Source organism: Eublepharis macularius, chromosome 5 (assembly GCF_028583425.1).
Source record: "Eublepharis macularius isolate TG4126 chromosome 5, MPM_Emac_v1.0, whole genome shotgun sequence".
NCBI classification, from domain to species: domain Eukaryota; kingdom Metazoa; phylum Chordata; class Lepidosauria; order Squamata; family Eublepharidae; genus Eublepharis; species Eublepharis macularius.
In genome coordinates, this window is record NC_072794.1 from 29,560,163 (window position 1) to 29,832,466 (window position 272,304).

Consider the following 272,304-nt stretch of genomic DNA (forward strand, 5'->3'; position numbering starts at 1 on the left):
GGAAGCCAGGATGTGTAAGCCTGATGTATTCTGCACAAGCATTCGTCTGAAGCCTAGTTCTTGAGTAAGGGCATTGACAAAATCCCACAGCAAAAAGGAATGTTTGCATGGTGCCTAATCACAACCCAAACCCCATTTTACACTCATTTAAGAAATGGATGCAGGAAGGCAATGATGACCTATAAGGGGAGAGGGGAAATACATGCAATGAAAAATGCAGTTCCAAAATTAATTTTAGAAAATTTATATCTTGACTTTCTTGCATCACAAAGCTCAAGGCAACATACTTTGAGTTTCCAGGTAGTTTGCCATCCAAGCACTAGTCAGATCAGGACCTGCAAGACCACTATTGCTGAGTGTTGGCCCTCCCATACCAGGAAATGCTGGAATTCTGCCTTTCAGCAAAAGCAATTTCACTTCTTGCTACCAGTTGTTTGGCTAGCAGCTAGTTCAAGTCACAGTTTCCTCTTGTTGTACCTTTGCGGTCCCTTTGTGGTTACAATAAAGTTTTCTGTTGGAAATATATCTTCTTATCCTGTGGCATCCAGTGCATGATATTTAACACAGGCAATGCAGATGAGTTACTCCAGAGACACACAGAGCAGTTGTGGCCCAGGTTATAGGAGCTTAGCCAAAACCATGTCCTGGGCTGCTGAAAATAACTTAGGGTTGCCAGGTGGCCGCCAGTGGCGGGCAAACTCCCTGGGATTTGCTCCCTGGGATTTGCCCCCTTACCTGCCGAGAGCTGAGCGATCAGCGGGAGGGGGCAAACTCCCGAAGCATGCCCGCCACTGGCACACACTTCACGAGCGCACACTGTGCGCACGCTCCCACCCCTCTTATTGGCCACGGGAGCATCCCTGTGCTCCAATTTGGCCCCAAACTGACCAAATGGGAGTGCGGGAGTGCTCCTGTGGCCGGCATGATGACGTCACTCTCAGAAGTGACGTTGCCATGCACTTGGCATGGTGATGTCATTTCTGGAAGTGAAGTCATCACGCCACTGCTGGAGGGTAAGTTCCAGACCCCTATCCTCCTGCTGAGATGATAGAGGGACCTGGCAACCCTAAAATAACTTCAGTTCAGGGGCAAAGCACTTCCAATATAGACAAGAGGATACAGGGTTGCCAGCTCCAGCTTGGGAAATTCCTGGAGATTTGGGGTGGGGGGGAGCCTGGAGAGGGTGGCATTTGGAGTGGATCTCAGCATTGGAATATAGGTTGCAAGGTCTGACATTCAGTCATTATGGTGTTAATGTTTTTACCCAGTGTTCTCCCTGTTTGTTTTGAACAGGAAGGAAACCTGGCACAGAGCCACTAGCCATAGCTAATTCAAAGCTGGGAAACTGAAAAACTACTATTGGTTAATAAGTCAGGTAACTTCCTCTCCTAGGGTCAAGAAGAAGCAGAATCTCCATTTTGCTTGTGTGGTCTTTGTATAGTAAAGATGTAGGAAATAGAGTTCTTTGTTTTGTAGAAATCCTGTGTACCTTTTTCCTTTAGAGTAAATGTTTTCTTAAAAGCAAACAAGTGTCTGACTCTCTATTGTTCAAGATCCATTGCAATTCTGAATTTAAAACTATTTTAACCCACTTTTCCCCAACACTCAGCAAGTATGCCATAGAGGCCACCCGCCAAAGCAGCCATTTTCTCCAGGGGAACTGATCTCTATGGACTGGAGATCAGTTGTAATTAGCAACCCTGTAAGTTATATCCCTCTAAGTCCATTGACTTCAGGGGAGTTAGAAGGGAATAACTCTACTTAGGTGTTTGTGGTTCTTTCCTAGATAATATGCTGCACATATGGGTAGTACTTATGGCTAGACATGGGCACAAACAGCATTATGAACAGAAAAAACCCACGAACAGCCTAATCTGCTGTTCTCAAACAAGCTGTTCATGAGGCCCCATCCTAAACAAACAGGTGGTCCTTGCAAGCCTCGTCTGTTGCCTTCGGCAGCTGTTCGGCAAGCCAGACAGTCTGGCACCTCTTGCAATCAATCCCCTTGGCAATCAGAGGCAAGGAGGGACTGAACTCTGTCTGAATTCCTTCTGGCTTTCCTTCTGGCTTTAAGCCTTCAAAGTACTTCCAGCAGAGAGTCCCATTTTTGCCACTGTGAAGAGAAAATGACAGCCAATGGGGAGACCTGTGGATCGTGCCTTTCCCGGGGTGCAATCTTTTTGAAACTTGCGAGATCTTCAGAGGACAGTGAGGACTATGTCCCCTGCAAATTTGGTGGGTATTGGACATTGGGAAAGTCCGTTTGTAGGGTGTTTAAAGGGCCCTGCCCCTTGCATGTGGCAGGAAAGGGCCCTTTAAACTATCAGCTGGCAGGCGGCAGGGGGGAATCCCTCTGCCGCCTGCCAGCTGATAGTTTAAAGGGATCTTTAAAGGGCCAGGTAAGTGGGTTTGAGGGAAGGGGGGTTAAGTTGGGGGTTTGGGGTGGGGGTGGGGGTTCTGGCCCCCACGAACAATGAACATGTCCGGGAACAGTTCATGTTCATCCATGTTCATTGTTCATGGATGGCACCAAGCGACAAACAGGGTGTTTGGGTCCCCCCCCCCTTTGTGCCCATGTCTACTTTTGGCTTGCTGTATAGGTTGGACTCAGCTGCTTGAATTATGCACTTGTAGTTCTTGCTTTGTGCTTGTGATGCAGCAGAAACATGCGAGAAAGATGGATGTTGACGAACCATATCTTGATGTATTGCATGGCATTTTCACCTGGCTCTTTCTCTTTACTGTTTAGCTCCACTTTGGGTTCATTGGATCCACTTCTTTATCATTGGCCCTCATAGCTTCTTTTATAGTGTATATTTTTAGATCTTGTTTGATTACTTCATAAATTCTGAGCCGCCTTCAGCATATGTAAGAGTGGGATAGAAATATAAGAAATGTACATGTGTTCATTCATTCTGCTTTACATGGGGAGCTGTGACTGGTTGCAGCTTTCCAGTGTGAGTGTACTGCATACACTTGCAACGACATTCACACTTGCTACCATCAGAGATGAGAATATATATAAAAGTTATGCATCATTTCTTATAACAGCTAGGGATGTGGACCTGAAAAATGGTATTTGTTGGATTCAGATTTGGGGAAGATAATAAATACTGGCTCTGATAGCATTTGTGTCCCCCAATACTGTTTTAGGATTCAAGTTTGGTTTTTTCCCAAGATTCTGGAATTATTCAGCTTCTGTTATTCCCCGTGACACCAAAATTACACGAGACCTAGTGCAGCCTGTCCACTAAGGACCCCTCTTCCAAAAGAATTGGACCAAGGAGTCCAACTCTACAGGCCTCTGATCAAGGTACCCCAAGCCAACCTGCATTCAGAGGTGCAGACTGGGAGGAAAAAATGGCCCCATACAAGGGCCTCACCCCCACAAAGTAAGGAAGGAGGGACAAGGAGCCAGCCAGACGAAGCTCTGCTGGGCCCTGTGCCTGGCTTTCTTGTACACCTCTAATAAAAGAATAGCCAAAGGTGAAATGTTTCAGTGTACTACTGAGAAATTGCCATTCAACATGATCAAAGGCCTTTTCAGCATTAAGTAACATCAAGGCCATTTCAGCATCATTCATATTCAGGGTTGCCAGGTCTCCCTACATGAAAAATGGGAGGGCCCTGTGGAGTGGGAGGGTTACTGCTCTTTTTCGCAGGCAATGGGCTCCAATGACCACTTCCCATGTGATGAAAGCAACAGTCTCTCATGTTTTTGCTATGTTTGGGGCTGATTCCTAAAGAACCAGCTTCAGTGGGACTAATTTTTCTGGGTCTCTCTGGAATTGACATCATTGGGGCCCACCCCAGAGCACATGCCTTCTGCCTACTTACATTCTGCCTCCATACTTCCCACCCCTCACTAGCCAGATAAGCAGTGGCGGGGATAGCAGCTGGGGAGAACTGCTGCCCCAGCAGTTCGCTGGAAACCCTATTTCAAAATTAACCAGACTTAGCATCTTTCTTTTATTATACGCTGTACGGCATTCTCAGATAAAACCTATTTGATCTTTATCAATGTAATTACTAATCAACGTGTTTAGACTGTGACGTAAATTAAGTGTGAAGGGTTTTACTGCTGATTTAAAAATGATGTACGAATGTACCAAGAGACTAACATGGGATAATTATCTTTTTCTGTAGAGAAGGCTAATTTTGGCATCATTCTGTGAGTTCAACAAGGCTTTAAACAATTAATCAGAAATTGTTTAATGGTATAGATCAGGAATGAAAGATTCATGGAATTTGGCAGGGAGACAATCCAATCCAGGACGTTTGTTAATTTTTAATGAATTAATAACCTGCTGGATTTTCTGTACAGTGTTTAGTTCAGATCTGTATTTTTATGGTAACGGGAGCTTCTTTAAAAAACATTCTATTTCACTTTTATCTGGGGGACTAGAAAAATATAAATCCAGATAAAATTCAGTTACACTTTCATCTCCATTGTAATTAAAAATGTAATAAATGGATGATTTTGTTGTTGTTGTTTTGCTAACTGGTAAACTAATAATTGATCTATCATTGCATTTTTGAAGCATTTCTACCTAGGATAAAGAAATTCATTAGTAGCCTCGTACACATAATGTACATCCAATAATCCTTCAGTAAGCTAATAATTCTTCCATTGCAAACTCATTTGAAATTTCTTTATGCAGAACTTCTAACCTCTTGATATTCTGAAGGAGGTTTGGCCTTTGCTCTTCATTTTTTGTATTTATTTAGGAAATTTGTATGCCACATCTTCAGATACTTACTGAGGGTGGCTTATGTGTAATATAATTGTAATAGAGGTTTTAATTAAAGTTCCTCTTCCATAGTATGCTGAAGAGTAGGCCATTTGGTTTCATCAATATGATTAAACTAAAAGCACTCAGAAAGAGATTGTCTCTTGTTTCATTAAGAAAGGGACATCTACAATGCAGTCTTAAACCCTTTAAGTCAATTGAAGTCAATGGGAATAGAAGGGTGTAATGCTGCTTCTGTAAGGTTTTATAAACACTTGTTTGACAATGGTTGACAAGAGTATTTAAGGTCTACTGTAACATAACTATGTTGATCAGAAGGAATTTGCCAAATGACCCCATTTACCTGAAAAAAAGACTAGGCTGTATGGGATTGCCACCAATACAAACTGATGGACTGAAGGCCTACTACTCTCATGCAATGAAAAGCCTGATTAACATTGGATCCAGTGCTGCTCTTAGAAAAGTGAGTCAGAACAGTGGCTAGGAGTGTTTTCTATTACCTATAACAAGTGTCAACCAGCCCCCTGTCCTGATCATGCTACCTTCCCATGCTGATACATGTTATTAATTATGTATGTGTATACTTTTATGATGCCTTGGACATTTTAAGGAAGTGGGATATAAATATTTTAAATAAATATTCTCCCTGTGGGTAATCTTAAATTTGCATATAAATTGCAGGTAATTTTTATATATAACTATTTTTAGGGAGATTGTCATACATTAAGTCATCTTCCTTTTAGGTAAATACGATTGGTTTTCTTGATATCTTGAGATAATTTCAGAGAACATAAGGGGGGAAAGCATCTTCTGGGTATGATTTGTGTGCCCAAAAATAATGTGTAAAAGTTTTCCCATGTTTTTTTTTAAAAAATGCCATGGATTTGTTAATTGCAGGAGTCAACTCCAGTCTGGAAGGAAGGAGGTTATACATTCGAATTTCTATCTGAAACATTAAGATTTATTTAATTAAAGACTAACAACTCTACTGAAATCTCCTATAATCAATTCACTTCCAAATCCATTAGCACTAAAGTACAATCCTAAACTGAATTACACCCTTGTAAGTCTGTGATTGGTCATTGAAAGAAGCAGAAAATTCACTAATTAACTGAGAAAGAAAGAAGGGAGAGTAGATCTTTTGGGCAGGGTGTTCACTAGAGGGGCATGATCAGAGGGATGTGCCACTGCAGTACTGCTGCCCACGTAGCACATCACCAGATGCCATTGCAAGAATTAAATGGCAGCTGCTGAGTGCCTGGTGCTTACTTGAAAGCAACCTGAACAGGATCTGCCTCTTGCTCCTCTCATTCCTGTGCTATAGTGGAAGAAGGTGCGGGAGAAATGATAATCAGTGCAATCCTAACTAGCATTACTCCAGTCTGAGCCCAGTGGTTTAGGATTGTGCTGATAGTGGTGAAATCAGCACATGCCCTGGACTTCACCTCCTACCAAGGAGCTTCTGCCCATATCACATGATTTATCTGTACGTCTAGTTCATCTCTCAGACAAGCTCGGAAAGTTGGCACCTATCTTCAGTAGTTTCAAAGAAACAGTGCCCAGAGATCCATTCCTCTAGGAGTAGCACTTTCCTACTTGTAAAGAGCCTTCTTCCCAACTCATGAAGCTGCAGCATGACATGGATCCTTTAAAAACTCCTCTGAGAATCTTGAAATATCTCAGGAACTTTACGTTGTATTGCTGACGGCAAAAGGAAATGTTGTATTTGAACCCTGAGTGGCACCTATTGGCTTTGGCTTTGGGTTTTTCTGTTGTAAAAACCAACTGGGACTAAGTTTTAGCCTTCTTCTTCCACTCCATTTTCTTATGAGTCAGAAAGAACAGCTGAAAGTTATTTGTTAAACCAGAAGCTGCATGAAACATCCTGTTTGTTTACTGCTTATCAAGCGCTATTGAAGCAACAACCCATTAAGGACCTGCCTTTGTTTTTGTATCTTAGGAAACTGCGCACATCTTCCAGTCCTCCAATAAATCAATTTCAGGGCCTTTCCTCTTTCTAGCACTATTTATATAATATTAACATCTTATATTTTATACACGTTAGCATTTTTAATGCCCCAAATCCCCACATGCTCCATAAAAGTCAGTCAACTGTTACTAAAAATGCAATGCCGCCACTTTAGGGTCCATCAGTGGGATGAGAGTCTTTTCAGCATCACTAGGCATTAGATTATGAAGCAGGATATGGCATGGCGTCCCCTTGGAAATGCTGAGAGGGAGCTGCAATTGATGTTCCCAAGGCTAAAACCACCCTTCAGAGGGCTGCCATTTGTTCCTTGGGCAACACAGCAGTACATGTCTTAATTTCAGACAAAGAGGCCACGGAGTATTACAATTAGGGTTGCTGGATCTTCAAGGTTGACCTGAAATTCCAGGGTTTTATTCTTCCTTTCTTTGGATCTTTGGCATGGCTTTTGCTAGATAAAGGTGTCTCTGCTAGCAGACAGATCTGTGGAATCCAACTTGATATTTTCAGATGGTTCATTTGTTAATCTGCATTTTCTCTTGTTCTTGTTGCAAATGTTGCATACGCATTCAACCTCTACTGTGTTTCCCTTTTCAGATATCATCCGGAGACTTTGAAAGGTCCACAAGAACTTTATTCTTGGCATATTTTTCCATAGGTAGTTTGTTTGCCTGGTTTTAATCTAAACAGATTTTTCTCCAAGATTTGATCAGTTTACACTTCAGGAGATAAATTAATAATTAGATTTGTGTTTAAAAATCTGACTCTGGATCTGTTTATCTAAGGTGCCTATGAGTAGTTCAGTATCTCTCCCATACTTCTGTGGAACAGCTGTGAGTCTTTCACAAAAATGAATGGTGGGAAGTTGCTTAGTTATATATGGATTTACAGCACAATCCAAAGAAGAGTTACTCCAATCTACGACCATTGATTTAAATGGACTTAGACTGAAGTAGCTCTTCTTAGGACTGCACTCTTAGTGTGCTTATCTACCCTTTCTCTCAAGTGGTTTTCTGAGAAGGAACACAAGATTCTAGTTCTCATTTTGATATTCAGTTTCATCTGAACAACATATTTTATTTATAGCAGGCCTACGAGCACATGGGTAAAATATTTGCATGGCTAGACTGTGATAAGGAAATCAGTTCACTGCACTCTAATGTATGGTGGCTAAGGTTCCATTCAGACACACGTTCTACAGCATGTGAATTGCATGCAGAAACAATCCGTCACAGCTTAACCACTACACTACTTAAATGCATGCTCAGTTATTATAGATTATGGGGTTGCTCCTACCCCTGTGATATAACTTTTTTATTCATTTGGTATATATTCCAAATGAATCTAAAGTTACTTGAAGTTGTCATGCAGGATACCAGTAGTTAGGGAAGAACTTGTATAGGAAGGTTTTAAGGGGGTGCCTTGCAACCTGATAAGGAGATTATTGGGGGAAGGAGGAGCAAGAAGAGACAGTTAAGAAGCTGAATGTTAAGATATGATAGTTGGGCTGAAGAGTATAATGTTATGATGTCTAAGGAATAAGGGTTTTATTGCTGGAAGGTAACAAACACAGTTAAAGTTTAGGATATGTTAAAGCTAATCTAAACCGTTGGGGAGCATGATTGAAAAAGTTGGTATGTTAACTTCTGAATCTATTTTATTTATTCCTTTTGCTTCATGTATACTCTGCCTTTCTCCCCAGTTGGGACCCAAAGTGGCTTATATCCTTCTCCTCTCCTCCCAGTTATCCTTGCAAACACCAGTTTGGTGTAATGGTTAAGAGCAGCAAGACTTTAATCTGGAGAACTGGGCTTGAGTCCCCACTCCTCCGCTTGAAGCCAGTTGGGTGACCTTAGGTCAGTCACAGTGTCAGAACTGTGGCTAAATAATAGTTATATCCAGACTACCTTCTGCAATCAGACAAGAGTCCGTTGTTTTCAAAAGATTTACTGAAAGTATTAACCATTATAGTCCACTGGCCCAGATGTAACATCTGGGTTGGTACACATGTATTGTTGCGAATGAGAGGTAAAGAATACAGTACAAAGTATCAAGACTCAGTAGGCCCAGCCTCCCCCCACAGTTCTCAAAACAATCCCTTTGAAGCTGAGAGAGTGAGAGTTTCCCAGGACTGGAGAAGATGTAGCCAAAACATTCCTCTTCTGCGAGATAGCTGCTAGGGAACCTCTTGGCACCTGTGAAGAAAGCACTTAGCACACTAAAAGAATTAAAATGGAGTTTCTTTGGTTAACACATACAGAGAAGCATTCTGAACCTGACACACAGCTCTCTTGGAGCTCTCTCAGCTCCACCCACCTCACAGGGTGACTGTTGTGGGGATGGTAATAACATACTTTGTAAACCGCTGTTAGTGGGTGTTAAGTTGTCCTGAAGGGTGGTATATAAATCAAATGTTATTATTGTAGTTGTTATTAACTCTGTGAGGTAGGTTGGGTTGAGATTCCATGGCAGAGTGGGGCGTTGAATCTGTGTTCTCCCAGATCTTAGCCTGCCACTCTAACCATTACACCACTCTGGCTCGAGCCATCTGCTCAGATTGCTAAAAGATTTAATAGTCACATCATTTTGCATAATTTGTGTTTTTCTTCATAATAAATTGTTCCTATTGAAAGTAACTCGTCCATCTTAAACCCCCCCTCCCCAATGCCTATTTACCCATGCGTGAGGGAAATTTTTCGACATGGTATTTCCTGGAACTGGTACTTCATCATAAACTTAAGGAAACTGATACTTACATAGAGTGGTGTTAGCAGACAGTAGCTGAATGTGGTGTAACAGGCCCATTGCATCACATTTTGTGGTGGCCAAGGTGAGATTAGGCCCATTTAACCACTATCATCATTATCATTATTGGTCTTCAGCTATGAATTATAACTAGGGGTGTGCATAACAGGAAAAGGGAGCTGAAAATACACACAGAAATCACTAGTTTGGCTTATTAAATTGACTTCCAGAATGGCAGAACACATTCAAGAAACAAGGCTGTAACAAGACCCACCGCCGAAAAGTTTGTGTGTTTTGTTTTAGTTCTTAGTCGAGCATCAGCCATGCAGGCAGGCCAGGCAGTGGTGGACCTTCTGGTAGCATCTTGTTTTCCTTAACGGCAAGTCTGTCTGCACTCTTCATACAACCAATTGGATCCCAAGGGATACACTGAGCCCTTAGTGTTAACTCCATTGGCAGGAAGGAGATGTGCGCAGCACACATGAGTGAATTTTTCTTTCAGCATTCCTGGAAAACAGTATTGGCATTGAGTTAGAAAGCGACACTGGCAGCCAGCAACCTGTTCTGTCTCCTATTTTTACTAGTAAAAAAGGGGGGAAAGAGGACCATCCTCCTGCCACTTCCCTTCCCATGAAAGAATAATAACATTCAATAACGTTTGATTTATATACTACCCTTCAGGTTTACAAAGTATGTTATTATTATCCCCACACCAAACACCCTGTGCGGTGGGTGGGGCTGAGAGAGCTCCGAGAAGCCGTGACTGACCCAAGGTCACCCAGATGGCTTCAAGCAGAGGAGTGGGGAATCAAACCCGGTTCTCCAGATTAGAATCCTGCACTCTTAACGACTACACCAAACTGGCTGCCAACATCTAGCCTTCCCTTTTTGTGCTATTTTATGCACAGTGCAAGGACAGGCCAGCAGGTTTAAACAGGGAGTCTCGGGCTGCTGCAAAGCAGATTAGGGTGCGAAGGATTCGCCCACCCCTCATCGCAGAAAATGATACAAGACACAGGGAAACATGGCCTAACAGCAGAAGTCAAAGTAATAATTTATTGGCTTTGTCAGTAAAGCAGAATTTTAAAAAAAAATTCGCTGTGCTATGCTAGTTGGCAATGGAGCGCTCTCCTGTTTGTGCACCATGCAAGCACCACTTTGCCAGTAAAGTTCCTGCCAATGCTCACTTTCTTTGGGGTCCGTTGTTATGTGAATTTTCATGTCCTTGAGGGAAAAGTCATTGGATCCATGGGGTTTTGGATGAAACAGTTTTTGGTTCAGTGAATACAGCCTCGTTTCTCCAACCCTGCCCCCTGAAAGAACAGTGTGTGCATGTGTGCACAGCTGTCCTACTCTACATTTGCCTTGACACGTGCCTTCCCCAAGCATTCCTCAGGGTCTATAAACATGGAAACCCATTATTGCATACTCTCAAACTCAATGAGTTGATGGTTTAGAGAGAATACTGTGTTCTGTGCAATCTTGGTGCTGTTACATGCAAAAACAGTGTTCCCAAACCTCTTGAAAAGAACAGCATGTGTTTGGATGTATGCAACTAACACACGCAGAATAGGCAAAAACTCATGAAAATGAAAAAAAAAACAAAGGGATCCGTTCCGAGCCAGCACCTCTCCAGCTGGAACAAAGCAGTCATGGAATGGAATTATTCCAGAACCCCCAGCACTGAAACTGAAATGGAAATTTTCTCAGTGCATACCCCTAATCATAACTAACATCAAGCCAAATATTATTCATGTATAATTATCACTTTGAAAACAGTGGTTTTTCTGGAGCACACACATACCCTGCTTTTAATCCGGCATCTCCCAAGTGCTATATCTACTAATTGAATGTCATAATAACATCTCAACATATAATCAGTCAAGTTTAGCAAATGTCGCTAAGAATAAACAAAGCCCCTTGAAGAGATGGCAGTGTTACCGGTTCTAGTCATATGGATAATGTAGCCAGTCAGGGATCACTCTAAGAACTGAACAACTTCTAAGCCCTTTTGTAACAATCTCTGAAAAACGTGGGTGGGGGTAGCTTTTGATTCTGACAAAGCCTTTTGCAAAAGTCCCCACAACTGTCATGATCTTGCCTAAAGTGAATTACACAGGTGGCACTGCAAGTATCTCTTGAAGAGAGAAAAGGGAATAGAAATAGTGAAAGAGTGAAGGGGATAGATAGATACAGTAAAAGCAAAAATAGTATATCTGATAAAAAGTTAAAGATGTGCTGCATGCTACAAGTTGGGGTTAAGGGTCTTGAAAAGTTGAAGGCCACCAGTTTATATCTCTTACCGTACATCACTCGAGATTCCTCTGATTGGCCTTGAACCCAGCTAACAATTCAAATCCTCTTAGAGAAACAGAGCTGTATAAAACCAAAAAGCCCTGATGTCCAGCCTCATACAGTGATAAAGAATCATCAATCACCCTTGACAGATCAATCGGCGCTGTCCTAACGGCCTACCAGTTCAAAACAAGCATTTCAAATGCAAATTTCTTGTCTAATGATTAGATGTGCCCATCACTGTTTCAGTATCTCTGTGGTAGTAAGCGGCATGAGAGTTTCTAGAAAACCAAATCTCTCGCTGTGGAGTATAATAATACATTAGGATGATAATAGTACTTTATACCGATGGAGAGGTTTCCAACAGTGGGATTCCGCCTGTATCTCCTCCCCCCGCTATGCCCCGAACCCCATGGTACTCTATTGAAAAGTAATGCATTAATCCTTAAAAATTCTCTCTTTTGAGACTAACGGTGAAAATAGAATTTCGTAGGCTAGGAACTACCTGCGGAAGTTAATGCTTTGTGAGGTCACTAACAGTGCAGTTCTATACAAAGTTATACTCTTCTAAGCCCATTGACTTCGATGAACTTAGAAGTAAGTATCTCTACTTAGGATTGAATGCAACCTCCAACTTTTTTTGGATTCAGCTAGCCAACCTAGCCATGCTGGTCTGTTCCATTGTAACCTTGAGGTTGGAGTAGTGCAATGTGCTGTGTGCACAGGGCTGCCCCTAAAGACAACTCTGGAACCTCAGTTGGTACCAAATGCTGCAGCCAGGTTACTGTCATGTCTCTCGTCCTTACAAATGGATGTACACATGTAGATGCAGGATGTATGTGCATTCACTGTAACATGTGCATAGGGCTACAGTGGTGGTCAATCTTAATGTAGCTTGCTTCAGTTGGAGTTAGCTTTTTGTAGTCATACAAATACTCAAAAAAACACTGAGTCTTTTTTTGAATGCTTGCAAACCACGATGAAGGAAAAAATAGTGTAAAGTTGCATACCTCCCCTCTCCCCTTTAATCCTCTAATATTATGACCCCCCCTAGGACACCATCCCTTTTCCCCAAGGTTGTGCATTTTCAAGGGAAAAGAAGCACAAGTCTCCTCTCCCTAACACACACAGTCTTCTTAAGACTGTTGAAAAGGAAGCTCGGGAATGGTGGATGTCGCTTGAGCTGTTTTTCAGAGCTTATTTCTTCTCATGAACAAATAAGTAAAACAATCACATCGTAATATGACAACTATTATATTATCATGCAATTATACATAATTGTATTAATTATGTAAAAAATAATTGTGCATTATATAAAGCTTTATCATCTGCTTTAATAGCAAACTTCTTGGTTGCATGCCTCTTACAAAGGCAGGGATGGGGCTCTACGAGATCTAGTTTTTGGCATACTTGGGGGAAGGCCTTTTTAGGTGTGCCCAAATAATTGCTTATCAATTTAAAACAGAAGACCACACCCGCATAGCCTGATGAGAACTGAGGCTTTTCATTGTCCTGAGAATATTGAGGTGAGAATCGAATAAAAGGTGAAAAGGTGACAGAGAGAGGTGGAGAAATGGGCCTGCTGAAGCTATTAAGAGCTTGATACTTCACAGGGGACATTTCCAGTTGTTTATCTCCACCACACATACATGCTCGTGTGTGCCCGTTCCTCATGATCTCCTTGCGGCTTCTCTCTGATAGCAAATTTGGTGGACAAGTGTCTATTATTAGATCAGTGAAATGGGGACAACCATGGACTAACCAGAGGTTTCTGCATGTGGTGCTGGAATGCCCATGAATGCTGGACAATATTACTTTGTAAATCAATATATATACACACCGCTCCTCGAGTCTGATGAGAGCCAATGGGGCTCATAAAGGCCTATTGAGGGAAGTTAAGCATCAGTTAATGAAAAGGGGGGGGGCTTTAAGGCTGCCAGGTCTCCCTGTGTGGTGGGAGACCTTTTGCTGACAGCCCTCTTTGCCCACTTCTGCTACAAGTGGCAGCAGGAGGAAAACAGTGACATCGGCAGCATTTAGGGTTGCCATGTCCCCTTACCCTCCCTTTCCTTCCCAGCGGGAGGGGGGACCTGGTGTTCTCTTCATCACACATGTGTGCAACGCACCTGCTGCATGATGGCCTGTGAGGTTTTTTGCCTCCCGAGCCCATTCCCTGGGCCTTTTCTCCCAGCCAGCCAGGTGAGTGGTGGCAAGGGGCAGAAACTAGGAGCAGGGAACCTGGCAGCATTGCAGCCCCCCCCCCCACGTCCTTGCCCCCAACCCTTGTGCCATTTCCCATGTTGAGCCTAGCAGTCCTAGGGGACATGATAATATCCTAGATGAGGAAATTTACAAATCATTGAATCTACCTGCAGTTTCTCACAGGCCTTCTTGCCTCTCATGACAGCAGCACAAGCAATCCTCCTGCAAAGAAGGCAGGGGGTTCTGCACATTTCAGGAACTACTTAGGTATGCAGAAAAATCTCGTGGTTTTGAATGATAAGAACTCCCCTGCACCCCAAAATGTCTTGATGCTTTCAGCATGTTGAGAGCAGTTGAAAGTCCTTGAAGGAAGGGGCAGAGGGAGCTGGGAAATTGACCTTTATGCTCCCCAGTCCCAAGCCTTTATGCCCCCTCAATTACTTATGGACAGTTACTAACTTAATGTTTCAAAAAATACTAAAGGCATGTATCCAGTTCTGAATCTTCCTCTGGGTATAGCCCATCATGCAACATGCAATGCTGGTCTGGAGGGTCCCCTGATGTTTAGGCGTGGTGTTTGATAGGGCATAGCAGCCTGGATGGCCCAGCTTATCAGAGCTTGGGAGATAAACAGAGTCACCCGGGTTAGTACTTGGATGGGAGATCACGAAAGACAACTTGGGCTGCTACATGGAGGAAGGCAATAGAGGAAGGCAATGGCAAACCTCTGCTCCTCTGGCCTGGAATGCCCCAGGATTGGGGTCGCCATGAGTTGGTTGTGATTTGATGGCCCCTTCTTCTTGGTAGGGCAGAAGTAGTTACAGTTAGAATGGAGGTCTGCCCCCCAAAAGCCCAAATGCATGCTCTGAGTACCAAATGCTACCATTGTAGTTCTTCCATTAGCATTTTAAACAAAGACAGGACCCCCATTTCAGAAGGCACTTGGTTAGCTTCTAGGGAAGATCAAAGGTCAAGTGGTAATAGCCCTGTTCTTAATTATGCTACTGGATTAAAGCTGAAAGGACTTTCAGTTGCTGATGTGAATACATGCAAAAGGGAAATCTCAAGCTGTACAACACATATCTGAGAAGCATGAATCAAAGCAAGCTTGAAATCGTAACACAAGAAATTGACTGTTTAAACATTGAAATCATGGATGTGAGTGAACTAAAGTGGACTGGAACACCAGAAATGACAAACTTAGAAGAAACGGTGTTGCTCTTATAATGAGGCATGACACAGCACAAGCAATAAGGGGCTATAATGCAAAGTCCAACCAAATGATATCAATCAGGCTTCATGGATTCCTATGAATATAACCAGGGCTTTTTTTCTGGGATAAGAGGTGGTGGAACTCAAGGCCGCACTTTGGGTCAGCTGGAACAAGGGGGGAGTTTTTTAAAGTTTAAATTGCCCTTGGTGAAAGTGGCATGGAGGGCAATCTAAACTCCCCTCTGTCTGGAGATCAGGGGGCGGGGCCACCGGCCATGTGACCATTTTTAAGCAGTGCGGGAACTCCATTCCACTGCATTCCCGCTGGGAAAAAGCCCTGAATATAACCATCATTCAAATTTACTCCCCAGCTACAGATGTTGAAGAGAAAGAAATTGGAAGCTTTTATGCAAGGATCCAGGAAGGAATTGATCATACACCATAAACCACCATACATCATAAACAAGATGCACTGGTAATCATAGGTGACTGAAAAGTCAAAGTAGGAAACAAAGCGGAATCAAATATTGTTGAGAAATTTGGACTAGGATTACAAAGTGAAAGGAAAGTGTTTCATATAATTTTGTGATGGCAAAAGTTTGTTCATTACAAACATATGCTTCAGGCAACTGAATAGACAATCGTACTATACGTGGACATCACCTAATACAAAAATCAAGTAGATTACATAATCAGAAGCAGAAGATGGAGAAGCTCTATTCTCTCTACTAAGACAAGACCAGGAGCTAATTGTGGTACAAACCATGACTTGTTGATATCAAAAATTAGAATAAAGCTGACGAAAAACACAAAAACAATCATTGTGCCAAAATATAATCTAAATAACATTTCTGAAGATTTTAAAGAACAGATTTGTGTTCTTTAGTTCAACTGAACATGAACCAGAAGAACTGTGGGTTGAAACCAGAGATATTATCAAGGAAGAATGCACAAAAACTATTCCTGTAACCAAAAGAAATGAAAAGCTTCAATGGATGATTGATGAAACACTTAAAATTGCTAAATATAGATAAGAAGCAAAAGATGACAGATACAGAAGCAGAATTCTAAATGCAGCTTTTCAGTGCCTTGTATGTAGAGACAAATGCAGAACCACAAGTGACAAAAGGCACAGATTGGACACTTGTCAGCTTCCCTCAAGTTTTGATGGGAAATGTAGGCAGCTTGGCGGAATGTTGGACAAGTGACAGTTGAAAAGTCCATTGGACAGCAGTCAGAGAGCGAAGCTGCGAGACCAGGATGCCTACATTTCCCATCAAAACTTGAGGGAAGCTGACAAGTGTCCAATCTGTGCCTTTTGTCACTTGTGGTTCTAGAGACCTATTCCAATAACCAGTGCAAAGAAGAAGAAGAAGAGGAGGAGGAGGAGGAGCTGTTTTCTGCAAGAACCAAGAAATCAAAGGGAAATTCAAACCATGGCTTGGGATGCTGAAAGATCAACACAGAAATATATTACCTGATAAGGATGAAACAAAGAAAAGATGGAAACAATATATGGCTCTGGCCATGGCCTGAGCCCAGCCCACACATTCTTGGAAGCTATCTCAGATCATTTGGACCATGGAGCTGCTTCAAGTTCAAAGACAGTGACTAAGTTCAGACATGGCACAAAAACATAGTTGAATTAAACTCTGATTAGTGTGATTGTCTGAATGCAAGCCATCCCATTAACTATGGTTAGTTGGGGGTCTGTCATGCCAGGATCTGAAGATGAGTTTAGTTAGTCTTATGGTTTTGCCTGGTGTCTGAATCACTTGTTTTCTAATGACACTCTCCCAAATAACAAGGAGAAAGAAGTGACACCACAATATACAAAATTCCAGTGTACCATGGTTATATGTGTGGTGTCAAGGCCTTCAATCTGCTCATGAAGAGTGATGATCTTGAGGCCTCCCAAGGAAACATGGTCCACTGGGATTTGGCATATTGGCTCATTGGATGTGGGTACATACTCTTATTACTGTTTGATTCTTGTGCCTCAGTGCCTAACAGATAAACTAACCAAAAGAGTAAATTTCTGCCCTAAGGACCTTCCAGTTCAAAATGTGCAGGATTCATCTATTTCTGCTTTTCTTCAGTGTCCTTTTGGAAGTAAAAGAATCTCAGAAAACAGGCGTATCATTGTACATCTGTATTCACCAATGGTCAAATTATATATATGACTTCCTACAAGTGAGTGTAATCCCAAGACCCTATTTCCTACTTTTTTATATAAAGCAATTATTTTAGGTAGAAGGCATTCAGCAGAAGAGTTTTCTATTTCTAGTTCTACAGCTCCCCCTCCCCCCTTTTGCCTGGACTTGATATCCTTGTCTTTCATCACATTTTCCCCCCTGTGGCAAAGAAATGGAAAAAAATAGAACCCAATTAGAGTATTTGAGATCAAGTCAGAGTCGAAATGTGTCTTGCTTTTATTAAATAATTCTTCACATCGACTCCTTCCATGCAGTGGCAAGAAAATGTGGCTGTTGTCAAATGAACATCGGTCTTCCCTTTTGCAGATGAAAACAGCCGCCAGTTGCCTGGATAGCACAGCTAAATGGCAGCTTTGTGACAGAGGGTGGGTGAGCATTTGTATAAATGAGGTGTGGTACTCAAAGCCCAGGGCAATTCCAGGGAAAAGATTTCAGGTAGCAGGTCCTCTATGGATGAGCACAAGGGGTGAGAACTATGGGCTCTACTGAGAAAGATGGATCCCTTGGCAGTAGCTGGTTGTGGTACCATAAAATAAACTTATGCTTTCAAAAATAAAAATGAAACTTTTTTCCCCAAAAGACAGTTGCAAATATTTTTTTAAAAAATGCTTGTGCAAAAAGAAACAAAAAGTGAGCCTCACAAACAAACCAAACACAGTAGTGTGGTTGCCTTCGTGGCCGCTCTTACATGCCTTACGCCTGTGGAGTGTTATTTCTTTAGTCTGTATACATCAAGAGTTAAGTCATCTCTGACTTCCTATAGGTGTGTATAATTCCAAATTCCTACTTTCTATTGTAGTCATAAAAGTGGGAGACCTAAGGCTCAGATTCCCCTCTGATATAGGCTACCAACCTCCAGGTGTGGCCTGGAAATCTCTCGGAATTACAACTCTCGAAATTACAAAGATCAGCTCCTCGGGAGAAAATGGCTGCTTTGGAGGGTGGACTTCATGGTATTAGACCCTACTGAGGTCCTTCCCCTCCCCACATGCCACCATCCCTAGGCTCCATCCCCAAATCTCCAGGAATTTCCCAACTTGGAGTTGGCAGCCTACTCTGATGTGAAGCTCACTGGATGATCCTCTTTCAGTGTGACTTACGTCCCAAGAGTATTCTGAAGCTAAAAAGAGCCATGTACACTGCTCTGAGCTCCTAGGAGGAAGAACAACAGAAAAGGTGCTCAGTAGATAAATATTAAGTAACTGAGGGTTAAACTAACCTCACATCAGGAGAGAGGTGAGCACATCTCTCACAGTTTTCTTTTAAATATATGTAGCCGCTTTGTGTATGTGAAATTTTTATTGGCTTCATATGCAAGGTAGAGGAGGTAGTGTGGTGGTTAGAGTGTCAGACTAGGATCAGAAAGACCCAAGTTCAAATCACCACACAGCCATGGAAGCTTGCCGAGATGACCTTGGGCTCTCTACCTCACCAGACTGTTGTTGTGAGGGTGAAATAGGGGAAGGAGAACTGTGCTGTAAATCAGTTTGGGTCTCCATTAAGGAGAAAAGCAGGGTATAAATATCTAAATAAATAAATAACACCTGGCAACTCTACTCAACCTTGTCAGTATGTCATTGTTTAACCTCCTTTACACAGTGATGGTGAGGGAAGGGAGGGCGGATGTCTGGGCATCCTGCCCTGAGCTCCTCAGAGAAAAGATGGGAAGAAAATATAATCAAGGCACAGTCTAGCCGAAGCCGAGCGTGTTGAAACGCCATTGATATCAATGAGAGAGATTTAAACGTGTGCTTAATCGTCCCATTTAAATCAATAGGACTTAAGTTGAAGGTGCTGATTTTTTATCTGGATGGTGGTCTAAATAAATAAATACAGATAATGTAAACAAAATACCAAGATAGAGAGTTCACTGCATCTCAATAAAGCAAAAAAACCCATTTGCTTTCCTTTTCCCCACCATGGACTCCAATCTAAACCCCGGGGTTTTTTTTCAGGGGGAACGCGGGGGAATGGAGTTCCGGAACCTCTTGAAAATGGTCGCATGGCTTGTGGCCCCGCCCCCTGATCTCCAGACAGAGGGGAGTTGAGATTGCCCTCTGCGCCGCCAAGCGGCACGGAGGGGAATCTCAACTCCCCTCTGTCTGGAGATCAGGGGGTGGGGCCACAAGCCATGTGACCATTTTCTCTGAGGGCAACCCACTGAGTTCCACCACCTCTTTCCCCAGAAAAAAGCCCTGTCTAAACTCATTCTCTTTGATCAAAGCCTTGTTTGGATTAACTGTGTAAAAGAATGTTTGGGGGTGTCCGGGGTCTGAGTCCCAGCCCCCAGACTTGCCAGGAGGGAACAGTGGGAGGCAACCGGGAGGCAGCGGCCCTGCCACCCCAGCTGGGGATGGCTTGCATTCAACCCCACCTGCCAGCAAGGCAAGGAAGCCTAGAAGGGATTAGTTATAGGAGGGAAACACCTGAGGGAAGGCACAGCTGGGCCAAGTCAGGAGAGGGAACAAGCCTGGAAGGAGGGCGGGGTGGAGAAAGGAAACCCTATAAAGGGTGGCTAGGAAGAGCTCTGAGGTGGTGGGTGTGAGTAAGGAGTGATGGCGTGGAGTGAGAGCAGAGCAGTGCGAGAGTGTAGGCTTGGAGGAGAGTTGTGGGAGGAGGAGAGGATGGAGGACGCAGGGGGTGAGCAGGCCAGGTTGAGCAGGCCAGCGAGTGGACTGAGAGGGAGTCTGGGTGATGTATACCGCCCTTCCTTCCACAGATCAGGGTCCTGCAGCATCCCTGGTGCCCCTCTGACATCAGGGCCGGCCCAGCCGGCGCCCCGCCCAGCAGCGGCAGCGACAAGCTCTGACAGGGGGGACGTGTCAACTGCTTTCCTAAAAGCCAAAAGCAAAGCAAGCATATATGTTTTCATTCTTCAGACGATCGAGGGGGAACTGCTCCATATATTATACTTTCTGGGAGAATTGGTTGCAAAGGTTCAACCTCTTTCCTGTTGCCTTTTCACAAAAGCCGGAATCCTCATTTTTTAGTGAGATAGAATTACTGGTCATTATGGTGGCTTTCTCTGGGGCGGGATTTGTAGGCCTCATGGTGAAGCTATCTGTTCTTTTGCAAATGCTGCCAGCTCAGAAATTACAGCTTTTCAAATTTACCTTATTCTCTTTGGCGAAATGGACCTTCTGAAATCAGTAGGAGCTTCTCTGATCGATTTCTTAGAAGCAGAATTGAGTCATTAGTCCTTAAAGCTTTCAAATTATTGAACTTCAAGATTGAACATATTTTTTCCCCATTTCCCAATATGCTTTATATAATTTCTCAATTCAGCACGCTGCACATTTCAAAGTGAGTGTATATTATTTGTCAGTCCGTTGGGCCATAACACACATATGTTTACTTCATTTATATACATACCTTGGATAAAAAGTAATATTTGATATGTTGGCAAAGTAATTGTTTGGCTATCTGTGTATGGTGTAGTGAGCTAACAGATACAGTAGTGGTGGTGGTGAATTTTAACTGCGGCATCCTAATGTCACTGAGGTTGCTAGCTCACTTGAGGTTCAGACTAGAGATGGGCACGAACCAAAATATGAACCAAAATTAAGCACGAACCAGGCCGGTTCGTGGTTCGCGAACCGTGGTTCGCCAGATCCCATTTCTGACGAACCGTCATGAACTTTTAGGCTGGTTCATTTGGTTCGTTTTTTGGTTTGTGACTGAAGACAGCCTGGTGCCAATCAATCAGTTTCCTAGGCAACAGGGGATGGACTTCCTGCAGACCTTCTGCTGACCCGGAAGTGACCTTCTGCTGACCAGGAAGTGGCCTTCTGCTGGCCTGGAAGTGACGTTTTTCTGACCCGGATGTGATGTTTTCACGAACCGAATGAGCTGGTTCGCAAACCAGGGGCAAGTTTGTGAAAGTTCGTGGTTCATGAAATTTGAGGAACCACGAACCGCATGGTTCGGTTTTTTTCTAGTTCATGCCCATCTCTAGTTCAGACCCTGAGAGCTGTCACTGTTGGGGGGAGGGGAAGAACTTTGAAACTAAGGAATGGTTAGGAATAAAACCTTGTGGCACATGCCCTGGGACTTCAGATGGGGTGGAACCTGGCAGAAGCAGACAATGGAAAATGGTGGGGCACAGAGCAGAGCTTGGCTATGCCTGACGGCCTGACTAACATGGGGTGGGTGGAATTACCAGCAAAAGCTCTCGAGCCAAGCAGAAAATACCCTGGGGCCTTAGGGCCAAGCTAGATGTGCAGGTTTTTAAAGAGTTGAGTCTAGTTGAGTCCCCAGATCCAATTTGAGTTCTCTGCAGCTACACAGCAGCTTTGAGGAATAGCTGTTAAAAATGTAGGAGAACCCAAACAGCTTTAGAATGCCTCTGCAGGGGAAAGAGGGGCTCCTTCCTCCCTGCTCAAGCCCCATGTCAATATAGCACGGGGAGGGAGGATTTTTCCCTGTTTTTTCTGGTCCACAGTATACTATACTGTGCACGTGGAGCAGTAAAAATAGGGGGGAGGATCTCCCCTGAGTGGGATGAGGAAAGTGGCTAGGGGGGAGGGATGAGCCCTTCCTCCCCCCATGGAAGCATTCTGTGGCTGTTTGGGATCACCTTTATTTTTTTAACAGCCATTTACTTTTAAACTGCTGGATGGCTGTGGAGAACCTAGACCCAGCTCTTTAAAAGCCTGCCCATCTAAAGAGTCCCTTAGTTCTACCTCACCCTATGATTTTAGCCTTCCCCTGGAAGACTAAGAACAGAATGTTTCTTAACTGGTCTTCAACAAATGTAATTTCCTTTTTTTGAGGGACTGAAACTTGTTAGGATCTATTCTGACATAGATCAGCTGAGCCAGCCCACCAGCCCAAGGATTTGCGGTGCCCTAGGCAAATGACTTCACTGCCCCTCCTTCCATTCTGCCTCCATCACCAGCCCTGGTGCTGCAGGGAAGTTGCCCCCATGCAGATGAGGGCTGTGGATTGCTGTGGCACATCACACATCCCAACAGGGACAAATTGGGAGATGTAAATGGCTCTGGAAAAGGGTGCCCAACAGAGGGAAGAGGGCAGGAGGAAGTCAGCCTGCCCCGCCCCCCCCCAAACATAAGGAGGGAAGTCTCACTGAAGGCTGCCCACTGGGACTGCACTGGGACTCCACCACCCGGGTGGCTTGCTGTGGGTGGGTGGGGTGGCAGCGGGGTGGTTTTCGTGCCCTTCCCTCTCTGGTGCCCTAGATGATTGCCTAGGTGTGCCTAATGTATGAGCTGGCCCTATAGGAGGAATGTGGTGGAGATGCTTGCTTCTGCCAATAGAACCCCTTTTTTCTTTTTTCTTACATGAGAATGCAGAGTTCTACACTTGCTTGATCAACTCCTTGCACTCCCATGTCTGCAATACAACATTTCTTCTGAAGATAAAAGTTGGGACACTTCTTTTTGCATGCCTAGAATTTCTTTTATGATTATACCTTTTGGAACCAACTAAGCAACACTGATTGGGAAAGTTGGGCAGCAGAGTATTAAATTCCTGAGCAACTTTGCTGGGCTCCATCCATACTCTGGGGGATTGAATATTGTTATCAGGATAGCTGAGTGCACGTCTTCACTTTGGAAGGAGCAGATAATACAGCATCTAAACTACTCTTTCAGCTCCCCTGTTGCTTTTCATGGAGCAATATGAAGAAAATAAGGCACAGATGCTCCCAGAGTCCTTGTTTGTAGGGAGGCTGTTATGAATGTGCTATCTGCAATGAAAGACCCATAGACAGCAACTTCTTGTTCTTGATGCAATTTCTCTAGAGATAACGGGATCAGTAATGGTGCCTGTGAAAGAATATTGTGTGTCCATAATTCTTTCCAAGCATGTGTTGTTTCATTTTTCCTTATGTTTTGCCCTTGTGGTTCTGCATACAAAAACACCATCTCCCAGACAGAGAACACGTTACAAACCATCTTGTATCTATGAAATCAGAAGCTGAAAGACCTCTGGAGCGCAGGAGGTCCCAAAAGGCAATCCGTTCAAGTGATAGGTTGCAAAAGTGATAAAGAAGGTTATTCCTTTAGACCATTCTTTTGCTAAGGGAATTTGCCAGAACTTTGCAAAATAGAAGGTATATGTTTCTTGACAACTATACTTGATTAGTTTTTTTTTTAATTGCATAACAAATAAACCAACAACCAACATAACAATCTTTGCAGATTTACACATAGGCTTCTGTGAAAGGTCTCCAATACATCTAATAATAAATGCGTACACAGTTGTTACCTGTATGCCATACAGGGCTCATTTTGAGGGGGAACGCACAGGAACACAGTTCCGGTAGTTCTCCAAAGAGGCCACATGTCAGGTGGCCCCACCCACCTGATTTTTGGCTGTTTTGGGCCCGTTTTGGCCTGGATTGGGCCCAAAATGGCCAGGATTGGGCCTAAAACAGCCAGGATTGGTCCCAAAACGGCCAGGATCGGGCCTCTTACGGGTGGTGGATCACTCTCCCGCTCAGCAGTGGCCCAATTCTGACCATTTTGGGCCACTTTTCAGCCATTTTCAGCCCCTTTTTGCCATTTTGGGCCCAATTTCGGCCCTGAATGGCCAGAATTGGGTCCAAAACAGCCAGGATAGGTGAGGTCAGGGGGTGTGGCATACGCAAATCACTTATGCCAATGACACACTTCCGGTGATGGCAAGGGGCATGGCATATGCTAATGAGTTATGCTAATGAATTATGCTAATAAGTTCCTGAAGCTCTTTTTCTACAAAATGACCCCTGATGTCATACATTCAAATGTTGACAAAGTTGTAAGGTCCTCAATCTGTTGAATTATGGGAGGCGGGCATTTGTCTTTCCAATGCTGTAATGTAAGTCTTTTAGCTACAGTATGAAAACAGAGGATCCATTTTTGTTGACTATTGGTTAGACTCCAGGAAGCAGACAAATAGTTTAGAAGTACATAAGTACTATCTTGTTAACTGGCTGATGTTGATATGCAAGTTCACGGATTCCCTTTTTATGCATCTTTGGAAGGACAGATGGTATAGACATGTGCTGGATTTTCTCACATCTCCTGCATTTACCTATTATATCTATTTTGCTGTAATGAATGCTGGAAAGAACACTCACTGCACTCGCTCTATGAGTGATATATATACCTTTTGATTTTGTTGCCTTCTGTCTGCAATATGTGGAGTATCTGTGTAATCTTCTTATTAGGCTTGAGAACGGTTTTAATTTATCTTTGCTCCTCAGATTGATGAGTTTCTGTAATGGTTTTTTGAAGCATTTATCAGGATCCTGTTGTAATTGTGAAAACTTATTATCTTAAAGCCCTACTGTAAGACAGTCCTTGATGAAATCTCCTCCGAGGATTCCATAGTCACAAAACTCTGTTAGGATTTACAAAGACACAATTGCTGTCTACAGATTTTTAGGACTCATGTTGTGCAAGTTAAATCTAACTAGGTTACTAATTCCATTTTTTTTCTTCCTCGTCAAATGATGTGGAAAGACTTCTACCAATTTACTGTATTGATCATCATGGTCTTCTGTGAGTGGTACCAATATCAAGGACCCATCCACTTGACCCTCAACAGAGCAGATCAAAATACTGACCTGGTGAACTTCAAAGTTTTCTTTAGTGAATTTGTACACGGTCATTCAGCCCCATCTGGGAACCCCAAGGCAGTTTACAAAAATTTAAAAGCAAGCCAAGAAGGCACAATAAAACCACTGTAGAAAGAGGTTAAGCTGAGGGTCTTCCAGAGCAAAAGCATTTTTAATTTTTTTCGGAAGGTTTGAAGAGATGGCCTTACATTCTCCAGGAAGGAATTCCTCTGGCTAGCGACTTTTAAAAGTTCTTCTCTGAGGCCCCATCTTTCTTCAGATAAGGTACATTCCTGCAGAATTCCATGATATCAGGGGCTGGGCAAAGTGATAATGGAAGGAGACAGTACTTTAGGTACTGTGGATCTAAACTGTTTAGGCCCAGTAGCTGAATGTTTTTGTACAAAGTGGTCAGACATCTTTGCTTACTTCACTTTACTGTCCTGTCATTCTTTGGTAGCAGCAAAATTAGGAAGGGAGGGAAGAAAGAACAAGATTCCTCAATCCTTTTGCCTAGCTTCTGCTGGTTTGTTGTCGCTGTTTGTAACCTAGAGATATTTCTGAACTGGTTCAAGCATCTCCTGCACAATCTACATTTCGGGGGTTTAGAAATGAAACTGCTCTGGAGACACAACCTTAAACGACTCCATTGTGTCTAGGGCTGGAATATGCTGGGTTTCTGGAGTCCCTCTTGAACCTTGTTCCATAATTCTGATAGTCTTCTCTTTACACTGTCTCTATTACTCCACCCCAGTCCAAACCCTGCTGCAGTGCCCTTGCTGGCACTTCCTGAGTTTCTGAGGGTTGTACGCAAGCAGTTGGACTACATGACCCTTGGGGTTCCTTCCAGCTCTGTGTTTCTATGTTTCTTATTGAAAAGTCCTTAGCTTGGGGGCTTTATTGTGTAGTTAGTGGCAAGATTTGTCCTTGTTTGACTGTATGCACTAGCACACTTGAAATAGGTCTGGGTTGTCCCAAGTACTTTAATACAACTCTACTCCTTCCCAGTGACATGGTGCAGTTCTAATTCTGGAAGGAGATCAGATGCTCCTTTTGCTGCCATGAGCTGATCTGCAGAGTAGACAGAAGGACCTAGAGAAGATGAGGATATCTACACCTAGGGAAAAAGCAAGAAGGCCTTCTGTTGAGGCCAGGGCAGTAGGTACAGCTAGGGAAAGAATACAGTTGCTCAATCACCAGATGATGGCTGGAGATCTCCTGGAATTACAACTAGACATGGGCACGAACAGAAAAAACAAACATGGTGTTCGTTGTTCGTTGCCATCCATGAACAGTGAACACTGATGAACATGATCCTGTCATGAACATGATCGTCGTTCGTGTGGGCCAGCAGAAAATTCAAGCTCCAATGCACTCTCCCTGTCTCTCTCTCAAAATGCCAACAGCAACTGTCTTTCCCTCACTGTCTGCAAAACCAGAGCTGGGAGCCCCCCTCCCCCCTGTTCTTTGCTTCCTTGTAACAAATTTGGAGCTCCGCACTTGAAAGGAAGACCTGCCTATCAAGCTACACTGGGCTTAGATTGGGGTTTCCAGAGCAACAGCAGGAGTTCAGAAAGAGTTCAGGCAGTCCCTGCCTCAGTTTGCCAAGGGAATTGATTGCAGGTGCCAGATTGTCTGGCTTGACGAACAGCAACAAACAGCAATGAACGAGGCTTGCAATGACCACTTATTCATTTAGAATGGGGCCTCACAAACAGCTTGTTCACGAACAGCTGATTAGGCTGTCCGTGGCTTTTTTTAGTTCGTATTGCTGTTCGTGACCATCTCTAATTACAACTGATCTCCAGGCCATAGAAATCTAGGGTTGCCAGAGACCTGGAGTCCCCCTTCAGGAGATGCCCAGGACCCCAGACTGTCCTGGTGGGGGATTGCAAGCTGGCACTTACCCCAGATTCTTTCTCCGCACGCACACCCAACTTGCGTGATGACGCCATTTCTGGGAGTAACGTCATCACACAGGGGTCAAAGGGTGGCCCAGGTAAAAGGGGAGCCCTTTCATCGCTGGTGCAGGCTGTTCTTGCTCCGACTGTGGCCCACTCTCATCGGCACTACTGCGGCCCACTCTCATTTGGTGCAAAGGGGTGGCGGCGGTGGCGACAGCGAGCAGCGGCTGCGAGAGCGGCCTGCTCTTGCTGCTACCACTGCAGTACAGGAGCACGCCCCCCATCCAGGGGCATGCCACATCTCCTGGGGGAGGGGGCACCCCAGGGAGTGCACCTCCCCTGCTGGCTAAGTAAGTAGGGGGGAAGGGTGGGGTTGGGGGATCCCTCGCCCCGGGCAGGGTAATGGGAACCCTATAGAGATTAGTTCCCCAGAGAGAATGGTTGCTTTTGAAGGGGGGATTCAATAGTATTATACCCTATAGAGGACTCTCCCCTCCCCAAACCCAACCCTTTCCAGGTTTCACCTCCAAAATCTCCAGGAATTTCCTAACCTGGAGCTGGCAGAAAGGAACCGGGAGAGTAGTCCATGAGGGCACTGGAAGAAGGACAGAAACAGCAGTGTGAGAAGAATGGCATAATGGGAGGAAAAAATAAGTGGAGGGAAAATGTGCATGTAGGATTATGAAGCAAACCAGCAGAATCTTTGCTACAGACATTATCAGTATGATTAGTAAAACAACAGAATACTTCTGCAAGAGTGGTTAAAAAAGTACCCTGCATTTTTACTCTAATTTCCATTACTAGCAACAAAGCCTATTGTGGAAAAAAATACAATGGGCTCTAGAAAGGGGAGGGTGGGCAGGCAGGCATTGTCATCAACTCCACACCTAATCTGCCTGATCTTGGCCATGTGAAGGGGTGGTGGGCTATGCTACCTGCTACATGCCTGATACATGCCAGGTAAAGGGGGGCATTGCCTCCTGTTCTGTGCCTGACTACGGCTGGGTGAAGAGAGGCAGGCATTGCCACCTGCTCTAAGCCTAATCCCAGCTGGGTGAAGGGGGGTGGGCATTGCCACCTGCTCCCCGCTGGGTGAAGGGAAGAATAGGCATTGCTTCCTGCTGTGTGCCTGATCCTGACAAGTGAAGATGAGTGGTGGGCTTTACTACCTGCTCCACTCCTGATCCCAAATGGGTGATGGCAGGATTGGGTGGGTATTGCCACCTGCTCCACCACTAATACCAGCTGGGTTAAGGTGGGGAGTGGGCATTGCCACCTGCTCTGATTTTAATACCAGCTGGGTTAAGGCGGGGGGAGGGCATTGCCACCTCCTTCTCTCCTAATACCTACTGGGTTAAGGCGGTGGGGTGGGCATTGCCACCTGCTCCACTCCTAATATCAGCTGGGTTAAGTTGGGTGGTGGGCATTGCCACCTGCCTCACTCCTAATACCAGCTGGGTGAAAGCAGGAGGCAGGCATTGCCACCTGCTCCCATCCTGCTCCCAGCGTGAGCTTCCCACCATGGCATGTTTTCTGGAGGGACATGGTACCTTGTCTAGGCTTCCCTCCATGGCAGCGCCCTCTGGTGGTGCACCAGGGTATAAACGGAGTTGTCTGAAATACTCAATTATATAGTAAGAGATATGGAAAATACAATGCTATGCCATTTTCTCACCCTGAAATGGCCATAGAGGCAATATTTGGTCCATTGTACTGCTGGGTTACATCTGCGCTTCCACCAGCAGGGTAAATATAACCCCTGGGGTCATTGGGGGAGGGGGTGCAGGAGGCAGGAAGCTCTTTTCTCCATACACCATAATCTTGATCTGAATTGGGGAGCCACACACTTGAATTCCCACAGAAAACCTGTAGATAACACCTTACTGTCAGTCCCCATGGTGTCTGTGTGTCAAACACGTGTAGTTCAAGACTAAGGTATTTGTCTTCAGGGCATTGAGAATGCGAGTTCAGGCAACTTCCATCACAATTCAAAAGTACCTTCAGCCTAAGTCTGTCTAAGGACATTTGTCCACATTTACACTTTGTTATCTTTGTGTCTCTCCTTCCTTCCTTTCCTGTTGTTGACTCCCCCAAGGTTGACATTTAGATACAGCTCTGAAGGGGGTGGGTTCTTAGGGGTGTTTTTGCTTGTTTGTTATTTTATTAGGCACCATGTAGTGATGATTATGATAGCGCACAGCTGCTATTCATTTCAATGAGGCTTGCACAGGAAAAACATCCCGGTGGAATGAGCTCTGCAAGTCACATCTGTCTGTCTTCCACTCTAGTGCCCTTACCCGCTCTAGTAAATTCACCACTTTAAACAGCCACGTTGGCTTGCTTCCAGATGGGCCATGTTCTACTTCCAGCATCAGTGGTCTGCAGCTTTACAGTTAAAAAGCCAAACTACGTCAACTTTCAGAGCAAAAGATCGACAGAAAGCCAGTATAGGAAAGTCCCACTTGCATCAATAAAACTATACAACTTAACATTACTGATAATGGACATGTTGATTGATAAACCATAAAGTGTCTGCAGACCAAACACTGGTTCCTGTAAGACCTTTATCAGGAAGTGGCACACACGAGATCTCGCAGTATGTACTAAATATACACAAGGGCACCCTATATGATTGTTTTGGCACCCTGGAGCTTGAATTACTAACCACTGATCTCCTCTATCATTTTCCATTCCATAAAGCATCTCAAAAAAGCCCTTTAGTGCCATAAAACCTTTGCCTTCAATTCCCTTCACATACTGACTATTCTAGTATCCCATCACCCCCTCCGATATACCTTGACGTAAAAGATTTCATTTTTAAAGAGCCATATTCACTTCCAAACTGAACTGCATTTAGCTCTAAAGCCACAGTTTGCAGACCTCTGGTCGAAATACTTTTGTGACTTTTGTCCTTGACTCCATGCTACTTCATACTCATTGGCTTTCGCCTGCCAATCACGTGCATCCGCACAGTAATAAATCCTGACTCAGATCCCTGGAGTGTGTGTGTCAGGACCACACTGCTGACTTGAGCAGCTGAGGATAGGGAGGGTATAATAAAGAGCCGAGTTTGGTCCTAATTGTTACAAAGCACTCTGAAATGTTGATGGATGAGTGCAGTTTACCCATTGCTCTGGGAGGTGGTTTGACCAAAGTCTTTTTCTCAGGGCTAGCTGAAACCAAGATATTTTTCCACCCAATTGCTTCCATTCTAAAAGCAATGAAGTTGTGATAAAAAATTATTTAAGGCCATCCCCCGAAGCATTGCTTGATTAAGGTCGTTTGAGTTCAAATCCCACAAGAGAATTATTCCTGGATTTGCAATTTGCAATTTTGCTGGACACTGTCTAGTTACAGAAGGTTGGGGAAGGGGAAGTCTTGGCCATTTAAAAGAATAGCAGGAGTTCTTCCAAATCCTAATCCAGGGATTGCCAGTGTGGTGCCCATGGGGAACACAGCATCTCCCAGAAGCTTTCCTGGTGACCAGCAAGTGTTTTTAGAAAGCGGGCAGGGATAGATGAGGCTTTTGCCCAGCAGGGGTTCTGACTTGCCTTTGGAGATCTTATTGACTGTGCAGATCTCTTTGGCAGCAGCTGCCACCAGAACACAAGGCCCTGTCCTGACTGAGTGACTGAAGGCATGTGCAAAATTTTTTTTAAAAATATATATTCATTTTAAAAGGCATCCTGATAAACAGTGCTTCTCCCTAAAATGTTGAAGAGTTATTATTAGAGTTATGCGTGACCTCACTCCATGATAGTTTGTGATTGGCTCTGACTCCTCTGCAGCCATTTGGTGGTTGGCTCCACCTCCTGCTGCAGCCATTTGGTGGCTGATCAAAATTTCAAAGGTGCCCACAGGCTCAAAAAGATTGGGGACCCATGTCCTAACCTATAAGCATTGTAGCTGGGACCACGGTATCTGAAGGTCCAGCTTCTCCCTATTGGAGAGCTACCAAGAGAGCCAAGAAAATGACTAGGACAGTAATAAGTAGCAGTTAACATCTGCAACAGCTAACGTATAGACTCAAGAACTCTTGGTGTTTGTGAGAAATTGGTTGTGAGTAGCACCGCTGTAGACATTCTTTGCGCCCATACCTTATCTCCCACACCCAGTGTTGGTCCTGAAGCCCCATATTTCAAGAGTCATCTGTGGTGCCAGTAGTGTGGCCACTGAGAAGATAACTGCTCATCTTTTGCAAGGAGGTGCAAAAGAACTCTGACGGTAACTTCTGTTACTCCGTGTGACCTGCTTCTGATTCTGCAAGGCAGGGATCCTGAGTGTTTGTCCAGCAGAATCAGAGACTGAGCTTGATGATTTGGTGTACATCAGTAAAAATGTCTGTGCTTTCTGTTTCCTCTTCCACTGCATGGTGGGCACTTTACTTGCATGTGGTGCTCCATGGACAATGCCCCACCCATCTACATAATGCATACTTATCCTTATATGGGAGACAACTGGGCTGATTCCAGATGGCTAACGTTCACGCGGAACATCGCGCCTCGTTGCGGGGAAAATGCGAAATATTGCGTTTTCTCGTGCGAGTTTTGCGCGTCATCGCGTGACGTCGCACAAAACTCGCGCGAGAAAACGTGATATTTTGCATTTCCCCCGCAACGAGGCGCGATGTTCCGCGTGAACGTTAGCCATCTGGAATCGGCCCTGGTTGGCTACTTTGTGAAACTGGATGCTGGGCTTGACAGACCGCTGGTCTGATCGAGCTAGGCTCTTCTTCTGTTCTTACATTGCTAGTAGCTCTTAAAAGAGAAAGAATCATATATTGAGTGTTGGGTACATTGCAATCCATTGAGGCATGCACTTAGTTAGCTATGTGGGACGCATTGTACTTGCATTACCCTGGTAGAGGTTCCTGTTGGGTGTTTGTGTAAGGATTAGAGATGGGCACGAACCACCAAAAAACCGAACCATGAGGTTTGTGGTTTGTGAGTTTTCAAGAGTTTTCAAGAGTTTTCAAGGTGGGGGCTGGGGATCCCCTGCCACCTGCCTGCTGATAGTTTAAAAGAATTTATATGGCCATTTCCCTGAGGAAATGGCCATTTAAACTACCCCTTTAATATGACCCAAACGAACCAATAGACCAGTTCGTGGAAGTTCATGGAAATGAGTTTCCATGAACCACTGGTTTGCGAACCACGAACCGGCCTGGTTTGTGCATTTTTTTTGGTCGTAATTCGATTTGGGCCCATCTCTAGTAAGGATACTTGAAAGTGTTCAGAAAAGTTATATGTTAGCAATATGCTGTTCTTCTAGTTATCATCAGGCTCGGGTTGTCAATGCATGTTGCTCCCTTTCTGTGCATAGTTCCTTTTCACCTTAGTTCTCGCAGTCCAAATCTCCACTTGTGTGCTTTGAGTTCATGCAATCTGAGACTGGAATGATACAGCCGTACAAAATACACCTTGTCGATTTAAGATTGATGGTGTTAGAAGCAGCTTGAAAGAGGGAACATTGCTACTTGTGGTACATGCATTCATCCCTCTGTCAATCCTTGTCAACAACTGTGCAAGTTTCTATACTTTGTTTCTAGATAATGCCGTCTGCGTTGCGGAGAGACCGTTTCTAACTCCACATAATGACACCTTTCTTCCTTAACTGTGATGCTGGTGGGTTTTGTCCTCACCTTTTATTCTTGTCCTCTTTTCCCAGCTGGTAAAAATAATGCCGTTATGTTTTTAAACTTGATAAATATAACAAGAACTACAGTTTGAGCTAGGTTTTACATAATACATTGATGCTCGCAAAGTAGTACATTTAAATATGATCAGAAAATATAAGAATTGCATGCATTTAAATTTTTTTCCAAAAATGTATTATCCTTCCTCCCCCGCCCCCTGCCCCCCAATGCTATCTGGGGGGGAAATCCAGAAAAGTTACATCTCTGTAGTCTCAGGTGGGTAACCATCTGCCGTAGATGAGCAAGGTTCAAGTACCGTAGTATCTTAAAGACTAGCAAAGAGTTTCCAGGGTATCTAAGGTGCTACTGGACTTGCACCATTGCATCTCTAGTTTATGTACTGCTGTTCTTATGCTATGATTGGCTGCAAAATTAGTCAACATCTTATGCTCCATTGTAGCGAGAAGGGGATAATCATCTTGGGATCTCCACAGGGAAACCTAGGCTATTGCCTAAGGCGCCAGAGCTGGGGGGCACCAATAGCACTAGAGGGCCACAAGCAGCCGCAGAGGTCCAGGCTGCAGGGAAGAGAGGGAGCTGAACCAGTGCTCCGCTTCTCAGAAGTCCCACTAGGTTCAATGGGACTCTCTTCTGGGTAATCATGCTTAGGATTAACACCTGTGGAATGAACCAATTGATGTTTCATTATGTCTGTGTATGTGGGATGAATTACGGGTGCAACAAAGTCATACAGTGCAATCCTAAACAGAGTTACTCCAGTCTAAGCCCATTAACATCAATAGACTTAGACTGGAGTAACTCTGCTTAGGATCACACTAATAGATAGCTTAGGGCACCAAAAATCCTTAGGCTGGCCCTGCATCTCCATTGATTTCAGTGGCATAGTTGTTTACTTATAATAGCTATTTTGCTGTCTTAATTTTATGCCAGGAAGAGAAGAAGGACTTTGCCATAGGATTAGAGGCACACATGTTCAACAGCCACAGTCACTTGTGAATTGAGCCTCAGATCTCCTCGTCTCACAGCTTTTCAACTCAAGCAGCCAGCTGCCTGACAGCCTTGCTGCTGTGTGACAGCTGTGATGGTGCAGTTTTATTTCCTTCTGCCTCCTGGCTGCTTTTACATATGCACAGAAAGCAAAAGTGACTCTCCTCCAGAATTGTGGATGGTTGGGACCTTTAATTAAACCACGCCGGAGAGAAATACAACTCCCATCAGGGCTGTGTGGAAACATTATATGTGCATAATAACGACAGTGATGCAGTTCTGGTTGTTTTGTACTGTACGGTTTAAATTCATGGAAAATAACCCACTGAACAGAATCGAACTGCTCATAACAAAACTGATTGACAAAAATTGACTCTTGAGACTGGCAAACAGAGCATGAGTTGAACTGACAGGTATTAAAGTAACTCTGCATAGGATTAGATGGAACAGGTCAGTCCTCAGGTCCTCCTCTCTCCCCCCTCAACTGCATCACTTTCTTCCCTCTTGCACCATCTTAGCAACACCATTGTAGCCAAGTTTCTGTCTTAAATTTACACCAATATAAGGTACCTACCCCCATCATAACCTGACATTGCTCAAGCACAGGAATTTCAAAATGCTGCGGTTCTTTCTGTTCAGTTTAAATCAAGGATAGGATTACACACTGAGACATTTGTAATTTTAAATTTCATAACCAACATCAACTGTACAATGTTATATGCTGAATGCAATCATATTAGTCTTTAAAGTGTCAGTAGAACCCTGTTTATAAGATGCATTTCACAACATGCATTTTATGCTCTTACCGTAGTAGATCAAGTTTATATCTGCCTATATTTATACACACACCCAATTTCAGTTCTTTTCCAAAAAAATGGGAGGGAAGGGACTGGGATTTTCCTATTTCTGGAAATGTTACATCACTGTTGAATGGCTCGCCATACAAAACAATTCCTTTCATATAGACAATTAATATCTGGAAGAAAACATACTGCTTTTCTATGTATGATTTTTTTTTTAATGTGGACATTCACTCTTGCAAGCCCAATATCCATATAGGATCACTGTCATAGTAGGAACGAAGCCAGAGTTGTTAATTCTTACCATTTCATTTGTGTTTCCCTTGGTCAGTTCATGTATAGGTCAAGCCATATATCAGCTTCCACCTACTCCCTACCCCCAGTCCTTATTCACATGCCACTGCATACTCAAAGTATCTTTCCACCTGAAAATTAAATTTCCATGCCTGATATACAGTCTATGTTGGCACATGCTTAGTCTGTAATCTTAAGTATGTTAGAGGATAATTTTAACTTATTGCAACTGATATTTTCTTAGTAATTGGGTGGGCTAAAAGAAGAAAGTTAATATGAATTCCTTTCACTGAGACGATTATAATGCCAGCAAAGGAGCAAGGAAAAGCTGCTCATCATGAATAACAGAAGATAGTGACCATTTTGATTGAAGTGTTTAAACAACCAATTTTCTGTCTGAAATTGTATTACCAAATCCCTGCAGCATGAAGTTAGATTTCAGAATCTACAGACAACCTGGTGTGAGTGAATTTAGGTCTTCCATTTGACAAAACTGAGGAAGAACATTTCCTCAATGTTTTAATCTTCAGAACATCTTCCATGAGGTGTTATTCTTGTTTTAGAGATTGGCGAACCAAGGCCTATTATTCTGTGGAGCAGGACTTTCTTGCCTCCCTGCCCCCTCTGTGGTCCAAAATACCTCTTAAATGCTATTACTGGGAGGTCCCCTGTCCCTGGGATGTTCAGGAAATCGTGAGAGATTTGAGGGTGGGGATTCAGGAGGGTGGAGTTTGGGATGGAGGAACCTCAGAGAGGTATAATGCCATAGAGTCCACCTTCCAAAGCAGCCATTTTTCTCCAGGGGAACTGATCTCTGTAGCCTGGGGGGGGGGGGGGTGGCGGCACTTGTAATTCTTGGAGATTCCCAGGGCCACCTAGAGGTTGGCAGGCGTACCTGTCCCTCTGGAGCAGCATTTCAGGGGCCATTTTGGGTTACAGTAGGAAGGGGGAGGTAAGAAAGTTGTACTCCATAGGCAAAAATCCCTCTGCTTGCTGGCACGTTCTACTGGATCCAAGCCATAAGCTTCTATGGTGCCCTTGTATTTTTCCCTCAGAGAGTGAAAAGGCAATGCATGGAGGGTGGTATTGAGCTGGAAAATGGAGGGAGAGGATAGATTTTAACAGTACGTGCTCACCCCCACCCCCACCCCACCCCCATGCACTCAAACAAGCTACTTTGTGTTTCCCAAAGAGTAGAAGAAACAATTATGAAATACTATTTAATATGCAGTTTGAGTCTCTGGGCATTCAGCATTCAGAAATCAAGTGATTTGGGACATCACCAGTAAAAACCTTGCTTTATTAAACAAAAGGTCATCTATCCAACCCTGTCTCTGGCATACGCAGGGTATAGTGATGGCCCTCCCCTTTTCTTTATTCCCAACAACTGCTAATCAGAACCGTACTGCCTTGGAACAAGGAGGTTCCATTTAGCTATCATATTGGTACTTAACTGTTCCCTGAATTTGCCTTTGCTGTACAGGGGCAGGGGGGGTGCATTTAATAAGCTAATGATGATCTGCGTGAAGAAATACTTCTTTTGATCAACCCTGAATCTGCCGCCAATCAGCTTCTCTGGGTTACACACACACACACACACACACACACACACACACACACACACACACACACACACACACAAGTTCCAGTCTTACAGGAGAGGGAGGAAAATGTCTTTGCTCTCCCTCCCTCAACACAAATTCCTGCTGCCATCCCAGGTAAAAAACCAGATTAACCTATCTGACATGACCCAGAATGTTAACAGCCTGCTTTCCCCTTTCATAGCTCTGGATACAGCCCCGATCATTCACTGCTTGTAAAGAATACATACACTTTGTGTCAAAGCACACACCCTAACTGGCAGAATCAGAAAAGAGCAGTTATTACCATCAACTCTATATACATTATTTATCAAACGAAGTCTCTGCAGCAGGAATACAATTTATTTTCACTCTATGCTCCCCCCATCTCTCCTGCCCTCCCTTTTCATTGTGCTGCTGTTTCAATAAAAGATGAGGGGGGGACATTTTCAGCATCTGGTGGGAGGCATTAGCCTTGTGGTATCCACAGTTGTTCAAAGCCAAGTGACATTCCTGCACAGGGCCCTACGGGGGTCCCAGGGTGGTTGGCTGCTCTTGCACAGTTCCCAAACCCTGGGAGATCCAGTTGCCAAAGAGTAAGTGGCAGTTATGAGGTTGCCATTGTGTAGTAAACAAAGGTTTGGTAGGGAAGGGGGGAGCGGAATGCCATCTGCTTTGAAACTTCGCATTTGACATGCTTTTTAAATGCGTCAAATGACGCTCCTTCGCTTACATTATGTGATCTTATCATGGATTAGGGAGCAAACAGTCTCAACAAAGTGGCTTTTGTCAAAAGCAACAAACCTGACCACCAAATGGGCATTTCCTTGCCATCTTCAGCACTCAAAAACTATAATTTTTCCGAACATAAAACTTCATAGCCTGCCAGGACCAAGCCAGAACTATGCATTGTTTTCATGAATGGTTTGCCAGTGCTGAGAAACACTGTGTTTTTTTGGCAATTGGTTGACAATCCTTAGGAAAATGTTAACTTGTTGAAATAGCTCTCACCTGCCCTCACTTGCTATCGCTGACACTAAAATTTAGTCAAATCCAATCCGTTAAAATAGTGTGATCCATGATTAGGTAGCGTTATCTATGTGACTAATCCAGGAAGGATGATAATGATGCGGATGCCATGAGAAAGAATGGTACTGAAGCAGCAGCAAGTCATAGAATGAATGGGGCCTCAGAGATAGATGAACAGTCCTATGATTAAGGTAGTTTTTTTAGTTGAACATCCACCCAAGCTTTAAAAACAATCTTTAAAGAATAATTGAAATCATTATATATTCATCATAATCTTAGTATCTTCTGTCTGGCAAAAACTCATTTCTTATGGTCTCCTAAGCAAATGGGTACATTTGGATGCTACGCTGCAATAAAGGAAATAAATTACCTAATCAAAAATAATACTAGTTTGGAATTAGTTCCTGTGTCTGTTAAATAGGTGCAGCTAGAAGGTCTAAAGAACCTGTCTTTCTTCTCGGAAGCAGGCTCCAGACATGCTGAGGCCTCTTCTCCCCGTTTTCACAGATCTAAGGTCCTGACTTTTTGATGAGTGAATTTATAATGCAGAAATGAAGGATGCAAAATCTTCAGAAATCCGCTGCAAAGCATCTTGTAAATTCTTCATATTCTAATTGCAACTCCTTTCATTGCTCTCCAAAAGTTCCCCCCCACCCACCCATTGAATGGCACTCAGAAAGAGATGCAGGCTAAAGCTTGGCTTTATCCAAGTGCTTTTTTCCCAAAAGTGGTGTGAGGAGTCTGGGGTATTACTTCGATTTTCCGGCAGATGAGTGTTGAGACCTGAATTTGACTCCCCACTCTGCTATGGAAGCTTGCTGGGTAACCTTCGGCCAGTCACTTTCTCGTCCTATCTCATGAGTGCCTGTTATGAAGATAAAATGGAGAAGATAGAATGATGCTGTCAGCTGCTTTGGGTCTCTGCTGGGAAGAAAAGCGGCATATAAAATATAAACAAACTCAGTTTTGCAGGAGCTGGCACAGTTCTTTGGAGGAGGAGAACAAGGGATTGAGCAGAAGAGGAGGGAACTTCTTCTATGTTTCATACTGTTCTTATTTCATTGTTTTAATTGCAAAATTCGCCTTGAGTCTCAGTGAGAAATGCAGGCTATAAATGAAGTTTTTAAAAAAATTAATAAATCTGGAAAAGAAAGGGGAGAGATCTTGAACGCTCAGGGAGGTAGATATGCTGAAGGAAGAAGTGTTACTGCCAGACCAATGAGACCACTCTCCCTTCTGCTTCCCTGAATGCTTAGATTTTTTGATTGATTGTTTGATTCATTGATTGATTCATTGATTCATTCAATCGATCGATTGATCGATCGATCGATTGATTTCTAGCTTGCCCGCCCTGCAAGCAGGCTCAGGGCGGGTCACAATATTTCAATCACATAACTACAAGAATATAAATACATAAGTAGATAAAACAACACAATAAGTATATCATAAAATCGAGTATAAATACAAAAAAATTGCATAATATAAAATTTCTCCAAGATATGGCAATCAGTATACAATCTAGTAATAACCCTCAATCACTGCGGGTAGACACAGGGAGATCTGCTAAGATCCAACCTGCAGAAGCAAAGGAGTCAAGAACCACAATAGGAAAGTTCACCTGTGCCTCAACCATCACCATAGGCCTGGTGGAACATCTCCATTTTACAAGCCCAGTAGAACTGTAACAAGTCCCACAGGGCCCAAATCTCTATGAAGAGAACGTTCCACCAGGCCAGTGCCTGAGCCAAAAAGGCTCTGGGCCTGGTCGAGGTCAGGCAAACATCCTGGGGGCCAGGAATCACCAGCAGATGTTGATCTACTGAGCACAGTGCCCTCCGGGGAACATATGGTGAGAGACTTCAAAGAAGTAAGCCTTTAGTTTAAAAGAAAAAAGCTCCTGTTTTCCAAATTAATATTGAATAGTGCTCTCCAGGGGTTTTTTTCTGGGAAAAGAGGTGGCGGAACTCTCAAGAGGGAAATGAGGAAGAAACACTCGGGTTTCTTTGAAATAATGTTATTTTCAAGCACTATTGCCGAGTATTTTCAAGAGGTGCCGAAACTCTGTTCCACCACGTTTCCCCTGAAAAAAAGCCCTGGTGCTCTCCCTTCCCTTAGTTTTAGGTGAGTAGCCATGTTGGTCTGCAGTAGAACAGCAGGATTTGAGTCCAGTATCACCTTAGAGACCAACAAGATTTTCAGGGTGTAAGCTTTCAAGTATCAGAACTAATCCCGTCTTCAGACTCCTAAAAAATGCCCCCTCCCCTAGAAACCATGCTTTAGGGCACAATGGTGGACATACAGATTCTTCTGTTGCGTTTGCAACACATCCAAATTGTACCTTGGAGCTTATCAGACCCTAGCCATTTTCACATGTCTTACCAGCCGTGCAAAATCATGGAAAACTCCAGGAATGACGGCGTCTTCCTGGCATGATTTCCTGGCAATCACACCACAAACCAGAGTCATGACAGGAAATCGCGCCAAGAAGATGCTATCGTTCCAGGAGTTTTGCGTGATTTTGTGCAGCTGGTAAGATATGGGAAAACGGCCCTTTTTTTTCTTCTATAGCAGGGGTGGCCACACTTGCTTAATGCAAGAGCCACACAGAATAAACCTGAGATGTTTGAGAGCCACAAGACATGATGCATTGAAGTGACTTCAGAGGAAGAGGCGGGTTTGGTGGAGTGCCCTGAAATGACATCACAGGAAGGGGTGGGGTTTTGGCACAGTATGCTGGGAGTGACATCATCAGAAGGGGTGGAGCTTGGGAAGGACTGCCACCTAACCTTTGGCCTGGAAGTGACATCACAAAAAGTGATGTCATCCTTGCAAGGCACCACCTCTAGAGTATTCTGGCTAAAGACTCCAGGTTTTTTTACGTTGGAATTGGCAACCCTAATGTTTTATTGAAAATAGGAAATACATGGAAAGAAAGAATGAAGGGAAAAAGGAAAGGGAGGGAGGGAAAGACATGGAAAGATGGAAAGGAAGAAAAAGACAGACATGGAAAGAAGGAAGGAAAAGACAAAAAAGAAAGAAGATATGGAAAGAAGGAAGGATAAAAAAGGAAAGAAAGATAAGGAAAGAAGGCATGGAAAGAAGGAAGGAAAGGAAGGCATAGAAAGATATGGAAAGAAGTAAAGAGGAAGGAAGAAGGGAAGGGAAAGAAGGAAAGAAATACACGAAAGGAAGGAAGACATGGAAAGATATGGAAAGATATTAAAAGAAGTAAAGAGAAAGGAAGGGAAAGATTTTGAAAGGTATGAAAAGATATGGAAAGAAGAGGAAGGAAGGAAAGAAAGAAGGGAAGGGAAGGGAAGGAAGATAGGGAAAGGGAAGGAAGGAAGATATGGAAAGGTATGGAAATATATGGAAGGAAGGAAGGAAAGAAGGAAAGAAGAGAAAGGAAGAAAGAGGAAGGAAAGAAAAAGAAAGAAAGATGGAAAGAAGAAAGAAATGGAAAGAAGGAAAGAGAAAGGAAGGAAGGAAGGAAGGAAGGAGGGAAGAAAGAAAAATCAAGGAAGGAAGGATCACAAAAGCAGAGCCACACAATCTTAAAGCAAGCACATGTCCTCTGAAGCAAACACATTCCCTGCTCCTCCATCTCAGCTGTCCTGCACACACTTATGGGTGCGCCAGTCCTCCATGCAACTAACGAGGCTTCCACCCATGCAAAAGCCCCCCGGCGCAGGCTGTGCTTCATACCATGAGCGGCTCTCAGCAGCTGCGCACTTCCCTTCTCGGGAGTAAGCCGGAAAGCAGGAAGTCCTGGGCCACCTCTGCCTTGGCGCTTCCTCGTCGCGTCTTCACTCCTCTCTTTCCCCTTCCCCCCAACTGCCATTCCCGGGCGCTCGCTGAGAGCGCGGGGCCGGCAAAACTCAGTGCTTGCAGAGGAGTGCCCAGCAAAGCGAGGAGGGGTGGGCTGTCCTCAGCCCTGGCCCGCCCCTTCGTTGCTCCAGCGTTGGGAAAGAGGAAGCACGCTGGGTGCATAGATCGGGTGAGCGGCTGGTCGGCTCTTAAAGGAGCCTGGGGGAGGAGTGAACTTGCAAGCCTCCGGGAGCTGCCAAATAAGACTTGAAGAGCCGCATGCCGCTCGCGAGCCACCATTTGGCCACCCCTGTTCTATAGCTTCCCACCCCCCATCATCATGACACTGCTACTCATTTGATTTTTAGAGGAAGAACTTCTAAAGCAAAAAGGGCTTGAGAACATGAACATTTGAAGCTGCCATACTAAATCAGATCATAGCTCTATGTAGCTAGGACTGTCCATCATCTACTTTGTGGCAAAGGCCTTTCCAGAACTTGCTGTCTTGCAATTGGCAATGGTGGGGATTGAACCCAAGACAGTGTGGTGCCCACACAGCAGGCACATTAGCTATGGTCACACCTCATAATTAGAGCTGGAGGGATTGCAACTGGGTTGCACCTGGGATGTTAGGCATGTAAAGCATAGGTCTGTCAGTGTGCTATAGCCCGTCCGCAAATGTTTAAAGATACAGACTTCTTGCTGTATCCAATAACAAGGCTAGAATCAGCAACCTTCAGACCTGTAAGCAAATTTTTAGATGAGGCTACCAAGCACCCAGCTAGATGGCAGCCATCTTAAATATGATCACCGGGCCACCTTGGGTGTTACCCTGTAATATTCCAGGGGCTCTGTAGCCAAGGATAAAATCAGGAATATCCATCACATAAATAAAGTATTGATATGCCCTTCCTTTCTCCAGGGATTCAAAGTGACTATCAAGATGGCAAAAAATTACAATGAAACCAAAACACAAGTCACCAATACTGATACAGAATAGAAGCCTGCCAGAGATAAATTTATTGCAACACCAGTCACAACCCCCACCACGACAACAGACATACCTCTGAAAGAGCCTTATGCACCTTTCTAAAAAGAAGCAGCATAGGTACCCTCTGATCCTCCTCATGAGGAGAGCAGGAAATAAATAAATAAATAAATAAATAAATAAATAAATAAATAAATAAATAAATAAATAAATAAATAAATAAATAAATAGAAGGCAGTTCCAAAGAGTGGTCTCCATGGCTTTGAATATCCTAGACAGAGTACAGGAGGAACGAACAACTCCACACACCATGAGCAGAAGTGAACCAGAGCAGTACAACTTTTCATGCATGAGATGCAGTCCTTCAGATGTCTGGGTCCCAGGTTAAGAGAGCTTAAAATATATGAAAAAGTGCCTTAGACTGAAGTAAGAACCCAAAAAGGCAGCCAATGTAACCATTCCAGAATAGGTATTATGTGATAAAAGTAGAGATGCTTGATCACTCAGTGGTTTGGTTCACATTGTGATCAGCAGGCATGAACAGGGAGACGGTTTTTCTGTGGGCTGTTCATCTGTTTCTCAGCCCAACCCATTTGTGGCTATTCAGCTTCAGCTGTTCCTTCTGAAGACTACACATTACAGCACAATCAACAACTGGTGCATGCATGTTCTCACAGAGCCTGATCTACTCCTCACCCTTGCTGTCCACCTGACAGCCAATGGCTTATATACTGTTGAATCAGTCACAAATCATATAAATAATTTTTTTTAAAGTCCTGCTGTTCAGTGCTCGTCTAAGGAATCAACAGGGGAGCGTTGCCCCTCTCCATCTGTAAAAAAAGATTGTCCACCAAAGCTATTTAAGCTGTTTCAGTGCCATCTCCAGGTCTGAAGCCCAGCTAAGCCTTGATACCACATGTGCTTTCACTTGCATGTACCCATCTTGCTGGATAGCAATCAGATGTGCAGAGCCTTTCAAAAGCCAACTGGGAATCCAGCCTATCTGTAATATTAAATGCCAATCACATATAATATGATGTTTTGCACTTTCTGCTCTTTTTCCCAACAGACTCCTGGAAATGCTCTCACTGTACAAAATAAAAAAAGACGATTATGTGGTGGAAAGACAGGAGAGTCTCTTAGATTCCTTGGGGAGGAGGGAAGGGAGAACGGCATTCTCATCAGATTTCTGCTCATTATCTTTATGCGAGGAGGCAGCAGGTGTCTCATCCAATGGGAAGCAAAATTGCTTGTTCAGAAGCAGTTCTCTGTCATTCCATTCTTTAATGGGAGTTCAGTTGCCAATCTAACAGGGAGAAGGGGTTTTCTCCCCTCCTCCAAAGGCTCCAAACACCTGCAAAGATCCTCATTCTTCCCTGCCGATTCTTATCAAGCTATAAAGATGCACATCTCAGGCTCACTTGTGGTAATAAAGCCACACTGAAGAATACATCTATTTTTTACCAGCCCAGATCCTGTTTTTTTTTAAATAGCAGGCTGACACACAGAAATTAAGCTGCTGAAGTTTTCTTGGCATACAAGCCTGAAAAATGAAGGGGAAAGGATTTCGTGCTAAATTTCTGCATGTCAGACTGCTGTGAAAGGTGCAGGAGCAGGGCCAAGACAAAATGTTGGCAACCTGCAAAACTTCCAAAGGGATGAAAGTTAGAAGGTGATGTAATGAAAGTGGAGGGTTTGGTGGGTTTTGAATCAGATAGCAGAGTCTGCACTGGATCTCTAGATTCATGAGTAGAGGTGGGCATGGACTGGAAAAAACCCATGGGCCATGGGTCTGTGGTCCATGGTGTTTCACGGACCCATGGACCACAAACTTTTCATGGTCCAGCCGGGTTCGTGAACCAACCAGTTCGTCGATCTGGGCTGGGGTTAGAGTGCTTTAATCCCCCCTTGCTTCAGCTGACTGGTGGCCACTCCAGTCAGCTAGTCAGCAGCATGCACAGCAGGGAAATGGCCCTTTCCAGGTGCCAGCTGGAGGGGATCCCCCCTCTGCAGCTGACTGGTGGCCACTCCAGTCAGCTAGTCAGCGGCTTGCATGGCAGGGAAACGGCCCTTTCCAGGTGCCAGCTGGAGGGGATCCCCCTTCTGCAGGCCAGCTGAAGCCTAAAGGGCCAGCTAAAGCTCAGAAAGGGCCCTTTCCCTGCTGCCAGTCAGCTGGAGCAAGGGGGGATTTAAATGTTAAAGTGCTCCCAGTGCTGCTTGCCAGCAGCGCCAGAAGCACTCTAACCCACCCTGCTCCAGCTGACTGGCGGGCCCACACGTCAACTGGAGCAAGGGGGGGTTAAATGTTAAAGAGCTCCTGATGCTGCTTGCCAGTGTCACTGGGACGCTTTAATGGACCACAGACCTACGGAGCGGTGAAAAGTCCGTGGGTCCGTCAAAAACCAGCCTCCCACTGGCTCAGAAAACTGTGGGACATTTTTATCATGGAAAAAATAGCCGACCACCTTAGAGGCATAGATAATCCACAATATCAATCGTGCTTTCTTGTACAATGGCTACCCTTTTTAACCTATTGTCATAATACCAATCAGTTACCTAATGTAGATTTTCATAGCTTCTTTGCTATAACGTGACTTCTTATACTCAATGTACTGTTTTCAATGTTAATACTAGCTGTTGTTAAAACACTACGGTCTATATCTCTTCCAAGTATTGCCCATATTGCCGTATTATGCTGTTGTTGAATGTGGTTATTCGTAGTTTTGGAAAAGTTATATAAAAATGCAAAATAAAAAGTTTTTTTTAAAAAAACGGCCTCCCACGACCCGCCAGTTCATGAATGCTGAACTGGCCGGACTGGGTCTCTGCAAAATTTTGGTCCATTTTCCAGTCCATGCCCACCTCTACTCATGAAGATATGAAGCAGGCTTAGTGAGTCAGACCCTTCCTCTATCAAGGTCAGTATTGTCTACTCTGATTGGCAGTGGTTCTCTAGGGATTAAATCTGAGTCCTTCTGCATGAAAAGTAGATGCTCAGCCGCTGGGCCACAGCCCCTAGTTGCAAAATATTATCAGTGAGGCACTGCAAAAAATGAACAGCCCCTTTCCCATGGTTCCTCTATGGCAATGCTGAGGCTGCACCCCTATGGTTTGTTGGTTGGTTGACCCAGAAATTCATCTGATTGGTCAGTGTAGAACAAAAAAATCCTTCCCAGAGTGAGAAGTGAAAGTGTTTTGCTTCTAAATGGGGTCGGTGGATGATTTCTTTCTTGAACCAACTTTCCCATGCTTTATGTTACAGTACTGTGTGTTACAGTAGTTAGGTAGCTTTTCAGCTGTTCAATTGGGGTTGAATTGAGCAATTCATTGTAATAGTTTTACAGCTGTCATAAATGAGTAAAAATAAAGTGTCACAAAATGTAAAAGAGGGAAGTCTCTGCAAATATAACATCACTGATAGACAAATAACATGGGGGAAGAAAAGAAATGCTGAATATTTTCAATTAATTCTATTCTTGAAGGGCTGCAGTATGTGTACAGCTCCACAGAGTTTAGTGCATTGAAGTATGTGCTGGCGGATCTTCTTAACTGGACCACTTTCTTAGCCTTAGAGCCAAGCTACAAGTGACACCTGACACAGGTGGGACACTTGTCAGCTTCCCTCAAGTTTTGATGGGAAATGTAGGCATCCTGGTCTTGCAGCTGTAATGGAGAACCAAGCTGTAAAACCAGGATGCCTACATTTCCCATCAAAACTTGAGGGAAGCTGACAAGTGTCCAACCTGTGTAAGGCATCACTTGTAGCTTGGCTCTTAGACATTTGCAGTCTTGTGATCTCATGTACAGAACTGATCTCTTAGGCACTTTATTTAGTTGGGAGGTAGGTTAGGCTGGGAGTGTGTGACTGGCCCAAGGTAACCCAGCAAGCTTCTGTGGCAGCATAGGGATCTGAACCTGGGTCTCCCGCATCCTAGTCTGACACTCTGTCCACAATTTAGGGAGGAGATAGCATCAGTTTCCATGCTTGAGTCCCAACTACGTGATGCCTCAGGACGGAGTGCCCATAATTGTTCTCCCTTCACTGAACCAGTATATGGTAACTATTGTTATGAACAATTAAATGGGCCCAGGACAGTACTAGACACACATGCCAAAAGTGCCTTTGCTAAAAATATAGTATGTTGCCATCATTGCTTAACTTCCATAGAGAAAATAATAATAATAATAATAAATACTCTTAAATACACCTCTTTTCTTACTTTTTGCATTAGATGTATGGACATAAGAATTTGCCTTATCCCAAGTCAGACCATTGCTCTATCATTCCTTTCCTGAAGTAGTTAAGAGCATGGGACTCTAATCTGGAGAGCCCAGTTTGATTCCCCACTCCTCCACTTGAAGTCAGCTGGGTGACCATGGGTCAGTCACGGCTTCTAGGAGCTCTCTCAGCCCCACCCACCTCACAGGGTGTTTTGTTGTGGGGATAATAACAACATACTTTGTAAACTGCTCTGAGTGGGTGTTAAGTTGTCCTGAAAGGCAGTATATAAATTAAATGTTGTTGCTGTTGTTGTTATCATCATCTTCCCACCCCTGGCAGTGCCTAATGCAACTGGCAGATTGGGATAATTGTCCCTGCATTGGCTCCATCTCACCTTCCACTCTACCTGTTTTCCATGTTGAAGGATTTCAAAACTAGTACAGGCATCTCATGCCACCATTTTCGATTTGGCTTTGCTCTCTTTTTGTTGCCCCAATCAAGTCCCATTCATTTCCCCTCTGTCCTCCTGAGTCACTGCCACCTAATGGTGACAAGGCCCAGAAGGTGATGCCTGCCGTGGACGGCTGATGGCTGGGAGCCGGCTGAGGGGCCCAGTGGGCATCAGTGCCTTCCTCTTTGAGCAGTCCCAAGCAATCCTGTGGGTAGCCTGATCAGACAGATAACCTTTCAGGTTATCAAGGCTCACGAGCACATAAATGCGCTGATTAAAAACAATGCGCAAAATGGAATGTGGGCGTCATTGTGGGGTTCTTTTTTGTGATTTTCAGAGCAATTCTTTGTAGACTCTGCGTAGGATTGCTTTATCGGTCAATATAAATGTGTGCTTGTGCGTATTTTCTAAGGGGGGAAGCAAAAAGCTGCAGCAAACTATACGAGTGCAGCTGTCTCAAAAGGTCTAGCACTCAGAACTGGAACAACAGCCGATTGCTAGCGCATTGATGCTTCTGTACAAGCCAGATCAGGCAACTGAGAACCTGCAGCTCTGGAAAAGGTTCTTGGATGGGAGAATTTTGTAGGCTTCTGTGATGGCTTCTGCTTCCCACAGCCTCAGGCCGGGATGGTGTTCAGAGCAAGGAACCAAGGGGGCAAATCTCAACAGGGCTCCACAAATCCAAGAGCCCCCAACATGGTTAAGTAGATGAACAAGACAGCACCTGCCCAACCTTTCTTCTTTAACCAATAGAGAAGTGGCTTTGAGAGTCTATCAGTGAATTGGCATTTTGTGTTATTAAAGAACTGGTCATCATTAACTGCTGCACGCTAAACGGTATGGTGCATTTATTATGTTGCTGTTCCATTTACTTAAATATGCTATCTATTGAAAGCACTGAAGGGAGGGTGCAGGAAGAGGGACCCACAGCTATGTTTTGCTCTGAACCCTGAGTGACTTCTCTGAGGCCTTGAGTAGACAAATTCATAGAAGACAGGTCTGTAACTACTATAGCTTATGACATCTAAATGGAGCCTCCTTGGGTAAAAGCAGTATACCCCTTGTGAGCTTTCCTTGCCCCGTGGCTTGCTGGGAACTGAGCCTGAAACGAATTTGGAGCAGAGCATATGATTTACTTTCAAGCCACTGCCCCCTCTGTCCAGCGCACACACTGAAATCTCTTTGCCCTGCTAGCTCTGCTCTGCTTAATTCTGAACTGGCACCCGGTATCTTTCTCCTGCAAGCCCACAGAGACATTTAATAGGGTTGTGGCATATATGGACTTGGCCAAACCTTGGAGCCTCGTGAGGCAGGTTCTGCGCATAAAACTTAATGTGCAGCTAATGTGACAAAGGAGCTTGTAGACAGCTCTTTTCCAACCATCTGGTCTTTATAGTCTGAATCTCTGCGGGAGTTTGACCATGCCACCAACACGATTGCTAATTTGGCCGTTCCTATTTGCTTTGGCTCCGAGGGTGACCCATCACTTAAGTTGCGTCTTCTGTTTGTCTGGCTATTTCCCCCTCTGGCTCCATTTACACTCGTCACAATAACTAGTTGTGGTGTTTTTGATATTTCCATTACATTCTGTACACTACTGTAAAAAAATTTTTTAAAGGAAAACACAAAGCTAAGAGATGTGATGTTAGATTTGAGCTGACGCAGCATGTGTTCTGCATATGGATAATAGATGATAGTGTTTTGATGGAGCTTGGAAGGAGGCACCGTAAGCTGTGTAATTTGCCTCTGACAGGAAGCACGCTGTCTGGGTTAAGTGGGAAGGCCCTGCGGAGGTCTAAGATGCCTCAAAATGTCTAATGAAACATGACAACCATGTATTAGATACGTGGGCATGAGGCCACGTTGCTTCTTACCTGCATTGAATAATAAGAGAGAGAGAGAGAGAGAGAGAGAGAGAGAGAGAGAGAGAGAGAGAGAGAGAATGAAAAGGATCGTTCTGTTTAGTATAGCCAGTGACCCACGATCATGACTCTGTCTTGGCCATTTGCAAGCCAGGTGACCTTGAATCACCTTTCTTGGCAGAAATCCAGATTCTTACGTAGGACAGTTCATTAACAGCTCAGTCTGAACACAGTTACGAAAAGAAGGATTTAACTCTGCTTCGGGCTGCACTACAAACAGAGTTTTCACTCCTCTTTCAAGACAACAATTGAGTGGCCATGTTTTATGAATGGCAAATCAGGGTAATGGTTATTGGCTTAGATGGGGAGAAATAACTATAAAAAACATTGAAACAAATACATAGAAGATAGGTTTATAACTACTACGAACTGTGGCATCTAAATGGAACCTGCATGTACCCCTGACTGCTGGCTGTAACCAGGAGGTGGACTTCGCTTGTGCACCCTTCTTGTGAGCTTCCAAAGACAGCTGTCAGAAATAGGCCTGATCAAGGATGCCAGTCTGTATTTCCACATAATTAAGGGGAGGCTTGTGGAATTCTTTTTGTCGTATATTTGCCCAAGGCTGAGTTCGATGGGCTGTAATGCCTGGTGAGAGATTCAAGCCCCGCAAACACACTTGCACTGTAGCACGATGCCGGAAGGAACTGTCCTGGGCCACTCTGCTGTGCAGCCCTTGCACTCAGCCTGGGTTCCTTAACACTCCACTTGTCCTATGTCAAGCAAGAGGCTTACTTGTACGCCTCTCCTTCAGGCTTCCATTCTGAAGCACGCAGGGAAGCCTCTTGAGAGAGGAAAAACCCCATGCAATTATTCCTCAGAAGCACCTGTCGGCACAATAAAAATATCAAAATCTATAAAATGTTGTAAATTCAAGAAGATAAAATTACATTTCAGGCTGCTCCATAAAACTTCCCTCAATGCAAGCATTTTCTATTACATGTTGCTTTTTTTCTAAGTTGCTCAGGACACAACATAGACTTTTCTCCTCCTTTATTTTATCGTTATAACAACAACCCTGTGAGGTATGCTAGGATAAAAAGTGGGGAAGGGGGGGGGAGATGGTGCAGTGGGAAAAGAAATTTCGGCCGAATCCACACTCACTCACCATCTGCTTATCTTGCACAGTTGTGGCAATCGGGTTCATTCCACTACCATGCTGTGCATCTTCACATTCACCCTTCCAGTGCGTCTTCATGGTGCAATCATTTCTTCACACGCCACTAAGTAAAGAGTTACAGTGGGCGGTTCCATCCTCCGCCGTCAGAATTGACAGTGCACGTCACTTCCCTTTTTTAAAAAAAAAAAAGGTAAATTTTCCGGTATACTGAAATTCCAACTTTTAAGAAATGGCAGTGTACCCTCCCCCTCTGTGGGAAATACATCTGTGGGAAATACAGGATTGCTCGGCTTGGCTCCTCGCGCTCTTAAAATTGGTGGGACACAGTAGGGAAATGGTCCTCGTGTGACATGCGCATGCTCCGGTGACCGTTTCTTTTCCTGTGCAAACCGCTGCTCACTACAGTTGGTTTACCGGTATACCGACCTTTCTGCACTGTGTAAAAAAAAAAATGGCGGGGAGAAAACAGATTTCCGCCACTATCACGTGGTTTAGAAGGAAGGCACAATTGTGGCGCAGTGATGGCGGGGAACACGCGGAATGGGAAAGCGTGTGAGTATCTGCATGAACAGCGCACCGCTTGCGAAAAACGTGCGGAAACAAAAAGGAAGTGTGGATTCGGCCTTCATTTCACTTGAGGATCGCTACGTGTTTCGCACACAGATTTTTCAGGGGATTCTACGTTAGGCTAAAAGGTGGCAAGCCAATAAGTTTCAGGGCTGAGTGGGGATATGAACTTTGGTTTCCCACATCCTAGCCCACCACACAAACCACTGCACGACACTGGCTTTTGCTGCCCTCTGGAAAACATCCAAGTGACTGGGTTGGGTGGTATTCACAGGAAAAAGTATTGCATAAAAACGCCCCAACCACAGAGAAGTTCCTCAGGGTCATAGAAGCCCTAAAGGGGCACGGAGATGCAGTAGGTAGGTGTAGCAAGTAGGGTCCAACTCATTTTAAAGGTCACAAGCAGCAACTTCAATTGGGCCCAGAAGTCACCTGGTGACTCTTCCAGAGCTGGCATGATGAGGCCCCTGCAGGAAGCCTCACCTCCATCTTTGATCCCTGAACCTGATGCTACAGCCGTTCAAGGGTAGCACGCCTAGTGTAGGTGAATGGGACCTAGGCAGGTTTACGACAGCATCTTTTATTACAGGCACAAACAGGTTTGATTTGTTCCATTTCTCTGTTATCTGTTTGGAATATGTGCTTATAAAAACTGCCTTTGTCATGTGTTCCAATTCTCCCTGTTCTACAGGAAGCCCCATTTTCCTGTGGCTTCTGATAGCCTTGGTAAACCACTGTTCCAGTTGAGTCCTCATTTTATATTTGTGAGGGATTTGGGGTGTAGGTCGTTTATTTGGGGTTTCTTTTTATTATGAGCTGCTGGAGGTGCTGTTGTATGTGCATGAACACTAACACACCATGTTATGCATGAAGGCTTCCCAGTTGCCTGGAACCCCATCTCCCACCTTCAAGCAATTAAGGAGTGGGAGGGGGAAAATGGCCTCCAAAATGACACTATAGGAATTTCCCTTAGTCTCTATGGCCTTTATCATAGAGATTAGGGGACCCTCCTACAGCTTCATATGGAAGTGACATCACATCCTCCCCAAATTCCACCATCCCCTGGCACCACCCACCAAATCCCTAAGCCGTTTCCAAGACAGTAGTTGGAACTCTACATATATGCTGTTTTACTCACTGTATCCAATGCTGTCAATTTTCAATTGTTTAGTAGGGCAATTTTGTTTTTGTAGTGTAGAGAACTTTCAGCAGTTTGCAATAAGGGAATGCTTAGGCCTTTGGTGTGAAAATAGTGATGTTGTAAGTGTGCCTCCATTTTAATTTCTGAAATTTTGAAGTAATTTCAGGGTTGCCATTCCAGATTGGGAAATTCCTGGAGATTTTGGATGTAGAGCCTATGAAGAGTGGGGGTTGGGGAGAGGAAAGACCTCAGCAGGGCATAATGCCATTTTCATCATCCAAGCAGCAAACAACAAGGCAAATCCTGGTGCAGACAAGCAAAAGAAGTGGAAACCCACCCGGGTGGGTTTCCACTTATTTTGCTTATTTTCATCATCCAAAGCAGCCATTTTCTCCAGGGAACTGATCTCTGTAGTCTGGAGAAAAGTAATTTTGGGAGATCTCCAGATCCCACCGGGAGGTTAGTAACCCTATGCATACTCCGTTTGCTGTTACAACTTAATTAATTATATCAAGTCATAAATGGGTGTAAATTTTTCACTCAACCATTGCCTTAGAAAGACGGAAGTGCTTAGAAGCAAAATGAGCTAAAAGTAAGCATGTTTAAAATGGAAAAGGTGTATCTCCCCTTGGGAAGTCTTCCAGGAATCGGTTTGGCGTGTATGTTTGGAATGTATGTGATTGTTTTCAGCAGTACATTTCTGGATATTCTGTTTAACCAGAATCAGCTCCTATAGCTAAACAAAATTCAGAGCGCAAGGGGCCCTTTTCAACATAGCCGCCTTGATTTCTGTTTTATTAACTTTGTCAGAAAGAACTTGTGAAATGCAGAGATTCAGGAAGAAGGAGAAATACTGTATGCTATATTGTCATTTCAAAGCAATTTCAAGGAGGCCGATGTCTCTGGCATTCATGCATGGCAGTGCACACATATGAACACAAAGGCATCATATATTTATCTTACTTATCTTGGCTGTATTTGTATTAGCAAAGCAGCAGAGCCTATCTGCAAAGCGAACTATTTCGAAAGGCCCTGCAGAGTTCACACACATTTGTACAGTAGCTACCTGGTAATTGCATGTTTCTGAGGCTTACTAGGCCAATATTACACTCAGCCGTTAATTGCTGTGTGTGTACAGTCTCCGAGCGAAGATAAAGGTGTAAAATGGTATTTGCTTTTCTATTTACATTTTATTTTGCCATGTAATTAAGTAATCAAATCCAACCACCTAATTAGAGGGGATTTACAAGGTGTTTATGCCTGGTGACTTTATGCAATAAACATTAATTGTTCTTTTATGATTCCAGCTATTATCCAATAATGCAGACTTTGTCTGTCTAGAAAATTCAGGTGTCAACAGATAATATCGGCCCATGGGGCAGCATGCTGACACTCTATTCTGTTAGTGAGATGGTGCAAAGAACCTTCCCCTGATGCAAGAGGCTGTTCCTTGTGCTACAGGAAAGCACCACCCCTAACAGAATAGATCCAGGATCCAACCTTTTCTGTTTCAATCTACATCGGTATTTCCCACCTCATTCCTGCCTAGATGCTTGGGTCAGAATCCAGAGGGATGAACTTGAAATGATCTACAGGTTTCAGAGCTTTCCGCACAGTTATGAGGGCTAGAAACTTACAGTGAAATCCAAAGCAGAGTTACACCAGTCTAAGCCCATTGATTTCAATGGGCTTTAATTGGAGTAACTCCATGTAGGATTTCACTGTTAGTCTTTAAGAAAAATATAAGCGCAGGTTCTAAGAACTGTGTAAGAGTTGCTGGATGCCACACTAGTGGCCCTGTGTCATGGTTTGCAGGCTGAATACAGCTGCTCAAATTCTCAGATTCCGATTTCAGCAGGAGCAAAAGTCTGACAATCTGTTTCCATTAGTTAAAATCCTCAGGGAGCACTAACCAATGGCTTGCATGTTCCTTCCTGCTTGCCTTTGTGTTTACATGGCTTGGACACAGATTCTCAATCTGGGGTCTATAGAGATGGCTCCGAGGGTCTGTGCGGTACAGCATTGATAATACAGCACTCTCTTCTGTTTTGCTGCCTTAGTCTGGTCATGTCCGTTAGCGAATCTATCTTTTTTAAAGAGCTATTTACTATACTGATCTCCCACTCTTACTTGGGGGCTCCCAGAGGTTCTTTTCCCGTGGGGCTGGTCTGTTCCACACCTCTCTCTTAACTTTGGCAGTCTTGCAGCTCCAGCTGCTTCCACACTTCTCACAGGCATTGGGAATGTTTCTCTTAATGTATGTTTGACACAGAGCCAAAACAAGTCCTTCCCATGAGATCACTTGATAAATCATCCCTCCTCTTGTTTGTTTCTGGGGCTGAAATGTGGTCTTAAAGAAGGCTAGAGGCTTGAAAATCATGGTTGAAGGCATATTAATAGCTGGCTTCCTCCAGTGACTTTCTTAGAGCAAGGGCCAGCAACCTTGTCTTCTATGCTGTGAGCATGCCAAGAGACTGCAGAGGCACAATTGCATGTACAGGAACTGGAAATAACCCAGGATGGTGGCACTTTAGGGTTGCCAACTCCACATTGGGCAAGTCCTGGAGATCTGGGAATGGAGCATGGAGAGGGCAAAGTTTGGAGAGGGGAAGTACATGAGCAGGGTATAATGCAATTGAGTCCACCCTCTAATGCCTCAATTTTCTTCAGGGGAACTGAACTTTGTAGTCTGGAGATCAGTTGTAATTCTGGGAGATCTCCAGGCCCCACATGGAGGTTGGAAACCTCCTGGTACTGCAACAAGAGCAGAGGGGGAGCAGCCAATCAGATCCCAGACCAAGTTTCCCAGGGTCTTACTTTCCCTTCATTTCCCGGAGAACCACCAACATGTTCCTGCCAGTCCTGCTTTTGGAGTCTCTCCTCCTGCTTTCCCCATTGGCCACAAACAGGAGACTGGGTGAAAGCAGAGAGAGGGGAGTGAGAGACTGAACTGAGCACAGAAGTGGTGAAGTACCTTTTCATAAGATCCGCAAGGAAAGAAATACCTGCCTTCTCCCCATCCCAGCTGCCAACTCCAAGTTGGGAAATTCATGGGGATTTTAGGGGTAGATCCCAGGGAAGACAGAGTTTGGAGAGGGTGGAGCTTGGCAAGGATGTGATGCCACAGGGCCTGCCCTCCAAAGCAGCCATTTCCTCCAGGGGAACTGAGCTCTTTAGTCAAGACCACTTGTAATTCTGGGAGAACTCCAGCCCCCACCTGGAGGTAGGCAACCCTATCTCCCATGCATCCCAGGACCCGAGGCAGCCAACTACAACATAAAAACAATACAAATCAATTTAATAAAGCAACACATTAAAAACAAAACAAATATATTATGCCCCAACAATTAGGGTGTTGGACGCTTGCCAGAAAGCCATCCAAAAAATGTCAGTGTCTGTACATCTCCCCACCCAGTGGGGACAGAGACAAAATGTCATGGGAAGAAAGGATTAAAGAGCCTTTCTTTCTTTCTTTCTTTCTTTCTTTCTTTCTTTCTTTCTTTCTTTCTTTCTTTCTTTCTTTCTTTCTTTCTTTCTTTCTTTCTTTCTTTCTTTCTTTCTTTCTTTCTTTCTTTCTTTCTTTCTTTCTTTCTTTCTTTCTTTCTTTCTGGATTACTTTTCTTCTTGGGAAAAAAAACCCAGTAGCGGCATTTGTAAAAGAAAAAATCTTCTTTTATACTGAACATGGACGAAAACCTAAAAACTGAGAAAAATTAAAGAGAGAGGGAGGGAGAGAGGGAGGATATGGAATGCTTAAATATGTGCTGTAGGGAAGAAGAAAGAAGAAATTTCCCCCCACTTCCCTGCCAAGGAGCTATGGGGACAGTGGGCAGATGGCAGGAGGTCTCTTGCCACAAAAGGAGATTTGCTAAGTCTAACCTCTCTACTCCTTCTTAATAAAGTAAAGGGGAAGGCTAGCTGTAACTTCCTCTTCTTGCCCCACCTCATTTTCTTCTTTTTTTTAAAGCTGTTTTTGGAGAGTTATCCACAAATGTTACCGTATTGACAAATTGGATTTTATGGCAAGCATTTCTACATTTGTAGAAAACTATATGGTAACCCTGCGTGGTGCCTTAGTGCAGATTTTTGCATGTGTATGAGGTGGGGCACACTTCACTATTTGATATAAAGCTGTTTAAAAGCTCCAGTAATGAAGACCAATGGCTACAAAGAAGGATAACACCAAACTTCTGCCCGGATGAACACAAAAAGCTCGCACTTCTCAATGCACCATTTCCCAAACTGTTTAAGAACTGTCAGCAAAAAATGAATTAAATCATTAAAGGCTCCAGTGAACCCATGGAAACCATCCATGGAGGAGGCTACTTGCAGTGTCTCTGGATGATTTACTGCTCTGGCCTGGACTCCTTTCAACTCAGCCTGTGGTTGAGGCAGATGGTCTATAGCGTATCTGCATCAGTGTGATGAGATGAGATGAGATCAGTGTCAATCATTCCTGCTACAGAGACGCAGCAGAGGTACCAGAGAGCTGCTGCCCATTGCATCTCTGTTATGAATCCCAGCTTTGAATATGCTCAAAACAGTGTCTTGTGCAGAAAAACTGGGGTGGGTTCTGTAAAAGCAGGGGACTCTTTCAGACTCTAAAGCAAACTTTTTGAAGTGCATGGACAAATTTAAATGCGGAGCGGAGGGAAGACTCTGTCAGCTATCAGAAGTTCAGTGAAGGAAAATCTACTCATTACAAGGCTACCGTATTATGAGATCATTAATCCGGAAATTTAATTCTGTGAATGAAACATAGCATTATATCGGTAGTAATTGTATCAATCTAGTTATAGTGTTGTATTGGAAATTTTATCACTACCACTACTGTTTAGTTATATAATCTTTGTTATGATAACATTGTACTGAAAAGTGGTCATTTCTTTATTTGTAATATTTTTTTCTTTAATAAAAAATATTTAAAAAAAAAAGAAGTTCAGTGAAGTAAGTGGAGTATAAACAGACTGAACCCACACCCATGCAAATATCAATAATGTATCGCTTGATAGTTTGGCAATCTGGACTTGCTTGGGTTACAAGAGTTCCTCCTCTTCTTGCTTTGTGCTGGTCTTTTTTTCTTTTCAGACACCTTCTCTATGGCTGCAGCAACCGTGGAAGGAAACAGATCTACAGTTCTAGCCTATCCCAGCCCTCGGTCTGTCTGGGCTAAGTGTGCATACACACACCCTTATGTGTCCAGCATGACCCAGTAACAGAAGACAAGGACATGTATCCTACCACTCCATGCACAGAAGACTGTTCTATATTCCTCTCTGTTCCTGTAGCTTCTATGGACCCCTGGCAGTAAACCTATGCTGAAGAACAGCTGTGCAGGTTGGGGGTGTCGGGATGAGGATGGGACATAGGTGTGAAATATTTCTTCCCTACTCTTCCACAAGTGCAGCTTTGTTGAGGACAGAGATCAGTAGTATCCCCTTGTCCCTTTTCATTCCAGCCTGCTGATCCGCATGGCTGTTCCTCCATTCCTCCCCACAGATCCCACAATCCCAGAAATTATCTTTCTGGGGGTCAGAAGGTAATGCTGGAATGGAGAGGAACATGGGAAGTCTCCACGTGTCTTCTTTGCATGGATGGTTGGACACTCACCAAATAACTGGCTTTTGTGCATATGACATGGGGTAGGCTGTTTCTCTTTGGGGTAAGAAATTGTAACAGCCAGCCAATTCATTTATATTATACCATCTGCAAATGTGTATAAATGAAAGCAGTACAACCATTTATTTTTAGGGGCCGCTAAACTGCTGGTATAGATTTGGATAATGCTGATCAAAAGTTAATGCCCTGACTGGGAGCCTATTTATGCATGGAAAGGTAGAAGCAATTCACAAAGGAGCCAGCCAACAAAACCATTTTGGATATTGGGTAGAAATCCAGAAGCAGAGCTCTTACCTGTTATAGCACAAATGAAATTATATCACCCAGAACCTTTTGTTATTAAGCCACTGACTTCTCTCCTATGGGATGCCAGGTCTTATTGAAGTGTGCTGTGAAAATTCAATAAAACCAAGAAGGATATACAGTGAAAGTAACATAATGCGGAGCTGCCGTCACAACAGCAAGCATGAATTATTAAGCCAAAGGGATTTACAATCAGTCAAGGGAAGTACGGCTTTCAGCCTCCATATATAGATACTCTAATCAGCAGAGCCTTTTACCCTTGAATTTGCAGCTAGTCAATTGAAATCAAAATCACCAACAGCAGATCTAGGATGCTACACTCTGTATCTACGTCCCAAACCCAAGCATGATAGAAATGCTTCCCATGTGATCAAGGCTTACTGAAAGGAACTGATAGGGCATGCCTGATCTTTGGTAGCCACCATCACCACATGGGATGCCACAAGCTTTGTGGTGAACAGGCTCAGCCAATGAATATAACATGCTCAAGAGTTGTGATCACTTGTGAGCCAAGCCTCAGATGTCCTTGCCTCGCTGCAGTCTACCTTGAACAGCTGCCAAATAGCTTTGTGGCTGTTCAGTAACGGTGCAAGCCATTTCATTTCCTTCTGCCTTGCAAGCTGCCTTTGCATCTGTTCAGTAGGTGAAATAAACTCTCTCCTGGAGGCATAGATAGTAAGGTCAAAGTAATTAAATGATGCACAGGGACAAGAATCCTACAACTTCATGAAAATGTGCCTGCACAAAATAACCTCAATGATAGCATAGGCTTAAATGAATGCAGAACAGACAGATTTTTTAAAAATTTTCACTGCCGGACCGATTAATTGGCTCACTGTTTATACGATTGGCTTATGTGTGGAAGGCAACAATGACAGGTTTGTGGGGTCATTTTAGGTTTAGGACTACTATTTGTCCACATAAGAACACACATGCATGAAATAATGCTGTGCTGTTTTAATACACAAAAAATTAACTCCACAAAACAGGTTCATGCTGTTCATGAACAGCTGAGGAGCTTGTAGAAAAACTGGCTCCTGGCTTATGACTGGGGAGCAGAATGTGAGCCCAACTGGTGGGTCTTCAGGCATCCATAATCAGCATCATTTATGGCCTGTCCAATTCATGGTGAACCCAGGAATGCTGGCCCAGATACATGGACAGCTACTGAATGTTTAGGAGGTTATATGGTCTCCCATAGACCGTAGATAGCCTGATTCATCCTGAGAAAGATGCAATGGATGAAAGGAGACCTGAAGGTCTATAGTACCTGGAGCACAGCAAGGCCTACACAACTCAAAGATAACTCAGCTTGTCTTTTAGCTAGCGTGAACTGGACATCCAAAATAAAATGAAATCAGTCTGCCAAATGAACTAGGAAAAGACCCTGCTTGGCCAGGTTTTGAGGTTTGGGACCAGCTGCCAGAAAAACAGGGGACAAGTCCACTCTTTCCTCTCACCTTTTTTTTAAAAAAACTGTGCACTTTAGGTAAATAAACAGCATCTGTGCTGGCCATTGCCCTTAGATCTGTCAAAAACTACCAGTACTCCCATCTCTGAATTTGCAAAATAGAAACCCACTGGGCTCTGTCCCTCTGAGTACACCACAGAACTATTCTGGACTCTGCCCAGTCGCTCTGAAGGCTCTGCTCCCCAAACATCAGTTTCCAGAATTTTTCAAGAACTGCACCCTAGATGGAAACTATCATTCCCCAAATCTGCCCCCCATAGCATTCAGCAGAAACAATTCTGACCTAGATCTCACTAAAGTAGCCAACTTGTCCCTGCACTATATCACTTCAGAGTGTGGGTAGGAGCTCTTCTGCATTTAAAACTGTATGTCAGTGAAGAAGCTAAGCTAGAACTTGTCTCCCTGATACACTAGTTTTCTATGTGGAGGGAATCATTCTTGTGTTTTTGGTATGGAGAAGCATGCAGTCATGTAATCCCCATCTGGTACACCCAGAGTTTACTATGTCAGCTGGAAACAGGCCCCTCTCTCTGCTCTCAAGCTAATGCCCTCTAACAGGACTCTTGCACGGAGATGAACGATTATCCTGCTGCAGACCTTGCTGTGGAAATCTTTAAATCTGCTATTTAAGAATGGATGGCAAGTAGCAGTCAGCACGGATGTTGCTAATTCAAATTCTCAGTCATTACAAGACCCTCCTCCAAATGAAATAAGATCATCTCCTCCACTGTCCCTATCTGAGTTCTATTTCCAGCCTTCCAGAAAGCCAGGTACAGAAAAGGCTTTGTCTAGAACCAAGGCTTAATTTGAAGCTACACTAGTAGGTATACTAAATTATTTTTCATTAAAAAAAAAAAACCTGGCCATTAGGCAGGTGCAGGAAATGGAAACTAGTCAAGGGGCAGAATCAGAAGCATATGTTGATGAGGTCAACAGCAAATGTATGTATGTATTTATTTATTTCATGTATACCCTTCTTTTCTTCCCAGTGGAGGCCCAAAACAGCTCACATTGTTCTCCTCTCCTCCATTTGATATTTATTGCCCAAACTTTGAACTTACCTAGCTTCGGTTCTAGCAGGTCAGAACCCACAGCGGCGAGGAGGCCTGGCTAAACTCACCCAGTGGGTGAACAGAAGGTAAAGAGGAGATGCAGTACGTAAGCACAGCACACGTACACCAGTGAGTGGAGACACTACTGTGAGAGGCCAGGCACTGAAGTATGACAAGGTTTGCAGCACCAAGGACAGTTCCCACGTAGCCCGCAAAAGGTTCCGTCCTCAGAGCTGCACCTAGTCCCACCACCCTTTCTCACTCTGAGAGCCAAGCTACAAGTGATGCCATACACAGGTTGGACACTTGTCAGCTTCCCTCAAGTTTTGATGGGAAATGTAGGCTTCCTGGTTTTACAGCTTGGCTCTCCATTACAGCTGCAAGACCAGGATGCCTACATTTCCCATCAAAACTTGAGGGAAGCTGACAAGTGTCCAACCTGTGTCAGGCGTCACTTGTAGCTTGGCTCTGAGAAACAGGAATCTTAAAGAGGTCCGTGAACATTTTGGCGATATGCTGGGGATTTTCAGTAGATGGTGTGGCAGTTCTTTGAGGACTTCAGGCTCAGTAGGGTTCTAGTGACCTTCCAAAAAGGTACTAGTTTGGTATCAGCCTAAGGAGACTCTTGAAAGTCAGGGTCTTTCCTGCAGCTGAAATGTCTCTTCCCTTGAAAGAAGAACTACTAATGAGGGAGGAAGTTTCCTTAGACTGGAGGAAGACTTTGTTTAGTGGAATGTTAGCTTATGAGCCAGTAATTCAAGTTCCCCTATAGCAGCCTGTTGCTCAGAAATATTCCTGTCATGAAGCTGATGAGGAAAAATTTACCTCAAGTTGACATTTGCACCCCAGAAAGAAACATGTGATTAAGGCCTGGAGAATCACCGTACATTGGAGATTAAAAATTCTATGGTACAGGCTGCAACTTTCAGGCAGGCCTGAACCCCAGCACCCCTCCATATAGATCAATGGACTCCTCACAGGAGAAATGCGGGCACTAAGTGAAAGGAGGATCCTCCACGTTATTCATAAACTAGTCTGGCCAATACCGTATGTACATCTGCAATTGGCTTCTGCTGGGCTCCGTAGCAAAATTTCTGACAGATAATGGAGTGCCGTTGTTATTTGTATAATGTACAGCATCCTCCAAGTCAGAACCTTAGGCGATTAAATTACTTTTATTAATGCATGCCATTTAATCTTTTAAAGAATATGCCCCTCTTGAAAAATAAGTGCTCAACAGAGCTATGGGCTGTCAGCATGAAATGTCACGTAAATCTATACGGGTGAATATTGCTGCTGTCTTCACAAACCATTGCACACCTATTATGAGCTTTCAAGAAGAAAAGTCATTTTTCAAGCCACAGAAATATAAGCCTACTTTATACCCAATGTCCAGGAAAAGTGATTGTGCTTGTATATATGTTCTTCTATTCCCACATTCTTATAGATGCCACTGCTATCATCTGTGATGTGTGATTAAAAATCTGCCATTGTGGACTCTCGTCCCATGGCTGTATTATAAAACATGTGGTAAGTGATGTCATTTCATTGTCAGAACAAAAGTAGGAATAACGTGATTTGGGAATCACCTCCAAAAAGTGTGGTTGCCACTCCAAGACTTTGAGACTTGGGGGAAGACTGGTAGCTATGGGGAGGTGACCGTGTGTGTGTGGGGGGGGTGCCTGGGGAGGGGCCAGAATTATTAGAGTTTGGTACAACAGGGAACCAATCTGGTTGTGCCTAATTAATATAGATGAAGGTGCAAAGTGAAACCTTCAAAGGAAAGCAGAATCTCACCTGGCACCCTCATTTTGGCCCTTCACCCTGACATTTAATTTTGTCCCCTGGACACTCTAAGAATGACGCTGAAACCCTAATATAGAAATCTCAAACATGATGCCAGTGGGCAGCATGATGCCCACCAATGGGTTTTTTGATGCCTGCTTTTTTTCTTCCCCAAAGCAAAGAGCCAATCTTGCCTTCCCTTCACCTCTCTCTGTCTCTATATTTTTTCCCATTTCCAAACAAACATAAATTATACACTATAATCCTATAAACCTAAAATAAAAACTACATACATACATTTAAGTGGAAGTTACTTAAACCTACTTTTGATATTTCACTTCAGTTTAAATAATTCTATCTTTACCACCTCTGTTCATATCTAATAACATTTTTATCAACTAATAACATTTTTATTTTAAGCGTGTGTTATCTAACCCTTTCCTTTTATCATTCTCTTTATTAATTTAATTTTGTTCTTAGTTTTCAGCTAAAATGGGTAGAATCAAAACAAAATTTAAAAATACAGTTTTTTAACAAAATATAGTTTAAAAATGGGTGGAATCAAAATTAAAATGGGTAAAGATCAAAATGGAAGACATCTGATTTTAAATATTAGGTTATCAGAAGGACAAGTATAGTCATTGGCATCAATATATGCTCCAAACAACACTAAAAATTATTTTTTTGAAAAATTTTATCAAACATTATTAGACTTCCAAGAAGGAGAGATTTTAAATTTTGGAGATATGATTTGGGACTCCAAAAAATACAGATCTAAGAACATTGGAGGGAAACTCTCCAAAAATGTTTTTAAGATATATGGGAATTTTTGAACTGGAAGATGTTTGGCGAACATTCCACCCTCCACCTCATTGGAGCAGGAGATCATAGAATCATAGGATCATCTAGTCCAACCCCATGCACAATGCAGGAAATTCACAACTACCTCTCCCCACCCTCCACTCCCAGTGCTTCAGAAAAAAACAGGAGGCATCACCGTTTGGTCTACAGAGAGTGCTTGTTTGGAAACAGCTGTCCACATCTTAGGAGGACAATTGCCTTGGAACCTCCTAACATACTGTGAGATCATTGCCGCACATTGAGTCTCAGTAAGAAAGGCAGACTCTAAATAAATTGAATCATAAATAGCAGCTGTTTTATGATTGGCCTCACCTCCCACAGTAGCTGTTTTGCTGTGGCTCTCAGTATTTTCTCCAGTTTCCCAAAGTGCCTACTGCTTAACACTATTGGGAATCCCTGCACTAACACTTCAGATGAAACTCTGGAACCCAACAACGTTTCCAGTTAGGAAAATAATATGACCCACGTTACTTAAGCCAAACATTCTCCAGCAGAGGAACTTCAAAGGGATATTCCAGTGTAAAACTGTTGAATTAACGTTCTTGAAGACATTTTGGCAGTATTTCCCAAGACTTTTACAAGGATCAGAGATTTCTGGCTTTTACAAAATACCTTAACATAACTACTGCTTCTTGTGAAGAGTATCTTGATTATGTTTGAATTTTGCATAAACCCCTTTGACCCTGGCCGATTCCAGACGGCCCCCTGCCTTGCGAAACGTCGCGCGTCGTTGCACGTCGTTGCGCAGAAAACGCGAAATATCGTGTTTTCTCGCGCGAGTTTTGCGCGACGTCGCGCAAAACTCGCGCGAGAAAACGCGATATTTCGCGTTTTCTGCGCAACGACGCGCGACGACGCGCGATGTTTTGCAAGGCAGGGGGCCGTCTGGAATCGGCCCCTGTGTTCCCTGAATTTCATGGTCTCTTGCCAACTGCATACACTTTATATGAAGAGCTATCAATTGATTGTAGACACATTATAGAGCTAAGTATGTGTGTGTGTGTCGACTCGGACTCACTACAGGCATATGACAAAATGGACTCTACTTCATGAAATCTTATACTGTGTTCATCTTTGAGGTGCCACGACCTCATGCATATTTTTCCTGATTCCAAGAACTTGATTACAAGAATATGTTAAAAGGGAGAAGTTTGCCTATCCATCCCTCAAAATGTGGGTCAGTGTGCCCTCAAATGTTTTCAGGCTACCTGAAATAAATCCCAAATCACAACTGAAATTTGGCAGCTATGGAATCCAAAGTACATTGGTTGCTAGAAAAGACTGAAAATGCAGTGGATTTTTTTTTCATTTTAAAGGCACAACATAGAACATGAAGTTTACCCCGTAAAGGAGGCCAGTATAAAAGCACAGAACAAGCCAAACAGTACATGGGACAGGATCTGGGGCTAAGGGTCAAGCTACAAGTGACGAATGACACAGGTTGGACACTTGTCAGCTTCCCTCAAGTTTTGATGGGAAAATGTAGGCAGCTGGGTGGAATGTTGGACAAGTGACAGTTGAAAAGTCCTTTGGACAGCAGTCAGAGAGCCAAGCTGCAAGACCAGGATGCCTACCTTTCCCATCAAAACTTGAGGGAAGCTGACAAGTATCCAACCTGTGTCATTTGTTACTTGTACCTTGGCCCTAAGAATGTGAGGCAGGAAGTCTCTAGTTCTAATTAATCATCAGCCATCAGGCCATTAGATTGCCTTGACAAGTTCCTACTATCTCAGTCCTCCTCGCTACAAATGAGGATAAACAATACTAATCAGCCTCTTGTGATATTACTGAGATAGTATATACAAAGTCCTCGGGACATTTGTAGTATGTTACATGACAAACTACTAAGCACTGTTGTTATTAAAAGAAGAGGCAATAAAGTCTAATGGATGCTTCAGAGTTCAAATTACCAGTAATGGGCCAACAGAGCCATTAGATATTTCTAAATGGCCCCCTTGGGATACAGCTTTGCAAGGGGCTCTCTGTTGCACTGCCTTTAAGCTTCAACTAGTACAAAACTGTGCGACACACTTATTAACCAGGAGCCATAGTTTCCAACACATTACATAGTCCTGAAATAGTTTGCATGGGTTGGCAGTTTTTCCTCAAGCTCTGTTTAAAGTGTTAGTTTTGACCTTTAAAGCCTGGAGTTTACATAACTGGAGGATTACCTCTCTATGTGAACCAGGGCACCAACTCCTCTTGTCACACCAGTTGCTTCATTCTGTCCCTAGCCATAGAAAAGTTAGTGGCAGCTCATTATAGGGGTGGTTCCTGTGCCATTGGAAGCACCAAGTGTTTCCTCCCTCTGTCTTTTTTTTTAAAAAATTATTTATTTTCAGAACAAAGAGGGGTCCAAAAAAAGAAGGGGGGATAACAGGGTCGGAGGAACAATAAGATTTTGCACTACAAGAGTTGTTATAATAAAATACAGAGTGCACAAAGCATCCTTAATCAGAGTTCATCAATATTACATCTCCTATTCCAACAACTGTGTATCTTCTCAAACTAAGTACGAACTTTTTCCTACACGGTATTCAATTTTAGATCAACTAAAGGTCAAAACAAGCAGTCTCCATGTACATTCTTACTGCTATATCTTAATATGGTCTAACACTTCTATTATTTCTATTTAACTTAACTATTTTGCCAAAGTCCATATCATGGGTTGTCACCAGTATGCGGATGACACTCAGCTCTATCTGCTGATAGACGGCCAGTCTGATCTCGCGCTGGATTCCTTGACTAGGGTCTGGAGGCTGTGACAGTATGGTTACATCAGAGTCGCCTGAAATGGAATCCGCTGAAGATGGAGGTTCTGTGTCTGGGTCGTGGGGCAATCGAGCTGGGGACCCAGCTCCCAGCCCTCGATGGGGTACAATTGAAACTTTCGCTGACGGTGAGGAGCCTGGCTGTGACCTTGGATGCCATACTTTCAATGGAGGCCCAGGTCATGACCATTGCCAGGTCTGCCTTTTTTCATCTTCGACAGGCCAGGCAACTGGCACCCTATTTTTCGCCCCAGGACCTGGCCACAGTAATCCATGCAACGGTCACCTCCAGGCTAGACTACTGCAACTCACTGTACGCTGGGCTGCCCTTGGGCCGGAAGTTACAGCTGGTCCAGAATGCAGCAGCAAGCATTCTTACTGGAACACCAATCTGAGCGCACATTCATCCTGTGCTGTGCCAGCTGCACTGGCTCCCAGTGGAGTTCCGGATCCAGTTCAAGGTGTTAACCTTGGTGTTTAAAGCCGTTCATGGACTGGGACCTGCATACCTGCGGGACCGTCTCTTCCATTACGTCCCCTGCAGGGTGTTGCGCTCTGCAGACAAGCAACTCCTGGTGGTCCCCGGCCCAAGGGACATCCGTCTGACTTCAACCAGGGCCAGGGCTTTTTCTGCCCTGGCCCCAGCCTGGTGGAACCCTCTCCCACTGGAGATCTGGGCCCTGCGGGACCTGTTACAGTTTCGCAGGGCTTGTAAAACAGATGTTCCGCCGGGCCTTTCGCAAAGTGCCAGCGAGTGTCCTCCTTCTTCCATCTAAGGCCACCACTTGTTCTGGGGCTGCCCTCAGCCATCTGCTATGCCCGTATATGGACTCCCAATATTTGTTTAAATAGCCTGCTCCTGGACTATTTTAATGACTTTTAAAAATTATTATTGATTTTATGTTTTTGTGACTTTTAATGTACTTTTTGAATGTTGTTAGCCACCCTGAGCCCATCTGTGGGGAGGGCAGGGTATAAATCAAATAAATAAATAAATAAATAAAATATCATGCATTCTACCTCAACACTAATATTTAACCAATTTCATCTTATCAGATCCTAACCTTATATCCAATCTATAACAATATATCAGTATACCATCCTGTTCAAGTTTCTAAAACTAAGACATTTTATGCATTTTATCCTTTGTAAGCAAAATAATTCCCCCATTTCTCTTCAAATTCTCTCATTCTGTCTTCTGTTTAAATAGCTTGTTAGTTTTACCATCGCTGCATATTCTGCCGTCTTATCTCTCCAGATCTCCGCAGTTGGGCATTCATCTTCCTTCCATCTGGTTACAAATACCACCCTTGCCGCCATCAATAGATATCTAAATAGTTCGTGTAATTCTCCTTGTCTTTCTTAAGCAGTACCATGCTGCTCTGGTGGAGTAAACCTTTGCTTGGACTTCTACGTTGGTTGAGGTGACCACTTTTGATGTGTGGTTTTTAAGCTGGGAATATAGTTGTGTATTTCCTGAATTGCGCAGGGGGTTGGACTAGAGGTCCCTTCCAACCCTATGATCCTATGATTCTATGAATTGGATTGACTGTGCAAATATATGTGTTGATTTTATGGGTAGGTTTTGATACGCATAAAGCACTTTGCATCTTCAGTTGGTGATGAGAACGGCAATCTCAATTTTTTCCCAAAATAAATAAAACAAGGATCCTGAGCTGAGGTTCTCTAGCTTTGTCATAATGAGCAACTTGTACCCCAGCACGTGATGTATACATATGTATATAGCTCTCAGTAAACCATCAAGGAAGGGCCTCACTTGGTTGTTGTGTTTTGCTGTTAAAGTTGTCATGTGTCTTAGTGTTCTCCATTAGGAAGCGTTCTCTTTCAGTTGGAAGCAACCAAATGACCTATTCTTGAGGCTTCCAGAGACTCCTGTGTGTTGGCTTCAGAGCAGAACTGGGGGGTGAACTGGAAACAGGGCCGGTAAGTTCACCCCTACAAACCACACTGCAAACCAAATTCAAATTACTCTTGTTCAGTAAAACTAAGATGCAAAAAGAAGAGTGATGGATACATGAAGCAACCTTATACTGAATCAGACCCCTGGCCAATCGAAGTCAGTATTGTCCACTCAGACTGGCTCTCTGTGACCTCAGGTGGAGGTCTTTCACATCACCTACTACCTGGTCCTCTTCACTGGAGATGCTGGGGATTGAACCTGGGTCCTTCTGCAAAGGGCCAGACCGAGGGGGGGGCAGGGGAGGTAGTCTGCCCCTGGCGCCACCAAGGAGGGGGCGCCAGGAGCAGGTGCCAGCAGGCGCAGGCAGCAGCATGGACAGCCTCGCAGCCCCCCATGCTGCCTTTCGCCTGCCCTGCAGGACAGGGGTCAGCCGGCTTGCCGCGCACCCGCTGTCCTGCAGGGCAGGCAAAAGGCAGCGTGGGGGGCTGCAGGCCCACCCTCGCTGCCTTTTGCCTGCCCTGCAGGGCAGGGGGTGTGCGGCAAGCCGGCCGCCCCCTGTCCTGCGGGGCAGGCGAATGGCGTGGACAGCCTCACAGCCCCCCGCACTGCTTTTGCCTGCCCTGCAGAGCAGGGGGTGCATGGCAAGCCAGCCACGCCCTGTCCTGCGGGGCAGGCGAAAGGCAGCGCAGGGGGCTGTGAGGCCGCCCACGCCATTCACCTGCGGAGAGGCGAATGGCGCGGGCGGCTTCCCAGCCCCGCATGCTGCCTCTGTTCCGCCCTGCGTGATGACGTCACTGAAGTGATGTCATCATGCAGCGCAGGGAGCATGCATGCGCTGTGCACATGTGCCAGGTGGCCGGCCGAGGGTTGCCCTGGACGCTGGCAACCCTAGATCCAGCGCTGCTTCTGCATGCCAAGAAGATGCTCTCCCATTGAGCCACAACTTCTGATAACCCACTCAGAAATATACATTTCCTGCTGCAAACATGTCTACTGTCTTCTGAAGACTGGGACTGAGGGCATTTTGACTGAGTGGGTTTTCAGATGAGCTTTTGAGAATGGGTATCTGATTTTCTATATTCTTCTTTTGTTTGTTTGTTTTTTAAGCAAGGGCTACATCTCTCTGCCTTCTGTTCAAGGAAAAACGTTTTCATGTACCAGATACTTGCGGGAGAGGGAGATGTGTGGGTGGATGTGTGAAGCTGGGAATACAGTAATCTTAGGCAATTTGTGTGAGATAAAAAGGGTGAATGAAAGTTTGGCTTTTCTCTCGTTCAAAAGAAATGGACAATGTGGTTCAGAAGTGGGGGAAAAGGCCCGCCGGTATTCATCAGAGTTACTTAAAATTGCCAGGTGAAGGGATGGGAGGAGGAGGGAATCATGAACCATTCGTAGATAAGGTGGATTCTTGATGATTAATGAGAAGGGTTGCTCTAATGAGGAGGTGGCGAAGGCTGTGATCATTACACAAGGCAACTTCTCTGCAGAGACTTTAAAGTGAGAATTATATGAAGAGCCGCTGTCAGTTGCTTAGGGAAGTGAACAAATATATGTACACACAGATTGTGGCATCAGGTGTCCAGAATCTGATAATTTGCTACCTTATTTTGCTTTTAGGTCACCCTCAATGTTCCTTTTACTCCATTCTCCAATCCACCCATCTCTCCAGTTAGCACTACTTAGGAAGAGAAGTCCCTCTTAGGTGCTACAGGCCTTAAGCTAGGAGCTCTGTGGCTCAAACATGGGCTTCCTACTGGTCAAAAGAGGAACTACAGCCATCTCCAGCTTGGACATTCAAACATATTAGTTATTAACTTTATTTTTACCCCACCTTTCTCCCCAATGGGGACACAAAGTGCCTTAGGCTGTTCTCCTCACCTCCATTTTATTCTACCCCTGCTAGACTGAGAGGGTGTGATTGGCACCAGGTCACCCGGCAAGCTTCCATGGCAGAGTGGGGATTTGAACCTGGGCCTCCCAGACCCTAGTCTGACATTCTAACCACTACACCACACCAGCTCTGAAGATCCTGTTACAATCCAGGCAAAGCATACCCTGCTGAGTCAGACCAACTCCACTGCTTTTTGAGAGATCTCATGTGGGTGGTAGTGTCCTCCCCTCTTTGCTTTGTATTTTGTTTCCCTTCCTACACCCCCTGAATCCACCACTATTTCCCCTTCTCTATAGTAAACTTTCTTTATATAAAGACATTTTTTGGCTCCCCAAGCACAATACATTTCTCTAGGATACTTCCCTGAATCTCCTGTCCACGTGCTGAATTACCTGGGCACTATGTGGTTTTCTATGAGGTATTTTCCAGGATTCTACTCTTCCACCTTGTTATTGTGCCAGGGTTGAGCCAAAAGGGCACTTTCTCAGTGGGTCAGTCCAGATGCCCTCAGGAGGTAGCCGAGTTGCAGCAGCCAGTTACCAGCATGCTTTCCAGGGACATCTTGGTCCAAGGGAGTTCCCGGGAAGAAAAAGCACCTCCCCCCTCCCTTCCTAACTGTAACAATCCATTACAGCATTAAAATCAAAGATGTCACCATTTGGAGATTTATTGCTGGTGTGAGAGATGTAAAGAGTCACCCACATGTTAATAACTTATGTTGCCAATAAGCTTCTGTTTTAATTCATAGCCCCCATCTTGGTGCTGCGACCAGCTCCAGGCTACATGTTACACTGGGTTAATAAAAAAGGAGTTCTGGCCACTTTTAAGAAAAAAGACAGAGAATGAGTCGAGTTATTAACACTGGTTAATTCAAAACACCTTAAAGACCAACAAATGTTACTAGGGTACAAGCTTTCATAAGACACAGCTCACTTTGTCAGAAACTAGTTAATTTAGTTACACTAAGAGTCAAGCTAAATGAGACACCAGGCACAGGTTGAAATCCATGCCCGGTGATGCAATTTTACCTGGGAACTGTAGTTTTCAGATACAGTTCCTAACATTTACCAGCAACATATCATAAGCTTGCATTCAACTTTGGATGTGTACTGATTCTGTAGAAAATTTCTACTTTCCAATCAGATAATTGCAAGGGAGGAGAAAACAACTCTCTCAGCCAACTCAAGCTGCAGAGAGATACCATTCTCCTTTTCCTCTTCTCTCCTTTTTCCTGTTCAGCCCTTGTGGGCTGGAGAAAGATTTGTTTTCTTATAAAAGTAGAAAAGCTTTGGCTTGCTTGGAGATCCATAAAATTCGAACGCTTTGCTCAATGTGCTTAAAACTTGGCAGTTCTTTGAAGGACAAGCAGAAGATGCTCCACTGCAATTTTGGTGACATGTGTTTGAAAACTGCCTACTCCAGCCACCCCAGAAGTCTCCCATAAGGAATAATGAAAGTGCAAGGAAGGCAGAGGGTCGGGGGATGCAATAGAAGCCTTCCTCGCTTTCTGAAAAGAAACAAAGACCAAACCACAACAAGGAATGAAGGAAAATGCAGAGTTTTCAGTGGGAAGGTAAAAAAAATATATTGTCAATCACTGTAAGAGAAATGAAATGCAGACAGGGCTTTGGGTTGTTGTTGTTGTTTTTGTTCTGATGGCTGGCTGCAGTTCTCCTACTGGCTGCTGCTTGACAGCCACTTTACAAAGCAATAGAGAAAACTTACTGTACTATCCTAAACTGAGTTAATTCAATCTAAGCCCATTGAAATCAATGGACTTAGACTAGAGCAACTCTGTTTAGGTCTACACTGTCAATGTGGCTGCTCAGAGAGAGACCTATTTTGGAAGTCTGTAAAATCACACAGACACACACACACAAACACACAGAGACACACACACATTTATTCAATCTGCTTGAAACTTAAGGGTTTTTTAGATTAGAGGGAGGGCTGTATTCTAAGCAATTTTGATGCTGTTAAGCACAAAAAGAGCTACCCTAGAGCCTCCAATTGGTCCCCCCTCCTTTCCCCATTTTTTAAAAAAATCAGCCTCAAAAATCATGAGACCTGGGGAAATCTGAAGAATTTTGATCTTGACATGGCAATACTCCAATGGAGAACTACCCAATCACATTAAGCATTTCACTCAATGGCCCCCGAATGAAAATTTTCTAGATGCACGTCCCTAGCCTATATGAGAAAATACACAACAAATCTAACTTACTCTCTGAACCTGTTCAGCATTATGCTCTTTCCTAAACCTCAGACGAGTGAGTGCCTTCCTGACACATTCAGAAAGGTCATTCTTTCAGAACCACCGAGAAGGCTTGAGATCAGATTTAACAGGCCTGAGGGGATTGACATTCCCAGTGAGAGGATCAGAGTTGCCATATGGGTTCATTTTGAGAGAGATGGTCCTTCAAGTATGTAGGTACCAGACTGTGAAGAGCTTTAAAAATAAGACCTAGTACCTTGACCTAAACTCAGAAACAAATAGGCCACCAGTGTAATGTTTTTAATAAGTGTAATGGGTGTATAGCAGTTTGCTTAAGACAGTAACTAAGCTTCCATATTTTCCCCAACTGAAGTTTTTGGTTGTCTTCCAGGACAGTCCCTTGTAGAGTGCAACAGTAGCCCAATCTTGAGCCTACTGTAGCATGGATCAGCATGGCTAGGCTGGATGAGTCTCTTGTGTAGAATGACCCTCTGTCCAATGCATTGTTTTTCTGCCTTCCTGCCCTACCATTCCTTTGTCCTGAAATCTTCATCAAATTACAGTGTCTGCTCTGATACAAACAACAGGTAAGGTTGCTAGATTTTAATCCGTCTATTTTAAAATCCATGAACTGTGTGATCCATCACATTCTGCCCTGTACCCATGAGACAAAGAAAAGTAAGTAAAAATAGAGTGGTTGGGTCCCAGTGGCATTTGGGAGTTTACAAAACTTTGCAAGAATGAAAGTAATCACTCCATCACATGATCTTTTAGTATACTTTCCCAACCAGTTTTGATACAATCCAGGAGCCAACATTCTCAGGATACAATTCAAGTCTGTTTTTAATGTAAACAATTCTAACATTTCCTAGAGAAATGTAATAAACAGCTATGGTTTTCTAACCCACAAGAGATTCCTCCAATTCATGCCAAGAATACCGATTCTCACTGAGAGCAATTCAGGCCTAGCTGCAAAGATATCCTGGGAGCAGTATTAAAAATATATGCCACTGCTTCGAGCTTGTGTCTTGCCAGAGGCAAGTGAAAATCGAACTTCAAACCTCCTGCATTTTGCAGTACATCTAGAGGCCATGGTTTTTGTAGGAGGGTTTAAACAGGGCAAAGAAAGCACTGACTTTCCCAGCTGAGAAGATAAAGGAAGGCAGGCCTGCCCAAATATTCTGGAGGACTGCCTGTTGATATAATGTCAGAATGAAAACCCAAGTGGGGATTGCAGTCTTCATGCCAGGCAAGTAGCTACTCAAGGATTTGTTGCTGCATGCAACAAAAAGGAAAGGAAACTCACTCGCTGAGCTGGATTGAAGAATGACTTAAACGGAATATTCTCCAGGTTGGCTTTTTAACTCAAACTAAATGATTCTTTAAGGGGTATAAAATGTGTCACGATCTTCTGTGTTGGCCCTAAGGTAAAAGTTTGCCCTAGATCAGGTGTGGGATAGGAGAAACTGGGACACACACCCCACACACATCCAGGGGATTAGAGAGTTTCTGCTGCCACCAGCTATGGGATTATTTAGGAAAATAACACTGCCACAGCCTGGCTTAGTCAGGACCCTGGACAGCATTCCACTGGACTGCTGCCAAGGGAAGGAAAGAAACAAGCCCAAGCAGGATGGAAGATTAATTCCTCTAGTAGTGATGCTGAAAGTTCTCTTGGCGTGTTCCGAATGCTCAGAAAGAAACTTAGCACCGGTTTATTCAAAGCACAAGCAAAAAAGTGTATTTGGATACAAAAAGAGGAAGGGTGAAGGGTGGGGGTCTTGCGATAAGTATAAATCTAACTGGAAGTCAAAAAGGAATCCTTAGGCGAAATCCTCATCAAAGGCAAAGAAATAAAATCCAGCTAGCTAGATACATTTCCTGAAAATCTAAAAATACATTGTTGGTGGTCGTGATGAACTCCAGGCATCAGCTTTCCTTACTTCTCTAGTGATGATCAGGAACAGGAAAAAGGACACTGACCTTTACAGATTATTTGGAATCTGGTGCCCAGTCACCTCATTGATTTAATTCCATCAAGAAATGGGGTGAGGAATCTCTTGGAGGGAATCAATCTAAAGGCGTGGGGAAAACAATCTACAGGTTGTTCTTCTAGCTGGCCCCATTATCAGAAATGTCAGACTTTGAGGTATCTCTGTCATTCTTTCCAGAATGTGGAAAAGAGCAAGGGTCCAGTAGCACCTATAAGACTAACCTGGTATCTGAAGAAGTGAGCTGTGGCTCGCGAAAGCTCATACCCTACCACTAATGTTGTTAGTCTTCTAGGTGCTCCTGGACCCTTGCTCTTTTCCACTGCTACAGACAGACTAACCCGGATACCCATCTTGATCTATTTTCAGAATGTGATAAGGATCTTTCCTGCCAGCTACAGTTTTGGTGACACCGCCAAATTCTTTCATGTTAGACACAAGAGGAAAGAGGGATTTTAGCTAGGAGTGACTGTCCTGTCTCCCTTCCCCCAACACCCCAATCCTGCCTTTTCATGATTATTCTCAGAACTTTGCAGCCCTTTTTGGAGGAACACTCAGACTTGAGAAAGGCTTCAAACATAATAGAGTAGTAAGATACCAGCCGCTCATGAACGCTGGGATATTTGCCACACCCCATCCCATGAGTCTCTGCCAGTCATCCTGCCAAAAATAATGGACAAATCAGGCAGAAACAATTGTATCTGAATCCCCCTGGATACTAAAGAGCACTTCAGAGTTGAACTTTTTTCCCTTATGGGACTTGCCCAGATGCACCTGTGTTCAATGAGTTGTTGCTTTTGCTCGGAAACTAGCTTGTTGACCTTCCTTGTCCTCAGTTAACTTTAAAAAATGAGGTTTCCTTGATTTCGGTATACACAGCTTAATATAGCCACAGGGGCCAGAGATCAGTGGAATTGAACACCATGCAAGCAAGCAGCAGCATTACCGCGCAAGCCAGCCTCGGTCAATTTGACCTCATCAATCATTAACAGAGAAGCCAAGCTGTTGAATGCACTGGTGCAAAAGAAACATCAAAAGCATTATGGAGCATCTCTGTATCCCTAGGGGGTACATTTGTCCTCAGGTTACTAATTTTATCCACAGAACAAGTCAGAAATATATTGCAGCCAGTCTGGAAAAATCAGGTCTCTGAAGTTCTGGACCTGTAAACTGAACCAGGGGCTCTTTGATGTCCGCAGAATGGAACCAAAAGGCATCTTTATTAGGAGCAACAACAATGGATATGATACAGTGTATAGTCCATCCTGAAAATGTGCATGTGAGGCTGAAGGATAATGGCATTGGCCACAAAAATGGTGAGGGGTGAGAGGGGTCTATATGGATCAAACTAGAGGAGATGCAGGAAGATTCATGAATGGACCCCCAGCACGATTTTTAATTGTGAAATAGCAGCCACGAGGAACTATTCTGATTGGTGCTGCATGCAGGGGAAGGGGTGGGAACTAATTCTTTCCCTTCACTCAATTTTCCTGATCTCAAATGTGCCCGCTTCTGCTTGCTCCACTGGAGCAAACATAAGGCAACATGTAGGTAATGCCTTTCTAGTGGGACAAAGAGCAATATGCCTTGGGGTACCCTGCAGCTGGCGAAGATCCATTCACAAGTTTTCTCAGCACCTTGCCTGGTTTGATTGTTTCTGTTCATCTTGGTGTTCATTAAGTAGAGAAGCAGTTGCGGCCTGTCCAATGAGATTGATGGCACAGCTAGCAAGCAACCAATGCTGCACATGTTTAATAAGCAGGCCCCACAGAGCTATAGAGATTCTTTGCTAAGCTGGAGCGCTCACACATTCTCCAGTTTCCAAGAGCAAAGTTCTCTGATATCAGTTAATAGTGATTGGGTCAAAGGTGATATCTTATTCGTGGCATGATCACAGCCAGAGAGAGTCATAGAAAGATAGAGCTGGAAGGGACATTTTCTACCCCTGCCAGAAACTGGAACTCAACCCTAGACTTACCCTTGCTAAAGGAATATGTACTTTTCTTGGTGGACAATTAGATATACATGGGGAAACTCTTCTAGTTCAGTGCTGTCCAACCAAGATGTCACTACAGTTTGTACCCTAAACCAAAGGCAAATGTAGGAAGTGAAAGAAAGGAAGAGAGAAAGAGAGAGAACGAACGAACGAACGAACGAACGAACGAAAGAAAGAAAGAAAGAAAGAAAGAAAGAAAGAAAGAAAGAAAGAAAGAAAGAAAGAAAGAAAGAAAGAAAGAAAGAAAGAAAGAAAGAAAAATGCAGTGCAAGTTCTATCTTGGAGATTTAAATGACACAAACAGTCTGAGCCTGAAAAGTGTGGTGCTTAATTTAGGCCAAAATGATGCGTGGGTATGTGGTTTGCAGTAATTGCACTCTGCATAATTTCTAGTAAATTTGCAGAGCTTGCTTCTCTGATATCCGTTATGTTTATTATATTATGCTAATTAACCTGTAGAGAAGAAGGGGTTTTTTTGTTTGATCTGCCATGATCTGGCTCAGTTCTTGCAAAGCATATGTGGCTTGTCCTAATTGCCAGCCCTATTGTTGAGGAAGATTCAGTGAATGACCATTTTCGATTACAGGAACCGCACAGCAAGCGGCAGACAAGTGCCCGCCCACCCCCATACATGGCACTACGTCAGCAGTACAGGCAAATTGCTCATTTAAATAGTTGTCTTTCCTATCCTTTTGCCTGAATTGTCCATTGGCTTCCTTACTGCTTTGGTGCTGCTAACAAACCCAAACTCTAAAATTACTGCCATTTTAAATTAGTCAGCTAATTCTTGCTATTGCATCAGAACTGTAACCAAATTAAATTAGAGCCAGGTTTTCCGAATGTTCATAGGTGTCATGATTTTTTTCCTAAATGAAATTTGCAGATTCAGAGTTCAAGGGAAGGGTCAAACCAGATGAGATGCACTGTTCTTTTTTCTTGTACCAAGACCTGAATGTTTGTCAAACAAGCCAAACTGCAGCTGAGGAGGGTGGTTTGGGGTCAAGAAACCAGAATTGAGGGGCAAGGCTTTAAAAAAAACTCTGGGGATGTGGTAACAGTCTGTATTGGGGAGATCAATTAAATGAGAGAGGAATCCTGAGCGCTTCATACACACAAACCCATCTTTCCATTGGTTTGACCCTAAGTGTCCTGAATATAACAGGTTTCCAAACAGTTGTTGCAGATTGGGCGAGGGGGGAGCGGGGGGGGCGGGGGAGAGAAAGCAATAATTCTGGGGTCTGAATGAACATGCAAAATAACTGCAAAAAGATTCCTACCCTTGCAAAAATATGTGCTTATGTAGATCAGTTATTGTTAATTCCTTTTGTGAAGGAACGAACTCTCAAGTCCCATTCTCCTTTGGTTACGGAAGCCTGGAAAACTCCACAGCTATCCCTAACAAACTGGGTAGTAACCACTGGCACCAAAAAGTCGGACTATTTCCTGCTGGAGATATTGCACATCCAGCACTCTACCTGAATTTTTGTCCAAAGTTTCCACCTAGTTGCTGCATTTCCCACTATGCTCCTATAGGCTGGCATGGAGACAATCGATTGCACTTTTGAACTTTTGAGCTATTGCACTCAAGGGATGGTGAGTTTACCCACTGACCCACTGAGGTCCCTTCCCCAAACTCCACCCTACCCAGGCTGTACCCACAATTTTCCCAAGCTAGAGTTGGCAAACCTATAGGTCTGAATCACTGTTTGCTCCCCTCTCTCCCCTTTTATTTCATTTGAACTTTTTTTTCATGCCTACAGAAAAAGAAGAATCTCGCTGAAATTTATTTGGTTTCTTCTACCCAAGTCTAGTATCTTTTTTCCTCCTTTGAATTTCAGATTCATAGATACATATCCTCCGCCTTTCTTCCAGAACTTTAGGGAATTCTGGTAGAAGTTAGAGAACAGCTGATCAGAACTAAAATGTCATTCTCAGCAACAGAGAAAGCTGTGTAAAGATGTAGGTAGGAAACACCCCTGAGAAATTTCATTAATCTCATCAAGATTCTTGTAACTTCTCAAGTTACAAAATCCCTGCCTTTCTTAAAGCTGTTTCACTTGATCAGGACCTGACAAACACGTCCCTCCTTTTGCTATAGTTGAAAATCAGAATCAGCTATTGATGGAGACAAACCAGCAGATGAGGACGGACACATCCTTTCGCCTTTCTTCTTTTATTCCACATCTGCTATTCATTTCCAGATCAGAAAAGAAAACTGTTTACAAAAGGGTGAAACTCGACATGTTAAAAGATTTCAATCTAGAGAGCCAAATTATTTGTCATGAAAAATTATTAACCGAGGAGAAAACACACAAAACCCCATCCCACTTTTCCGTTACTGGCACCCATAATTTTGTTACGTCCCTCCACGTTTTTGCAGAGATTAAAATTCATGAACACTTCACCTACAGAGATGAGCGGTTCCAAGAGGTTGGATTCAGATTAAATTTTCCACTTAACGGAAGAAATGATGGGGTAATTTTGACCAATTTTCCCTTCAAGCTGCAGACCCCTCCCCCATCCCAATGTGCCTCTCATTAAGATTAAGAGCAGCATGACTCTAACCTGGAGAACTGGGTTTGAGTCCCTACTCCTCTGCTTGAAGCCAGCTGGGTGACCTTGGGTCAGTCACAGCTCTTCCAGAGCTCTTTCAGCCCCACCCACCTCACAGGGTGATTGTCGTGGGGATAATAATAACATACTTTGTAAACCACTCTGAGTGGTCATTAAGTTGTCCTGAAGGGCAGTATATAAATTGAATGTTGTTGTTGTTATGGTGTTATGGTGTTCCTTAGGGTTCCCTGACCACCACCCCCAGCCCAGGAGCAGCATTTCAAAGCGATCAGTGAACTGCAGTGGTTGTGGGGAGGCAGGAATGTTGTGTTCCGTGGATAGAAGTGGTTTGTGAGAGTGGAAAATTTAGTCCGGATCTAAACTAAGAGCCTGATATTTGAGATTTACAACTGCTTTCTGTAGGAAAAGCAGAAGAAGAAAATTAGTTCTGTGACTAAGTGGGGAATGGGCTTAGATATGATATTGGATGAGGAGAAATTGATGTACATCTGCCAGAAAAAAATGCCTTGTATCCCTTAGTGCTTGGTTGTTGTTGTTTTTAATGACATATAAAATAGTGAGGCCGTAGCATGTCACCCTGGTAGAAATGCACTATATTTGTAAGAAGGAGGGGGGCAGAATATGTTGGAGAGTAAAGGATATCTTTTTTAACCTGTTTGTGTCAAATGTTATAATTACCTGCTTCCAGTATAAATGTGTATATCTTCTAATATTCACATGTATTAGTAGCTGCACATTATTTCTCTGAGAAGTTCTAAACTGAATGTGTACTATAGTATTCTCAGAATATACTCTAATTTAAATCTGTTTGTTTTCAAGGCTTGGATATTATTTGGAGCTCTGAAAGAGCTAAGTAAATACTTTCAGCTGGGGGTTTTGAAGCTTGGCGGGGGACAGGTAGTGGAGCTATACAATCCCTGTCTGATCAAGCTCAGGGAAGCTGTCCAAACCGATAGCCCATGCAAAGGAATTTTATACATCCTCTCCTAATCAGGCCCCTAGCTTCTGTTTCCTTACCCCTTCTAGCATATAGCAAGTGAAGAGGGGGAGTTCCTCCCAAAAGCGTTAGTATAAATGAAATGTTTAAACAGAATTAAATGAAGAGCACATTCTATTCCCATGCAAAGCCTCATTTTCCATTGTCTGTCTCCAGTTCTCAGAATTATTAATGTTCCCTGAGGAGGTGTAATGAGTTGACTCTGAATTGTAATGGGGGGCGGTATCCATCAGCAGCTTGGCAGTTCTGAGACCACTTGAGCATGTGGAAGTCAGGTAGAAGGTAAGATAAAACTGATTGGTAATGATAAACCTTAGTGATTGGAAAGAGTTGAAATGCCTTTTTGTTGTTACAAAAATCTTAGTTGTCTTAGCTGTCCAATTAAGGGTGTGCAGCCCAAAAAGATTCGGGTTTCCCACTTCGGGTTTACCCAAAGCGGGGGGAAATTTCGGAAATACCATAATTCCGAAGCGGCAAGCCGCTTTGAAATTGTGGTATTTTACTCGCTTCGGTATGCTCTGTAAATATTCAGAGCATACTGAAGTGAGGGGGGAAACCCCTCCACCCCCTCCTCCCACCCCCCTGGGGCAACCCCTCCACCCCCCACCCACTTCCCTGGCCGGAGGGAGAGCAGGAGGATCATCAGCTGGGTGGTGGGTTGCCACCACTGCTGCTATGGTGGCGGCAGCGGCAGTACCATGGCCTCAAATGGCCATGGTACTGTGGTGGCCATTTGAGGGGCAGGAAGGGCTCGGGGAGGCGGAGAAGCCCTTCCTGCCCCTCAAATGGCCACCGCAGCACAGCGGCCATTTGAGGGACAGGAAGGGCTTTCTCCGCCTCCTCCGCTGCTCCACGGCCCCATGGGCAGCAGGGAGGGCTGGAGCCACTGCTGCTACCGACAAGGTAAGTGAGGGTGGGGGGAGGTGGGGGGCTGGGGTGATGTTTAAAGGGCCCCGCCGCTGCTTGCAAGCAGTGACAGGGCCCTTTAAACTCAGCCCTGAAGCTTTCCGAAGCATTACAAATGCTTTGGAAAGCTTTGATTTGGGATTTTTGAATTGGGGTCAGATGCATCTGACAAAGAGAACTGTGATTCTCGAATACAATAAAATTGGTTAGTCTTAAAGGTGCTACTGGACTCTTTTTGATTTCACATTTAACTTGGAGATGTTTTGAAAGCTACTTTTTGGGAAATGTTACATTGAAAGCTTGCCACCGTTTTCAGTTGATTTCTTTTCCTCTTACAGGTGACCACTGTGGCACCAGCATTGTGCAGTGATTAACTCATAGCTGATCCATGTGTGTTGCTCAAACCACTGTGTATACAAAAATCCAGGCGTGACCAATGGTTTGATCAATGCACATTGATAGTATATTAGAGAGAGAAAAAAACATGAACAGAAAACTAAGCCCCATGGCGCATACCACTGATTACTCTAAAATCCCCAAACTGGCATGGTATTGAGAGTTCCATGACTTTATTTCTCTCTAAAAATCAGCTTTGCAGTGACTGAAACATTAAGGATAAACTGTCCTGCACACTATTTTTTAAACCTGAAATATTCCTGGGGAGCCACTATTTGCCCTGTACTGGTAAACATATCCCACACTAATATATAGGTGCTTCGGCCAGGTGATAATGTGCTTGCAGCAAATTTGAAAAGCTCAGAGCACCTGCGTACTTGATATATGGATCATGTTATTATTTATGTTCTCTAAATCAGGGAGATTGGCCCTAGTTATTGAAAAGCCCATTCGGCTCTGCTTACTGTATTTTAAAAAAAAATTAGAGACTGAAGCAACCTGAGGGTTTATTATTACAAGATCACTGATAACTTAAACAAGAGCAAAAAGAGATACACAGAAAGTTGAAGAAAGGCGGGGGCAGGGGGAGAAATAAATGCCCTTTTCCAATGTATTGATTTTCAGCTTGGAAGCTCTGTGAGTTAAGTCCTTTGAGGCGTTTTGCCATCACTCTTGAATCAAACAAGCCTGTTCTTATTTTTCACTCATAAAGGAAAAGGTTCCTGTTTTACAGCCCAAAAGATGTAAAGTCGTGGGCCTGAGTTTCTATTAATGACACTATCCACAAAATGTTGTGATATTTTGAAAGCCAGAAGGTCACTTCATACTGTTCAGGGCATCTCTAGGATGAGAAGAGCATCATCTGTGGTTCCATTCAGTATTTTTTTTCAGTTATTTTTAACTCCCCCCATTTTAAACCTACTCAGCCTTCTGGGACCCTTTGTCAGCATTATACGTAGATAGTCTCACATCAATATGTTACCAAGTACCAGGCCTTTTTTTCAGCAGGAATGCAGTGGAACGGAGTTCCGGAACCTCTTGAAAATGGCCACATGGCTGGTGGCCTCGCCCCCTGATCTCCAGACAGAGGGGAGTTTAGATTGCCCTCCACGCCGCTCAAGCGACGCGGAGGGCAATCTAAACTCCCCTCTGTCTGGAGATCAGGGGGTGGGGCCACCAGCCATGTGACCATTTTCACCAAAGGCAACCCACTGAGTTCCACCACCTCTTTTCCCAAAAAAAGCCCTGCTAAGTACTGAATATGAAAATTGTAGAAAGGTAGGTCAACGTTATTATCATCCCTCTATTTGCAATGGGGAGCTAAATCTGGAGAACAATGGCTTGCCTACAACAGTCTAGCAGGAGAGCATAACTACCCATGCGATTGAACTCTTGTTGGTTCTGGTATTTTGTTTTCAGGGGAGGAGGGGAAACCTCAGGCTAATAGAAGTAGTGAGGGATGGGTCCCTTGATGCTTACATGAAGCCTCCGTAGTGAACAGAGAAACTAGTCAGCATTGGGGGGAGAAGGGAGCCCCGGTCAGGCCGAGAAGCATAGAGTGGAGCCAGTATCGAGCAAGTCTCAAACGGCAGCCAGGACTTGGAAAGGAAGGGTGCTGAAGACAGCTGGCTCATACAATACCGCCAGCTGCATCAAACCCCAGTTCACCTCATTAGCACTGTATCAAAGTGGAGAAGCAGGGAGAGTCCATTATCTGGCGCTTATAAATTACCACAGGACATCATTACCTTGGCTGCTGAAGGTTGCCATGATAATTATATTGATAAGGGGGATTGAACTGGCAAAGCAGGACAGATCCCTAAAGTATCTTTTTATCAAGTTACTTTTATCTCCTCTATCTAATGTATAGGACTGTTAACTAATGTGTTTATTGTGAGCTATTTTCTCTATCCCACAACTCTTGTTTCTCTGTCCTTCTGTCCTATTGAATTCTCTGTACCTTTCTGTTGCTAGTCTATCTCCTCCTTTCTCCTTCTCTGCCTCTACTGTCTTTCTCTTTTATCCGTCCATCTTCCCATACACACATTTGCTTGCTCTCTCACTCTCTTTTCCTCAGCCGGCTGATCACTGTTTGCTCTTCCTGAAAAAGAGATAGAGGCTCTTGTGTTCTTATTGAACCAGAGAAAGCATCCGTTCCCTAAGAGACAGAAACAAAGCAAATTTCATATTCACACGTCTAAGGCAAAGTCTATAATCCTTGCAATGCAAGAGGCTAGTTTTGAAGTGTCATTTTTTTCTGCTCTACTGACTCACAACCACAGTTGCCATCTTATACTTGACATGCTAACATTAAAAGGTAGGCAGAAAAAGGGCCAAAGAGCAAGTCATCACCTCTAAAGCATTTCGTACTCAATGGTGATCTCACCATTGAAAGAGAGGCTCTTTTGATAGCCAGCGTACTGTTGTGCCAGAGGAGCATTTGGAAGATTTGGCTTAAGAACCCGACTGCGCTGGAAGTTTGGTGGGTGACTTTGGGCCAGTCACTGTCTCTTGGTTGTTGGCGTTAGAATATAATGAAGCAAGTGGAAATGATGGTATATGTTGCTTTGGATCCCCGTTGAGGAGAAAAGCAGGGTATAAATATCTAAATAAATAGACAAGCAGCGCATCCCATGGTACATATGTACACATGAAAATGCCTTATAGTGAATCAGACCATTGGTCCATCAAGGTGACTATGGTCTACTCAGACTGGCAGGGGCTCTCCAGGGTCTCAGGTGGAGGTCTTTTACATCACCTGTAACCTGATACTTTTAGCTGGAGGTGCCAGGAATTGAAACTGGGACTTTCTGCAAGCCAAGCAGATGTTCCGCATCTGAGCCACAGCGCCCTCCCCAAATGGTAAAACTGCACAAGTTTGGACTGGACGTAACGGGATGCTCCTCCATGCAAAAATGTCTTCCTTGCATAGAAAATAAGTATCTCGGCAAGAAGGCTAAGCTAGAGTCTTTCACTGTAACCTTTAGTATTCTGTGTGCACAGATTTTTTTTTCCAGGGTAAGGAAGGATCCAACAATGAAAAGTGCGCCCCTTGCTACAGATCCCTATTCGCAGTAAGACCCAGGTGTAAAAGAGCTGACTATTATTGGTCTACACATGTGCAATCCTGTAGCAGCTGAAGAATGCAAGCCACGTGGTTTGAATTAGAGGCACCAACCACTTGCAGTGATTAGACACTGCTAGGTTCTCACCCACCTGAAATCTGTTTTGCACATTTCTCCCACGGAGCAGAGGTGGCGATGACGTCCGGAGATGTCATTTCAAGCAGCAGGTATTGCTCACCAATTAAGGAGGCAGGCAAAGAACAGCCGTAATTTCCAAGAAAATTTAAGATAATGACCCTGTAAGTGTCGGAGACGTTGCTGAACAACCGCTCAGCATGTTTTCGAGGCATGTGGTGGTTTAGCAAAAAAGTCAGAAGCTTGTAAACAGCTGTTTTAATGCAGACGGCTGGGGGAGAGGACGATACTTCATTTCCCACGGGGAGTGAAAAAAGACGGTGCAAGGCACAGAAAATTGTTATGAATTATACAAGGCAATTTCCCACCGTCTCTGCTGTGAAGTGTGTTCAGATACCAGCCTCCGTTAGCATCAGCAATGGGGAGGCTTACAGTGGAATCTCATGCAGGCCAAGCCCATTCATTTCAGTGGGCTTAGACTGCAACAACTTTGCACCCGGTTGCACAAAGATAGGAAGCCTACTTCTTTACCCATGGCAAGGGACAGTTCTTTGCCTCATACTCATGGCAGGGGCCTCACTGTTTCCTTGCTTATCCTGTCTGTGGGTCACTTTATATGTTACTTCTTTTATGAGTCCTCCAGGGAGCCAACCCATGCTCCATGCAGACATACATCAGCTCTGAGAAGGGCATCTATAAAAAAAATGAGAGTGCAAATGCGTTCAGAAAGCTGTCACCATGGGAGGGAAAGCTCCTTCCTTTCCCCAAAACTTTTTTCCCCATGCAAAAACAGAGCAGAGAGGAGACATTTCCCCATTTCTGCCGCTCCACGTCAAAGTTATTGTGTGCACATGCGACAGCAGAAAGAGAAAAATTCTCCCCACACTGCACTGTTTTTGCACTGGGGAAAAAAGCTTGAGAGAAAATGCTGGAGCTCTCCCTCCCCTGACAGCAGCTTTCTGAGCTCATTCCCTGGGCCTGACGCATATCTGTGTGGAGCATGGGTTGGCTCCATGGAGAACTCGTGAAAGAAGTCATGTGTAGAGTGACCCTGTGTGTTCTGTTTTGGGAAGGTGTCACTCTAAGACTCCATTGCCCTCCTCTTGAAACTACGTTTGTTTGTTTGTTTGTTTGTTTGTTTGTTTGTTTGTTTGTTTGTTTGTTTGTTTGTTTGTTTGTTTGTTTGTTTGTTTGTTTGTTTGTTTGTTTGTTTGTTTGTTTGTTTGTTTGTTTGAATTATAGTCCGCTCTCCCCACAGGCGGGCTCATTCAGAAAAAGAAAACCCAGACCACTTAGTAAAGACCAGAATGCACTTAACAGTGGTAGAGGCCACATTGGTTTCGTCATGGGTCTGTGCCAGCTACAACCTGTTTCTCTTTCTATCTCATCAGAAGTGCACTTTCTTTTTACCCTGCCATCACCACCCCTCAGACAGACAAGAAGCTCACTTCCCAAGCCATTATGGGGACTAGAAAAAAACTCATTTCCTAGCACTCAAGGACCATTCAGGGATTAGCTACAATCATTAAGATATATTACCATTCCTTTGGTCAATGTATTTTTTTAAAATCAGATTTTCTACAGATCTGGATTTTTTTCAGGATTGCAGAAAGATCTGTCTTATCTGTTCATGGCTCTAGTCTCTGGATTTAAGTATCCACAGATGTGGCTATGATGAGATGATTAGTAGGGCAAATAAGCATCATGGATCGGGGCTAGTGTTACCCTAACCTAGTGGCCCCTCCCTGGCTCATGAAGAGGCTTTGAGCCCTAGCAAGGAATTGGGAGCCCTCTACTAAGAGAATATAAATGGTCAGATATATGTAGCGAATTTTTTTTTTATTATTTTTTGAGAATGTATGCAACAAACATACTTTTAAAAATTGTATTCATTTATGTGCTTTTTATATCCTGTTTTTTTCCAGTAAAGAGCCAAAGCAACTTGCAAAAATACAATTTAAATAAATAAACAGAAAAACACAAAGAACAGTACATTACAATGAGAAGTACAATAGAGAAAATAAAAACCGCAATGTTACAAATAGTTATATATTACACATTAATTTTTTGCATATATGCATACCCAAAATTTTGTATGCTGTTGCTCTTGAGCTTATGTTGATCTTTTTATATGTTCATCGATAAAATGGAAGCTGCATGAGTTTTGATCATCAACAATGCAAGGGAGTGCTAGTAGTTTTCCAGGAGTTTTTATGCTGTTTTTTGTTTTGTTTACTGGACTTCCATTTTCCTCCTTATAACAGTAGGGCCAGGAGGGTTCAATTAATGGCAGGCAGGAAGAATGCAAGTCCCAGTCCTTTCCCCCTTCTAACTCCCCCACACTGTCTCCTCTTTCCACAACAGTTCCAGACCTTTCTTTCCATCACAGGCAAACATTATACAACAACGGTACTCATTTCACGTTTCTGTGTTAACTTATGTACACAAACACCATTTTTGAAAGGGGGGCTAAATGTCCTTAGAAGAGTTGCTCTCTTTGTGCCGGTTTTCCATCATTACCAGAATCAGATGATAGTATCTTAGGCTGGGCAGAGTAGAAAAGGAGTGAGTGAGGGAAGGGCTAGTGCCCTCCTCTCATCCAACATTTTCCTGCAGGATATCACATTCTCCCAGAATCTGCAGCAAGTCTAATAGAATCATATAGTCATAGGGTGGAAGGGACCTCTAGAGTCATCTAGTCCAACTCGCTCCACAATGCAGCAAATTCACAAATACCTCCCCCCTCACACCCCCAGTGTCCCTGCTCTATGCCCAGAAAATGTCAGAACACCATCAGGATCACTAGCCAAAGTGGCCTGGGGAAAATTGCTGACCCCGAGATGGCGATCAGCCTTACCCTGGGCATGTAAGAAGAGGCGACAAGAACTAAGCACTGATGTAACACTTAATCTCAGGTAGACTCATGACGTAGGTCCTTTCTATGTGACCTGAGGCTTACCTTTATGGCAGAAGGAGGGGCTGTGCCTCAGTAGTAGACCATCTACTTTGCGTTCAGAAGACCCATTTTTACTCTCCAACATGTCCAAAGATCTTGATCTGAGACCGTGGTGGAGCACTACTGCCAGTTTGAGTAGACAAGATTGACTTCAGTAGGTCAAAGATCTGACTCACAATAAGGTAGCTTCTTCACAGGAACAGTAGCTCTATAGGAACCCCCCCCCCCCCACACACACACACACTGATAAGATAATAAGAGGCTTTTAGCTTTTGGCCCTGGCTATTATTCAGAACTGATCATGGAAAAACTAAAAAAAAAAAATGCTACTCAGCAATTCACTTGAACCCTAGCTGGCATTGTGTCTTCTTGATCAGATCAAGGGATTTGATCAAATCCACCTAGCTTGATTAGAGTAGGGCATAGGGCTGTTTCTCTTCCCTCTGTGCAGTTGCAGTTGCTTACCCTTTGTTGCTGACTAGTAATCTCTCGATTACACCCCTGTAGATAAAGGACGCCAGTGAAAGGCGACATGAAAGTCAATGGGCCTGAAGGCATCTCATTTGCACCAGACAGAGCCCAGGGTATGCAAATTGATGTTAGACTACAACACAAGCATAATAAGGAAAATACTCATGTGTAACATCCACTTTCGTTGAAGGAAAATTGGTTCCTTCTGCTTTCATGCCCTGTCCTTTACCCTTTGTTCTCTTCATCTCACAGAGGATATAAGTTTCCTAGACAAGGGTAGTTATCTCCTCTGTAGCCTGTGCACCACCTGCCACAGTGTTGGCCCCCCAAAATTATTAAATAAAAGCCAAGGCATGTTAAATCTTTGCTGGTCATGAGTTGGGAGCTACCAATGAGTTTCAGTAAAATTACCTGGAATGGTTTTCTGCAATGTTGACTTCATCTAATCCATCAATCATTGTCTGTTGTAACTGGAGACTCTCTTCACACATGATGCTACAAGTACATGTCCTCGGCCTGCGTATGCTCCAGTTTTCCCCATTTTTATCAGAGAGAGGGATTGTGGGAACAGCTATAGAAGATCCAGGCTGAGCGTTTGTCTCTGTTCAGGTATTAAAATGCTTGCGCTTTGCCAAAAGTGTGAGCTGAAGGGCAAGAGCCAAAGGGATCTTTCTTGCCCCAGCTCTTACTCAGGGTTGCCAACCTCCAGGTGGTAGCTGGAAGTCTTCCAGTGTTACAATTTATCTCCAAGACATAGAGATCAGTTCCTGTGAGAAAATGGCTGCTTTGGAGGGTGGACTCTATGGCATTATTTCCGGGTGAAGTCCCTCCCCTCCCCAAACCCTGCCCTCTGCAGGCGCCACTCCCAATATCTCCAGGAATTCCCCAACCTGGAGCTGGCAACCCTTCTCTTACCCATGGTTTGCATTCTGCTTTGAGTGGGCCTGCCCAATGGATCATGGACCAGCCCTGGAGTGAACTGAATTCTTTTTCTGTTTATGGTTCTTTGTTTAATTGTATTTGCGTGGGGTTTTTTTACATAAGTTGCTTTGGGTCCCTTGTCAAGAGAAAATGTGGCATATAAATATTTAAATAAATTAAAAATAAATTTACTATAAACAGTCCTGGTTTTTTAAACCTGTTGCTAGTGTTAGGTTCAAAATTTTACCCTTCTACAGTGCCATCCTATAAGCAGAGTAATAGCCTTCTAAATACATTGGGGTTAACGAGTTTCGAAAGATGCAACTCTGCTTAGGATGGCACTGTTAGCTTCCTTTCCGGGTTCTCTAAGTGAAGAGGACAAACTGTTTACCTCAGAATTACGTAGCACACTGTGCATAAAACGTTATAAAATCATGTGGATCTCACCATGAATTGCCACCATTCACCAGTCAAGCTTCTTTTCTGACCCACCAGTAGCTGCCAGATTCTACCTCCTAATTTACCAGATGTTATTTCTTTTCCCGCCAGTCACCAATAGACTCCAGCCCCTTCCTTACTAGGCTCCATCTCATGCTCGCAGATTCTGCCTCTTGTTTTAGGGTTTGAACTGCTAGAGGCTTGCAGCCTTAGTAAACGAGTTAAATTTCTGGAAAATACGGAAGGAGAAGGAACTGAGTGGCAACCAGATGTTTCTTACTGGGAAAGGTGCGCTGCATTCAAAAATACCATTTTGCATGGAAGTCCCTCCAAGAAGGTACTTCGTTTTCATGAACCAGCCTCTGTTTTATGAAAGCCATTCGCTGAGCTTTGCCCAGCTCCTGAGCATTGAGTGGATATCATTTGTGATCACATATTTAATGACAACACTCTATAAAGGAAGTTCATTCCAATTACAGTAGATTTTGAAAAGTGAAGAGCAATCCAGCAGCATCTTTCTTATCACGTTGTTTCTTTGAATTGCTGAATTCATCATGTAGGGCTTCAACATGAGAGTCCAAGCACACAGCGGCTTTAATAACTGCCTCTGCTAGTGCTGCTCCAGATTTTCATAAGTGAATGTTTTTTTTGCTCTGAAAGTTTTGCGTTTGGGGGTACCCTGAATTGTTCCCCCAATCCTTTTTACTTTGCTGCTCATATGCTGCATCTTTGCAGCCACCGTCATCTTCTACTAACACCATTCTTTTTTAAATCTATCTTCTAATTTGGAATTGTGACATCATCACAAAGCCACATCTGATGGTCTGAGTGATGGTGTCACTGAAAGCAAATGGAGCTATTAGAATAATGGAAAACTTTGCTACCTTTCATTGCCCTCCTGAGCCCATCAGGAATGACTGTGATGACATCAATATGAGACAAAGGAAGCCATTCCAGAGCGAGATCTCCGTGGGTCACACTGTTCTTTGAACACACTTTCACATTCTTTCATACTTGGCCTCCCTCTCTAAAGAATTGCCCAGACACTGCTTTTTGCAGGGAGCAGAAGTGTTCGTAGAAAATGCATCCCATTCGGGCTTAGGAGTATGCCTTACTCCAGTGGAGAATGGCAGGACCGTTTTTAGCACGATGAGGAAAGATCCCAGCCAAAGAAGAGAAATTGCAGCTGGAGTAATTACAGCAAGCTATCAAACAGAAGCAAATGGCTGGCTGTTTTTAAAGTACTATAGGAAGAAATTACAATAGAAAAATCCTAGCTACTTTTCTTCAAAAGCGGCATTCATATTGTACAGTGTCTTTCTGCTGTAAACTAGTGTTCCATAGAAGACTAAACACAAGACAAATTCCCTAGCAGCAAGTAAACAACAGGCAGCTCATTTGAACCCTGTGCTGCGCCACAAATAATGAGAATCCTTTCGCTCAGAGTCACAACTCTGCCTGTCTGCTAAGCACAGAATCTCTGCCACATTTTGCTGTAGTTTTTTCAAGGAAAAGTCTTGGAGTGAAATGCTAATCAATGCACAGCATTCCCCACCAAATAGCTTGGGAGGGGGGAGAGCCCAAACCCTGCAGGTCTAAGTTGAGCCCTGATGTAAACTACCTGGAAGACCAAAAGATTTCATAGTAGGATGACTTTGGCCCATGCTGTTTAAATTTACCCCCTAGAAGCTGCAAATCAATAGCCAAATAGAATGTTGCCCGGTTGCAAATAAAGACACTTTACCACATAATTCTGTGTGCAGGTCCAGCGGAGGGGAAATGTCTTTTAACAAGCAATATTTGTGCATCCTAGGCACAAAGGTAAATAAACCTAACATTGTCCAGTGTAGTTTAATGATATTTAATGCAGTGGCTGCTGATGCCAGAGTCCCTCAATCAAACTAGTGCTGGGTTTCAGGGGAATGTTATACGGTCTGAGGTAAAGGTATCTCACCACTTGGAACAGACAATCTCAACCTGCGTTTTTATCACTTTGTTATTTCTTTTCTCCAGTGCTGATGAATACATACAGAGTAGTATCTTACCTCTGGTGGGAAAGGGTTCATTCCACAGATACCTGGGCTGATCTCAATTTCATTAAAACATCAGCCATCTAAGATTTAAAAATATCTATCCCCTTTCATCAGACAACAGTAGGGCTGAGGAACCCACCAATAATAATTACAGTTCAGTTATGGAGATTCGTCTTGCTCAGGTTGCCACCCCCTAGTCCTCCCCACCACCACCCCACTTTGGGTTGGGTGCCTGGCATTAGAGTCCATATCTTTTCTATTGTATCTCCCACTCTGTGAAATAGGCTTCCTTGTGCGGGGGGGGGGGGGCATTATCACTAGAAATTTTTAGGAGGCATTGCAAGGCCATTATCTTCTCCAGCGGCACACTACTTAACCAAGCTTCTTGATCCTCCTACCTAAGATGGGCAGATGTGTTTCTAGAAGCCAAAGTTCAGGGCTCCAAGCCCCAGCTCTGCCCTCCAGAACATTCCAGCTCACAGCAGGAGAGGGAAGGCTTGCCTTAGGGATGCCTGGTTCCCCCAGACATTGTGGTTCACTATATGCCCATCTGAATATCCCTGGTACATCATCCTCAGACCTTTCCAAGCATTTCTGTGGCCTCAGCTGGGCTGGTACAGGACTTCCTGAAGTGGTAGCAATGACAGGTGTGTGAAAATGGCTGCTTAAAGAGCTTTATTTTGACCGGGGTGGGGGCACTAAAGGAACCTTATTTTACTGCACTAAAAAATTCTTTACAGTCCTCTACCATGTGAAGCTATTTCAATCAATCTGGGAAATCTGTTGGTTATTAGACAGCAGCTGTTTACACTAGCTTTACCTTGTAGGTGAAGATATAGGGAACAGAATATTTTAATCCCTTGTAGGTATTAATTGATGTACACAGGGCAAATAATGCCCCCCATTTTGACATGGGGGAAAGAGCTCCTCCAGCCCCTGTACTGTGGTCCCAGTCTGAATCAGACCCCTGCACCATGATGGGTAGAATTTCCCAGAGGGAACTTTCAGCTGCCCTGTGACTGTAAATCCTGGTGGCAGCCACAAGTTAGATGTAGTGTGTAGTTTGGGCCATAGGTTTTATATTTTCATCAAACTATCCACTACAACCCCAAAATCTCTTCCCCTCTCATTCACTGCCAATTCATGCACCATCAGCATATAATCCTGTAAGATTAGTTAAACACACACAGAGAGAGTGATTAGCCCAAGATCACCCAGTGAATTTTGTGACTTGAACCTGGATCTTACCAGTTCTAGTCCAGCATGCTAATCACTGCACTCCTATACGAGCAGTACAATCCTAAACAGACTTACTCCAGTCTAAGCCCATTGATTTTAATTTGGTTAGACTAGGGTAACTTTGTTTAGGATTGCACTGTAAGTGTGATTGTGTCAGCAGAGCAAATACTCTGCTGATCTACTTCACTTTTTTTTAATTGGTTCTTTTTGCTGCCCAGTTTTCTATTCCATACTACCATGTAAGTAAAAATCACAGACTCTCTTCTTTGTAGCTTTATACTGAGATAAATAGATGGGGTTAGTTTGTCTGAATAAAAAAACCAGGTCAGCAACTAGCTCTGATAGAAGACTATGTTGGTAATGTGAGGGAGCATGTGCGTAGGCCAAGACCTTAAACTGGTCCACACGGGCAGCCAAGGCCCATAATCACAGAGACTGCTTCATTCACACCTTTCTTTTGCCTTTGGGACTGGCAATTAAGAGACCAGATGGCACCACTCAAAAGGCTGGATTTGGCTCAGGGCTGATCAGCTGCTGACCTCTCTACAAAATGATCTCTCTCTCAACGTTTTATGAGATGCATCTCTGTTTGACCTTACTGAAGGACTTCTGTGGCACACAGTACAGTCCTAAGCAGAGTTAAACCATTCAACATCCGTTGGAGTCAATGGGTTTAGAAGGGTGTTGTTATGTTTAAGACTGCACTGTTAAGATTATAAACAACTTTGCAAATTGGTGTAGCAATATAACGGATTAGTAGTTGTAGAAGCAGTAGTAATTTTCTGATTTGTGTATCTCCAAGTGAGATACACAAATTCTGTTGCTATTTATCTCTCTGAGCTTTATAATTGAATTGGAAATGGATGGGGGGGGGGGGAAACAGTTCTTCCAGATGTAAAATACAACCTTTGGCTTTAATCTTCCACCACTTTCATCAGTTTCCCTTAGTATCTGCTTCAAATAGTGATATCATAAATACATCTTCTGTTCTCTGTTGCAGGTTATTCCAGCACTCCTCAGTCCAAGGCTGGCATAGAAGCTTTTTGCCAATCTCAAGAAAATGGGGGCTGATGGAGAAAATGTCGTCCTAAGGAATATTCTGGTTGGTCTCAACTTAATGCTGCTGGGATCTATCTTCAGACCCTTTGAATGCCGGCTAGAAGTGACAACAGAGAGAGTCAAAAGACAGGTCTCTGATGAGGAAGGCAGCTTTGCCAACTACACATCACCAGTCAAAGAGCAACCCATGGTCTTCAGTCACATATACAACATAAATGTGCCTCTGGACAGCCTCTGCTCAACATCTCTAGAGGCTTCATCTGACCCGGAGGTGAGTTCAGAAGACGACCGGATGACAGAATACACCGAGCAAACCTCAGACAGTGAGAGCCAGGTCACCTTCACCCACAGGATAAACCTCCCCAAACAGACTTGCAAGTGCGCTGCCTCTTCCCGCGATATTCAAGAGCTGCTGAGCAGGATTGAGATGCTGGAGAGGGAGGTGTCCATGCTTCGGGACCAATGCAACTCCAATTGCTGTCAAGAAAATGCAGCCACAGGTAGTAATTGATGCCATGAGGTCTTGCTGGGAACTGAAAGATTTCAAAGAGAAGAATGAACTTGACACCGTTTGTTTAGGACCTGGATAGGCAGAATCCAACCTTTGACCTTAATCTTCCACCACTTTCATCCTCTGAGCCTCCAGGTTCCCAGGGATGTCTTTATTGGTAGTCAGTAGGATTCTAGGTAGTGCACACTTTTGCTAAGTGTGATTGGTAGGCGCCCAGTATGCAAAATCGTAATGCTTAAAAAGGGCTTATACGGGGAAATTGAAGCTAGACTCCTCCATCCAGAATGCCTCAGACATGATGAAGAGCCTGGGGTATCAGAAAATGTGGATTCTTCGTGGAGTCTCTCTCCATCCATATTTGTTAAGTCCCAAATAGAGCTGTCACATGACTACAAGAAGTAGGATTGTCAGGTACATGCCTAGAACCCCCAGGAGACTTTGTGGGGTAGGGTATAGGGGGAAAGGATGTCATCAATGCATCCATATCCCTCTGACTAAAACCTGGAATTGACATCACCAATCCTCTAGAATTTCTTGTCTATAGATCAGCAAAATCCTAGAGTGTCAGTGATGTCACTTTGGGACTTTAGCCCAATCTCCTTCCTCCCCTCATTTTCTCCACCACTCATGTGAATGTCAGCTGGGAACAGGGTGCTTCAGTGAGGGTTTGCCCATCAAAAGCAGGTAAATGATACCCCTCCCTGGAAGGGATTTGTATAAACTGTCTCCATGCTAGGAGCTTAGTATTTTCCCACTTAAAAAGATGAAGACGTTTGGAGATGTTTATAAGTAGAATGTAGCAGATGACATGCATGTGCTGCTGTGCAAGGATCTCTCTCCCCCTCCTCCCTCCCTGAACTGAATGTTATATGTGATGTGATGTGACGTAATATTCTATTCTATTCTATTCTATTCTATTCTATTCTATTCTATTCTATTCTCACACTGTACTCAGATCTTTCTTATGGACCTCAAGTCAACATATAAAGGGTTGCCTCGTGTTGTCCTCATAACAGTCCTATGAGGTACATTTGGCTAAGAAAGAGTGATTTGCTGAGCAAACCTCATGATTGAGTGGATATTTGAGAATAAGCATTCTTAGGCATATCTAGGAATGCTTAGGCTTAAATATCTGGGAAGTGAAAGTTTAGGGATGAGAGGAATTTTAAAAGGTTGAAAAACATTGTAATACAGTGCCATCCTGAGCAGAGCGACACTTTTCTAAGCCCACAGAATGCAATGGACTTAGAATGGCACTGTAAGATATCCTGTTCAGAAATCCTCCTGAAGATATTGTTCAATATATCTTTCATAGGCCTACAGTTGCCTCCCCCCCCATGGGGGGAGGGGGATTCCCTAGCTCCAGCCTCTCCTCCCACCTCTGCTTACCTGGCAGGTGAAGGAGGAGCACCCCAGGGGGGGCATACAGTCAAAGAACTCGTCTTCCTCTTTGCACTGGAAAATGATGTCAAACACCAAACTCCTTCACCTGGCAGGTGAAGGAGGAGGCGCCCCGGGGGGGTGGGGCATACAGTCAAAGAACTCAAACTCCTCTTTGCACTGGAAAATGATGTCAAACACCAAACTCCCAAATACCAGGTTTGGGAGCAATTTTTAGTGAATTGTCCACCAGTACGACCAGTAGCTTCCACATTGCACTGGAAAATGACATTATTTTCTGGTGTGGTGGATGGGTGTAGGAGTCCACACGCTTTGTGCATGTGCAAGAGTATGTACCCTGCTGCCTGCCCTACCCCTGAGTTTAGCTCCTGGGGGACCTGGCACCCCTATATAGGCCCTAGAGATGGGCATGAACAGCAATATGAACTAAAAAAAACCCACGAACAGCCCAATCTGCTGTTCGCAAACAAGCTGTTCGTGAGGCCGCATTCTAAACGAACAGGTGGTCATTGCAAGCCTCATTTGTTGCTGTTTGTTACTGTTCGTCAAGCCAGACAGTCTGGCACCTCCAATCAATTCCCATGGCAACTCAGGCAGGGATTGTCTGAACTCTGTCTGAACTCCTGCTGTTGCCCTGGAAACCCCAATCTAAGCCCAATTTAGCTTGATAGGCAGGTCTTCCTTCCAAGTGTGGACTGGCGCTCCAAATTTGTTACAAGAAGAAAAGACCAGGGGAGGGGGGCTCTCAGCTCTGGCTTTCAGGGAGAGACAGCTGCTGTTAGAGAGACAGGGTGAGTGCATTGGAGCTTGAATTTTCTTTGTGTGTGGTGGGATAGGGATCTACCCCTTAAGGTTCTAGGCCTGCTGCCAGGCTCTGGGGCCAAGCTATCATTTATTATTGGTACCTTTCCTGCTGCCTGCTCAGGTAGGGTTTCTGAGAGTGGTGCAGTAGGGATCTTGATGGCTAGAGGAGAGCCATGGGCACGAACAACGAACAAGTTCGTGAACAGGATCATGTTCAGCAATGTTCATTGTTCATTGTTCATTGTTAGTGGATGGCAACGAACAACAAACACCATGTTCTAGTTTTTTTTCTGTTCGTGCCCATGTCTAATCACAACTCCTTAGAGATAATTGGGGAAAACATACAGGTGCCACATGGACATTTCAGGCTTGGAAAATGGTGCTGTGGAGGAACATTTAAACCCTCCTTCCCTGCTAGGGTTGTCAACCCTGGTTTAGCAGATTCCTGGAGATTTGGGGGGGGAGTTTACATGGGAAGGCTGGAGTGTTGGGGGGAAGGAGTTCAACAAGAATGTGATTTCATACAATCCACCTCAGAAGCTCCAGGGGAACTATGATGTGTAGTCTGGAGATCAATTCTAATTCTGGGAGAACTCCAGGACTCACTCGGAGGTTGGCAAGGTACTCATGTTATGGTTCCAATTTGACATGGATATACCAGCTATATAAAGGGAGGGGGGAGATCTGGAATCTCCAGTCACAGAACTTCTAGCCTCTCCCCCTAGTAAGGCTTGAGGGCCTAATGAAACCAGGGCCTAATGAAACCAGCAGTTCCACCTGCTGCTAGAAGGAAAGTTTTGAGAAAAGGAAAAGGGACATGGGGTGGTGCTACAACTGAGGAGGCCTCCAAGTTTTGTCAGGAAAAGGAAAGTGGCAGGGTTCTCTTGATTTTTAATAGCTGCCAACTTTCTTTGTGAACCTTTGGAGGACAAGAGTTCTTTTTAAAGAATGTCCGAAACCAGAATGATGAAGCTCACCCACCTCTAGTTAAGAGCAGGGAGCACTTATGATAAGAAAGATAACAAAGATACACTACTTTCTGCCTGTTTAAACTGTGTAGCAGTTTAAAAATAGAATGAAATCATTTTCCTGACAGTTTCCAAAGAGATCTTATGACTGAAAGTAGTATATCAAGGAGTAAAGTACTCTCTTTTCATTTTAAGCTGCCATTCTGTATTCAATTAAATGTGTACCAGGCTCAATGAATTTAACGGGACTTGAGTGTTTATAATAGGATCACACCCTTAGTACCTGTGGTTATCTTCAGCAATCAGGTATAGTATCAACAAAAACCTTATAATGAAAGTAGGAAACAATCCAAACTGGTTTTCCTCAGAATAACAAAGAGGTAAGCTTGTGAAGCTGCCTGTAAACCTTTCATCAAGTTTAGTCTTTCAAAAGACATGGTTCAGTTGGTCATTTCTACAAGTCTGTTTTTCAAAACCAAAGAAACAGCATGCTGTTGTAATAAGATGGGTTTTGAAAACAGTTTGTTGGTATAATGTATCTCAGTCTCATGAAGAAGAGGCAGAGCGTAAAAAATAGTTTTACACCTGAGAGAAAGTCATATCAGAGGGATAGTTTCTTGGAAGAGTTTTTGCTTGCCTTTTTGCCTTGCTGTTACACTGCGTAGACAACCATTGGGGTTAGTTGTGGCAAAATACTATAATCCGATTTTGCTGGAGTTCCTGGACTTGACAGCCCACCATGCCAATGGCACTTTATTGGAACAGCCCCAATAAAGCACAGAAGGATGAGGCCCCGCCCCTTACCCTGTTGTCCATGGGGTAGTCCAGTGATCCCCAGTGTGGCACCGATCATCATCAAGTGGCACCTATCTTCATGATCATGGTGTGTTTCCTGGCACCCATTTACTTCTTTATCAAATCATTCCTTCTCTAAATCTGAGAGCCAGTCCTGGCTTTCTCCACCTCGTTAGAACAGAGGTGCTTCAGAAGAACCCAAGATGCCTACCCGTTGTGTTTGCAGGGAGCACCTGGTCAGAAACAGCAGCCTCCATCATAGGAGAACAGTTCGGTGGAAACCTCCCAACATTTTCTAACTGGCACCAGCACTCCATGGCAGCAATTTTGTGATTGTCCTTTGTGGTGGCCATTTTGTATTGGCACCTGTTCCCCATTCTCAAAAGTGCCCACAGGCTGAAAATGACTGGAAACCCCTGGTGCAGTCTTTGCTGTTGTACATCTTCAAATATGATGCCACTGAAGCATGAAGCAAGCAAACAGTGGCTTTATCTACTGCCTCCAGTAGAAACAGCCCATCTCTGTCTCCGTCCCACCAAATTCTGCTCCCCAATTGGCCAATTACTTGTCTCCAAGTTATCAAGGACCGAGGCTCTAGAGACAAGGTCACTTTAGCTGTTATTTGTTTGGCCAAGAAGGTCATCAACTTTTTTGCTATTTTTGTTTGACTGAAAGATAAAATAAAGAATACAGAGACAGAAAGACAGATTGGGTGGGGCACCAACAATGAAATGATGTGTCGCCTTCAAAATACTGGCTAATGTGACAACTGCCAGTCATTATAAGACAGGCACATTTTACATGAAAATCACTGAATCTGGAGTTTCCTGTGCAAGGTTCTTGGAATGACTGTCTTGGGTAGACATGGGCACGAACAGCATTACAAACTTCAAAAACACATGAAATTGGCGATCGCACCATCGCTATTAGGCAGTTTGTGATTGTCCACGGCAAACGAACCAGCGTTCGGAAGAAGCCTGGTTCGGTGTGTGCGGTTCGGGAAGCCAGACAGTCAGGCGCCATCAATCAATTCCCCTGGAAATGGAGCCAGGGGAATACCTGAACTCTGTCTGTGCTCCTTCTGTCACCCTGGAAACCCTAATCGAAGCCCAGCTTACCTTGATCAGCAGGTCTTCCTTCCAATCATGGAGCTGCAAAGTGGTTACAAGTTGGGAGAAGACACCCGGGGGAGGGAGGGGGAGGGGGTGTTCTGTAGCCACAGACACTCCAATCTCATCCCTGCAAACCCTGATAGGCAGCTCTGACAGCCAAACACAGACCTCCTGCGTTGCTCTATGGGACCTCAGCTTATAAAAAACACTGTGCTACTAGGCTGGCTTTCACTTTCAGTGAGCAGTGGAGGGTGAGAGCTGTTGCTTGCTACTTGCTAGCCTTTGGGGAGAGACAGAGAGAGTATATTTGAGCTTGGATTTTTGTGGGAGTTTCCTGGGGGCCTCGGATTGGAGAGGGTATAACTCCAAGATCCCTATTGAAATCTTGATTAAACTTGGGTGCTGGCTGGAGGAGAACCTGCTACACACTCCCTGTGAATATGAGCTCTCTAAGTGCAACAAGGGCTGTTCTGAGCACCACGAACCGCGAACCACAAACTGGTTCGGCAACAGGAAATGTCCGTTGTGGTTCGCGACTTCGGGATCATCAGCAGCACCGAACCATGAACCGCGGATTCGTTAAATTTTTTTGGTTCATGCCCATGTCTAGTCTTGGGCTCCATTAAGCCTAATTTCAGAGCCTGTTGCTATCTTCTCCCAACGGTCTCAATAACATCACCTGATCAGCCCATGTGGTTGCAGTCTTTATCAGAGAAGAATATTTAATTCATGCTGTGTGGCTCTACTTGTCTTAATAGCAGGGCTTTTTTTCAGCGGGAACACAGTGGAACGGAGTTCTGGCACCTCTTAAAAATGGTCACATGGCTGGTGGCCCCACCCCCTGATCTCCAGACAGAGGGGAGTTTAGATTTCCCTCCGCACCGCCATGTGACCACTTTCGCCGAGGGCAATTCAAACTTTAAAAAACTCCCTCCTTGTTCCAGCTGACCCAAAGTGACATCGTTGTGCGGTCTTGAATTCCACCACCTCTTTTCCCAGAAAAAAAGCCCTGCTTAATAGTGTGTTTGAAAATCAATCTCCTTTATATCTCTCCACTATATGAATGTTTCAAATGTATATGTAAAGATAAGGGAGTTAGGAGGAGGGTTACTGCTGTTTCTGGATGGATCTTCGATGGCCACAGAAAGCCACAGAACAGCAGGGAGCCAATCACCTAACTAGCATATGCAGTTGGGTAGAAGCCCAAGGCTGGAACTGCATTGGAGAGATGCATGTCAAAAATGAACAGAATGTTGGCATTCCATACACATTCCAATGGCTCCTTTTTATCAAGGATGGTCTCAGTTTCCAGGGACCAGTCCCTGTTGAATCACTTTCTCTATTGTGTCCTGATTTTGTGGAGATTTGATGGGGCCGTTTTAGAAAGGATGTTGATAGTAGTACTCACCCTTTATGTGCGAGCCGAGTGACTTCCCTTTCATCTCTCCACACAACCGTTTATCCAGATTGTAAAATGTTGCTGACTATGTTTTGGTTGTTATTTTAAGTACAACCAGATCGATTGTGAAATTAGACATTCTATCAAACATCCTTAAATTTAAAAAAAAAAAAAAAGGAAAGCAGTCAAGGCCAGTTTATTCATGTATTGTGCTTCAGAGGCCGGCCCAGGGCAGACTATGGTAGAATAAATGAATACAACTAATAGAAAAAAAGGAAGAGCCTTCAGTAATGCAACCCTTGCTGTGAGAATGAGGGTGTTATACCAGTACACAAGGGAGTCCCTATTTTCATTTATAAAATGCCGTACAATATGCAAACACTTATTGAAAAATCTAGAGAAGGGCCAATCCCTCCATGCTGTTCCAATCTAACAATATTTGATGTGTGTAATTGGATTTTGACTGCAGAAGCCGTGGTGGCTTTTCCCCCTCTGTTTTTCTATATTTTTAGAACTGAACAAAACCACAGAATTCTTTTTGTGAAACTTTTGTGAAACCTTGTGAAATGAGGGGCCCTTTGGGGGCAGACTTTCATGGAGGCATGTTTACAGGAGGGAAGTATTCCTAGTCTTTAAAGTGGCAGGCAATCTCTATTGCGACCCCACCCACCCACACACGCACATACCCTTCTTCCTTGCAGCTCTGCCAAGAAAGGGAGGGATTGCAATTTTGCAATGATTGGTTTTTCTAAGGGAGAGCTACTCTTTTTTAGAATGTATGTATAAGTATTATAACAACGTTATATTTTTCATTTATGAAAAATGAAAATATTCATACCGAAGCTAAACATTGCAGTAAAGCCTATAAAATACATGAATACAGCAATGCACCTAGGTCTACATAAATATTTATTTATTTATTTATTTATTCAATTTATATACCGCCCATCCCAGGGGCTCTGGGCGGTGAACAGTTAAAATTGATAAAAACAAAACTAAAATCAATATACAAATAATAAAACAAATTAACAAGGTGCAGTGGTGGGGAGAACCTTCCCCACCCCAAAGGTGGGAGGCCGACATGGCACCGCCCCCTTCAATCACCAAACGCCTGGCGGAACAGCTCTGTCTTACAGGCCCGGCGGAACGATAATATGTCCCGCTGGGCCCGGGTTTCCATTGACAGAGCGTTCCACCAGGCTGGGGCCAGGACTGAAAAAGCCCTGGCCCTGGTTGAAGCGAGGCGGGCTTCCTTAGGGCCGGGGACCACAAGTAAATATTTATTCGCTGATCGGAGCGATCTCCGGGGAACGTACAGGGAGAGGCGGTCCCGAAGATATGCCGGTCCCAACCCACTCAGGGCTTTAAAGGTAAGAACCAACACTTTGAACCTGATTCAGAATTCAACTGGAAGCCAGTGCAGCTGGCGCAGGACAGGTGTGATGTGTGACTGGTAAGGTATACCAGTCAGGACCCGTGCCGCCGCATTCTGGACCAGTTGTAGTTTCCGGATCAGGCCCAGGGGTAGCCCAGCGTAGAGTGAGTTACAGTAATCTAGCCTGGAGGTGACCGTTGCATGGATCACTGTAGCCAGGTCCTGGGGCGTCAGGTAGGGGGCAAGTTGCCTGATCTGACGAAGATGGAAAAATGCAGACTTGGCAACCGCCGTGACCTGGGCCTCCATCGATAGGGAGGCATCCAGGAGCACACCCAGACTCTTTACCACTGGCAAAGTTGCCAGTGGTGTCCCATCCAGGGCAGGGAGCTGGATCCCAACATCTGGCAGCCCCCGTCCCAGCTGCAGGACCTCCGTCTTCACTGGGTTCAATTTCAGCCTGCTCTGTTTCAACCATGCCGTCACAGCCTCCAAAGCTCTGGCCAGATTGTCTGGGGCCGTGTCTGGCCGGCCGTCCATCAACAGAAAAAGTTGGGTGTCATCCGCGTATTGATGACAACCCAGCCCAAACCTCCGCACCAACTGGGCGAGGGGGCGCATATAGATGTTAAATAACATTGGGGAGAGTATCGCCCCTTTGGGAACCCCGCACACCAAAGGGTGACGGGCCGATAGATCTCCCCCGAGCGCCACCCTCTGTCCCCGACCCTGGAGAAAGGAGACCAGCCACTGTAAGACTGTCCCCCTAATCCCCACGTCGGCAAGGCGGCTGGCCAACAAATCATAGTCAACCGTGTCAAACGCTGCTGTGAGATCAAGTAACACAAGCAGCGCTGACCCGCCTCGATCCAGATGCCTGCGAAGGTCGTCTGTGAGGGCAACCAAGGCTGTCTCCGTCCCATGGCCAGGACGGAAGCCAGACTGGAATGGGTCCAGGACTAGAGCATCATTCAGGAATTCCTGCAGTTGTACCGCCACCGCCCGCTCAATCACCTTGCCCAGGAACGGGAGGTTCGACACTGGGCGGTAACTGGACGGGTCAGTGGGGTCCAAAGATGGTTTTTTCAGGTGGGGCCGCACTACCCGCCTCCTTTAACACTCCTGGAAAAACCCCAGAGCTCAGGGAGATGTTAACAATGGCCTCCAGATGGTCCCGTAGCCCCTCCGAGCTGGCCTTCACCAGCCAGGATGGGCAGGGGTCCAGAGGACAGGTGGTTGGCCTCATCCCCTGCAGGATCCTGTCCACATCGTCCTGAGAGAGCAGGCTGAAATGGTCTAATACGGACCCAGAAGACGGCCAAGGGGTCTCCAGTTCCCTTACTGTATCAACAGTGGGTGGCAGGCCACGGCGAAGGGACAAGATTTTACCCGCAAAATAGCTCGCAAAAGCCTCGCAGCCAATAGTTGAATTAAGAATTTGGTGGTCTCCCTGAGAGAGGGAGACCAAGGACCGAACTGTTTGAAATAATTGAGCCGGGCGTGAGCTAGCGGATGCAATGGAAGCAGCAAAGAAATCCCTCTTTGCTGCTTTCACTGCCACCTCATAGGCTTTCATAAACGTCCTATAAGATGTTCTTGCCTCTTCGTCGCGCCCCCGCCTCCACACTCGCTCTAGTCGTCTCAGAGACCGCTTCATCTGGCGAAGCTCCTTGGTAAACCAAGGAGCTACCCGTTTGCGGGCTTGGAGAGGACGGCAGGGGGCAATAGCGTCGATGGCTTCGGAAAGACGGCCATGCCAATCATCCACCAGCTCATCTAACGTACTGCCAGGGGGCATCGGATCCCGCAGAGCCACCTGGAAACCAATTGGATCCATAAGCCTCCGCGGGCGAGCGTAAATCCGCTCACCGCCCACCCGGGAAAGGAGCGGCATGCTCAGACGAGCCTTCAGAACAAAGTGATCTGACCATGGCACTGCATCATAGGCATCCAAGACCACCATCATCCCTGCCCCAAAAATCAAATCCAGCGTGTGACCTGCTTGATGTGTGGGAGCCGAAACAAACTGGGAGAGTCCTAGGGCCGCCATGGAGGACACCAGGTCAATGGCCTGCATGGAGGCATCGTCGTCAGCATGGACGTTGAAATCCCCGAGAACCAAAAGTTTCAGGAATTCCAAGGCCCAGCTGGCCACCGCCTCCAAGAGACCAGACAGGGAAGATGCAGGTGCAGTAGGCGGTCGGTACACCACGCATATTGCCAACCTCTCCTCGGCGTCCAACACTAGGCCCACACAATCAATGCCAGTAATTTTGGGGGTGGGGAGTGGTCTGAAGGAGAAAGACTCCCGAATGAGCAAAGCCACGCCTCCCCCCCGACCACTTGTCCGGGACTGGTGGAGGACCGTATAACCTGGGGGGGCTAGTTCTTTCAAAGCGACCGTCTCGCCCTCCCTCACCCATGTCTCGGTCACGCAAGCCAGGTCCACATTCAATGCTGCAAGATAATCTTGCAGCGTTTTGGTCTTATTATTTATGGACCTGGCATTGCACAGCGCCAGTGTCGGAGAGTGGTTTAATATCCTAGCCCCACAACAGGTATATCTTGGGATGGGACGCAGATTGGAAGGGCACCGAGCCCTACCATGTCTCAATGCCCTTCCCTTCCATAATCTGCTCCCACCACCATACCTCCCGCGTCCCCGGATCACTGGGATCCCCGACCCCAAGCCGGCCTCCTCACCAATGAACATAGTGCTAACCCACCACCCTCACAAAATCAACAGCCCACCAACTATCACAGACTAAGCTATCAAACATACACAAAACCCCAATACCCTACCAAATTAACAACATAGACTACAGTAACTAACACACATAGTATAAAAACAATAAACAGTAACAAGGCGAGCAGTCCCCTAGCAGCAGTCTTATAGGCTGGAGCAACAAGGGGCGGGGCCGGGCAGATGGAAAGCCCAGCCCTTGATGGAAGCAGCTCCCTTGGCAGCAGCGGCAGCAGCAGTGCAGGCTACAACAACCTTTGTAGGCTGGAGCAACAAGGGGCGGGGCCAGGCAGATGGAAAGCCCAGCCCTTGATGGAAGCAGCTCCCTTGGCAGCAGCAGCAGCAGCAGTGCAGGCTACAACAACCTTTGTAGGCTGGAGCAGCAAGGGGCGGGGCCAGGCAGATGGAAAGCCCAGCCCTTGATGGAAGCAGCTCCCTTGGCAGCAGCAGCAGCAGCAGTGCAGGCTACAACAGCCTTTGTAGGCTGGAGCAACAAGGGGCGGGGCCAGGCAGATGGAAAGCCCAGCCCTTGATGGAAGCAGCTCCCTTGGCAGCAGCAGCAGCAGCAGTGCAGGCTACAACAACCTTTGTAGGCTGGAGCAGCAAGGGGCGGGGCCAGGCAGATGGAAAGCCCAGCCCTTGATGGAAGCAGCTCCCTTGGCAGCAGCAGCAGCAGCCCCGCTGCTATAGTGCTATAACAAGAGTGCTATAACAAGTGCTATATTTGCTATAGCAAATAGTGCTATAACAAGAGAATGCTGGTTTCAGAGAAAATTCCGTGCCCCCTGAAATGGTCCCTTTCACTGTAAAGGATGAATGCCATTCACCCCAGCCCTGATATTCTTATGACTGTGAATTGCCTGGAGTAGAGACTGTATATGTGTAATTATCATTGTGATAGAAAGGGTACAGCAGGAAGACTCACGAAGTCAGAATAGCCATAGGTATGGGGTATTGTGCTTAGCCTCTAGCAAGGGGAAAGGCACATCTCCACAACGGAAGGGGCTCAAGACTTATTTTTTTAATGAAAGCTGGGCATTCAGAGAACCTGGTACACATAACTGGTATAGTGTTACATTAACATAATGATATTATAATACTGATCTTTTTTTAAAAAATGCCAAAACTCTGGTGACCCAGGGAAAGGGTGGTGGTGGCTCCCTCTGGGGGATTGGAGCAGGGAAACTTAAGGGAAACCTGCCATGTGGAAGCCTGTTGCTGCTGCACATTATCAGCAGCCATACCAGCAACTAGGAAACCATGCAAGCCTGACCCTGCGTGAAGCTGCCTTATACAGAATCAGACCATCAGTCCATCAAGGTTGGTATTGTCTGCTCAGACTGGCAGCTGCTCTCCAGAGTCTCAGGTAGAGGTTTTTCACATCATCTACTGCCAGATCCCTTAAACTGGAGATGCCGGGGATTGAACCTGGGTCCTTCTGCAGGCAACGCATGCTCTTCCATTCAGCCACAGCCCCTCTCCTAAACTGTATGTGAAAACTAAACAGACAGCCTGACAAGCAGGCACAAATTCAGTAGCTGTTTTAGTCAGAGGTAAAATCTTTAAGTACTCTCTCTTTCTTTGGGGGCCCAAAGCAGAAGATAGGAGGCGGCACTTCAGCCACTTCCCTACCAGTGCACTGTACTGGCCTGTACCGACTTACTTTGACCCCTGGCCTTGGGTAAGTTTCTGTCACTGAGAGCCAAGCTACAAGTGACGGCTGACACAGGTTGGACACTTGTCAGCTTCCCTCAAGTTTTGATGGGAAATGTAGGCATCCTGGTCTTGCAGCTGTAATGGAGAGCCAAGCTGTAAAACCAGGACGCCTACATTTCCCATCAAAACTTGAGGGAAGCTGACAAGTGTCCAAACTGTGTAAGGCGTCACTTGTAGCTTAGCTCCTAGCCCCATCTGCAGCATCAGGATAACAGTAGTGGCCTGTTTTACAAGACTGTTGTGCCCATTTTTGAAACAAGATATGAGGAAAACTCTATGCATTATCAACAATGATATTCTCCATTCTTCCAGGGCAGTTGGATTACTTTCCTCACTGCAGCGGTCATGGCAACTTCAGCCTGGAATCATGTGGCTGTATCTGCAACGAAGGCTGGGCTGGGAAGAACTGCTCGGAGCCTCTTTGCCCCATGGGCTGCTCAAGCCGGGGTGTGTGCGTGGATGGACAGTGTATTTGTGACAGCGATTATAGCGGGGAAGACTGCTCGGAGGCCCGCTGCCCAACCGACTGCAGCTCCCGAGGACTGTGTGTGGACGGAGAATGCATTTGCGAAGAAGGTTTTGCTGGAGAAGACTGTAGTGAGCTGAGGTGCCCTGGGGACTGTTCAGGGAAAGGAAGCTGCGCCAATGGGACTTGCATCTGCCAGGAGGGCTATGTGGGAGAAGACTGCGGGCAGCTGAGGTGCCTCAATGCTTGCAGCGGGCGTGGATATTGCCAAGAGGGCCTGTGCTCGTGCGAGGATGGCTACCAAGGGCGAGACTGCTCAGCAGGTAGGACTTCGTATCAAAAATAAGGCTACGTGTGCTCCCGGGAGTCCCTGTTTCCCAAGAATAGACCCTATTTTTTCTGGTTCCTGTTCTTTTGATGTCATTTGGAGAATAAAGGACATATAAGATAACTTAGAATTTAAAGAACAAAAGATAAGACTTGCTATTAGAAAGAAAGATCAGCTTCAGTACTCATAATTTCCTATCTCAGCAACACATCCAAACTGAAAGAGCTTCGCCAAACGAACAAATTTAACTTGCAACTCTATTGATTGTTTTTTTTCAGTCACCAATTAAAACTGACCTTCACTGAATAATCAGCTAAAGCTTCATTTGATTAATCTATCAACTGAACTATTTAAGGTTTGCAGCTTTTAATATAAATGGAACTATATGTTGAACTCAAAAGAGTAACACACAACACAAGATAGATCAAGATGGGTAGCTGTGTTAGCCTGTCTATAGCAGCAGAAAAGAGCAAGAGTCCAGTAGCACCTATAAGACTAACAAAATTTGTGGTAGGGTATGAGCTTTTGTGAGTCACAGCACACGTCTTCAGATACCGCTAGAATGTGAGTCCATCTTGGGGAGTGGAGTGATTACAGAAGCCGAATAACAATAATGACAATAGCAGGCGTGATTGGATAGGGTGGGGCATGCAGAGGAGTAGTGGGTGTGGAGAAATCAGCATTGGTAATGAGATAGGAAGCTTAGGTCTCGATTCAGTCCAGGTGAATGCATTGTCTTGATGACTCAGGATGACTCAGCTCAACCCCACCCCTCCTGAGTAGATACAAATGACCTACATCTTTTCCACACTGTGACACTGAGAGATCTCTGTCTTTTGGTGCTACACCTCTGAAGATGCCAGCCACAGCTGCTGGCGAAACGTCAGGAACTACAATGCCAAGACCATGGCGATACAGCCCGGAAAACCCACAACAACCATCAAGACAATGCGTACTGCAATGCACTCTATGCGGAGCTGCCTTTAGTGTGAAAATTTCAGCTCCTAGGATGTTAACAGGTCAACCAGGACACTGATCAAGGTTGTCCCCTCAGCTGGATAAATTCCTAGAGATTTGGGAGTGGTACCTGGGAAGGCACTCAAAAGTGCCATAGAGACCGCCTCTCCAAAGATGTTATTTGCTCCAGGAGAACTTATCCCAGTAGTCTGGAGATCAGTTGTGATATCAGGAAAAATCCAGGCCTCATCTTGAGGTTGGTAACCCTAACAATTATAAAGCTGCCGAGCATGTGATGACTTTCATTCTGAAACAGAAAGGTGCTGAGACTCATAGCAAGGAGTGGACAGGGAAGCCAAAACAGCCATATAAAAGGGTCCTGCCACCATGTAGTTACTAGGGTTGCTAGCCAGCAACCAGCAGATCAGAAGGGGGGAATGGGGGCGACCATCGGTAACAGGGTAACATCACTTCCAGGAAAACTCAGAAGTGACATTATGCCTCTCTAGGAATCACCAGAAACTCCAGGGCTCATTTGGAGGCGGAACACACCGGAACAGTGTTCCGGTAGATCTGAAAAGAGGTCATGTGGGTTTTGGCCCCGCCCCCGTGACTCCTTTTCCTCCGAGTGCAAGCCAAGTGGGGCTGGGCTCCAAAGGAACGTAAGCTGCTTGGATTCATTCTGCTCTGCTGCTTTACTTTCATTTGTGACTCGTGGGGGGGAGAGAGAGAAAATGAGTGAATGAGTGCAAGCCAAGTGGGGCTGGGCTCCAAAGGAACGTAAGCTGCTTGGATTCATTCTGCTCTGCTGCTTTACTTTCATTTGTGACTCAGGGGGGGGGGAGAGAAAATGAGTGAATGAGTGCAAGCCGAGTGGGGCTGGGCTCCAAAGGAACGTAAGCTGCTTGGAATTCATGCTGCAACTCCCTGACAGAGCTCAACAACTGATGGATAGTTAGTGGGCTGGAAGGAGAGAAGGTGGTGCCATGCTCTTCCATGTCTGTCATGTTGTGCCTGGGCCAGCACAGGGCAGTGGTGGGCACTGTCATGCTTGTGCCCCTTCTCAGTGGCTGCACTGGGCCCAGGCCAGCATAGGGCAAATCCAGGTGCTGCCATGCTCCTCCTCATGGCCACACCACATCTAAGCTGGGACTGGGTAAGTGGGCAGCAGAGCAGCCCCCTGGATTTTCACCTAGTAAAGTCAATAGCCAATCTGCCCTTGATAACCCCTGTCTAGACTGAAATCCTTACTCCAAATCCTTAGAGTTGCCAGATGGCCACACTTGATAAAAATTTGTTGATCATGTAGGGACCACAAGGTTTGGCAAGGAGCACCAAGCTAGAGGCAGAGAAGTAGGCAAGTGGCACCCACCGCATCCCTTGGCAGCCAATTCCACTGATAAATTACTCTTAATGGGAAAAAGTTCTTTCTAACATCCAGCCAGTACCTTTCCTCCTGTAAGCCCATCCTTTCAAGTCCTATCCTCTGTTGCCAACAGAAACAACTCCCTTCCCTCCCTTAAGTGACAACCTTTTAAATACTTAAAGAGGGTAATTATGTCTCCTCTCAACCGCCTCTTTACCAAACTGAACATTCCCAGATCCCTCAGTCTTTCCTTGTAGGGCTTGGTCTCCAGGCCCCTGATCATCTTGGTTGTTTTCTTCTGCACCCATTCCAATTTGTCTACATCCTTTTTGAAGTGAGATCTTTAGAACTCCACACAATACTCTAGGTGGGATCTGACCAACATGGTATATAATGGGACAATGACATCCTGTCAACAGGAATGAAAGTACTTCATAAAGCTGCCAGTTGTCCAGTGGGGGAATAGGATTCCTTGCGCCCAGCCTCTGCCCCTCACCACCACTCACCTGGCTGGTGGGGGGAAATGCCCAGGGAATGAGCCTGGGAGGCAAAAAGCCTCCCAGCCCAGCAAGCAGCAGCCACACTCCAGCAGGCTGCAATGACATCACTTCCTTAAGTGATGTCATCATGCCCAGAAGGAAGTGATGGCATTGTGCCTGCCAGGAGCAGTGCTAGGGATCCCAGACCCCCGGTTGGGACGGGGGATCTCCCATCCCCACTCCCCAGACCCCGCCCTCACTTACCTCAGCAGCGGTGGGGCATGCACCTTCCTTGCGCGCTCCCCGCTGTGCGGCGCGCTCCCGTGAGCTGCAACCGCTCAGGTCGGGTCTGTTTTGGCCTGGATCAGGGTTGCTGCGGAGCACGGGAGCACTCCTGCACTCCACAGTGCTCAAAACAGGCCCAATCCACGGCAAATGGGCCCGTTTTCAGCAGCTGCAGAGTGCAGGAGCGCTCCTGCACTCCACCTGCTCCCCAAAACAGGCCCATTCTGCTGCGGATCAGGCCCATTTTGAGGTGCTACAGAGCACAGGATTGTTCCTGTGCTCTGCAGCGCCTCAAAAACTGCCTGATCTGCAGCAGAATGGCCCGTTTCAGGCGCATTCTGCAGCGCCCAGTGCTCCACGATGATGTCACCCCTGAAGTGACATCATTGCACCCCCCTCTCCCCAGAGATCAGTGCCAGCCCCCTGTCCCCCGCTGGGAGATTGAGGGTGTCTGGCAACCCTAAGCAGTGCACGCTTTGCACACCCATGAAGAAGTTGCATCCAGGTTAGTGCTAGGTCCCCCCCTCCCACTAGGAGGATAAGGGGACCTGCCCACTCCCCCTCTTGCTTGGACTCTTTTTGCCCACTCTTTTTTGCAACTGCCTCACACTGATTGAGAATGAGAGAGGAGGGGAGCTGTCTGCTTTTACTCGGGTTGCCAGGTCCTGGTTGGGAAATTGCTGGAGATTTTGGAGGTGGAGCCTGGAAAGGGTGGGGTTTGGTATGGGGAGAGGCTTCAGTGAGGTATAATGCCATACAGCCCACCCTTTAAAGCAGCCATTTTTCCAGGGGAACTGATCTTTGTCACCTGGAGATCACTAGTAATTCCAGGAGATCTCCAGCCAGCACCTGGAGGCTGGCAACCCTATGGGAGCCAGAAGGGGCCAATCAGCTTGGAAGGGGTGGGTGAGGTAGGTCAGGCAAAGCAGCTCCCCAAGTTAGAAGGAGAAAGAGGAAAGAAACATGCACAAATGAGCAAAAATTATCTGCCCACCTTGCTGTCAGACTGTGGCTAAGTAAGGTACTCTCTGCAAGATTCCCTTTAGAAGCAAGAATAAGTCCAATGTCTGGCAAAGGAAGCTTTATTGCAGAAAAGATCCATTATAGTCCACTGTCCTGAATAGGAGACTCAGGATGGTACATGATCATTGTTACCAATGAAGAGCAAGCATAGGATACAGAGTAACAATACCCATCTGGAACAGCCTCCCCCCACAGTTCTCAAAACAACATCTTTCAGTCCTGGGAAGCTGCTCTCCTTCAAGGCCAATGCCTGGTGGAACGGTGTTAGACAAAACAGTCTCCTCTGGTGGGAATGCTGCTTGGGAACCGGTGCACCTGAGGAGAAAATACTTAAACACTAAAAGCATTAGAAAATGGAGTCAGTATAGTTAAGATATATATTGGACCTGACATTTCTGCCCCCCTTAAAATAGATCCCCCCCTGGTTTATATGGGTAGCGAGTATGAAAAGCTTTGGTTAACCTAGGAGCATGAACATGTGCAGAGTTCACCCATTCATCGTAACCAGAATCAAAGTCCTTCCATCTAATGAGGTAAAAAAGCTGATTTCTCTTGATTTTAGAGTCCAAAATTTGTTGTACCTCATAGTGGATTTGGTCGTCAATTAAAGTTGGAATGGGTGGAGCTTTGATATGCCATTTGTTGTCTGTGGGAGCTTTCTTCAAAAGGCTGACATGGAACGTATCATGCACATGGCGAAGGTTCTTGGGCAATGTTACAGCAACAGTCACTTTATTTATTACCTTGCGCACAGGAAAAGGTCCTAAGAATTTCAGAGCGAGTTTGCGGCTTGTCTGAGCTAGCTTTAGGTTCTTTGTGGAAATATACACATGGTCCCCTGGTTGCAATTCCCATTCGGCCACACGATGGCGATCCGCGTACTTTTTGTAATCCAGTTTGGCTTTTTCGAGGTGTCTCTTAATGATAGTCCATTGCTGCACCGCCTCCCCCCACCATGAGGATACATCTGGCAATTTAGAGGAATGGAGAGGGGGTGCGTCCAACGGGAAGGGATTGAAGTGAGTCCCATATACAATTTTGAAGGGGGCTTCTCCCGTTGAAGCATGTACACTGTTGTTATAGGAGAATTCGGCTAGAGGGAGAAGGTCCACCCAGTTATCTTGTTGGAAATTGATGTAGCAACGAAGGAACTGTTCTAATATTTGGTTTGTTTTTTCGGATTGCCCGTCGGTTTGTGGGTGGTGGCTTGAACTGATACCTTGTTCAATATTCAACATTTTCAAAAGCTCCCGCCAGAAGTTGGCAACGAACTGTCCGCCGCGATCCGAAATCACCTTGGACGGAAAAGAATGTAATTTTACGATGTGTTTTAGAAACAGATCCGCTAGTTTTCGAGCGGAGGGTATAGCAGTACAGGGGATAAAATGGGCTTGTTTGGAGAACAGATCTACCACAACTAAAATACAATTATGTCCTTTTGAAAGAGGTAGATCAGTGATAAAGTCCATGGAGATTACTTCCCAGGGCCTGTTCGGCGTTTCTAATGGTTGCAGGAGACCCGGAGGTTTCCCTTTCCTGGTCTTTGCGCTGAGGCAAACAGGGCAGGAACTAACGTATTGGGAAATGTCTTTGCGCATGCCCGGCCACCAGAATTGTCTTTGAACTAGGTGTAAAGTTTTCAGATACCCATAATGTCCAGCAGTGGGAGCATCATGACAGCGCCGCAAGACTTCCAGCTTAAGGCTGTCCGGGACATAAAACTTGCTCCCAGCTAGCCAATCCCCCTGTGGGGATTGGGTTAGTTTGTTTCGCGGAGCTTTATCCCCCTCCTTCTCCACTTCAGTTTTAAGTTTCGATTTCCATTCTTGGTCGGCCGGGAGGGGCTGCTTAGCACGGCTGCGAGTAGTCACCACGCCCCCAAGTTGCTTAGGCGAGAAGACCGTGTCGACAGTCTCCGCCCGTTTGCTCTTATGTTGGGGCATGCGCGACAGGGCGTCCGCTAAAAAGTTAGTTTTGCCCGGGAGATAATTGAGGGTGAAGTTGAACTTGGAAAAGAATTCCGCCCACCGCAATTGCTTGGCATTCAGTCTGCGTGGGCTTCGGAGGGCCTCCAAATTTTTATGATCTGTCCAGACCTCAAAAGGGTATCTCGCCCCCTCCAGCCAATGCCTCCAGTTTGTGAGAGCTGCTTTCACTGCAAAGGCCTCCTTCTCCCACACATTCCAATTCCTTTCTGCCTCTGAGAACTTTCTAGACAAGAATGCACAAGGCCGCAATTTCCCATCCTCCCCCTTTTGCAGCAAAACCCCCCCTATCGCCGTATCGCTGGCGTCGACCTGTACTATGAAGGGGGACTGTTCGTTGGGGTGGGAGAGGATGGGTTCCGTTACAAATTGCTTTTTAAGGCATTCGAAGGCCGTTTGGCAATCGGGGGTCCATTGTAGTTTAGCAGAGGGTTTTTTGGCTTGGTCCCCTTTATCTTTGGTTTTCAGCAATTCTGTTAAGGGGAGTGTGATTTGGGCGAAATTTGCTATGAAGTCTCTATAGAAGTTGGCAAAACCCAGGAAGGATTGCAGTTCTTTGCGGGTGGTGGGTGTTTGCCAATCCTGGATCGCCTGTATTTTGGCTGGATCCATTTTCAACCCCTCTTGCGAGATACAATACCCAAGGTAAGTGAGTTCGGTTTTATGGAATTCACATTTGGACAATTTGATGGGCAGTTTATTCTTCATCAAGGTGGCCAGGACCTTTTGTACCATTTGAACATGTTCTTCCTCGGTGTCAGAATAAATTAAAACATCATCAAGGTACACCACCACCCCTTTGTACAGAAATTCATGTAAAACTTCGTTTATCATGGACATGAATACAGACGGGGCTCCCGTCAATCCAAAAGGCATAACTAAGTATTCATATTGTCCGAGGGGCGTATTAAACGCGGTTTTCCACTCATCCCCTGCCTTGATACGAACGTGGAAGTAAGCATCTTTTAGATCTAATTTTGTAAAGATCTTACCTTGGGCCACGACGTTGAGAAGGTCTCGGATGAGCGGTATAGGATAGGCGTTGTTGGTGGACACTGCATTTAGTCCTCGGAAATCTGTGCACAGTCTGAGTCCCCCGTCCTTCTTTTTCACGAAGAGAACTGGAGCGGCGTGGGAGCTAGAGGCTGGGCGGATGAACCCTCGTTGGAGGTTGGTGTCGATGAATTTCCGGAGCTCTTCACGTTCATGGAGACTCATGGGATAGAGTCGTCCTTTAGGCAATGAGGCTCCGGGTAAAATTTCCACCGCACAGTCCGTTCGTCGGTGCGGGGGTAGAGTATCAGCTTCCTCCTCCGAGAAAGCATTTAGGAAAGGCCAGTACGGTTCGGGTATTTGGTTGACTTCTTCTTGAGTGAGGAGGGCCTTTTCTTTGTAAGTTGGGTCCTCGCCCCAGTTTTGATTCCAACGGTGAATTTTACAGTTGGCATGATTGAAGGTAATACATCCTTGAGCCCAGTCTATGTAGGGATTGTGATCACATAGCCATTTGCTGCCTAGAATTAACGGGTACTTGGCAGTAGAGCTGATGACAAAGGACCTCTTTTCCCAATGTTGTCCCATGCCTGTGATCACCGGGATGGTTTCAGTTGTGACCGGATTCATGTTGGTACCATCCATTTGTTCAAAAATTACTGGATTTTGTAATTCCCGAGTTGGTAAGACTAGTCCATTGACTAGAGCTGGGGCTATGATATCTCTTGAGCAACCCGAGTCAATAAGAGCTTGCACCCGAATGTGCATTTTTCTCTCTGGGTTGATTAAAGTCACTGGCATGAATAAAATGGACCCAGGTGGCCGGTTCCGTGCAGGGACGGGCTTGGGGCGGATCTGTCGTTTGGGCCCTTTTACGACAGATCCATCTCGTATCCCGACTGGGGACTTTCTGGATTGACTTCTGCAGATGGGGAAGCGGGATCGTATTCCATAACTTCTTCCGCTTCCAGCCCTCTTTCTGAGGCTGGCCTTTGGGAAGCGCCGCGGCCTCTGTTTGCTCGTGGAGCTGGAGTCGGGCGTTGGAGCGTAGGGAACGGAGCAAGGGTTGGGCGCCGTAATTGGAGCGGAGGTCTTTGCACAGGCCGGTAGGGGCATTGTGCTGCAAAGTGACCAGCCTGTCCGCATTGCAAACACAGCCCTTGTTGCCATCTAGCATCTCTCGCTCCACGGGTGGCGTAGCCAGCTCCCCGAGCTCCCTTCTGTAAGGTCAATGGTCTTCTTTGTCCCGTTTGTTGTTGTTGCTCAACCAAACGGACTTCTAAAATGCGATTCTCCACTTCGCAAACAAGTTGAATCCAACCTAACAGCGTAGGGGGATTGTCTTGCATGAGGGCTCTGTCCAAAAGTCTCGGATTAAGTCCTTGTTTGAACAGAATAATTTTTGTGGACTCCTCACACCTGGGGCACTTGGCAGCCAATTGTCGGAATTTCGTGATATAGTCTCTCGCTGCCATGCTGCCCTGCTTAATGGCCTGCAATTCTGTTCGGGCCCTGGTTTCCTCTAAGGGGTCTTCATATTGTGCTCTGATAGCATCTACCAACCCCTGGAGAGTATCGAGTTCTGGGGCCCCGATATTATATAGTCCTACGTACCAGTCCGCTGCTTTCCCTTGTAAGCGGGAGCCGAGATGTTCAATTTGGCTGGCCTCGCTGCCGAAGAGGTGTCCCCACCGGTTGAAGAATTGCACGACTTGCACTAGAAAAAAGCCCAGTTTGGAGGGATCCCCATCAAAAGTGGCGTCCAGTTTCACCCAACCCATTGGGAGGTCTTGCCTCGGAGCCGGTGCTGGGTAGAAGTCCGCCGGAAGCATCAATGGCACTTGAGGAATGGGGGGACCCGGTTGTGCTGGCGGTGGCATCACCGGTTGAGCCGGGGGTGGCGGCCTCGGCTGGGCTGGCGGTGGTGCTCTCGGCTGGGCTGGTGGTGGTGCTCTCGGCTGGGCTGGTGGTGGTGCTCTCGGCTGGGCTGGTGGCAATGCCGGAGGTGCTGGCCGTAGCGGTTGAGGTGCTTGCGGTTGAGGTCGGTGCGGCGGAGTAATAATCGGCCGCTGAGGGGTGGGTTGGTGGGGTCGTAGTGGTGTAGGCCCCATCGGTTGGTTCGGAGGTGGTCTTACGGGCTGTTCCAGTGGCAAACGTATCGGCTGCAGCGGCGGGGTTAGTTGTGGTCGAAGCGGAAGGGGCCGCAGCGGCGAAGGCCGAATGGGTGGAAGGCCGCGCGGGCTTGCCCCTCCAGGCGTTGTTGTTCTGGGAAGCGTCGGCTGGCCTTTTGGCGCTGGTAGACCATCTCCCGGAGGTTGCCCGACGGGAACAGTTTCGCGCGGTTGACCAGGGGCTCCCTCCCCTGATGGAGCCACGGGTGCTCCCGCTTGGTCCGGCCGGACCGTTTTAGGGGAAGTATGGGGGGGTATCACCGGTGTATCACTTGGCTTTTCCTCCCCTTCCGTAGGCCTCTCAACGGGGGTCTCGTCTGGCGGCACATCCCCTCCCGTGATAGGAGGTTCGATGGGAGTCTCACCGGATGGCACAACCGGGTGATCCCTTCTCGGTGGAGTTTCTCGCTGAGTGGGAAGTTCCTTGGGTTGTTCTCCCGATTCGCCAGGATAGGTGCCCCCCTCGCCGGTAGGTGACGACCGCTGCTGAACTTCCTCCATCGGATAGGAGATGACACTCTGAAGGGTAGCTATCTGTATCGCCATCTCTTCAGGAGACAGTCTTTCCCCTGCCCCCATTGAGGAAATTAAATGAATGGCGTGAGCCAAACTTTCTTCCATATCCATCAGCTTAGCTTCTAATTGTTGTATACGACTTGGCCCTGGTTGTTCGCTCAGGGAACCTTCATTCGCTGTACTCACCGGGGAGAAAGGGCCCCACGGAGGAGGGTCCCCTTGGACTATTCGCGACCTCGCGGCTAGAATTCCCTTGGCCATACCCGTCACGGCCGAGATGCTGGTATCTACCGCATAGGTGCGACCTCGTATCTGCTCCCAACTTTGTTCAGGGACTTCCGTTGGCTCCTTCCACGGGGCAAGTTCGGAATAATCCCAACTCAGGGCGCCTCGGCGAGACGTGTCCCCCTCCATCTGCTCAAACGTCCTGTTCCAATATCGCCATGGTTGGCTGCTATCTAGTTCCGGGACGGTTTCTAGGCTTCGGCGCCCGTCCATCGAAACTCGTGGATGGAGTCCACCTGCCCGGCGCTCTCTGGTTTCTCGGGGTCTGGCTCCCCACTCCGACGGGGTGGGTACCGAGATCAAGGGGAGAGCGGTTGCTTTCGGCCTTGCCCCGAGGTTGCTTTCGGTCTCGTTCCGAGTACTGAAGTCGATGAGAGGCAGGGTAGAAGTGGAGGCTCCGGTTCCGTTCCTGGTTACTCCCAGCTCCTGGGAGTCTTGGGTTTGCACCGGTTGATTGTCGGGAGACGCATACGGATCAAACAAAGGATCCCTGTCCGGGACAACCTTGGATTCCGCTGGGCCCGACTCAGACATGATTGGTAACAAAATGTCAGACTGTGGCTAAATAAGGTACTCTCTGCAAGATTCCCTTTAGAAGCAAGAATAAGTCCAATGTCTGGCAAAGGAAGCTTTATTGCAGAAAAGATCCATTATAGTCCACTGTCCTGAATAGGAGACTCAGGATGGTACATGATCATTGTTACCAATGAAGAGCAAGCATAGGATACAGAGTAACAATACCCATCTGGAACAGCCTCCCCCCACAGTTCTCAAAACAACATCTTTCAGTCCTGGGAAGCTGCTCTCCTTCAAGGCCAATGCCTGGTGGAACGGTGTTAGACAAAACAGTCTCCTCTGGTGGGAATGCTGCTTGGGAACCGGTGCACCTGAGGAGAAAATACTTAAACACTAAAAGCATTAGAAAATGGAGTCAGTATAGTTAAGATATATATTGGACCTGACACTTGCAACACAGAAAATCATTCCTCCTGGACACCTGGACAGTAAACCCGTATCTGTCCCTTTCAGGAAGGGGGTGAAACCACTGTTGCTTGAGGAGGGGGAGTATCATCTTCTCCTGGACTTCCCAGTTGCCCACCACTGGTGGGTAATCTCCCAAGGGTTTGTCCCATTGCCCACCAATCACTGGTGATCAGCAGGAGGTAGCAAACCCAACAGCAATCACCCACCACCGGCAGGCAACCAAGAAAAGCGCACACTGGGCACGCTTCTGGTAGGGTGCAATGATGTCACTTCCCAAAGTGACGTCATTGCACTTGCCACGGGCATGCTCCTGTGCTTTGCTGGGGCCTATTATGGTCCCAAACAGGCTGAATTTGCCCTGCACAAAGCACAGGAGCACACCCATGGCTGGTGTGATGATGTTGCTCCTGGAAGTGATGTCATCACGTCTCACCAAGAGCACCCACACGAGAGGGTTCAACTCCAGGTAAATCCCAGGTCCTCCCAACTCCCACTGGGAGGGTATAGGGACCTGGGAACCCTATCTTCTTCTCCTTTTAGATGAAGAAATGTAGCACCAGCTACATTTTGCCTTCCACCAGTCCATTCTCCATAGTGAAGCCCTAGGGTTTGATTTCTTTTTTTTTTCTCCTTTAATTCATCACTTACTTTCTATTTTAACACTTGAGCCCTGGCCCCCAACTCTGTCCCTTTGGAACTGTTTCTTGGAAGAACTCTTAGTTAGAAAATCCCAGTCATTTATATGGCCAGTCTATTTCTTTCTTGGATGGCAAGCACAAATATTGGACTGTCTGGATCAAAGCTGGACATCTGGCAACCCTACAAATCCTAGATATGCAGAGGTACGTTGTAGTTATTAAAAGAGGACAAGCGTTTTACACATGCTGAGAGTATAGACATGTAATCAATGTATTTGTTATATATTATTGTATATGCTGACTCAAATTCTGATCCTAGATCGTAATAACAATAAAAACTAAACATGCTGAGAGTAGGGTTGCCAGCCTCCAAGTAGATCTCCCGGAATTACAACTGGTCTCCAGGCCACAGAGATCAGTTCACCTGGAGAAAATGGCTACTTTGGGGGGTGGACTGTATGGAATTATGCCATGCCAAGGTCCTTTCCCTCCCCAAACCCCACTTCCTCCAGGTTTCTCTAGGTTTCACCCCCCAGATCTCCAGAAATTTCCCTGCTTGGAGCTGGCAATCCTAGTTGAGAGGCACTTTTAGTTTTTGTTATCTGATGTTCTTCTGGGATTACAACTAATCTTCAAACTCTAGGGATTTCCAAACCAATGATAGGACCAGGTAAAAGGCATGAGGAATGCCTACTGCTTCTAGATAGGGTTGCCAGGTCCCCTTACCCTCTGGGCAGGAGGTGGGGTACCTGACACACACATGCGCTCCTGGACTATGCTATGATGTCTCTTCGGGAAGTGACGTTATCACGCAGGCTACATGCACCCTGGGAGCACTCCCGCGCTCTGTAGTGGAACAATTTCGGCCTGTTTTGGGCCAAATCGGGCCCAAATCAGGCCGCTGCAGAGCATGGGAGCTCTGCCGGGGCAGCATAATGGGCCCTGGAGCGCTCCTGCATTCTGCAGCAGCTGCATTTTGGCTGAATCGAGCCAAATTCAAGCCAAAATCGGGCTACTGTAGCATGTAGGAGCATGCCGCACCACCCAGGAGTGTCTGCTGGTGGTGGGCAACCTCCAGGGGGTTTGCTTCCTCCCACCGATTGCCGAGTGATCAGCGGGCAAGGTGGGCAAATCCCCAGGAGTTTGCCGGCCACCTGTGGACACCTGGGAACCATACTTCTAGAAGCCCCAGGAACTGGCAAATGGGCCTTCTCTGAAAAGTCATTTTCCTGCTTTGCCAAATATGCATAAAGTCAGCAGCCTGACACAGGATTGTGAAATAAGATTCAAATTTACACTCGGGCAAACTACTTTTCTGTTGAATGGTTGGAAACAGAAATACCCTTTGGGGAACTTTTGATTATACCAAGTGTGCTATAGGGGAAGATTTATTTGTTACACCCTGTGGCCGTTGCTATGGAGAACGGGGCCTACATTCTGACACCAGGAGCAAACTCTTGTGCTTGCTTAGGGATTCTTGCCATCTGTCAAGTAACAAAGTGCCCTTGTCTCTTTTTCTCTTTTTTAGAGGAGCATCAGGGCCATTATCTAAAGTGCTTTTCCACTTGTGTCACCTGAAGAAGGCTATTTGAGCAATAGGATAAAAGGGCCATTTGGCATTTCTCACTTAAAATAGCAGACTTGAGTCTGATAAGGGGTGAGGGGAAGTAGGCTGTTGTGTCCTAACCCAAAATGATTTCATGCCTTTGCAAAGTAAATGGCCCACCCTCCCCTGAAAAATCATAAGACAAACATTGGCCAGAAGAAACACCTTTGGAAGCTGCACATGGCATGTTTTTCAAGGCTTTCTTCTAACTACTGCCCACTTCCCTTTTTTGCAAACAAAGCCTTTCAAAGGAATGGAAATAAATTTGTGTCAGGGCAATACCATTTGGAATTGCTCATTTGTTCTATATGAACCAACAGAATAACAATATTATATAGAACATGATCCAACACTCGTCCATTCAAAACAATTCCCTGCACATAGAAAACTAGTATGTCACGGAACAGCCTACAAGCCTTCTCCCTGACATGCCAGTTTTCTAAGCCAAGCTACTCCTAAAGGTACAGAAGCAACCTAGTACTGCTTGTTAGCAAGCCTATTTTCGGGTACTGGAGAAGCAATTATTTGAATACTGGTGTAGTGTAGTGGTTAGAAATGTGATCTGGGAACTTTTGGATCAGCCACAAACTTGCTAAGTTGCCTTAAGCAGGGCTGGTTCTCTGGCCAAGCCACCCAAGTGATTGCTTGAGGCAACTCAGTGAAGAAGGCACTGATGTACTGCAGCTGCTCATCTGGCCCATGGGTTGCTACACCTCTGCCCGAATATTAGGAAGCTTTTTGGGCAGGAGGGGACATATCCATTGACCTTATGACATTTCTTCTAGGTTTTACCCAGAAGAAATAGTGAGGATATAGGAGGCTAAAACCATAGAGTAAGGATATAGAAGACTAAAACCATAGAGTTTGGGAGGCTTCCTAGAGCATCGTGACTTCTGGCTTTTACTTGGATGTAATTTTAGTGGTCCATGTTTTTTATCACATCCATTCTGCTTTTGAAAACAGTGCAGAAACTTCCATTCTTCCAAAATGCAGCAGCCATACTACTGTCAGGGTTTGGTTACAGGGATCATATTACCCCTGTGCTGAAATATCTTCACTAGTTACCCATCTGTGTCCAGGTGCAATTCAAAGTGCTGGTGCTTACCTTTAAGGTCCTAAACGGCATGGGGCCAGGGAACCCAAGGTACTGTCTCCTCCCATACTATCCAACCTAACAGTTAAAATCGGCATCTCAAGCCTTGGTATCTGTGTCCACACTTTCAGAGGTGAGGCGGGCGGTGAGTGACCAGAGATAGGGCATTTTCTGTGGTGGCACCTCACCTTCAGAACACCCTTCCCCTTGGGGCTCACTTGTTGCCTGCTTTACTTGCTTTTAGACACCAGGCTAAAACACTTCTTTTTATCTATGCTTTTGAATAGGGGTTAAATCTTTTCAGCTTTTTAATGGTCTGCTTTGTTTTACGGATAGTTTTTATAATACTTGTGTCTAATGGCTTGGTTTTTCAGTGGCTTAGTTTTATCCTGAGGTTTTAATTGCAAGCTGCCTGGAGCATGACTCTGTCTGAAGAAGCTGCATAGAAATGTTCTAAATAAATAAACAAACACCAAACACTCTGTCCTGAAATAAGGACCAGATGGGTAGATAGAGCTGACATGTTATTGTGATAAAGTAGCCAAGTGAGCCACAGAGTCTGGGAAATGTATGGATGTGGTGAATATGCATGTGATATTGGGTATGTATAATTGTGGATGGATATACAGAAGGACCAGCAGCCATGTCATATTCACACTCGCTTTCTTCCACCACAAGTCGGTAAGAGGCAACCCTGACTGGCTTCCAACCAAGGTTGCAGACTGGCCAGGAAAAAGAATGCCCTGTCCCATTAATAGAGGTTTAATATGCAGATAGGGGTCAAATCCACATTACTCATTCTAAGTTGCATGTTCCCCGCATTCCCCACGCAATCCCGAGTGCCGGTCACATTACCTCATTAAACAGACACGTTTCATTCGCATTTCTCCCGAATATGTGGTCACAGGTTTTCAACGGGAGTTTCACGGTGGCCGTGAACGGGCCAATGCACAATTTACGCGTTTTTTTTAAAAACCACCCCCCTTCCTGTCTCTCCAGCCGTTCCGAGAGTTCCTATTGGCTGATTCAACTTGCAAGTGCTCCGTAGTCTGCAAAAGACTGTTTTTGACTTCATAGCATTGGATTTATTGATTATGCTGTTTCTGAATCAAATCTGGTCGTTTGAAAAATCATTTTGGGGTGAATCCATCCTCAGAACGGACTCGCGAAACTTCCTTTTTAACTTTTTATTTTTTTTATTTTATATTACTGTAATATCGAAATTATGAAATATTGAAATAATGATACTCCAAGGAAGTGAAACTACAGTAAAATTCAGGCACTGAACTGTCCTGCATAGGAAATGCCCAGGAAAGCTACCCACATGCTTCCAAATTTCCAAAAAAAAAAAGCTCCGCAGCGCACCAGGACGAATGGCTTGCTGCGTGGGCAGGGGAGACTCAGGAGCGCGCACGCATGCGCGCGCGCGCGCGCGCACAACAGCCTGACTACGGTTGCTCTGGGTGCTGGCCTCCCCAATTTCCGATTTCCGATTTTGGACCAGAAACGAGACTTGATTGGTTAGAATCGGGAACCTGCGTTCAGCAGCAGCCCTGATCCACGATTGGCTTGATCGGGATTTATTTTTGGATCATGCCCATGTCTACTCCAGACTACAAAGTTCAGTGCCCCTGAGATTCCTCCCCTCCTCAAGCCCCGCCCTCCCCAAATCTCAAGAAATTTCCAGGCCCAGAGTTGACAACCCTAGCATTGCTGTAAATATGAAAAGAGAAATCCACATATGCCTTTCTGAGCTTCTTGGAAGAAAGTCGAGATAAAAATATACTAGATTATACCTGTGTATTAGATGTGTGTTGATTTTTGTTGTGCGTTGATGCTTTGTCTGTTGATGTCATCAAGCAAAGAATATGGCCTAGAAGCCTCCGGGCCTCAGCCCTTCGGAGGCCATCCTAAAATCTGTAATTCTGAGTGACCGTTTTTTCTTTAGGATTAATACTGAGCCCATCCCTCCTTCCAAAGATACAGGAGGCAATTACATTAGCAAGTGGTGTGGTGTGGCCAGAGGTTAGCAATTAATATGACAGGATTAATTTTCTCTGGCTAATTAAAAAGGCTGTGATGTTTCCATGTTGACAGTGACATTTGGATATTTGTTCTCCTGCACTTCTGAGATAGAATCAGGACAGCTGCTTCCTCCCTGCTTTATTGTTTAATATTTACAATAGGCTGCACATACAGGGTCTCAAAATCCCAAATGACTTTTGCTTATTAGAGTTAATCTTCCCTGTGCTGGAGGTTTCTTAAAAAGAAAAAAAAATCTCCATATATTCCTGCCTGTCTTTTGTCTAATCCATTTGTAATCTAAGTTTGGGTTGCCAGCCTCTAGGTGGTGGCTGGAGATCTCCCAGAATTAAAACTGATCTCCAGGCCACAGAGATTCGTTCCCCTGGAAAAAATGGCAGCAACTTGGAGAGGGCAACCCTTTCAAATCCACACAACAGACTCGTCTTCTTTGTGATGCTTGTTATCTTTGCCCCACTCCACCCCCTTTGAGAAGTCCTACAGTAGCCTGTCACTTAGTCCTGCCCAATTTAACATTGCAAAACCTCTCTGGGCAGCACCTGTGTCCAGGGTTTGAGTTCTGACCCAGAAAGACAGTAAACTCCCGAAGAGGATACAAGGCCATTGCTATCAGTCTACCATAATTCAGACTAGCACAATATGCCACAAGCACAAAATGAGAGCTAGAAATATGTGTAGAACAATGATTCTGCAGTTTGTTTAGAAGTGTGTATGTGTACATTATGATGAGGAGCCTAACAACCCGACTTCCCCAACCTTGTCAGAGTTTGGAAGTTAAATAGGGTCAGCCACAGTTAGTACCTGGATGGGACACCCCCAAGAAACACTGGGGTTGCTACCTAGACTGTTCCTGCTGATCTCTTGTCTTGAAAACCCATGAGATCATGGATTCACCACGAGTTGGTTGCAACTTGACAGTACACAGTTGTTATTATTATATGTTATAATGTATAGCCCTCCTGTCCAATAGGAGGAGCTAGAGCAAAGATCTTATCTGACTTGTGAAAGGAATTGGAAATTTAATAAATCACAGCTATAAGGGAGAGGCAGAATGGTATCCCTAGATAGGGTAGGCCGGCAACCACTGGGAGGTTCAGGGGAGAGGCATGGGGAAGGGGAATCTCCACCCCTGTTTTTGCTCCTGTTCCTTCATTGAGTGGCAATGGGGGCTGGGACCACAGGGGCAGAAAGTTGCAGCAACCTGGTAAACCTAGCCTTAGATTCTATACCTTTGTCAATAAAAGCTGAATCATGAAAGTATGCCACTGTAGTCTTTAAATATTTCAAGAACTATTGAAGCTTTCACTATGTGTATATAAAATCTATTGATTAAAATTTAAAAGCATGAACTAAAACGTAATTTTTTAACATTGGGTTGGATCTAGAAGATTTTTGCCAACTGCAGGGGATTTTCACCAATTCCACTCTTCCCCTGTAGACGTTGACTCTTCCCCTTAGGTACAGAAGTTTGAGGAGCATTTCAGACTGCATTGGAATGGGGGAAGCAATGAAGTCTCTTCTGTCAGTGGAAGTTACTGCTGGATTAAACCCAGTTCTAATTAGCTCAATGAAAGGGTTAAAAGTTAAATACTGAGAATTGAGCTAGGGTTACCAGGTCCCTATACCTTTCCTGTGGGAGTTGGGGACATGCCACTTATCTTGTGCTTCATTTATGGTGTTTTGTGTGCATGTGTAAAGTGCGCATGCGCTCCCAGTGCTTGCATGATGATGTCACTTCTGGCAAGTGATGTCATCATGCCAGTCATGAGCGTGCTCTTGTGCTTTGCACAGGGCAAATTCAGCCTGTTGGGGGCCAAAATTGGCCCCAGCGAAGCAAGGGAACATGCCCACGACTGGAGGAAGTGACATCATTGTGTCCTACCAGGAGCACGCCCAGTGCACACTTTCACAGGTTGCCGGCTGGTGGCGAGTGATCTCCAGGATGCTTGTCAGGAGATCACCCATCACCGGCAGGCAACTATGAAGCCTAAATTGAGCACAAGTGAAAGATTAAACAACATTCCAAGATAATCACCAGGTAGGCTGAGGTGAGCCCATCCTTTAAAAAACGAGGTCAGCCTTGCCCACCTTTAATTTCACCCTTGCCCTATGTTCTGTACTGTACTACTCAGTATGCTAAATAAGCATTAACATGTTAAGTAGCAGCAGTCTTCATAACCAACCCAGCCTATTCTCATTCCCATAGGATGGCATTTTTTTCTCAAGACCACAGATTCCCCCTTCGCTCAGGTTATAAGCTCTGGGCTGCGAGAAAATCCCTTCCTCATATTCAGATGTTCTGGGGTTTCCATATAACAATGGGAAGAAAGAGTTTAACATTCTTTTCCCCCTGTGATCCTTTCTCTGTCTTCAAAGCAGCCACATGTAGGTCCTGTATTTTTTTAATGTAAAAGATCCCACTTATGAATCTCTCACACCGTGTTTCATTTTACCTGCAATGTGACAAGCAAGTCTTTGAAAACCAGAGCTAAACAAATGTTCCTTATTCATCATCATCATCAGGATGTCTAATTATCAACATGGTCCTATCCATGGATACTTAAATCCAAAGAACAGAGCCATGGCCAGAAAAGTCAAATGTTTCTACAAACCTGAGAAAAGCTCCAGGTTTACAGAAAAATCTGAAATATGGGGGGGGGGGCACATTTGAGTATTAAAACCTGCCAAAATGATAGAAGCGGCATCTCCTCAGTAACCATTGTTGGGCAACCACAAAAGTATTGGCAGCCTTCAAGCCGTGGTTTTTGACAGTAAAAGGCAGGGGGAGAGGAGGTGCCCCTTCGGCCTTTAAGGGAGGACTCATTGGGGCCAGAATTGGCAGCAGGCAGCAACAATCAGGCATAGGATTGGCAGCCTACAGGTGGGACCTAGAAATCTTCTGGAGTTATAACAGATCTTCAAACTACATAGAACAGTTTCCATGGAGAAAATGACTGCTTTGGAAACCTGTATGGCATTGTACCCTCAGAGGTCCCTCCCTCCCCAGGCTGCACCCCCAACTCTCCAAGAATTTCCCAGCCCAGTGTTGGCAACCATAATTGGGTGAGTTGCTAGCATGTAGTTTGCATCACTCATTCAGGCCTGACCAATTATTACTGTTCAGCAGTAGCTATCCCATGAAAGCCTGTGTGGTGCAGTAGTTAGAGTTTCAAACTAGGAGCCGCCCGGGACATCCAGGTTTGAATCCTCACTCTGTCATTGTGCTCACTAAGTGACTGTGGGCCAGTCACAAACTCCGAGTCTCATCTACTTCGCAAGGTTGTTATGTGGACAAAATGGAGGAGAGGAAAATGATATAAGCTGCTTTGGCTCCTGTTGTGGAGAATGGTGGGGTATAACTGAAGTAAACAATAATACATATAGCTGAAGATAAAAGGAATCTTGGTTAGTGGGTGGGAAGGAAAGAAGGAAGCAGGGAAACTTGAGGTTATGGGTGCTCCTGGGTGCAGGGAAAGACGAAATGAGGAGCAGAATAAAAGCAAAGATGAGGTGCCCCTGGAAGTCCTTATAGGTTTCCCACCATGCAACTCAGCCTGGCCAGACCACACAACTGGACTCAGCTCAGTGACTACCACCATGGAATTTGGCCATAGTTTTACCAGGGAAAGGCTGTTGGGGAGGGAAGGTGGGACCCCAGAAGACAGGGGAGCAAATAAAAGCAGGTTGGATGGTAGGTGGGAAGTAGAGAGGAAAAGGGAGAGAGGCTATGGGGATTTTCAGGAAATGGAAAGAGAAAACAGTGATGGGGAGAAGATTAAAATCCCCCCTACAAGTCCTTGTGCATCCCTCACTTGTTACTTCTAATTCTGATCATATCTCTACAATGCAGATTTTAAAAAAAACCCTACAGTATTGGGCCATGGGAGAAGAGAGATCTGGGAAAATCCTAGGTTTGCCACACACAAAAAAGGAAAGAAAAAAGAGTGAGGGAACTTTTTAAAGTATTGAAAACTTCAGGTTACCGATGGAAAAAACCCAAGATCTAACAATGCTGCATCGCAAGATATCAGCTGCCATTTTAAAGGTTGCTTACCAACCCCATAAACTGGACTGTCATTAGGAAATGAAGGAGGAGGCGCTGCCATCCCAGAGCAAGAGGTGCAGGCAGGCAAGGAAGGAAAAAGGTGACACTGGGGAAGGTGAAAGAGGCATTGCCAGCAGGCAAGGGTGCCAAGCAGGTGGCTGTAGAGGCAGCAAGAGAGGAGGCAAGGGCAGAAAGAAGCAGCGGGAGGTAGCGGGAACCATTGTAGGGTGGGATTTCTAATCCCCAGCAAGCTCCTTGTGCCTCCCCCTCCCCCTTAGTTTATATTGCTGCCCACGGTTTTGGTTCTCAACGTTTCAGTCTTGATTTTGTAGCGTCATTTGTACCAGTGTATGCATGCTCTACAGATTTTTCTGCACAATTTATGAAATGTGTGTCACCTACACACATATACAAGGCTGATTTATTGATGCACAGCGTTGAAAAATGCCTGACTTGCGTGTGGAAAATTCTGTGTAATGAAACAGAAAATAAATAGCACATGTTGGATTCACACAAGGGTGGTGCAAAAACTGGAACGAGGCTTTTCAAGTCAAAACCACCTGGATAAGAAATTCAGATTGATCCCTGTTACAAATACGTGCCTCATAAAGGTCATATCAGGATGTGGGGGCGGGCTCGTGGTTCCCTTCAGAATGTCAGTGTGGAGCAAAACCCAGATTGGTTGCTGTGTCACCTCTGAAACAGCCCATGCAGCATAATCTGATGGTTCCTTATTTAGAAAAATAGTGCTGGAAGGAACCCTAAGGGTCATCTAATCCAACCCCCTACACAATGCAGGAAATTCAATTATCTCCCCCAGTGACTCCTGTTGTATGCCCAGAGGAAAGCAAAATACCTCCAGGATTCCCGGCCAATCTGGCCTGGAGTAAAATTCCTTCTTGACCCCAAAGCGGCGATCCTGGGCATGTAAGAAAGGGCCACGAGAGCCTAGCATCGTTTCGTCCCTTCATGTGCTCACTCTCCCGATCGACATACATTCATATCGAGTCATAGGATCATCATTTCGGTCAGGTGGCCATCAAGCCTCTTCTTAAATACCTCCAAGGAAGGAGAGCCCACACGTCTTACTGAAGACAGCCAAACTTGCTTCTTTTGCAATTATATTTAGGATTGCACTTCAAGGACATAGTTCCCCTTGAGCAGCTTGCCAGTCACCTTCGATCATGCAATGAATGTTGCTTCTCCCTCCAGTTGCCCCACCGGAGAGCCTGCGAGTGGCTGCGATCAGCGACAGGTCAATTGACTTGGAATGGGATGGGCCGATGGCTGTGACCGAATATGTCATCTCCTACCAGCCTGCCGTACCTGGAAGCTTGCAGCTCCAGCAGCGAGTGCCTGGGGACTGGAGCTCCATCACCATCAAAGAGCTGGAGCCAGGTCTTATGTACAACATCAGTGTCTATGCTGTCATCAGTGACGTGCTCAGTACCCCTGTTGGTGCCAAAGTTGCCACCCGTAAGTATCGCATGATTCTTCTGGGCCAGGCATGCTGTTTGTGGTGTCAGAAGGGGGGCGGGATTTCAGGGTGATGGGGAGGAAGCAAGATTCACAGTGGCTTGAAGAGCTAGCTGCTCTCGGATATATTGAGGGTGAGAGTGCACAAACAGTGTGTTTTAAGAGCATCTGTTGCAGGTGTATTTATTATCGTAATTACCATAAATAGAAGCATGCCTGAGAAATAATCAGACACGGTCTATAACACAGGGAGTGAGGAGGAAGTGCCTACCTGATCCCTCTACCTTCACCTCCTCTTCTGATTTAGTAAAAAGAGCAATGCACAGCAAACCACAAAGCACTGTAAGCGCTTTAGTTCTCTGGGGGCTCAAAGGCTGCTAAGGGGCTTTGGAGGGTTAGAGTCAGTTGCCAGCAAATTTTAGCAAAATCTAATTTGGAAGGTCCTGACCGGGGGAAACAACTGCAGAGACTTCAGGTTAATGAAATACTACTCTCTCTATTACAGTTTCCCTCCATCATGCGGTTGGTGCGTTCCCCCTTTTTGCTTCCCAGTCCACTGAGTTTGCTGTGGAAGTACAGTATATTTGCTGTGGGGCTGGTTCCCTGAAATCCCAGAAGAACAGACAGTATATGATAGGACCAATGGAGGGCTTAGCTGTTGCATTATTCTGGGGAAATTGATCATACATATGTATCTGGGTTGCAATGAATTTTCTACCGCACTCCTGGTGTCTGTTCCCTTACTCAGAGCTCCCACGGCTCCCAAACAAGATCCCCTGATACCCTCCCAGGCCCAACAGAAATGTTATCTAAAAGCCAATGATACATTTCACTGGCTCCATGCCCCTCTCCCTCATGCTGACCAGACTGCTGCCCCTTCAGCCATCCTGCTCACTTCATTGGGAAAGAAGCACCTTCATCTCTACAAGGAAGAGAGGTGGGACATCAGAAAGCGGGAAGGTTTTCTGTCGCAAAAGTGGCTACTATGTAGGGTTTCCAGCTCTGGGTTGGAAAATTCCCGTATATTGGCTTTTGCAGAGTTCTTTGAAGTCTGGTTTGCCATAGCTCTTAGCTTTCAGCTGCGCTCTTTTTTCAATCATACACCCTTGGAGTATACACCAAAATATTAATCATCCTCCCTGTCCTACATACTCTTACCCGTACCCTAGTTAAAGCTTTTTTCTTCATTACTGGATATCCCAAGATAAAGCACTCTTCTTTAAAATGTTGATCAAAGGCTGGAATGATCTAGAGCAAGTACCAGCAGCCCTTAGGTGGTTAAGGGGCTCTTGGGCCCTTCTGTTTCATTTTAGGTTAAGTATGCTGTGATCTGGTCAGGGGGGAGAGACGTACAATGACACATACACACACACCCAGTCCACTTCTCAATAATGACTCACTATACCCACACTCACTGTCCTTTATAGCTGACCAGGTTACAGCGCAGCCTTCTGCCCCTATGATCTGTTCCATCCCTGCCCCTAGGGCAGCAATGCCCCCAATAGTGCTGTCCTCCTGCTGGACTTCTCTGGGTTTTCCCTTGAAAACCTCAGGCCCAAACCCTCTACGTTTCCCTCCTGTTCCTTCTCCCTCTCCTCCTCCTTGCTGGTCTCTTTTTCGTTACTCATGAGCAGATGTTAGGAGATCACACCAGCCACAGGTATTCAGAGAAATGAGTCCTCGCGAAGCACCTGATATGCATGGTTCCCATATTCTGGGAATTGTACAGTGTGTGGATTTGTCATGTGCGTGGTGTGCATGGAAAATCCATGCATTGCCCAATTCATACGTTGAGGTGATTGCACATATCAAGTGCATTGTAAGGGCCACATATTCGGATACAGAAGGTTGGCAAGCTCCCAGTTCATGTGAATGTAACATCTGTGCTAGGCTTTTCTCTAGCTGTGTACACATGTACATAGAGCACATGTGAATGTACATATAGCACATGTACACGGTGCACTTGGTTTATCTTTGAACGATTATGGGGTAACTCTTTCATTATATTCAACACATGTAGGACTGAACATACGATTTAAACCCCATATTTATCTGGATACAAAAAATGAACCTGCACTGGCTCTTCCTTGCAAATTGATGCACTCAACACTTACCGTAATGTATGGTCAGGGCTTTGATTTCCTGTCTACCCTCTTCTCCTTTACATCTCCTTGCTGCTGTTCTCCACTACCCCTCTCTCATACTTTCCCTTCCTTTCATATTCATATTCTCCCTGTCTCCTACAGGCCACCCCCAGACACCCCACGCCTTTCTTTTTCCTACCCTCTCTGTTCTCTTGCCCTGTTGGAGGCTAGGCCTGTGGCTCTCTGGCATCATGCCCCACCCAAAACCAGAGCTATCAGGGGACATCCACAGCTGAAACCCAACTCCAGCCAACTGGTGGCTTCTGCTGACAGCTTTGACTGTAGCACAGGCAGGTCCGCCAGACAATGAGCTCTTTCACTTCGGGCACTGGGGGCTGCTACCTGTCATCCCTCTCACCTACTTTGCCAGTGGTCAGGTGAGTCCCTCCCTGCCCCCAGCATTTCTCCACATGTGCACAGCTGCATGCTTATGAACTTAGATGTGCAACAGGTGGGTGCAGATCAGAATTCACTGCAAACACAACTAGCCCGGGTTGGGCTGGGGGAGATGTAGCCTGCTCTCATTTCCTTAACAGCAGTCTGTAATGGAGAAATCGGTAGACGAAGCATTGTATTGGGTGCCATGGTTCTGTTCTTGCTAAGTGCGGCTCTTTCCTCTGGCTGAAGGAGCCTTCCCCTGGTGCAAGAGGTGCTGCTGAGTCCTCCTTGGGCTGGAGGAAAGTGCCGCCTCTAGTAGAATGGATGCATGAGATCCATTCCCCTAATGCCTCTTATTGTCCGCATGCTTCAAGCGATTGCTATGGGTACTTGAAATACTGGAGACAGTGACCCGAACAGGCGCGGGCACTTTGTGTGTGCAAAATGTGTGCAAGGAAGCCACGGTGATCTGGGACAGGAACTGAGTTAACGGGCCTCGAAATATCTTGATAATTGAAACTGGCCTTCAACTCTGGGTGAACTATAGAGGAGGTGGCAGGAACAGAGGCACTTGCGCATAGAGGCCCACAGCTCTCCGGGATGCATTTGCGGGCACTTGAGTATTCCCCACAGGCTCTTATCCCTGATAGTATTCCATTAGCACACCCCTGCAAAACAGGATGGAGGGGCTCTTTGCGGATGCCTGTTCAGTCCGCTCAGTTGCAGGAAGCCGTGCTTTAAAGCTACCCTCAACGATGTAAAGTGCAAACAACAAGTAGGGACAAACCTGTGTTTTCAAACGTGTGTATTATACACTCATGAAGGAGGCAACATGACCTGTAGAGGCACCATCTCAAGGGAGCTTTTAGCAGGATATCTGGTTTTGTCATAGAGCAATGACTGAGAAGGCTCTAGGTTGCTTTCATGAAGAACTGTTGGGGTAGGAGAGCTCCTTGCAGCTCCCAGAAAATGTAGCAAGATGATCAGGCCTGCGAGTCCTTCACTCTTGTAGCCACTTAAGAATTGCTGTTAACTTGGCATAGTGGCTGGCAAAGCAGAACACCAGCAACCTATTTCCAGTAGTTTGTGCAGTTGATGGGCTCTGTGGCGGTGGAATTTACATTGTCTCTAAAGGTTAGAGAACCTCCAGTCCTTAGTACAATGTGACTCCAATCTGAGAACACCCTTCTAAGCCTATTGACTTCAATGGACTTAGAATGGTGTGATTCTAATTAGGATGGCAGTGGCCTGAGCACAGTCACACGCAGGGGGCGGGAGCGCACGCCACAAAGCAGCAGCCTCCTATCCTTCCCACCCTGCACCGCCGTCAGCACAAGCCCCCCAGCCGGGCGCAGCCACCACGGGCAGGCATCTGCAGCGGCGCAGGCTACCGAGCTGGAAAGCTCGGAGGCCGCCCGTGACGCCATCACACAGGCTGGTGCGCGCACGCAGGCGTGCGCATGGGGGGGCACCCAGCCAGCCGGCTGCAAGCGCCGCAAAGCCTTGCGCCGTCCCTGTGCCCAGGGTAAGGTCCGTTGCCACCCTGGGGTCAGGTAGCAATTTTCCCTAGGCCAGTTTGGCTTGGACAGTGATTTGCCATCTTCTGGGCATGGAGCAAGAGGGTGTGTGTGTGTGTGTGCGTGTGTGCGGAGGGTAATTGTGAATTTCCTGCATCATGCAGGAGGTTGGACTAGATGGCCCTAGAGATCCCTTCCAACCCTATATGATTCTGTGATTAGGCATGGCATAGTGGTTGGAGTGTGGAACAACTGGGTTTGAATCCCTGCTCAGCCATGGAAGCTCACTGGGTGACCCTGGACCTATTGCGCTTTCTCAACCTAACCTACCTTACAGGGTTGTTGTGAGGATAAGGTGGAGGAGGGGGGAATGATGGGATAAGCCACTTGGGGTCCTCATCAAGGAGAAAGGAAAGGTATAAATAAAAATAAAATAAGGATCTCTGAAATTCTGGTTGACTACCATGCTGAAGTTTCTCTCTGGCTGTAGATATCCCAGGCTGCCTTTCACGGCTGGCCTTCTATAACCAGCACTCTACTGGAGTGCAAAGCTTTTATATGTCTCTTGGTTGCTTCCTCTTGAGTCCTTAACAGCTAACCTTTAAGTAACCACCAGGAAATCCAACGAATGTAGAAAGTAGGGGCACCCAATGTACCCAACAAGTATTACGATCCACTGTTCCCCATTCCTGGTACTTTGAAAATGGAAACAAGCAATACCTTGGTGGATGGGATTGGGTTATCGAAAGGGCACAGCACAGCTAGCAAGGTACCCTCTTTTTTCTTGTTTGTGCTGTTGTGTTCCAGAACTCTCCACCCCGCAAGGTCTGCAGTTCAAAACCATCACAGAGACCACTGTCGAGATGCAATGGGAGCCCTTCTCCTTCCCATTTGACGGCTGGGAGATCAGCTTCATCCCCAAGGTAATGACATCCCTCAAAGCAGGCCCTTACTGCCCTACCAACCAACTGGGGCTGAAGAAGGAAATACACGGTTTTTCAGGTGGGAATGTGTGGGAAGGCTGCCTCAGGCAGTGTTCTGCAAGAGAATTTGGAAGGAAGAGGTCAAAGGAGCGCAATGTGTTGGGATAAGGAATATGTCGCCAAGTTATAATCTCCCTGCTTGTGGCACGCTGAGGTCTGGGTCCCATGGACTGACATATCAGGGTCTTTTGAGTTACTAGTCCTGCTTTGCCTCCTGGGGTGGATTACATGGCCTCAAATATGTGAACGTTTTGCTCAACGCTTTGCAGATAAAATCTCTTGCATCCGTTCTGACTTGGAGTCTACATTAGCAGTGACGGGGTCTTGTCCAGCTGCTTAGGATACTTCTCGCTTTGTTCAGTCTGAGGTTGTGGAAAGGGTCCTTGGAGGTCTGAGGCCCACCACCTATATGTGTGACCCTTGCCCTTCCTGGCTACTTAAATCTGCTGCAGGGGAGGGGGGGTCTGGCCAGGTCCAAGAGGTAGTTAATGCATCCTTGAGAGGGGGAGGCCAAGCCAGCTTTGAAACAGGCTGTGGTGTGTCCACTGCTAAATAAACCTATCCTGGACCCAGAAAAATTCAGTAACTCTCCATCAGTGTCAAATGTTTCCATTCTTGAGCAAGTTGATTGAATGGAGTGGCTGGACAACTCTCCGCATTCTTGTATGAAGCGGATTGTTTGGATCTTTTCCAGTCTGCTTTCAGGGCTGGTTATTATGAGACTGAAACAGCCTTGGCCACCCTGAAGGATGACCGGTGCTAAGAGGTAGACAGAGGGAGTGTGACTCTGTTGGTTCTCCTGTGCCTCTCATAGGCTTCTGATACCATCAGTCATGGTTTCCTTCTGGACTGCCTTTCTAGGCTGGGACTGGGTGGCACCATTTTGCAGTGGCTCTGGGCCTAGCTGGAGCGCAGGTTTCAGGAGGTGGTGCTGGAAGACTGTTGCTTAGTCCTTTGGCCTGTGGGCCCCTGCAAGGCACCATCTTGTCCCCTATGCTTTTCACCATCTGCATGTACCTCTGGGGGAGGTTGTCCAGAGATTCAGGCTTGGTAGTCACCAATATGTGGATGACACTCTGCTCTAGCTTACACTTCTGGTGGATCCCAGGGAGGTTGTAGAAACCCTGAACCAGGGCCAGCATCAGCATAGCCTGAGGTGGGCCAGCTGCCAGGCCCTGGGTTTCTGGAAGGGGCCACTACTGCCAGCACCTCCTGACCACTCACTTGCTAGTGCTCTAACTCCCACACTCCCTGCTGCACGCACTGCCTGGTGCCATTGAAGAAAGTGCTGCAGGCAGCTGTGAGCGTGGGACGTGGCAGGGCTTGTAAGCAGACAAGAGAAGGATTCACAAACAAGTGGGAGGCATACAGGTGGGTGAGAGGCCAGGAAGACATGAGTGCCTGCTGGTGCTAGGCAGAGGAAGGGAAGGGGCCCTGGGAATTGTCTGCCTGGGACCCCAAAAAACCTAGAACCAGGCCTGCCTGAACTGATGCCTGAAGCTAGTTTTGGATAGAATGCAGGCTAAAAAACTGGAGCTTAATCCTAACAAGACAGAAGTGCTACTGGATGGGGTTGCACTCCTCTTGAAGGAACAGGTTTGGGGTTGCCTGTGGACCCTGGCCTACTGTTGAATAAGAGGTTTACAGATGTGGCCAAGACAGCCTTGTATCAGCTTCAACTCAGTTGCTAGTAGCGGCCTTTCCTGGGCAGAAAATATCTGGCCACTAACCTGCATGCCCTGGTTACATTTAGATTAGATTACTGCAATGCACTCTGTGGGGGGCTGTCTTTGAAAATTGTTCAGAAACTTTAGCTGGTGTGGAATGCTGCAGCCAGGTTGCTGACTGGAGTGGGCCACAGGGACAATATCACTTCAGCATTGCCCCATGATTTCCAATCTGTTTCCAAGAACAATTCAAGGTGCCAATTGTGTTTTAAAGCCCTATATGGCTTGGGACCAGCATACATTAAGGACTGCCTACAGCCTTATGAGCCTACCTAACCACTATCGTCATGTTTGTGGCCAGGCTTTAGGTACCTCTGCCTTTCTAGATTGCGTAAGTGGCAGCCTGGGAGCCTCAGTCATGGCACCAAGACTTTGGAACCCAGGGAAATTCGTCTGTCCCCTTCCGTTGCTGTCTTCCAACAACAAGGGAAAACTTTCTGTTTCGTCTAATATTCCCTAAGTGATCCCTCCTTCCTGCTGTATGCTTTAATTGTTTTTATTTTTTGCATGTGTATTTTAGCTGTGCTTTTACTTGTTTTGATGATGTGTTTTGCTTGGTTTGAATGGTTTTAAGATGTGCTTTTAGGGTGTTTTTATTAGCGTCCTTGGTGGCCCTGATGAGTGCAGAAAGGCAGCGGATACATTTTGTAAATAAAAGAAAGAAAGAAAATATTAGGAAAGTCCATTTGGATGTTACATGATTAACTTGAATAGCGAGTGGCAGAATTACTTGTGCCTCTGATTCTTCAATGCCAATAATTAGGATCAAGTAGCAAGCGATGTGAAAGATCTTTGCCTGAGACAAGGTTGACCAAGGTAGATCAAGGGGCTTACTTAGTACGAGGTAGCTTCATGTGGTGTTTGCAGCCATATCATGCGGTGGATATCCAGATCTCAAATATTTAAAACCATTCCATACTATTGTGCTAATCACACAGTAGCTGATTTATGATCTTCTTTTCACACCGTTGTGTTGTATATAATAGGCACAGCTTAGCATGAATTGGCACTGCAGCAAGAGACAGACAATACTTGTTTTAGAGAGTTGAAAGTGGTGTGGCAGAGCCCTCGTTTCCCGTGGCGTAACGCTTTCTTCTCTTGAGTCCAGCTGATTCTTTCCGGACTGACTCACACATTTTTGCCGCATGACAGTGGCAATATTTCAGTTGTGAAAATCCACTATAATGCCGGACAAACATATATACTGATGAACATGAATGACAAATTCTTCATTGGCAAGTATTTGGAAAGGGACCAAACATAAAATGCCCGAGTATCCTAATGCCTTTACATAAATCTGACATTTGGAACACAGTATACAATTCTGGTTCTCCCATCTCAATTGTGGGTATGGGGGGAAGGTCCAAGGCTCAATGGCAGGGTGCCTGCTTTGGATGCAGAAGGCGCCAGGTTCAGCTCTCAGTATCTCCAGCTGAAAGACCTCAGATACTAACTGCTGGAAAAGACGCCCCCCTTGCCTGAGAAACTGACGAGCTACCCCCAATTAGTGCTGAGCATAATAGACCAATGGTCTGACTTGTTATGAAACTGCTTACCCCGTTCATGTGTTTAGCACAAAGCTGGAAAAGATAAAGAAAGGAGCAATTAGAATGATCAAGGAAGGGGTACACCTTGCCTGCCAAGAAAGTAAAAGATACTGGGTTAAATGGACAGAATTAGAGAAATTCATGGTAGTCTTCAGCAGCTATTTGTCATCTTAGTTAAATGTAACTTCCATGTTCAGAGGCCTTGTAACTTAGTAGGGTAGCAAACTGAATTACTAGGGTTGCAGCAAGAAAGGCTGTTTGTTGCCATTGGAGACAGGAATACTGAACTGGTTAGACACCTGTGGTCATGCAATCCGGAAGTGGTTCCTGTCACATGACCTCTCTCTAGAGGTGAGCACGATCATGTAACAAGCTTAAAAATTCAGGACAGAAGTTGACGTTAGAAAACTGCTGCCCAAAACAGCAAAGCCCTGTCAAGTTCCTTTGTAACATGCAGTAATAGAAATGTGTTGGCATTATTCCACTGGGCCTTTCCATGCCTCTCTCCAAGCGGCATCCAATGACGCAGAGTGAGGGCAAGGATACCTGTGACATGATGACATCCAGGGCTTTTTTTCTGGGAAAAGAGGTGGTGGAACTCAGTGGGTTGCCTCGGAGAAAATGGTCACATGGCTGGTGGCCCCGCCCCCTGATCTCCAGACAGAGGGGGGTTTAGATTGCCTTCCGCGCATGGCCACCAGCCATGTGACCATTTTCAAGAGGTTCCAGAATTCCTTTCCACCGCGTTCCTGCTGAAAAAAAGCCCTGATGACATCCATTATGTTTTCTGTACTCGATTACTACAACACACTATACTCAAGTTGCTTTTGAAGACAACCCAGAACCTGCCATAAGTTTGATCTTGTAGTAATTTCTTCTCTCAGTCCCCCCTGATTGTGTGGCACACTTGGTGTCAAACCATTCACAGGCTTTTTCAGTCATTTCTCTTTTGTTGTGTAACAGACTACCAGAAATGGTTTCTTTCTCTTGAGGGGTATTTGTTTTAAGCTAAATGAGAACTGACCTGACCTTGATGGCCCAGGCTAATTAGATCTTAGAAGCTAAGCAGCGTCAGCTCTTGGATGGGAGACCACCAAGGAAGCCCAAGATTGCTACGTGGATCCTAGTCTAACACTGTAACTGCTACACTACCCTGTGTCTTCTTTTACATTGTGTACATTTTACATTGTAGGTCCATGTATTATAAATTTTTCCAATTGTATGTAACTGGGACAGGATGATACAAGCTCTGCCTTAATACTGTATACTGTATACTAGCCATGCAAAACTGTTGATTTTAATGGAGGTTTACTAAAGACTGAACAACATAAGTGAACACCAGAGGTGTGAGAGTTGACAAAATTCCCAGAAAACTAAAAGCAAGATGAGGGGACACTGATGAATATAACTCAGGTTTCAGAGTTGTTTTTAATGGGCCAGAGGGAATCTTTTGTCTTTTACAAGCTCTTGCTTGCTTGCTCACTCTGACATGCTCTCTCTCTCTCTCTCTCTCTCTCTCTCTCTCTCTCTCTCTCTCACACACACACACACACACACACACACACACACACACACAAGACACAGAATTCTCCTATAAGTGGAAGCCTCCTTTTTGGGGGGTATATTTATAAGCCCATAGATAATGTGCTATTTAAAATCAGGTTAACTTCTCACTAGATAAGGTAAAGGCACCTGTTTGCCATAAAGGAAGAAATTGTAATGCAAATGTTACCTGAGGATTCAATGAATGAACCAAATGAGCCCCAATTCCCAAATAATCAGGCAGCAGATCTCTCAGGCAGGAAAAGTCTGAGTGCATTTTATATTTGGAAAAGAACTGATGAATAGGCAAGGTAACTGCCTGATCCTAAAGATAGCTTTGAATTAGGGCTGGCAACTCCAGAAAAGACTAGCTTGGCCTCTTCTTGTGACTCCAGTGTGGCAGCTGGCTGCTTAGGAAAGAGTAGGGGAAATTTTTCATGGCATGGAGATAATGCATCCAATCTCCAATAATATCATCAAATCAAACTGTTGATCAAGGAAGAGCAACAGGGGTCAATGGAAAAAATTGGCAAATCTGGTTTGGATGTTATAAGGAGACAGTTGATGTATTAATTGTTCGTACATCTGTTTTTTGCTCTTCTGTGTGACATCCAAACATGTCCCTTGCAGTGAGGTGCATGTGGGTAAAATGTGGGTACAATGTCCACCAATCTCACTTCCAGGAGAAATGCTCAATTGCTTTCTTCAGACATTTACCCTTAAGCTGCAAAAAAAAAAAGGAAGTAAAAAGTAGGTGACCAGTTCATGGTTCGGAAACCAATGGTTCGTGGAAGCTATTTTCCACGAACTGGTCTACTGGTTCATTTGGTTTGTATTAAAGGGCAGTTTAAATGGCCATTTCCCCAGGGAAATGGCCATTTAAACTTTTCCTGCCACTTGCAAGCAGCAGGTCCCTTTAAACTATCAGCTGGCAGGCAGCAGGGGGGGATGCGGAGGAAGCCAAAAAAGTCCTTCCTGCCCCTCAAATGGCTGCCGCTGCTGCCATTTGAGGGGTGGGAAGGCTGTTTTTGGCCTCCTCTGTTGCTCTGCAGGCCTGTGCAGCGGCCGAGGAGGCCGAAAACGGCCTTCCCGCCCCTCGTGAGAGGAGGGGGAGGAGGCCACAGCTGCAGAGAAGACAAGGTAGGTGTGGAGCTGGGGCTGGAGGAGTGGGGTGGGGTGGGAGGCTGGGGATTGTGGGGTTTGGGCCATTTGTGAGGTTTGGGATCCCCCCCACCTGCCAGCTGATAGTTTAAAGGGACCTGCCGCTTCCAAGCGGCAGGAAAGGGCCCTTTGAATTATTAAATGCCCCTTTCTCTGCTGCTAAGCAGCTGGAAAGAGGCATTTAAACCCCACAAACCACGAACAGGTTCGGGAACTTGCCCCAGTTAGTGGGAGTTCGTGGTTTCTGGTTCGTGGAAACCCACGAACCACAGACCGCATGGTTCGTGTTTTTTTGTGGTTCGTGCCCATGTCTACACAAGACTACTGATGTGAGTCAGGTTGTGATATGTAACAGAAGACTGGCTTTTAAAAGTACTTCCTGTCTCCAGTCTGCTATACAGCCTATGACCCGTGGTTCCTGGCAGCAGGACACACATACGCCCGCCCCCCACCATTTTTAGTCACCAAAGAGGTACAGGGTGGAAAGGAGAGAAAGCTGAATTACCTCCTCCTACCATGCCGGGTTTCAGAGCAGATTGAAGGCAGAAAGTACTTCTCAAGTTGAGTCCTTACATCTGATGTAAGTCAGGTTGGGGTTTTTCCCAACCCACCTCGCATCATATGTTTCATGTAATGAGGCCCTCATTCTTCCTTGTAACATCCAAAGCCACTTTCATGCTGTGTCTGCACTGGCCAAAAACTAAGGACAACTTTTCCAAGTTTGTCCCTCCTTGCCATGGTAAGTTATCCCTTTTACTCAGGGCAGATTCACATGGAAGGATAGGCTGCGGATGCCATGTGAGCATGGGGGCCTCCTTCACCTAAGCTGGTGAAAACCGAGTGTAGTGACTAGCGTTGTAGGGTGTAAGGCTGAACTAGATTTTATTCATTTATTTAGATACTTGTACCTTGCTTTCTCCCCACTGGAGACCCAAAGTGCTGACAACATTGTTCTCCCTTCCTCCATTTTATCCTCACAACAACCCTGTAGGGTAGTTTAGGCTGAGAGAGAGAGACTGGCCGCAGGTCACCGAGCAAGCTTCCATGGCACAGTGGGGATTTGATCCTGAGCCTCCCAGATCCTAGTCCGCAATGATATTCATTACACTACACTGTCCCTAAGATCCATAATTCTACATATCCTCATGGAGAGGCCTAGTTCTGACAAAAAAATGTAAGAGAGAAATAAAAGGAGCTAAATCCTGGCACTCTCCTGCTTTGTGGTATTCTGTGGCTTTCAGCAATTCTCTTCCAGCCCAACTCCAATTCCAGAAGTAAGCCGGATAAACAAGATAAGCTATCTATCTAGTATGTTTGTTGGTCTGGGTATTTTACGTGGTTCTCCTTTCCCTGTTTTATCCTTACAACCTTGTGAGGTGGGTGAGGCTGAGAGAACATAAGTGGCCCAAGGCCACTGAGTGAGTTTGCGACAGAGTGGGGATTTGATCCCAAACCTCTCAGATCCTAGTCTGGCACTCTAACCACTATACAATATTGACTCCACAAGTCAGGGGATGAATGTGTGAGGTAGGGTTGCCAGTTGAGGGCTGCCAGCTCCTGGAAGCTTTAGAGGGTGGGACTGTGTGTCATGCTGCACCTCATGACACTGCATGATGCTATGATGTCGTAGACAGTAGTGGGCAGTGGCAGCAGCAGACAGGACATCTCCTGCCACAGAGTTGCCAAGAGTGGGAATGGGTGGGGGGACAAATTTCTCTGAATTCCCAGCTTTCACTTAAAAAGAAGTAAATCTTCCCATTGCAGGGCTATGCCTTTTTTGCTTATATCTGTGTGGCAGAAGGAGAGAGAAAATTCAGAGAACCTGGTCACATATTTGTTATAGCATTAATTTTGTTGATTCATTTGGGTTTTTAATATATTTATTGTGGCTTGTTTCAAGGGAAAGGCAGTCTAAAAATCTGATAATGCCAATTAAAATACTTTAAAGCCTCTTGTAGCAGGGGAGGCAATGGCCGCAACGGGGACAATCACAGAGAAAATCTGAGGGATTCAGCTAATGTGCTTCCTCTCCATGGAGGACAGCAGGGCTTTTTTTCAGCAGGAACGCAGTGGAACAGGGTTCCGGAACCTCTTGAAAATGATCACATGGCTGGTGGCCCCACCCCCTGATCTCCAGACAGAGGGGAGTTTAGATTGCCCTCCACGCAGCTCAAGCGACACAGAGGGCAATCTAAACTCCCCTCTGTCTGGAGATCAGGGGGCACCAGCCATGTGACCATTTTCTCCGATGGCAACCCACTGAGTTCTACCACCTCTTTTCCCAGGAAAAAAGCCCTGGAGGACAGGATCAACTTTCCACATCTCCCAAATTTTCCTTCTTCATGAAGTATTTTTACATAGTTGTGAGTTTACTCTTTTGTTTTGGGTGAGCAGAAACATTTTAAAATGTCTTTTCAGTTGAGTACTTTCTGAGAGACACTGATGTCTCATTTCAAATGTGGCTTATTTCCAGGTAATTTATGTCTCATCTGTATTTAATTTATAGTGTCCTTTCGTATTCTGGTTAGATCCCTTGGCTGGGGAGTCTTTCTGATTCTGCTTGCTCTTTCTTTTTCTATTTGCAACTTACCCGATTGCAATTCACACAGTGCAAATCATAAGTTAAATCTATTCTTTAATAACCTGGTCCCTTTTCCTTTACAGCTTCTTACCTAATGAACAATTAGTATTTTATTCATGATATCAGGATATCACATTTTTAATTATACTTGGTTTCAATCAGGGTTATATAGAGGGAGCACCAATGAAATCTTTGTCAAGGGGCTGTTAAAATTCCTGATAGTGAGAGAACTGGATCCTCTTGTGTGAGGTGGTACAGTCTCATGCTCCTCACCTATGCGCTCTGTTTTTCTTTATGAAAATAAAACCATCCCTACATTTCTGTTTGAGACTGAAATATATGGACATGTATGTAACTGTGTGTGTCCTCCCTCCCCCATTAAAACATCTAGCTGCTTCAGGGAAACCCAGGTTCAAATCCCCGTTCTGTTATTAAGTTTAGATGAATCATTCACTTCAATCATTTGCTCATGGAGTGGCTGGTGAGGATAAAAGTTAGGATCCTAAAAGAAACAAACACCAAATAGTAAGTTAATCTGGGGGTTATTTTAGTCTTACAAGATTTCACAATGACAGCTGAAATTCACAGCAGTGCAGTGACGAGGTGGCTGATTTCATCCTACGTGATTAATCCTGTTGGGTTCTGGAAATTGGCTTGCAGGTGTGGCAAAAAACCCCCCACAAAGAATTAAGAACCCTTATTTACATTCCCCAAACCAAAGTATATTTGAAGAAATTAATCAAGGGTGAGAGAAAAACCAGCTCTTGTTTGACTGTGTATGGACCTATAACCACCTGTTTATAAATTGAAGGGAGAGGCGCGGTCACTGACATTGCCAGTTCTTCCATACTTTCAGCCAGCTTATTTTAAATTCTCAGGACAATGAGGGGGGTGTAATTGCACAACTTCCAAGCAGCGTGACAACCTTCAACCAGACAGGGCTGAAACCAGGAGAAGAGTACACTGTCAATGTGGTTGCACTCAAGGAGCAAGCCCGGAGTCCCCCAACCTCAGCAAGTGTCTCAACCTGTGAGTAACTCAAACTTCTGTGACAGTTTGGACCTCAGCAGTAATTTCCCATCTTGGCGGGCTTAGTCTGTATTAAGAGCATACGATATATGATAGTATAACTGGGATTGCCAGGTGCCCACCCACGGCAGGCAGACACCTGCCCCCACCCTCTGTTGCCGATGCTCGATGCAGGGAGCAGCAGGAAAACAATTGGGAGGGGGAAACAATACTAACTCTCTGACCATAGAACCAGGAAGTATTTCTCTATGGCATATGGTATTATGGTATGTCTCTGTGATATTCACCATAGAGATTGGGAAATTACTAAAGCTTTGTGGGAGAGGCGGTGCAGTAGTAATATCACTTCCTGGTAAACACACTTATATGGTAAGTGGTCTTGAGTTCCTGCAAGGAAGGAAAGTAAGTGACATCATGGCACGAGCCGTGCTTCCCCCTCCCAGGCTCCACCCCCAATAGCTCTTGGGGGTTGCAGGTGCAGGCCGAGCAGCTTTAATAATAGCTCAATGGAACCACCAGGTTCAGAGGCAGAATACTGAGGTTTAATTCTCTGGTTAAATCACCCAAGTGACTGCTTGGGGCTGCACAATGAGGACCATGCTCATTCCAGCAGTGACCTTCTTGGGCCAGTGCTGCCACCAGCCCAAGAAGCCATTGTGGGACACTGAAATACTGAACAGGCTGAACTCTTGGCTGGACTCAGCAGAGCAACTCTGTTTCCTGTCACATGACCACAGTACCCATCCCTGGAGTTAAGCATGATCATGTGACAAGGTGCACATTTTATAGCAGAAGTAGACATGAGAAAGGAACTGGGGCAGCCACCAAGGCTGCAGGGGCTTGGCTTGGACCCTGCTGGTGGTGATGTGAGCCCAGGAGGGAATGGGGGTCCCTTGTTTGGGACAGCAAAAAGCCTTGAACTGGCCTTAAATGGACCACTGAGAGTACTACTTGCTGGGAGGGGGGAGGATCAAGGCCGGTCACTTGACTTTATGCCCATTGTGCTGGCTTCTTGGCTTTCCCTTGTTGGAAACAGGATGCTGGTCTACATGGCCTCCTGGTCCAATCCAGCTGGACTCTGGGCAACAGGATGTTAACAAACCTCTTAGCTCACACTGATGAGATTGAACAGCTTCTGACCCCTACAGCTCTGTTCTTGGCAACCAAAACCAATCACTTCATCATACTCAGTCTAGCAAATGAAAGGAGCATATAAACAGCTCTTGTTAAGCTCTCCACAAGGGGAAGCATCCACAACACCAATAATTATAGAATAAATAATGGGACTTTGGAACCAAGGAACCCGTGCCAAGAAAGTGAGGCAATACAGGCAGGCCTTTCAATCAAACAAGAGAGTCTTTTGAATAATCTGAAATCCTGATGCAGGTTTCAGTCAACCCCTCATCTTCTCAATTTAAGCATAAACACACATTCCTTTTTTTACAGATGTGTCTCTGTATTTGAAACTTGTTTGCAGGAGGCAGCTTACTGGTGACATCTACTGGCCATTTAAAGCTGTCTTTAAAGTGCTTGTGTGATCCCTGTCCTGTCTCAGGCAGCGTTTCTCAAACTTCTGTCAGATGAGAATCAAACGACACGGGCGATGCTGGGAGTTCAATGGTCAGAGCTTCCTGTTATTTCAATCAGAAACAAATCTGCCCAGCTGCTGTTTGCCCCGTTTGGAAAAACACAGGGACCCATATGCTGCTTGTATATTCCCCCCAATGGGCAAATAAGAGTACCATAGGGTTCTTTGAGATTAGGCCAGTCACATGGGCTAGGGCTGGATTAATGCCCTGCTGTGAAGCTGCAGTTTTGAAGTAAATCATGACCCATGCAACTGGCAATCATCGATCTCCCAGCATTTTTTCTTGTTAGGTCTTTGGGTGCACCTTGCTCTTTACAGCCCAAACGGTTTACTTTTAGAATGTGGAAGAACCACGTGCCCTCCGTGGAACTCATTCCACGGAGAGCCAGTTTGGTGTAGTGGTTAAGAGCACGGGACTCTAATCTGGAGAGCCGGGTTTGATTCCCCACTCCTCCACAAAGCCAGCTGGGTGACCTTGGGCGAGTCACAGTTCTCTTGAGCTCTCTTAGCCCCACCCACCTCACAGGGTGATTGTTGTGGGGTAATAATAACACTTTGTAAACCGCTCTGAGTGGGCATTAAGTTGTCCTGAAGGGCGGTATATAAATCGAATGTTATTATTATTATTATTATTATCATTCCTGAGCTGGACAGGCCCCCTGATTGGAAAGAGATTAGTAAAGAGTCCAGTAGCACCTTTAAGACTAACCAACTTTTTGTAGCATAAGCTTTTCAAGAACCACAGTTGTCTTCGTCAGATGCATGGAGGGTATGAAGAAACTGGCCAGAGATATATAAGTGGTGAGGGGAGGGGGGAGTACCTGCAAATCAGTTACAAAAGTCATGGAAGAGTTGGAGTGCACAATTCAGGCTGGATGTGACCTCTCCTCTCCATAGCTGAATCTGCACCAGTCCCCTAGAACAGGGACTGGCGCAGAGACACACAGGCACCCGCCTCCAATAGTTGCTAATTCTGCTGCATCTCTATATCATGCCCACCACAGAGGTTCATCCAAAGGCCAAATCGGTGAAACATCATACAGAGATGGAGCAGGCAGCTTCCCTTATGGGTGGGTACTTTGGGCTACTTTATTGTTTCATTAATTTAGATCCAGTAGGACACAGCTCGGGAATTTCTGATTAGCGGGATATATCTGAAGAATGAGTGGTACCATTCACACTACATGGAGTCAGTAAACAGACCCAACACTTCCTTTCACATCCACAAGTAATGCTTCCTCAAACCTGTCTTCTTTGTCTGGTTCCCATTCCTGGTTACTTTTCTGATGTGCACTGCACCTTATATTTTTCCATGGAAATCTAACTTCTGTGTACACCATTATTTGAAAAGATGATCACTTTAGGCTCTTCCAGCTTAGCTAAAATTCCTTAGCTTTGGCACAGATGGCCACCTTTTTTTTCTGGTAAGGACCTTGAGACTTCAAAAGGTGCACGATGGGCAATTCAACCTTCCGTATTACTTTCTTCATTCTGGGAAAAGTTGACTATCAATTTTTTTTACCTTTTATGCACCTATTATAAAGCACATGAGCCACATTAGAGAAAAAATTAGCAGCTATACACTGGAGATAAAACCATTTGTCATGTTTTGTTATTTAGGTCCAGATAATAGTTTAATTACAAGCCAAAACATTAAGGCTGCAGTGCTGTGCACACCTCAGTCCAATCAAATACTGTCATCTTTACTTCTTAGTAAAGATGCATGTGATTGGGCTAATATTCTAACATTCAAAGGCCCAAATGGAGTCCCTCTTTAGACTTATTTGGGGGGTTCTTTACCTTCCCATTGAAGATCATATAAATGACTGTTGAGATTTATCAAGGGCTGAATAATCAACAGAAATGAACAGATGCTTGTGAATATATGAACTAGCCCCAAAGTTGGAAAGTATGCTTCCTGCTTCCTCTCGATTGCTGTTTTCAACAGTACGCATTTATTCAGGGCATGTTTTTAGCCATTGTGAACCTATAGGACATACATAATAAAAACACTTTAAAAAACTTGCTGTTGGTAAAGCATGACTTACAAGGTCAATGCACCAATTACACAGCATAATTTAGGCCGCAACTAGTACAAAGAAAAATATTGAAGACTCTGGAATAAAAGCTGGGATAATGGCTCTCTGATTCCTCGCGTAGCAAATAAACCTGAGATTAGATGCACAGCATGAACAACACGGTAATGCCAGTTTGGTACACAAGTGATTAACAAACATTTAGCTCCTGCCTTTTATGCAGATGAATCCAGAAAACACTGCAGTTGTGCTTGGTGTGGATTAGGGATGTTGTGTTAACCCAGCAGTTTCTGTTCCCAACCCAGTAACTGTAATTCCACCAATGCAAACAATTATCCCTCCTGATGTCAAGTTCTATCTAATTTATTCTCATTCTGTGGGGAAAAAGCCATCAGTGGCTGCATTCACATCAGGTGCAAGCTAGGCAGAGGTGGATGTGGGAACTCTTGTACAAGTTATGTGGGTACTGAAGAATTGTTATAGCATGAGCAGTTTGGCACGTGTTCAAATGCGCACCCCAATGAAAGCAATGGAGCAGCATGCATCAATTTCTTTTGTAATTTGTTTTCCTTCATTTATGCATGGACACCGTCTTCAGTCATTGATGGGCCAACCCAGATCCTGGTGCGAGATGTCTCCGACACAGTGGCCTTTGTTGAATGGACTCCACCTCGGGCCAAAGTGGACTACATCTTGCTGAAGTATGGCCTAGAAAATGGGGAAGGGGGGAAGACCATCTTTCGTCTGCAGCCTCCCCTGAGCCAGTACTCTATGCAGGCCCTACGACCCGGCTCGCAGTACGAAGTCTCCATCTCTGCTGTCCGTGGGACCAACGAGAGTGACGCTGCAGTCACCAGCTTTGTAACAGGTACAACCAAGATAACAAAGTGTTCGCAGTTCTGACTAGATGTAGCCATGCACATCTAGCCCCAAAATGAGGAAGGCTCCCTTTTGATTACAAGAAAGACTGTGCTGAGAATCTGGGGGCGGGGGAGTGAACAAAGTTCATGGGAGATGGGAGGAGCACAACGAAGGTTCACAACTTATGGAATACACACAGGGCCTCTGGGAAAAGAGGTGGTGGAACTCAGGACCACACAATGACATCCCTTTGGGTCAGCTAGAACAAGGGGGGAGTTTTTTAAAGTTTAAATCACCCTCGGTGAAAATGGTCACATGGCTGGTGGCCCTGCACCTTGATCTCCAGACAGGCGCGGAGGGCAATCTAAATTCCCCTCTGTCTGGAGATCAGGGGGCGGGGCCACTGACCATGTGACCATTTTCAAGAGGTGCCAGAACTCTGTTCCACCACATTCCAGCTGAAAAAAGCCCTGAATACACATATTGTGTCTGGGTCACCACTCTGTGTCAGATGTAACATGTGAGTTACAGGTTCTGAAATCCTGCATGTGTGCTGCCCTGTCAGGATCAGGACTGTGGTGTTCAAGGAGAAGGGGATTTGCCTCCCCCCGCCAATGCCATTTTCCCTGCTCAATTCCAGGGTCAGGGTTATTTAAGGAAGCTCATATGTTCCTTGGGATACGTGTAGATTTCTCCAGCAGGCCCAGTAATACCTCCTTAGAACTCTTTCCACACATTTATGAATTGTGGAGAACCCACAACTCATGTTTGACTATATTAAGTCTGACTTCATGTGATGTCCCAGACACAATCTGTGTACTCCATAAGGTGTGAACAGTTGATTAAAGGTGGTAGGATCCAACCCATAATGGCCACATGGAATGGCTGCTGCAGAAGACAACTGGTCTCAGGCAGGCCAGTGGAGGGGGGTCTCACTTTCTCTCCCCCTTCCTCTGATGCAACCTTGAAGCAAGCCCAGAAAGGACACAGATTCCTGGTGTCTCCCATAAGTATGCAGAATGTATAGTGTGTTTACTAGTATCGTATATGAATACTCTTGTTAGGACATTTTTAATTAAATCAAAGCCCATAGAATGCTAACAGGTTTAATTTATTGTTCCATAAAGGAGGAGGTGGAAAGCATATTTGGAACTCTTTTATGGGCTTGTATATTACCTGTCATAAAGGTTACAGATGGATCCTGGTGCTTCTATAATGTTAAGTCTATGATGGTTCCTTGCCAACAGAACTTAAGGGTCTATGGGTGTACATGCACGCGTAATGATTTGCTGAGTCTTCCATTCTGTGATTTACTTCTACAGCATTTCATAGTCATAAAGACAAATAGAAAGCAAAACCTGCTGCATTATAAATGTGTCACTCCTCCTTTCGCACACTGTGAAAAGGCTTTCGTTCTGCCTTCTTCACGTGTAGCCAATGTAGTTCTGCAGCTGGTACATAGAAAAATGTAACCCTGAACCCCACCTATCACGATCCTAATTAAGCAACTCCGCAAAGCGTTGCAATGAAAATGCACGCCCTTTAGAAGAAAACACAATGTAGTTCATTGAATTCAAAGGTGAATACTCTGCACGGCTGTACTTTTTTAATATAAAAAAAGCGCACACATTTAGAGGGCGAATCTTTTATTTCAGTGCCCCCAAGCCCACCATTTCTGGCATGCTTGATATTAGAATAAAGCATTTACACCACGATAAGGGAAGAGAACAGAGAGGACACATCCCAGAGTGTGTTTTGCCCATAGAATATTCCCATTTCAATTTACCTCTATTTAAAAGGGGTCTCGGCCTGCTAGAAAACGTTTGCCTTACAACCCTCTGCCGCTGTGCCACCCTAAGCAGAATTAAACCCTTCTCTCCATTGAATCCAGTGCGCTTAGAAGGGTGTCACTGTTTAGAATGGCACTAATACAATAATGGAGAGAGAGTACACGGCTAGGTGAATCAATGGTCCGCTTCAGGATAAGTAGAAATAAAGGTTCATATTTTTTTAATGTTGTGAATTAGTCTCTTGTAGCATTTAGATTTGGATTTGCTGTCGTTTCGTAAAAATGGCACAAACACTAAATTCTTAGCCCCTGGTCTTTACCTCGTTGGACTTCATTTCAGAACAATTAACCTTCCAAACGGCTGTTAGGCAACGTGGCAGATTTGCCACCATCTCAGACCTACATATTATACGTATATACAGTGGATGTCTAGCCGAACAATGTACTCCAAATTCTAATTAGATAAAGACCACGAAGTGCTTTGCACACTTTAATGCATTACATTAATGATAAGGGTTATCATTAGTACTGGTTAATGAGCAATTTTTTCAGCTCTGTGCAAGAATTATTGGTTTAAATTCTCTGCCTGGAATTGTCAAGGAGAGCGAGATGGCAACAAATCTAAGGGAGCAATTCTAAGCCGGCCTATTCAGAATTATTTGCTTTATTCAATTGGGCTTCCTCCCAGGATTTTTAGGATTGTCATTTATATCATTTAGTATGTGTTGCATAAGAAAAGATCCAAGCTGTTTTACGGTCAGAGACAGTATGGTGTAGTGGTTAATGTGCAAGATTAGGATCTGGGTGATGCAAATTCAGATCCTTACTCTGCCATGGAAACTTGCTAGGTGGCCTTGGGCCAGTCACACTGTCTCAGCCTATCTCACAGGGTTGTTGTGGAGATACAACAGAGGAGAAGAGAATGGTGTATGTTATTTTGGGTCCCAATGGGAAGAATAATGGGGTATAAATAAAATGTGGTGGAGCGTAACCTCAAGCCATAGCTGACTTATGGTGATCCCGGTGGGGTTTTCATGGCAAGAGACTAACAGAGGAGGTTTGCCATTGCCTGCCTCTGCAACCCTGATCTTCCTTGGAAGTTTCCCATCCAATTACAAACCAAGGCCGACCCTGCTTAGCTTCTGAGATCTGACGAGATCAGGCTCCCCTTGGCTATCCAAGTCAAGGTATAAATGAAGAAAATAAAATAAAATAAGCTTTCTCAAATATACAGCAGGCTTGGCAACTGGAAAATACCTTGTTTGTGAAAAATACCATTGCAATCAGTATGACTTTTTATGGGTTAACAGTGAACATAGATTGCAGTCAAGAAAAATGAAAGCTGTTTCGATTTTTAATGCAGAAATTGATGCTCCAAAGAACTTGCGTGTGCTCTCCCGGACATCTGACAGCTTGGAACTTGAGTGGGACAACAGCGAAGCTGAGGTAGAAAACTTCAAGGTCGTGTACAGCACACTGGCTGGAGAGCAGTACCACGAGGTGCTGGTGCCACGGAAGACAGGTGCCACAACCAGGGCCACCCTCACTGGTAAGCCTCCTTCCCAATTGTACAGGCAGATTTTTTTCCGTGTAAACTTTACAAGTGGGGGGAGTTTCTATTGTTTTTGTGTGCATTGCTGTACTTCTGCATGTACAAGTGATTGGTCTGAAAACGCTGACCTGTACCAGCCATGCAGTTCCTCCAACAGAACAATGTTTCCCTTTGCCTCCTCCCATTGGAGAGCCCCACTTTGCCCCTTATGCTATTTCTAGAAGCCTGGGACCCCCTTGAAACCAAAGGTTGTGAGACTTCCATGGGCTGCAGCAGGAGGGGAAAGCAGGAAAGCTCAACTCCATAAACTCCATGGATGGCTAGACACATGCCACTTTTATAAAAATGAAGATCTTTGTAGATGTTGTAATGGCCATGTCAAGTGAAGGGATGGCCTTTATGGTGGACTCTCATACAGCTAAAAGAGAAAGATGTCTCTTTAGTGAACTCTGGCAGCCAGAAGATGCTGACTTTTGATAGCTTGTGGTGACTAGCTTATCAACACCTCCTGCTGGAATCGGCATGGAGAGAGAGTGCTGGGTTGCTGGAATGTAGCCAATAAAGGAGACTGAGTTTTTACAACTGGCTAATAGGAAGAGAAGAAGCCTCTAAGCAGGGGCAGTGCCAGCTTTTCTGGTGCCTGAGGCCAGATACCTGCTCTGCACGTGTGCGTTCCAGCCCTGCGCAATGACATCACTTGTGATGTCGTCACGCAGGAACGTCCCCCTTGCCTGAGGCGGGTGGCAGCGGTGAAGGGGTGGAGAGGCAAGCGGGGATGAGGCCCGCTTCCTCGCTTGCCTCCCCGCTGCTGGGGCACCCAGCTCACTGGGAGCTGAGCTGAGGCAGGCAGCCGTGGTGAAAGGGTGGAGAAGCGAGCGGGGCGGCCCGCTTCCCCACTTGCCTCTCTGCTTGCTGCCGCGCCACCAGGGCGCCTGACTCATCAGGTGCTGACTGAGCCAAGGTGAGCAGCAGTGGCGAAGGGGCGGAGAGGCAAGTGGGGACAGCGCCTCCTTCTAAGTTCAGCGCTTGAGGCGGCTGCCCCCACCACCTCAATGGACACGCCAGCCCTGCCTCTAAGGGCATGATGTTTCTTGTAGAGAGGACTGATCCTGCATTGACAACTAGAACAGTGCCCACTCCTCTGTGATCAGTTTGTATATTTTAAAATAAAATAAAGATCAGAAAATCCCCACAAGTCTCCATCATACTCTTTCATAGAGAAACTGACCTGATAAAAGGATTCTCCTTGACACTTTCTATCTCTCAGGGGAAGTGAAACGTGTGAAAGAAAATTGTCTTTCAAGTGATATGATTGCAACAAGATGCTCTGATGGTTGATCTTTGGGGGGCTCCTTGATACTTGCTAGCCATCACCATTCAGATGGAGAGCCAGTTTGGTGTAGTGGTTAAGAGCACGGGACTCTAATCTGGAGAGCCGGGTTTGATTCCCCACTCCTCCACTTGAAGCCAGCTGGGTGACCTTGGACTAGTCACGGCTCTCTGGAGCTCTCTCAGCCCCACCCACCTCACAGGGTGTTTTGTTGTGGGGATAATGACATACTTTGTAAACTGTTCGGAGCAGGCATTAAGTTGTCCTGAAGGGTGGTATATAAATCGAATGTTTGTTGTGGTGGTGGTGGTGGTGGTGCGTTGAAGGCCTTTACATCAGACTTTCCGCATAGTCAATACATGAGGATTGGATCCACTTTATTCATCAGTTCTGGCCCCATACTGCTTTGATTCTTTAATTCTACACTTTGAGGGAGTTGAACCGAAGTGGTGTCCGTTTTTTATTTCTGCACTAGAAAAATGCCTCAGTTCTGCTGCGGGCTTTGAGGACTACACAGTTTCCTCAGTTCATCAGCTGACGACTGGGTCACTTTCCTCAGTGGATTGCTGGATGACTTGTCAGTTTCCTCAGCTGATTCCTGAGGAAACTTACAAAGGTGTTTTTTTTTTTCCTTTTATGGTACCAATCTTAGAAAGTTGCCATTTATTTATTTTTTAATTCAGGGAAAAAACTTGATTGGTCGCTGTTCAACCAATCAGGATGCAGGGAAATAAAGGGGAGAGTGAAAGGTGGGGCCAAAGAAAGCATTCTGCGCTTCAAAAAAGCCCCAGTTTGGCTTTGCTGGAAAAAAGACATTGGGGTATGTGTGCAGGGAGAAAAGCTACAGAAAAGCTGGGGAAGATCAGTTCTGCAGCAGTTGCAGCCTTTCTCCGTGCAGAATGCAAAAAAAGTCTGGGAAGCAGTTTGGAGACTGCATCGGTGCATGTAGAACTCTGGAGAGAAATCGATGCAGTATGGGACCAGAACGGATGAAAAAAGCTCCGTGCAGAAACGACTGAAGTCACTTTGAGAGCCATGCCACATACCAAGTACTTCCTATGCAGAGATTGTATCCTTCAGTACATAAGAACTTTGCCTGTTTTGTTGTGTGAATTTATTTAAGTGTAATTGAGTCATTAGTCAGTTAAAAGGCAGATGACGAAACAACTAAAAACAGATCTTTAGCACCACAATGGAAAGACGGCTTTTGGGGCCACCCAGCAACCAACCTGCTGCAACGTCACCCAGTCACACAGATGGCCGGTCCATCCCATTCTACCCATAAACGCAAATTGAACCTAACAGATTTCACCACCTCCTCTTGAGGGCTACAAAAAGAACAAGAACGAACAGGGAGTGGACACCAGAGAAGAGATATGCTAACTAATTACCCTGTGGTAGAAGACCATGCTCATTTTGAGGCACAATTCAGTGAAATAATCCAGATGCTTTGGGAAAGGGGGCTACACGCTGCGCCCTTTCCCAGTCCCAAATACGACGATCAATTAAACACTGAGCACCAAGCAAAAGCACTGGCCAGACCTTTGCAAAAGAAAATTGGTCTATCGGCACACATCTACCCTGCTCAACAGCTCATATCCTGCTGCGACAAAACTATTACGTCCCAGAGGAAGGGGGGGGGGACAGATTACAGGAGACTACATGGCCACACAGCAAAAGCAGCAGATTAAAAATAATGATCTATCCTCCATAAATTTATACGACTCTGTTTTGAATCTGACACGGTTCTTTCTTCTTGTGACTGTTCTGAGGAGGGCTGCTTCAGAATTTTAATGAAGCCATTTTAGTGTCGTTCCATTTTTAAACTCAGGCTTTCTCTAGACGTGCAGGTTTTCAAAGAGCTGGGTCTGGGGTTTCTGTAGCCATACAGCAGTTAAAAAGTAAATGGCTGTTAAAAAAAATAAGAGAGATCCCAAATGGCCTCAGAATGCCCCCGTGAGGCATTTCCTCTCAAGCCATTTCCACGCATCACAGTAGCCCAGTGGGGAGTTCCCCCCACCCTGTTTTTATTGCTCCACATAGAACAGAAAAAAACAGGCCCAAAACCTCCCTCCCCTGCTATTTTGACAGGGGGGAAATGGCTTGAGAGGGGAGGGAGGAGCCCCTCCTCCCCCTGTGGAGGCATTCTGAGGCCCTTTGAACTCTCCTTTATTTTTAACAGCTGCTCCCCAAAGCTGCTGTGTAGCTGCAGGGAACTCAGGGTGAACCCAGACCCAACTCTTTGAAAACCTGCATGTCTAGCTTGGCCCTGAGTCACTGTCTGGTTGCAAAGCTTTTAGTCAGCCCAGAAGGATTTGCTCTGGCACTGCAGCACTCGATCATTCAGTTAGCTAGTTGTTATCATCATCATCATCATCATCACCCATTTGTACAGTTGTGTCCATCAACAGTTGTCAGGATTATTTTAACCCCACGTCTTCCTATTTTCACCAATCCCATTGAATTACAGTGGCTCACGCACACATACTCCATTCCCCCAAAGAATGTTCTGCTAGCTCCCTTCTACTGGTATTGGGACCTGAATCTTTTTTTCTCTTATAGCATCAATACATTCATCCTTTTTCATCTCTGTTTTTTCTGAGCACTAGTAGGAAGGACCGTGTCTATTTTAAGTGCCTTTCTCTAACATATGGATTCAAGGTAAATCCATGAAAATAAAAGCAGCATCAATAACACAGTAAAGGCTCAGCAAAAATGCATTTATGTTTGCTGCAATGTCTTCCAAAAGGGCGGTCTTCACCATCTTTTGCAAGGTACACAAAGATTAGGCCAGGTGAGTCTCCTGTGGGAGTTCCATATTAAAGGCACTCTGAGAGAAAAGGCCCTGCCCCTCTCGACTGCCCACCTAATCTCTGCAGGATGAGCTCACGTTGTTTTGCTGCCCCAGAAGAATTAAAATGTAGCCTCCTCTTCCCACCCCCATATAGATTGCTAAGAGAGGTAACCAACTCAGGTTAAGTATCTCTAGAATATACAACCCCCCCCCCCCCACACACACACACAGAGATTGCCTAAGCATGTGAGCCGTCCCTGAACATCCAAATGCACAGAGCAGAATATAGATGAAAGAATGTGAGATGGTTCGTATGGGAGTAGATGCTGCCCATAAGCAGGCAGGACCCTGAGCTATTTCAGGTTTTGACGCTCAGCACCAGCGCCTTGAATCAAGTGCAGAAAGAGTCCGAAGGTTCTCACTAAATAAAGAAATATGATCCCTGTACATAATTACCCATTCTAAGACTCCCCCATAGCTGTGTGTTGCAGCAAGTGGAGAGGGAGGGCAGCTCTCTTTCAGGGAAGCTTCCCATCCTCTGATGGAGGAACCCGTGATGTGATTGTGAGGGTTCCTTGGAAGACATTGGAAAGCCACTTCTATACAGAAAGGGCCACTTTGATGTGTTTGATCGCCCCAAGTATGGTGCACCCATCTAGTCCTCTGTGTGTGTGTGAGAGAGAGAGACTTGGACCTTGCTAGCAGTGGCACTAGCCATGGAGGAGATGCCAGCCATCACCTGTGCCTATGATGTCTGATGGCCAGCCGAGCCTCCATTGTGCATCAGCATCCTCCTCATTGTGTCCCCCAAGCAGTTGCTTTAGAGGATGGCTTGGAGAACCAGCCCTGTATACAGAGGTCACCTCTGTAAGAAATGGAAGGAAAGAATATGCGCTGCTTCCTAGGTGCATTCCTCCCCATTCACATTTATATCAGCCCACACAGATGGCTGGATGTTTCCAGTACAAGAGGCAGAGAAAAGCGAGGAGCAGGGGGGGGGGGCTTCTTTTCATAACTTCTCTGGCAAGTTGCTCTTAGCACAGATTTCACGGCTGGCCTGCACTACTACAGAAGAGCATGAAACAGGTTTTCCTTAATTCCATTGGCAAGGACGTTCCGCCCTAGAGGGGGGATTTATGTATAGTGTCGGCTTTGTCCGCCTCATGAAGCGTGGCTGTCCATCTCCACTGCCTGTTTTTTAGGCACAGATACAGCCTTTGGATGGGTCCCCACTCTGTACATCATGCTCTGCTTACGAGTTGCTGCCTTAAACACATCTTCAGAGGAGCTTTGACATCTGTTTAATCTAACATCCGTGGCTGAGTTTTCTCACTACAGTGGAATTCCCTTACAGCTAGCTATTCTGTGCGGTCTCAATGTGGTCTTTATAAAATGAGATTATCTGGATTTCTGTCAATGATGCCAGACTTTCATTCAATTATTAGGCACCATCAGAGCATGCTGAGAAATGGTCTGTGAATTTCAGAGTGGGAAACAATAGAGAGACACATGATCTAGCAAAAGTTTGGCATTCTGAAATGCCAATTTCTTGATGCAAGCGTGGAGCCTATTCCCAAATCTCTTCCGCTGAAATCTTTGAGACTTAAGTTTGGGCTGGATCAGAGTACATGGGAGATGTACAATGTGTATTACACACACTCACACAGGGCTCGTTTTCCAGCCTTATCACCCAAGCAGCTGCTTGGGGAGACATCGTGAGGAGGGCCCCGGTGCTCTTCATGGCTTCGGCTAGCTTCTACCGATCAGTGGCGCTGTTTGTCTGGCTTCTCCTCCTGGGCTCATACTGCCACTCTTATGATCCAAGCCAAGTCCTTGCAATGGTGCTGCATGGGCTGGCCTTGGATCCAGCTGTTGGCAGCACCAGCCCAGGCAGTGATGATGAGCATTCCTAGTTTGGAGTGACAAAACATCTTGCCCTGGTCCAATGTGGCTGCCCAGATGTCTTTGAGAACCTCATGAGGACCTAAAGGCAAGATCATTGTTTGCTTCTTGCTCCCCAGCTTTTATTCAGAGGCACGCAGGCTCCGAATCCGAAGGTTCAAACAGCCATTTCTACTTGGTATTATCTTAAGGGAAGCTAAACCCTTCCTACAGATCAAGTCAGTGTCCTGCTTTGCACTTGGATTTAGTGTGATATACTGATAGATACTTTCACTGCTGAAGATACAGCCCAATCTTGTGCTTGTTTACTTGGAAGTAATTCCCAGTGAGTTCAGCTGAAGTTACTTCTAGGAAGTGTGCATAGAAATGCTGTCTATGAGCAGTACTGAAATCTTAATTTATTGATGAACATTAGCTAAACTTCCAAGATCAAGATAATCCACACTATGGTATTCCCCATTACTATGGATGGATGTGAAAGTTGGACGTGAAGAAAGCTGACAGGAAGAAAATTGATTCATTTGAAGTGTGGTACTGGAAGAGAGTTTTGCGGGTCCTGTGGACACCCAAAAATACAAATAAGTGGGTACTCGATCAAATCAAGACTGAATTTTCCTGGCTATCGTACTTTGGTCACATCATGAGAAGACAAGACTCTCTGGAAAAGTCAATAATGCTGGGGAAAGTGGAAGGCAGCAGGAAAAGAGGAAGACCTAAACAAGATGGCTTGACTCAGTAAAAGAAGCCACGTCCTCCCGTTTGCAGGATCTGAGCAAGTCTTTTAATGATAGGATGTTCTGGAGATCTTTCATTCATAGGGCTACCATAGGTCAGAGGTGACTTGACGGCATATAACACACACACAGCTAAACTTCCATAGAAGCGCGAGCGCCTGACTTACCGGGCGCTCGGTTTGCTGCCGGGGGCGCGGGGGACGAGGCAGGCGCGGCGGCCGGCATGCTGGCTGTCCCGACCGTAGTCGGGCGGCCAGCAGCCCAATGGGATTTGAATCCCAGCCGGCCAATCCGCGGCGGCTGGGAGGCGGCCCGGGGCGGGGCCAGCCACCGGACCACAGGGAGGCAGTCTTCCCTCTGGTCCGCTGGCTGGGTATTTATCCAGGCCCGGCCCCGGCCCCGGCTCACTCGGCTCGGGCGACGGAACGGTGCGGTTCGAAGAGCGGCGGCGAGGAAGCGGAGAAGGGCTTCGAGGCAAGACGGACAGAAGGCAGAAGAGCTCCGAGGCAAGCCAGAAGCTGACCGCTGCGCGGAGCTCGGGCAGTGGCCGAGGGGTCTAGCTGAGCCTCTCGCCTTGCCGCTCATCTCCCGGGCCACAGCTCCCTGCCCCTCGGTTAGCACAGGGCAGGTGGGAGCGCCGGGGCAGCCCCCTGGGTCTCCAAGGTCGGGCCCCAACGCGTCGACAAGGAGTCTCTTCGACTCCCGGTCACCCTGCCGTCGGCCCCCCCGCCCCTTGGTTAGAGCAGGGCGGGCGTGAGCCTCGTGGCTGTGGGCCCCTCGGTAGAGCTGAGCTGAGGGCCCCAGCACGTGGAAGACAGGCGAGGGCAAGAGGTCTCCAGCTCCCGGCCATGGCACCTCCCAAGAGGGCTGGGGGGGCAGATACAGCGGCGCGGGGGCGTGGCAAGGCGGCACCATCTCCCCCCGGGGCCACCAACGGTAAAGGGGCGCCCAGCAGCAAGGGCAGGAAGAGCGCCCATACCGGCAAGCCCAAGCTGACGCCGGGGGGCAAGGGAAAAGAGCGCGCTGGGGGGGGCCGCCGGCGGACAGCCGCTAAGACCCCCCTACCCTTTTCGGAGTTACCCTCCACCACTGGGCCCACGGGGAGCAAGGGGCGGGCGAAGGAAGCCCACCCCAGGCTCCCCCCCAGGAAAAAAGGCACTGAGCAAGGAGGGAGGGCTGATAAGGACAACGCAGCCACCTCCCTCCAGAGTATTACTCGGACCCTGGAGCTGCTCGCAGCCAGGGTTGAGAGCCTGGGGAACTCCGGGCCTGGGGGAGCCGCGCCTCCCCCAGGGCCTGTCGAGGTCCCCTCGAGCAGGCGCAGCAAGAAAAAGAGAAGTGGCTCTGCCAGAGGGCATCGGGGGGAGAGGTCATCAAGCTCCAGCTCCAGGAGCTCCAGCCGCAGACGGCGCCCCTCCACCAAGAGGAGGAAGACCCCCAGCAAGTCGAGCCGACGCCGCCGGCACCAGGAGGATTCAGACAGCGATGGATCCTCAGGTGAGTCCTCATCGGAGGATGAGTGCGGCGGGTCGGGCTACTGGGAGGCAGGGGCCGCCATCCCCGGGATCCCAGGCTGGGCCTCGCGGCGCAGGGTGTCGTCCGGCGGTGGGGACTCCCGGGAGGTGTGGGGGGCAGATGACAACGATCCATCCTCCCTCCCCTCTCGGTCCTTCACGGACGATGAGGACCCCCCGGGGATCCACTTATCTCGAAAGGCCCGGGAGAGAATCCTGAATGGGTTCTACGTAGATGTTTTCTCCCTCCTCAGGCCGGAGGCGGAGGATGGGAGAAGTGCCCCGTCTAGCAAACGGGACAAAAAGGCGCCAAAAAGGGAGACAGCCGAACGCACCTTTAATAACTGGATGGAGGGGTTCACTGTCTACATGGGGGTGGTGCAGTTAGCGTACCCGCTACGAGGGTGGCACCTGTCCAACCATTTGGGCAATGTCCTGCGGGCCCGGGCCCTTGCTGGGGATGCGGCAGCTATGGACTATGATGAGGCCTTTCGGAAGAGGGCTTCCCACAACCCCAGGGCAAGGTGGGACCTCATCAGCCAGAAGCTCTGGCTCTGGCTGGTGGGTCCCCAAATGAAGGGGCGGGCTGAGCCTGCCCGGGTGGGACGCTGGTTCAGCCGGCGGGACAGGCCTCGCGGCCTCTGCTGGGAATTTAACCAGGGCAAGTGCCAGCGGTCCAAGTGCCGTTACGAGCACTGCTGCGAGTCCTGCGGGGCCCCGCACCCCCGCCAGGCATGCCCCCGAGGATCGCAGATCACGGCTCCCTTTCGGGGGGGTCGGTCCTCCAATGGCGGTGCCCACAGGGACGGGGGATCGGGTTCCACCGCGGCTCACCAATCCAGCAGCAGCAGCAAATAGCCCGGCCTGCGGCATGTTGGGGTTGGCCCCCACACCTATCCGCTTGCAGGCCCTCCGCCCCCTCCTAGCACAATACCCCAACAAGTTAGCAGCCACCTTTCTGTTGGAAGGCTTCTCCAAAGGCTTTCGGATCCCTTTCACAGGTCCCCGTGTGGCCACCTCTTCGGGCAACCTTAAGTCCGCAAGGGAGTTGCCTGAGGTGGTCGCTGCTAAAATCGCCAAGGAGGTGGGGGCTGGCCGGGTCTCCGGTCCCTTCTCTTCCCCCCCGCTTCCTAACCTCAGGGTTTCCCCACTGGGGGTGGTCCCCAAGAAGGCCCCAGGGGAGTTCAGACTCATACATCACCTGTCATACCCGCGGGGCTCTTCAGTCAATGACTGCATCCCCCAGGAGCTGTGCTCAGTCAGATACGCCTCCTTTGATCAGGCGGTCCGCTTAATCCAATCCTGCGGGCGGGGGGCCCTCTTGGCCAAGTGTGATGTCCAATCCGCTTTCAGGCTACTTCCAGTTCACCCTCAGGACTTCTGCCTCCTGGGCTTCAAGTTCAGGGATCAATGGTACGTAGACAGGGCCATGCCCATGGGGTGTTCCGTCGCCTGTGCCGCCTTTGAAGCGTTCAGCACCTTCTTGGAGTGGGCTGCCAAGGATCGCATGGGTTCCCCCCACATTACTCATTACCTCGATGATTTCCTGATAATGGCGCCCCCCGGTGGTCACACTTGTGCCATCCGGCTTAGGATCTTCCAGGACTTGGCCGACGAATTGGGGGTCCCACTCGCGCCAGAAAAGACGGAGGGCCCCGCCTCCCGTCTCACTTACCTGGGGATTGAACTCGACTCCGTGGCAGGCCTTTCCCGCCTCCCCCCGGACAAGTTGGCCCGGCTCCGGGCCATCATTGAGGCTACGCTCACTCGGGAGAAGTGCACCTTAAGGGACCTCCAGTCCATCCTTGGGCATCTTAACTTTGCCTGCAGGGTGGTTTCCCCGGGTCGGGCCTTCTGCGCTCGCCTGGCCAGGGCCTGCAGGGGGGCATCGGCACCGCACCATCACATACGGCTCACAAAGGGGATAAAGGAGGATCTCAGGGTCTGGGGGGAATTCCTCTCCAATTACAATGGGGTTTCGCTGTGGCAAGTCGCCCTCTCCCCTGGCTCCGACCTGCAGGTGCAGTCGGATGCAGCAGGCAGCCTGGGGTTTGGGGTTTTCTTCAAAGGAAGGTGGTGCGCCCAGCGATGGCCCTCATCCTGGGCCAGCTCCGGGATCCTCAGGGACCTTACCTTCCTGGAGCTGTTTCCCATTTTGGTCGCTGTCACAATCTGGCGGGAGGAGTTCAGGGACAGGCGGGTCCTCTTCTGGTGCGACAACCAGGCGTCTGTCCGGGTGATTAACAAGCAATCCTCTCGCTCTGAGCGGGTCATGCGGCTCATCCGGCATTTTGTCCTATGCTGTCTTTCTGCTAACATCTCATTTTCAGCCCAGCACATAGCAGGTTTGGATAACAGCATGGCAGACGCGTTGTCTCGCTTCCAGATGGAGAGGTTCTTCTCGCTGGCGCCTCAGGCAGCACGCACTCCCGACCCATTCCCGGTGGACCTGTGGGAGATTGGCGAGACACCGTGACACAGGGAATCTTCAGCTCCGTGGCTCCCTCTACTCTGCGGGCCTATGCCAAGGCGGTGGTGCGCTTCCTCACCTTCGCTGGAAAGGAAGGGGAATGGGACCCCTGGCCGCCATCCAGGACCACGATCCTGCGCTACCTGGCCCACCTGCGAGGATCTGGCTTCGCTCCAGGAACCATGCGGCGCGAGTTGTCGGCCATCTCTTTCGTCTGCAAGGCAGAGGGTTTCCCTGACCCATGTGGCGGTTTCCAGGCTCGCAGGGCCATAGAGGGGTGGGCGAGGGTCTCCCCACGGGCACCTGACCAGCGCAGGCCCATCACCCTGCCCATCCTGCGGGCGATCTTGCGGGTTCTTCCAGACATTTGCTGGTCCTCATATGAGGAGCGGCTTGTACGCGTGGCCTTCACCCTGGCCTTCTTCGGGGCCTTCAGGGTCAGCGAACTGGTGGCAGGGTCCCGCCAGGATGCCTCCGGCAGGGCCCTGGGTATGGGGGACGTGGTCCTTTCCAGGCGCAGGGTCACCATTGTGGTCCGGCAATCCAAAACTGACCAGCGGGGCCGGGGGGCCTCCGTCACCTTGCGGGCCGCTCGTGAGCGGGCCATCTGTCCAGTTACGGCGGTCCAGTCTTTCCTGGCAGTTCGGCCTCCTCTCCCAGGCCCCTTCCTGGCGCACAGGGGGGGCTCCCCTCTCACACGCTACCAGTTCGCGGCCCTCCTGCGGTCCTGCCTTCAGGCGGCTGGGTTCCCGCCGGCGGATTTCGCGTCCCACTCCTTCCGCATCGGCGCGGCCACGGTGGCGGCAGGCCTTGGGCTCCCCGCATCTACCATCCAGCAGCTTGGCCGCTGGCGGTCCAGGGCCTTTCGCACCTACATCCGCCCTGCCCGGGCTCTTGCTCATTGAGTTTTGTTTATGCTTCATGTTTCAGGGCGGCGGAGGATTGTGTGGATTTGCGGCCACAGTATCGTGTATTGGGCCGGGGAGTACGCCACGTCTTCAGGATGGGGAAGACACCTTGGGCTGGACGACCGCATGGAGATTCGCTGGATCGGCTCCCGGGGCATGCTGTGGGAGGCGCTGGTTCCCACCTTGATTCGGAAGGCCCGCCGGGAGGGCCCACCCGACGCCTTGATCATCCAGCTGGGAGAGAACGACCTGGGCAAGCGAGAAGCCCCGGAGCTGAAGCGGGCGATGTGCAGTGACTTGGACTATCTAAGGGGTTTGTTCCCTCGGACTTTCCTCCTGTGGTCGGACTTGCTCCAGAGGCGCTGCTGGCGTTTTGCGCGCCACCCGGAGAAGGTGGATGGCATCCGGCAAAGAGTTGCCCGCGCCATGGGACATTACATCTCTGCGGCTGGGGGCCTGCTCATTCGGCACGTGGACATCTCATTCCGCATGGAGGCGCTGTTTCGCCCAGATGGGGTGCATCTGTCCAGCTGGGGGCTGGACATTTGGCTGCAGGACCTCAGGGATGGCCTGCTGGAGTGGTTGCGGCGGTAGGAGCTTTGGCGGGAGCCCCCCCCCCGGGGGGGGGGCTCTGGTGGTGGTTGGTCATTGGATCGGATCTCTTTTGGGGGAATCAGGGCCTCTGCCCTGGTTCCTGTAAGGGGATTCCCATAAGGAATCTTGGGGGTGAGTCACGGAGGTGCATGCCCAGCTCGGGGGCTGCCAGGCGGACTCACCACCAGGCGGCAGGGGAATCATGCAGGGGTGTACACCCAGATGATCTCCCCCTTACTGCCGCTCCTTGGGTGCCCCCCCTCAGCTGGGGCCTGAGGGGGGAGGGTTCATCGGCTGGCAGGCGGGCCAGCCGATGCTTGGGGATCCGATCCATATGACTGCCTTCGCTCCTTCCTGCTGTTCTCAATAAAGTTGTGGCCATTTTCACCCAGCCATGGTGTGGTCTCAGTTTGTCGCCAGCGCCGGTCGTCCTGCGCGCCATCAGCCTAGGCTGCAAGCGCGAGCGCCTGACTTACCGGGCGCTCGGTTTGCTGCCGGGGGCGCGGGGGACGAGGCAGGCGCGGCGGCCGGCATGCTGGCTGTCCCGACCGTAGTCGGGCGGCCAGCAGCCCAATGGGATTTGAATCCCAGCCGGCCAATCCGCGGCGGCTGGGAGGCGGCCCGGGGCGGGGCCAGCCACCGGACCACAGGGAGGCAGTCTTCCCTCTGGTCCGCTGGCTGGGTATTTATCCAGGCCCGGCCCCGGCCCCGGCTCACTCGGCTCGGGCGACGGAACCCCACCCACCGCTCCCTTTAGTTCGTGGATTGTTAAGTTTCTTCTTTGTCACAACTTGTTTGGCGGTTGGTCATTGGATCGGATCTCTTTTGGGGGAATCAGGGCCTCTGCCCTGGTTCCTGTAAGGGGATTCCCATAAGGAATCTTGGGGGTGAGTCACGGAGGTGCATGCCCAGCTCGGGGGCTGCCAGGCGGACTCACCACCAGGCGGCAGGGGAATCATGCAGGGGTGTACACCCAGATGATCTCCCCCTTACTGCCGCTCCTTGGGTGCCCCCCCTCAGCTGGGGCCTGAGGGGGGAGGGTTCATCGGCTGGCAGGCGGGCCAGCCGATGCTTGGGGATCCGATCCATATGACTGCCTTCGCTCCTTCCTGCTGTTCTCAATAAAGTTGTGGCCATTTTCACCCAGCCATGGTGTGGTCTCAGTTTGTCGCCAGCGCCGGTCGTCCTGCGCGCCATCAGCCTAGGCTGCAATTGCCGTCTCTGTTCCCATAATTTCATTTATTTATTTATTTACTTCATTTTTACCCCAGGCAGAAGTTCTTTAACCTCTTAGTTGAGGACCGAATTTAAGAAGCAGCAGACTTATAATGCAGGAAGACAGATTTACTTTCATCTTTAGGGAAGAAGCTCTGTTTCTGACCACTTCTGTAACGGAACAAATTGTCTAAATTTATGCATGAATAATAGTTTTTCAGAGATCCTCCAACTTAGATGGGCAAAGCAAGCCGCAATCTGTAGGGGCAGCACTGGCCAATTAATGATAAGCACCAACTATTGATGGATTCCTGACTAAGGGGGTCCTTGATCCACCACAGGACTTTGTCTATTCAGTCTTAAGAATGCTGACCCAGATCATGCCACAGATTTGTTTTAAAAATTCTGAAAATGAACTGATCACATTGTTGTACCACAGGAATCTTGGGAAAATTAGAGTCAAGCAAGCGTGTGCGAGTGAAGCCAGCCTAGCCCTGCGCTTCTTCACTTTGGTTTTCTTTGCATGGAGTATCAAATCCTTCTCCTAGCTCTGCGGTCTTACAGTGGGAGAATGGGCAGTGCTAGTCAAGGAGTAAAGAAGGGGCAATGCTACCTCCAGCAAGAGAGAACAATATGCCTCCTGGTTTACTTAGACGCAAGGTCCTTGTAGTGAGAGAATCTTTGCCGTCTTATGTCTTTTGTAGCTCTGAGAATCCCTCTGGTCTTCGTTCACTCTGTTTGCAGAAGAAATAAATAAACCCACAAAAAGTCAAAGAGCACTGACAGAGAGCCACTGGTATCCGCTTTGATCCAATAATGATAATAGATGATAGATTGGCTTGGAAATTAACTAAATTGCCGTCTCCCCCGATGAGCCAGAAACCACAGGGCGGGCCTCCTGCCGGCAACTGGATACTTATAGCTCCACGGCACGCAGGGAGAAGCTGGTTTCTTTCATTAATTATTGAGTGTTTCATTTAAGCCTCATAAATAAGAAACTCAAATGAAAATGTTAGATGTCAAATCAGTTTGGTAACAAATAAAGCTATCGTGCATGTTCCCTCTCTCCCTCTCAGTTTTATGGAAGGTGACTGCAGCGGGTCTCAATAACTGTCAAGGAATGGCAATTCGTTGCCCCCGAACGAAGTCTGTTTTCTCAAACTCAAATGGATAAAAACGGTCCTCAAAAGCCAACCAATCTCTGACACTTTGGAGTTGACTTTTTCTTATACCTATAAATGACAGGGTGTAGCACTTCGGGGGCAAACTTTTGAAGCAATGGTCCAAACGCAGTGTGATTTACTGTCGTTGTGGCAGGAGGCAGGCTGTAGTTTTTGAGTGAGCTGAAAGTGGCATGAATAGAACAGTGTCGCCTGCAGTGGATGTGCTCTTTTATTTCGCTGTTCCAGGATTATGAGGACAGAACTAGATGTTACATCCAAAAAATAGGGCTTCCCAGACCACGATCTTCTTTCATTCTCTTCCTTTTATGATTTGGCGCATTAATCCGTGGCATCCCTTGTGCATTCCCCCTCCCGGGGCAGCAACTGATGCAAAGTGAGGTCAGGGAAGGGCATGTTATGACAACAGGATGGTAATACGATACCAGTGTAGTGTAATAACTCACGTTAGACTAGGAACTGGGAGTCCTGGGTTCGAATCCCTCCTCTGTCATGACATTTACTAGGAGACCCTCTTTCTCTGCTGGTTTTTAACATTTAAATACTTTTGCCAGTGGGAAGCCACTTATTTGAAGAACCACTTCTCCGGGTATAGGCCCGCTCACTAAGTCTGTCAAGAAACTGGTCTCTCTTAGCCTGTTTCTTGGCCAACCAAACTTTGGATCAGGCTTTGTCTCATGTAAGAAATCTCTGGAAGTTTGCAGAAACTTTGAGCTAGCTGTTTCCAGAGAGATAAACATACAGATGATGTTCACAGAACCGAAGTGCAGATGCGATCATTAAGATCAGAGAGTATCTGGTGTCAATTTTAAGCCATCTTGCTTGAACTGGCAGCCAGTCAGTTCTTGGACCTTTGGGGGCTCTAGTGGATGACTGAGACCCTGGAGTTGTGTTGGACTTTGTGGCTTGATTTTCCTGGGTTAAGCAGCAAAAGCCTCTTAGGTATTTTAGGTTTTAGCTATTTAGGAGTGCCCTCAAGCCATAGCTGACTTATGGCAACCCCGAGCAGGGTTTTCACGGCAAGAAACTAACAGAGGTGGTTTGCCATTGCCTGCCTCTGCAACCCTGGTCTTCACTGGAGGTCTCCCATCCAATTACTAACCAAGGCCAACCCTGCTTAGCTTTTGAGATCTGACAAGATCAGACTCACCTGGGCTATCCAGGTCAGGGTTTGAGCTGTTTAGACTTTGTTATTTCCTTTCCTGCCTTGCACAATTTCTGTACATGTAATCTTTTCACAATTCTTTTTATATAACATGAAAAAACATGAGACAATTATTATGCTTGCCTATATCCGTTATCTAGTTCTCCACCTCCTATATTTCATCCTAATACATCCTTAACTGTGAATTCTGTTGTATCATATACTGTTACCATTAATATTACATTACATTTGATCATTTTCACAATTCTTAATAAACTTTATTATTTATACTTTCTGCAGTGTTATTAGGTTTGGGGGATTCCATCTAAATCCAGTACTTTGGCCTATTTGGTCCAGCTAGCAAGTAGCTGATTTTGTGGAACTCAGTCTACAATGTCCTACTTGGCAAGGATGTCTTCTTAATTAACACCACAGTCTCTCAGGGTTAGCTGAAGGGAACTGGTGGTAGCTTGTTAACCTGGGTAGCAGGGGACCTCAGAAGTGGGTTTTGTTTCTTGACACCCAAATACCAGGCTCCTCAAGGACTTGGGGAACCCGAGGACACAGTCCAGTCATATCAATGCCAATGGGGAGATGGACCTGCCTTCCATAGGATCTCAGGCCTTCTCTGGGGTGGCATACACTTTTTGGAATGGCCCACTATGGGAGGTGTAGAAAATGCCCTTTCTGACAAAATTTGGAAAGCTTGTGATGCCTCCCTATTTTAGCGAGCTGTTGGAAATGAGATCTTGTCATTGTTGAGTTCACACAACTGCTGTCGAGTTTCTGCTACTGAGATTTTTTTTATCGTTAGACTCGAAGTGTTGTTTTGGGGGGCTTTAGGGTTGTGCTGTTTTAATTACCGTGGTTGTTGATTTGTTGACTTTTCTAAAAAAAAAAAAGTAGCATTTTATTCTATTGTATTATTATAACTGCGCTTGGAAGCCACTTAGTGCATAGAAAAAGCAAGATATACATTTGTTTTAAATCCACTGTCTACATATCTGCCATGAGTATTCTCTGTGCTATATATTATGTGCTGATCCTGTGAGAGTATGTAAGTTGCATATTGGGGCCTGCTTAGCTGGGAGTTGCTTATATTACAGGTGCCTGCTGTTACAGGTGCCTGCTGTGATGTCTACTTTTGTTTTCACAGCCGCTTGAGAATGTGTCCTCGAGTGCCAGCTTCTTCCTGGGAACTGAAAATAACTTTATATCTCCTACAGTTCTCTCCTCCTGTCTCAAACCCCCTTCCCGAATTCTGGCTCCTTCGCACCAGAATCCTTCTTTTCTGGGAAAAGAGGTGGTGGAACTCAGTGGGTTGCCCTCGGAGAAAATGGTCACATGGATGGTGGCCCCGCCCCCTGATCTCCAGACAGAGGGGAGTTTAGATTGCCCTCCACTGAGCGGCGCAAGAGGTTCCAGAACTCTGTTCCACCACGTTCCAGCTGAAAAAAAGCCCTGCCTATAACTAACCCCTCCAACCTTACACACGTCACTTCTGCCAATACCCTTGTCTGTGGTTGCTGATACTGATGGATCTCTAATAAAGTAACTGTAACTCATATATTGGAGTGTGTGCGGTGGAGTACTATGGGGATCTAACTGCCAGAACCTGACATCCACACACATAAATTAATACATTTTGTAATGACTCAGACAGACAGTAAGGTGACGAGATATGTTTGTTATGGTGACAAGATATGGTTGATTTGTTACGGTGACAAGATAGCAACTGCCCAGAGAATTCAGACTGTGAAGCAATGCAAGCAGATATTACTAAATAGTTAAGGGATCACCTGCCTTGTTGAACTTCTGGAATTTTAGGAACAGGTAGTGCTTTGGTGAAGAAGCAAGTGGGTGCCAGGAAACCCACTGGCAGGTGCCATAGTGGTCCATGGGCACCGCATTGCGTATCCCTGGCATAGATGGAAATAACACTTCATTGTTTAACCTGTGGCTTTTTGTGCACCCCCATACAGATTTGATACCAGGGACAGAGTATGGAGTTGGAATTTCAGCCGTAATGGATAGCAAACAAAGCGTTCCAGCTACAATGAATGCAAGAACTGGTGAGCGAATTATATATTATAGTCAATCACAGAGCAATGGTGAGTGAAATTGCATGGCTTGTGTGAAAAGAAATGCTACAGTGATGTCTCAGGAATCTTGGTCACACATTCAGCATAAGGCAATCATGCCTTCAGAGACCGGCAGAACGGCTTCCCTTATTACCATTTATTCACAGGAATATACTTCAGAAGGTAGCGGTAAGCACGGCAAGCCACACCAGAATTCTCTAAGAACAGCATTGAAAGCTGTTGTGTTCAGACTTTGGTACCAAATTTAGGGCTCCTGAGCTCCCTGTTTCCATGTAGAACCACAGTGGCCAAAAATCCTAGAGCTGCTTGAGTCTTCTTGACACCCTGGCATGTGCCAGTTACGTCTCTGACATGCATCAGGGATTACAAAACTCAAGTTCAGGCATGTTATGCTCTGTGCAGGCATACCTGAGGGCTGTTTTTGAAGTCCTCTAAAAACTGTGAAAGAGGAAGCATTGGTGGCTAATACTTCCAGGTAAATCCAAAGGGGTGAGATTAATCTCCCCCCCCCCTTTCTGTCCTTATATTGGGAGAAGGTTTATCTCTTCACAGGACATCCCTCTGACCTCCCCCCCCCCCGTGGGGCCCATTTCTAGGATGATCATTTAAAGCGGCTCTCTGTTTTGTTCTCTGCTGCTTTGCACGTTGAACACACACACACAGTATGTTCACCAGGTGGAGCTACAGGAAACGTTGGGTGAGGTCTAAGAGGGTGTGTAAAATGGGCATATAATTCCACATTGCAAATTCTGTGCATGCACATGACAGAGAGAACCCAAAAAGAGAAAGCGTGGAAACATCTGAGAGACATTTTGCCCCAAATTTTTCTATACTTTGATTCAAATTTGATTAAATCCATGTGGAATCAGGTTAAGATTGTTTAGTCATCTGGGAGTTGCCCACCTCTGCTCCTTGCAAGGCAACTGAGCAAGGGTCAAATATTCACAGCACCGAAAGGGCTCTTTAACCATGTCTCCCTCTGATGTCCTCTCCTCTACATCTTCTTTGATCCCTCCTATGCAAGAGCCAAGGCAACTGGGAGTGAAGAGCTGAGGTACAGAAGGAGAATTCTCTTTTGCCATTCACAGAGACCTAAACATGAGCCCTTTTCCCTCTGAAAGAGCCCTTTGCCTTTGTCTCTGACATGGAGCATTTGAGGTGCATAATAAAAGAAGAGAAGGTGGCTCTGTCTGAGCCAGAGTTATTTTTCACACTGGAGAAGATGGAATTCAAAAGATTATACCAACATCATCCCAGCAGAGGAAATCAGCCATTTAAAAAAAATAAACAGTTATTTTCTGTTAGAAGCAGTTGCAGCCAGCATTTCACCAGCAATTCAAACAGCTTTGCCTTTATGTGGTGTTTACACAAGGATCACAGCTGCAAATATCAAAGCTTGGCTTAGCATTCTGGGAGACTGATTCCCCAATCGTACTGTTTTGTCACTGCTACTAAAATTCACTTTTGTTCCATATTAGCTTTTGATGACCAGTCTAAAAACATGGTATCACAGGATCTCTTTGATATTTGGAGAAATGGCCCATACTTGTATTTATTATTTATTATGATTCAATAACTCTTCTTCTTGGGTCAAGCTACAAGTGACTTAGGCCTAGGAGTGGATGAGTGTACCTTGCTTATGTTGGACCAGCCCTGGTCTCATAACCCATTATATTGGGCCACTTCTTTTTCTGTTGCTAAGCCTGACCCAGCAAGCAGAGCATGAAAAGAGTGATGAATTTTGGATTTCAGCATGGCTTTTTGGAGGAATTTCAGAGTCCAACATGGGATTTTTCATATCATGTGAAATTTTAGGTATAAGTAACTAAGGAGAGGGAAAGGAGAAACATGCTATAAGTTAGTCATTCATTCAATCATTCAAGTACCTTTAAAGATCTAAGACAGCAAACAGGTCACTATAAAATTACATAAATTTCAGAAGTCAATATATTTATACAAAACTTGTATGAATCTTAAGCACACCCACTAAAAACTCTGCAACCACTTTAGAAATCACTGTATCATTATCCTTTAACAGAAAACGACAAAAGGATAGATTGTTGTGGTGTTCAATATGTTTTGGCAACCTCTCAAACAGCATTCTCCGCAACTTAACATATAAATGGCATTCCAAAATTATATGCTGGATGGTATCTGGGCAGTTGGCTCCACACAAACAATGTCTTTCAGAAAAGGGGACTCACTGGTATCTCCCCTGAAGGACATTGGAGGGAAAGGCATTTAGTCTGGCCAACGTGAAGGCCCTACGACAGCCTGGGGTCTCAAGGTCATAAAAATACCGCGGAATTCTGCCAACATATGTAGTCAATCCTAATGCAGCTGAGGAGCAAACAAAAGGTTGGGCTGGAAATAACTTCTGTTGCTCCCAATCTAGTAGACGCTGCTTAACACCATTCAGGATATAGGCCTCATCAGGCATAAATAGGTCCTCCACTGCTAGTCCCATATACTTAAGTTTACTCAGTATTTCTGCTGACCACGCCCAGGAATACTGATCCCTTTTCAATATAAGTTAGTCGTATTGCTACATATTTTGAACATACTTTTCTGTTGTAGTTTAAATTTAGTATTTTGTATAAGTTTCTATGCACTTTCTATTGCTATTTGTATTTTTCTTTTCAATTTTTTTTAAAAAATCTTTTAAAAAACATACGAAGATGCAGGCATATTCTCTAGGTCGTGGCCTGGCAGCCCTTAGATATGGTGGTAGACAGGAGTGGCTGGCTGCTCTGTACAGAACTGGCGAGGCCCTTCTATTCTGCTGTTCAGGACAAGTTCATATTCCACAAACTCTTTCCAAAGGAAAGCTCTCAAGAATAGGTTCTTGAGTTTTAGTAAGTTCACTTACTTCGCTGATTAGGGAAAAGACATTAGTTACATTTTTGATTGAATGGAAACCGTTTATAGACTTTTTACATGACATGGATAATAAGGGCTTGATGACATCTGGATTTATGGATTAAGAATCATGAACAATAGAAAAAAGAGGGCTCTTATGTTTAACTCAGAATAAGTGAGACTCTGAATATGATCCATATTTGTGGCGGAGAAAATCAGAACTCAATCTGTAGTTTAGTTTAAGGGTTTTTTTTCTTTTCTCTTTTTTTTTCTTTTTCACTTGTTTATGTATTGTTAGTGTGTCTTCTTTTTAGAATGTTGTTTTTTAATCTTCTGTTGTCTATGGTTTTTGTTATTTTTTATAGTCAAAATAAAGAAAAATTCCATTAAAAAAAGAGTATGTTCTTGAGGAAGAATGTCAAGAGGAATTAGTTGTTCTCGAAGGCTTGTCCATTCCCATATGTTTCCAGAATGCTAGTTACAGCCTGCCTTTTAAAATCTTCTGCTCCTGCTCTAGAGCTCGACAGTCCTGGCAACCTCATTGTGACCGCTTCCACAGAGACCTCCATCTCTGTGTCCTGGACCAAGGCCAAGGGACCCATCGATCACTACCGGATCATCTTCATCCCTGCCTCGGGAATGGCAGCGGAGGTTACTGTGCCCAGAGAAAAATCCGAGCTTACACTGTTGGACTTGGAGCCTGGGACAGAGTATACCATCTCTGTCATTGCAGAGAGAGGCCGTCAGCAGAGCCTAGAGAAGACAGTGGATGCGTTTACAGGTACGGTCAGGTTATGTCAATCAGGTACACTTTATGAACTAATCAGTGGGTGTCCCATCTCCCCCCAAGGCTCCGTTTTAGGACTGATCCTACTGTTTGTTCATACTTGATTGGGAGTTAGGGATGAATAGTGTGACAGCCAAGTTGGAAGACCAGTACCAAATTATCCAGATGGTAACCTGAAAAGATTGAAATGTTCCAAACGTTTCTGTTCAAGTTGGAATCATGACAAAGGTAAATTCCATGCTAGGGATTATCAAAGCAAGGATTTAAATTAAAAAGTATCATAAGGATCCTTGTGTAAATTGGCAATGTAGCTGCATTTAGAATACAGTGTAGTTTTGATCTCAAAAAAGATATCGTAGAGCCGTAGCAGGTGCAGAAAAGAACAACCAGAATGATCGAAGGGTTGCTGCACCTCCCCTGCAGGAGAAGGCTGAAGCACTTGGGGATTCTCAGTTTAGAAAAATAGGCAACGTGACAGATATTTATAAAATTATGCATGGAGTGCAGAGAGGGGCCAGTCCTATTCCATCTCATGTCTTGCTTCCCCTGTCCTGGACCTATACTGTAGCCCTATTTTTAAGAGGACAGAATTTCAACCAAGCCTCCATCTTTAATTTCCTAACAGAAAGGTGCTGGGATTCAGTACCACTTGGAAGACACTGATCTTCTGGATACCCTTGACTCTGATTCTGACAGCAAAGCTACAAGTGACTTTCTTCACTTGGAGAACGCTAGATTTTTCTTGCAAGGTTAGCTGGGAAGAATCTGCAGCAGATCCTTCCACTGTCGCTGCAGCTGAAGCTTCACCGACGCAGCCGCTTTCTCCAGAGCAGATCCCTGGGAGCAGGCAGCCTGCAGGACGCCCTGGGAGAAAGTAGCAGCTGCTTGCCCCCAAACGAAGCCCTCTTGTGGCTCTTCAGGCAGTGATTCTAACAGAGAGGGGAAGGACCACTCGGACTTCACTTCCCAGCTAACCTTGCAAGAAAAATCTAGTGTTCTCCACGTGAAGAAAGTCACTTGTAGTCACACTCTGAGTAAAGGAAGATTGGCTCTGGTTGCTCCTTTGTCACTTCGCTGTCAGATGCAGTCATCTTTGAGGAAGGGCTTGGTGGCAAAGCATCCGCTTTGCATGCAGAAGGCCCAGGGTTCAGTCCCCAGCATCTGTAGTTTAACAAAAGCTTCAGGCACCTGGTGATGTGAATGACCTTCCCCTGACAGTCTGGAGAACTGTTGCCGGTCAGCGTAGATAGAATTTACCTTGACAGACCACACATCTTGGGTATGAGGCAGCTTTGTGTGTTATCTTCACTGCATGGTTTGAAGGCTAAATAAAACCTAGCCCATCATTTTTCAGGCCTGCAGCTCTCCTTTGTGTTCTTGTTTTCAGGGTTCCGACCAATCACACAGCTTCACTTTTCTCACGTGACTTCCTCCAGCATGAACATCACTTGGAGTGACCCTTCTCCTCCGGCAGATAGGCTGATACTGAACTACAGCCCCAAGGAGAAAGAGGAAACCAAGCAAGTGATGTTGGACCCCACCAAGAGACATGCGGCCTTGTCTGGCCTGCAACCCTCCACAGAGTACATTGTGTCCTTGGTGGCTGTGCACGGCCTTGTCAGCTCTGAGCCCATTATCGGTTCCATCACAACAGGTAACAAGAGAAAGGTTTCAGCCATTGTAGATTAATATTCCCTGTCTTTTTGATCAGAAAGAAGGGTGTCTCCCCACCCCGTGGTACTCAATAAAGTGTTCATTGGCACTTTCTTCTTGCACTGATTGAAATAATCTATATTCCTATACTTGAGATTGATGTTTATTGAGTACCACGGGGAGGGGGGAACCCTTCTGTGTACCTGGTTTGTTCCCACGGTAGCTTCTTATTGTTGGTTTTTGATCAAAGAGCCAGTGTGGCATAGTATAGCAGTTAGGGTGTAACACTAGGACCAGAAAGACCTAAGATCAAATCCCTAAATAGCCATGAAGCTTGCTGTCCAACCTTGAGCTTCTCTTAACAAAGCCTATATCACAAGATTGTTGTGGAGACAAATATGGGGAGGGGAGAACCATATACACTGCCCTGAACTCTGTGGAGGAAGATCAAGATACCAATGGATAGATCAGCCCAAAAGAAGGCCCATTTTGTCAACATGGAGAACAGGAGCTAGCCATCAAAGTAAGATCTAATATTTTACCATTTTAAATGGAAAGTGCCGTTTGGTTGAGCATTCTGCTTGAGCAAGAACCCAAGCAGAATTTTTGTACTGGATCCAACCCATTGTCTCCAACTGTGCCTATTTACCAGAGGCAATCTTTATTTTTGACCCTGTTATGAATTGGGGGGGGGGAGGAATTTGTTTCTCCCTCTGATCCTTAGTTCTCCAATAGTGTGCGACCACCCCTGCTGGAACAGGATTTTCCCTTTACCAGCCACTGGGGAAATCTGGTTAGCCTCTGAGCATACACAAAGTTCTGGTAGGTAACCAGGTGGCAAGTACATGAGTGAGAACTGATACAACTTGATCTGAACCAAAAAGTTCTTTATTTAATGCCTAAAGATTACAAAATATAAAGAGCACACAAGTTAGGGAACACTGAGTTTGCAGTTGCACCAAGGTTTTGCAGCTACCAAAAGAAAAAATAAGTTTATATTGTCTACTTTTCACAGTAAGAGTTCCCACAGTATAACTTCTTCATCTCCTGCTTGAGGTGGGTGCCCAGTGTCTATGAGGGAAAGCAAGCCTGACGCTTATAACCCTCTGTTCCACCATCTTAGGGTTCACCGGAACAGCACAGCTAAATGGCTGCTTAGGCTTTTTGTACCCTCTCTTCCCAAGCGACGGAGAAGCGTCCCCTCCTCTGAAACCAGCCTCCTCCCTAGCCAACCATGGCTAGGTGACTGTCATATCACATGGGCCTCATCTCACAGGTCTCTGTTTTTTTATGACAGAGGCAAAAGTTTAGAACAACTCACGTGTTGAGGGAAGCAAATGGAAATTTAATTGCCCCTTCTCTTCCTGTCTCTTCAGCTTGATTATGAAAAGGTAAATCAGAGGCCAGTTTGATATTTAAAAGGCCATAGGTCCGGACATCACGGATCCCCTTCCTAGTAAACCTCTGTACCTGTTTTGCCTTTGTGGCAGATTTTATGGATTCCTTTTGAAAATTTTGTTCAGGCAACTTGCTGTTTCTCAGCATTTCGGCCCTTCCTTTCCAGGTCTCAGCAAATTAGATCTTACAGGGGTGCATCCATGAATGCATCCTGTCTCTAGTGCACATGCACGTAAATGGACACACGTGAGCCCTAGCGACTGCCGTTTCACATGCACCAGTTTGAGAGGTTCTCTGTGAATGATTGCTAACATGTTCTGGGGCCGTTGTGTTTTCCTACAACACCTTTAAACATCCTTTTTGCTTTTAAACCAGTACAGGAACATATTAGTGCAACATAAATGCCTTCAGTATTCTGGCAGGTGGAAAAGAGGCTCCAGGGAGGAAGACTGTGTGTGTGGGAGAGAGAGAGAGAGAGACCTCAAGTAGCAATATTTGGTGTGAGAATAAGGGAGCTATGAGCAAAAAGAGAGAGCATCCCTTTGCTTCAATATGTGAAATGTTGTGAGGGAACAGAATGAACAGAAGTCTCATCGCAATCCGTTTGACCTAGCACAGATTGGCTACCATGAGAAAACTGCGAGTATGCCACAGTAAATTAATTTAATTTAACTTAATAATTAAAGGCTCCTGTGAGTACAAGAGTCCCAAATGCAGACTCTCACATCTACGCACGAGTTCATTCTCTGAGCTTGTCTCCTTCCCACCATCCTCTTCTCTCCCTCTCTGCACTGAATATGGTTGAATGCTCTCAACACTATCAATGCAGAGGCTCCCCAGAAGTACTCCACTCTCACGGTAGGCTTCCTGTTGCATCTCTGCATGAGATACTGTTCTGGTTTAGTCTCTTTCTAGTCATGACGAGGCACATCCAGGTCAGTGACTCGCTTGGAGACAGGCTGTAATTCTGACTCTTGCACCCTCCAAAAGACAATCTTTCAGACTGTACAAGTGAAATATATTTACATTTTAATTCAGATAGATAATGCTCCTTGGCTTCAAATAACACAAACCACTGGAACAGAGCTCCAGCATTTTTAAAAATTGTTAAATAGCAGTGGTGGAAGAAAGGGGATGTGGATTCCCACTTCCCTCTAGTGGCAGCCCTACCACAATTTTGCCACACAGTGGATTAAAAGGATCGTTAGCTTCATGTCTCCCTGTGCTGTCGTACCATTCAGCAACAGTGTGATGCATCCCAAAGCTTCTGTTTCCCAGCCAGCTCATTTGTCCTGGTTTGTTGCTACAGTAATCTTCACCACCATCCTTCTATTGTCTTGATGGTGAGTTTTTGCCTAAATGCAATACAAAGGGGATTATATGTTTATGCTTAGCTAAGACCCAAATCTACACAGCAGCCAAGAAACCAGATTTGTCAGGCACACATTCCGTCTGAAACCCCAACAAAAAGCTACGATCATCTGTTTCAGAGTGAGGGGCCTCGTTCTCGAGGTGGTGAACCTGTTTTGAGAACGGTTTCGCTTCAGATTGCAGGCTGCGGCTTCTTTGAATGAACACTCCTCCATACGAAACTATTTCCCAGATTGTGCATAGAAAACTGTAGGAAAATATAGCAGAGATTGTGCAAAGATTGCGCATTGGAAGTAATGAGAATAGAATCACAAACACACACTCCAGTGTAGCTCTGTAAGAATACTTTACTAAAGGATAAAAAATTAGGGTTACATTTGGAGAAAAGAATAAATTGCTAAGCTGACTACATCTTGCTAGGTAAGTGACTTAGAGTAGAGACAAGAAGAAGTGAAGTAGTGGAAGTGGTGGAAGAAGACGAAGTGAGCAAAGAGCAATAAAACTTCAGTATATAGCATCAATTAATTGCCCCCAATAAACTAACTGCCCAATAGAAAATCCTAATCCTACTTCATTATGCTTAGTGACTCCCCTTTCTATGGCGGGAATCTTATTCGAAGCTCTAATGGTTACATTCAAAGTATGTTTACTAATTAAGTAGGTAACACAAACAGTTTAACTCTTTCATGACTGAAATGAAAACACTTGCTAAATTCCCACAAAAACTAGCAGGTCAGGAAGAAGTCTGGGCTAGAATCCTTTCCAAGGCGTCTGGTTCTCTGAGCGCAGTGAATTTTTTATGTGGAGGAACATTCAGTCACATGAATCTCTAGTTGCAGCCTGAAGAGGCATAGCCCAAGTTTGCTAATGAACTAGGCCAGAGGAAGTGGCATGCACTTAAAAATGCTGTGGTCCAACTCTGAAAGATTCATTTAGTTTCTCCAGCTTTCAGAGTACTGGAATGATTGTGTATCTGGGCTAGGGCACAAAATGAACCACAGCCAACAACACATTACTGTTACTTATATGGTTGTCAGCTGCAGGTAAGGAAATTCCTAGAGATTTGGGAGGTGGTGCCTGGGGAAGGTGGGGTTTTAAGATGGGAGAGACTTCGGCAGCCATTTTCTCCAGGGGAACTGATCTCTGTCACCTGGAGATCAGTTGTAATTCCAGGAGATCTACAAGCCACCACCTGGAGGTTGACAAGCCCAGTTGCTTATGTGCTTATTTAAACATATTTTGCCTTTTGCTAATGCAGTTTCTATGACTGATTTAACAAGGAGGGAAATATTATGGGGAGAGAGAGAGAGATGCTTTAATGCTTTCCCTTCGTGCCATTTTCTTGCTGGAAAAAAACCCCACCCCCTAGGTGTTTTTATCACCACTGGGTAAACTGTATTTTTTTCCCCTCAGCAGAGGTAAAAGTCATTTGGAGGGAGGAAAGGTTAAAGTTTCCCTCCTTCCACACACCATTCTCTTCCTAGAAAAAGCATCCTGGAAGCTAAACTTGCAAAGAAAAACAAAAGTTGTATAAAAATGCAGAAGAAATGGTAACGGAGTTGAGTCTCACAGGAAAAGAAGTTACTGCCTCTTTTAGCTCATAGTACCAGGATTTCTGCTGCAGCCCATCTCACAAAGACCCCGTGGGAAGTGCAGGGGAAGAGTCAACTGGTGGAAGTTCTTTCCCTTTTCTGAATACCCAGAGGCCACTTCATATTTATTGGGAAGGGTGTCTTCATTTTTATTGAGAGTCAAGAATTACGGTGAATGATGACTTTGATTAATATGGACATGACAGTCTGACATTCTGAGTAAATCTAAGAGAAGAAGACATGTGCCTTTATTGAAATAATGGATGAGAAAAAAAAATTTTTTTTTACTTTTCGCAGTTGTTTTATTCACAGGATGAATTGTGTAGTTTTGAAGAACTAAGGAAAAAATCTGAAGGGGAAAAAAACCCACACACAAATTGAACTATTAAGATCATTAAGATACTCAGTGAGAAAGTTGTTTGGTTCAGGTGTACTCATGATAACACAAATCCCATATACATTAAAACTGCCCAAATTAACAAAAGATTAATATTAGGAGGCATCCTAGCTGTTTGGAAAATGAAGAGCAACAGGCTTGAATCAGATGAGCAGCACTGGTTGGGAAAAATAAGTACTACATACATGGAAAGGTTACAGTAAAACTAAACAAAATAGAGGTATGTAAAAATTAATTAGACTTAGCATTCAAGGAAGATGTACAAAAAGTTAGTAAGAGGTATAAATACATTTTTGGAAATCGATGGGAAATTTGCACTGTGTGAAAAGAAACCTTTAGAGAGTCTCCCCTGGTGGGTCAGTCTTTCTCTTGTTTTTATCTCCCCCCCCCCCCCCGCCCCTCACTCAGGTTTCCTGCTTGTTTGTTAACTTTTTAATCGTGTATGGAGAAATATACAATGGTTGAATGTGTCAGAGGCTGATCAAATAAATCTATGGTTTTTAATCAGGAGAAACTTTGATGGAAGATTTAAAACACTAAGGACCATTTGAAAGGGCGATTGTGGAATTAAAAGGGAATGGAAAAATACGTATGATAAATTATATAAGGCTAATTGTACTGATTGACAGGGAGGTGCTAAGTACTGGACTAAATAGCTTATAAATTATAATCTTGGGGGGGGGGGTAAATAACAATGAAGAAAACAGAATCCAGAGCAGTTCTGAGTAACACCCACAATGCTTTAAAAAAAAAACACCCACACCCACAAAAATGAGATCCATATGTAATTGTACACTCTGAACTTGCGTAAGTTCCTGGAGGCTTCATCCATGCTGGGGAATGTCAAGTTCATGGCAGATCTTACTGAACTGAAACCTAGACGGTCCACTGGTGGCTCTAGGGACTTGATCTGGAAAAGCTGGTTTCAGAATTACAGAAGATGCTGCTCTGTTGACCAGGAGAAGGCAGTGGAACACACATCTAGTATTTATACCAATCCCAACTGTGTCCTATTGGCTGGCAATCTTAGGGGACTGATGCTGCTGACATCTGTGCCTTTTTATGTCTGAAAAAGGCCCTGAGATTATAGAACATGCAGACCATAGTGGCTTATTAGCCTAGTTTCCAGCCTCTAAGATTCCTTCTTCATCCCCCCACCCCTCACACATCCTTTATAAGGAACCACTAATCCATTCGTTCTGCTGGGTAATTTCAACTTGGCTTCTTAACAATGATGGTGAACTGGATTCTTTAGTGGTAGAGTCCAAAATCTTGCAACAAAGGAAGTGAAGTCAGAAGGTCTCAGCAATGGTTCGTGACCTCCCAGGATTCTTCCTCCCTATCCTCTGGAGTATCGAGTGATGTTGTACTTAAGAACCTGCTGTTGAGCTCTGTAGATTTTATTTTCTGGAGGACTCCAGTAGATACATCTCAGTTGTGCATATGGGAGCTGAGGCTGTGCATTGTCCCTGTTGCCTGTCTGAGATACTTCTCTAGATGTTTCTCCTAATCAGAATCCCCTAGTGGCATCAAAATCAGTGCCTTAAATGAGGAATGAAATGTATAATCATGTTAATTGGCTTGCCAATTACTATGATAAATGGAGCAAAGCCATTCCTCTTAGACCTCTGCAGATACACACACAATTATGCTCTGACTCACATTTTTAGGTCTTCTCATCACCAATGACAGCTACACAATTACTTTTAAAATATGATGGTCAGATTCCAGGGAATAAGCAATCGGTGCTCAAAAGTCACACCTAGGAATACTGCTGTGTTTGCTCTTCTTTAAAAATAAGAATCTGTTGTGGATTTTAATCATCAGTAAAAGTGAAAGGGGAAATTGATATTATTTTAGATTTAATCAGTCCAATGGTACCTCCATCTCTGCCACTATTCCATTCCTATCTAATATAGCCTTTTCTTAGTGTTATTTTTCCTGAAGAAACACAATATTTTAAACATGAGGCTGCTGACAAAAATGGCAGCCCTGTGCTGAGCTCCTTTCTCCCCATCCGTAACGTTTAGTTCAGCTTACCTGTGTTCTGAAGTCATCGTTACACTGAGCATTTCCCCACCTTTGCTCCTTAGCCACTGACGTGTAGTGGAAGAGAGGGATGACCAGCAAAATATCTGTGCACAAGGTGAACTGTACTACATTTTAAAGGGGTGAGATCTCACACAGGGCTGCCATTTTCAGCAGCAGACCCATAATATTCATTATGTTTAGTTCCGCTCTCAGTTACCTGGAGAAAATTATCCCTTCTCTTGCTTAGGTGCAAGGCAAGCAAACAAAAAAGAGTTAGAGATATGATAACCATGAGGGAAGCTGTTGTGTGTATATGCAGGACAAAAATGTGCTAGATAGATAGTAAGCAAGAACCTTGAAATTCTATTTGAAAAGGATATCTCTTTAGGAGAGCAACCCTGAAGCAATCACCTTAAGTACTAGGGCATGTCTGTGTCACAGACAAACTGATTTAACAACCTTTCTCATTCTCCAGGGCACCTTGGGAATTATTCTGTGACCAGTGGACTAAAGATAGCTCTAACAGAGACTTCTTAGCACCTTCACAGTGCAATTCCCAAGGTTCCTTTAAAGTGCTAAAGATCTAATATACATTTTAGTCAACATGAATGGGCTAGCTTTTGTGCTCTCGAGTGTCTAGCCCACCTGATTAACATGTTCCAGTGGTTCTATTTAGCATAGCCAGTCTCCATTTTCTAGTACTAATAAATGACTTTCCCTGTTTTGTCTTTTGGGGTATTTGGGGAATGCCTTTTTAAGATACTGCTTCCTTTTGCACAGACACATTGGAGCAGGGCTCTGCAAACTATAATTCTAGAGCCTCAGTAGACAGCCAGATACAGCGCTTTTAAAAAGAAATCTTTAAGCAAAAGCATATTGGAGGGGTAGGTGGATGCTAGAATAACTAGTATTTAGAAGGAATGGTAGGAGAAGATTTTTATAGGATTAAAAGACTTCTTAGAGATGCTTTAGAGAAAGAGAAGTAATTGGAGGTGAACACTTCCCAATAATTCAAGTGCTGCAAACCATGAACAGATTTATGCCAGGGTAATAAAACAATCGCACAAGTTGCTCCTGTGTATATTTATTACTTATTGTGAGGTAATAAAGGATTTGCAACAACCAGTATTGGGTTGTGGTTGTGGATACTTCATGGATTACTACGCAACATGTCAATTATCAGTAATATTAAGTTGTGTGTTTTCAGTTATGCAAACGGGATTTCTCATACTGGCCCTTTGTTGGTCCCCTGATCTGAATGTGGATGAATTTTATGAAAGGATGAATAGCTCCTGCACAAAAGTGCAATTGCTTCTTTTACTTCTCTTCCTCCACTGTATCAATAATTGTCTAAATGGTAGAGTTGGAACTACTCAAAGATAACTCTGAACAGATCCATTCTAAGATTAATGATGCAATCCTAAAAAGAGTTGTATCTTTCAAAGCCCAGTGGTTTGGGTAGATTTAGAAGGGTGTGGACTGCATTGTAAATGTTGTATTATATATTCTTTATTTTTTAAAAAATAAATGGTTAAGCCATTTTATTAACTTATCTTTTCTCAGAAGCCAGTGTAGAACAGATAGGGCTGCCCGCCTGCTCTCCAGGCTGCTGAGATCAGTTCCCCTGGAGAAAGGTAGGCTCCATGGCATTATACCTGCCGAGGTCTCTTCCCTCCCCAGAACTCACCCTCTCTAGGCTTCACACTCAAATTTCCACATATTTCCAAAGTATGGTTGGCAATCATATTGTAGGATAAGCAAATCTAAACAGCATGTGGAAAAAAGCCTTCAGTTATGTGTGATAGTGATGGAAGGAGGGGCACTGAGCTATTCATCTTGGAAATGTTGGAGGACCAAGTTAAACAGAGGTGAGAAAACAGTAAAGTAGTGATTCCTAATGCGACATCCCGGATGTCATGGTACCTACCGATGTGTTTCTGCACTTTCTTCCTCAAAGCAAAGAGCCAGTCCTGGCTTGCTTACACTTCACTGGAGTCAAAAGTGCTTCAGAAGACACCCATTTGGAAAATGCATTCACCTGGCATTTTGTGATTACTCATTTGGTGATCAGTCATGCCTCTTATAGCAGCCATTTTGTTTTTTGTTTTTTTGAAAATTTTGTATTGGATTAGAAATATTTTATATCCATTACAATCAATTTCTTTTAAATATTCCAATTCTAACCTCCTCCCTTCCCCCCCCTTTTGATGACTTCCAACAGTTTTCCAACCCCTTATCTATTTTCCCCTACTCGTTCCAAACTTATTTTACCTATTAAACATATACTTTCACTCTCTTCTAAGCTTATCTATTATATCACAGTGCTATCTCTATTTCCCTTCCCATTTGACTTAACAACTAAATAATACATTTCTGGCATATATTCTTCAATTATCATTTTAGTAGCCTATACTCTATCTTACTCATTCTGATCTCATCTATATGGGACAAACAATTTGTCCCTTGTTATACATAGCGTTAAGTGCATTATAAACATTACATACCTTCAATATAAATCAATCAATTTAACCCGTACACCATGTATTACTCTTTGCTTCCTTCTATATATCTTGTTTTCATACTGTTTTAATTATCTAATATCTCCATTATGCAACTCTATCATAAATAGTCAGTCACTTTGACCCATATATACACATTCGGCATAAGTATAGCAGCCATTTTGTGATGGGTTTCACATCCCATGGCAGACATTTTGGGTAATCCAATACCCTTCCTCAAAATTCCAAAGCTGCCACAGGCTCATCAAGGCTGAGGACTCCTGCAGTAAAATGTCTCTGACTGAATAATGAGCGTATGCATAATACAATAAGTAGCTGTACTATTAAGAAAGGTGCCACGATTGCCATCATGGCATCAAGTTATCAAATGAACTCATACTGTCCACTATGATGTGTAATGGTCATGTGTTCTTTGTTGTGCTTGGCTTCATACAGGAATTGATCCCCCGCGGAACCTGACTGTTGACAATGTGACTACCGATTCTGTGACTGTCCGCTGGTCTCCTCCTATCGCATCTATTGACCACTATAGAATAGCCTACAAATCTGCCCAAGGTAATCTTCTGTGCCCATGGGGGACTGGGAGACCACATGATACATGAAGGAGTTTAAACTAGAGGGAAGTAAATTCTTAATATTTCTAACTACAACACTTCCTTTCAGAAGACGGGACTACATGTGATGCTTGCTTTTGGAGAGAGTACTGTTTTCTGATTGGCCCAGTTTCCCGGACAGCGGAACTACAAGTGACAAAAGGCACAGATTGGACACTTGTCAGCTTCCCTCAAGTTTTGATGGGAAATGTAGGCAGCTTGGCGGAATGTTGGACAAGTGACAGTTGAAAAGTCCATTGGACAGCAGTCAGAGAGCGAAGCTGCGAGACCAGGATGCCTACATTTCCCATCAAAACTTGAGGGAAGCTGACAAGTGTCCAATCTGTGCCTTTTGTCACTTGTAGTTCTGCTCTCAGAAAGTATTCTCCTGTGGGATTTGCAGGACCTGTTTTTACTCAAGTTTTGACTCACTCACTTCTCCTCTCAGAGGCTGTTGTCTGGCTACAGCCCTTTATTCTGTAATCATCCATTCCCAGTTTGGAGTCACCCACAAAGAGATCATGAGAAGAGTATTTATTTAGCTGAGGTGGGTGGCTCCCCATTCATTCTTGGCACAGGCATCCTTCCAGCCTTCCGTGCTTCATGGTCTCAGTGCAGGCACACCTATGGCATCTTGCACCTGCCTCCAGGACCTTCTGGAGCGAAGCCTAAAGAGGTTTTTGGCACCTACTCCATTCACTTCAAGGAGGGGAGCACTACCACACAAGCTCTCAATGAGCAGAGCAGCACCTTTTCACTCAGTTCTTCTGTGACTACCATGGCAGTAACATCATGAGAAACTTTCTCTCTACAGAATTCGTGAACTAGACTTTTCCTCCTCTCAGTTTTCCCCATCGCTTTCTCTTTTTTATTGAGCGTCTTCTTCACTCACATACAGGCCACCTTTTAAAAGTGTCTTCCATTTGCAACCTGTCCTCCTTCCCTAAAACAGGTAGACTTCATCCTGCAGCATTATTTAAAAGAAGAACTGAGCAGGAGGCTGTGGCTTCAGTCCTTCAGGGCATACCCAGTACTGCTGCCCTTCTTTATGGATGTGGATTCAGAGCTGAAATCGCTTTAGCTGAGCTCTGGAGTGTTCCAAAGGGTACTGTGCACAGGCACAAGGTGCGATTGGACAAATGACATTTGTTACAGGTTCCTATACCTCCTTCCTGTATACAGCAAATGAATGGAAGACAGAAGGATTCTTGAAACTTGCAGAGTTATAAAGCATGAATGCTAGAAAGTATTTATACCAGTCATATAGGAAGCGATAAAGCAGTGTCAAAGTAAAAAGGCAACTCATAAAAAGAAAACAAATTCTTAATTTTCTGCTGACTCTCAGTTATTGCTGTTGTTCTGAGCCGGTTCTAAACTTCAAAAATTTCTAGCATAGGATTTCTAACACACACATATTCTGCCCGATAGATGGCAGAAACACTCCAGGAATTATTGGAAATCTCTTTTTTTTTCCATACAGAGGCAAGGAGGGATTTATCTTTTGGGGTGCTAGTCCAATCCCTTTTGGAGGGGGATTGAATGAAGGCTGCTGCCACATAGCAAGGATTCTCACTTTCATCGCTGCTGTGAATGTATTGGAACTTCTGCACAGGGGAGTTTTTGCACAATTTTCTCTGTCTTTTTTCCAACAGTTCCCTTCCACACATGCTCCGCAGTGAGTCTATGAGCCAAGCTACAAGTGACGCCTGACACAGGTTGGACACTTGTCAGCTTCCTTCAAGTTTTGATGGGAAATGTAGGCATCCTGGTCTTGCAGCTTGGCTCTCCAACTGCTGTCCAATGGACTTTTCAACTGTCACTTGTCCAACATTCCGCCAAGCTGCCTACATTTCCCATCAAAACTTGAGGGAAGCTGACAAGTGTCCAACCTGTGTCAGGCGTCACTTGTAGTTTGGCTCTACATTGGCTCTCAGGGGCATGTTCATCATGTGTGCTGTGGTGCCCCACTGCCCTCACTTTTTTAATTCTTTTTTTTTACACATTAACTGTAACAATTCTATTAAAATTTGAAATAGATAAGTGGAAATGGGTCAATTACTGTTTTTTTTAAAAAAGAAACACACTGAAAAAGCTCTCCAGGCACCACAGCAGAGGAAAAATGCTAAGAAAATGGAGCCTGCAAGGAACTGACTGGGGGCGGGGGGGTGACAGGACCTTTGCAGAGCAGGAAAATGCAAACTATTTCTTCCAGAGGGCATGTTAACACGATCGGCTTGTGTGTTCTTTCCAAAAAATAAAGCCAGTTCAGGAAAGATCATATTCAGGATGGGGGAAAATTTGGAAATGGGACAGTTGAAATACGACATTGTGTGGCAGCTCCAAAAAGTGCTCCAATTTGGGAGCCAATGCAGAGAAAACCCTCTGCGTGGAAGCAACCTAATTTAAGATGCTAATTTAGCTTCAACCAATATTCATAAGATTCCCACTGTCAGGCATCTTGATACTAATTCCTTTGAAACTGGGCTGAATATGCTACAAAAAGAATCTACAAATGTAGTTCCATATAAGATTAAAGAATCCCGACTATCACTTCAAAGATGTTCATGAGCCATTAAAACAAGCGATGGGTAAAAGGTTTTGGTAAGGGGATTTCATTTGCATTTAACAAGCACCTCAAACAAGCAATCCCTGGGCAAAGGACATTTGATAATTGTTTGAAGCAGGGCTTTTTTTCAGGGGGAACGTGGAGGAATGGAGTTCCGGAACCTCTTGAAAATGGTCACATGGCTGGTGGCCCCGCCCCCTGATCTCCAGACAGAGGGGAGTTGCAATTGCCCTCTGCGCCGCCGAGCGGCGCAGAGGGCAATCTCAACTCCCCTCTGTCTGGAGATCAGGGGGCGGGGCCACCAGCCATGTGACCATTTTCTCTGAGGGCAACCCACTGAGTTCCACCACCTCTTTTCCCAGAAAAAAAGCCCTGGTTTGAAGCACACACTTCCCAGGAGGGTGAACTGTGTTTGAGGATCTGTCAGTCTGCCCAGAGGACTGTGGGTTGATAGAAGACTGATAGTGCAATCCTAAGCAGAGTTATGCTCTTCTAAGCCTGTTGATTTCAAGAGACCTAAACGGGTGTAGTTCTACTTAGGATAGTGCTATTATTGCATCAAAAGGGGACTTTTCCTTTGTACTTGCATCTGGGTGGTAGAAGGTGCGTATCCAGGCATGTACTACTTCTATATATGCTTGCTCTTGGAAGACACTAGTGTGCCACAAGAGTTTCTCACATCCATCGTAATGTGCTGCACTACCCATACTGCGTGGGTGGAAAGGAGGAATGTTGGGGGATTTCCTGCTTTAAAGGTTTTCCAGTAATGTTATGTTCAGTATAAGCTTCCTTAGACCAGAAGTTGAATTAGATCAGCAACTTGATCTGATATGGGAACTCCGTGTGTCCAAATGTATCAGTGGTTCCTCAGTGAGATCAGAAATTATGACAAGCTCCCCTGAAAGATGGCCTATTTCTTGCAACCCATCTTTCCCTGCAGTGCAGTGATGTGAGAATATCACAGAAGGTGAAGTTTTGGGATGCTCCCTGCAATAAAAATGTCTTGTACATAGAAAGCCAGAACAGCAGGCAAAAAGAGTCCTTTCTTCCTGCTAGGCTGCTTGTCTGTGTGCAGGGAGTGTTTTAACTAAAGGAAGATTCAGAACAGGTGTTCATCACCTGCAGTCTCAAGGGATGCTGTCTATTCCACTCTCTCATCTCTTGCATGCTTGGGTCACAGATATAAGGATTATAGCACCTTATACTAAGCAATACACATGTATTCTAGTGAACTTTCTGTACTCTGCATGAACTCTGTTGTAGTTTTTTCTGTCTTGTTGAATAACAACACAGGTGTGCTTTCCTCTTTGACAGCTAATTAAAAGTAGTGGGCAGTATCTAGATTAATGTTCTCTGGTCATAGAATGGACCAGTGCTGATCTACTCACTTAACTCTTCCTGTCATTTTTCACAGATTTATAGCTTTATTTTGCATGTTGGATATAACGTCACTTATTGGCGAATTAGAATGTTATTGTATGGATCTGCCAAGTGACTCTCAAAAAGACTTCACTACATGAGTTAAAGAACTTGATTGATAAGCTACCAGTTCAGGATCAGGATCCTGTGCCATCCTTGACAGGAATGGCAATTCTCTACAAGCACTAAGCATATGTAAGATTCTAAGTGCGAGCAAATTCCTAAAACCCCACCCCCTTTAGGTAACAGTTAGCTAAGTTCAAGCAAAAGCCTCCAGGCAGGAAAGAGCAGAGTGGATGTAGAAAAAGTCTCAAGGTTGTGAGTCTCTGTGCTAGCATCTCTTCCCAGGCTCACACAAGAGGAGTATAGGAGAACACAGTGGCATAGTGTGGTTGCGGAGGTCCTGGGGCAGGAGGTGGTGCCCCTTGCCTCATGAGCGAGCGCAAAGTGCGCACGTGCTCTGGGTCTGTGTGATGACATCACTTGTGACATCATCGTGCAGGAGCATCCCCCCTCACCTGAGGTGGGTGGCAGTGGTGAAGGGGCGAAGAGGCGAGCAGGGAGGCAGCCTGCCTCCCTGCTCGCCTCCCCGCTCTCTGCCATGCTGCCAGGGCGCCCAACTTGCTGGGGGCCGAGCCAAGGTGGGCAGCAGCAGCGAAGGGGCAAGCGGGGAGGCAGCCTGCCTCCTTGCTTGCCTCCCTGCTTGCTGCCATGCTGCCAGGGCACCCGACTAGCTGTGGGCCGAGCCAAGGCGGGTGGCAGCAGTGAAAGGGCAGGCCTCATGCCCCCGCACCGCAGGGGTGCTCAGTTTGCTGGGGGCTGAGGTGGGTGGCAGTGGCAAAGGGGCACTGTGGAGGGGTATGCAGAAGTGGGGGGCCCTAAAAATTTTGCACCTGGGGCAGCCGCCCCCTGGCCCCTCCCCATGCTACGCCTCTGGGAGAACATACAGATAAATGTGGAGACAGCCCTTCCCTTACGTACTTTCACATCACAGTCATGAAATAGCTTCAGCCTTTAGTTATACCCATAGCATCAGAGCATAAACAAACATTACACAGGGTCTTGTTGAGTGTGACAGGTGAACACCTGACAGTTTTACAATAGAAAATGTGAATATTTAATTAAGCATTAAACCAATCATAGTTTATCTATTTAATCTCATGAAAAACATCTTAGATTTTTGCATAAGATAATCTATAAATGTGCCAACTCAGATAGTATGTCAGAATTTTGACTGAAAGAAGTTTCATGAGGATCTAGACAAGAATTTTACCATTACTGTGGGAATCTTAATGCATTTCATAGAAACTTTGATTGTTTTAAACTTAGAGTTAATTAGGAAATGTTAGCAAACCTAAAGTTTATTGCTTTTCTGTGTTCCTTCATTGTAGGATTTTTATTAATAATAATATATATGTTTTAATATCTTGCTTCTTTAAAAGGACTAGTGTATTTCAATAAAAGTTAATAAATCAACTCTAGAAGGACTCTGTGTGTCTTGATGGGGAAAAGTTTTGCAAGAAGAACCCAATAAATAATTTTGTACTGATAAGCAGCCTTGTACAGAAAGGAAGTTCTGTTTTGCAGGTCTTAACTAAGTGCTGAAAGCTGTCCGAGAGTAAAGATAAATCTTTAGTAGAGACAGTGGAAGCCAGAGTTAGACACGGATAGAAATCCATTACACTTGAACCGGACACCACACTGCCTCTGACCTCTTGTGGGTGCTGTTTTCTAAGTGAGAAAGGTGATGTTGTTGGGGTAGGAAGGCCCTGACCAAAGCCCAATCCCACTGGTCCTTGGGAGCTGGCTAAAGGACATATAGTTGACATACTCATTTATGAGTGAAAAGTTTGATGGAAATGTGGATATAACAAAAAGAAATGCTCTCCGTTTCTGTATTAGTGGCAGCCAAACCAGGCTTGCCTTTTATTAGACTGTTATTGGAGCAGCTTGATTTGCAGCGAAGTAACTGGGCTGTTTTCTCCATCCGTGCAGGACGAGTGGACAGCATAGTGATCGCCAAGCGGGTCACTGAATACACCCTCAGCCACCTCCAGCCAGCCACAGAGTACGAAATCAGCTTGAAGAGTGTGAGGGGCAGAGAGGAAAGTGAGCCCCTCTCCTACATCATGTACACAGGTACAGAGTGCCTCACTGGGGTATGAGGGAAAGCCACGAGTCTGTCTGTAAATGCAGGTGGAGCTACGGTGGATACTCATCAGTAGCAGCAGACAGGGAGTCTTGAAACTGTGCTGGTATAAGTCAGTCATGGTTGTGAATTAGGAATCCCCCACCCAACTCCCCACTCCAATCTCCCCTCTTCTGTGATGTCCACAGATTGCATTCAGCAAGACTTTTTCTCTCTCTGCTTCAGCTTCCCCTCTCTATCATCCCAATATACAGTATTTTGGCTATCAGTGCATGTCCATTGGGAGACACTTCTTTTGTACCTCTCCATAAGATTCCTCAAGATTTTCTGCCCTGAAACAGCCCCAGGAAGCCACTGTTGGGAGCTGCACACATACCAATGGGTTACACCTAAGTTTCCCCCGTGGGACAAATAGCAGTTCCCTGAGGCTATTTCACATTAGAAAACAACCTGGGGGAGGCTTAATCCCTCTCTCCCCCATGTTCCACCATCCTGATCCAAATTGGGCCCCCGTGCACGTGGAGTTTAATCCAGAAACTCCCAGCACATGGTTGCTTGTCAGTTCCTGTGTCGTTAGGCCCCTGAGAATCATGTAGTAAAAGGGAATAAATAAGTGAAGAATGTAGAGCAAATTTCCATTACTCTAGCTGATCCCATACTGTAGTCAGATTTCATTCCGTCCCTTTGGTATGACTAACAGCAGCACGACAGTGCCCGTCAGCTCAAAAATATATCCGTCATGACAGAACAATCGTGATGGGAAATGCCGAATACGGCCCAAAGCCCAGTTTTCTTCAGCACCCTCCTGTTGCCGATGCCCTCTCCAGTACATTGGTGTGAGGTGCCTTTCAGTTCACATCACCGTTTTCCTGGGGAGGGGATAGTGAAAGACATCCTTCACTATCCGTTACACAACCACGTTGGAGTTCATACACAGATTTTATACTATCAGACTTGGATTTGTTAGAGATTGGGAGTGAATGGTGTAGCTCACCACAGAAAATAATTGTTCCTCCTCACAGATTTGTTCAGATTCATCCATTTTGCTAATTCACCAATAGTTGAGAGTGGTCAACATCCACACTGGGTAGATCTTCCCTCTACTTTTGTCTGGATCTTATTTTCATCAGTGTTCTGCAACATCAAAAGAACACCTTTATAGGTTGAACTTTTGGGCCACAGTTGGCAATAACCACCCCCACCCCCCTCCACCCTCCTTCTGTTTATATCTTTGTGTGTGTTTATAACTCCATCAACTGAACGTAGCACTGAATGGATCTGAGGGCCTGTGCTGTGGCTCACAAAGTTTCGGCCACAACCCCTTAAGGAGTCTTCATTCAGGTGCCACAAAATTTGTGCCTGACATGGCTGCTCCTCTGGAACTTATATTCTCTCCCCACAAAAATACCCATTCCATTTCCTTAGTGGTTAACTGAGAAATTGTGACTATTGACCCAACCCAGAGAAATCAGAATTATTTGCTAATGATGAAAAGGGCAATCTTGACATTATGGAGGCGGCTGTGTTTGATTCATTCTTGTGTCTGCTCCCATTCACCTAAAAAGCAGGAATGGGTGTGGGTGGGTGTGTCTGATTTTAACATGACAACAGGAGCATGTCTGTCAAGGACACTCAGCATCCCTACACTCCTTGGCTTCAAGAATTTGTCTCCATCCTAACTTCCATTAAAGAAGCTGGGCTGAAAGAAAAAAATGTATGTGGGAGGAGCTGGGTGTGGGAGGATGGTTCAGTTTCCCTCCCTCACACACTCCTTTTGGTATAATAATCAGATCTAACAGCCAGATCCTTCGCCACGCCCCCCCCACCCACTTGATATACGTGCTGAGTTGAGACCTGGTTCCTGTTCCATGCCGTTGAGCACTGCAATAGTCATCAGAACTAGTAAAGCTTGAACACCCTCTGGTTTTGCACGCATCCTGTACACCAGTTGCAAAATGGGAGGTGATTTTTTTGATGACTCATTCAGCTCTTAATTGGCTTCCTCATGCCTGTTCAGCAGGTTTCTTTAACTGTTCCTCCTTCACAGTTCAGCACAACTCAATTGGTTTTCACCAGGGTTTTTCTTTTGTTCTCGATGGATTTCTGCTTCCTCCCCATCCTTGCTGTGCTACTGTTTCATGGAGCAGGCAATTGTTTGAACAGAGTGTTAGATCAGCCACAAATCATACAAATCAGTCATTAAAAAAATGCTGCATTTTTTTTTTAAAAAAATCCTACCATTCAGCATTTGGCTAAGTAGTTTTTAGCAGCATTAATGGCTGGATTGGCAGCCTTTTCACACATCGCAGTTTTGCAAAAAAACCCAATGCAAACCTGTTCAGCGGGCGTTCAAGTCATTTGGTGCCAAACTGAGCAGAGCTAGTGACTGGCTCAAGTCTGATAGACAAAGTTAAATGCAGTAAGTTCAACCATCCGACACATTTCTCAGCAAAATTCACGGCATCCCTAATCAAAACTGGGGTGATCAAAGCCTAGGCAGTTGCAAAGCAGCAGGACAGTTCCTTTGATTCCCACATAGTGAATTGTGATTCAGATTCTTGGCTTCTAAAGTAAATTCGATGTAAGCAACTACTATGCCGACTCTCTTGCCTTGCCTTTTTTTTTTTTGCACCATTTGTAGCCATGGATAACCCAGAGAGCCTGACTGCCATGAACATCACTCCAACAGAAGCCCTGCTGAAGTGGGACCCACCTGTGGCTGAAGTTGAGAATTATGTCATTGTGCTCACACACAACACAGGTAGATCCCCACCTGATCTGTGGCCCTTGCTAGGGGTGGAAGGAAGAGTGTAAGAGGGTGGGAGAAATGCAAAGAGGGTGGAAAACCAGTGATGGGAGCTGGTTTTCATAAGAGGTGCTGAATCCAATTACGTTTGTTCCTAGGTTGTCCAAAAAGGAGGCAGAAAGGAGCTGTCCACCTTTTCAGCACTGAAATCACTCCCTTGGTGTTTTGTATTGAATAAGCTAAAAGGGTTGCCTTTGAATCCATTGCAGATATATTCTTCATTGAAGCACAAGAACATGAACAGCACCAACATGGAGCTGTTGGTAGCCCTCAACACATGACAATATGTGTGTTGAAATCAACACATGTAGAGAGAGCATGGGCATGATTACACTATGCCCGATCATCGGCTCATTGTGCAAAGTCAACATGCATAGGCTTCCTCCCTGCGCTCAGAAATGTTTGAAGAAGCAGTATTTGTGATCACGGGGACGGAGCCTGTGTAGGAACATTTCCTACACATGGGAGCTCCATGCACATTAGCTGGCAATCACATGCATAATGTTACTCATAGAGGACCAGAGAAAGGAGAAACAGGAAGAACAAGAAGAGATCCATGTAGAGTGGTCCGAATGCAATGTAAGACAAATAATGAAGCTAAGATGGCCTAGGTCTAGCTAAGACACATAATGAAGCTAAGAAGGCCTACGTCTGGATGGGATTACTGGGATAACTGGTTGTGTCCCCTTTTGTTCCACAATGGAAAGTGGTGTGATATGAGTGCAGGAGAAAGGGTCTTAAACAGGGCTGTGCCAGTATGTTGACTTATCAGAAGAGGAAACTGTTGGTTTCTTTCTACTGTGCTTATGGTTCATGCATTTTACCAACCATCATCTTCTGATTTCAGTTGCAGGAGAGACTATTTTAGTAGATGGGACCAGCCAAGAGTTTGAGCTTATCAATTTGCTCCCTAGTACCAGCTATGGAGTCACCATGTATGCCACCAATGGGCCTGTCACTAGCAGAACCATTTTCACCAATTTTACCACACGTAAGTATATCGTATTCCTTTCACCAGCCAGGAAACACTTCTAACAATTTGCAAGTTAGTCTTCAAGGGCTGTGCCCACTTTAATTCATTTTCCATCCTTGGCAGTTTTGGATCCTCCATCAAATTTGACAGCGAGTGAAGTGACGCGACGGAGCGCCCTTCTTTCATGGCTGCCTCCCATGGCAGAAATTGAGAACTACATCATGACTTATCGGTCACCTGATGGAAGCCGCAAGGTGAGTCCTCACCGTGAGGAGACTCTTAACATTTGCCAACAGGTCTGCCTATTTATTTATGATATTTATAGTCTGCCTTTCTCATTGAGACTCAAAGTGGGTTACACAATATAAATCAGTGCAATCAATATAATAAGATATCTGATAAAAGAAGTGAAAGGACTGTGATTGCCAAAATCTGAAAACAAAGCATAAAGGCGGAACTACACAGATAGATGTAAATATAGTAAGAGCAAGATAATACGTATGATAAACAGGTAATATATACTATACAGATTAATGTAGCCCACAATCCCGTTCCCTTTATTAAATATTAAATCACAGCATCATAATATACCCTTACTGCCTTCATTAAAATGCCCTCCTGAACAATTCTCTTTTACATAGTTCGCAGAATGGCAAAAGTGTGGGGGCCTTCCTTGTCTCAGGCAGGCTACTCTGTGAGGTGGGGGCCACAACAGCAAATGAGCGTTTCCAGGCCGCTGTTGTTCTCACCTATTTGCAAGGTGACGGTACTTGCAGAATGCCCTGTTCAGATGAGCCAAGCTGTCGTTTTGGGGGACAGAGAAAGAGGTAGTCCTTCTTTGGTATAACATTCATAACAAGGGTCCAAGGAAGTAGAGATGAGGGGTAGGGTGAATTTCTTTTCTCCCTCCAAAAACGCTTTGTCTTTTTGGGGAGCTGTTTACAGTAACCTTTTACTTGCCTTCTGCTGCTTTGGTAGCCATTTTCCTCCATTTCATTTCTCTTTTTTTTTTTTTTTGAAAAAATTTTTTTATTGGGTTAGAATCCATTATTTTTACATTTACATTCAATTTTCCCCAATTTTTCATCTCTAACCCCCTCCCTTTCCCCCCCTTTTGTTGACTTCCAACAGCTTTCCGACCCTTTGTCCCCTTTCCCTTACTTCTATTAGATTCCTCTATCTAAAACAAATATATATTCTCCATTAATCTAAGCAGTACACCCTTAGCTATTTTTAACATTGTATACCCAAACTGTAGGTCTTTGTTTCCATCTTAGATAAACAATTTATCCCATTTTTCAATTTCAAATATTTCTATATGTCATGAACCATGTAAATCATACATTCATTTAAATCAAACAATTTGACTTATTCTCTATATATTACTCATTCTATCTTTTTGTAATAATTCTGTATAACTCTCATCACGTAGTCAATCAATTTAACTCATCTGTATCTTCAGACATTCAGTTTGGTACATTTTACAAATCTTACCAAAGAAAGAAAATATTGTTGATTAATCAATCCTTATATTTAATCCTTATAGTTAATTATTTTCTATCTATGTTCTGTTTGTTAACCTATATATATCTATATATATGTCAATCTATTAGTCTAACTGCTTATTAATTCACATTTATCTCTTCTCCCCCCGGTAAAGTCTCCCCCCTCTACTTCAGTATTTTAGTAGTTCTCAAACTGCCACAGTTTTCCTCCCACCTCCCATTTCTTCTCCAGGTATTGTTTCAGCTTCTCCCAGTCTGTGTTAAACTGCCCTGAGTCCAGATCTCTCAGTTTTCTTGTCATCTTATCCATTTCAGCCATATACAGCAATTTGTAAATCCAATCTTCAATAGTTGGCACTTCTTGTACTTTCCATTTTTGCGCATACAAAAGTCTAGCTGCTGCTGTCATGTAAAATATCAACGTCCTGTGTTGAGCTGGGATTCCCTCCATTCCCAAGTTCAGTAGCAGGAGTTCTGGGTTCTTATTAATTTGAAATTGTAAAATTTCACTCATTTCTCTTATTATTTCCCCCCAGTACTGCCTGGCTACCTCACACGACCACCACATATGATAGAGGGAGCCCTCATGCTTCTTACATTTCCAGCATTTATTAGAAGTGTTCAAATTCCCTAGCGCAATCTTCTTTGGTGTCATGTACCAACGATAGATCATTTTGTAAATGTTCTCTTTAATATTAGTACATGTCGTTGTCTTCATTGTAGTTTTCCACAAGTATTCCCATGCCTCCATTGTTATTTCTTTATTAAAATTTATAGCCCATTTCACCATTTGTGTTTTAACTGTCTCATCCTCGGTATACCATTTCAACAGTACTTGGTATACCTTGGATATTCTTTTCTTGTCTTCTTTAAGAAGGGTCTGCTCTAGTTCCGAATCCTCTATTCGTATACCTCCCTTTACAGAGTCCAAGTTATATAAGTCTCTGATCTGTCTATACTGGAACCAGTCGTAATTAGGTGATAGTTCCTCTTGCGTCTTTATTCTAAGTTTGGATGCTTCAGTTTTAGTTATTTCTTTATACGTTAAACATTGTTGTTCATTATCAACAGCTCTCGGGTCTATCACCTCATATGGAACCACCCATAAGGGAGTTCCTTCTTGTAAATAAATTCTGTACTTCTTCCAGATTATGTATAGACTTCTCCGTACAAAATGGTGCAGGAACATCGAGTTGACCTTTACTTTGTCATGCCATAGGTATGCGTGCCATCCAAATATTTTTTTATATCCCTCTAGGGCTAGTAGTTTCTTGTTCTTTAATGTCATCCATTCTTTCAACCAAACTAGGCAGATTGCATCATGATAAAGTCTCAGATTGGGCAGTTGCATTCCGCCTCTTTCCTTTGCATCTTGTAAAACTTTTACTTTCACTCGAGGCTTCTTGCCTGCCCAAACAAAATCTGATATTTTCCTCTGCCATTTTTCAAATTGTTTAGAGTCTCTGATGATTGGTATTGTCTGTAGCAAAAACATTACTCTTGGTAACACATTCATCTTAACTGCTGCAATCCTGCCCAACCATGACAAATTCAGTCTATTCCATTTAATCAAGTCTCTCTCTATCTGAGTCCATAGTTTTTCATAGTTGTTTTTGAATAAATCTATATTCTTTGCAGTCAGTTCGACTCCCAAATATTTCACTTTGCTTGTTACTTCACAATCCGTTATTTCCGTTAACAATTGTTGTTTCTGCTTAGTCATATTTTTACATAATATCTTTGACTTCTTTTTGTTGATATAAAAACCTGCCAAGTCTCCAAACTCCTTGATCTTATCTATCACTTTTGGCATGTTCTCCAATGGGTCCTCTACAATTAACATTATGTCATCCGCAAATGCTCTGATCTTATATGAATAGTCCTTTATTTTTATTCCACGAATTTCCTCATCTTGTCGTATTTGTATCATCAGAATCTCCAATACTAAAATAAACAACAGTGGAGACAACAGGCAACCTTGTCTTGTTCCTTTACTTATCGTCAGTTTCTTGGTCACTTCATCATTCACCACAATTGCTGCAGTCTGGTCTCTGTAAATTTCCTTAATTGCTCTGATGAATCTTTCTCCCAATTGTAGCTTTTCCATAGTGGCAAACATAAAGTCCCAGTTTAAATTGTCAAACGCCTTTTCAGCGTCAACAAAGAAGAAACCAACCTCTTTATCACAACGCTTGTCATAATATTCAATAGCATTGATCACTGTCCTTAAGTTATTTCTTATTTGTCTATCTGGCAAAAAACCTGCTTGTTCCTCCTCTATAACTTCCGAGAGCCATCCCTTCAGTCTCTCCGCCAATATCTTCGCAAAAATTTTATAGTCATTGTTAAGTAGCGATATAGGTCTATAATTTTTCACGTTAGTCAGGTCTTGGCCCTCTTTTGGGATCAATGATATGTTCGCTTCACTCCAAGTGTCTGGAATCCTTTGATCCCTTAAAATTCCATTCATCACCTCTTTTAGGAATGGTGCCAGTTCATTAGCCATTATCTTATAAAATTTAGCCGTAAGTCCATCTGGCCCTGGCGCCTTTCCTAAATTTGCGGATTGTATTGCCTTGCTTATTTCCTCGTCAGTTACTTCACTATTCAATTTATTTCTCCAAGCCTCCGAGATTTCTGGAAGTTTGGTTTTCTCCAAATATGTCGCTATTGATTCTTTATTTACTTCTTTCTTATTATACAGCTTAGCGTAGAATTTATAAAAGGCTCTACTAATGGTAGTCTGCTCCAAATACGTTTTATTGTCTTCACAAATTTTATTTATTATTTTCTTTTCCCTTCTCTTCTTCAATTGCCATGCCAGGTACTTCCCAGGTTTATTGGCACCCTCAAACGCTTTTTGATTCAGTCTTTTAAGATTCCACTCCAATTCTTTATTGCTCATTGCTGTTAGCTGTTCTTGAAGTATTTTAATTTCCTGGTATAATTTCTTTTTCCCTGGTCTCTTTTTTAACTGTATTTCTTTGGCTTTTATTTTCTCCTCAATCTCTTGTCTTTTCTCCTCTTTCTTCTTTCTTGCTCTACCATTTAAGTCCATTAGTATGCCCCTTATAACCGCCTTATAAGCATCCCAAACTTTATTGGTTGGTACTTCTTTATGCACGTTATATTGTATAAAAAACTTTGTCTCTTTTCTCAATATTTCCATATTCTCTCTTTCCTGTAACAAGTCCTCATTTATTCTCCATGCTTTCCTTTTTCTCCTTTTTCCTAGTTTCCACATAATTGGATTGTGATCTGAGCCTACCATCGGCATTATTTCTACCTCCTTAGTCCATAACGCTAAGTCTTTTGAGGCCCAGATCATGTCAATTCTTGATAATGTAGAGTGCCTTGCAGAATAAAAAGTAAACTGTCTACTTTTAGGATATTCTCTCCTCCATACATCTTCAAGAGTCTCTTGTTGAATCAACTCAAAAAAGAGCTTTGGTAATAGTCCTCTTTTCTTTTGTGCCGTTGTAGTCTTTTTATCTAGTTCCAAGTCTGTCACTCCATTGAAGTCTCCAGCAAGAATTATCTGGTCATATAAAAGATCGTCTAGATGCTTCCTCAAATCCTCAAAGAAGCTTTCTTTTGCACCGTTAGGTGCATAAAGTCCGACTACCAACACTCTCTTTAAATTCCAAATACATTCCACTGCTACAAATCTGGCTTCCACATCTCTCATAACAAATTTTGGCTGTAGCTCCTCTTTTATGTACAACACCACTCCTCTTTTTTTCTTGTTGGAGGCCGCTACAAATTCTTTGCCCAATTTTCCAGATTTTAAATATTTTACATCCTGCTTTCTAATATGGGTCTCTTGCAAACAAACAATGTCACATTTTTGTTTTAGTAGCCAGTGAAAAATATTTTTCCTCTTATTCGGTGAATTTAGTCCATTTACATTCCAAGATAATACTTTACATTCCATGCTCATAATCTTGTTGGTAAGTCTTTTTCATTGTCCTTAATAAATCGCTCCATCTCTCGCTCAGATCTGATACGTTTTTTGGCCCCTCCAAACTCAAAGGACACTCCTTCTGGTAACTCCCATCTGTACCTAATTTTCATGTCCTTCAAGATCTGAATTAGCACTTTATATTTTTTCCGGTCTAATAACACTGACCTGGGTAATTCCTTCATTATAATGATCGTCTTGCCATCAATCTCCAATGGATCTTGAAACTGTTTTGTCACAATCTTCTCTTTCATATTTCGTGTCGTAAACTGCACAATCACATCTCTTGGTAGTTTCCTCTGGGTTGCAATTCTCGAATTCACACGATATGCCACATCTAGGATAGCCACAACTTCCTCCTCCTCCTTCCCCAGGTATTCAGCTAACACCTCAGTCATCTGTTCTTGCGCTGACTTTCCTTCCACTTCTGGCAAGCCACGAAAACGTAGCTGCTTCTCCATATGTTTAGTTTCTGCAACTGACATTCTCCCCTTCACCAGTCTCATCTCTGTTTGTTGCGTGTCTGCTAAATTCTCCATCGCGTCCTCTACTGTTTTAACTCTCTGCTGCGTTCCTTGTAGTTCACTTTGTATTGTTTCCATACCTTTTTTCACTTCTGACAGCTCCGATTTTACTGTCTGTGTAACCTCTTTAACCTCTTTAATCAGCTCCAGTTTCGTGTCCTTAAGTTCTTTAATCACATCTAAAAGTTTTTTGTCCAGGTTTTCTATTGCCGATTGCCACTCTTTTTTTGACATCGTGGGGCTTGCTTTAGCTCGCTCCCACGAGTCCGCTCTCTTCCTTAACTCCGTGGCGTAAAATTTAACGTCTTTTTATTTTAAATGTCCCGGTCTTTTTGCAAAAATTAAATTTTAAAGAGTCCAAAATGTCGGGCGTCTTTTCTCTATGGTTTCTCTATAATTTTGTAATCCAAGATGGCCTACTTCCTTTTCCGCTGAAGCCGCGACCCTTCCCCTTTCAAAAATGGCGATTCCCTTCTTCCTGCCCTCCAGCAAGGGCCGCTTCTCTCCAGCCGCTCTATTGTTATTACGCACTTCCTGTCTCCCGTCTTCCCACAGCAGATCTCGCGATGGTGTCTTTTTCTCACAGCTCCAAAGCCACAGGTATTCAAAACAATAGTCCGTTTTCTTTAATAACTTCTTTAAACTTAATCTCTTTTCAAATACAACTCCTGCCGAGTCTTCCCCTCCTTTTCGCTAGTCTGTTGCAGTTTAAAAATCTACTTTTTTTCCTCTCTGTTTTTATCAATCTGTCCCGTATCAGAAGATAACGATCTTTACCTTCTCTTCACTTTTCTCGGGTTGTAATCGCTGTTTCGATTTTAAGTTCTCATCTCAGCTTCTTCCCCCAATCGAAGCTTGGGTATGTAGGTCTTATGCCAGCCGAATTGGCCCCAAAACTACCGCAGAGATTGTAGCCGACCCGTCGCAAGGTGGGACCTCAAGGATCGGGAGGGGACCCGTTGTGCAGAGCCCCCCCTCGTCCGAGATCTAACTCACCCTAGGGTCTTGAGCGTTCTTTGCCTGCTCTCCGCCTGAGAGCAGTCGGCCGCGGGCTATTTTCACCCCGCCGGCCGGTTTAAAACGGCAGTCCGGTCAGCTCCGCAAGTGGAGCTGCGTTAGACCTCCATGAATCCCAAACCGGAAGTCCCTCCATTTCATTTCTCTTCGAGTGATTCCAGACAAGCAGATATGACATCGCAGTTGAAACAGCATCACAATCAGATTTGGCTATTTGTTGACATTACCAGGGGCCAAGGAAAGCCATTTAAACTAAGGCAGTGCTTCCAATACTGGTCACAGAAAAGATCTTAGCATAAAAGAATTTCTTAAAGCTAGGGATTTCTGTTTGTTCTGATTTAAAGTACTATGTACAATGATGGCCCTCTATAAATATTGGCCTTGCCGCATTCCTAGTTTGGGGTAATTAATTGCATGTCGTTCCAGATGGAAATGATCATACAAAAACTCATCCAGCCAGTTCAGTGGGGTCTATGGGCTCTGTATACTCAACTCATCACAATGTAGGCAGGTATGTGTAGCCCTTCCATTGTCTGCTGGATCTCTATTTCATATACACCCTTCAAGCCATTTTTATTGATTTTTTTTTGCCCCGACTACTATTTGCTACAGGAAGTAAGCCCTGGTACAAGATAATAACAACAACAACAACAACAACAACATTCGATTTATATACTGCCCTTCAGGACAACTTAACACCCACTCAGAGCGGTTTACAAAGTATGCCATTATTCGACAATATATGCCATTATTATCCCCACAACAATAATCATCCTGTGAAGTGGGGGGGGGGCTGAGACAGCTCTGAAAGAGCTGTGACTAGCCCAAGGTCACCCAGCTGGCTTCAAGCAGAGGAGCGGGGAATCAAACCCGGTTCTCCAGATTAGAGTCCTGCGCTCTTAATCACTACACCAAACTTAACCACTGAACCACTACACCAAACGCAGGGGAGGAATAGTGGGTACTGGTTGGGGTTAACCCCCTTCCTGCCACCCATGATTCTCTCCTGTATGCACCATTTTATTCTCCACGGTTCACCATTTTATTCTTGCTGTATGAGAAAATACAACTTTTGGGAGCCTCCATTTGCAAGATAACTTTTAGGCTCTCCCCTAAATGGATTTGTTGTGCCAGCATGGATCGTTTTCAGACGTGGAACTCTCATGTCCGTGCCATGCATTCATATAATTTGAAAAAAACCTATGAATAGCAGAGCTGCTTCTAAGATACTTCATTTTCTGGATCTGATCTCTGAACTAGTGGCCTGCATTATCTTTTTGGCAGTACATATGCATTCATCCATTTGTGCACTGTGTGAGAGGACCAGCCTCTTGGGATATGCAGAGTTTCTGCAATCTTTCCCTGCTCTCCCTGGTGGATGGTTGCTTCTGTTCCCAGCCTAGGGTCCAAAACCTTTTTTAAAATGTATGCTGCCACCACTTTACCTTTATGTAGGCAGAAAATACCTAAGACTCAAACCCTGGCTATTAAATCCAGTTGCCAATAAATGATTGGCCTAGCATGCCTAATGTAGCATCTAACTATGCAATCCTATGTAGAGTTACTCTAATCTAAGCCTACTGATTGGACAGGTGTAACTGTGCATAGGAATTTACTGTAAAAATATCTTAGATTAGTGAACTCTTTCTAAGAATGGTGTTTTTCCTCCTGGTCTGCCAAATCAGCAGTGCCGTTTTGCACCAATAGTAAAAAAAAGTCACTACGAAAAATTCAAGTACTTACAAAGCTCCAGGCACAGCTGGTCATGGGCTGTGGTCTTCTTTGGTATAACATTCATAATATAAAGTGTATACTTGTCCAGTCCTTTGCACAAACTTTCAGCACAGGAGTTTCTTTGCTGCTCAGATGACCCAGCAAGCCTGATCTTGAAACCTCACCAGTGCAATCCAAAGCAGAGTTTTGCCTTCAGTCCACTGAAGTCAGTAGGCTTAAAAGCTTTGTTTAGGGTCATATTGTAAAAAGCTTGGGCAAGCACAATACATCTGGCCTATCATAGTTCAGAGGCTCGCTTTCTGCTGTTTCTGGTTTCCTTGTCATGCCCTCCTATGGTGCACTCTGGCCAAACCCCTGCCTTATATCTCTCAGGTCACCTGTTCAAGACCAAAATTATTTCTTGGCATATTGAAGATAGTCATAGGCCACACTTTTCCATAAAATTGCCCAGGTGCCATGAATCCTGATTCCACTTCCTGATCTCTGATGTAAATTTCTCCTCTGCTTTGTGCATTTCCATGTCTTATGGTGACCCGTCTACAGGAGCTGATCGTAGATGCAGAAGACACCTGGATCCGCCTAGAAGGGCTTTCTGAAACCACAGAGTACACAGTACGCTTGCAAGCAGCCCAGGATGCTGTCAGAAGTGGATTCACCTCCACTGTCTTCACTACAGGTAAAGGGAATCATTTCCATTGCCTCCTGAAAGATCTTCCCTGGTTGTCTTTGGCTACAAATACTTTCTGTTGAGGCTTCCTCAGAAAATGAGTCTTTGGGGGGACCAGTGGAAGCACTGATGCCAGACCTGATTCAGCTTAATGAGTCCAGAGTAATGCACGTACACAATGCTCATAGATTAAATGCATTACCCTACCTAATGCATTTTCATCCCACTCAACCTTCTGGGTGGCATACATGTTTCTCCCCTCCAGAACTTTTCCAAGACATGATATAATTTGACTCCCAGGTTTGCCATGAAACAAGGGAGAGATACGTAACCACACTGATGGAGTGTTTTGCAGACGCTCCATGTGTATTTTAAAATGTATCTCAGCAACACTAAGAAACAGAAACTTAAGGAATGAAATTTGTTATTATCATTCACCTTATTTCTTTTACCAACAGGTCTATTGCCAAAGACAGTGGCCCCATGGCAAGTTCCTTCCCCTCTCCCGTCCATAACAACTGGTTCAAGCTTCATGCATTGCCCTTCCCTTAACAGCAGCAACCAGTGATGCAGAAGGAGAGCAAAAAACACATCATAACAGGAATAACTTAAGATAGATTTTGAAGGGGGGAGTCAGCATAAGAATGACATTTGCGGACGGCAGCCGAGTCTTTGCAGGAGTCACAGAAACTGAATGCTTCTATCCACATGTTTGACTGCCTAACCTCTATTTATTCTTAATAGAACACTCCATTTTTAAAAAAAAAATCAGCATCAGTCTGTGCAGCTGAACATTTCCTTTATGTCGCTGTTTTAGATTAGTTTATGCAGCAAAATGGTTGAAATATCAGGTTGCCGGAGCATTTAGAAAGGAGGGGGTATCTACAAACCAGAAATCTCTCTTGTAGAGAATGAACTTCTGTAAATACATGAAGAATGTGGGCAACACCAGAGGACACCCGTTGTGGATCACTTATTTAAAAAGGAATTTGTAAAAGGTGCTGAATCCAATTACGTTTGTTCCTAGGTTGTTCAAAAGAGAGGACAAAAAGGAGACAGAAAGGAGCTGTCCACCTTTTCAGTACTGAAATCACTCCCTTGGTGTTTTGTATTGAATAGGCTAAAAGGGTTGCCTTTGAACCCACTGCAGATATATTCTTCATTGAAGCACATGAAAAGGCTTTTGAAATGCCTGTCAGTTAACAACCACAGCTATCAATAGCCACAAACCCCACTTGCTTGGTACAACTATAGATCAGGGTCTAGTGTATTATTCCCCTCTTCCATTTCAGTTAGTGTAAAGGATTACAGTGAGTACGTTGCAATGGTTGAAAAACAGTGCAGAGTTTTTCAGGCTGATCTTACTGGCAGATGAAAAGCAAATCAAATTCCCGGTGTCATTCAGTGCAGCAGTTTTTATTTTTTTTATTCCATTGATAACTTTTTAATATTTCTGGGGATGACCAACTTTTGTACTCTCAAGAGCCATTTTATTCTCCTAAGATTGTATTTTGGCTGTTCAGATCAGTCCATTCTTGGTTGGTCAGGCTTTATAATGAAGTCAGAATTCATCAAGTAAGAGCATCACAATCAATCATAGAGGGCTGGTGTAAAGTAATAGCCAAGATGCTGGATTATAAAGTAGGACGTTTACACTTCAGATATCCTCTTTGCCATGAATCCACCAAGAGGCCTAAGACAAGCCAACATCTCTCAGCTTCAGTCTGAAACACAGAGATAATAATACGGATCTATAATGTTGTTGCAAGAATAACAAGAAAAAGTATAGTTAATGTTTTTGAAATTTTAAAAGCACTTCAGCAATTCTAAATACTATTTTGATCTTAGGTATGTTCAGACTATTACCTACAAAACTCACAAAGAGATATAATGGGGGATTTCTTTATCTCTTCCCCCTCCTCCTGCATTTGAAAATATTTTTCCTTAAAGTTAACACTGTCTTGTTTAAAATTTGGTAAGGCTGCTTATAGCCAAATGAAATGGACTTGGGGGGTCAGATAGCCTCCGAACCACATACCAAATTATATCAAATCACCTGTTTCAATGGTCTGCCCACCACAGTGCTCGTTTTAAACCTGCATGTAATGAGAATAATAATAAAATAAAAGGGCATGGAATTTGTCATATCTGAACTGTGCATTTCAAATTGTAATGTGTATGGTCAGTATTCCCCTGACCCAACACCAACAATCAGATGTCAGGAGTGGGGGGAATAAGGCTTTAAAGCATGAGGCTTTAATTGGGGGGGGGGCTGTGCACACAGCTCATCAGTGAATTCACAGCCCACAATGAGGCAAATAATGCCACCCTGGGCAGTTTCAGGTCAGGAAAAAAGAGGGGAGCCTTTTTTCCACATACACACTCAGTGCTTTGGTCCTAATCTGAACCAGGGGCCTCTGCTCCTGTCATCTGACTGCTGGTGCCAAAGTTAGGTCAGAAGATCCCCAACCAAATTGTAATACATAGTTCAGGACTCAGTTATATTATCTGACCCACAAAACCTAGTCCCCTAATTCCTAGCTGGGCAAGACTGTAGACAGCTTCTCAGTCTTAATATTATCAGCAATCAATTACATTTTTATTCCTCCTTACCTTAAAGAAGCAGCGTACATGCTTCATTTTATCCTCACAACAATGCTGTGAGGTGGATTAGGCTGTCAGAGAGTGCTTAGTGCAAGGCCTCCTCATGAGTTTCAGGGACACATGGGGATTTGAACTTGGATCTCTCTGGTCCAAGTCCAACATTCTAACCCCTACACTACACCAGCTCTCTTATCATAATACTGTGTCACGAATTAGCACCTCCTAATTCATATGTTCAAAGCTCTGTGCCCCCCTGACTACATTTCCTCTTACATTCCATTTATCCCCTTTCTCCCACTCCAGTGTTTTGTGTGCCCTTCTAGAAGATCGTTTCTCCCCCCATTTGCATAAGCTCTTCCCCCTGCCTTCAGCCTCCTTCCCTCCAGCTGTCGCACATTGTCACTGGAAGGGCTGTCACTATGACTGGTAGATCAATCGACTCAAACCCATGTAGTAGCTACATCCCACTTGTAATGGGGAAAGGGTACATTTGAACCAGTGGGGCTGAGATATAAAGGCATCCTTATTTATTGTTTGAGACACCGTTGATTCTGGGGTGCTGTATGTGTAGCAGCACCAGAATTTGGATTCAAAATTGGAGTACCTTAGATTTGGGCTTCAAAGAATTAGGAATTTCCAAATACCTGGAAGTCCATTGAAATCAGTAGCCATTTCATGCTACAAAATAAGGAAAATCACCTTTTTAAACAAAAGCTTTCCCTTGGCCCCTCTGACCCCTTCCCAGTGCCTGTGCCAGCCCCAAAGAGCCAAGCAGAAGAGGCAAATGCACAGGAACAAGTGCAGTTGCCAGGCACCGGTACCAAGCCATTGGTCAGTGGCTGCTGCATTCAGAACCCAGGACAGCACTGGGCATGGCACAGGGAAACAGAGGAGTGCTGGTGCTGGGGCAGGGGCAGGGAGAATGCTCTGGGCGGCACTGGCAGGCATATAGCTAATGCTGGAAGGGCAGGCAGCTGCCCCCAGCAGCACTGGCCGCAGCACAGTGAAGTCTGCAGGCACAGACCTGCAGCAGCAGCAGCACACCATCAGGAGCCAGCCCCTATAACATCATTACAAAATGGGACAAAGACATCAGAGCAAGTCACAGGAGACTATCGGTCTTCCTGTTTCAAGGTAATTCCAGATGAGTCGCTGTGTTTAGTCTGTAGCGGCAAGAGTCCTGTGGCACCTTAGAGAATAACAGAATTTATTCCAGCATCAGCTTTCACGAGTCAGAGCTCACAACTTCAGATGCTTGAAGGTACAACTTCTTCTTCAGATATTCTTCTTGAAGACTTTGGAAATATCATGAAGATTTAATTTTTAAAAAAGAACTGCATAATGGCTTGTGTAGATCTCTCTCACACACACATCTATACATGAGCAAGATTTGAATCTAGCAGCACCTTGAAGAACAGCAGGATTTCCAGGTTATAAGCTTTCAAGAGTCAAGCTCCCTTCATCAAATACAAGTAGGAAGGTTTCCTATTTGTAGTTTCCTACTTGTATCTGATGAAGGGAGCACGTTGGTCTTTAAGGTGCTACGGGACTCACGTCTTCTGCTGCAAACCAACACAGCTACTCACCAGAAACATCTATATACATGCCTTTGTTCTAATTGAATTTGTACTCTGTCCAGAATAAAGGCATTCTAGGAGGGACCCAAAGATTCCATGGCTGTTAAGTCCATGTAGGAAAGATTCTCTGCAGGCAAAACATTATTGAAAGACCTGCTTACTGATGGCCCTATTATCTCTTTCCCGGACTGTAGGCCCTCTCCAGAAGAACCGCATCAGCAATGCTGTAGCTGCCCCTCTTGCATTTTGCAAGGGGCTCCCAACTTCTGCTCTCCTAAGAAATCTACAAAATCAAGACACTCGTCTCATTTAATTCTAGTAACGCTGTTCAGGAGAACAATAGGGTGTGATTAACAAAAATGGGAGGGGGGGAGGAAATCTCCAGCTGCACGACGGAAGCATTGTGCCTGCTCCTGTTGACTGGGGAACTTAACAAGAGGCTTTCCGTTCCTTCTGTCATGTTAATAACGGTGTGTCCTTTGTTGTTCACATGTACAAAAGGTTCTGGGGGAATTGCAGTACAAGCGACACAAAAGAAATGTCGTTATTAATGTTGCCCCACTCTTCCTGGGTCTGTTTGAAGTTTATAAAAGTATGAATATAAAGTGAAGCAAGAATTCCCTGTGGAGCATGGGTGTGTGTGTGTGTGTTTGTGCATGATGAAATTGAGATAAGTCCTTTGCTGGAACAAATCTCAAAGTCACAGAAGTGGTAAAAAAGCAGTTCTGTGAATAATACTTGTTCCAGAGAGGCAGCTGTGATAGTCAGTTGTTGTAAAAGAAATAAAGAGCCCTATGATACCTTGAGAACTGAGAAATCCGTCATTCATCCATCAAATGAAGTGCGATGGTTCTTAAGGTGTCGCTGGTGTTTTCCAGATGCACACTTACACCAGGTTTTCTGAGTATTCAGTCCAAAAGGATGGGAACCGCTTTGGACCTCTGTAATTCTGCACTCGAGGAAATCGAACAAAAGTGGTGTCTATGTTTTCTGCATTAGAAAGATGCCCCGTTTCTGTGTTGGGCTCTCTGTTTCCTCAGAGCCAAGCTACAAGTGACGCCTGACACAGGTTGGACACTTGTCAGCTTCCCTCAAGTTTTGATGGGAAATGTAGGCATCCTGGTCTTGCAGCTGTAATGGAGAGCCAAGCTGTAAAACCAGGAAGCCTACATTTCCCATCAAAACTTGAGGGAAGCTGACAAGTGTCCAACCTGTGTCAGGTGTCACTTGTAGCTTGGCTCTCAGTTGAGGGCTTGTCAGTTTCATCAGTTGATGGGCTAAGGACAGGTCAGTTATGTCAGTTGATCTGCTGAGGAAACTTGCAAGAGTTTTTTTGTTTTAATTCAATAAGGATGCAATGGTGCAACATTACTGTTTTAAAAAATTAAAAAGGGCTTTACTTCTTACTGTCAAGGTTAGCGTGCATACACAACACACTTTTTAGTCCATTCTTAAAATTTCTGTTAGCTGTATTGCAGCTGATAGGCTTAGGAAACTTGCAAAGTTTTTTTTTTTTAATGCACCAACATTGCAACCTTGTTGTGGAACAAAAAAAATTTAAAGAAAAAACTGGTGTCCGGCAATGCTGTCCTTCTATCCCCCGCCCCCAGCCCTGCAGCAGCAGACATCATCTTCAGGCCCTGCAGCGCGGCCTCTGGCAATACCTCAGCTACAGGAGCCTCTACAGGCCCCCAGGCCTCCCTCACCCTTAGGCCAGTCCCAGGGAGCCACTGGGGAGGGTTCAGAAGCAGCAGGGGCAAGCCAGGCAGAGAGCAGACCAAATGCCCTGCCCTAGGCTGGGATGGAGTGGGTGGAGCCAGGAGACTGCAGAGTCTACCCAGCCCTCCTATCAGATAGGCTGGGAGCAGGGCCAGTCAGGGAGACTGGGTGGAGATTGGGAGCAGAGCCAGGGAGGTGGGACAAGGGGAGGCCTTTAAATTTAGGTTCTTGTGAAGGCAGAGGAGGATTTTGCAGGGAGAGGCAGCTGGAGCGAGCTGTTACTTCCAAGGCAGCAGAAGGAACAAGGTGGTGCAACAAGATTCTGTACACTTTGCATTTTAAAAATAATCAGAATCCTGTACAAAGAAAAACAGTTTATGGTAATATAAATGAGGGATAAAAATCACGTCCACTTGAATATATCTAGTTTGTGTGTGCGTGTGCGTGTGTATTTTTGCCAGGCAATGAAACCCTGCCATGTAATCACTAAAAATCTTGCACATTCCCCTACTGACTTCTGAGATTTCACCAAGCATAACCCACACACTACAAAAGTTATTTTTCCAGCACTCAGGTCTAGAAATACTGTTTTTATTTCAAAACTGAAAACTGGAATAAACCTGGTGGGACTTCTGATGATTTTTGGATCCTTATATTGGTTGGGGTAGGGGAGTGATGGATTGTGCCAGATTGGATGGTGCCAGAGCTCTCCTTGTATGTATGGATTTGTAGCAGGTGATCTGCCCTATACCGCTAAAGGGATTCAAACCCTTTCTGACATTCTCGCCAACATAAATGTTGCCCACCAGTATACCAGCTGTTGCCATTCTAGTCCATAAGGATAAATAAGTAAGATGGAAAGAGCAAAATCAATATATTTCCTGGGCACAGCTCTTAGGGTTTTTTTCCCTAGCTCCGGGCTCCAGCCTCCCTCTTTAATGCTAGCCTGCCATTGTGCCACTACCTAGAAGAGAAAGGTGAGAAGGGACACCGCCTCTAAGCAGTCCTCAATCTTTTATACAGCACCTAGGACAAGGGGGGCACATTAATGGCTTGTTTTTTGCATAGCTTTTTAATACTGATAATTTATGCTTTTTTATAATTTTACTACGTTGCTTTTACTTGTGAACTGCCTCAAACAGTTCTCTGAAGAGGTGGCATACACATTGTCTAGAGGAATATGCTTGTTTGGTACTGAGATCATGGCTCAATGAAAGAGGATCTGCTTTATATCCCAGTCCCCAGCATCTGTCAGGGCGCAAAAAACATCTGTCTGTGCCTGAGACCTGCCTGCTAATGATGGACTGATGCTTTCTATACCTTCACAAATGTATGAAGAAGATGCTGTCACCCAGCAGCAGAGATTGGCCAGAAAGTCCCCAGATCATCAGCTTCATTTCCCTGAGACTTGGGAAAGCCATTAGCAAACTAAGGGCAAAACTGCATTAGATGCTCAAATTCAATGAATGGAACTCCACATGTGAACCTAAAAACAGACATGGAGAGAACAATGCTCATTTGGAGAACAGTAATCATTGGGGAGGAGGTTTTTTTCTTTAGGGCCACACAGCACATCTGGAGTTCCAGCATCATGCATCATTTACCATAAGGCAGCTATGGTCAGATGTCTGTAATCCTCTAATAACCCAATGCAGGTATTTCAGCGTTGATAAGAGAGAAACGTCTATAGACTTCTGTGTTCTGTTACTCTGCCAGAGCCAAAGGATATTGGAAAAGAAATCAGTAAAGGCTACTAGTAGGACTGCCAGGTTTCCTGAATTAGTGGGAGATTTCCCGCCATCAGCCCAGTTCCCCTGCACAGCTCAGTGGGCCAGCAGGGGGGGAATGGGCAGAATTGTTGTTGATGGTGATGCTGCTGCTTAAACGATACAGTTCGGGGTGATTGCTAGAGCGCTGCCCCTATGTGATGATGTCACTTCTGGGTCGCACCAGAAATGATGTCACCATGTCGACAGCAACATCACAACGTTGTTGGTGAGCCCCCCCATCATGCTAATACGTCTGCCAGTCAATGCTAGCTACCAAACAGTCCTACTAGATAGACCAATGGCCTTGCTTAATTTAAGACATATTAAAGTTCACCCACAGCTGTGCACCTTTTCCTCCTGCGGTGTCCAAACACTGGATGTGCACATTTTGCCAGCACTAGACCAATCGTTCAAATGTTTAGTTGGTACATTTGCAGGATATAGCTTTCCTGTCACGTTCTTGGCGTCACTGTGTACGAATGTATCTGCCAATATGATAAGTAAACAGGGTTGTAATAGCCCTTCTGATATGTTCCTGCCCTGATTTTGTAGGAGGCCGTGTGTTTATGAACCCTCAGGACTGTGCCCAGCATTTGATGAATGGTGACACGTTGAGCGGCGTTTACACCCTCTCTCTCAACGGAGACCTCAGCCAGCGAGTGCAAGTGTACTGCGATATGACCACAGATGGGGGTGGATGGATTGTAAGTGCGCACCGAGGGCCATCTGTTTTCTGGGTCCCTTTTTTCTGTAGAAAACCCACTGTATATAAAGCTTTCCTGAAGTTAGTTCGTTCATGAAGATTGCTAAAAGGCATTCAAAGACCTCAAAGCATAAAAGAGTAAAAAACAGAGCTGTATCAATACCGCAGCTGGCCAGATGCTCCACACACTGTCAAAAAATTATAGGTCTCCTTACAGCTCCCTGGCGGTCAATAGCACACACTCCCAACTGTTTCTATTTACTAGCAACAGTACCAATGTTCTGCTATCTGGCCCTGGTAAATAATGTGCCTGATTTTGTCCCTGTTTTAGAAGATGCCTTATTTTAACTATTGCTAATTTGAGTACTTGGAGTTGAAATAGTCTTTCAGATTTAAACCTCTGAATGTAATTGTGCAGGAGTGAAGGGAGAAGAGCATGCATCTCTCTTCCATGTGAGTCTCTTGACTCCAGGAATGTTCGTTTGGGAGGTCTGCTTGGATACAGGCCTGGATGTCCAAGGGTCAGCACGCTTTGTACTATTTGAGATATGTACACCAGCTACATGCTGTCTGAGAAAAGACTGACGCAGCCACGGTCACTCATTCCTTGGTATTGTCTTGATTGGTGAACTACAGTGCAATCTACGTGGAGCCAAGGAGTGACTGGAAACTGCAAGTGTCAGAGTATTAGCATGCATGTAGTCATCACCAACCTTCTCAGGTATAACAGGTGGTCATTTGTGACAGGACCTTTTTGGCTGTGGCCCCAGGTTGTCACATGTCCAACTGACAGGCTCACTTGGCCTCTTGCTTTCCTTTCAAGATCAGTGATACTTGTCTGGTCCAAAAGGGCTTTTGAGTTAAGTGGAAGCTAATTATTGTTTAAAGGAGCTGCTGACCAGGAATTACTGATTTACCTGCTGCTGTTGTTTTGGATGTTGTGTTTCTTAGATGTGTTTTTTATAAATTGTTTGATCAGTGCTGTGTAGTAGTGAGTAGGCATCTGGGAGACCGGGCTCACAGGAACCTTGCTGAATGATCTTAGGCCAGTCACAGTGTCTTAAGCGCATTGACATCACAGAGCTGTTGAAAGGACAAAAGTGGGAACCATGTATGCTACACCCTGAGTTCCTTGGAGGAAGGGTAAGATAAAAATGCACCAGATAAAAAGATCATTTTTTTAAGCTGCCTTGGAGATCTTAGGGCACAAAGGCAGAATACAACTGTTTCAAGCTGGTCAGACACTTTCTCTGCTCCTTTTTTTGCTCCAAATCCCATGCGGCTGTTCTTTCTCTGCATGTTTCTTTTCTCTGGGTGCCATGTTTGTAATGGTAGATAGGTTTTGGAATCCTGCTAGAGCTACAGCAGAAGAGAGAGGCTATGCAAACATACACAGCCACTTCCCCCCACTACATTCTTAAAACAGCTTCACGACCGCCCCCCCCCCCAAGCTCTCAGGGCTTCATTACATGCTTTTGCATGTTATATGTAATTAGAATCTGAGATAAAGCAGTGAAAGGAAGCCAAGAAAAGAAAAGCGCTCATCAACAACCAGAACCATCATGCCCGGGCACTCCATTTTCCATGCCTTAGGGGACTAAGTTAATAATAGTTACACTTGGAGAGGTTCCCTGTGATTTATTTGACACTTACCCGCAACTCCTTTGGAGAGCGAAGCAGGAACTGATTCATGATGCTATCAAGGAAATTAATCGACAGTGTCTTTCAAAATTTGCATGTTCATTGCTCAACATATGGCAGCTCAGGGGAGCTTCCTTTCCATCCAGGATGGCTCACTGAAGACTTGTGGGCAAGATCTAGCCCTCGCAGCACTTTTGATGGGTCCCAAAGTGGCCCTATCAAATTCTAATCAAGATGTGCTAAAAAGGTTTGCTCACATTTTCACCCATAAGGAATACCTTCGATTCCACATATAAATATTATAGTGTTATTCCTTGCACAATTCTGGAATGGTAAAAGGCCATTAGCCCTGGAACCAATGCATGAAGAGAAGGAACACTGTCCTTCACCCCACCCCACCCCACCCCACCATCCATGCACCCAGAGGTGCAGACCCTACTTCCTGAAAGATGCTTGCAGCAGGCAGATTTACAGTAGCCCTGTGTATACGGTATATGTAGAGATAAGCCAATACATGTACATTGGGCAGGAAGTGTGGAGGCTCTGCTCCCACTTTATGTTCATTCTCTGAAACACAGATGCAACACTTACACACGTGCAAAAGGAACATGCTCATAAGACATCTTCTGTGTCCAGTTCTGTGTGCTGCATTTTAAGAAAGGTGTAGACAAATTGGACTGGGTTCCAAGGAGTGTAGTGGATATAATCAGGAATCCAAAAAGAAAATGTCATAGAGGTTGAAAGAACTGTACCTGTTAAGCTTGGGGAAGATTAGATTGAGTGGGAACTCATCCTGCTCATCCAGTAGGGTGTGTGTATATGATGTGATGTCAAGTTGCTTTATGGCAACCGTATGGATTACTGAAACATTCTACCATTGACAGCCTTCCTCAGATCTTGCAAACTGAAGACCATGGCTTCCTTATTGAGTCCAGCTGCCTCATGTTAGGTCTTCCTATTGCCTTCAATCTTTTCCTAGCATTATTGTCTTTTCCTGTGAATCTTGTCTTCTCATGATATGACCAAAGTACGATAACTTCAGTTTAGTCATTTTAGCTTCTAGGGAGAATTCAAGCTTGACTTGATCAAGAACCATATAGGTGGTGCATGGTATCCATAAAAATCTCTTCTAGCACCAAACATCGAATGAATCAATTTTCTTCTTGCCTGTTTTCTCAATTGTCCAGTTTTCACATCAATACTTAGTAATGGGGAATACCATAATAGTAAGAATCGTTTCTAATTCTTTCATGGCTGCTTGTACGATTTCTTGGTTGCAGTCTCCCTTTTGGTTGATGATTGAGCCAAGGAATAGAAAATCACTAACAATTTCAATTACTTTTGTCTTCTTGATGTTTAGCTGAAATTCTGCTTCTGCACTTTGTTCTTTAATCGTCATCAGTAGTCATTGCAAGTTTTTGTGATTTTCTGCCAATAATGTAGTGTCCTCTGCATATCTCAAATTGTTAATGTTCCTTCCACAGATTTTCACTCCACCTTAATCTAAAACAAATTCAACTTTCCTCTATATGTTTTGCATCTATATTGACCAGATAGGGAAATAAAAAACATCTTTGTCTGACACCTTTGCCAACTGGAAGCCATTCTGTTTCTCTGTATTCTAACAGTAGCAGGGCTCATTTTGAGGGGGAACGCACAGGAACGCACCTGACTCTCGGCCATTTTGGGCCCATGAATTGGGGCTGAAATGGCCTGGATTGGGCCTCTGATGGGTGGTGGATCACTCTTCCGCTCAGCAGCGGCCTGATCCTGACCATTTTGGGCCCCTTTTTGGCCATTTTGGGCCCCTTTTGGGCCGTTTTCAGCCCCTTTTTGCCATATTGGGCCCAATTTCAGCTCTAAATGGCCAGGATTGGGTCCAAAACAGCCAGGATAGGTGATGCCAGGGGGTGTGGCATATGCAAATCAGTTGTGCTAATGACACATTTCCGGTAATGGTAAGGGGTGTGGCATATGCTAATGAGTTATGCTAATGAGTTCCTCCAGCTCTTTTTCTACGAAATGACCCCTGAACAGTAGCCTCTAGTCCCAAATACAGATTGGTCATCAAAGCAATTAGATGTTGTGACATACCCATTCCTTTTAAAATTGTCCATAGCTTTTCATGATTCACACAGTTGAAAAGCTTTCTGTAATCTATAAAACAAACTGATTTTCTTCTGAAATTTTGTGGTATGCTATAGTAACCATCACAAATTTGCAATATGATCTCTCATGCCTCTTCCTTTTCTGAATCCAGCTTGAACATCCAGCATTTCTCATTCCATATATGGTGAGCATCTTTGCTGTAAAAGTTTGAGCATTCACTTTGCTTGCATGGGCAAAGTAATGCAATGGTGTGGTAGTTGCTGCAATCTTTGGTGTCTCCTTTTTCAGAATTGGAATGTAGATCTAACTTTTCCAATCTGTGGGCCACTGATTTGTTCTCCATATTTGCTGGCATATTCTTGTTAAAATTTTGATGGACTCAGTTTCTGTAGCTTGAAATAATTGTATTGATAATCCATATGCTCCTGGTTATTTGTTTCTCCCAGTTGCTTTGAGTACCGCTTTCACTTAACTTTCTAAAACTGCAGGTTCTTCAACAAAAGATTCTTCTATGAAGGAATCTATCATACTTTCATCTCTTCTGTATAGTTCTATAGTGTATTGTTTCCATCTTTTCTTTATTTTGTCCTGATCAGATAATGTATTTCTCGTGTTCATCTTTCAGCATCCCTAGCTGTGGTTTGAATTTCTCTCTGATTTCTTAGATCTTGTGGAACTGGTCTCTTGTTCTTCTTTTGGTGTTCTGTTTCTTTGCACTGGTTATTAAAATAGTTCTCTTTATCTCTGCAATTAAGCTGCTGAAAAGCTGCATTTAGAAATCTGATTCTATTTTTGTCACCTTTTGCTTCTTATCTATCTTTAGCAGTTTTAAGAGTTTTATCGTCCATTGAGGCTTTTCATTTCTTTTGGATACAGCAATAGTCGTTATGTATTCTTCCTTGATAATGTCTCTGGTTTCAGACCACAATTCTTCCCATTCATGTTCAGTTGAACAAAGAACTGCAAATCTGTTCTTTATGTAGTCCTTAAAATCTCCAAGAAGGTTATTTAGATTATATTTTTGCACTATTATGATTTTTAGTGTTTTTCTTTTGCTTTATTCTAATTTTTTTATATTAGCAGTTCATGGGCCATACTACAATCAGCTCTTGGTCTTGTTTTAGCAGAAAGAATAGAGCTTCTCTATCATCTGCTTCGATTATATAATATACTTGATTTCTGTATTGGCCACCAGGTAATGTCTACATATACAATCATTTGTTCAATTGTCTGAAGTATGTGTTTGCAATGAACAAATTGTGGCATCACAAAATTCTATGAGTCACTCTCCTGCTTCATTTCATAATTGTAGTCTAAATTTTCCAACAATATTTGATTCTGCTTTGTTTCCTGTTTTTGCATTCCAGTCACCTATAATTATCAGCACATCTTGTTTAGGTGTATGATCTTCCCGGATGCTTATATAAAAGCTTTCAATTTCTTCCTCTTCAGCCTCTGTAGATGGGGCGTAAACTTGAATGATGGTTATGTTGATAGAGTTTCCATGGAGTCTGATTGATGTTATTGACTGTTGTTGTTGATTGAAGTTACATAGTTCTGATTGCTTGTGCTACGTCTTGCCTCATTTATTATTCATTAGAATATTGTTTCTTCTGAGTTTGTCATTTTCAACATAAAACACTTTGTAATTTTCTGGCTGGAAATGTCTTAATTCAGTCCACACCCAGTTCACTCACACACAGAATTACAATGATTAAACATTTCATTTCTCATTTTATGATTTTGAGTTTAGCTTGATTCATACTTCTCACATTCCATGTTCCTATTATATTGTTGCACAGCTCTGGACATTCCTTTTGCTTCTATTCACATCAGCAACTGAATATCTTTTTAGCTTTAATCTGGTCACGTCATTAAAAACAGCACTATTTGTACTTGTCCTTTGCTCTTCCTTAGTAAGCTATTGAGTGCCTGTCTTCCAGCACTATCTCTTCTATTGTTCTTGGTTTTCTCATCATAGAGTTTTTGAGGTATGAGATTATCATACCATTGCCTACTTTTGCATAGTACCAATCAGATTTAGATGAAGTATCACTGCATGAAAGATCCTCTGCCAGTATCACCTTTGACTACTGTTGCTGCCCCTGTCACCATGGGAACTGTCAGTTCTCCTCGGCTGATGTGACCATTGATTCCTAAAGGGAATCTTAGTTTGGTATCTCAGCTTTGATGAGTCCCTCTTGAATGAGTCTGACAGGAGTTTAGACTCTTGACAGTCTAAACTCCTGATGATATTGCTCTCAGCTTCAATGACACAATCATACCTGCGAAGATCAGGAGGGTAGATTTTAATTAAACATTAGGAGAAACTTCTTAAAAGTTAGCGCAGTTCCACAACTACTGCAGGGCTGAGGGAGGGGAATCTCCCTCACAGGAGATCTTCAAGGAAAGCCTGTCCTATCATCAGTCAGCAATGCTCTGCCGTAAACAGAGGGCTGGACTAAATGGTCTATAAGACCCCTTCCAGTTCTAGGACTTAATGGTTTTATCCTCATGATCAGTAGGGCCAGCACAGTCTCTCATCCTCCTCTTTTGGCATGCTTGAAAGGGCATCTTGAGAAAGAGTTTTTTCCTCAGATGCCACCTTGACTGTACAGCCTGACCACTCATGAGGAGGCTGGAAAATCTAATGAGTACTGAGAATACAAACAGCTGCCTCTGCAGTAGCAGAGATCGGCAAATTCCCTCAAGTCAGCTTCATTATTATTCCTTTGTTCCATTATATCAAGGGGTCCACTTTAGTCATTTTCTATAAAAAGGGAGAATTGAGGGAAATTGGTAACAGGTTTCATGCAAGAAAACAAGTTTATTCCTTTGGGATTTATAAATACATTGTAAAGAAACCAAACAGCAGCTTTCCCAAAAGAAAACTATTTTATTTTTTTATTGCTCTCAACAGAAGCACAGCAAAACAACTGTTCCTGTGCAGCATAAGAACAGCAACAAAACCTTCAAAATTAACTCTTTGAAATTTGGTATATTTTAAGTTTTTATTAAAATACAACAATTCATGGTTGCAATTTTTTTTATTTTTTATTCATTTACTTCATTTATATCTTACCTTTCTACCTGGTGGGGGCCCAAAAAATCATTCTGTCCTCCCCTTTTTCCTCACAAAAACGCTGTGAGGTAGCCTAGAGTGAGTGTGTGTGACTGGCCCAGGGTCACCCAGCAAGTTTTCATGGCAGAACAAGGATTTAAACTTAGGTCTCCCAGATTCTAGACTGACACTGTTTACACCACAGTGGCTATCAATTTTTTTTGTACACAGCAGGTTAGTTTTGAAAAAGTGTTTTTATGTTGATCAACAGTGCAATTTCACTCTTAAATAATTTTTCCGAAAGCGAGGCGGGTTAGTTTCGAAGGTATTTATTTTTATTATTACATCTTTATACGTACATTTTAGAAACAAGAATTCCAGATTATGATATTATGATTATAAAATGCCAAACTCTTAAGGGGAAATATAATGCAGGAAGATTTCATAAGGGAAGTACCATATATTGTGTGATCCCCATAATCAGTTCCTGACTCATAAAGGGAGAGAATGGCTCCACAGATGACACATAAAATACATTCAGCTGTCCAAAAGTGGTGTGTAAGACCAGGGGAGTGAGTCAGGGTTAGATCGAGTCAACTATTCCATTCAGTCTTTCTTGCTACAGTTTTCGTGCCATGTTGCTTCTGGAAAAAGCTGGTTGGATACAACTGTAATTTTAATTGTTTGCCACCTTGACGGCCATAATTGGGTGGAAAGGCAGCATACAAAATGTTTTAAATTATATAAATGAATCAAACCTTAGGTTTGCAAGATACCATCCAGGGATGAGGTGCCCCTAGGTTTAATCCTGAATCAGCCAGGTAGCTGTAGTATTAAAATATTAGATTAGGCTCTGGGAGATCCCTACTCTGCCGTAAAGCTCTCTGGGTGACTTTGGGCCAGTCATGTTCTCTCAGCCTAATCCACCTCACAGTGCTGTTGTGAGAGGAGAGGAGAGGAGAGGAGAGGAGAGAGGAGACCACGAATGCCACCCTGGGCTTCTTGGAGGAATGAGGGTATTAAAATGTATGAGGAAAAAGATGAGTAGAGTTCAAAGGCTTTAGTCAGAAGGGACAAGGTGCAGAAGGGTTGAAAGCAGGAGACAGAGAGGGAGTGATGATAGCCAAGGGATTTGTAAGGACCAGAGCAAAGAGGGAGAAAAGTCTGCCTTCCAAACTACCAGAGAAATCTTGGAGCAATGCATGTATCACCTGGAGGAGAAGAGGCCAAGAAAGGAACAACGGGCAAGTTGCCTGTGGCTTTCCCAGTTAGCTGGGAATCTGTACAGGCTAAGAGATGTGGGGGAGCGTATTTTTCCTGTGGCCCTGAAGCCTTTGCCCAGATGACTTGTGAAGCGGTGAGACTAAGGTCTATGGGGGAGCAGACAGAAGCAGGGCCACATTGCTGTAGTGAAGGGGTGTGTGCCAAAAACGCATGCTAGAAATTTGCCTTAAAACACCACTGGATTATCTGCGAACCTTTAGCCCTAATCCCTGTAGCTACTCAGCTGTGAGATCATGTAGACTGCAGCAGCACAGGAGCACTTTTCCTTTGCTTTTACATCATAATTTGTCAAATGGAACAGTCCTGGCAAACAAAAACAAATCCCTGTCGTCAGGGGTCATTTCGTAGAAAAAGAGCTGGAGGAACTCATTAGCATAACTCATTAGCATATGTCACACCTCTTGCCATCGCCAGACGTGTGTCATTAGTATAACTGATTTGCATATGCCACACCCCCTGACATCACATATTCTGGCTTTTTTGGACCCAATCCTGGCCATTCAGGGCCATAATTGGGTCCAAAATGGCAAAAGGGGGCTGAAAGTGGCTGAAAAGGGGCCCAAAATGGTCAGGATCAGGCCCCTGATGAGCAGGAGAGTGATCTACCACCTGTCAGAGGCCCGATCTGAGCCATTTTGGCCCCAATCCAGGCCGAAATGGGTCCAAAATGGCTGAGAGTCAAGTGGGTTGGGCCACCTGACGTGACCTCTTTGGGGAACTGCCGGAACTGCATTCCTGTGCGTTCCCCCTCGAAATGAGCCCTGCCTGTCATAAATTAAATCCTGACTGGGAATCTGGCTGGAGACCTTTATGTAATTCCTGTGAATATGGTTTGGATCAGACTGCATGACACTGAACTACTTCAGCTGTTGAAAGAGAAAGATGAAGCCAAAGGGAATAGAACCAATGGAAGATACCTTGGGTGGCCACTTAGGCAATTCCCCACCAAAGCTAGGAAAAGACAAGGAGTATCCATCTGTCTTATGGCATAATTAGCCTTTACAGCCAGGAGCTGCAGTTTGTGCATGGTTCAGTAAGCTGTCGGGAGCCAGCTGATTTTCAGTTCTACCACAGAGAATACAAGAACTGTCAAAGGTGGACCTTCATCCTACCCTGTTCCCCAAGCTGCACATACAGAATCAAAAAGGGCTGTTCAATTTATGCTACTTGTGTTTGTTCCTCAAGCAAAGTGTTTTGCTGCATTACCCATTCCTCTGCTATCCCGTTGCCAAAGGCTGGTAGAAAAAGCATGTGGTGAAGGCCTAAAAGTACTTCTCCCTGGTTTGAACAGGTAGGCTGCAGATAAATATCAAGAGCCGACATGGTCTTGGCCAGTGATCCTCAATGGGGCACCTATGGGCAGCATGGCACTAGCTGATGTTTTCCTGGTGCCCCCTTCCTTTTTCTGTCCAAGCATCTCTTTCTCAAAGCAAACATTCAGTCCTGGCCTTCCTCAGCCTCACTAGAGCAGGAATTGCTTCGGAAGAACTCAAGAGGCATCTTCTTTGTATCTTCAGGAAGCTCCCGTTCAGAAAGCGCTGAGCTGAATACCCTCCTAACCTTTTTATTATTGGTCTTAGGAGCCCATGGCAACAATTTTGTGATTGCCAAACTGTGGTTTTGTGGTTGCATCTACTGCCTGTTCTCAAAATTCCAAAAGTTCCCTCAGGTTGAACAAGATTGTGGACTCCTGGTCCAAGTCCTTCTACCATCACACCAGTTCACTTGAAAAGTGGTCCAGATTGGTCAGATAAAACACTTAATCTTGCCTATGATGCATCTCTCTAAAACAAGTCTCTAAAACAAGTAACAACATGATCCTTCACCCACCCACCCAAGGCCTGTCAGACTAGGAAGGCACAACAGCCAACCACTCAGTCCTGAATATTCCTGAATTCAGAATAAAGTACAGGGACATGCTGGAGTGATGTATCTGAACTTTAAGGAAATGTGTTCACGAGAACTTATCACATGGAAGGCTCATGTACCATCCTGCCAGCCCACCTATAATAAAGACCACCCAGATCCATATAGCAGCTCTGATCCTCTATGGTAGAGATTTGCAGTAGGCCTCACCTTTGGCCTCTCTTTCTTTGCAGGTGTTCCAGAGGCGGCAGAATGGGCTGACAGATTTCTTTCGGAAGTGGGCAGATTATCGTATTGGTTTTGGAAACCTTGAGGATGAATTCTGGTTGGGTAAGCAACCCTTGCCCCTGACATTATCACTGGAGAAACTAGATAGCTGTCCATCATCTCTCTTACCCACAAGTATGCTCCATGTCTTTCTTTCTCAAGCATTCCATTTTCTGCTCCCTCTTCATCTGCTCAGACAGCTTATATCTGTCTTCTGCCCTTCCTGCATTATCCATCAACCTGCCTTCTGACTTGACGAGTTTCTTCATTTTTTCTCCTGCCGGGGCTCATCATTAATGACGGGCTATGAAAGGCAGATGTGATCTTTGCCTGGTTTGTTTGGTGGGCACAGCAGGCTTAATTGCTGCCTTTTTGCCTCCTCAGAAGTATGGTCAAACATCTCTTTGCTCACAAAAGAGGTCGGAGGCTGCCGTTTCATTTCATTTTAGCACATTTGTCAGCATTGCATATACACACTGCCCTTCTGCATGATTGGCAGGTCCTGTTGAAGGTCAAGGAAAGGATGTAACATAAACGGAAGGATTCTTTAGGGTTTACCCAGAAATCGTAGTTCTGTGCAAAAGTCAATTGTACAGTTAATGCAATGTATGGATTAGCCCAGTCCCCAGTGCATACCAAAGCATATCTACACTGCAGAATGAAACTGATTTTAACATCTTCCTAGGGAATTCTGGGGACTGTAGTCCTGTGAGCAGAGCGACAGGGGTAACATAGAATTGTAATAATTATGAACAAACTACAGTTCCAAGAATTTGGGGGGAAGATAGGGGGAGCCTGACAGTTAAATTGGAATAAAACCAGTATATATTTTCAGTGTAGATGCACCTGCCATCTTTTCCAAAGGATCAATGGGGAAATTAGCATAGATCTTCTATGAATCCAACGAAGAGGCAGAAATACATGCATTAAAAGAACCAAGGTCTGGACTGAGGGGTTTATTCCACTGAAGGAATGGGGGGGGGGTTTGAATCCTGTGAGGATAGCCGCAGAGGAGCCAGCCATAGAGCAGCACTGGAATGCTGGCAACAGGCAATGGGAATCAGGGGCAGGGATACAGAGATCAGATCCTCCTTTCCTGGTTTTTATCATTATTTGGACTCCGGAATAGGTTTCCCACCAACTTACTCCTAACAGCTGGAAAGGGCAGGAGACCAGAAAGAAAGTAATGGACAGTGACAGCCCCATTGTGAGGATCTGGTGAATAGGTGGGGGATCAGCCTGAGAGCTACCACCTAGTTCCCTCTACCTAGATCCCACCCCACAAGCACACTTACCCCAAACCAGGTGCTAACCTGGATCAGCAAAGCCTGGACACAAGATTTAGTGGACAGATTTCCACTTGGCTTTCTTTTCTCCTGATGTTCACAAGTCTGCTGGGCATGCAGTCTCATCACTCTGTTTTGATTCCCCTTCCAGGGCTAGACAACATGCATAAGATTACGTCGCAAGGACGCTACGAACTGCGGATAGACATGAGAGATGGCCAAGAAACAGCCTACGCCTATTATGACAAGTTCTCCATTAGCGATGCTAGGAGCCTGTACAAGCTCCGGATAGGGGACTACAATGGCACTGCTGGTAAGAAAACAAACCAGCATGAACTTTCCTATCTCAAACAGGCATGCCTCTCCGCTCCTTTTTTTTTTCCTTTTACAACCCTCAGCTTCTCTCCATGGAAAAGCAGCCAATTCCCTCTCCCTCCATGCAAATAAAAATAAAATAATAATAATAATAAAATAAAATAAAACTCTAGATCTCCCATTAGGGGTGTGCAATTCGGGTTTCTGAAACCCGAAAGAAACCCGAAACAAACTTCAGGTTATCCGAAACGTTTTGGGAAACCCGAAACGTTTCGGGTTAATCGAAAGACAAGCCTCCCCCAGCTGTAAGTAGTAGAGAAAAGAGCACCTACTTGGGGAGGCCATGAAATGCCCCCCCAAGTGGGAGCAGGCTGTGCCTTGGTGGGGGTGGGAGGAAAGGTGGGAGAAGGGCCCCTGAGGGCTGGGGGGCATGCAAAATGCCACCCCTGGCAAGACAAGCCTCCCCCAAGTGGAATTGGTGGAGAAAAGAGCACCTACTTGGGGAGGCCATGAAATGCCCCCCCCAAGTGGGAGCAGGCTGAGCCTTGGTGGGGGTGGGAGGAAGGGTGGGAGAAGGGCCCCAGAGGGTTGGGGGGCATTTTGCATGCAAAATGCCACCCCTGGCAAAGGAAGCCTGCCTCTTCATTTTTTCCCCATAGGAAATAATGAAGAAGAAGATGAGCAGCAGCAAGCTAACAATATGCTCACCCTTCCCTTTCTTATGCGAGGATAGGGGGACCTGGTTTGGGGGCCATAACATGGCCCCCCAAAGTCCAATCGGTCTGAAACTTGGGGGGTTGTTAGAGAGGGGTTAGAGGAAGGTCCCCACCAATTTTGGGATGATTCGGTGGGAAAATGCCTCCCCCAGGCGTCCGGGAAGACGGAGGCATTTTCCCATTGAAAAAGCCGAAAGAAAGCCGAAACAAGCAGAAACAAACCCGAAAGCCGAAAGCCGAAACGGCTAGCCGTTTCGGCTTTTGCCTGTATCCGAAACAGATTCTTGTTTCGGGTAAACCCGAAACAAGAATAACGAAACGGTGTGCCTTTGCACACCCCTATCTCCCATGTATCTTTCCTGCCCCGTTCCCCTTTTCCTCCATTCTCCCCATTCTCAGGCCCAGTTGAACGAGTGGAAATAGGCAAGCTGGAACCGCACAGCAGCTTCTTAAAAATGTATCGTATGGCTTCTGTAACCATGTAGGGAGGTCAGGTTAACATTCTCATGCCATCCAGGTACCCATTTCATCACACGACTAAGCGGCTCTTAGAAATCAGGTAACAGATGAGAGACATAGATCAGTCCTCCTCTGCATGCAGAAGGTCCAGGTTTCAGTCATTGGCATTTCCTGCTGAAATAGTCGCAGGGAGCCGGGCTTTCGTCTGAGATTGCAGAGAGCTGCAGTCAGGAGGAACAGATGGACCATTAGCTCTGATTCTGGTTTCATACCTTTATATGTTACGAATGACTAAGCTGTAGACAACCGTGTCTCCTTTGCACCTTACACTTGCCATGCAATAAGCTCAGAAAGAAAAAGCTCTCTTCTTTTCAACCACTGAACCAGTGCAGTGACACGTATCCTCCTTTGCCACTTAGCAAAATAAGAGCCGCTTAAGTTGGAGCAAGGCTTCTTAGGAGGATGATGGAAGGCTTCAAACTTTGCTGAGCAGCATGGTAAGATAGATGCCAACTGCTTTTGTTAGTGAGAGAGATTCCCTTAATCCCCTCCTCCCCAGTCTATTCCAACCTCCATTCAAAAGAAAGCAGAAATCCTGTTTGGGTGATTTCTCTGTCTTGAATTTTAAAAACGGGAAGCTTTTATATAGTTCATACCTGTCAAATCAGTGAGCTAGCTACATAGCTACCAAAATATTTTTACCTTGCCTTCCCTCCTGGTTGAAGACGGCTGTTAAAGTGGGTCCCAGTCTAGGATGGAACCCCCAGCAGGGTATGCTTTTCAGCTCCATGAAAAATGTGCCCTTTTCATGATGGCGGGAACTTGAAAGGGGAGCAAAAGCAGGGTTGAAGAGGAACCAGGACTGGGGATGCCAATTCCCTCTCCCAATTCCCTGGATGCATTCCGTCCTCCATAGAAGAGCACTGGCATTTCTTTTCCTTTCTTTCCCCAAACTGTTTGCTTTACAGTTTTCAAACTATTTGTTGAGGGTATGCACAGAACCAGTGCCAGCTCTATGTGCTTCTTGAGCATGGAACAGATAGTTTTAAAAAATCCTCTCCCACGCTTATTTCTTCAGTCTAAATGTGTGGTGGGTTGATTTTCTGGACATATTTCCTCCTCCTCCCCCAGCAAGAGGGATTCAACTACCCTGCCATGTAACTGAATCCGACTGGCAACATGGCGCCATCACATGTGTCTTGAAACGAGAATAAGTCATTAAAAACGATGCAGCTCCCGAGGCCAAATGGGGCTGCAAAAATGCTCCAAACCAGCATGACATAGGCATTTGTGGGAGGACACTTTAGGAGTTCCCCCTTTTGCTGCAGACCTGCTACACTGCCCTGTCCTGGTCATCCTCTTTTTGCAGTGACATGATACCCATTTGCAGTGCCACCCAGGAAGACTAACCTTCATCACAATCTGGTAACATGCAACAAACCACTCAGCAGACCCCAACATCACCATTTCCCTTTTGCATGGGCCACGTGCCACAGGTCAACAGCAACTCTAATACCAGCTCCAGATCTGCACAGAGCCAGTACCAGCTCTAGGTGCAGGGACTGCCCTTCTCACCCTTGCTCGCAAGAGCAAAGCCACTTGTTCTCCTTCCTCTTCTGGGGGCCGGGTGCAGAAGGGTTGCTGTCTATTGCCGAGAAGAGCTATGGTTCCATAGGCTGGTTTCCACAGGTAGGAAAGGAAAGCAGGTTGGTGGACTGCCTCAGCAACATGCTCTGGGAAGCCATGGCTCCTATCCTTGCTTTGACAGCTCCTGAGATTCAGCCACAGTCTGTATTGAAGAATGTCTTCTGCGCACCATGGAGGGCTAGAACCTTCTCACCTTCTCTAGACATAAGGATTTACTATGACACATGAGGAGCTCTGGAACAGAAGTGACTCACACAGGCTTGCATCACTTGACGGTTTGCAGCTGTTGCAAAACAGCAGGGAGATGGCCTAAAAGGATGTCTTTCATTGCAGGGGATTCGCTCACCTATCATCAGGGGCGCCCGTTTTCTACCAAAGACAGAGACAACGATGTTGCCGTCACAAACTGCGCCATGTCCTACAAAGGGGCCTGGTGGTATAAGAACTGCCACCGGACCAACCTCAATGGCAAATATGGCGAGTCCCGACACAGCCAGGTAAGGATAGGATTGACCTCCATAATTAGCAGGAAAGATAGCATAAGCATTTGCCAGCCTGTTTCCTAATAAAACAGAGCTTTGGGGGTCTTTGGACGTGGGCAGTGAGCCAGGCACTCTTTTGGTCAAATCTCAAATTCACAAGCCATGTCCCTCCGGAGGGTTATAATAATACAGGCTTGCTAGGCTGACTCTACCATGTAGCAGATGTTGGGGGACTATTATTGGCCAGTAAACTGTAAATTATCTAGTTCATTATATCTTTATTGAATTTTCTGCCTCAGGCACCAAGATATCTAGGCCTGTATCTGTTTGCCGCCACTTTAATGATTACTGAGAGCCTTTATACAAGCTATTCACGATGGGCTAACTCCTCAGTAAACCATGACGTTTTGTTGAAGAACTGGCAGGCGCCTTGTTTCCTTTCCCCAAGTTCAGTTCCTAGCTACAGAAATGTAATTACTCACATTTTAATCCCAGTCTTCCTCTGAAGAGCTCAGGGAAGCATATATGGTTTCCTTCCCCACCCAGTTTAGGTTACGTTGAAAGACAGTAACAGGCCCAAGGACACCAAGTGAACTTCATGACTTGAGTGAGGATGTGAACTCAGGACTCCCTAGCTATAGTCAAAAGCTGAGGTCAAAAGCTGTACTACACTAGAAAACTAGTACTGCTGTGCTGTGTTTTCCGCTTACAGATAAGAGTCTCTGTAAAAGGTGGAGAAACTTCACCTGCAGCCTAAGGCTCATTTTACCGCTTCAGGATTCTGTTTCCTCATTCTTCTTAGATCAGGCCTAATATCTGAGAAGTGCTTCGAACACTCTAAAAATCTTAAGTGTCATTATATGAATAGAACATCTCTCCCTCACAAAAGTACCCTGCTTTGTTTTAGACCTAAAATATTTCAATAGGCAGTGTTGTGACAGTTCTCGTTTTTCTAATACTTTTTAATTACCCAATTAAATCCAAGCATGCCTCATCTCTCTGAAAAATAGGTGGAAATCTTGGTTTCTATTAGCCAATCCTTTTTAAAAATCTGTTTGGCCTGCAGGGTATTAACTGGTTTCACTGGAAAGGACACGAGTTCTCCATACCGTTTGTGGAAATGAAGATGCGTTCCTACAACCACCGCAACACTTTGGGGAGGAAACGGCGGTCCATGCAGCTGTAAAGTGGCTGGAATCTCTCTGGACAAGCAGTCTCTTTTCTGTCTTTTATTTGTATTTTATAATCTAAAAAGGAAAGATCAAAAGCAACCCCAGGATAGGCAGCCCACTCCATATTGAGTGGCTGAGGGAGGCCATGACGCCTCTGAGGGCTGGCTGGCTCACTTTGGTAAAAGGAAGACCTTGATGCTTTGCTGTCATCCCCAGTGACTTATTGAGTTCCTACCTAGCCCTACCTTCTGTACTACCAGAAAGATGGAGCTCTGTCTTGTTGCTCCTTGTTGAACCTACAAGAAAAACAGCTTCGTTTAAGGGTTTTTTTCTCTAGTTTCTGTTGTAAGGTGCCTCCTTTCACATCCAGCCTGCTCTTCCAGAGGGTGCCAAGACCAAAAGAGGCTCTTGGAGCTGCTGTTGTTCATGCTTCTTCTCCAGGGAACAAGCAGGGCTGAGACGGCACGTGCCTGTGAGCTAGGAAAGAGATTCCAAAGTCCAGGATCCTGATTTTATCCACTTTCAGGAGGCCTCTTCCTACATGAGAAGTGGCGGTCTGACATCCTCCTCAACACAAAAAACACAAGGGCTGTCACACACACACACACACAAATAGTAACCTCAATGGGTCATGTTCAGAACAGCAAATGCAAATTACATACCCCGTGGTCAGAGACATTCGAAGTCCTTTGCAGATGTTGCAGTCACGCTTACCAAGAGCCTACCACCCATGCACAGATCCTGTCTGAGAGACACAGTATTTACCATGCCCATATAGCGCCGGTACATGTGAACTGACCACTGGATTTTTTAGAATTTGCATTCACAAGCTCATGGTAAATATATGCATTGCCCCTTTTCATGCAAACATGGCAACCTCATATATTGGGAGGATCACGAGCTGTGTTGTTCCTCCAACGGGCCGTTGGTAGGCTTCCAGTATGCTCTATTGTAGCATCTGGAAAGGTATTTAAAAAGCCGTGTTCCCAGTTAGAGAGAGAGAACCTATATATGTATATTTTCACAACACAGAGACTCTGTGCTTTTGAGCCAGAGATTGCATGTAGGCAGGGGGGCAAGAAAAACATTCTCACATGAGCTCCACCTCTGTGTGCATTGATTTCAACATACGGCATGTCATGTGCACGGAGCTTAGGTCTCCCCTAGGTGACTATTCCAAGGTCACTCAATGGAACATACTCCTATTTGGAGCAATTGGGATTATTCTGCCTCTCTAAATTACAGATTTTCTAGCCGAAGAATTTCATCTCTGGAAGGCCAGGCTCTTCCAGGCTGAAAATAATGTGTTTATTTATTTAATTTATTTATTTTATTCGATTTATATTCCGCCCTCCCCGCATCAGCAGGCTCAGGGTGGATTCCAGCAGGTCACCCCCTGAGGACACAGCTCCCTGAAAATACTCTGTAAATCAGTGCATAAAGTCCTCCTCCACACACAAATAAATAATTTGTTCCTGCCCATAAGCTGTTTGCCCTAAAGGGCCTATTTTCAAAGTGGACCACCACCAATTAGGAAGAGAAAGTTCTGACAGAATTTAAGTAGAATGCATAAATGCACGTAGTGTTTAGAAATCAAGGGATAGAATCTCTTTAAAAAAATAATAAAAAGCAGCTCCGGCAGAATAAAGGCCCCCTAAAATTAGCTGTGGCAAGACTGAAAGGGAGAGAGCTTGAATATTTCCCTGCATTCTCTGATTTAGCAATGAGTTTCCTTCACTGTTTAACAACAGTCTAACGGTAATGATGACTAATGCTAGCCATTAAAAAGCCACACACATACCAAAAAAAAAAAAAATTAAACCCTTAAAATTCAAGTTTAGAACAGTGCAAAACCACCACCTTGTGGAGAAATCCGGAAAATACAACCAACTGATGGAACCAAGGTGGGCAATTTCTTCCTGCTGTTTTCCACTGGGGCTGAGCCATTACTTGCCTCAGTAGGGCCGGTCTGGACAACTAATGGCCATTTCCACATTACTCACCTTCATCCAGAACGCTGCGGAACGTTACGAAAAAACCGTGAAAGATAGCGTCTTCTCACGCGGTGTCGTGCAAAACGCACAAGAAGACGCTATCTTCCATGGTTTTTTCACGACGTTCCGCAGCGTTCCGGATGAAGGTGAGTAGTGTGGAAACAGCCAGTGTCTCACCATGGGACACTCTCCATGCCATGCTAAGCAGGATGACACAGTTTGCCCACTGACATCCATTGAAGGATGCCACTCTGCCTAGGATGGCATGGCAAGAGTCTCACGATGGGACCTGTCCACAGGAGTCCTTTAATGTACTCTGCAGCTATAAACAGGAAATCTTCTCCCTTCTCATGAGATAAGGGGGCAAAGTCCACAATCCCAGAGATTTTTGATATGCTAGCAGTCTGGGCTGCCCTGACTGGGATGGCCCAGGCTAGCCTGATCTCGTCAAATCTGTTAAGCTGAGCAGGGTTGGCCCTGGTTAGTACTTGGATGGGAGACTACCAAGGAAGTACAGAGCCTCTGTGCAGAGGCAGGCAATGGCAAACCATTTCTCAATGTCTTTTGCCTTGAAAACCCCTGTAGGGGTTGCTGCAAGTCAGCTGCAACTTGAAGGCACTTCTCACCACCAGGAGACAGGGCAGGGTGGTAATAATAAGAATGAACCTATTGCCTTGAAGAGATTTGACGTAAAGTGAGGTCTCATGTCTCATGGGTATGCATTCACTAGGCAGAACAGACTGCTTCCAGGGAAACACCCAGCCCTGTCTTCTATAAGCATAGTAGTAGTAGTAGTAGTTATTATTATTATTATTATTATTTCCCAACTTCAGAAGGAAGGGTAGGCACTTTACGTGGGAATGCACAGGGTAAAAAGTGATGCTTAAACTTTCCTCTGCCAACTGGTTCTGTCCTGCAAACACACACGCTCTGCCACTGCCCCCCCCCCACTTTTTAACTTACTTTTTTTCTTTCCAGCCAGGCTCCAAAATCAGAAGTAAGCAGTGAAGGAGGTAATTTGCAGGAGGTAATTTGCAGAACAGGTTACGCATCCCACCTGCTGGTGGCCAGTCCTCCCCTGCAAATGCCTGTCTCTGCGTTCCTATTATCTTAGAAAATGCAGGTTGGAAATAGTATTATGGGTGAGATAGCATCTTGCTCTGTCCACAGATGAGAAGGTGTGTAGAATGACAGACATGGAGAGGGAAGGTATCAAAAGTATAAACTAGGAAAAATGAAAGCCATTAGGAAACAAAAAATGTAAAAAGTTCCCCAAAAAATCAATATAAAAAAGTCAATACACAATGTTTTCATAGAACTGTATACAGAAAAAGCCATTATTTTGAGTTCAATTATAATCATGAATGCGCTCATGAACTTACACTATTTCATGAATTACAAATTCCCCCCTCCCCTCCCCTCCCCCCCTTTTTTTTTTGCTTTCAGTAGGACTTGACTTTAGTAACCCCAGGGGTAAAATCTTCCGCATGCTCTTAATTACATAGAGTTCGTGACTAATGTCAAAACAGGCACTGGAATAGCATTATGCCGAGAACACAAGAACTGAGTGTGTTATTTACCAAAGGACATTGCACAGCATTTTCAAGTAGCTCCCCTTTCTTTCCTGTCAATGATTACATGTCGTGAGTCATATAAGTAGCCTCAACAACACCCCTGTACTGTAATGGTGTTCTCCTTCAATTTGTTTCCACTATAGTGACCGAGAATTGCAAACTGGTCATTAGCCTCAGCTTTAAGCGAGGAATACCTGCAAGACAACAGCAGGGATTGCGAATTGTGCTTAGGAGTGGCTGCCATTATTGTACAGGAATTGGTCAATCAGGTGAACTGCTGACGACTATATTAGGAAACGCCAGCAACAGGGGATCTGCTTGTTTATGCAAACTCCTTAGAGACAAGCACGGGCCTAGAAGCACATATACAGGCCACGGTTACTTCATTTATACCAACCACCTGCCCATGCTGATTGATTGGAGGGTGTTCACAAATAGAGCCCTATAGAGCCTTAAAGGCCAATGGCCAAGATCCAGAAAAGCCCGTATGCACATGCAAACTACTGCATATGCATAGGGAGCGCAGAGACTTGCTATGCATGAAATGGCACTCCAGAAGTGTCCTTCTGTTGGAAAGGGTGGCTAAAAAGAGCCCTTTTATGTACGGTAGATTGCACACGGGCCTTTAGATCCTGGCCTAAGGGCATCCTTGTGGTGCATAAACTAAGCTCCTCTCTATGAATGTTGATGGTACAAAAATATATTAGCCTTTAGTATGCCACGGGGCTCTTAAAATAATGTGCCTACTTGTCTAGAATTTGTCCCCGTTGAATGCAGTCAACACATTAACATGATTATGAAAATATATTTCCCAAAACATGAGGGAGCTCGTGTTAAAACTTTGCAAAATAGCCCTTAAATACAGTTTAGCCCCCTTCCTCCATCCTTTATATGCTTGTATCCGTGCAGGTGACAAAAATAGATTTGAACATGTTCGAAACAGCCGTGACGAGGGGCCTCCATTTGGACAGAAAGGCTTTGGAATCTTTTTCCCAGCAGCACCACCCTCGGTGTGCTAACCTGCTTTTGAAACCTGGGGACATCTCCAACGGCGTTTGCAGTTCAGGACAAGTTGCGTGGGGCAGCTGTTGGATCAAAGGGGGCACTCCGTATTGGGTAGCTTACTGACTACTCAGCCCAGCAAGCTACACAGCCTCAAAGCAAGGAGTGGCCTTTGTGCCAACCATGTTGCTCCACTAATAAGAACATCACTTTTTTCTATCTCCGTGAGAAACCACTGTGATACTGGGAATGCACACGCACACACACGCAAAGCTGCCTTATACTGAGCCAGCCCATTGGTCTATTAAGGTCAGTGTTGCCTGCTCTGACTGGCAGTTGCTCACTAGGGTCTCAGGCAGAGGTCTTTCACATCACCTACTACCTGATTCTTTTAACTGTTGATGCCGGGGTAGAACCTGGGACCTTCGGCATGCAAGGCAGATGCTCTTCCACTGAGCCACAGCCCTACCCACCACACACATACATTCTCCTTCCTCTTTTTTATGCCCTAGCCTGGGGCGCTTTCCCTTCTTTTTCTTGTCCAGGGATGTGACCAGGTGCTTTGTCGACTATTTCCATTGATACTTCAATCCACAGTGCCTATGGCACTCCAATAATACTGCCTAGAGGCTGGTGAACGCTATATTAGTTCAGATATTGCTGTGTCAACAAGGAAAGACGGGCTGGGATGGGATGCAGCGGAGGAAAAGGAGGAGAGCCAGATCCTGCTGGGAAGATTAAATTGCATAAAACGTTCAACCGTTGGCTGGCGGCATTATTTATTTTTCACAAGAATGACTTCAAAAAGATTTTTTAAAACTCTCCCCCCCCCAACCACCACATGCATTATTCTGGAACTGTGTTTATTATTTAATAGAAGAAATTAATGAAGTAATCGTTCCTTCAGAGGGACTCTGATAAACTAAACCTTACCAGTCAAAACAGAATAAGGGAGATAGAGGGGGGGAAATGAGTGCCCTCCCGATGATCCTGTAATGGAACCGTAGCTCAGAGAATGGGATATACGCTTGTTAACCATTGTTAACTAGTATTTTTAGTCCTGATTGCTCTTAGCCTCTGTATAGTTCCTTTTTTAATGCATTTTCTATACGTTAATAAAAGATTCCAAAGGAGAACATTTGGTGTCTCTGGGCCAATATGTTATGTTTGTACGTGCTGATGTTGAGCCATGGCCATTGGACACCCTCAGGCAGAGGGCGGGACAAACACTCACCTAATTCATTTGCTTCTGCTCAAAGTTTTCAGCAGAAGTCCTCTCTGACCTGCCCTTATGTACCTTCTCCCCCTCGCACAAGTTCCTTAGCCATCCACCATATTTTCAGGCAACTGCCAAGCCCCCAAATGATACAAGAACGTGCTGCTGTTGCTATGACAAATCAACTGTCACTCGTCACATCTCTGGTGTGATAGTGACTGTGTGGGACTCACACAATGAAGCCCTGTAAACCAGCTGAAAATGGAATATGAACCCGCTGGGTGGTCCTACTTCTAGGTAAAAGCAACTTGCAAGCTACCTTTTTCTTGGCAGCCTGAGAATGTGTTTTCTCATGGTCTTTCTTGCTTTGAAAAAGAAAATTGGCACCTTCGTTTTTTCCAGGCCTGTTTCCTGCATCTTAAAAAACTCTCTAGCATGCAGGTAAAGAACGGGTGCCGTCTAAAATAAAACTCTGGAGCGTTCTGCCTCTGAAGTGTTCTGCTCATTTGTAAAAGATTAAAGGGAAGGGTTTCTATTAAATTCAGTAAATCTGTGGTTTTCTGGAGGAGAGGGGAATGGCCCACTCTCATTGCCACTCAAGGTCAACTATAGCAACTGCCGCATATTACCAAGTCTTGCTCTCCGGCTGGCAGCAGTTCTTCGGGGTCTCATGAGGAGGTCGTTCACATCAACCAGCACCTGATCCTTTAACTGCAGATGCCAGGAACTGCATTTTGGACCTTCGGAACCACTGAGCCATATTCCCTTAACTAATCAGAAAAGCTCAGGTGGATGGCTAAGTACAGACATCATGGTGGCATCATTAGCTTGAGTGACTGGCCAGTCCTAGAGCAGACTGAATGAGCAACTAACTTGCACTACCAGAATCCCTCAACATGGTGCGCCCTCTGACACCTTTCCTGGTGCCCACTTAGAGCAGAACCACAAGTGACAAAAGGCACAGATTGGACACTTGTCAGCTTCCCTCAAGTTTTGATGGGAAAATGTAGGCAGCTGGGCGGAATGCTGGAGAAGTGACAGTTGAAAAGTCCATTGGACAGCAGTCAGAGAGCCAAGCTGCAAGACCAGGATGCCTACATTTCCCATCAAAACTTGAGGGAAGCTGACAAGTGTCCAACCTGTGCCTTTTGTCACTTGTGGTTATGCTCTTAGTGTTTTTATAAAGTGGGTAGGGGCAGATGGGGCTTTTGCCCAGCAAGGCTTCTGATTGGCCACTGAAGATTTGATTGGCTGTGCAGTTTTTTAAAAGCATTGCTTCAGCAGCCGCTGCCTCCACAACGTAAGGATCTTCACAGTGTGACTGAAGGTAAGCTGAGGTTGCCACTTTGTGGCTGGCTGCACCCACCACACTATCAGAACGCCAAAAGTTCTTGTAGATTCAAAAAGGTTGGGGATCCCTGGCCAATGCCCTCTTTCACATTCTTCTCCTCCCATTCCCAGGAAGTGGTAAAACACTATCCTGGAAATGATTCCCAGATCAGATCAGAGCAGACCCCTTTTTTCTAAGTTGGTAGTGCTCAAGATAAACCTTGTACCTATTGAGGCTTCAAAATTCTTAGTTTTTGAATAAAACTCATGTGGAAGGTTTTGACCCGGCACTCCTCTTTCTCCCAGAGCAGCACTATAAGCCCATTTTCTTCAAGGAAGTGTTGCCAAGGAACATTTGCTTATGGCATTGGTGGCATCCCGTCTTTTAAAAGCACACACACACACACAAAACCATACATAAACATACACACAGTTAAATCATTGACCGTTCAGGCACAGTGGAAGCTTGCACACAAGTGGATTTGCCAGCCCCACGTGGGGCCTGTAGTGCTACTGGAATTAAAGTGATCTACAGACTTCATGGGGGTAAAAGCAATTTCCGGCCGGCATCTCATTTGCACTGAGTTCCCTCCTCTCCCCAAACACAACTCTCTCCAAACCAAGCCTCAAGTCTCCAGGAATTTTCCAAGCCAGAGGAAGCAACTCAATACACAGGCCTGATATTTTTAAGCCGTCTCCACAAGCACTGCCTAGCTTCCAGACAATTTCTGCTTCTTCTCCTCCTGTCAAATACTCTATTTTCAATCATTTTCCTCCACCCCTGCTACTCATTTAGACAGACACTGGTTTTCATTCCAGAGGGTGTGTTCATACACTTCTGGCTTGAGAGCCCTCCAGATACTTGGCAACCGTTTATGCCAGACAGGGAAATTCCAGTTCCGTTTATATGGCCTAAATTATGCCAAAGCCTTTCCATACCAGCACCCGGGGCTGTGTGGGTGTCTACCCGATTCTTAACCTGATCCCTTCAAAGAAAAACAAAAAGTACTTTTGGCTAAGCAGTGCCCGTACTGAGCGGGAACATGAAGATAAGAGAAGGAATGAAAAATCCAAAAAGAAAATTCACCTCAAGTTTCCTAGCTTGAAGGGAGTCTTGAGTCATAACTGTCTCCACAGCAACGCATCGAAACCATCTGCTCCTTTCACTTGGGCTGTGAGGGCTGGCATCAGGCAGCTTCCTCCTCTGGCCGGATCCTGCACTTCCAAATGCTAGAGTCCAGGGCCAACAGTTTAACTTAGTGGAACATCAAGAGCTGTAACCTGAAATCCCTCCCCCTTTGTTTGCCCAAGGAATAAAGATAACATGTGCTGGTGTCCAGTACCTAACCGTTTTCTGTATGAATAATTTCCTGCATCCTACAGAATGGAAGCTTTTAGAAAAACGTAGATGACACAGATTGAAGGGGGGGGTCCAGAATACCTCACTAGAAGGACAACTACAGCATTATTATTATTACTACAATATTTTATATCCTGATTAGACATGGGCACGAACCAAAAAAATTTAATGAACCAGTGGTTCGTGGTTCGGTGCCACCGACAAACCCAAACTAATGAACCGAAACGAACATTTCCCGCTGATGAACCGGTTCGAGGTTCGTGGTTCGTGGGCGTCAGAATGGCCCCCCATTGGACTTAGAGAGCCCATATTCACAGGAAGTGTTTAGCAGGCTCTCCTCCAGCCAGCATCCAAGTTTGGTCAAGATTGCAATAGGGATCTTGGAGTTATACCCTCTCCAATCCGAGGCCCTCAGGAAACTCTCATTCGATACAATTAGAGCCACCAGTTGACGTTGGCTCAGTGTACAAGGGGTTGGCCATCAGAACTGCCTATCAGGGTTTGCAGGGATGAGATTGGAGTGCCCATGGCTACAGAACACCCCCCCTTTCCCCTCCCTCCCCCCGGGTGTCTTCGCCCACGTAATCAATTGTAACCAATTTGCAGCTCCATGGTTGGAAGGAAGACCTGCTGATCAAGGTAAACTGGGCTTCGATTAGGGTTTCCAGGGCGACAGAAGGAGCACAGACAGAGTTCAGGCATTTCCCCAGCTCTATTTCCAAGGGAATTGATTGATGGTGCCTGACTGTCTGGCTTCACGAACTGTGGGCGAACGCAATGAACCGGGCTTCCAACGAATGCTGGTTCATTGGCCATGGACCCTCACAAACCGCCAGTTCACAAACAGACAATCAGACAGTTCGTGGGGTTTTTTGGTTCGTAATGCAGTTCATGCCCATGTCTAATCCTGATGTTTGCCCATAGTGGCTTACAACACCTTTTCCCTCTCCTCAATTTTATTCTCACACTACCCTGTGATGTAGGACAGGCAGAGAAAGAAACTAGCCTAGATGCACCGAGGGAGCATCCATGGCAGAGCAGGGACTTAATCTTGACACCCAAACCAATGCTCTACTCTGCAACAGGCTGTAACTGCATTGAGTGAATAAACTGACAGCTGGCCCATCATCAAAAGGCGTGCAAAATTCATTTAGCATGCACAATTTTCAATGCAAATGTATGCCTTCATTTTCTGTATAACCTAGGGTCGCCAGTACTGGGTTGGAAAATTTCTGGAGAGGAGGGTGAGGTTGGGAAAAGGAGGGGACTTCACAGGGTATAGTGCTATAGCATTAGGGATTCCCAGGTTCCACAGTAGGGGTGGGGAATCTCCGGCTCCCACCCTCTGCCCCCCTGCCACCACTCACCTGGCCAGCAGGGGGGAAGTGGGGAACAGGCCTTCTGGGCATGCTCCTGGGGCAGCATGATGATGTCACTCCTGGGAATGATGTCATCATGCCACCATGGGAGCACTCCTGCACTTCACAGTGAACTGATTGGGACTCCAAACAGGCCCGCTGTGAAGCATGGAAACACTCCTGGCCTCACGCAATGATGTCACTTCCTGGAAGTGACATCATCACGCCACCCTGAAGCACATGCGCGCAAAGCGCACATGCAAAGACATCAAAAAAGATGAGTGCCAGGTCCCCCCCCCCCTCCACTGGGAGGTTAAGGGGACCTGTCAATCCTATTTAGAGTCTCCACAGCAATGCATCCATTTTTCTCCAGGGGGACTGATCAGTGTAGTCTGGACATCAGTTGTAATTCTGGGAGCTCTCCAGGCCTCACCTGAAGGCTGGCAATCCTAGGCAGGCAGCCCTCATCCCTTATCAACCACTACTTCTGCAGAGAGATCATGCCTGAACACCTTGTCAAATGCAGTGCAGTGAATTTGTGGCTAAATTCTTTTAGGCTAGCCTGTTACTCTAATCTGTAGGAAATGTTAAGGAACTGACGACTGCCATTGCAAGAGTATAAGAAAACTGAAGTCCTGTTCAGATGGCCAGTAGATATCAGTGAACACAGGAAGATTATGTATACCCAGGATCAATGTGACAGGTCCTGTCTCAAATTCTGCATGTTCAACTCAAGGTCAGGACACAATCAGCCACGTACTCATCCACAATTTATTCTTATGCTGGAATAAAAATTGTTAGTTTTTAAGGTGCTACTGGACCCATGCATATTTTTTGTTTATTTCTTCTTTGCCTCCTGGAATGGGAGGTGAAATTAATACCGCCTTTTTTATTTTTAACATAGCCTTCCGGAAGAGAAGGGGAAATTCACAAACCCTCCAGGAGCAATCTCCAGCTCTTTGTAGCGAGGTGAAAGTGATGAAGCCTTCAGCTCCATCTTTTAAACTCCTACATTTCCCGACTAACATTGTGTCTCCCTTCACTTGAGCATCCTCATGTAAGAGGTCTTGTCTAGACAGACTCATGGTTACCCATCTAGAATGATGATTTGTATACCTTGTTAGCTGTCTGGGCTAATGTCTTTCTCTGACAGTCCACTAGGGGGAGCACTACTCTAGGTTCATATGGTAACTTTAGAATATGCAGAAGGGAAATGTTTAGACGATTCGCAAAAGAGGGCCATCTATTTGGGATGCTAGGTTTATAGATGAGATATCATGGGAAGCACCAGCTGAATTTGCTAGCAGGATTGCCTGTTCTGAAGAGCCAGTTTCAGAAAACAAGGGGCTATTGGGAGAACCAAAGGGAGTTTCTTGGACATCAACCATCAAGATCCCAAGGTATCCAGGGGAGGTCCAAGCCAGACCATGCTAAAGAACTCTGTAGGTGAGGAGATGTGAATTCCAAAAAGAAATAATCAAATTCCAGACCAAATCCTCTCTTTTATTTAATATCAATAATATTACTACACAGAACAATAGAATACATTACAATACATTTGACCCTTCAAATTGTTGGATATTGCTTTTATTATGGTGCTGTGCTATTTGTTGATGGTATCCCTGATTTGCTTGTTTCTTGATCAATTTTGTCATTTTTACCCCATTTTGATGCACCATTAAAATTCCATACATTTAATGGGAAATTTTCAGCACAAGGAAAGAGAACGGCATGAATATACAAATTCCTGGATTCAGTAAAGACTAGTCAGAAGAGAAAACAAACAAGGATTTTTTGAGTCAAAACAGCAGGTCTGCAAAATTCAGTTGCATCACTTTGCTCCAATTGTTAAAATGATTTTGGGAGGCCTTCCAGATCTATATAACCACTGTGAGTCTTGACTGCTTGTTATTCTGTTTTTTGATCTGCAGCAGTGTCTTGCTTTCTGCCACCAACAAGGGGCAAATGCTTTGTTAATATCTGCAGGCAGGCACTGGAGAGGGGACAGGATAAATGCAGAGTCTTTATCCCCATTGCAAAAGACAATGCAGGGACAGAGGGAAATTTTGCTTGCACTTCCTTTGAAAGCGAGCTGCAGGGGGTAGGGGATAAGAGCCAGTTTGCTGTAGTGGTTAAGAGTGGCAGGACTCTAATCCGGAGAACCGGGTTTGATTCCCCACTCCTCCGCTTGAAGCCAGCTGGGTGACCTTGGGTCAGTCACAGCTCTTCCAGAGCTCTCTCAGCCCCACCCACCTCACAGGGCGATTGTTGTAGGGATAGTAATAACAAACTTTGTAAACCGCTCTGAGTGGGTTTTAAGTTGTCCTGAAGGGCAGTATATAAATCGAATGTTATTATTATTATTCCCCTCCCAGGCTAGGCAGAGAAGAGAAGCAAGAGAAAGTTTCCTTTTAATCTCTGAATTATATAGACAGGCTACAGCAAATGAGAGGGATAGAGGCAAATGTCAACCCTACCCCCCCCCCAAAGGCAGGGCTAAACCAAATAAGATACAAAAGCTCAGAGATGAGGAAGAAACTGAGATCTTAATTTCTCCCAACCCCACGAGAGATGTGAGGTCAGATTTCTGTGGTCTTGCCACATCTTTCATGTCGTATGCAAAAGCTACTCTGCCTTCCTCAGCCCTTCCTCCCAATTACTATTTATCTCAGTACGTGGAAGAGACGGGTAAATGCCCGTTCACATGTAAAGAAAGCAAGGGGGAGGACGTGTTATTTTTAAACAAAACTGGGATGCACAGGTGAGGGGAGCCGAAGCCTGCCCTCTCCTGCACACTCCTCTGGTATTTTGGCATTGTTCTCGCAGACCGTCTCCAGAGTTAGAAGCCAGCAAGGTTAGAAGAAATCGATCAAATGTGATGAAGTTGGGCATAGTCCCACTCACCCACAGGTTCCATTTTAAAAACTGATTCTCCACTCCTCTCTTGAGGCTGCTTAGAAAGGAGGAAACATTCATATGCTAATTCATGCCGTTGCGCCCTCCTTCGGCTAGTGAGAATTTTGATTGCTATAAAACGGGTGACTTTTCTCCAATTTGCATTATATTCGGCAGGAAGGATCCCTTAGACGTGGGCCACAGTATGGCTGGGACTTGCATTGCAGTGGGGTGGAAAACAAAAAAGAGCTATGCCCAGAAAGGAACTGAATATGAACTACAAACGCATACCTTAATACTTACAAACATGAAGTAATCACAGAAATATGACAATACAATCCACATTGACTTAGTTGCATACAGAGAGCATCAGCCTTCATGTCACTTCTTGTGGTTTGTTGCTGTTTTCAGGAGAGCAGAGAGGGGGCAAACTGCCCCAGGCCCCCTGAAAAAGGAAGAGGGCTCCCAACAAATTATTTATATTGCCTAGTGAAGAAATATGGCTGTGTGAAGGTGTCCTTTGACCTTCAGAACAGAAGCTTACAGAAGAAGGCGATTTAGTGAATCAGTATTCCTGGTTATTAATTTATCATATGCTACGTATTTATATCTATGATGTTGATATTCCATGTAAATGACACTATATGATCTACTGACAGCATTGGAGGGGGTGTGGGAGTAGGGTCCCAAGGCTATGCTTTGGCCAGGGGTCCATGTGACTTTCCTTCAGCTTTGTTTTCATTACTGTCTGTAGCTGACCCCTCTTCTCTTTTTGCTCAGGAGTTCATAGCAATTTCCTAGAAGAAATGATCACCACAGCAATTGTTCAGACTCGTTTATTGCTAATCTTCTCAGTATTTTTTGCAGTAAATGCAGTTTTATATTTATCCTGGTCCAAAGGAAGATAACAAGTCTTTTCAAGCTTACTATAAAGCTGAAGAAATAAATATTTCTCCAGGGATGCCATAAAATGAGCAGTGTAAAACATGATGAATAATAGCCTCCAAAACCTGATCGCAGATACAGAGACTTTGGAGTAGCTATATTTTAATACAGAAGCCAGCAAGCAGTAGGATGGCAAAACCAGTGTTCATTCAGGCTCTTTACGCCACAAACAGATTTCACTCCAAAGTCACCTTCCAGTAAAGAAAAAATGAACCAACCTTCAATATTTGTGAAAAAGCTAAATATCACTAACACTGTGTATTTTAAATTATCTTTTTACACACTGGTTAGAGCAAGGGCCTGCAACCTACAGCTCCAGAGCCAAATGCAGCTTAGTACAGTGTTACCCAATGAGGAGGTCTCCTTGCGATTTGGGGGACTCAGCGTGCAAACAGAGGCGGCAAGAGACGGGTAACAGCAAAATCTCCACCTATGGATACAAGGACTCTCTCTGCTAGAGAACTATTTTTAATAGACAGGCAATATGCACCATCACCACATATTGGAGGGGTAAGTGAGATGCTAGAATAATAATTATGTGAAGGGAACAACAGGCAAAGATTGTTACAGGACTAAAGGGCATCTTTGAAAGGCTGTACAGAAAGGGAAATAATAGGGGTGAACAATGGAATAATCCACGTGCGAACCATGTGCAGATTCATGCCATCACGCTAAAACAATTGTGGAGGGTGTTTCTGTGTATATTTAATACTTACTGTGAGGCCTTGTATAATAAAGGACTCACAGAAACCAGCGTTTGGGCAGCAGAAACTTTATGACTTATCAATGAAGGCCAGTAATGTTAAGTTGCATAGTTTCAGTTACGCAGATAGTCTTTTGCATACTGACTCTTTGTTGATCTCTTACTCTGAATGTTGGTGTCATTTGGCTCTTTAACTATGAAAGGTTTCTGAGCCCTTGGCAAGGTACATCATCTGCACCCGCACCAGGTTCTGCTAGTCATTCAGAAGTTGCACATGTGTACTGTGTTGCAGCCATGCCCTGGCAGCTTCCCTTGCCTCCCAGCTCCATTGCCTTTTCCTTCAGAGGTGCTCAATGGCAGAGACATTCCGTGTGATCCACCCCCACTGCGACTGCTGGTTCAAGGACAAAAACATGCCTTGCTCTTTGAAAAGCAGGTTGGCCCAGAGCACTTTCCATCAGCTGCATCTGATGTGGCAACTCTCTCATTTGCTAGGCTCGGCCACCCTGGCCACCCTGATCCATGCTTCTTTAACCTCATGGTTAGATGAATGCAACATGCTCTACACGGGCTGCCCCTTAAGATAACCTGGAAACTACAACTCGTCCAGAATGTGGCTGCTGGGCTATTGTCAGGGGCTTGCTGCTGGGAACATACCTTGCTCATTTTGAAACCGTTATATTGGCTGACAGTCTGTTTCCAAGTTCAGTTCCAGGTGCCAGTTAGGACCTTTAAAGCCCTTCACAACCTGGGACCCACATATTTAAAGGACTACCATATGTCCCTGTGCACCAGCTATGGTCTTCAGATAGCCATCTGCTGGCAATCCCACCACTTAGTATGGCCCATCTAGCATTGAGCCCAGGCCTTCTCCATCTCTGCTCCTACTCTATGGAATGGACTCCCTAGATAGGTGAAGGGGGCCCTCCTTGGAGATCTTCAAGAAACGCTCAAGACTTGTTCTTCAGAGATGTGAATGGCAGCAACTTTTAAGGGAGGAGAGCGAGACAGACTTGGGGTTTGTCATTTCATTTTTGTTTTAACTGGAAATGTTTTAAAACTATTATTGTAAGCCCTCTTGAATCATGATGAAAGGTAAGGTGTCTCATATACGAATAGCCAAACAGCCCTGATCAGCGGATACTTAAACCTGCCATTTGGTAACAAAAACGTGGCAAAGTGTGCCCCCATGCCCGCGCAATAACATAACTTCCCAGACGTGATATCATCGTGCAGTCACGGGGGCCTTTCCCCTTTGCACCCCTGTCCAAAACACCCTTCCCTTTGCCCTCCTCCCTCTCAAGAACCCTTCCCCTTTGCCCTCACCAAATACCTTTCTTCTTTGCCCCCCAAGAACCTTCCCCAGGAGGGGAGGGGGTGGGAAGGAAAGTGACAAAGGGGAAGGCTCTTTGTTTAAATAAATAAATTTGTCCCTTTGTCTTTCAGCCAATTCTGCTTGAATTTTGCTCTCATGTCAGCCATGACTGATGTTAACTGAGAAATGAAACTATCTGTAGCCAGTAATAGTCAACAACACACCCAGCCCCAACTGCAGCTGCTTCCGCAGCAAAAGAACCCCAAGGGGGCTATTTGACAAATGAGCTGAACAGACAAAATAAGCACACCTCAGAACAGCTAAATGGCTTGAAAAATTAATCATAAGGAGCACAACGGACGTTTGGTGGTCTCTGCTCATTTCATAGAAAATCTCAAATGTTCAGTACTGAGAGTGACACTAAGACTGAAGGGCCAACCAAGCTCCCAATTAGAAATTCAGGCTCAACATGAGTCCAGAGTTGCCCCTTTCTAAATTGCAGTATTAAATCCATCACCTCCCCAAAAATCTATTTTAAGGGTCTCAATGGCAGGCTTCAGCCCTGCGAACAACACTCATTTGTTCGACATGTGGGACATCACCTAAAAGCTAAGCTCCATAACAGCTGTCACAACATCAGAATTCTCTAAACCATAAGTAGAAAAGAGGAAGGGTTTCAATGGACTTCCGCTCTTGTGAGCAGCTAGTGCATAGGGGGACAATATCCATCCAAAACAGGGGTTTCAACACATGAGCTGGATTCTTGAGTGGGCCTCAGGGCCTTTGTAAAGCCACCATTCTTTCCCATTTCTCTTTGAGAGGACCTGCTGAGAGTGCACATACACAGGTATGCCATGTCTGTTCCCTCTCTTTCCATGCACGCAGAGAAGAGTAACACAAAAGCATGAAAAAAGTCAGCTCTGGAAAGGATTCTCTTAGCTCTGACCCTTGACTTCTTCCTCACTGAGACATGGTCTGTTGTGTTGTCTGTCCCAGCTCTCTTGATCTGCTGCTTATGATCCTGGCCTTCAAACAAATGAGTTTATAGTTCTGATTGGTTTTATTCCTATCACATGGCTCTGTTGTCATCTGACTTCCTGATATTTGCTTATATCTCAGTGGGTTTGAACAGGGTATGTCTCAGATCCAGAACAGTTGAAGGTTAGTGTTTAGAGGTGGGCACAAACCAAAATACAAACCAAAGTTCTTCACGAATTGGACCGGTTTGTGGTTTGTGAACTGGTGGTTTGTCGGAGGGCATTTCTGATGAACCACGATGATTTTTAGGGCGGTTCATTTTTCGGTTCATCACTGCACACAGCCTGGTGCCAATCAATCAGTTTCCTAGGCAACGGAGGGGATGGGCTTTCTGCAGACCTGCTGACCCGAAAGTGATGTATTCACGAACCAAACAAACCGGTTCACAAACCGGGCAAACCATGCCAGTTCATGATTCGTTGTTCATGATACATGATGAACCACAAACTGCAATGAACTGCTGTTTTCCCAGTTCGTGCCCATCTCTATTAGTGTTCCAAATATTTATCTATCCAGAACAATTCGCCACTTTCATGGGGACTTAATACTGATTGCTAAACAGCCAGGATAATATAGCCAGTGATGCTCCCATTGTAAACAGGCTTGTTAAGGAGAAATCAGCAACCGAATCGTTACATGGGGATGGTGCTAAACATTCTATCTATCATATTTTTATCCCACCCTTCCTCTGAGGAACTCAGGCTGGATGACATGGTTCTCTCTCCTGCCATTGTATCCTCACAACAACCCCATGAGAAAGATTAAACTGAGAGTGATTGGTGTGACCTGAGCAGATAATTTGATCTCTGGGACACCCCAGACTTAATAATTAAAGCGTGCAAAGAGTTTGATGCAGAGGTTAGAGTGTAAGACTATGTATCAACCTATTGTTAAGGTTGAAAAGTTAGCAACCATAGTCATGCTGGAACAAGCTGTGCAGTGACCCTCAATGCAGATGACCAGCCACATAATATAGTATGCTGGAGGCTTAACAACCACCACTAGAGACTGGGAGGAAGGGAGTGGTTTAGTTTCTTGTAATGCGAAGTAAGCAGTAATCCACCTTGAATCTCAGTAAGAAAACAGACGATACCAAAAAGTAAATACATAAATACATAAAATCAAGAAGGTCATCAGATTCCCGATGGGTAACCATTCAGGGTGGAGGGGTTGTCATAGGTTGAACAGTGTAGGTTAGCATGCTGAGCTGGGATGCAGGAAGCTCAAGTTCATATCCCAACTCAGCCACAAAGCTTGGGGGCCAATTACATATCTCAGTTTAACCAGCCACTCTGGATTGTTGGGCAGGTATCAGATAACATCTGATCAATACATTAAGCCACTGTAATACTTTATTCCTGGAAGTCTCAACCAGCGAGCCATACTCAGGCAGGAGTGCTAAGTTCTAACACGAGCAAGTCGCCATCTCTCAAAGTTTTTGTGGAAAAGAAAGTCCGGGGAAAATTCACAGAAACCTGTGCAATAGGTTGCTTAGAACTCATCAATAACAATAATGACTACATCCCAAGCAGGATCATTGGGTGGATTTTGAAGACCACTATTGCTCATTACCACAATTTCTAAAACCAGAAACTGCATCCAGCTTTTTAAAAAAGTGTTGTATCCTACATTTCCCCCTTTTGTTTTTCTAGTTCCCTGCAATAAATTTTGCTTTCGAACTTTGAAAAGTGATGTCAGCTTTTGCATGAAATATCCAGCCATGTGGTGAAGAGCACACCTTGCTGGGATTAAAAGCCTTTCCTGGTATAAGCAAGGACTATGAGATTGCAGCCGTTCTTGGGGACTAGACTTCTCTGAGCATTAAGTTGACCATGATGCTTTCTCCTTCCTTCCCCACTGGGCGATTTCTAATAAACGCCCATTAGGCATCTACAAAGACATTGTGCCCTGAGACCAGTTTGTCAGCCTATACATCCTCCAAAGAAATCAGAACTCTGAGGATTTCCTCAGGAAGGAATTCCTTGTTAGAGCCAAGAAATTACAAAGCAACAAGAGACAACAAAAGCAACAAAATAAAACAGGACTCCAACAGCACCTTAGAGACTAACAGAAATTATTCCAGCATAAACTTACTAGATATATGATATGTACAACCAGGGCTTTTTTTCAGGGGGAACGTGGGGGAATGGAGTTCCAGCACCTCTTGATAATACTCGGTAATAGTGCTTGAAAATAATACGATTTCAAAGAATCCCGTGAATTTCTTCCTCATTTCCCTCGAGAGTTCCGCCACCTCCTTTCCCAGAAAAAAAACCCTGTGTACAACTCTTAGACTAATGCATTTGTATAAATGGCAGGGGTGATAGAGAGAGAGGCTGGTTTAAAACAATTTACAGAAGAGTCTAGTTCAGAAAGGTTTTTCCTTGATCCTCATCTGTCTGCAACAATGATCTCTAAAGAGTGCTCTAATATGGCCTAATTGAACATAGTGGAACCCAGATTCGATCCATACCTATATGCAAGGACAAGGTAGGAGGTCTAAATACTGGCCACAAACACACCCACACCTCCATTCAAAATTTAGCATGTGCGTTACTACACAGTAGTACTGTAGAGACAGAGCCAGCATGGTGTAATGAGTGTCATCATAGGATCTGAGAGACCCAGGTCAAAATCCCCACTGTGCCACGGAAGCCGGCTGAGTGACCTTGGGGCACACACACACTCTTACCTAACCGCCTCACAGGGTGGTTGTTGTGAAGATAAAATGAAGGAGAAGAGAACACATAAGTTGCTTTGGGTCCTCACTGAAGAGAAAGGGTACCCAATTCTCCTCCATTTCACATGCTTGGGTTCTGCTCAGTGCAGTCAGAGAAAGAGGGTATGGAACAATACAGGTAAGGGGGGAGGGTTAAAGCTTTGTTTGTTTACCAGGCTGGTTATGGAAAGTATCCACTATGGATTGACCTGTGCCAAATACCTTCTCAGGAGAGAATCCCCAGAGTATAAGCACTTCCCCAAAATACTGCTCAAAATGTGTGTTAGCATTGAGCCAGTGGAATAAACTATTATATTAAATGGTGAGGTGGGAAAACAAGAATACAGACTACATGAAATACACAATGGACATAACCTTAACCTGAGAAGAAAACATGAAAAGCAGTGTGTGTTTTGCTAAACATTCAGTTATTTCAGTCACAGTTTGCAAACAAAAATACCATCCCAGAAAGTGTCACAAGGGGATTCAAGTTAAACTGATTTATTGTTTCTATATCCTGTCCCTCCACAGAGTTCAGGGCCTTGTATATGAGGCTGATCTCCTTTTAGTTGCACAACAGCCCTGTAAAGAAGACTGAACTGAGAGATTTCAACTGATCCAAGGTATGGGCATGGCTTTCCCCCAAAATACTGGGAGGGGAGGATTTATTTCGTAAATACTATTCTTTTCATTTTTTTTAAGCTATCAATCCCCAGAAAAGCTAGGTGATTTGACTGAGAGAACAGATGAAGGCTGTGGCAGATCAAGGAAACAAATGAGAAAACTGTCTATTAAAACATTACGCAAACCAACAGCAATGCAATTCAGAGAAATACAGTGTTCATCACCGCCTCTCCCCATATGTACCCCAGAGAGCACTTAGATCAGCAGGAAAACATCTACTGGTGGTCCCTGGCCCCAGGGAGGCTCAACTGGCCTCGACCAGGGTCAGGGCGTTTTCGGTCCTGGCCCCAACCTGGTGGAACTCTCTGTTGGAGGATACTCGGGCCCGCCAAGACCTTGTGTCCTTTCGGCAGGCCTGCAAGACAGAGAAGTTCCGCCAGGCATTTGGTTGAGGCCAGTACTCAGATCCACCGATTGGCCTCCCTGCCTGTCTACTATTAGTAGGGGGCTATATGAGTAATCTGCCCCATGTGGGAATGGTGGCAAATCGCGCACCAACTCACGCCTCCACCCCACTCTTCCCCTTATGGTTGACAGGGAAGGGTGAAGTGAATCCCACCCTGGGATATTAAGAACATGGTACATAGTTTGTCTTTATGCCCCTAAATCTGGTTTTTATCATTAGACTGTTTTATCAATGTGTTTTTATCTGTATGTTGTGATCCACCCTGAGCCTGTTCGCGGGGAGGGCTGACTATAAATCTAATAAATTATCGTCATCATCATTCATCTCTATGTCAGGGGAAGCATCACCTGGTGAATTTCGATGAGTCGGAGTGCTGTTAAAAGCACAAGAGCAGGACTAGTCAAAAGACAATGCCAACCCGAATCACTCATCAAAGGCATAGGAGCAGGGGCAATTTGAAAGGTGGCAATAGGAGTGCTAGTAGAGTGGCACCGGGCACAACACTTTGGGATTTTCAGGTGGAAGATAGATAGTGTGTATCACTAGCTGCCTCTCTGCTGTCCTGAAGTGTTCTTCAGAATTGTAGTCTTTAAGTAGGGAGTTGTAAGGATGCTGTGACAACCTGACTATGTCTGAAAGCAAAGAGAGGAAACATCCAGGGGTGGCCGCTAGCCAAGAATGAGGTTACTTTTGGAAGCGACACCAAACAGCTGCCAGCTGCAGCTCTCCCGGAATGGCAGGCAAGGCAGAGCGCCCGGAAATGTAAGACAGAAAGAGCCCTAATGACGACAGCAACTGAGAGAAGAAACCCTAAATGGCAAAGTATATTTTGACCGTGGAACGCATCTAGCTGTTGCCAGCCAAGTTTTCTGAGCCCCATGAAATAAGCAAGAACTAAAGGGGAAATGCCAGAAAGCACCAGTCGGATAACAGCACATTCTATTCCCTCATTTTGCATATGTATATTCCCACTCTGCAGCAAGTAGCCTGGGAGAATATGCAGTTCCCATGGGCAAATGCGTGAGGATGGAGAAGGAAGGCATCATTTGATTCAAATTACCCACTGCCTCAGAATTTCAGCAGGGACAGGGGGGTGGGGGATGGACTTCCTGTCATCCTTTGCTCTGGACTATCAGTTCCAGAGTCTCCAATGAGTAGCCATCATAATATGATGCAATCAGGTCAAATTAAGTTTCAAATTCTATCACAAAGGCCATGGCCCCAAAACTAGACTATGAATATATAAACTCAATGTTAAAAAATCAACATCTAAAAATGTGAGCTTTCTTACATAAAATGATACAGAATGGGGGTCCCCAGCCTGGTTGAGATTGCAGGTGCTTCTGCAGTTTTGAGAATGGGCAGTGTGGGGATGTGACCAACCGCAATAAGTGTAAGCAACTCTCAAAAGACTTCACTGCAGGCAGTAAAAGAACTTTATTGGAAAGCTGCTAGTATCATGAGGCTACTCCATCTTTGCCAGGAATGATGTTCACATGCAAGTGTCCAACATATATAGGCTTCCAAAGGGCGGGCAAATTCTAAAATCCCACCCCCGCCCCTGCAATCTAATGGTCAGCTAAGCTCAGCAGGAAAACGCTAAGCAGGAAAACAGCAAAAATGATGTCTGGGTTTTTCAAGGTCGTGGTGTCTGCGCAGGCACCTCTTCTCAGACTAAGGAGAGGGGGCCCTGGTGCAGCTCAAAAGAGCACACAGATAACAGCAGGAACAAACACTTCCCTCATGTAGTTTCACATTGTGGGTCTGAAGGACAAGGCGAGTGACCACTGCAGTCCAGTCAAAGAATAGCCTGAGCATTTAACAATAACCATAACAGAAAGCATTAGACCACAGTCATAACAGCAGGATGTTGCTGAGTATGACAGGTGATGCTAAGCACCTGACAATAGGGCTGCCTCGGGGAGACGGAGCCGGTCACAAAATACAGGGAGGTTTCAAAGTGTCCTCTTAGGCCGCTGTTTCCAAATGTGTGCTTTCTGTAGATACGAAAGCGATGCTTCCTGAGCTCTTTTGAAGCACTTCCTATGCCAATGAAGTGGAGGAAATCCAGGATTGGCTTTTTGCTTTGGTGAAGAAGGAAGTGGGTACCAGGAAACACATTGGTGATGATGTGGGTGCCATGACACTGATGTAGTCAGTTTATTATAATGCATTTCTCTTTCTTTGTAATATGTTCTTTGCTCTGTAAAACGCTTGTCCCATATGATAGCAGAGAGGCAGAGACTGCAAATTCCATGTTCTGTTGTAACAAGGGACGCAGAGTGTGGTGAGATAAACAAGTGAACTTGCAGTTCTGATCTGAGCTCAAGAGATAAAGAAAAGCCATGTGATTTATCACTGCCCTTGCATCAGAGTTCTTTTGTCAATGAAGGTATTTTATACATGCTGAAAAAGTGTACGGCACTTACCACTAGGGATGTGCGTTTCGGCATTCTGAATGCCGAAAGAATGCCGAAACAAAAGTGTTTCGGCATTCTTCAAGAATCCCGAAACGTTTCGGGGAATGCCGAAACGTTTCGGGATTGCCGAAAGAAAAACCCGAAACGTTTCGGGATTCTTTCGGCATTCTTTCGGCATTCGAGAATCGCCATTTTGATTTTGCTAGCCGTTTGCCTTAGCAAGCGGCTAGCAAAATCCTGCTGGAAGCAAAGGCTTCCTGCAGGCTCTTAGAAGAGGGGAGGGGGGGAGAAGGAGTGAATCACTCACTCCTTCTGTCACCCCCCACCCCTCTTGCAAAGGAGGATAGGGAATCCTGCTTTGCCTTGCAAATGCAAGGTGCAAGCATTGCATTGCACTTTGCATTTGCAAAGCAGCAGAGATTCCCGCCAAAACTAACAGGTAGGGGAGGGGGAGCAGGAGGAGGGTGGCTCTTGGAGTGTGGGTGGGGAAAGGCAGGGGACTGGGGACTTTAGGAGTCACCAATCCCACTGCTGCATTCTCATGCCAGCCAATAGATTTAAATCTTTGGCTGAGGCTGCAGCAGGGGATTTAAATTTGGAGCAAGACTGTCTGGAACACTTCTGTTGCTGCTGCTGCTGAGCTGTGACCGAGAGAGGAGAAGAAGAGAGACTGCACCTGGAGCCTGGAGGACATCTGCCTGGAGGATCAACTGTGCTGGACATCCTGAGAGGACACCTGGTAGGCCTTTTTAAAATTTTTGTAAATTTTTTTGATGCTGGGCAATGTGCTGCTGTGGCCTGCCTCTGCAAAAAGGTGTTGCAGTTTATTCTTGGCATGGCCTGGGGGACAGGTTGGGCAGACAATGTTTAATGGTGGGGTGGGGGTTTCAGCATTGGTTGTTGTGCTTGCCTTCTTTAAGCTTGATCCACTGTTTTAAGATTAAAACAAGAGTGTGCCAGCTTTGGGCCTACACAGGCCAGAAGCCTTTCTTCTGGCTGGCTCTCACAGTTGTGCTCCACAATCTGGAATGGTGTGGCTTGCTTTTCTGTGTCTGGTCCCCTGCTTGCAAGGATTCCCAACAGGCTCCGTCCTGATCAACTGTGCCAGCCTGTGGGCCACACACAGGTATGGCCTGGGGGACAGGTTGGGCAGACAATGTTTGATGGTGGGGGGGGTTTCAGCATTGGTTGTTGTGCTTGCCTTCTTTAAGCTTGATCCACTGTTTTAAGATTAAAACAAGAGTGTGCCAGCTTTGGGCCTACACAGGCCAGAAGCCTTTCTTCTGGCTGGCTCTCACAGTTGTGCTTCACAATCTGGAATGGTGTGGCTTGCCTTTCTGTGTCTGGTCCCCTGCTTGCAAGGATTCCCAACAGGCTCCGTCCTGATCAACTGTGCCAGCCTGTGGGCCACACACAGGTATGGCCTGGGGGACAGGTTGGGCAGACAATGTTTGATGGTGGGGGGGGGTTCAGCATTGGTTGTTGTGCTTGCCTTCTTTAAGCTTGATCCACTGTTTTAAGATTAAAACAAGAGTGTGCCAGCTTTGGGCCTACACAGGCCAGAAGCCTTTCTTCTGGCTGGCTCTCACAGTTGTGCTTCACAATCTGGAATGGTGTGGCTTGCCTTTCTGTGTCTGGTCCCCTGCTTGCAAGGATTCCCAACAGGCTCCGTCCTGATCAACTGTGCCAGCCTGTGGGCCACACACAGGTATGGCCTGGGGGACAGGTTGGGCAGACAATCTTTGATGGTGGGGGGGGGGTTTCAGCATTGGTTGCTGTGCTTGCCTTCTTTAAGCTTGATCCACTGTTTTAAGATTAAAACCAGAGTGTGCCAGCTTCGGGCCTACACAGGCCAGAAGCCTTTCTTCTGGCTGGCTCTCACAGTTGTGCTTCACAATCTGGAATGGTGTGGCTTGCCTTTCTGTGTCTGGTCCCCTGCTAGCAAGGATTCCCAACAGGCTCCGTCCTGATCAACTGTGCCAGCCTGTGGGCCACACACAGGTATGGCCTGGGGGACAGGTTGGGCAGACAATCTTTGATGGTGGGGGGGGGGGGGGGTTCAGCATTGGTTGTTGTGCTTGCCTTCTTTAAGCTTGATCCACTGTTTTAAGATTAAAACCAGAGTGTGCCAGCTTCGGGCCTACACAGGCCAGAAGCCTTTCTTCTGGCTGGCTCTCACAGTTGTGCTTCACAATCTGGAATGGTGTGGCTTGCCTTTCTGTGTCTGGTCCCCTGCTAGCAAGGATTCCCAACAGGCTCCGTCCTGATCAACTGTGCCAGCCTGTGGGCCACACACAGGTATGGCCTGGGGGACAGGTTGGGCAGACAATGTTTGATGGTGGGGGGGGGGGTTTCAGCATTGGTTGTTGTGCTTGCCTTCTTTAAGCTTGATCCACTGTTTGAAGATTAAAACCAGAGTGTGCCAGCTTCGGGCCTACACAGGCCAGAAGCCTTTCTTCTGGCTGGCTCTCACAGTTGTGCTTCACAATCTGGAATGGTGTGGCTTGCTGTTCTGTGTCTGGTCCCCTGCTAGCAAGGATTCCCAACAGGCTCCGTCCTGATCAACTGTGCCAGCCTGTGGGCCACACACAGGTATGGCCTGGGGGACAGGTTGGGCAGACAATGTTTGATGGTGGGGGGGGGGGGTTTCAGCATTGGTTGTTGTGCTTGCCTTCTTTAAGCTTGATCCACTGTTTGAAGATTAAAACCAGAGTGTGCCAGCTTCGGGCCTACACAGGCCAGAAGCCTTTCTTCTGGCTGGCTCTCACAGTTGTGCTTCACAATCTGGAATGGTGTGGCTTGCCTTTCTGTGTCTGGTCCCCTGCTAGCAAGGATTCCCAACAGGCTCCGTCCTGATCAACTGTGCCAGCCTGTGGGCCACACACAGGTATGGCCTGGGGGACAGGTTGGGCAGACAATGTTTGATGGTGGGGGGGGGGGGGGGGTTCAGCATTGGTTGTTGTGCTTGCCTTCTTTAAGCTTGATCCACTGTTTGAAGATTAAAACCAGAGTGTGCCAGCTTCGGGCCTACACAGGCCAGAAGCCTTTCTTCTGGCTGGCTCTCACAGTTGTGCTTCACAATCTGGAATGGTGTGGCTTGCTGTTCTGTGTCTGGTCCCCTGCTAGCAAGGATTCCCAACAGGCTCCGTCCTGATCAACTGTGCCAGCCTGTGGGCCACACACAGGTATGGCCTGGGGGACAGGTTGGGCAGACAATGTTTGATGGTGGGGGGGGGGGTTTCAGCATTGGTTGTTGTGCTTGCCTTCTTTAAGCTTGATCCACTGTTTGAAGATTAAAACCAGAGTGTGCCAGCTTCGGGCCTACACAGGCCAGAAGCCTTTCTTCTGGCTGGCTCTCACAGTTGTGCTTCACAATCTGGAATGGTGTGGCTTGCCTTTCTGTGTCTGGTCCCCTGCTAGCAAGGATTCCCAACAGGCTCCGTCCTGATCAACTGTGCCAGCCTGTGGGCCACACACAGGTTTGGCCTGGGGGACAGGTTGGGCAGACAATGTTTGATGGTGGGGGGGGGGGTTCAGCATTGGTTGTTGTGCTTGCCTTCTTTAAGCTTGATCCACTGTTTGAAGATTAAAACCAGAGTGTGCCAGCTTCGGGCCTACACAGGCCAGAAGCCTTTCTTCTGGCTGGCTCTCACAGTTGTGCTTCACAATCTGGAATGGTGTGGCTTGCTGTTCTGTGTCTGGTCCCCTGCTAGCAAGGATTCCCAACAGGCTCCGTCCTGATCAACTGTGCCAGCCTGTGGGCCACACATAGGTATGCTGCTTTGGCCAAGGTAACCCTTTTTGGTTGCTGGCCTGGCACTCACAGTTGTGCTCCACAATCTGGAATGGTGTGGCTTGCGTTTCTGTGTCTGGTCCCCTGCTTGCAAGGATTCCCAACAGGCTCCGTCCTGATCAACTGTGCCAGCCTTCGGCCCACACACAGGCCTGCTGCTCCGGCTTTGGTAACCCTTCCCGTTTGCTGGCCTGGCACTCACTGTTTTGCTTCACATTCAGGTTGTTTATCGTTGGTGGACCTCTTCTGGACTGGACTGCACTTGGTGGACATCGGCCTGCAGATCTCTGCGTGGAGGATCAACATTGCTGGACATCTGCACTGGTGGACTGGTAGGGTTGTTGTTAAATTTGGTTTTTGAGCTTATGTCTGCTGCTGTGCCTACCTGCGAGCATATGCTTTGGCTCTGTCTTTATGGCTTGGGCCGGGGGGGGGGGGGGCATTTTCTGGTTGGGCAAGAGGATATTGTTTGGGGGTTAGGGGGGCCAGCATTGATCGCAGTGCCAGCTTTCTTTCATGTTTCATTTTTCAAGTTTGAGTGTGGGGTGGGCATGAACTGCTGTTTCACAGGACTAAAAAATGAGTGTGCCAGCTTCTGGCCTGCACAGGCCAGAAGCTCTGCTGGGTGGATGTGTTTTGTTTTGCTGCTGGTTGGCCCTAGCCTTTAAGGGGGGGGGGCTGACTTGGCTTGTGCAACGGGGCCTTGAATTTTGGGGTTGCGTGTGCGGCGTGTGGTGTTGACTCTGCTAACATTTCCAATTTTCTTGACAGCATCGTGGAGGAGAGGAGGACCAGCTGCAAGACCGCCTGAACATCGCTGGACTGCAGGACTGGTGTTAGTGTGAGCGAGTCCGGGTTGACATTTGGGTGGCCTTGGGGGTGGGTTCTTGCTAGCTTGGGAGGGGGGAGGCTCATCTTCAAAACACCACATCCACACCCCACACCGACATACCACAGATACATCGGTCCCGCTAAATAGTGTCTCTTAGGTAGGTAGGCCAGTTGGTAGGTGATCAGTGGATAATTGCCCTCAACATAATTATTAGGGAAACCGAGCCTAGTTTTTTTTAAAAAACTAAATAGGGACTCAGCAGGGAAAGCATTAGTGAGTGAGTGTTAGGTTTGAATTCTATATATATATATATATATATATAAAAATTTGTAATAGCTGTCAATAGGCTTCCCATTAGTGCCCCCATAACTAGGGTTCCACTGCCCATCTCTGGCACACGTGGTGGTGCCAGGCCGGCCCGGGCATACTAGTGTGTGAGTGTTTAAGGCTTCGTCACCTGTTATTGGGGTTTAGGGCCAGCTCAATTCCAGAGGAATTCAGCTGATTGGCAGGCTCAGGTTCCCTGACATAAATAGGGTTGCTTAAAAAGGCACTTGATTGTTCATCTCCAAGTCACAGAGCCACTAGAAACACAGATTTATAGCAGGTTAGTTAGGTCTTGAAAACAAAGTTGACCTTTGTTTTCTAAATCTTTTCTGATTAGTTAGGGTTGAATTTGGGAGGGGAAAGTATGTCAGAGAGGAAAGCAGAGAGGGGACCCGGGGGAAAGGCTAGGGAGAAATCTAGAGGGGAGGAGGGGAGGGGGAGGGGGACTGCTGCGGCAGCCCCTCCATCTGAGCGGAGGAGGCCCTCCCCTGCGCTGCTGCCGTTCACCAGCCTGGCTTCTGGTGACAGGAAGAGGGTTCGCAAGACTCTCTTTCCTGAGGCAGCTGCTGGAGGGCCACCCCCAACCCGGGTGCGTGAGGCAGGGGCTGGCACTGGGCAGGGGCCTGCTGCTGAGGCTCCTCCTCCTCCAGTGGTTGCGAGCCAGCTGCTGGAGGAGGGGCAGCATGTGGTGTCTCCTGGGATGGGCGCGGAGCACATGACTTTCCCTGCGCTCCCGCTCACCCCAGGAACCCGGAGGATGTTGGAGGAACTGCCCGTGAGACCCCCCCTGGGGCGGTCCACCCCAGTTTCCTCTGAGGCCAGCAGCAGGCCTCTCGCGGCTGTGCAGGAGGAGAGGACGCGGGAGGAAGAGGCAGAGACTGTGGTGGAAGAGCCCACATCTCTGCCCCTTCAGCCTCGTCCATCCCCACCTGCCCGGCCGAGAGTGGGACACGGTGTGTCCGGCCAGAGCACCTCACAGGAGGTGCCGCAGGGTGGTCCCGAACGCGCTTCTCCTGGGAAGCGTGGGATGCCCTTTTCCTCCGAAATCTGGAAGCACTTCCAGACAACGGAGGATCCCCGAGCAGCCCTGTGCCTGCATTGTAGGCAGCGCGTCAGCCGTGGCAAAGATGTGTGGCATCTCTCCACGTCTGGGATGAGGTACCATATGAAGAGGCACCACCAGGCGGTGCTTCTTCGGGAGGAGGGTTCGAGTGGCGCCGCACGGCCGCCAGCTAGCCAGAAGGAGGCAGGCTCCTCTGGTGCTCTCCCCCCAAGGGTACCTGCAGGAAAGGGACGCCAAGCCTCTCTCCCGGAGATGCTTGGTATGCAGGGCGCTAGTGTGCCCAGAGAGGGGATCCGGAGGGCGAGCAGGCGCATCACGCGCCACATCGTCAACATGATAGCAGTGGATGGGCAACCGTATTCCGTAGTTGAAGACTTCGGCTTCTCAGGGCTGCTCCAAGATTGCTTTCCCTGGTACGCCGTCCCTGCTCGCACGTCGTTGAGCAGATCGGTGGTGCCCTCGTTTTACAGGGCTGCCAGGGATCATGTGAAGGCACAGCTGTCCCGGGTTGCCGGGAGAACTGTGCACTTCACATCGGACATCTGGACCTGCCCAAGTGTGCAGCAAGCGTACCTCTCGCTTACTGCTCACTGGTGGGAACCCGAGTCGGTTCTGGGTGGGGGCCGGGGGGAGGTGCCTAGCACAGCTAGACAGGGAAGGATGCGAGACCGCCAGGCCGGCTACTGCAAGGCCTTGCTTCACGCCGAGGTGCTCGACGTGTCCCACACGGCGGAGAACATCGCTGCCACCTTAAGGAGACAGTTGGACGAGTGGATAGGCCAGGGACCCGCCACCGTGGGATGCATGGTGACGGACGGTGGCAAGAACATGAGGGCAGCGGCGCATCTAGTGAGCCGAGAGAGCGTCTACTGTGCCGCTCACAAGCTTCACCTAGTGGTGAGAGATGCGCTGGGGTTGGGCTCCTCGAAGGAACCCGTGGATACCCGGACCCGTGAACTCCAGTTACTTGTCCAGAAATGTCGGAGGCTCACGGGTCACTTCTCGCGCAGCGTGAAGGCCACGCACGAACTGCGCCAGACACAGGTCAGGACAGGTGTGCCAGAGCACGCTCTGATCACTGACGTCAGCACTCGCTGGAACTCCACCTGCGCCATGCTTGAGCGCTTGGTGGAGCAGCAGGCCACACTCCACGCGTGGCTCTCCGAGCACCGCGGTGCGAGTCAGGTGGGTGAGTTCAACCGGGAGGATTGGCTCACCATCACCCAGACAGTGGAGGTCCTGAAGCCCTTCAAGGACTTCACTGTGGCGGTCTCGTCAGACACGGCGACCCTCGGTCTGGTCATTCCCCTGGTGCACACGCTCCAGAGGAATCTGGCCACCCTTGCAGACCGGGTCGCGCCCCGTGCTGACCTTGTTCCAGCGGTGCGCGCATTAGTGAGAAGGCTGCAGCAGGGCATAGCTGCCAGGCTAACTCCTCTCACTAAGGAAGAGTCATACATGTTGGCGACCATGTGTGACCCGCGCATAAAGGGCACTTTCGCCGAGCGGGACGGGAACCTCACCCAAGCCAGAGACGGGCTCTGCTCTTGGGTGAGGCGCAGGCAGGCCAAGAGGGGACGCCTGTCGACAGGGGGGACGCAAGAGGGGCCCTGCCGTGCGGGTCCCTCTGACGCCCCCTCTGCGCAGGCCCCCCCCGAGGCCACCACCGGAGTGCCGATGGAGATGGAGATGCTCCGGTGGGCCCTCGTCCCCTCTGGGGTCGTGAGGACCGTGAGAGAGGATCCGGCGGAGGCGATGGTCAGGGACTACCTCGCGGAGCCCTGCGAGTCGCTCTCCACCGATCCGCTCAGCTACTGGGCCAGGAAGGAGTCGGTCTGGCCGGACCTCTCCCTCGAGGCGCAGCGGCTGCTCTCATGCCCTCCGACGAGCGTGGAGAGCGAGCGCGTCTTTTCACATGCGGGCGACATTGTCGGCCCACATCGCACTCGCCTTCTCCCATGGAGAGTCGAGCAGTTGACCTTCCTGAAGGTCAACTCTCGCCTCTTCGATTTCTCAGGACTGGACTTCCAGAGTGACTGAGGTGAGCCCAACTTGTGGCCTGCATCCTCTATGAGTCCAATCCTTTGGAATCGCGCTCTCCCCTGTATAAAACCCTGTATATACAGTTAAAACCGGCCAGTAGAGGGAGGGTGGTTAGGAACCAGTGGCAAAGGGAAAACACCCAGCAATTTGAAAGCCCCCCCCCCCCAGGGTATTCAAAACATCTCCCATCACTGAGACATACCCTGTGGGACCAAATTTATTATGAAAAATAATGCCCCAGAAACATGGATTGCTACTGGAGGGAGAAACAGGTTAGATAGGGATTGCTTAGGTGTTTTTATCAGATGAAATCATTGTAAAAAAAATTGTAGAAGAATTGTTGTACTGTTTTTTGAAAGTTGATGTTCTGTTCATGTAAAAAAAAGGAAAAAAAACCAAAAAAAAATGTTGTGATTATGTTTTTTAAAAGTTGATGTTCTGTTCATGTAAAAAAAAGGAAAAAAAACCCAAAAAAATGTTGTGATTATGTTTTTTAAAAGTTGATGTTCTGTTCATGTAAAAAAAAGGAAAAAAAACCAAAAAAAAATGTTGTGCTTATGTTTTTTAAAAGTTGATGTTCTGTTCATGTAAAAAAAAGGAAAAAAAACCCAAAAAAATGTTGTGATTATGTTTTTTAAAAGTTGATGTTCTGTTCATGTAAAAAAAAGGAAAAAAACCCAAAAAAAAATGTTGTGCTTATGTTTTTTAAAAGTTGATGTTCAGTTCATGTTTAAAAAAAAAAATTTGATGTTAATGTTGGGTTTGCATGGTTGGGGGATGCGGGAAGAGTGGTGGATGGGCACCGGCCAATGATGATCTCTCACAGATGTTCCCAGGTAAATTCTGAGGCTGGTGTGGGGGTGGGGGGAGACCTCTGCAGAACTGCTCCAGAAATACCATTGTCCAGTGCCTTGGAAGTGCCCAGTTCAGCTTTGTGTGTCTGAACTGAAAGCACAGCCACAGGAAATGACATAGGTTCTGCTGGACCCTGTTGCAGTGGTTCCCCCCCATTAAGTCGTTTTATGGAGGGAGAGTTGTATTAGGCTGGTAGTTATTATGATCATCTTCTGTTTCCATGCCCTGTTGTGCCCGCTCACTATGTAACCTGTTGTAATGTTCAAAACTTTACTGTTTGTCCATTTCAAAAAAAAAATTGTGTTTAAGATTCTCTGATGTGTAGTTAATTGTGTTGTGTTGTGCTATGAGGGACAATAAGTGTAATATGTTGTGATTTGTTGACCACTTGTAATTTGAAAATGAGAAAATAAAGGTTTTTTAAACTTAATGATTGTGTGTCTGTGTTCCCTTCTTTGATGGGAGGTTGGTTCCCAGCATAGGGAACAATGGGGCAGGCTGGCCAGCCTGTTCCTGGGGTACTCGGTGTGGGGCAGCTGAGGGTGGTTTTGGTTCTGAGAGGGGCTGAGTGGAGGATTTGGGTCTGTGTGTGGCAGCTGGGGTGGGGGAACTGGGTTTGTGTGGGGCTGAAAGGAGTGGACTATGGGGGATGAGAGCACTGGTCGTCCCTTTTGCCCAAGTAGGCCCCTGCTACTGTCCTGGTGTGGGCTTCCATGCCTCTATCAGTTGCTGGCCCTCCTTTGCCATCTTTTTCAGAAATTTTCCTAGGGCTGCCAAACTCCTGGTTGGGCTTGAGTTCAGGTTAGAGAGAGTAGTTCCCTACAGATAAACTGGCTGCTTCCAAGGGCAATCTCTTTAGAGGGCAAATGCGGACCATGGATTCTGGGGGAGATCCCTACTCAGATTTTCCTTTGCACAAGTCCCACCCCCAAATTGCCAGTAACTTCCAAGGCCAGAGTTTGCCACCCCAGAGAGATCCCGTTCCCACCCTCTTAGCCTTGGCATGAAAGTTGTAGCCACCATGGAACGCTTCCAGGTTCCTGATTCCAAGCCCAATGACACCAATGTAAGACAATCCAGACCTCCATCAAAAATGGATTTTAAGTAGCAGTGGGATTGGGCTGCATTTCAGTCATTCACATATCTGGTTGTGTTCCCAAACATTTAGCTTATGGTTTTTTAAATCGGCGTATGGCACTTAAGGACACTTTTAAATGGTTCTAAAAACATATTTTTATTATGAAGTATTTAATGTGGCATTGATCAAGGGCAGGCCTTTTGGCCAAATGAGCAGTATCAGTACAGTAAAATTTAGACAAAGCTCATAGGAGGAAAAAGCATTCACACTGTGAAGTGGGAAGAAAGTTTCAATTTACATGTACCATGGACTCCGAAAAAGACATGTCCAGACCAAATCAGGCCTGCTTTCTCCCTTGAAGATATCAATTGATGATAGTGCTTATGTCACATCATGAGAAGACAAGGTTCACTAGAAAAGACAATAATGCTAAGAAAAATTGAAGGCAGTAGGGAAAAGAAGAATACCCTAGATGTGGTAGATTGACTTCGGTTTGCAATACATGGACAAGGTTTTTGGGATACTGTGGAGCTCAATATAATTCTAAAGTACACCACAAGTGATTTGAATGCATAAAACATACAGACACATACACATAAAATGTATATACCCCCTCCCCACCAAATTAAAGGTTTATCTTATGCCCCGGTTTTCTCCCCCATGGGAACCTAGAGTGGTTTACACATTGCTGTTCTCCCTTGATTTGTTTCACCCTCATCACAACCAGGCTAACAATAGACAGCTGCTCCATGCCTCACATTGGAGTGACTCCACCGATGGCCTTCTTAGTTGTATGAGGGGGTGGAGGGGGGGGGAGGAAGGAAACAACGCACTCCTGCCCACTCTATCTGGGGCCTAGGTTGCCAAATTGCTTGGCCTTGGCAAGGAGCCAGTGGTGGGGCGGCACTGGTTCTGGGGCCCCGTCAAGAACATTTGTCCAGGGCCCCAAAATCACCTAGACTGCCTCTGGAAAACACAACACAATTGTTTACTTAGGCTGAGCCAAGAACATCCATCAAGCCTACAAGGCACAGAATCAGAGTCTGCCAGATTCTAGACCAACTCTCTAGCCATTGCACTACAGTGGATATCTAAAAATTGTTCATACCCCCACCAGCAACTTGAACATTTTTCTCCAAAAGGCACACAACTTGGCTGGGTCTCAAAAAGGACTATGATGCATGGGCCTGTCAATGCATACTGGTACTAAGGCTCTGGCCGGGGGGAGGGGGGCATTGTGCCAATGCCACCCTGGCTTTGGAAGGGGACAGTAAAATAGAAGAAATAATCTAGCTTCAGTGCCTCCCCCCCTTCTCTCTCTCTCTCTCTCTCTCTATAATGTGAGTGAAAACATTACTATACCATCACTGAAGCCTACAGGATACATAGGGTCTGTTCACACACGCATGATCATTTAATGGCAATGCTCTGGCATGATGATGTCTGTTCTAGGAAGTGATGTGATCATCACACAAGGCTGGGGAGCACGCACAATTCACAGCAGGCAGATTTGGGCCACAAGGGATCCTGCTTTGGCCTGCAGGGCCCAAATCAGCCCACTGCAAAGCACAGGCATACTCTCAGGGCAGCCAGATGACATCAGTGACATCACGGCAGCAGCCCCTGGAGCGTACCTTGAAGGCTCATTCACTGACTTTCCCCCTTCGGGGTGATAGGTGAGAGTGGGGGATCCCCCACCAAGGGGAAACGGATCCCTAATTGTGTCTGAGGTTGTGGAAATCAAATGGGTCATATTGCTTCTGTCTTTGAGGGACTTACATGCACATTATATTTAACTCCAGATTTCTTGATTGTCAAGGAATGCATGTGGTGGGGGGTGGGGGGAAGGGTGGGAGAAGGGCCCCTGAGGGTGAGGGTGGCATTTGGCATGCAAAATGCCACCCCTGGCAAGACAAGCCTCTCCCAGCTGTCAGTGGTAGAGATGAGAGCAGAGCACCTACTTGGGGAGGCCATGAAATGGCCCCCCCAAGTGGGAGCAGGCTGAGCCTTGGTGGGGGGATGGGAGGAAGGGTGGGAGAAGGGCCCCAGAGGGTTGGGGGGGGATTTTGTTGCAGTGGTTCCCCCCCATTAAGTCGTTTTATGGAGGGAGAGTTGTATTAGGCTGGTAGTTATTATGATCATCTTCTGTTTCCATGCCCTGTTGTGCCCGCTCACTATGTGACCTGTTGTAATGTTCAAAACTTTACTGTTTGTCCATTTCAAAAAAAAAAATGTGTTTAAGATTCTCTGATGTGTAGTTAATTGTGTTGTGTTGTGCTATGAGGGACAATAAGTGTAATATGTTGTGATTTGTTGACCACTTGTAATTTGAAAATGAGAAAATAAAGGTTTTTTAAACTTAATGATTGTGTGTCTGTGTTCCCTTCTTTGATGGGAGGTTGGTTCCCAGCATAGGGATCAATGGGGCAGGCTGGCCAGCCTTCTCTGCGGGTGGTGGGGGGGTCAGGGGGGTGGTTGTCTGTGTGCCAGGGCAGGTGCTCTTTCCCAGGGACGATTTGGCACTGCCACCATTGTGGCACCCCTTGTCTGTGCAGAACTGCCCTGGGAAAGAGAGTTTAGGGGTTCCCAAAAGGGGAGGGCAGGCCAGCCTGTTCCTGGGGTTATGGTGGGTGTGGGGCAGGTGGGGGTTGATTTGGGTCTGTGAGGGGCTACTGGGGGGATTTGGGTCTGTGTGTGGCAGCTGGGGGGGAATTGGGTTTGTGTGGGGCTGTGAAGGGTGGACTTTAGGGGCTGAGAGCACCTACTTGGGGAGGCCATGAAATGGCCCCCCCAAGTGGGAGCAGGCTGAGCCTTGGTGGGGGGTGGGAGGAGGGGTGGGAGAAGGGCCCCAGAGGGTTGGGGGGCATTTTGCATGCAAAATGCCACCCCTGGCAACACAAGCCTCCCCCAGCTGTCAGTGGTAGAGATTAGAGCACCTACTTGGGGAGGCCATGAAATGGCCCCCCCCAAGTGGGAGCAGGCTGAGCCTCGGTGGGGGGTGGGAGGAGGGGTGGGAGAAGGGCCCCTGAGGGCTGGGGGGCATTTTGCATGCAAAATGCCACCCCTGGCAAAGGAAGCCTGCTTCTTCATTTTTTCCCCATAGGAAATAATGAAGAAGATGCTCCTTTATGGGAGGATGGGGGGACCTGCTTTGGGGGGCCATAACATGGCCCCCCAAAGTCCAATCTGTCTGAAACTTGGGTGGGTGTTAGAGAAGGGTTAGAGGAAGGTCCCCACCAATTTTGGGCTTATTTGGTGGGAAAATGCCTCCTCCAGGCGTCCTGAAAGACGGAGGCATTTTCCCAGCAAAATAACCCGAAAGAATCCCGAAAGAATGCCGAAATAATGCCGAATCCCGAATCCCGAAAGAGATTCTTGTTTCGGCATTCGGCTAATGCCGGTAGAGAATCTTGTTTCGGGTAATCCCGAAACAAGAAAGCCGAAAGTTTTTTCCTTGCACACCCCTACTTACCACTCCTAGGCTGATAGAGTTATGGGTCCACAACTGTGAGACTTTGTGCATCTGTGTATTTCTGTGTGTCTCTCTCCTTTGTGAATTTAGTTTATACTGAGCTTGCTCTCGTTCTCAAATAAAAGGTCTTTCATAGATCACTGTCTTCAGTTTCCTGTGTTAAAACTGCCACTACAGCACTCATGGTCACCACGTCGGGAACCACCCATATGGGCTAGTATTATGGAAGGTAGCTTTGAGGAAAGGGACTGAAAACATTTATTCATTCATTTTTATTTTAATTCATTAGTACCAAGATGGTTGCTAGTAAAAATATAAATGACAATCTAGTAGCACTTCAATACCCTGAATAAACGATGCCTGCAGCCCAAAAATGTAAGATCCCAGGGTCAGATCCCCACCCAAGCCACCCAGGTTACTTGGGGTAGCACAGCGAGGAGGGTGCATGTGCCCTGCAGGGACTCTCCTTGCTCCCAGCCGAAGGTGACTGGTATGACCCTTTGGCCTGCTCCCAGCCGAAGGTGACTGGTATGACCCTTTGGCCTGCGCTGCTGCTGGCTGAGTCCATCTTGGTGGTGGTAAAGGTCTAGGCGGTGATGATGAGTGTACCTTGTCTGGAGTGATAAACTACTGTGAACTGGTCCTGTAAGTGTAAGCGGTTGGCCCGGCCTCCGCCATTTTAATCGCCATTTTAATATGGCTGCTTGTGATATTAAAATAACACCAGGCCTCTGGATTTAAAATGGCCACTGTATTGCCACCAGAGAGCCTCCAACAGTTGCTGAGTCCTGCCCAGGAGAACACGGCATGCATGGAATGCCGCACAAGAATGCGGCGTGATTAAGAGGTGATGGGATTTGCAGTCCCTCCAGCCCCAAAGGAATCCAGTGCAACAAAGGTCTCGCAGAGTTGCCCTCACTTAACACATTCGTTTCCCTCCTTCCAGAAGGAGATCTCCTGTCCATGATTGACATTCATAAGTATATACAGTTGTTCCTGGAAAAGTACAGTCCCCACCTAAATCCATCAACTTAGCTCCGGTGGAATTCACTAACAAACTATCCCTGTTGTGCAGCACTAGAACATGTTTTGCATTTGCTTTCACACACCCCAGCAGCTACCAATCAAGGTAATCAAACCTTTTGTCAAACCCAGGAACTGACCGTTGGAGCCTTTGTTCTAACGGCTAGGTGGGCTCTCCCACCTCAGGGCACATTTTACCTATAAAGGTAGGGCCCTGGCCTCATTCAAATCGTACACGCTTCCTGAGTCCAAGCACTGCTCCCTTAGAGTTGCTTCCCTAAGTCTCTCCCTCTCTCCTGGCGGAGAACACTGGTGTTTGAAGCTCTCTTCCTCCATGGACCATGCTGCCCCTCTGATTACTTCCCCCCCCCCACACACACACTCTATTCCAACTTCTGGCTAGCTTCCTAGGACTCTGTGTGTGTGTGTGTGTGTGTGTGTGTGTGTGTGTGTGTGTGTGTGTGAGAGAGAGAGAGAGAGAGAGAGAGAGAGAGAGTTTTTCCTCTTTAAATAAAATTATTCTTTGACCGTAAAAGCACCAGCCTCGTCTGCTACCTTGGGGAAAGGACCTGGTAGAAATTGGTGGAGAATTCCTGCTTGTTACCCTTCTCGCCCAGCCATTCTCCTTGCTTGCTAATTCCCCCACAAATCATTTTATTGCAAGGAGACCAATTCCGGTAACAAGAACCTCCAGTTTGGAATGCCACCACCTAGGCTTTCTTTAATGAACAATTTGCTTGTTCTGATAGAGTCATGTCTGTGATGAAGTTTGACTTTGCTTCCCAAGGGAGTGTCTCTGGGTATCCAGCAACTGAGGCTGTGCCTTCCAAAGTGTGCTTACTGATTTAATCCATCGCTTCTGGACTACAGGTATATTTCACACCTTTATGGAGTGATTTGATGGTAACTGTATTGCCGGAAGGGCAACATCTGTCCTAACCTAATAGCTCATTGTGCTGCTTGCCCAGTTGTCAAGCAGTTCCCCTCCCCTTCCTGCTTACCTCTCTTTTTTGTGCTTTCCTCTATATTATTTGTGTGGATGCAGACTGAAGACTGATTTATGATTTTACAAAAGCCAAGTAGCTAAGAATAAGGATGTAATTTAATAATAAAATGTATCTTTTTAATGCTGGTTTGATCACTTTTGTGTTTCATCAGGCAGTTTTGTTTTGTTTTTTTGCTTTTGATTTTTAGCAGCTTTGAGTATTCTGAAGGATGATGATAGCACAGAAATCTCTTTAAGAAAATAAAAAGTAGGAGCTTCTTTTCTTTGGCATAATTTTGTATCATCCAACCCGATAAAGCATTTGCCATTCTGAATTTCAAGTGTTTTGTTGCCGAATTAAGTAAACATAGTTAAGAGTTTTCTCATTTTGTTGATAATGGAAATTTTCAATGGACTGTTGACTTTAAAAGGGCTCTTGTTCAAAGGCTGCACGATCATACTTTGCCAATGCTGGGGCAGCATGCTGCTTCAGACATGTGTGAGGTTATTGCCAACACAGATCGTAACGAGAACCCCATATGCAGATGGCACAAAACATTAACTGAATGAGCAGCCCAGAAACAAAATCCCTCCTTCACTGGAGGGGGGGGGGATAGTGCCCATAAGAAAATTTCAACCATCACCTGTTTCCTTGGAGAATTCCTTTCCATTCACTTACAAGAGATTTAAGAAATTACTTTCTAGCTTATTAACTCATAATAACTTGTTACCAGAACTGCTATTTATGGAGAAATTAGCACACAGTCTGGGTTAAATTAGTGTGGATCTTAACCAGCTATACCAGAGTCTATCTTCCAGATTACTCATGCAATAAAGAGGCAATGACTAATAAGTTTAAAACATGTTTACTAATAGTGTTGCATATGCCTACAATAACACACACAAGCAAGGTACATACAAGAACTAAGAAATAAAGAGTAGGAACAATAGAGCCGTTTGCATTAGCAGGGAACCGACTTGAGATCGAAGAAGTGGGGTGATACACACCTGGTCACAGTGAGGAACAAAGACGTAGCAGTGAAGTGGGGCGATATCTAATGCCTGCACTAGACACGCAGAGTGACGGTCGGGGTTCAAGATAGGAATGGTGCGCGCACCTCATGGCAGGGAAGGCCTGCTTAAGTACCCGAAAACGTACCCTGAGGCGGGTGCCTTCCATGTGGTTCTCAAGAGGGGAAACAAAGGCTTAATGGGTCTACACCTATTGCTAATGGGCCACTTTAGTATCCGAATATATGATTGTGACACCTCGGGAAGACGGGACAAAGGAGGGGAGGGGAGTGCCGGGCGGGTTGATTGAATCTGTCAGGAAGCCGGAGTTGTCTTGATTGTATCTGTTCTGGAATGTGGTGGTGGTATTGAAATGTGTCCATTAGGTGTTCTGGAAAGCCGGCATGTAGCTTCCATTCCAGGGCGGCTTCCAGCAATATGCATAGCGGTGCGAGGCTGGGCGCTGTGGACGTGACAGGAGCCGGGTCTTGAGATGGCAGCCTCAGTGTAAACTGCCCATGTTGGTTCTTGCTGCCTGGGAACATGGCTTCTTCCTTGGCACATCTTGGGCTTGCTAGCAGGCTGCCTAGTGGTGAGGGCAGACCCAGTGACCATCCTGCAAGGGGCTCTCCACGGGAACTGACCAGAGGGTGCCCAGCTGGACTCGTGGAGAGTCCCTCCGGCTGGCACTGTGCTGCTAGTGGCATGGCTCTGGGCCCAGGTTAGGTAGGTGTCCAAGGAGTCAGGAAACAGGCATTGGTGGTACAGTCCATTACAGCAGAGAGATCAGGAAACAAACATGGGCAATGCTGCCCTTAAACAGTCTTTGGTGGAGCCTTAAAACAGCATGGCAGGAAACTGGCACAATTCAGGGTGGGCTCCATAACAAGGGGGGGTCCTTGGCAACAAACTCCATCAGTCTAGAGCATGTTCGAGAAGTTTAAAATATTTCAATTTTTAAAAAAATTCTTTCTAGTGCTTTTTCTCTCCATGTGCCATTAACAAAACAGTATATTTTTCATAACCAAATTCTTAAGACTGGTGTGATTCAGCAAGTTCAACCCCATCGCTGCACGCACGTAACATTTCTGAAAGAGAGGGAATGGGACTTTGCTCCAGGAATTCCCCAGATATCCTTGCTAGGACAACTTCTCCTTCTTGAGAGTTGGAACAGAAACTATCAACAAACAGATAAGAGCTGCTTTTGAAACCTGCGGGTCCATAGGAAGTTATTCTTATCCGAAAGCATGAACCCAAGCCAATGTAAAAAGAGATCGATAGGCCTCCTCAGGTGAGTGGTTCCATACACAAATATTTAGATTGCTAGAATGGGACTGTCTGCTTTGTTTCCCATCAAATGTTCAGACTGCTGGTTTGAAGCTGGAAAGATGCCCCACAAGGCAGAACTTCAAAAGAGCAAGCTGTACTTTAAAGGGTCGCCTCCACGCACACATGCTTTGATTCCAGCTTCAGAGACTCAATGACACAACATTAATAAACTGAGCAAATAAATGGTCTATTTTTAGGCAAACTACTTCAGGCCAGTTTTATTTTTAGCCTTTAACTTGACCACTTTGAGGAGTGGGAGAAGAGGAGGAGGAGATGGTGGCAGTTCTGGAAATTTCTCTAATGGAATGCTGTTTGGTTAGAAAGATTTTCCATTACTCAGTTAAATTCCAGTCAAATGTGCAAATAGAACCAAGCTGGGGGGGGGGGAAATATTAGTCTGGGAAAAACAGGAATTGTTTGTTCCAGCCTAATTTCTTCTCTGGTCTTCAACCAGCTTTATTCTCTGATCAAACAGCCTAGAAAGACAATGTTCGTGTGTGTTGTAAAACAGTAGTTTTCAGGCTAGAGATATGTAAAGCACTGAGACATGTTTAAGATATTTAATGAACAGAATGCATAGATCTGTTCTTCTCACCGTTTAATTCATGGGCGATAGTCACAGTGTGGAGGACCGGCCACTTCCCAAGTTACTTCAAAGAAAACACAGGTGAAGTCTAGCTTCCAGAAGCTGTTGTTCTTCTTTTCAAGAAATCTTTTAGGAATCACTTGGCAAGAAACCACAATATCATAAAGAGCTAGACCACAGTTTACACACAGCAGAGATCCAGAGGGACAGCTCTGTTGGTCTGTTGTTTCAAAAATAAAAGGCAGTCACCTTGAAGATTAATGAAATATTATTCCAGTGTACACATTTGTAGACTAGACCCCACTTCTGATGATGATGAGTGAGATACCATAAACCACAGTATGCTGTAGTCGCCAGATAAGCAAGCCCATTTCCAGTTGCTCAATCCCAGTTTCCAAGAGTTTCTCCTGATTCTTGGCCATAATATACAGATTTGCATAGGTCAATCCTTCTTTTGAAGAAGGATAATAATTATTTTCATTTAAAACTGCATTAATCAATAATTGCATTACTCAATAAATTGCATTGCCAGCAAGCTTCCATTTTGGTTGGCCTCGCTCTTTCCCCTCCATCTTAGCTCTGTGATCAACTAATTTCTGCCAATCACACATACCCAAGGCACATGGAAAGTGGTTTTGGACCACTTGCCACACAAAGGTTAAGAGTCAGCAGCACAGAGGGGACAGGGTCAGGGTACATATTATAACTCACTGGAAATAATAACAAGCCCAGAGAGATGAAAACCTATCAAAGCACTGAGTCTTTTACAATGCAGTCATAAGCAGAGTGACACTTTCTAAGTGCACTGAAGACAACAGGCTTAGAAAGGTGTCAGGATTGCACTGCTAGACTGTTACTCAGCTAACAACTGTCCTGCTCTCTACAGGCTAGCTGGGTCTGGGCTCCTCTGAAGTAGAGCTGCCATGTTCCCTCTAAGCTGTGCAGTGTCATGAGCCCCCAAAATTTTTTGTGAGCTGAAACTTGCACAAAAATTTATTTTGTGAGCTGACTTCCATAAAAGTTTTGAGAGCGCCTTAAAAAAAAAGATTGCAACCTACAAACATACAAGAATACAAACATACAGTTGACCATCGTGTAAAAGTTTTGAGAAGTTTATAACCTCAACCTTATTAATATCTGAGAATTAATTTTTAAAATGTATTTTAAGCATTTTAAAACATGTTGTATGTGTCATTTGTAGACAGAATCAAGTCACATAAGCTGTTTTCTGGACTTGCTATGTTCAGATACAATGAAATGTTTTGGAGACTCTTTGGTCTTTTCCTGCAATGATATAGGAAGGAGCAGAAAGTCCAATCTCCAGACAGACATGTCATGAAGCAGAGGTTTGATTGTGGCCGTATTTTGAAAGGGGAGGTAAAATCTGGGTATTCCAAAAAAAATTCAGGTATCCTGAATTTTTACCAACTGTTCACAAAAAAAAAAAGTAAAATCCAGCCATTGTTTCCTATTGGGGGGGGGAGGTCAAAGCAAATATCCACGGCAGAGTGAAGAGTTGTTGGCCAGACTTACATTTAAAGATGAGTTTTTCACACAGTGTGCCTGCCCAGTCATGGACCATTGATGAATATCAATACACGCATTCAAATTATCTTGTGAAGTGCTGAGAAAAAATAGATGGGGGAGTGAGTAAAAGCCGGATCCAGATGATTTTAAATGGATCCTCATGAATTCATATGATTTTTATATTGAAACAAAACAAAAAGCCTGTCATATTATAAATCATGTCCTAGTCTACAGACAGCAACAAAACAATCATGCATCCACCAATCAGTGGCGCTGCCACGGCAGAAAAACAAGCTAAAAAAGCACGAATCCTCATGGATCCTCTTGTTTCTCCGACTCCTGCTGCTGGCAAAGAAACTGCACGGGCTCCCGCCTTCTCTGGCTCCTCCCCAGCTCCTCCCAGCTCCTGCTGCTGGGACAGAGTCTGCTCGGCGGCAGAGAGACCACGCAGGACAGGAAGTTTGCTTGGCAGCCTGCCTTTGCTTCCCGAGCTGGGAGTCAGGGACAGAGAGGTTTCTCCCGTGTGCGCTGGCTACTAAAAATTCATGCGCCATTGCGCACGAACTCACGTTCGTGGGAACGCTGCTGCCAGCTTGGCCAACTAGACTTGGGAGTGTAGACTGGAGCTTGGAGGTGCAGGCATGGAGCTGGGCGTTGGAACACTGGGCCTGTACCTAGTGGACCAGTTGATCCAGCAATGCAGCCTTCTCAAGCCTCAGACTAAACAGGGTGAGTGATAATCTAGCTCAGTTGCCTCTGCTGGGAGATACTGAGGCTCCTAGATTGAGTTGTGCCTGGGCTAGGATCCTGCGAAGCAGCACTTCTCTCAGAGCCCTGTTCTGGTGCTAGGCTGGGATTGTGTGCTGCCAATCTGGCACTTCACCTCCTTAGTTGTATCTCAGCCAGGGTCCTCCACAGATGCTGCTCTTGTAGAGTGGGAGCAGGTACTGAGGGGCTACAGGCTTGGGTACTGGCTGTCAGTGGCCTAGTGGTTATCTTTGAGACTGGTGGCAAAGTCTCCCTGGCAGATTCTGGCAGGGTGGCCTCTGAGGCTGCTGAAAAATGTCCAGCAGATGCTGCTGCAGCAGGCCCTCCCTGATCCCAAAGGTCCTTGTTCCTTGGACTCGGCTCTTCATCTGAGCCTTCAGAGTCAGAGTCACTGTGCTGATCAGAGGAGGTCATGACAACAATCAAGGTGCATCTTGGCATAAAGGTTCTTATTGCCTTATCATTCTGCCATAAACAACCCATTCCACTTACAACATCTTCTTAGCTAATGAGGTTTTGTCATCACGTGACATGACTCATCACTGGACAATTGGTATCTACTCCAGTGTTCCGCGTTTTGGGTTATATACCCTAGACAACTTCCAACACACCTGCTTGCTGCCCCAAGACTTCCCTTTGTATACCTTATTTGGAGATGCTCCCACAACATAGGGAGCTTGCTGACTTGAGCTTAGAGGAGAGCTTCCTGTCTGATTGAGGTTTGGTGTAGTGGTTAAGAGCGTGGGACTCGAACCTGGAGAACCGGGTTTGATTCCCCACTCCTCGACTTGAAGCCGGCTGGGTGACCTTGGGTCAGTCACAGCTTCTAGCTCTCTCAGCCCCACCCACCTCACAGGGTGTTTTGTTGTGGGGATAATAATGACATACTTTGTAAACCACTCTGAGTGGGTGTCAAGTCATCCTGAAGGGCGGTATATAAATCGAATATTATTATATATATATATATTATTATTATTATAGCTCCTCCCATCAATTTGGAAGCTGCCCTCTAACTTCACCAGGATTCTCCACCCCTTTCCAAGCCCAGGAAAACCAAATCTCTCTTC

At 45.5% G+C, this 272,304-nt stretch overlaps 1 protein-coding gene across 1 annotated transcript; it reads left to right on the plus strand.

The window, feature by feature from the left end:
• The first annotated feature begins 92,504 nt into the window (after positions 1-92,504).
• On the plus strand, positions 92,505-227,601 carry TNR (tenascin R). The gene is made up of 21 exons (XM_054980608.1): positions 92,505-93,003; positions 105,640-106,116; positions 127,803-128,066; positions 132,913-133,028; positions 142,525-142,675; positions 146,898-147,167; positions 150,313-150,498; positions 168,270-168,359; positions 171,766-172,029; positions 173,423-173,689; positions 183,432-183,551; positions 189,570-189,713; positions 192,365-192,484; positions 193,377-193,520; positions 193,626-193,756; positions 202,787-202,919; positions 211,132-211,283; positions 221,477-221,573; positions 222,948-223,109; positions 226,267-226,430; positions 227,482-227,601. The coding sequence occupies exons 1-21, from the start codon at positions 92,505-92,507 to the stop codon at positions 227,599-227,601; spliced, it is 4,071 nt and encodes a 1,356-aa protein (XP_054836583.1).
• Positions 227,602-272,304: the final 44,703 nt, after the last annotated feature.

What these genes read in the sequence shown, in the direction of transcription:
- TNR (XM_054980608.1), top strand. Translation starts at nt 92,505, where the DNA reads ATGGGGGCTGATGGAGAAAATGTCGTCCTAAGGAATATTCTGGTTGGT. An exon ending in TGGTGCCAAAGTTGCCACCC is followed by an intron (nt 128,067 to 132,912) that starts GTAAGTATCGCA and finishes GTTGTGTTCCAG; the next exon opens with AACTCTCCACCCCGCAAGGT. An exon ending in CAGATGGGGGTGGATGGATT is followed by an intron (nt 211,284 to 221,476) that starts GTAAGTGCGCAC and finishes CTTTCTTTGCAG; the next exon opens with GTGTTCCAGAGGCGGCAGAA.